The 278,212-nt window shown below is 40.7% G+C and overlaps 1 protein-coding gene and 1 long non-coding RNA gene across 8 annotated transcripts; both read left to right on the top strand.

Annotated features, from left to right (window-relative positions):
- The first annotated feature begins 62,807 nt into the window (after positions 1-62,807).
- On the top strand, positions 62,808-70,851 carry LOC307219651. The gene is made up of 3 exons (XR_013840481.1): positions 62,808-62,963; positions 63,230-63,368; positions 70,510-70,851. It is a non-coding gene; the product is annotated as an uncharacterized lncRNA (long non-coding RNA).
- A 33,613-nt stretch (positions 70,852-104,464) lies between these two features.
- On the top strand, positions 104,465-277,083 carry GNAL (G protein subunit alpha L). 7 transcript variants are annotated; one of them, XM_079982954.1, is made up of 14 exons: positions 104,465-104,569; positions 107,028-107,226; positions 130,178-130,226; positions 195,211-195,283; positions 196,103-196,157; positions 196,312-196,431; positions 242,650-242,747; positions 269,130-269,184; positions 270,320-270,393; positions 271,516-271,574; positions 271,813-271,933; positions 272,292-272,422; positions 274,903-274,970; positions 275,436-277,083. In XM_079982954.1, the coding sequence occupies exons 2-14, from the start codon at positions 107,146-107,148 to the stop codon at positions 275,580-275,582; spliced, it is 1,131 nt and encodes a 376-aa protein (XP_079839080.1). In that variant the 5' UTR covers positions 104,465-104,569; positions 107,028-107,145; the 3' UTR covers positions 275,583-277,083. The 7 variants fall into 7 exon arrangements, with proteins under 7 accessions (XP_079839080.1, XP_079839081.1, XP_079839083.1 ...); XM_079982955.1 differs by having other exon boundaries at positions 104,476-104,592; XM_079982957.1 differs by having other exon boundaries at positions 104,487-104,569; positions 107,118-107,226.
- Positions 277,084-278,212: the final 1,129 nt, after the last annotated feature.

Genomic DNA, 278,212 nt, shown 5'->3' with positions numbered 1-278,212 from the left:
GTGTGGTGTGCAACTTCACTAGAAAATAGTCACGACAAATTATGGGGCAAGAGATTCTTCAGTTCAGTCTGGAAGAATCCTCTTTTTAAAAACACAAAACAAATGAAATTACCCATGCTGAACGAGCACATGGCTAAATTTCTCATGAAGAACTATGGCCATTGTCAGAATGAAGATTTAGGATTTTGAATTTTAGTTTTAGTCCAACCTTTTCACCTTTTTGGGAGAAAGAGGTAGTATCACATTTCCACATTTTGGATTTCAAATTTCCTTTTTTTAAAAAATAATTTTTATTAACCAACCAATCAAATCAAATCAAATAACATCACATAAATTCTGAATTACAAAGCCGAATTTTAAATTTTTGTTGAGGGGACCCATATTTCAAGTTCCGAGGGGGGATTCCGATCATCTTCTTGCTGCTGCGTTAATATCCATAAATCTGTCCAAATAATATTCATAATTCTATCCAGTCTTATCTTGCTGTTTCCACATCTCATCTTGTTCGTATATATTTCTTCTTTCTTTTATGATCTCTTCTCATAATCTCCTTAAGCAGGTAAGCATCAATTATATTGGATTTCAAATTTCCACAGGAACCTTGGAAGGTCTTTGTGCCAGAAATGGTGATAAGTTGTCCCTTTCAGAAACAAGACTAAAATTTTGGCATAGAAATCAATTTATGTTTAAAAAGGCAATAAGCATGAATTATTGTCACTTTATCAGCATTTCATTGGTTGAATAGTACCCATGTAAATAATCATATTCTGAAACAGCAACAAAAATATGATATATCATTACTGCTGCAATATGTTTTAAGTGGGATTATTGGCATGGTGCTAGCTAATCACATGATACCATAGCTACAATGTGAAAAATAAAGTTGCTCCAAAATGTTTCTATTGCCATGAAAATCAAGCACAAATGGAGTTCATAAACCAAGCTATGATGAACAAAGGCAGAGTGCTTCTGTTGTGACTTTGAAGACTCTGAAGAGCCATATAAGGATTACCCTTTCATGTTAAAGGAGAAAAGAATATCATCAGAAGAGACACATATTCACATTTGTTGACAATGGCAGCCAAAAACAAAATGGGCATGCAGAACACATCCAAAAAAAGACCTAAAAGAACTGTAGCATAATGGATTACCACCCAAGTGACACACAACACTATACACAACCTTGTTTTTGCAAAATCATCATCATCATCATCATCAAGTAATTCTAGGCAACCAAAGAAGTTACAGATTTTTCTAGGAATCCAGCCCGAGATCTATGAAATCTGTTTTTTTTTTTTAAATAATGTTTATTACTTTTAAACACTCCAAAAAAAGAAAGAAAAAAGACAAACAAACAAACAATACAATACAATACAATACAATACAATACAATACAATACAATATAAAAACATTACACAACACTAACACCTTAAACTAAACAAAACAAAACAAAAACACTTTAACACACATCATACAATTTCAATGTCATATCTTTCATTTACTTGTTTCAACGACTTCCTCACACCTCCCTTTTTGTATTCCACTTCTGTTGATTGTTTCAGCAATTCCTTTCCATCTTCCTCTGTTTTCTATCCTATAATTATCTTAACATATTCTAACCTTATTTTTCCCTAATACTCTAATAATCTATTTATACTTAATTCCTTATAACATTTCTACTAAAGCCATATAACTTCATTCCAACATTTTTCTAACATTCATTAATTTTACAATATTTCTATAAATAATCTTTAAACTTTTTCCAGTCTTCTTCCACCGACTCTTCTCCCTGGTCTCGGATTCTGCCAGTCATTTCTGCCAATTTCATATAGTCCATCAACCTGGTGATCTTCTGTCCGATGCTCTTAACTCTTTTCCAAGTCCCTTCTGCAGATCTTCTTCGTATTTATACAAAAACTTTACTTTGTCTTCTACTGATCTTATTTTTATTTTCCTTCCTTTGAAGCTGAAGAGTAGACCTTGGGGAAACTCCCACCTGAAGATGATTTTATTCCTTCTCAGCAAGGCAGCCAAATCTCCGTAGTTAGACCTAAGATCCAAAAGGTATTTCGGGGCGTCTTTAAAAATTTCCACTCTTGGCTGTTGTACTTCTAGGTTCTTCTGGTAGTGCCAACAGTCTCTTATTCTGTTCTTTTCTTTTTTCCCTCCTCTTCCAAGTCTGAAGGCCCTCACAGTTTTAATCTCTTCTTGACCCAAGTCCAAGTCCCAAAAATCAGCAAATTCCTGTGTGAGGAAATCTATCATACTTTTCTTCTCCAATTCAGGTAGGGCTCTGATCCTCAAATTCATTTGTTTTTCTTTAAGCTCAATCATAGCAAGCGTCGACTTATGGTCATCCAGTTGCCTCTGTAAAGCTGGGACTCTCTCTCTCTCCAATTGTGTTACATTACGTTCAGCAGCAACGGCTTTCTCCCTAGCTTCCTCCGCAGTCTGCCATGTCAAAGTAGATTCCTGTATCAATTTCTGGATGGTTTCTGTATTGATATTCACCTTTTGTCCCAAATTTTTTATACTTTCTGTATTTAAATCGATTTTAGTAGTTGCAGCTTCCACTTTCGCATTTGTCACGTCTACTTTCTTGTTAAGCTGTTCCAGTGAATCATTTATCTTATTTAATGCAACCACTAAGGCCTCTTCTATCGACATTCCTCTTGATTTTGAATATGCTGGTACAAAAGCAGTAGTAGAAGAAGCAGGGGGGCCTGATGTTGAGGCTCTCCTAGATTGCTGCCAAGTCCTCCCAAACCTTAATGTTTTTTCAAGAATTGACTGGTCAGTTTTTTCCTTTCCATTAACCATAACACTTAACCGATTCAAGGTCAGTCCCAAAGTCTCACAGTTTTTTATCTTGCAGCTGGAAATTCCCCCAGCCTAGCTCTTGTAACAGTTTCAAAGGCTTCCTCTAGAGGGAAACAGTTTTCTATTTAAGTTAGTCAGTAATGTCCATATTGTCAGGAAAGCACTGTTTAATGTTTGGATAAGATACAAAGACCTATTGGAAAATAAAACCCCAAGGTGGTTGTCACCAATGGAAGCGAAAGCTTTTAAAAGACTCAATATGGAGTCCAAATGGCCAAAATATTGGGAAATTTTGGTGCAAGAAGGAGACAAATGGAAACTGCAGAGTTTTGAAAAATTAAAAGACAAAGTGCGAGACTGGCTTCATTATCATCAGATAATGGAGGCTTTTAAATTAGATAAGAAAATTGGTTTCCAGGTGGAAAAATCGAAATTAGAAACAGAATTGTTAGAACCTAAAACTAAGATTTTGTCAAAGATGTATAACTTGCTGCTGAAATGGAACACGCAGGATGAAACGGTGAAGTCTGCTATGATTAAGTGGGCACAGGATGTTGGACATAATATTATGTTTGCTGACTGGGAACAGTTATGGACCACCGGTTTGAAATTTACGGCATATAATGCCCTAAGAGAGAATATTATGAAAATGATGTATAGGTGGTACATGACCCCAGTCAAGCTTGCAAAAATCTATCATTTGCCCGATAATAAATGTTGGAAATGTAAAGAAACTGAAGGTACATTCTTTCACCTTTGGTGGATGTGCCCAAGGATTAAGGCTTTCTGGGAAATGATTTATAATGAAATGAAAAAGGTATTTAAATATACCTTCTTGAAGAAACCAGAGGCCTTTCTCCTGGGCATGGTTTGCCAATTGGTGTCAAAGAAGGACAGAACCTTTTTTATGTATGCAACAACAGCAGCAAGAATATTGATTGCAAAATATTGGAAGACACAAGATCTACCCACTCTGGAAGAATGGCAGATGAAGATGATTGACTATATGGGTTTGGCAGAAATGACCGGCAGAATCCGAGACCAGGGAAAAGAGTCGGCGGAAGAAGATTGGAAGAAATTCAAAGACTATTTGCAGAAATATTGTAAAATTAATGAATGCTAGATTGATGTTGGACAGAAATTAAGCGGTTACCAGCTGTAATGTAAAGGTTGAGTAATAAGTTAAAATAAGTTATAATAAGTTACAATAAGGATTTGCTGACTTAAGAATCTGAATTGGAATACAAAAGGGGGAGGTGAGAGGAGGTCTGGGAAATAGGCTAATGGAAATAAGTAATGAGAATTACATTTGTTTTTGTTTTGTTTTTTTTGTACTATTGTTATGTCTTGTGTATTTTTGTCTATTTTGTTTGTTTTTTGTATTAATTTGGAAAAATCTAATAATTTTTTTTTAAAAAAGTTAGTCAGTAATGTCCTTTTTTTAAACACAGCTCAAGCAACGAAGTTAGTTTCAATTTTCAATTACTTTTACTCCTTTTTAAAAGCAGACAGAGACAGTAGAAACAATGTATTTCTCTTATTAGCTAGCTGTCAACGAATAATCGCTGTCAGTGAACGTTCCAAAAAACGTGAGTCCTGCTAGCAGCCCGTTTCCAGGGTCTGAGCGGCGGTATTTTAACTCTCTTCGCTCTCTCCCGCAGGCTTATTCAGTTCACAACTCCCCCCCCCTCTTCTCCTGCCTCCAAGGGGGGGTTTAATATTCTTTACTGATGGAAATTTAGTCCTTTACAATAGGCTTTCCAAGACTTCAGCTTGCAGCCTCATTGCTTCAGTCTATTTACAAAAGGGGAAGGCGGACTTCCTGTATTGAACCTCCCCGTTACGATACCAAATTAAACGTTTAGAAATCCAATTTTCCCGCTTCAGCTCTACTCACGGGTAGTTACTTTAGAATCAAATTGTCCACAGGAAAAAGTCAGCGCTCTCCGGCAACAGCTATGCGGCTTTGCTCCGTGGAAGAAGCAGACGATTCGAAGCACCATGCCGCTCACCCCATGTCGCTCCGGACCCCCCAAAACCGGGTTTCCACGCGAGTAGGGGAGGCGCAAAAGGTGCCCGCCGAATCCCACGTTCACAGGCTTCTCCCGCCTGTGATTTTTTACGTGTCTCCGCCTTTGCCGTGGCAGCCAGACCCAGATTCCCACGGGGCAAATTCCTCCCGATCAGAGGAATTCCGCCATTACCGGAGGCGCCAATCTGGAAGTCCCGAGAGCTATGAAATCTGAAAGGAGTTGGTTGAATGATCCACTTTTTGTTTCTGCAGATGAGTCACAATGCTCATTCAAAACCACTGGGAAGAGTACCATTTCCCACAGACTACATTGTGGGAATTGTAAGAAGGAATAGGAGGTCATCATTTTGTATGCATGGTCAAAGCACATGCATTCCAGATCTATTCAGAATAATGATTGGTAGCATCACTGTATATGGTCATCCTCATGTTAAATGACTCTTGGAAGGAGATATAATTTTTAAAACAAAATGGACATTCTCTTCCTTCTCCTGCCTCCATCCCATGGCTCAGAGGAGTTTCATCTCAGCCAGTACCAAAGCTCTGATATGAGAAATGTCCCCAGCTGGGGGAAAGGAGGGGTGGTTTGGAGGAGTGAGTGACATATCTTTTGAATATAAAATTACGGAGCAGTTCAGAGTGCTACTCTCCAGATGCAGCTAAATACAATGGGAATTTGTAGTCCTCCAAATTTTACTGGACTACAACTTGCATCATCCCTGACCATTGGCCATCCTGCCAGGGGCTGATGGGAGTTGGAGTCCACCAACATCTAGGCTAAAACGATAGCATGCTTCTAACAGAGTTCAGCTTTCAGGCAAATCAATGAATGTAGACAAAAACACTAAAATATTTTTTTCTAAGTCACATAAGCAGCAAATGCAATATTTGCTGTCCAGTCATGTTCATTCCATAGTGAAAAAACTGAAAGACATTGTTTATGTGACTGGATTATTCCTTACACTTAAGAAACATGAGTAAGAATGGAACAATGTAGCCTTGACTCCAGTGCTCATTGTAAGCTAGAAAACATTTTTCTTCCATAAAAAATACAGAGAACAATTCTCTAGAGACCTACTGCCTCCTTTCTGCTTTCAGGTTTTTGGCATTTCTATTTTATGTCTCATTTACTCAGTCAAATTGCTTTTTGTTCACATTTTCTGCTGATGGCCAGCTTGGAACCAGAGTTTCCTTTGGTCTCCTGTAAGGAAACATGTTAGAATTCTGCATATATATCTAAGGGTGCATGGGAGACCAATCCCTTGGCAGAGAACCAGAAAAACCAATCCGGTTTGCTTTGTGTAGAATGGTATGCACTCCATGGCATGCATCATCTGGCAATTACAAGGCTGTTTCATCTGATGACAGCCGAAAGCATTGATAACAGCAAGCCAGGAATATTGTATTATCTGGTTAAATGTTGTGCCACCAGCAGTAGGTGCCCTTAACAATCTAATGGTATAGTCAGCATGGGCGAAAATAATCTTCTTTTTTAGATTCTTCCTAGTGCTAAAGATACCCTGCACCCACCACCCTGCAGTCCAACAAAAAATAAGGAAATAATTCTCTTCAGGCACATTCACACTTCCATGTGTCCCATGCTTAGAGTGCATGGGTCCAAGCATTTTTGGCTTTGTCCCACTGCTGTCCCCCATAAAACCCACTCTTTCAATTCCTAATGCAGCTTATCATCCATCTCAGCCCTGCCCCAGAAGCTGCAAACCTCTGTGGTCAGCAAACTCTGTCTTTATCCTCTCTCCCTCTTTTTCTGGGGGCAGCCTTCACAATTAAACTACTACTAAATTGCCATTTTGTTATTATTTCTTATGAAAACTATTTCGACAGACAGAGGCCAAGTGATAAGACTTGATAAGCACAAGCATATAAAAAGAGCCAACCTATACTATCAAAACAAGAATCAATGGAGAGAAGATTCTACTTGGAATATCACACAAAAACACATGCCAAAAAAAATCTGCACGTAGAAAGTCAACATGTCAAGAAGAAAGGCAAGCTAGAGTTTCATCCTAACATTTTTATTTTCAGGGACTGGGTGTTTGAACACCTGGGAGCATTCAGATCTGTGATTGCCCTAAAGGTGACTGATCTTTATAACTTGCAAAATGTTGCATAAGGGAGCACTGTATAAATACAAATGCTTCCAAATTAGTGCCATCATCTGGACGTATCCTTTTTTTGTTTTTAGTTAGGGTCTGTCTGAACACATACTTGACATGATCTACTGCAGACATCATATTTCACCAGTTAGTTTCTGAAACAAAGGGGTTAAATAAGAGGCTGACTATAATAGTTATTAAAGTTATGAGAAAAAGCACACACACAAAATTCTCATCTGACTCAGTTAATTAAACATTTTGTATATTGGGACCAACCACCCATGACATCAGAATACAAAAAACACAAAGGCTTACACAGAAAACGTCTTAGCTCTGTAGATTTGGAACAGCTTATATATTATTTGACTTCAGACTTGGCCTAGGATAAAAACACCAAAGGCACATTGTTCAAACTGGGAATTTGCTGGTGTTCAGAAACCAAGCATGCAAAATGATTAATAGTGATGACAACTTCTCACCAGAATATGAGTTCAGGTAGAAAAATGTGACAGTATTACAGAACTACTTTTAAGAAACACACACACGCAGCCTAACAGCAGACTTTAATATTTCCTCTGTCCTCTTTCAGAGACACTTTCTTTGTCCAGTCTGTGTTATCATTTTACATTCCTCCTTTGGGCATACTTTAGCAGAAGAGGAGGTCAATAAAAGGTTTTAATTACAGTACATAGCTTCATATTAATTTTTCTAAAATGACCACATAGTTCAAAAGGGGTGGAGGACTTCTGCTTCTAATTTTTACAGCTTGTATGCAAAGGTACTGATGACTAACACAGCCCTAGTAAAGCTAAGAAATCTATGCAAACACTGTACACTGCCTCCTTAACTTCATTTACTTTCTTTATTGAGAATAGATCATTAGTGTATTTACACTGATTTTTTTATACAATATTTATTTACTGACTTTTGGCAGGAATACTTTCATGCAGGTTCACAGATCCTCACTCTGCTGGCAGCGAACTTGAGTAGTTAAGTGCTGCTGATCCATTTGGAAGTGAGGAGTCCGCACCAAAAAACAAGGGAATGGTTTCTACATACTTGGGAACTCATTGAATATGTCGAAATATAAAGTATGTATGGGGAAACTTTGTCCCTCTGGATGTTTCTGAACAATTCCCGTCATCCCTGACCATTCGCCTTGCACGCTTGAGCTGGAGAGAGTTGGAGATCAGCAACATCTGGAGGGCCAAAGATTTCCTATCCATGGTACAAAGTGTGTAATTTAAAAGAAAATATGTGGGGGGGGGGTTAATGGCAAGAACTGCTTTACAAGAACCTGTGAATTTACAGAAGGTTGATGGCTGTTGAATGCACAGACTGGGGACACAGGGAGAGGAGGTTTCCTAAAGCAATGGTGTCATTATTCCTAACTTTGGTCATGATAGCTGGGGATTTATGGAAGCTGGAACCCAACAACATCTATAGGGACAGACTGTTAAATAAACAGTTGGGAGCAGTAGGAGACACAGAATATTCATGTGTCAGCCGAAAACAACTGCCCCGCTTCTGTCTCTGAAAAAAAGGGAAAACTGGAGGGCAGAAAAAGAGAGGGAAGTGACCTGTTCAAGTCCCTGGTGACTTAAAGTAAGAATCCAGGAGTGAGGATTAGGGATGGGCAGTGTGGTTGGAAGCTATTACCAATAAATGAATAGATTTTTTTTCATAAGCAAGTCCCAATGTATTCAAGAGAGTTTACAGCCCAGTGTGTTTCAGTTTACAATGTAGCACTGCAATCCTGGAAGTGTCTACTCCAAAGTAAGTCCCACTGAGTTCAGCAGAACTTACTCCCAGTTAAGGATGTGTAGGATTGCAGCTGCAGCCCACAAAACATATTTGGTTTTATGAATCAGAAAGAAACTCTGATGCAAACAAGACATTGGTTCTTTGACATATTACAACGCAAACATATTTTCATCATATGAAACCATAATAAAGTGAATTAAGTTCACATACATCAAATTCTGAGTGGAGACAGAAATGGCATTTCCTCCCCAAATTCAGCAAAGCTGAAGTACCTCCAATACATGTGGTACTTGTACAGCTATGGCTATTTTCAATTAATCACTCATGCCTCGAGGCACTCTAGATGTAGGGTATTAATTCAAATAAACAATGATAGAATAAGTCTCTGTGCTATAAATCTCTGTGCTACTAAATATCTGTACAAGGTATATAAATGTAATAGGTCCTACCTACAGAAGAGGAGTAGCTTTTCTCCTTTTATTATTATTCTGTGTGTGATTACATCTGGGCATTCATCTACAACCTCAGACCCAGAGACTGAATATAGCCTCCCAGACCTCTCTGTCAGGCTGTAAGAGTTCTCCCCAGGCCACACCATTCACTGGTCCTGCTTCATGCCCCCAAAGATTTTGCCTGGGTAGAACCCTACCCATCTGGCTGGGTTTCCCCAGCCACTCTGGACGGCTGGTATAGAAACCAGCCCATTGTAGCAAGGTGGATTTTAAATCTGTTGCTCCACCCACTTTTGCCTCTGGCCCTGCCCACCACTGACATGTGGGAATATAACCTTTGGGCTGAAAAGGGTTCCTCAACCCTGACCTACAGCATATCACACAATCACAATGATAACAACTTCCTGCTCTTTCCACACATACCCAGCACCCACAGCTTTCATCCTTGTGACTTTACCAGCACCTCTTGAATTGCAAACCTCACCATCTTATTTTCAAATGCTATACAAAAAGACTTGCATAGATTACATTGATTGGACCTTTTCCCACCAAAGGAAGTGAAAAATGACTTTTCAGATGGAGCTGTTAATGTGACTTTTATCCATAGTTGTGTGTCTTACTCATTCTGGATCTATCTGGCCCTAAAACTTATCAAGGATCTAATGTATTATGCATTGGGAAGCCATAAGCACATTACATGTGAGATGCAATTTGTATGATATGTAGCAGGCCAATGGACTATGGCAAACAGGGATGCTATATTTCTTTACTGTCACTCTGGTGCTTTTGCTTCTAGAATGCTATAAATGATGTGCCCTGCCCTGCCCACCCCCCAAACACCCTGTTTGAGAGCTTTCTGTTGGCTGCAGCTGCTGGCAGCTTCCACTTGTTATTTGGATGAGCATATTGGATTGGTTCTTGTCAGTGAGATCGCCTACCAATGGCAAAGTTTTTCCATCAATAGTGTAGCTCGTCTGACAGTAGAGGCCTGCAGAGGCCAGCAGGACTAGGCAGAGGGACACTCCAACACAGCAGTTCAGGGGTCTGCATATGTATTTGACCAGAATGAGACTACTGTAATGTATTTAACTAATCTGATAAGTTTTGTATCAACAGTGATAAAGGCATGAAAATAAACAGTGCTGGTGCTACAACTTCAGAATTCAATCTCAAGTCACAAATTAGGGGAAAGAGACCCAGGGAAGGTCCTGTGTCCTGCATGTAGTTTGCTATTTCTAATAAGTGAAGGAGCAAATGCTCATATATTGTGGTTACTTACAGGATGTCGCGAGGATAAGCTTCCTCCTCATTCCCACAGCTCTGATCCTCATGTCATCCTTGTCCTTGCAAAGCACAACAAAGAGGAGAAAAATATAATTAGTGCAGAGGCCCTGATCATGCTCCCGAGTCCAGTGCAAAGACCTTTTCTTCCCACATGAAATAAAAGCCAGCTGTTTTCATGGTAGAGAAGTAATCTTCTCACAGACTGCTGTGGCATGTACTCCACAAATCTGTATAGGAATGGAAGAGAATTGCAGAAGCAATCTACAGCAGGAAGCACATCTACAAGCTGCCCTAATAATATAGCTTTTATATGCTCCCATCATTCCAGTTATACAATGAAATAAATAGCATTCAAATCCATAGTCAAACAAGCGTTATTAAAAACTCTGTGGGAAAGAGGACAAAAAGCTAAAGGGAACTAATAGAAGAACAGCAAAGCACTTGAAAGAAAAAAGGGTATTCCAACCAAGGAGGGGGTAACATAGAGAGGAGTGGGGAGAAGGAGAGATATTTCCTTAGACAGTGAGTTTTTGCCATATTGAGGTTTTCAGTGTTAAGGAAAGGTGCTCTTGGCAGTAAATTTCCAGCTGAACCACTTTCCTGAGAAGCAAAGACATTGTTGCATATGATTTCCCACTAATCCCATAGTTCAATGTATGCATTGCCAACCTGGTTCCCTCCAAATGTTTTGGACAACAACTCCCACCAGCCCCCAAGCAGTTGTGCTGGCTATCAGTTGATGGGAGTTGTAGTCCAAAATAGCTGGAGGGCACTAGGTTGGCGAAATCTGGTCTGATTTGTTCCAGCGTCTGGGAGAATGTATAGATTCCTGAGGAAACTGGAGTTGTGATTCTGTTCCACAAACTTGTTAAACTGATCAGCATCAGTCACAGTTTCTATCTCAGTTATTACCATCTCAGAAAACCATCTGCCAGATGCCCCACATTTCCAGTTCCATTATTGAGTGACATCTGGAATCCATTTATGGGTTTTTGTTGTTGTTGTTGTTGTTGTTTTCATTTCTAGTTATCTTCACAGGGCATGAATGAAAAATGTCACTATAGGTTGAAAATAAGCCTTAAAAATACACGTGAAATACTGAAGAAATAAATGAGCTCAAAATGCTACCTGCCTGCTCAATTGAAAGCAATGTCTGTTTTGATTTGAACCAGAGTCCTGGTTTGTGAGATGAGGCCAGAGCCTGCCCAATACATTTTCAGGTTGAAGAGCAAATGGTGCCTCCCCAAAATCAATGTATTTAGTACCCAAGGCTGCCAAATTATATTGGTATCTAGGGCTAGAAAATGGCTAGAAAATGTTGCAGCAACTGGACATGGGGTAGGGGTTAATTTTGCTCATGGGGACAAATCATCTAAGCCAATAGGCACATGGTCAGCCAAACCAGTTGCTATGGCAACAGCCCAGTGTTGACTATATAAGTGATTAAGCCATGTCAGTCTGTCCTGGAGTTACTGAATCTGTCTGGAAGTGTCCAGGGTCTGTGAATCAGAGTCTGTGTTGCATCTTGAATTGCTGGAGCAACTGAGATACTTTGTACTTGTAAATATCTGTATCTACAAAGGCCAATATGTATGCATCTCCATCTGGAACTGTTTTACTGAAGCCTTTTCTTCTGCAACAGTTAACTATTTGGACCATAAGGTGCCTCTGCGTGGTGACTGGAACTGGGGGCAACTTTCACTGAATGGGTATCTCACCTCAGATTCCCAGCAGAAAACGTCCACAGCATTAAAACATTTTAAAATTAACAATTTGCTGCCCTTTAATAACCCAAAGCACATGTTTCAAAACCATGAAGGAGAAGCAGAATCCCAAATCAATTAACGGGCAGCCCAAATGGCCGCTGAAATGGTCAGATCTGCTCACCAAAAACAAATAGTGATGAGGCTGGATGGGCCTCTCATGTAAGAAATTTCACAGTTTAGATGCCATGACTGAAAAGCCTTTGTCAGGGTGTTCGGCTAGGACCTGAGAGACCTGTTTTCAAATTCCCACTCCGTGATAAAGTTCACCAGGTGACCATGGGTCAGTCTCTGTCTCTCAGGCTAACATACCTCACAGGGTTGATGCGAGAAAGAGGAGAGTCATGTCTGGCCCCTTGAGTTCCTTGAAAGAGAGGTGGGATATAAATGTAATTTTTAAAAGTGCTTATAAATGACCTTTTCCTCTCCCTTTAACAAACCCATCTTCAGTTCATTTTCTGATGGACCATGTTTAAGCACCTTTTTGTTTCTCTTTCCTTTTAAAAATACCTTTCAGATCTGAGGGCTGCTTCCCAAGAAATAGCATGCATAATATATTTAACACCCACGGACTTCAGTGTGAGTTTGTTTTTCAGATTCTTAGGAAATAAAGTAAATGAAGTAAATATTATTCTATCCAATATTGCATGAAATTACATAATCCTCAGAGCAAGAAGTGGTTCCCAGACTTATCTGAACTATAACACTGAAAAAGAAAAGCATGGATATTTCCCAAAATAAACTCTCTTACGTAGCTAGTTTGCTGTAACAGAACTTTGGCATTGTCTGCAATTGCATGTACTGAGCACCAATGCTGAACTAAAACATGAGCAGTGCACATTTAATCTGTGTTACTTGCTAAAAAATCAGGACATAGATGCTGTTACCATGTTACCAGCTTTGAATGAGTGCTGATGATAGTTCTCCACAAGACTTGTTTTCTACTCCAGCATTAATTAAGGGTCAAACTACACACAAAATGCATACATTCTGTGGTTGGAGCCCCACACATCTTTTTATACAACAACTAACAGACACAAGGTGTTAGTGGGATCAGAACACAGCATTAGGGAATGGGACACTATCTTCTTGCCCCCAGTGCTGTGACCTAGTACACACCCCAACACTAAGCTGCTATGAGTCATGAGGGAATTATTATGCCCTCTGAGAGGACATGCCAAGGGGATTGGCATACATCAGAACCCTTTTCCAGACATTAGGAACGGAGATCTGTTGTCATATTCCCACGCCTCCACTATCATGGTAGCAAACCTATGGTCCCGGGGAGGGTGTCTCAGAAGCTCTCAGATCAGGTATATCTGATCTCCCACTCCAGCACTGGAGGAGACGGATCCAATGATGGCTTCTCCTTTCTACCACTGTGGCAATGCCTGTGGTCCTGCTGACGTCGGAGCTCCAATATAAGGCCAAAAAGGAGGTCTGCCAGGGACCATTTGGGGGAATGCTGGGATTGGACTGGAAAAGATCCATAGTCTTCTCTGCTACCCCCCCCCCCCCCGCACCTCCATACACAAAAATACACACACATTTGGAAACTGGGAAGAACTGCCATAACTCTCAGGAGCTAACACACACACACACACACACACACACACACACATGTTAAAGGACAGTTGGGTGGCAGCAGTTAACTACTTGTGGTACCCCCCCCACACACACTTTAGGACCACAGCCTCAAGATTTCAGTATCCCCACCTCAGCTAACAGTAGGTTAGAAGGGACATGGACCAGTGTCACTATATAGGTGCAGAGCATTAGACCTTCTCTCCATAATGTACAGTTATATTTTTTTGTTCATATTAACCAGCCTTCATCGAAAAATTCTGGGACTGTGTACAAAAGTGTGAATAAAAACTAATTCATACACAACCCAGAAATACAATTTAAGCCCAAATATAAATGTAACAAAAGACAAAAAGACAAAAATTGATTAAACCGAAGCAACCAAAGAGCAAATTAGAACAAACAAAAGAAAAATCTATAGAGCTAAAATGACCCAATTATCCCTCTCTGCAGCCAGCTGTTTTTGGAATAGAAAGAAGTCTTTTCCATTATGGGAGAACTGCGTTGGGAGGGCAGGATTGCCAAAGATCAAGTGGAGGTGCATTTTGTCAGTGCAACTCAAGCTCACGTGACCGTCCTCCTCCAATGCTTCCATTCCATTGCACCACCCCTCTCCTCTGCCACTTGTCCCTATACCAGGCCTTTCTTGAAGATTCCTTGGATCCCAGGAGACACTTTCAGAGAAACTATAGTGAGGAATGGCAGGCCAAAATTCCCAATTGTGTGAGACTTTATGTTTGCATTACCTTGGGAAACAAGCCCATACATTTCATCCCAATTTCTAGCAGTTGAATGTGCATATTGCACATGATGTGCTACTGGGCAATTGGAGTATCCTAACTGTGGTATTTGATCTGTGATAGTTCTTTCATACGTATACAGCTCATGAGATGATGAACATGCATTTGTGAACAATTCCACAGACACTTGACTAACCAAAGACAAGCCTGTATGCTCAGTGCTCATGATGAGCTGCAATTTCAGATCTGGTTTTATGAATTGTCTTATGAAATATGAATATCGCATGGACAACCATATTTTAAGCTGGGACATTTCTGTCATGAAATAATTTAATTCTTGTATTTCTCTGGAATTATGCACATTTAATAAAATCATATTACATCCTTCAAACATTTCATTTTTTTAAATGTGTTTCTTGTGTGCTGCTGTTAAATATGACCCTTTTAAAATTTAAAATGTCATAAATACTTGGAGCTAGGTAAAAGCTGTGTTTCTCAGCAGCCAAACTGACTGGTTTGTAAAGCAATTACTGTTGTAATGCCATGTGCACATTAATTGCCTGGAATAAATCGTTGAACACTACTGTAGAAAACTTTTAGTTTATTATTATACACACAAAGCTGTTTTCTACTTTTAGCCACATCTTGGAGAGGCAACAAATTTACAGAATGCAGCCTACTAAAAACTGCTTTTAAGAGGAAGGGAAATGAAATTTATATTAGGAAGAGGAGGAGAAGAAATGAGTGGTGGCATTGTAATAAAAATTAAATGCAGTTCAATTTGCTTTTAATTTAGCAGATGCCTTAAGAATGCCATGCTCAAACTTAGGAAAAATAATAACTGGCATTTGTACAATACAGGAGTATACAAAACAAACTGTTCTCATACTCATTATGGTTTAGTAAGATATAAGTGCATACTGATGAGAAATATTCAAACACACATACACATACCAAACCAATGATTCCTCTTAGGTATGTTCAATTTGCATAAAATTAATATTTATAACTACACATATTTTATTTGCATGATTTTACAACTGCAGTTCTATACACACCTCAAATTAACTCCTATTGAACTCAGTGATGCTACTTCTGAATAGTGGTTACATACAAATGACGTTTTATCCTTGAATCAACGGAAACTGAGTACTTTTTCTAGAATGTAGTCCATACACAATCTAGATAAATTACATATTTTTTGACCCTGAAAAGCACTTCTTGAGAAACTGGTTTCATTCTGAAAATAAAAGCTAATTGCAGATTGATTCTGCATCACCTCACAGTGTATTCATTGAAAAACAGATTTAAGTGGTCACAGTAATGGGGGTTGTATCCACACCTGCCCAGTGACACTGTGGGTGGGTATATACCAGGCAGGTCCAAAGTCCGGCCCGGGGGCCATTTGCAGCCCCCGGGATAGTTTCAAATGGCCCCCCAGGCAATTTTGAAAAAGCAATCTCTTGTGGCCCCCAAGCGCCTGCCCACCAAAGCCATTTCCTTTTTGCAGGCTCGTCACAAGCTCTCCCCTCTGTGCAGGGTGTGTGGCTAGCCCCCATGCCATTAGGGAGTCCCTGGCTGCATCACTCCTTGGGTCAACCAATCTGGCCGGCCGGGGGGGGTGGTGGTGGCAGCTAAATAAATAAATAAATACTACACTACACGTTCGGTATATTGATGCTGCAGTGATGGCGGTGGCAGACGGGCGGCCGCCGCCTTGACCCAGTGCCGGGTTTATGTATAGGCTAAGTAGGGTGAAACTGAGGGCCTCTAAATCTAGGGGGCCTCGCCAGCCCGTCTGCTCCCCAGTGGGCAGTCTTCCCTCTCTCAAAATTGCAAACCCAAGACTTCATGTAAGGGCAGGGCAACTCGGGCCCAGCAACTATGAGACTCAGGGCTGGCCAGTGGGGCCCAATTTGAAGCACTGGGGTGCAACTTAAATTTTTCTTTTGTAGGGCCCCAGGTCACAGCCAAAGTCTGCAAAATCTTATAAATAAAATCCATCTAGATTGCCCTGGTGCGGGGGCCCCATTAGGAGTGGCACATGGGGCCCAATTTGGCCAAATTGCTCCAATTGCCTTAAGGTCAGCCCTGATGAGACTATGCAGGGGTTGGACTGACAAGCCCTGCACCTTCTGCACCTGCTGTCACTATTCAGAGTACAGACTCAAGGACTTGTTATAGAAATAAGGGGGGGGCACTTATTGGAAATCAGTTTTGTCATCTCCCCCCCCCCAAACCACAAGACAATGAGCCCAGCCACCTTTTATTCACAGTCACATAAGCACTATACTACAGCATGGCCATAAACCTGTACGTTCAACCGCTGAAATATACACCCAATATGTAGCAGTGGATATTTATGTTACTGCTTTATGAATGATCACTGTGTTTTATGAGTGGACTCTGTATTTTGTGAATTACCTAAGAGCCACCAATAGGGAGCTCTAGAATCTGACAGCTAACCAATTGGGTACTACCAAAGAGTGACCCCTATTGCTGAAAGCAGGTAACCAGCAGGGAATGCTTCAGCTCAGCCTTTGCACTGTTGACTGAACACCCCCTGCTGTGCAGATAATGGAGAGAGCTCGTAAATTGTATGCCTTCTGGCATCCTGGCCAACTCTATTACGCTGGTTTAAACCCTGGTGCACCAGAAGCCCAGAATAGCAGCAAATAAAATCCACTCATACGTCAGCGACTGATAAGACTTGTCAACCAGTTCTTCCAAAGTCTTCCTAAATTATAAAGCTCCAAAATACCGGCCAAAAGAGAGCAGGTCTGGGAAGAGCGAGGCATACAATGGGCACCACTTGTGGCCTGCCCAATTTGAATTGAAATGTTGACAAAGGGCATGAATAATTCCATATTGAGCAAAACTGCATTTTTGTACTACAAATTGGCTAATGGGTGTACAGCCTGCATTGTATGTGTCATCCTTTCACAATCTTTGATCCAGAAATAGCCCAACTTTTAATTCTGAAAGTCGTTTGTGATCTTTATCATGTTTGCCTTTTTATTGTATAAAAATAGAACAATCTGTGTCCACAGAGCTCATGGTAAAGAAGCACTTGAGATATATTACATAATAATCATTTTAAATCTGCAAGTTGCATGGAAGCAGCAAGTGCAGCAGTAATATCACAAATTTCTCTCAATGCGAGAACTAACACAGCATTTATAGTGGCATGTCCTGTGCTATCAAATTTGGTTCATACCTCACTTCAGTCAGAAGTAGATTTATGGGTGCAAAACTGGTTCAGTCACACTTTGTGTGGAGCCTCGGGGGCACTTCAGGAGTGTTGCAACTATGATGTAAAATGGAAGGCGAGAGGAGGGGGTGACAAATTTTGGCCTTGCACAGGGAGCTGCTGAAATTTGAGACTCCAAGGTCTGCCACTGCTTCAGTAGTCTCCACTGAGCCAATGGATCATCCCTGGTACTGGCCTGGTGACAAATCACACAGTCAGGACCATAATGCTCAAAGCCAGTTCCACAGCACTTGTGGGCTTAATATACAAACAGTTAATGCAGCATTTAGGAAGTGATGCATAGACAAAATCATTTGCAGAATTAGGAGCCAAGAGAAAACATTGCAAAGAACTCAGATAACATGGTGATGAATGCAGCACATGAAAGTAAATCAATAGATATACAGCAGTAGAAATAAGCCCATTACCTTCAATATAATGGTAACTACTGCAAAATGTTCAAAGCTGCAGTGCTAGTCGTTTTCAGATGGAGAGAAAGGACCCATCAGCAGGTTATGGAAACAGAGTGCATGTGTCAATAGGCTGCTCCTAAGACAGGGACACGGGTGGCGCTGTGGGTAAAACCTCAGTGCCTAGGACTTGCCGATCGTATGGTCGGCGGTTCAAATCCCCGCGGCGGGGTGAGCTCCCATCTTTCGGTCCCAGCTCCTGCCCACCTAGCAGTTCGAAAGCACCCTTAAGTGCAAGTAGATAAATAGGTACCGCTTTATAGCGGGAAGGTAAACAGCGTTTCTGTGTGCTGCGCTGGTGCTGGCTTGCCAGAGCAGCTTCTTCACGCTGGCCACGTGACCCGGAAGTGTCTCCGGACAGCGCTGGCCCCCGGCCTCTTAAGTGAGATGGGCGCACAACCCTAGAGTCGGACACGACTGGCCCGTACGGGCAGGGGTACCTTTACTAAGACACCATACCAGTTCTGTCAGGGACTTAGGGAGAAACTATACATCATCTATATTTTTATCTATACCTACCTATCTGTGTGATGTGTTTTGTGTGTGTGCGTGTGCATGTGCATGTGCGTGTGTGCATGCATGCATGTATGGATGTGTGAAATTGTATGTGGGACCAGAGCATTCAGGATACATGGAGGGTGGATTTAACCGTTTCCTGTCTCACTGCAGTCCTGAGAAACACTCCTCTTCTGACACTGGAGAGGAAGCACTCTCTCTCCCACATTGTTGCACCACAATGCACCTGCTGTTATGACTGAGTGTTTAGGAAACAGCTATGTTGGTTTTAATTCCAGAAACGGCCTCTCTCCTGCCCTGTACAAACATGTTTTTGAGGCACGCTAATGGTGAGTCGACATCTTCACTGCTTCCACTGATGGGGATCAAACCCCCATCTCCTGCTTCTCAACCCTATGCAGTAAGCCACTAGAGGTTGTTGCTATATGTGTGGCTGGCCCTGTTTCATGTTCTGTCCTCTCCTCTTGGCCATTCTGCAAAAGCGTTTTTCCCCTACCCAGGTGGATCTTGAACCCACTTTCCAGGAGGGTTGTGTGTGCTCTCTTCAGGCAACCCGTATGTGTACCATGCAGTGTGCCTTCTCCTTCCTCTCCTTTTTATGTTGCACTTCAAAAACAGTTGAGTTATGAAGGTATTTAGACCCCTGTTAGCAGGTATGGTTGGGGACTGCCAGTAGCAGGACCACTGCTAGCTGTGCCGCTGAGCCTGGTGGCCTGGGAAGTGTTATGGTACTGTCTTGCATATTGAATTTGGAGGCATGTCCCATCATTGTGAGTACACTGGATCCCTCAGGTTTCCAGCACATGCTCTAATTGGTGAGTGATGAAAGTGTTTCAAAGAACCAGGGCTGACTCCAGGTTTTTGAGGGCCCTTGGGTGAGACAGCCTCCACATACCCCCTCAGTTAAGTCTACCTCCTCACTACCTTTACCTTCTCCCACTGCCCCTCATTTCCCTCATCATTGCCAGCACTTGCTAGCTTGCCAGGCAGAGAACCAAGAAGGAAGTAGGCAGTGCAATCTACTGCTACTCCTTCTCACCACCACTATTGTTTGGGCTGACAACAAGCGGTAGCTGACCAAGGAGGTTGCACTGATAGAAAGAGGAGAAGCAGGTCACTCTTGGAAGTGAGACGTTATTGGGATGTAGTCTCTCAGCAAATACTCCACCAAGGTGACCCCACCAGAGATGCTGAGGTTATATCTGTGTAAAGGGCGCTTCCCAGCCAAGGAATGCACATGGCAGAAACTTGGGTATTTATTGTCAAAGATAACACTTACAGTTGCTTTTACAGCTCTAATTATCTCTGCACCCCAATCTAATGGCTAGGCAGCTATTCCCAGGTCTGTGATCTATGGAGCAGCTGCAGCAACAGGGGACCGCTCCCCCTCTACCAGCTTCTGTACCTTCCCCCAATGGACTGTGTGCACACAGTCAGAGACTGCATCTGCCTCAAACGTCCTCTGCTCCTCCCTTTTCAATTTCCACCCTGGTTCTGGGAGACAGTGGTGCAGGAAATGATAGGAAGCACATGGGCCTTCCCTTCCCTGACCTGCCTCTTCCTCTTCTTCTGACACATCCTGTGCTCCACCTGCCAGCTCTGAAGCTTCCCCTGCCTCTGATTATTGCCTCCTGGCTGGTACAGGTCTCCACAAACTACTGCCCCCCTCTCCCGAGTCAGACTCCAGTCCCCCTGCCCCGGCGCACACTTGTCAGTGCCTGCCTGTCCCTGACAGTCTGTTAGTTGGTTCAAATACCTACTCACCCCTGAGCTCACTGGGTGTTCTTGGGCCAGCCATTTACTCTCAGCCTAAAATACATCACAGGGTTTTTACAGGGATTAAATGAGAAGAATCGTGTACACCAGCTTGAGCTCCTTGGAGAAAAAGGTGGGAAATAAATGCAGTAAATAAATAATTTTTATGTATCAGTTTTCACGAGTTGGAATATATACTGTGCATTTTTGTATTTTGTTTTGTGCATTCCCCCTCCTCATAGCTGTCAAGTGTCCCTTATTTGAAGGGACAGTCCCTTATTCCAGCGCCATGTCCCACTGCTGTCCCTTATTGATTGATGTCCCTTAAATGTCCCTTAAATGATGTCCCTTAAATTTCAAAGGAAGCAGCTCCTCTCCCTCCCTCCCTGCCGGCCAGGGAGGAGGGAGGCTCCAACTGTGTTGCTTGGCTATGTTGCTCACCCAATAAGAAGTCTAAGAACGACTGGGGGGTGGAGCTTGCATGCCTTGTGTGTGGCTAGTTAATGCAAGCTGAGGGGTTTTTTGAATGCTGGACGCCATTTTGTTGCACGTGCTGCTGCAAACTTTGCAGTGCAAAGCCAGGCCGGGGAGCCATTTTAAGTTGAGGCTGCATAGGCCTTGTGGTGCATTTGATTCAGATTCTATTCAGTTGAACCTCTGGTTACAAAGTTGGTTGGACAGTGTTCTCGAAGCTACCAGCATGAGTTTGACCAGACTGCAGGAGGACAGGAAGACTGGAGTGCCTGGAACAGGTGAGGCTGCAGGTCCCTTATTTTGGCTGCTGGTCCCTTATTTTCAAGGCTGCTGGTCCCTTATTTTCAAATCTGTAAGTTGACAGCTATGCCCCTCCTAGACTGAGCATGGATACAGTGGCCGTTCCACCAGAACAGCAGCAGCATATCTCTGTACCCAACATAAAGGGAGTAAAGAATTGTTTTCCTGAAGTCTTATTAGAAAGCAAAAGATAATCACAAAGTGCAAACCCAGTTTTATGTTCATGTTGCAGTTGTAAAGGTCATTGTGATACACAGTATAGATTACAGTTCACAAAAAGCCAATACATAAAAATATATTGCTTTTGCTCAGTAAAAGAAGCTTGCCATTTAAAATCAAATAAAATGCTGGGACTCTGCAAACAAATGTTTTGAGAATGTATAACATCTTTATCTGAATAATGTTACAGTCTAATAGCTCTATTATCTAAGGAAGATTTTGTTTATCTGGTAGAAATTAAGTGAAAATAGAGATTTTCATCAGCCAGCATGTTTTGGGTTTACAGTAAGCACGTACAACATAACAATGCCACTGATGTAGTCATTAAAATGTTCAGAGTTCTTGGATGCCAAAGAAGAGCTCTTAATAAGCAGAATATGCAATATTGATACTGCTTTATGGATAATTTCAGTCTAGACATAGGAACTAGAAAGTGAAGGGGCATTACTAAAAGTGTTGCCTCTATGCAGAAAGCAGTAAGGCAGTGCAGAAACAAAAACAAGCAAAAAACAATTAGATGTTGTCATGTCCATTTTGCGATGAAGCAATGGACCTGTTCATTCTTTATCTGGCCTCTGAACCTGGAGGGTACACAGAATAATAGAATTATAGCCACTTAAAAAACAACAACTATCCACCATGGGTTTATCCAGTTACCTTCTCATGCTAGTCAAGTTGGTGGACATCGCCACATCTGATGTTTATGGGTAGTGAATTAGTGGTTCACAGTTGTGACCCTATGTCTGGTGAAACACATTCTGCCAATATAACAAGGTGAGAGAATAGGCTTTATGGCTTATAGTTGTAAAATAGCTCAACAGCTTGATTTACTGCTCAGTAAACTTTGCCACGCGGATGGTCTAGGACTTGCCGATCAAAAGGTTGATCAGAAGGTCAGCGGTTCGAATCCCCGCGACTGGGTGAGCTCCCGTTGCTTGGTCCCTTCTCCTGCCAACCTAGCACTTCAAAAGCATGTCAAAGTGCAAGTAGATAAATAGATACCGCTCTGGCAGGAAGGTAAACAGTGTTTCCGTGCACTGCTCTGGTTCACCAGAAGCAGCTTAGTCATGCTGGCCACATGACCCGGAAACTGTCTGTGGACGAACGCCAGCTCCCTTGGCCAGTAAAGCAAGATGAGCGCCGCAACCCAGAGTCGTCTGCAACTAGACTTAACGGTCGGGTTTCCTTTGCCTTTAAACTTGGCAGTGTAGGAGAGAATGGTCCAGGTTGAATCTGGGGTAGAATAGAATTTTTTAAATGGCTTATCTTGAATGAGTTAAGCCTTTTACAAGTGAGTTCAACATTTTGACGGCTTTTCCCCCTCCTTACAGTTTGTTGAGGTTGATGTTTCCAAGAAGATTTCTCTACTTGTAATGCATATTTTGGGAAATGGTTTGTCGTGAGAGGCAGGAGCAGCCTGCAGGGCAGCAGCATGAAGCCAACCTCTCAGCATCAGCATCGCTGCTGCTTACTTGGGCAAGGGAGGGTGACAGCTTGGTCTGGGTAGCACAGGTATATTCTGACAGAGCCAATCTGACACTCCCACTGGGGCACCGGCATCACCATGTCCTTGCTGCCAGCACTCTATCCCTCATCCTATCCCAGTAACCAGCTACCCAGTCCCTGGTGATAGGTCAAGGGGAATGTCTAGTAAATGAGTACTTGTAATAATGTGGGGGACGCAGGTGGCGCTGTGGGTTAAAGCCTCAGCGCCTAGGACTTGCCGATCGAAAGGTCGGCGGTTCGAATCCCTGCGGCGGGGTGCGCTCCCGCTGCTCGGTCCCAGCGCCTGCCAACCTAGCAGTTCGAAAGCACCTCCGGGTGCAAGTAGATAAATAGGGACCGCTTACCAGCGGGAAGGTAAACGACGTTTCCGTGTGCGGCTCTGGCTCGCCAGAGCAGCGATGTCACGCTGGCCACGTGACCCGGAAGTGTCTCCGGACAGCGCTGGCCCCTGGCCTCTTGAGTGAGATGGGCGCACAACCCCAGAGTCTGTCAAGACTGGCCCGTATGGGCAGGGGTACCTTTACCTTTACCTTTAATAATGTAGAATCGCTTACATAGAATCATAGAAGTTTAGAGTTGGAACAAAACCCAAGAGTGGTCTTCATGAAGTTTTATTCAAAACAGACCTACTGAAATTAATTTACATGACTAAGTTGGGCCACTATTTTAAATGGAACTACTCTAAGTAAAACTTAGTTGAATTCTCCGTGCATCTATGGTAGTAAACAGACCAATTTGGAACTTAAGTCTACCCTTCTCCCATTGACAGCTACCCAGCTCCAAGATACCGGTGACGCTTGAACTAACCACAGCACTGGATGCCATACCATATCCATATTGCCTGAATAACTCATCTCTTAAGGGCATGGCCCTTATTCCCAGCATTTTGGAGGTTGGGTGAAAACCATTAACACAATACATGAAGGAAGGAAGGAAGGAAGGAAGGAAGGAAGGAAGGAAGGTGTAACACATAATTTGGCCTTCAGTGGACATTAGATGGTGGGTTTTGCAAACCCAACTCTCTAGTCACTACACTACTCTGGCTCCAGTGAATGATGAATTGAGGAGCCAGCATCTTTCATAGTTCATGAATTTTATGTCTAGTGTAGTAACCAAGCTGAGTGTGTTGCTCTTGTGCCAACAGATGACAATCTGTCTTCTTTAGCCACGCTGACTTTTTGTGGGTTTATTCTCTCTTCATTAGACCAAACAACAGCATAAACTAAAATGGACCAAAACACTGACTGAAGCATAGATTTACATTGTTCATCTGAAACTAGGCTGTTCCCACACAGTTATTGTTAAGTGATGAAGTGGGTTGCAATGTTGAATATACTTACAAAGGAATAATGAAATGTGAAAGCTGTTCCTTTTTACCCTGGGAAATCATAAAAATTTAATGAGAAGGAACTGAATTCCTATATCTGTGCAAAATAAATCTAGTGTTGTTATAATAACAGTTGCCCATTGTGTGTTAAACAGTGCATGCCCTATATTCTTTATGCCGCACCACTTTTGATTCTGGTATCTGGCAATACCTATTATGTTTCACATAAGCTTATGATGTTCTGGGAAGCAGGCGGAAAGAGGGGGAAGTATATAGGCAATACAAGAGTCCTAAAACTTTAAAGGTACAGTCCTGCACAACTACCTAGACATGGGTATATCTATCTATTCTAACTTCTCTGTTTATCATTTTTCTTATATTAAAATCAGTTCACCACATTTACACAGCAGTTTGCATTTTTTTTTTAAATAGTCCTCACTAAAACTCACCATTATTTCCATGTGTTTCTCCTAATATATACATTTTGGAAGTATTTCTCCCTAATGTTGTTCCTGTTTCATGCTACTTTCACAAATATGTGATTTTTAAATGCACCATTTTTTTGTGTCACAAAATTCAGAGCACTGCAAATTTAAAAAAATAGCTGTGTTTCAGTTCACCTATTATTTCAGGAACTGCAAATTTGGTAGGAACATTCAATACAAACCAAGCCAGATTTCTCCCTCATCCATGTGTTTACCTGGGAGTAAGCCTCCCTGATCTCAGGGAGGCTTACTTCTATGCAGACATGCACAGGATTGTGTTATAAGAGTTTCCCCCCAGAATACACTGAACTGCCACAAAGCATGAATAGATGAGGCTGTAAGGTAACAGCTATGCTTTGCATGACAGCCCCCTGAGCAGCAGCTTAAGTGATTGACTCATATATTCCATGTTCCACACTGATCCATAAGCAGGGCCACCTTAAAAAAATGAGAGTTTTGCAACCTTATAAATTATGAAAATCCAACAAATTTGCATGGGGCTTTCTAGTTTGAATTATTAATTTCGCTCATGCTGGTCATGGGTAGCAGTAAAGAGCTATTTAGGGCAATGAAGTTATACTCATACTCACTAAGTGCTGGAAAGCCTACTAAGTGCTTTGTCATCCCCCAGCCTGCAGCCTCTTAGGTTTCACCAGGCAATAGCCACATTTACCAGGTATTGCTTATATGCTCCCAAATTTAACTTTTCATTTTTTGAGGTGCATTTTATTTTTTAAATGAGAGCAGAGATTCTTAAAAGTGTTCAGTCAGATGCCTCTGATTCTGGAGGCACAAAAAAGCCATCATGACAGGGAGATGTTGATAGTTTTTTCTCCCCACCAAAGTCCGATCACTTTCTAAAGCTGTCTAGTTTGGTGGCCACCACCACATCTATGCACTTATTCTTCTCTGTCCTGAATCTCCCAACATTCAGCTTCACTAGTACAGTGGGAGTGGGACAGAAGCTCTCTCTTTGCTCCACGTGCAATTATACTTCTCTAGGTGGCGCTGTGGGTTAAAACCTCAGCGCCTAGGGCTTGCCGATCGAAAGGTCGGCGGTTCGAATCCCTGCGGCAGGGTGCGCTCCCGCTGCTCGGTCCCAGCGCCTGCCAACCTAGCAGTTCGAAAGCACCTCCGGGTGCAAGTAGATAAATAGGGACCGCTTACCAGCGGGAAGGTAAACGGCGTTTCCGTGTGCGGCTCTGGCTCGCCAGAGCAGCGGTGTCACGCTGGCCACGTGACCCGGAAGTGTCTCCGGACAGCGCTGGCCCTGGCCTCTTAAGTGAGATGGGCGCACAACCCCAGAGTCTGTCAAGACTGGCCCGTACGGGCAGGGGTACCTTTACCTTTACCTTTATCATACTCCCCCTTACATCCCTTTCTTATAAACTAGAAAGCTCCAAACATTGTAATATTCCCTCTTAGGAAATGTTTCCTTTATTTTAGTTCCCTTTCTGCTCCTTTTCTAGTTCTACAAAATCCTTTTCAAAATACAGTGGTACCTCGGGTTACATACGCTTCAGGTTACATATGCTTCAGGTTACAGACTCCGCTAACCCAGAAATAGTACCTCGGGTTAAGAACTTTGCTTCAGGATGAGAACAGAAATCCTGCTCCGGCAGCGTGGCGGCAGCAGGAGACCCCATTAGCTAAAGTGGTGCTTCTGGTTAAGAACAGTTTCAGGTTAAGAACAGACCTCCGGAACGAATTAAGTACAGTGGTACCTCGGGTTAAGTACTTAATTTGTTCCAGAGGTCCGTTCTTAACCTGAAACTGTTCTTAACCTGAAGCACCACTTTAGCTAATGGTGCCTCCCACTGCTGCTGCACTGCCGTCGTGCGATTTCTGTTCTCATCCTGAAGCAAAGTTCTTAACCCGAGGTACTATTTCTGGGTTAGCGGAGTCTGTAACCTGAAGCGTATGTAACCTGAAGCGTATGTAACCCGAGGTACCACTGTACTTAACCTGAGGTACCACTGTATGGCAACCAGAACTGTCTAAAAAATTCCAGGTGTGGCCACACTGTTAAAAGGCATTATGATATTGGAAGTTTCTTTTTTTATCTCCCCCAAAAGTCTGTTGGACAACCTTGTAGATTTTGCTGCTCATGGGAACTGAAATCCCAACAAAGTCAGTCATTTTCACATAGATATTCACATTCACAAGCATACTTGTTTACACACACACACACACACACACACACACAGAACCAACACAATCATGTCCCCTCCTCCAGCCTGCAAACATCAGTTTGGCAGACTATAGATAATGTGATTTTACATGTGCAGAAAGATACTCAGGAATGACCCTCCCGGTTTGCCATCTTTCCCAATACAATTCAGCAGCAGAAGTGGTTTGGGCATCTGCAGGGGGGCTTCAATGGAAGGCTTCCAAGGGCCACATGCAGCTTGTAGCCATGCACTGCCCACTTTTATCATTGTGGATGCCTCAAAAGCATGCATTACAAAAAACACACATTTGGGGTTGAGAATATTCTCTTTCCCAAAAAAGGTTGCGAAGGTGAATTGATGTACATCAATTCATGCAAATGTTTCTTGAAACATCAATGTCATTTACACAATACCATCCCATGTGCCAATAAAAAGAAATAAAACACACATTTACCTGTTATTCGTTCAGAGGTCCCTGGCTCAGCCTAACCCGATCTACATCTTTAGAATAAACAAACAAACAGCCATGCAATGGATTGTAGAGATGTTGCCAATATCCTTGAACTACTTGATGTCTCCCTTTGAACAGAAGGATTCTGTTGTAAATATTTAGTGGGCAAGAACGGTCAAAAGTGTCATTATGTATTTTGTTGATATTGTTGCATTGTTAGGGCAAGCTTAATGCCAAGTTCCTTTGATTCAACTTCTGCTCGGTGCAGTAGAGTAATGCATTCAAGATGATTTGTTGATGTTGGGTTCTCGTTCTAATCTGTGGTTGAGTTTAGCATAAAGAAATGCAGGAGTACACCAGAGTCTAACTCTTTTTCGCAGACATAAGGAATCTGTGTACAGTGTGTAACCTTCCCTCTGATCAGTTAAGCCTGGACGCTTTGCTCCAGACTCTTTCATAACTAGACACCGTAATCTTTTGCCAAACCCTTTGATTCTGTGATGTGGTAAAATGTCCAAGAGGACACCGAAGCATATTACTTCTTGTTCTATTTCCAGTATTCTAATGCAGTAGTCTTCAGCCTTTTCAAATCTGGGAGCTGCCTTCACTCAAACAAACTTTAGGGGACCCACGTCTTAATTTTTCTACCATATACTTGTCTGCCAACAGGGCTGCTGTTGCATTGTGCTGCAACTCAAGTGAAGTCAAGAAATAAATGTAAACACTAATCACTTCTGCATCATGATCCTGATCAACATGTGACAAACAATGATCTATGCCCCAGAACAAACATGTTTCAGCCATAATGGTGTCTATAAATATATTAGCAATATTGAAATACCAATGACTCACTGCTAAGCCTTTCCCAGTTGCAAATGGCAATAAAATACTGGCTTGCCACACCTCGGCCTACACAGTGACTCAGCAGAAAGCAATTCCTGCACATGAGCCGCTTTGGGATCAGTTCCTACGCCAGCTGGCACCATATACAAAGGTGCCAGTATACAAAACCAAAACAATTTTTCAATCTCATTTCTAGGGCTTGCAGAATAACCTTCCTTTTGCTTATATGCTCTCTGGGTGGGTTTAGTTATAACTCAAATGAGCTCAAAGTCAAAATCAGAACCAACATTTCTTGCCTAGACTGTCCAGATCTCAATATAAAATATATATTCTCTGAATGACTTTTAGCTACTTTCCTTTTGAAATCAAGTTATGTTTTCAGTGAAAACACGTACATTTTTCATACACAGTTGAACTACCAGTATTTGTAGTTTTAACCAAGTGATTAGCAATAATCATGTATTTTGTTCTCAACTTCACTAGGTCTATTTTTATTTTTATTTCTATTTATTGTAATTAATTGTCTTTTTATACTAAAAGTGCAAAAATGGCTTACTACACCATAAAACAGCTAAAATCAGTTAAAAGCTGGAAAACAAGAAGAAATATCCCCCCCAAAATGCTTGTCCATTAATACTATCCAAAGTACAAATGTTACCCCACACCAGTAGAGGAGTACTACTACAATAGAGGATAGAATCCTACAAAGGTATGATCCAGGATTAAATGCTGAAAAACTGGCACCTAAAAGCTGATGGTGATGACAGGTGTGTTTTCCTGCAGAGAGAATTCCACCACTGGAAATGGCCATTCTCAGGTTGCCATCATCTATACCCTCCCTTGGAGAAGGCACATGGAGAAGGACTTCTGGTGATGACTGCAGGATCAGGGCAGGTTCAAGTGGGGAGAGGCAGACCCTGGGATATTGGGGTCCTGAGCTGCATAATTCATTGCTCAAAACCAGTCTTGCATCCTTCATTTGTGGTTATAATTTCACGCAGTGATACAATCTTCTTCCATAAATAACATATTACAGTAGTTACAAATCACAGACCAGGATAATTTGTCACAGTTTTAAATGGGCTGCTTGTCTCAGTTATGTTTTTAGTTTAGTCTAGAGAAGAAGTAATCTGGAACTTCTCTCCCTCTTTGTTTTTAACTATGCAATCAAACTATTGACATTTCAAGTATAGAGCACACATGGTTCATATTTATTAGTTTTGCATTAACAATAACTTGATTGTTTGGTGTGGCAGCACCTACACTTTGGAACTCCCTGCCTATTGACATCAAGCAGGCACCTTCACTGTACTCTTTTCGGTGCCTGCTAAAAACATTCCTGTTTTGTCAAGCCTACTCAGATGCTTAGAAAGGGAAGAAAATTTTAATCTGTTATAGTATTTAACTTTTGCAGGTTTAAAATCACAACTGTATCCTCCCCCCCCCCGATTTTACAGTTTTATCTTTTGTAAACTAGTTTGATTTTTTTTTACAATCAAGCTGTGTATAAATTTTATGGAAAAAATGAAATAAATAAGATTGGGATATCAGAAACTATAACTTTTATAATGTTCACGTTTTCTAAGGTATGTGGGTGTGATCAGAAACCTTTGTATTGTGTAGAGTGACTCTTTGGGCACTAATCTTTCTCTCATTAGACACTGCCCGGAGGTGCCTTTTACACAGCAATCAGATAACCAGGGGTCACATTGGAACATCTTCACTATTCCCTTACTACATATCTTTAAGATAAATATACCAGTTTCACTGTTCACAAGCATAAATGATATATTTTAACACAGATCAAGCAGACTGAGTCATGTGGAGGCCTAGTATAGAGCTTTTAAAGCACATAAGTCCTTGAAGAGTCAATATGAAGATTTATAGTCTAGGTGTCCACACTTTGCCTAATGGAACAGAAATCCTATAGGGCGCTATAAGCATATAATCTGTCTCCCACAATGAAAAACATAATATACATAAATGTGTGTGTTTGTAGATATCCCTGTGCACACATATATACAAAACAAACTTTGTAAAGTTTATATAGTACAAATTCTTCAAGTACACACAGTACACATTTCTTCACCCTTAATTAAATCCATATTGAGTACAACATTAATCATTAAAGCCACGTGTGTTTCACTGGTATTCCTATGCATTATTATACAGCAGATCAATAAGTAAATTTAGGCCTAAAGTTAAGAGTTCTTTCTTGTCTAATCAATGAATCTTGTAAAACAGGACTGATGTACAAACTTAGCTAGCATAATATGCTGTTTCTAAATTCTGAGCTGTTTCTGTTTAGATACTGTATGGTACAGGATGGCACTCCTGAAATTATGCACAACACACACAGGCACACGCTTCCTATTATGATCACTATTGAGGGTTCCCTTTCCCAAACTTATACATTCCTGATGGCATTAGGAAAAGGGGACGACAGAGGACAAGATGGTTGGACAGTGTTCTTGAAGCTACGAACATGAGTTTGACCAAACTGCAGGAGGCTGTGGAAGACAGGCGTGCCTGGCGTGCTCTGGTCCATGGGGTCACGAAGAGTCGGACACGACTAAATGACTAAACAACAACAATACATTCTTATTAATGGACGTGCAAATTGTTGCTATGGGTTTAGACTCAGAGCCAGTTAAAACCTAAATCCATATTTCTAGACTTTGGTAACTTCCAGACAATCTGTTTATTGAGCATCCATCCTGATTGGTTTTCACAACACTTGTGGGGCAGTTAGATGACTTCCACTGTTTATTGATTCTGACTTGTTTGTAGCAAGGTTGTAAGATATTGTGTCAAGCAACAATTATCCTACACTTTTCAGGGCATTTCCCCATCACTTTCCTTACTACAAAAAGTCTTATTTTTAAGGGGGGCATAGCCAGTTTGTTGTGCAAGAGTGCCAAATCCACGTTGACTGTGCAACCTGAATTTGCCATTGAATTCCACCCAGAAAATAGTCTTAGTCTGGAAGCAGCCCTAATCTAGGTTTAAACATTGGCAGAAAGCTGACCAATAAGCCTCCCCATCCCACTCTTTCATTCACACACACAGTGAGACTTAAAGCCTCTTGTATAAATTATTCACATTGCTCTTATTGCATGTGTTCCAGCTATTCAAAGGTTTAAAATAAACTGTGAAAATGTTTTATTAGAAACCACTTAGGAGCACTGTCTAAAGCAGCATTTAACATACAGACAAATGCCTAGACTTAAAAAAACCACATTCTGTGTTTTTCTTCTTATTCTTTAAACAAATAATCAACAAGATTATATGTAACATTGGAATCCTTAAATCTGAATTTGTGACGGTGGATAAAGGCTGTTTCGCATGGGCAAACTATTGGCAACTAGTTGGTTTGTTTTCCAGCCCGGATTATATCATGCATGTAGAAGACCACTGGCTCATCTGAATGATTAATCATGAACAGAAATCAGAGTTTGGCACTCCACACTCAAACGTCCTAAGTAAGTTTTGGATTTATGCTCTTAACAGTTCAGGCAGCCTATTCAGCTTGTGCTTAGTGCAATCCAACTTGCTAAGTCTGCTTTGTCTCTTCCGGAGAACTGAGCCATCCTCCTACACTTTCCATGGTGAATCTGCTACCTATTTTGCTCAGGGAGAGGCAGCATTGCCATAACCTTCCCTATTAATCTGTCTTGGGTTGTGCAATCTCAGAGCTTCCTCTGTGTCTGGCTATGATGTAGGGCTCAGCCCACACAAGACTGAAGTAATAATAATCTGCAGAGGCAGACAGAAGAAAAGGACATCAATGACGCAGTTCACCTAATACAGTCACAGAGATTTTGCCGTTCAAGATGGTCTTGGAGCCACCAGTTTATCCGGAACTTACCAAGGTTAGAAAATGGCAGACACTACTGTCAATTCCACCTGGTGATAATGCTGTGAAGAGCTGGCCACTGTATTTATTTGTGAAATTCATATCCAGTCCTTCATTGCCAAGAGATCCAAGAGTGGGTCATAACAATTTTAAAAAGCATACCATAAAATACAACATAAACACAGCAGCAGTGTTCCTGATTAAACTGGATGGCACTAAACAGCCTTGAACTTACTCCACCAGCTGTTCCAGAGTCTTTACTGACACTTCCAGGCATAACTCAAGGTTGCTGGTCTAGGCTTAGGTAAGTAATGTGTGTTTGGAGTTCTTGCATAATTGAGAGACCTTGCTTGTGTTTCATCATCGTCTACACCAGTCCAAACTTTTTTCAAAGAGGGCCAGATTTGATGCAAGGCCCAAATTTGATGCAGCCAGAGACTCCCTAATGGCGCGGGGGCTAACCACGCCCCCGCACAGAGGGGAGACAAGCCCACAAAAAGGAAATGGTTTTGGTGGGCAGGCGCTTGGGGGCTGCAAGAGATTGCTTTTTCAAAATTGCTGGGGGGGGGCATTGGAAACCAGCCCGGGGCCCGCAAGTGGCCCCCAGGTCGGACTTTGGACATGCCTGTGTTAGTTCAGAAGCACCTCACACAGATGAAATATCTGTGTGACCAATTGGTGCAGCAGGAGTTTGAGCTTCCAGAGTCTTTGTTTTGTTTTATGATAATCAACAGCATGGATGAATAATATGCAGTCGTGTGGTAGGGCAGGCTGCAGGCCGGACTTTGGACATGCCTGGTCTAGACTCTTGAATGCCTTGCTTCCCATTCCATATTCATATAGTCATAGTACATAGAACTGATATACTGGTGATTGTTTCACAGTTATAGAATTCCACCCTGTTAGGTGAAGCTTCAGCTGTTTCAGGTACTGTCAGATAAAACCCATTTGAGAAACAAAACCACTTGGAGAAGCCGCTCCACAAATGGAGGAAATATGATGCTGTGTTCTTTTAACTGCTATATAATTTCCCTGAATATTTTATTTTAGGTGCATTGGAATCATCCACTATATTGTCAACTAATTGTCTATCACATTTCTCTGCACTGCCTGGGTGGTCCTTCATTTTCTGTTTGCTAGAAACCCATAGAAGGCATGGAGGCAGGTGCAAATATGGACTGACCATATCTCACTATAAAGGATGGAATTGGACTGGGCAGTCTTCACACCATCTTGTGCCCTCCTAATGATTTGAATGACACCTCCCAACAGCTAGTTGGGACATAACCCAACTGTTCTGTTATCTCCTTGATCCAGCATACAGAATTTGCAAGCAATGCTAGCTCCAGCAATAACTTTCATACTTGTCCCATTCAGTAAGGTCTGAGAATGTGTACATTAAATTATGGGGTTTTTCAAAATTATAAATGCCAGCTTAAAAAATCCTCTCTTATATATTGAACCCTAAAGAAGGAACTTATTCCCTCTCCATGCCCTCCCCCCATATTATCTGAGATGCATTTACTGGTTCTGGAGAGCTGTGAGTCAAAGCCAAATGAAATACTACATGGCCGCCAACTAAAACGTTATGACAGCCAAGCATTTCAAACATATCCTGGCATTTTTAAAAACATTGACTTGCATTCAGCTGTGAGGAAGAAATTACATACATGTGAAAGGTTTGAACGTCTTCCTCACAATTTAGAAATGTGGGTTGTAGTCTTGTTTATAAGAGATGTGCACAGACAGCAGTTGGGGAACAGCTCCTCATGGGAGCCAAACGTAAGCCTCCGTTCCCCTTCTGTGTCACCGCAGCAGTAAGCAAACTGTTGCAATGACTGTGCACCATGGCTAGGCAATTTACATCAAGCAGAGACCTTTCTATTTCTAACATAGGACTGTTCCAACAGCTTGCTCCTGCCTAAGCCCCTAGTACGTAGGCTATGCTCACTGGAAGCACAAACTGAGCTGATTACAACAATCTTCATTGCTGCTCCTTGTTTTTAATAGTCAGAAACACTTTGTCCCGATGGCCAATTGCAAATAGACTGAACCAGGGCGACAGGTCATTGAAAGTGATCTGCAGTGGGGATTAAGTGCTCCTCCAGGATCTTTCACTCCCCCAGTATGGGTATTTTTTTATATATATATGAAAACAAGAATAGGTACGTCCTTTCACCATCATTGTTACACTCAGCACTAAAAAAAATCAAGCATTTTAAAAATCCCTGCTCTTCAGAGCCAGCTTTCATGTCATGGTCCAGACCTAAGGAAGAGTCCACAGGGCAGCAGAGCAAGGATGAGAGAACCTAGTGGGCAACTTGCTCCAGCAGCATCTGGGCCTAGAATGAAACTTTTATGCCTTGACACCCAGAACCCTTTCTTAGGCTCTTCAACTTCCTTCCGAAGTGAAATGCCCAAAGGGGCAGACTTTACATGTATTACTTTGCTTATTTCATAAATGTTGGAAACAAACCCAGTTGTATTTGGGAAGCCTCCTGCTCATTCCACTGTGTGGTCCCCTGGACTTCTGCCTGAAAGTCCTGCCCTAACTGTACCACTGAGCCATTGCTCTGTGCCCATGACTCCTGCATCCAAACAGAGCAATGTGGGAAGAAGCCACAGGGAAGGAAGGTGGCCAGACTGTGGTCAGGCTGTGACTGACCAGGCAACTTGTGTTCCAACTCAGTCTGCTTTCTAGTGCTGTTCAAGGCTCCCACTCTACCTTCTTCAAGGTCACCTCCCTTCTTTCTTATCTTTAAAATAGACTTGGACTGGACAGCCCTCCAAACAGAGAACATCTTTCAACAGAGGACTGCCCTCTGACAGCTCTCTGAGTTAGAGGACTGGCTCTTTAAAGTAGGACACAGGGCCACCTTTTTGACCAGTCCACTTCAAATGTTGGTCTAAGGCTCTAAGCATTCCTCTCTTCACCACAGTGGTACCCTGGGGTGGTGACCAATATGCTCTTGCTATGTTCTTCTATCTCTGCACTGCACCTGCCACAAAGCAGAGGCAGCCTTGCTTAGCATCCCACATTCCACCTGCCTAAAACAAAGCAATGTGAGCTCCACTGCAGATCTTCCAAAAACACATTCAAACCAGTTGACCACAAATTCTTGCTAAGATGTTAACCAGGAATTATTTCTTTCACTTGGCATTAAGATCAGTGCTTGCAATTATAAGCAAAGGTCAACCCAATGGCTTAGAATTACTGAAAGGAAGAATAAACAGGATACAACTCAAGCACTTTTAGTAATGCAAGCATTGATGGACTGTCATATTTTCTTTCTTTCCTTTTTTTTAAAACCTCATTCCTTTAACACAACCTTGCAGTGAGCCTTGGGAAAGAGGAAATCAATAGCTTGAAAAAATAATCATTTTTCCTGGCTGAAATCATGTTGTTGTTTATATACAACTATCAATACACATGGTACATATGCTATGTAAGTGTATTAATGTTTAGAATTCAAGCATTAAGGATACACCCTTTGCCTATCACATATATACACAGATTGTTTTAAGTGGTTTGGCTATGATGACCTATGAGATTTGGCCTTGTCTTGAAAACTCACAAGCACCCCATTCAGCTCCTCTATGAGGCACTTTCTTTTAAATCCGTTGATCCCAATGAAGCTAGTGGACTAAAGCCAAGTATTTGGGATTAACTAAGCTTTTTAGACCAGTCTGTTCATGTCTGAGTAGATGCATGAAAGTGGTCATGGTCTGAAGTCTTTGTCATCCAGTCATCCAAGTACATTTCTAAAAAACTCTGCTGCAGTGAACATCAAGATCTTACCAAATTTGCTTTAAGTACAGTGACACCAACCATAATGCCATGTACTGTTAGATACTTGTGCCATATGCTACCAAAGAATGTAGATTATGTTATCACTATTCACATATAAATAAGTTAAAACAATATGTTGAAAACTCATCATTTTAAAAAAGAGCTGGAGGTTGGAGTTATAGGAGGTTGGCAGTTTGGGCCACATGTAGCCAGGGTGCTTCATTACTGGCTATGGGAATAAGTACTATTTCCGATTTCAGAATGGAACAAAGAGACCTGAGGGGGTGGAGACAGGAATGTCCAAAGAGACAACTATATTTATTTGTTAAATTTGTATCCTATCATTCTACCAATGGCTCTCAAATGGTGCTCAGTGCTGCCTCCATGGTCAGAAGCAGCAATGCTTCTGAATACCAGTTGCTGGAAACCATGGAGGGAGGCACTCATGTGTTCAGGTTCTGCTTGTATGTTTCCCATCTTTCAGTCTTTTGGTCCCAGCTGGTCACTAAAAAAAAATATGTCACTAAGAAGTAACTCCAGAGTTTCATTTTGTGTCATGAGTCATGACTTTGGATTTTAAGCCTGCGGGCAGGGATAGTTTCATCACTGGCATTTGTAAACTGCTCTGCAAGCCTTGTTTTTTGTTTTTAGAAGAATAGGATGAGAGAAAGAGAGAGAGAGAGAGAGAGAGAGAGAGAGAGAGAGAGAGAGATTGAGAGAGAGAAATAATTCCTGCAGTTAAACCAGGTATTACCAATACAGTGGTACCTCAGTTTAAGAACAGTCCGGTTTAAGAACGGTTCAGTTTACAAACTCCACAAAATCGGAATTAGAGTCCTGGTTTGAGAACTTTACCTTGGTCTAAGAACGGAATCCGAATGGTAGAAGGGCACCGGTGGTGGGAGGCCTCATTAGGGAAAGCGTGCCTCAGTTTAAGAATGGTTTTGGTTTAAGAACAGACTTCCAGAAAGGATTAAGTTCGTAAACCAAGGTACCACTGTATTCTGCTTTCCTGGATTTCCAAATGGCTTCATAGGGATGGTACTAATACTGGGGTTAACTGAGAAGTGAGAGGTTACGACGGAGCGGGTGGCGATACAAAAGTGATAACATGGTTCCTCTTCACCTTAGTCTTCACAGAATTATGGGGTTGTATGGGTCTCCTGCACTCTCCCCGGGAGACACTCATCTGTATGTGTGGGGCTTTATGCATGTGCCTCCATCCTCCCATGCCCTCCAACTTTTATCCAATGAAAACAGGGATGTCCCATTCCATAATGATAATTTTACTATTTATACCCCACACATCTTACTGGGTTGCCCCAGCCACTCTGGACAGCTTCCAACATATATAAAAACATAGTAGCAGTAGTAGTAGTAATAAAATAATAATAAATTATTTGTATCCCACCCTCCCTGGCCAAAGCTGGGCTCAGAGCAGCTAACTACAGGTACAACATAAGAAAACATTAAACATTAAGAAAACTTCCCTATACAGGATTGCTTTCAGATGGCTTGGGATCAGGTAGCTCCATAGCCTCCAACATTTCTCCAATGAAAATGGGGACATCCTAAGGAAAAGTGGGACATTCCAGGATCTAATCAGAAACTGGGACGGCTTCTCTAAATTAGGGATGGCCCTGTAAAATAGAGACACTTGGAGGGTCTGTCCTCCTATTTCCCTCTTTCAACCAAACACCGGCTCATACACACGACAACATGAAAACCTTGGACTCTCCCCTTCTATGTATCATAGATCTAGCAGATCATTTTGAGGTTTCACTGAGAAACTATTGAAGTTGAACTGCTGATGTGCACAATTTATTATGCCTCTAATCCTTTTAGGAAAGAAATGGTAGCTGTGTTTGTGGTAAGATTGTGAATTATAAAGACTTCATTATATTTACAAAATATGCCACAGAACATTTCAATAAATGAAGTGTCATGAATAATTAAAATGGAGCTTCAGTTGTCAGTCTAACTCAACTAAGTGCCCTTTGGATTGTGTAAATGTTGTGTTTATTGCATTTCTCCATATTCTCAGCATATCAGTGGGTGCTTCCAGACTTGCTATGTGCTGGGGGTTTGTTTTTGGGGGGGCCAAGATTCGATAATATACTGGTAAATTCAGGTTGCACAATTAAAGCTGACTTAGAGCTCTTGCGCAACAAACCTACTTACCCAAAAGAGTGGGCTTTTTGCAATAAGGAAAGCACTGGGGAAACACAGTAGAAAGTGTGGGAAAAGATGTGCTTCGACACAATGTCATATAGCTTCCCTGCAAACAAATCAGGATGAATTATCATTAAGAAGCCAATGTTCTTGATTACACAGTCCTATTATACACACTCCCTTATCCATGTACCCTCTTTAGCCAATTTTAGTATCTTGATAAAAAGGTGGGCTACAATTGCTATTTAAGCAAACAAAGAGACCCATGTGTAAACTAGCTGAGCACATGCAGCACCTAGGTCAGGTGAAAAGCAAGAGGTACAACTGTCTGCATGGCTTTGCTTAATGCCTTCATGTGTAGACTGAACTGGAGGTAGCAGAATGAACCTCTGTAGGAAGCCTCAATGACTTCGGAAATCTCTCAGAGTTTTCCTTTCAGGAGTGACTAGAGGCACTTAAGAGAAATTTTGTGAGCTCTTGCAAGCACCCAGAGTTATATCACATACACTTTATGATCAATTATATCAAAGGCTATCAGAATGGCCTAAGAGCGTACAAGTGCTTTTATTGATCATCAACCGCTGCTGCAGGGGGTGAGTACCATTCCCAGTTCCTGATTTAAGTGTTTCTTGCAAAAATGCTTTACGCTGCTGGAATCCCAAAAGGTATGACTTGGATTATCCATAGTTTCCAGCCCAAATATTCCTCTACCAAAGCTTTCTACTTGTCCTCATTGCCCTGGTGATTTGCTACCAATCTTGCCTAGCCAGTTTTCAATCCCATTTTGTATAAATAAAATACCTTTCCATGTCACAAAACCCCACACATACACTAAGTAGAAGAATACAGTGGTACCTCAGGTTACATACGCTTCAGGTTACAGACTCCACTAACCCAGAAATAGTGCTTCAGGTTAAGAACTTTGCTTCAGGTTGAGAACAGAAATCGTGCTCTGGTGGCTCGTCAGCAGCAGCAGGAGGCCCCATTAGCTAAAGTGGTGCTTCAGGTTAAGAACAGTTTCAGGTTAAGAACGGACCTCTGGAATGAATTAAGTACTTAACCCGAGGTACCACTGTACATACAATTTATCTGATATATTTAGAAATATATAAAAAAAAATACGGAATGCAAAGATTGTCTTCTGAAACACACCAGTTCTTAACTTTTTTTAAGCACCATAAAAAAGCTCTCTATTATGGGGTTGGGGCTAGAGAGAGATGTCTCTGTCTGTACCCATATTTCCTGAACCTCTCATCTTTCTTTTACGTTAGAAGAGATTTATGTTCAAAAGCCTTTAGCTAACTGGAACCTGAATAACAGACAATCTCCATTATTACAGTAGCACTTCCTTTAGGCCAAAGCCAAAAATAGAAGGCTGATGAGTACCAAGTGAGGAATGCGCAACTCATCCTGGGTACATCAGTAATAAGAACACAACATTAAATAGTATTGTTTGGACATTCTCAGAATCCTCATTAATATTAATCCACTGAAAATGCATTGTGTACTCTCTCCTTGTTGCTCAGTTACACACTATCATCTGAAAACATGTGTCTGAAGCACAAGCTGCCAGTTAAGAGATAACTCGACTATCTTGTCATCTTTTGGCCTAGAAATAACTGGTGATGAGGACTGCCACTGCGCTACACTTAAGCTAAACTTCTTTCTTTGAAAATTGTTTGAAAGTGATTTGCTGCTAACAAAGTTGTAAGTTTTAATACCCCTTTGCTGGGGTTCTGTGTCTGACACTTGCACTGTCCTTAATAAAATTTTATGTAGTGCATCTCTTTCATTTGGTTGAAATAATAGAAGTCACATGGCTATGTTTAGGTGCCATAATATTCTCCCACAAATCCTGGGAATTTGATGGTGAGAACAACTTTTTGTTCAAGATTCTCAGAGCCCAGAAACACTCTGGGCTAGAATCCATGCCACTTGAACAGGTTTAAGACTAAAATACACATCTTCTACACAGTACAGTGGTATCTCGGGTTAAGTACTTAATTCGTTCCAGAGGTCCGTTCTTAACCTGAAACTGTTCTTAACCTGAAGCACCACTTTAGCTAATGGGGCCTCCTGCTGCTGCCGCACCGCCAGAGCACAATTTCTGTTCTCATCCTGAAGCAAAGTTCATAGCCCGAGGTACTATTTCTGGGTTAGCGGAGTCTGTAACCTGAAGCGTATGTAACCTGAAGCGTATGTAACCCGAGGTACCACTGTAGTATTTAAGAGGTCCTGCAATATTGAAGAAGCATCTTAAGAATGAAGACCATGACAACATCCTCCCACCTACCACCCACACGCTTGCTCCCTTGTTGTCACAAGGTGCAGACAGTTACCATATTACAGTACAAGAAACACCGAGTGTAGCAGCAGAACACAGACCTCAGAGGCTCAGAGCAGATCTTGTCATTCTACTGTTTTCAGTAGAATGTCTTAACAAAGTTTTCTAGTTAGTGATTTCAAACAGCACTAATCAAAAGGCATTCCTCTTTTGTCTGCACAGCTAGCATAGTGCTGCTGCTTAATACTAATGGTTTATTTTTAGTAGCCTGGGAAAACTGTTGTCTAATTTTGTTTGTAAAAGAGGGAAGTGAGCTCTAGTTTTATTACTCTGGCAATAAAGTAGAGTGAGTTATTACTCATCAAGAGTACAGCTTCTGGAAAGTATGGGCTGAAAAAGTATCAGCACCCGATCTATAAAGCTGAGACCCATCAGCTGAGAAATAATAATATCCTTTAAATCATGAATAAAGAATTATCTGGATGATCTTTCTGGCAAATTCATGATTCACACAAAAGTAACTGATCCCATGCCTGTTTACTTGAAAATAAACTCAACTGTATTTAATGGACTTGACTCACAGGTAAGTGTGCATAGGAGTTTTAATCTATAGACCTTTGTTCGAGTGTTATAAATTGGCCTGGTTCACACAGAAACCCTAAACCATGATTTGTTTAACCGAAAGTGGTTTGCTGAATATTGGTACCCAGTCCAGGAGACTAACCATGGTTTGTCTTCTGTTAAAATACCGCAATGTGAAGCCATGGTTTGTTCTTGCTGTGTGAACTATGGCTTTTTAAAACCATGGTTTGATGTTATATCCAAACTCAACAGTCTCTCTTAACTACTCCATTCTACCCCACATGCTCCCCAAACTACAGAGACATGAGGCAAGGAAAGCTGAAAAACAAACCTGGTTTTAAAGGGGAAAAGCCATGGTTTGTTGTACAAACCATGGTTTCTCATAAAGTGTGAATGCAGCTATTGTGTGATTATTAGAAGAAAATGCAATACTCTAGGATACAATGTATTTCCCTTCCTTTTTTATCATGTATTTGGTTGATAGGTAGTTCATATTAGGACAGGCCTTTTGCGTAGCCTAGACATGTTTCAGACTGCTCCCCTCCCAAACCTTCTTCTCCTTTTTTGTTTTTGGTGGCTCTCAGATGTTGTACTCCTACTCCCATCAACTCCAACATGCCTTGCCAGTGACATGAGAATGGTAGTCTATCAAAATCTAGAAGGCCCCAGGATCACAACACTTGTTCTAGGTAGACTAAAGACTAAAATGCATGCTTGGGGTGCATGGATGTTGCGCATTGAGCAGATTAACTGTGCTGCAGAAAGCATGCTGGGGAGACCACACGTTCAGGAAACAATGAAGAAACCCAAAAATATCTTTGGCTTGGCTTGGATTTAATTACAAAAACAAAAACTCCTCTTAGAAGTATGACCCATTCACCAGGGTACTGAGAGAGGTACACACTGCTCTTTATATAAGGTAAAGATAAAGGTACCCCTGCCCGTACGGGCCAGTCTTGACAGACTCTGGGGTTGTGCGCCCATCTCACTCAAGAGGCCGGGGGCCAGCGCTGTCCGGAGATACTATCCCCAATTGCTGACATAGCTTAATTAACACAACTTAACAGCACCAGCTATACTGCTTCACAGCTGTAAAACTAGGTCATGATATTTACTCTGGCCTTTAAAGAGATACACATCTTGTGAAACAATAATGAACCTTAATATTTAAATAAACCATTCAACAATTACCAGCATTTTTTTCCCCAGCCAGAACTCATTGAAGCTCAGTTCTGGCACCTCTCAGGTAGGCACCGCTGCCATTATAAGAGAACAAGGGAGGTGTTCATAGCGAGTTCTGGCACCTCTTTTCCTAGAAAAACAGCACTGCCCATTACTTTATCTTGCTCACTTTTTATTTACAAATACACAAAATGTTTTTAATATTGTTTTCTTATTTGTGTTATATTTTACATTTTATTTCTGTATATCATGTAAATGTAGAGCAGTTTATAAATTCTGGAACAAACAAACACATAAATAAACTATCAGGACCAGATCTTAAATGCCTTTTAAAGAAGATGCTTAGGCTGAATTAAAAAATCATGTTAGGCTCCTGGCAACAGATGACACAAGGAAATAAGAGGAGTGCCAGTCGGGATCAGAAAGCTGGTGGACATGCTTTGTCTGACTGCATAATTAAAACCTCTGTGGTGTAACGAAAAGATCTTGTAGTCATTGCTGAGAACCAAGGAGGTTAGAATGACATGCCAAGAAAGGTTATCCTCCATGAGAATATGAGTATCTTTACCCCTCATTGGCTTGTGTCCTGGGGGATAGCAGAAGAAGCATTTCTGTAATAATGAGATTGCACAAGCAAGATCCACCATGTGCTTTCAGAACAGACAGCCTGGATTAATTGACAAAATAGCAAACAGTCCTGTTAACAATTTATTCACATATTACCCTTTAAGGAGAAGGAAAAGAAGTTTGCTAAAACTCTTAGAACATGCAGTGCTTTCTATATCAAATGCACTATCTCTCAGTAAGGACACATAACCGCTTGTAAATAAAGTCAACAACCGGAAGAAATGTGTGAGACACAGGATCATGGGTGGCGGTGGAGAGAAAATGGAAATTGCTTCCCACATCCACAATAGGATAAAACACTGCCACAAGAAAGCAGGAAGCCGTGGGCTTCAGATGCATCTGATATGAGCGAACAGAACTGCAAGAAAAGGCATTCCCCTACCCCCAAAATAGAACTTTTTAATGGTTTGGTTTTGTTTTATGGAAAAGAGGGGTATAATGCAACAATGAGTAATGAGTTGTGCTAGAACTGGAGAGCAGAATGGAAGTACACTCTGGCCTCTGCCACTGGATCAAAGGGGCCACACCCCCTCCCTCCCAGGAAGGACATCATGGCAAGAAGAAGATCAGCCCAGTTCAGCCCATCATCCAGAGAAGGCGTTTGCTTTCCCCGCTCTCTACCAGAAATAACACTTCAGTCCAACTGCTAGTTGCCCTAGGACTGCAGATCTGAAGGGAAGCATGCTCTGGCCCCGTTCATCAGCCAGAGTGCTAAGGGGTGGTGGCTTATGTATGTATGCCTATGTGTGACTTGGGTTTGCTGAGTTTTTTGTTATATGTCCTGATTCCTATAAGCAACCTTGAGAATCATTTGACTGAAATTCTGAGTATGAACCTTTCAAACAAACAAACAAACAAACAAACAAATTCTTAACACGTTATCCCCATGCAAGATTAGATACTCATTATTTTCATTTCCATTCTCACTTTTGTAAGGAAATTATTGAGAAGCTTCACTTGCAGAAGCTGTAGAAAAACAAAGTAATGTTTGGGTACCCCCCAGTTTCCCTTCAGCATACTACACTATATGTTGGGACTGGATGGCATTTCTCCTTTGAAAGGCTTTTGGTGGAATAATATCAGCATCATGCCCATTGCTCCCATGTAGAAATTACTTTCCTGTGTTGGCATAAGTAGAAATAAAAACATAAACTATCCGCCTGTCTGTTTTTTTCTACCTGCAAGAAATGCTTATATGAAATGTAGGTTCAGTGCAGGCCAAATGAAGTTACGGAATCCTTTACTTTGATGTACTTTGAATCTGGTCCCTGGGGTGCTTTGAATACTAAATGCTTAAAAGATGTAAATTACTTATGTGATCAAAATCTTTCAGAGTGTTGTTTGTGTTGCCTGTTTCTATGAAGTTCGGATCATTTAAAGATTTTTGCTGTCTCTTTCAGGGCATGACTATAAATTCTGAAGGCGAAATATGGTATGCAGATGGAAAAACACTGGCGGTTGGGCAGTACTGCAAAGTATGCAAACATTAATAGCAAAGAAAAAAGAAAGAAACACCAATGAAAACCCAACAACTTGTCGCTGCTGGGAAAGATGGAGGGAATGAACTCTCCACCTTTGTGAGCAATTTGATGTCCCTGTGACAGATTTCATTACAAGACTGAGATTGTGGAGTCAATGACATACATCATAGTCTCTACACAAACCATAAATGAGATACGTTTGGAGGGGGGGGACTGTTTCCACACATGGATGACTCCACCACTGGATTGGAGCAATAATGCATTTTGACATAAAGCAGATATGAGAAATCCTTGACCCTCCAGATGTTGCTGAACTACAACTCCCATCAGGCCCAACAAGCATGGCCAATGGCCAGGGATTATGGAAATTGTAGTTTAGCAACATCTGGTGGGACAAAGTTTCCATACACATGATGATCTCAAGTATTTTTGTCTCTGTTTTAAGGTGCAAAACGCATAGAAACATAACAGTGCAATTCTACATGTCTACTCAGACATAAATTGAATGGGACCTACTCCCTGGAGACTTTGTATAAGATTGCAATCTAAGATAGGTGGAGGCCTAGAACTGCGTTTTTCTTCCCCTGAGCCATTTCCTAGGTTCCCTCCATCCCCTTGTTGACACATTGCATAGCTGTATTTTTTCTCCCTACAAACACCTGGGCCACATATTTTTAGTTATGTGGGTTTAAAGGAATCTTAAGAAGGAATGCACATGTTTTTATCTGGTAGAAGTATATATCAACCTTTTGTTGATATATATCAAAAAGTATATATCAACCTTTTCAAGTCTTGGTTTAAACAAATCCTCTCTGCTGCTTCTTCCAAAAGCAAGTACTCCCACTGATTTCAAACAGATGTTAGGCAGAATACTATGCTGAGAATGCACTGCTGAACCCTGGACCAAATGCTTTTCAAAATCTCTCCCAATGTTCCGGGGAATGTGAATGTCACTAACACTTTAACCAGCAGATAATGTAAATTTAACTTACATTCTGTAAAAAGAGAGTTGGGGCAAGAGATCAGAAAGCAATAAGGCATGTTAGGCCATGTGGCATTTACCTCTGCAAAGATGCTTACTTTTTGGGAGCAGATACGGATCAAATGTCTCCTTAGTTGATATAATAGATATAAGTGCCGTTATGAGCCAAGGCCACATGATTATGAACAGCCATCACTGCACCATTGATAAGTGTGTGGCTGTAGAATGAAGGGATGCTGGATACACAGTAAGTCTTTTCCCTGTGCCACCCACTTCCTCTGTGCTTTGCTTCTGCTGTTCCAGTGCCATATCTTTGCCAGTGCAATGGTGACACCAGCAGCAAATTCTGCCAGTGTTTCTGAGGTGTTCTGCCACTGTATTTGCCTTGGTGGCATATCTGACATTCTGCTAGTGTAGCAAGTAGGGATGGAGAGATACTCAGTTTGGTTTGGGTTTTAATGCAAGCCAAGCTGATTTACACCTTGTGAAGCAATAAGCAAACCAAAACTCAGCTACTCTTCACAACTTGCACATCTCCGAATTTTGTGATGCAGTACTCCCACAAAGAAATGTGTACGTTAGGGTAAAATGTGCATAAAAATGTGATTATTAGTGAAAATAACTTACGAAAATGCATTTTATTAGGGGGAAATGCCTATAAAAAGTGTGCATTAGGCACCATGGGATTTTAAAATCTGTCTGTTATTAGAAATGCACACTAAAATTCTGACAAATATTTGTGGGGACTTTTTTGGTAATTGTATAATGATGCAGAAATGCTGTGCACTGAACTTAAGATTGAAACAATGAGAAGTTGAAATTGATAGGCTCCTCCATAGTGGTTTCCACCACTTCTACAGCCTGTCAGCTGACATAAATGAAAGGCAGGCTTTCATCCTTATCCAGTTTTTTAAAAGCAGACAGGTAGTGAGCCTGCAAACAGACAGTATGCTTTCTCTGTTGCTACAGAACCAGATCCTCATCGACATAGGTTTTTGTTGTTGCTGCTCATGTATAAAATGGAAAATTTTAGGCAAGCAAAACAAGACTAACAAAACTAGTTACCTAACTAGAAAATTACCAGTGCAGCAAAGTAACATGCACATTCTTGAGAAAAGGACAGTGGAATCTACGTTTCACGAAACCGTAATGTTATATCTTATCAGAAATAGGAGGATGTGGGCTTTGGGGTTAATTAACATTGGCTATAATGTACATTTAAATGAATGTATAAATAGATTTAGCTATATACTGGTGTGTTTTTCAACATCATTAGGCTACAAAGGACCCTCTGTATGGTGATGAAAAAACTGGCAGAGGTTGGAGACAAGGGGCAATAAAAATTAAAAGCGTTGAGTCTCTGCTTTTTAAAAGATTTTACACACTTTATAAATAAAAGCTGAATAAAACCATCCAGGTTTTGCCACTTCAGATTCAACAGCCATTGAATCCCTTAAATTTCTGATGCTGAAAAGGAGAACATTCAGGCAATAATGACTTGATAAAATGACCCAGTTATAGGGAAGGTAGGTAAACAGCACACAGGGATGCAAAGGAAGGACTAAGCCAAGTTGTGTACATGCAGAGAAGGCAGTTGGTGGTTAAATGTATTTGCAAAAAAGTATTTCATTACAGTTATCATAAGGCTGAGGTTGCCTTCTGCCCAATGGAACATAGTGTACAAAGCTCATAAAAAATATGCTGTGTGTAAAATTGCTATCTCTTTGTTTTGATGGGGAGCACTTAGGAACCAATGATGCTTTAAGACTCATTAGTACTGAACCATTGGGTCACCAAGTAAGTTCCTTTGTCATTAGCTTAATACTGTCCCTCATTAAGCACCTACAATTGCCACTGTTATGTGTCCTACTGCGAAATAATTGATTTCAGCTCAAATCTTATTTTTTCCAAACAGATTAATTTGGGTGACTCTTGCATGCAATTAGTAATCCTTGCCAAGAGAGGACACCTCAGCACAGAACAGTAATATCTGAAATATATCAGGATGCAAGATTTAACTTGTATTAAATAAACTGAGATATAGTGAACACATGAAAATTATCTTTACTGCTGTTGATACCAAAAGTATACCTGCTACTCCACCAGGCAGACAGTCCTTAAAACAAAAGTCAAGGGTGGGAAAGCTTTGGCTGTCCATATGTTGTTGGGAGTCCAATTTCATCAATGCCAGCCAGCACAGCCATTGGTCAAAGATAAGTGGAGTTGTAATCTAGTTTAGATGTTCCCCATCCCTGATCGACCATTCAAGGAATTCCCTTTGTGTTTTATCGAAGTGAGAATTGAGTGGATGGCATGATGTTGTGGGTATATGGAGAGTGATTGTTGAGTGGTTTGGTATGTTGGAATTGTGTGTTTAGACTGGTTTTTTATAGTATAAAAGTGAATGTGAATGATTTTGGTGTTTATATTATGTGTTTCTTTTTGTAATATTAACCAGATTTTTATGATATTTCAATATGTTGCATTTTTCTGTTGTATCTTGGTGTGAATTGTACACATTTGCTTTTGTAGTTCCAAGTTGTTTTACTTATAGAAATTGTTTAAATATGTCCACTGTTAAACCACATTACCATAAAATGTGGGATAATGATGGCGATAAGTAGTATTGGTACTAGCAGTATTGCTTGATTTTGAATCTGGATCACTCTCAGAGAGAAGAGGACAAATTTCCCATTCAAGATCAAAGCCAGCCATATGCCGGTTTGTCCAGAATAATTTGGGGCTGATTGTAGAGGCTGGAATGGTTCTCCTCTGAAGATCCTGTTCCATGTTCACAGCTCTAAGAAGTGCATGCATTTGGGGGAGCAGGGAGAGAAATGGATGCTGCTCCTGATTTTGATTCATTGCCTTTGCTCAAGTGTTGGCAGAGAAAGAAAAAATAAATTGTACTGTAAAAATCTTCACAGCAACTTTATCAAAAAGACTGAAAAGAACATTATCAGCTCCTGAACTAAGAGAGAGATCCTTGGAGGAAGACGTGGAAGTGATTCTATTTGCCAACAACTCAATTTAAGTGCCACATGGGTAGTGGATAAATTCAGCAGTTGCTCTTTCAGAAATCAAAAAAATATCTGCAAAAGGGTGTGGGATGGTGGTCTTATTATGGTTTTAGGTAAAATAATTTTACATGTAACCATATTTGAATAACTTTTTCAATCTATCTTATGAGTGGCCACAAATGCAGAGTGTGTGTAATGCTAGTTATTATAATCCAAAACTGTGGACTGGGATGTGAGAAGATACAAGCATATAGTTTTTAGTAGACAGTCTGGTAAGGGACCTATTACCCACTTTTACAAAGGGAAAGAGATATATGAAGTATTGTTATGTGGCTACAACTTAATGGTATGGATGTTTCCAGAATTTAAACCTGAGTCTAATGGATATCTGGTCAGCTTAGAGGAAAGATTATGAACTGCAAATAATATAGAAAAATAAAAATACCACGAAGTCCAAAGAGAAGGTGTAATTGGCAGTTTAAGTTACCTAGAAGAACATTATATCATATTAGACAGAGGAAATAAAGCTGATTGTGTTTCTGCCTGGTTTCATGATTGCTTTATAATTCAATATGTGAACCACCAACAAAAATAAAAGCATTGTAGACTTTGTAATAGATGTTATGATGAGGTTGCAATCAGAGTGAGTGTATATATAACCAATTTAATCTGTTTAGGGAGATTATCATATCAAAGTATTTGAAGATAAAATTACAATTTATGTTTCCTTTTTTATTTAGAAACAGCTAAAAATTGTAGCATTCATATTAGAGAAGCTTCCAGGGAAACAGAAAGATAATTCTGTTGCTCTGAGACAAAGTTATACAATACCATTCAAACCTCCTTTGCCAATTCTGTGATGAATTTTGGGTTGACATAGAGCTTTTTCATGTCTTTTTTCTTCTTCAGTGAATCTACTTTTTTCCAGGATCTACTTTGGTGATTTGGTGTTGATTGCCAAAAGACAAGTTTGTGACTCCTTTTTAAAAAAATAATAATAGGAACAACAAAAATAATTTTAGGATGCTAAACAAAGAAAAGTTGGGGAGGAAACCAGTAGTGGATTTTTGACTGGAGCTTCATTTCGGCACTGAAAACAATTTACTGTGCTAAGCCTGTGCTCATAAGAACTTTGTTCTTTAATTTCAAAGGTGCAAGTCCAAGGTCACCTCCAAATGACCTATTTAATAAGCATTTATCCTGATTCATTTATAAAGAGATTAGATGAGATTGGATGTTTATTGAATATTCATCCTGATTTGTTTATGGAGAGATTAGGTGATATTGCATCAAGCAAATGTTATCCCACACTTTCCAGTCCACTTTTCTCTCATGCTTTTCTATTGCAAAAACTCCAGTCTTTTGGGGGAAGGAGGCTTGCTTCACAAGAGCTAGAAATCAACTTTAATTGTGCAGCCTGAATTTGCTGGTATGTGATTGAATCCCACCCAAAACCAGGAAGTGCTCCAATCTGATGTTACTTGGCTCAAGTTGGTGGAGCTTGAGGTTCTTCCTACCTCTAATCTAGCACATCTATTTGGAGTGCACAAGAAGCCCAATTCCTGTAGCATCTACTTCATGTGCTTGCCTGACATTTAGAATGGGTTATAGGAAAAGTTTGCATGCCAATTCTGGACATGACCAGCTCAAGACATTTTGCTATCTGAGACAAAAAGAAGATGGCACACGCATGTGTGTGTGTGTGCACCTTACGCTAGTATGTTAGAGGAAAGGTAGTAGCTGAGCCTTCTCTATATTTGGATGACATTCTTGTATGGGGGAGCAGTCAGATCAGGGTGCAATTGTTGAGTTTATTGAAATGGTTAAAGGTAAAGGTAAAGGACCCCTGACAGTTAAGTCCAGTAGCGAACAACTCTGGGGTTGCGGCGTTCATCTCGCTTTACTGGCCAAGGGAGCTGATGTTTGTCCGCAGACAGTTTTTCTGGGTCATGTGGCCAGCACGACTAAGCCACTTCTGGCGAAACCAGAGCAGTGCACAGAAACGCCGTTTACCTTCCCGCTGGAGCGGTACCTATTTATCTTCTTGCACTTTGACGTGCTTTTGAACTGCTAGGTTGGCAGGAGCTGAGACCAAGCGATGGGAGCTCACCCCGTTGCGGGGATTTGAACTGCCAACCTTCCGATTGGCAATCCCAAGGCTCAGTGGTTTACACCACAGCGCCAACCACGTCCTTATTGAAATGGTTACTATACCTTAATCCAGCCCGTCCCATTTTGAGAATTACAGTACTTCTACTGAGAGTCTTGAGGCATAATTTTGAATATTTCTCTCACCCATGGTCATATAATGATGCTCCATAGATGTAGAAACATGTAGCAAAACCACAACCCCATTATGTTAAGTGAAAGAAAATAATGGACACATTAGGGTTTGAATGCCTCATCCCAGAATGCTGAGAGACAATACACAGAGCTCAGTTCCGACATCAAGTAGTAGCTAGCAAGAAGGTAGAGACATAGTAAATCATATAGTCATATTTTGAAGAAAATAAATTACAGCAAAATAACTGTTGTCTTTATTTTTTTGTTTTTATTTGTACACCACCTATTATATAATATGTTACAAATTAAAATGATAAAACAATAAAAGAGTAAAATTACAAGAAAGGAAATAAAATGCAACTGATAGCCATAAAAGAAAATGCTTGAGGTATTTTATTTTTTTACAAGTACTGAAATGTCATCAGTGTTGGCACTTGCTGGAGCTCCTAGGAGATGTGATTCAATAGAAAGGGGGCCACCCACAGAGAAGGCCCTCTCCCTGGTTTCCACAAACAAATATTGCAGCACAACCAAGAGGGCCTCCACAACTCTGGCAGGGCAGCAGGGAGAAAGGCACTCCTGCAGGTATCCTGATACCAAGTTGTTTGGAGGAATTAATAGGTTAAAACCAACAACTTTAATTTGGCCTGGTAGCATACTGGCAGACAGTGCAGTTTCTTTAGAGAGGTGCAATGTGTGTCTGATGGGACACTCCACTAAATAATATCACTGTAGCATGCTGCACCAGCTGTAGCTTCCAGATCACCCTGCAGGGAAGCCTCACAGTAGTCCATTCTAGAAGTTACCAGTGTGTGGATCACATGGCCAGGCTTTTTCACTCCAGGTATGGGTACAAGTGGTGTGCAAGCCAAAGCTGGTAAAAGGTATTGGGACTTCCAGGAACAAAGACAAATCAAGGAGCACTCCCATACTGTGTGTCTGTTCCTCGGGACTGCAACACCATTCAGGACAGGCATGCAACTCAGCTCCCAGACTTTAGAAACACCTCTGTCTTGCCAGAATTCAATTTCAGTTGATTCGCCTTCATCCAGCCCGTTATTGCATCCAGACACTGGTTCATGGTCTATACAGGCTCATCTGATTCAGACATAACCAGGGAAAAGAGCTGGGCAACATCAGCATGTTGAGAATACAATGCTCCAAATCTCCTAAAGACTGTAACCCAATTACTTCATATTAATGTAAAATAGCACTGACACCCCATAATACAATGCAATTTTGTCATAGCAGGCCTCTGAGGGTTGTACAGTACCATGTGCTGAAATTATGTCAACAATTTCTGGGCTGCCCAAAAAACTCTGTTGGATGGCTACTTGTGAGGTCGAAAAGCTGCCTTCACCATCATGCACTAGGCATAATTGTGTGCTCTAGCATATGGTCACCTTCACAAGAAATCCTATGTCTGTTTCATTGCCTGCAGGTCAAGTGCAGCTTGATCTCTGCAGCATTGAAAGGGCACTCAGATATTATTGTATCAGTAGCCCATCACATCTCGCCGTACTACCAGAAAAAGTTGTGTAAGCCGATTCAAATATCAGAAATAAGTGGGATCGCTTTACACATAATTAAATAAATGTGTAGACGCGCACACAATTAATCAGTTCAAAAGGAAGCTGCAGGCATTTTTACACAAGGAGGAAATCAAATAATTTGTTGGCTAGCTAAAAATTTTCTGGTTAAGAAGAGGCAGTGCAAGTTAACTTGAATTTCTGTAAGTTAATAAGAATATACCTCAATGAATCATAGTCTGAGCCTCTTGTACGTTACTAATTTAATCATGAAAAGTCTGTTGAGATATTGAATTTGGGTTTTTTAGATTTAAAAAAGTCTTTCTCAACAGTTCATGCACAGATTATTTATTTATTTATTTATTTATGTTCCCAACATGTTTGTCAGTGTAAACTGCTACAATTTTAAGGAACGTTCTGTCATGAATCTTATGATATTTGGTGCTTTTCTTGGAACCACACAGCTGAAATTAGCTACCTAAGAACCCTAGTTGAAAATATTAATCTCCAGTTTGAGCCTCCAAGCATGACTCAATATGTCCATTGGACATTCCAGTCGTACAGAAGGCTATTGATGGCTATAAGCCACAAAGACTATAATCTACCACCAATCTTGGCTGCAGGACCAATGAATAATGACCAAAAGACTTCTGCCTGGAATGGGTTACCAAACTGGCCTAGCAGCCTGGTTAGTTGCAGTTGTGACAGAACTTGGGCCAGGACCCACTCTAGACTGAGAGGCCTCAATGCTATACAAGGATTTTTCAAGTGCAAATCAAGCTTCCACTTTTGTAGTCACACTGGCAAGAAAAAGTGACCAGCCTATTGCTGATTCATGAAGCTGAATATGAATGAAAATAAGACCATAGATAGCAATAAACTGGAATAGTTTGATATTTGTGTGGTAACCTATGGCTCTGCAGATGTTGTTGGTCTGCAGTTCCCATCAGCTCCAGCCAGCATGACCAATGGTGATGATGATGGGAGTTGTAGTCGAATAACATTCAAAGGGCCACAGGTTCTCTGTCACTGACCTGGAGTATTTTTGTTTTTGGGATTCTCCAGAAAGCACCTGTAGGATAGTTCATAGATCCTAAAAGCTAGCATTACTCCATTATATAGAGTAGAGGATTCACAATCTTAATAAAGAATCAATTCTTAGCTTTCAGCCATATCAATATGTTTATGTTGTCAAAAGGTATCTTTTCAAGGGGAAAGGATCAATAAACCATCCTTTTTCTTTAAAATGAGTTCAGATTTCTGCCAGTTCTAAGACTGTACATTTACAGGAAACCTATAGACTTGAATTCTAAAGTTTGGCTCAGCTGAATGAGTATCAGTAGCAACAGAATGTTCCTTCAAATTCTAGATTATTAGATCAGAATATATTTTCTTTTTAAAGGAGCAGGAGAATCTATGCTTGTCTATGAATAGACCACATCCACACCTTACATTTAAAGCACTGTATTTCCCCAAATAATCCTGTGAACTGTAGTTTTATTAAGGGTGCTGATAGTTATTAGGAGGTCCCTATTCCCTCTGCAGAGCTACAATTTCCAGAGTGCTTTCCTCCTCCCATGAAAGGAGGGAGGAGAACAATATTCAGAAGGAAAGGGAACATGTTGATAGGTCTGCATTCAGGTTCCTGGATCTAGATGTTAGTGGAGTAGCTTGAGAAGAACCACTGACAAGGCCAAACTAAAGCAGAGGCTAAATGAGACCATTGTCTCAGGTGGGGGTGGGAGAACAACAAATGGGCATCAACAGCCCCCCATTTGCTACCTGCTTAGCCAGCCACTTGATGAGGCAAGACTCTTTCTCAATTCCTCCACTTGCTCTGAAGGGCCAAGGACATCCTTCAGAGTGAGGTAAAGAAGAGAGTACCTGGGCCACCACGGCAGCTTGTCACAGCACCCTTTTTCACTGTGGGAGAGAAATTGCGAGCACTGCTGTTAATGTGCTAACTATGAAAAAAGTTTTTTTAAAGTAAGTGAGGGGGTGAAGGTTGAAGGGGAGACACTTCTGGCATCATGAAAAAAGAGGGTGGGCAGGCTGCAGCAGGGAGAGGAGAAGTGGCCCCACCTACCTCAGAGAGGTAGGACTGGATGTGCTAGGACTGGATCTTGTGCTAGGACTGGATTGTTGTTGTTGTTTAGTCGTTTAGTCGTGTCTGACTCTTCGTGACCCCATGGACCAGAGCACGTCAGGCACTTCTGTCTTCCACTGCCTCCGGCAGTTTGGTCAGACTCATGTTTGTAGCTTCGAGAACACTGTCCAACCATCTCTTTTTTTTAAAAAAAAAATGATATTTATTAAGATTTTCCATAAAATCTTTTTCCCAATAACATCTTTTCAGGACTTCCCCTCCCCTCCCCCTCCTGTATTCCAGTTCTTACAAATAAACAAAAAAGAATTTCAACAAGTTCTTATCCCAAATTTAAACTTATTATCATTGACTCAATTTTAAAAATATTTTCCCGTCCCCTAAAATCGACCTATTCCCTTCCGCGAATTCCCCCCTTTAATATGCAATACAGATTACAATAGAAGAAAAATAAAAATAATAATTTTACGCCCTTTGGATTCCAAATTTCCCTCCCCCCTTTCCCGGTTGCGTTCCCAATGTTCCTCAACGTCTGATATCTTCCTGGAGTTCCCACATCTCTCTAAACCATAGTCCTTTCCCAGTCATCTTTAGTTTCGAATGTCCAATCTTGGAAGGAGTCTGTCTCAGAAAAGGCCCATTTCTTCCATCCAGATTTTTATATCTAGGGATGAAAGCTCCAATTTTATTCCTTTAAACCTGTCAAATCTGGATGTCCCAAATGTTCCCACTTCCAACTTTGTCCAATTCTTATTATTTTTGTTGTTCTTGTTGATCTCGCTCCTCCTTTTTTTTTTTTTTTTTCCCCTGCTCTCCTGCACAAATGTTCCAATTCCAAAAGCTTCTAATTCCTCTGCAGAGGCTTGTTATTCAAGAACAAAACATTACGTCAAGTCCTTTTCATTCTTCAATAGATAAATCTATTGTCTCCTTTAGTGCGTAGACCTCTGTAGACAAAATAGTGTTCCATTTCTGCAGTTTCCCAGGAGATAGAAAGTTCTGGTCAAATTCCACGCCAACAATACTTGTAATGTCCCTCGGCTCCTCTAGGTGGGTTGCAATAACTAAATTCCCTTCCAGATCACGTCCACCAGTCAAAATAACTTATTATTCCTTGTTTGTAACAATTTGTATCCAATTTATAACAAATGTAACCGGCAAAGTCCTCGTAACAAAGATCTCTATTTTATTCTTCCGCTTTGACAGCTCTTTGACAGCTGTCAAAACCTCTATTTCTCTTCTCCCGGCGCTCTCACAAATCGCTCCCAGGGTTCCGGGGGGGGGGGTTGCTTTCACTGTCCAACCATCTCGTCCTCTGTCGTCCCCTTCTCCTTGTGCCCTCCATCTTTCCCAACATCAGGGTCTTTTCCAGGTAGTCTTCTCTTCTCATGAGGTGGCCAAAGTATTGGAGCCTTAGCTTCACGATCTGTCCTTCCAGTGAGCACTCAGGGCTAATTTCCTTAAGAATGGATGCGTTTGATCTTCTTGCAGTCCATGGGACTCTCAAGAGTCTCCTCCAGCACCATAATTCAAAAGCATCAATTCTTCGGCGATCAGCCTTCTTTATGGTCCAGCTCTCACTTCCATACATCACTACTGGGAAAACCATGGCTTTAACTATACGGACCTTTGTTGGCAAGGTGATGTCTCTGCTTTTTAAGATGCTGTCTAGGTTTGCCATCACCTTTCTCCCAAGGAGCAGGTGTCTTTTAATTTCGTGACTGCTGTCACCATCTGCAGTGATCATGGAGCCCAAGAAAGGACTGGATTAGAGAATTGGAAAAAGAAGTCACTCTTCCACATGACCATAGTATAACTAACTCGTTTTCTTCAAGAGAGGCAAACAACAGTTGAATATTCTTCATTTTTTATATCTACATGACCCAAGTGTTCAAACTACAATGCAATGAGATTGACAAGATGCCAATATGGATTCCTCTCCTACAGTTCTGGAATGCATCAAGAAACATTGCAGCACATAGTATGCTTAAACAAGGTTGAAATGTAATACAGATAGAAACCGCAAAGTCCACCCAGATCCAGTTCCCAGACTGTCACATCATCATGCGGAATTGTTGAATAATGTACACATATTTTAGGGCAATTTTTTTAGGGCATGTAATTCATAGAATCAGATATATGTATAAGGTCCATGGATATTATCTGAAAATCCCCTTCTACATTTTTCTCATATTTTTAATGGGGAAAACATACATATTTGGCTTGAAATTGTCATTAGCTTTTGGAGGCTATCTTTTGGTTCAAATAAATCTTGATGCCCAATGTATATGTAGAATTTTATTTGCCTCTGAAAACTGCATCAAAGATTCCATTAAAGGAGAGCAGTGGCCATTGTCCCCTTCCTTGAAAATCTAACATTATAAATCCCCTTATAATAAGTTTGACCATTGGTCCATATAACTTTGTTGTGTCTGCATGGGCAATATCTCTCCATAATTTCAGAGAAGGGTCTTTCTTGTCCAACCTAGAGAAGGCACTGAACCTTTCATAAGTCAGGAGCACCTATATTTTAAACCAAGTCTCTGGTTCCACACACTGTGTGAAAATTGCTCTAGTCTAGGCAATTAAAGAGCCTACAAACAAGGTATATATGCATGCTAAATAAACAAGTATCTTTGTGGGGAGAAAAAGTAGGGTGCATGTGTGAGCTCACCTGATAACCTTAGGCAAGGCACTATTTTTCAGTCTCAGCTGCCATATGCACCCCAATAATAATGTGGGGTTTATAATCCTTATTGGTCTTTTAGCATTCGTATAATGGGGGGTAAGATAAGCCAAGAGGACACGGGTGATGCTGTGGGTTAAACCACAGAGCCTAGGGCTTGCCGATCAGAAGGTTGGTGGTTCGAATCCCTGTGACGGGGTGAGTTCCTGTTGCTCAGTCCCTGCTCCTGCCTACCTAGCAGTTCGAAAGTACGTCAAAGTGCAAGTAGATAAATAGGTACCGCTCCGGCAGGAAGGTAAACGGCATTTCTGTGCACTACTCTGGTTCGCCAGAAGCGGCTTAGTCATGCTGCCCACATGACCCAGAAGCTGTACGCCGGCTCCCTCGGCCAATAAAGCGAGATGAGCGCCACAACCCCAGAGTTGGTCACGACTGGACCTAACAGTCAGGGGTCCCTTTACCTTTACCTTAAGATAAGCCAAACTGCTATTTGTTGAAACTGCAGAAGAGCTTTAGGATGCAATTCTATAATCAAGATTCTCCAGCTGAACAACTAAATGTTTGCAGCATAAACACTACTACACTGGACAAACATCTGATATGCAACCACCATGCCAGATACATCACCTGAACACCAGACATGCTGGTGGAACAAGCCAGGGGCAGAGCCATTCTACTGGCAAAGATTTGGCAGTTCCCGCCCCCCCACAAAGGCCTTACTTCCAGTATTGGACATGTCATTCTACAGCATAGCAGTGGTGTATCTCTGATCCCAGCATAACATGAGTATAGGTTTGCTCTGCTAGTGATATTTTGGTGTCATCTGATAGCCAACCATGTTGTCTGTTGTAATTATCTAATGTTGTGATCAGTTTGGAGGATGCTTTTATGAATGGATACAATGTATTGTATTTCTTTGCCATCTTGAACATTGCAGCTATCAACACTAGCATTGGAAATCCATAATTCCTGGTGACTTATCATTGAAGCAAAAGACATGGTGACCTCAGAACCATGTGGCTAGGAAATTGATTTCTTTAGCAGTAGGTATAGCATTTTACCTGGCAGTGTAATGCTAAAGAACGCTTGCATAATCCCTGAGAATGCATACACTCCAAGGATACATTTACAAAGGCTTTCACCTGATAGCCCCGTTGTTTACCACAGGCTAATTCTTCTGTTGACTTGGAATTACACAATCACATTATGGTACTTTCTGAATAAAATATTATGTACAAATTATGATGTTCACGTAGGCTTCCTCTTCAAACAAAGGGAATCATATTCATTCCTGTAATGAATCCACCAGAGATATATAGACAAGTAATAAATTATTAAGGGAATCTGAATCAGTGCATCAATTTCCACTTTTGATTTTGATGCTATGTTATGATGGCACTATTTGTTACAAGCAGAGAGGGGCTTTCTCTCTAGCCAGCCATGTCATTAGTTTTGTTTTCATTTAAACAATGGCCTTATTATTATTATTATTATTATTATTATTATTATTATTATTTCATACACTTTCTTCATTACCTCTAACTCCCTATTGCTTCTTCAAGGGATAATAATTTGAATAGGCCTGAAGTATTCAGCTGAAAGGTTTCTGTACGTACCATTGAAGGAGTATATTGACATTCGTACAAGTAACCCATATTCAAATATGTGTTCTGAATATGGACTATGCAAGTTTAATTCCAGCACTGGTGACATCTATGGGGGGCCATGGGGGCCAGCCCTCATATTTTCAAGGAGTCCGCCCCCCAAAAATTTTTTCCATGTGCTGGCATGTCCTCCACCAGGAATGCAGCGAAGGAAAGGAAGCTGGCGGTGAGGAGGTGGGGGCTGGCAGGCAGAGTCAGCCTGGCTGGGTTGGGGTGGCATGTTGGAGGCAACTCAGCATGCCTGAATTTCAGTGTTAGTATTCACAGACCAGAGGTACCACATTCCTCAGTCAGATGGCAGAACTGTACTGATCACCACATTTTTATAGGAAAAGTCCATAAAGGCACCAGCAATTCAGGTAAACAATAGATCCATATTCATTTGATTGTTTTCTGTCACAAGATTTGGAATATAAGGGCTGCATCTGAAGTATATGGTCACCGTGGGAGATTTAGCACAGCTGATGTGACCCTGACTGATGGTGCCATATCCTAGCCCTTAAAAATAAATCTCAAGAGCTTTCCATTTGCAGATTCATTATAGATTCTACAGAATCTATAGGTTCGCATGGACAGAATTGGATTTGGGTTTGTTGTTTTTTAAACTGAGAAATTATGTACAATGCAAATACAGAGGGCCTTCTCGGTAGTGGCTGTTTAGGGAAGCTTTTAATGTTTGATGTATTACAGTATTTTATTTTATTATTATTATTTTTTGGAAGCTGCCCAGAGTGGCTGGGGAAGCCCAGCCAGATGGGCGGGGTATAAATAATAAATTCTTCTTCTTATTATTATTACAAATGATCTTTCTGTGGGGTTAAGTGAGAATTAGCACTTGCGCTACCCAAATTTATGGAAGTGTTTAACAAAAAAGCAATATAATTCGTAACTTCAGGTGCATATTAGGAAGAAGGCAAGTATGTGAGCACCAGTGCTTTGAAAGCTATGCAAAGCCTGTCCTAATAAGCTGAGTCACCAAACAGATTCCTATAAACAACACCAGTCCATTGTGAAAATAATTACAGTTTTCCTTTACATTTTTGCCCTTCATTTTATACCTGTGAAATTTTTTTCTTGCCTTTGACCCATTTCACTAGAGTGGAGACTGAACCAGACTTACTGGGAGTGTTCCTAAGATTGATCCACTATTGTGCTTCTGAGACGGGTGGGATCAGCAGCAACATGTCAAAGCAAATCTTGCCTGATCTTTCTGTTTCATGTACTGCCTCTGCCGAGCTGCCTGCACAAACACCAGAGAAGCCAGACAGCACACCCCTGGGACACAGCTGTGGAATTTGTGGAATACATTTTATTCTTTTTTACCCAATTAAGCGAGAAATTAAGCAAATGTCTGGTGACATGTGTAGCTATATTTTATAAAATAAGACAGATCAGCAAAAAGAGCTCTTTGCTTTCTGTGCTTGTGAATTGTTTCATATTCCACTGGTAATTCACAGACTGCAAATATCTCAGTAGTCACCCTCACAGTCCGTATCTTAGCAATTTCCATTACAAGGATAGGGACTTTTCCTGGTTTCTCTTAATATATAAAAGATTCACATTTAAACAATTTAACAAGTGGCTTCAGCACTACTGATCAGTTGAGGGCAGGTTGATGCCTTATTTCACAGCCCCCAGTCTCATTTTAATGCTAAAAATTCCACATGTTCACTGTAACAGTGAGGGACAGGAGTGGCAGATGTCAGAAGTAATTATCTGGAAGCAATATTCATAAAAAAATGAAAGTCATGACCCCACTTTCTGGCTAAAACCTTTATACAGACAAAAATGCATTACCATAACTAAATTAATCAGTCTTGACTCATATGACATATACTAAAAAAATGTGCGGTATTCAAATCAGTGATATAACAGATTCAGAATTAGGGGAGCTCAGGTGCCAAAATATCTCAGTTTGGAAATTCTGCCTCTAATATGAGCCAAGCCGAAACAGCTTCTGAATTTTGAGTCCAGCTTGCATTACATTCACCACATACATTAACTATAAGAGAAAATTGCTTTCAATAATGCTCATTAGCCAAAATTGCATATAAATATATGCTTACTAGGAAAAAATCACACTAAAACGCTGGTGAATTTTTGAAAGGTTTTTTTTTGTTTTTTAAAAAGCAAATTGCTGCAAAATGTGGAGATCTGAATTTAAAACTGGAAAAATGAGAAATCGGGTCCTCCCTTAAAGAAGGCACGTATTGCGGTGAGACTTGGACAACCAACATTCTGTGTCTCCAAGAATGGTGGAGAAAAACTAATTAACTACGTGTTGAGCTTGGAGTTCTGTGGACTGTCTATCACTAGTGCTTATGTAAAAATTACTGTGATCCAGGCATGTCCAAACACTCTAAAGTCTCATTGATTATATGGGAATATTATAGGTACTTGATATAAAAAGTACTTAGAATCATAGAATCATAGAATCATAGAGTTGGAAGAGACCATAAGGGCCATCGAGTCCAACCCCCTGCCAAGCAGGAAACACCATCAGAGCACTCCTGACATATGGTTGTCAAGCCTCTGCTTAAAGACCTCCAAAGAAGGAGACTCCACCACACTCCTTGGCAGCAAATTCCACTGTCGAACAGCTCTTACTGTCAGGAAGTTCTTCCTAATGTTTAGGTGGAATCTTCTTTCTTGTGGCATCTTTTTATATATTTGAACATGGCTATCATATCACCCCTTAACCTCCTCTTCTCCAGGCTAAACATGCCCAGCTCCCTTAGCCGTTCCTCATAAAGCATCGTTTCCAGGCCTTTGACCATTTTGGTTGCCCTCCTCTGGACACGTTCCAGTTTGTCAGTGTCCTTCTTGAACTGTGGTGCCCAGAACTGGACACAGTACTCCAGGTGAGGTCTGACCAGAGCAGAATACAGTGGCACTATTACTTCCCTTGATCTAGATGCTATACACCTATTGATGCAGCCCAGAATTGCATTGGCTTTTTTAGCTGCCGAGTCACACTGTTGGCTCATGTCAAGTTTGTGGTCAACCAAGACTCCTAGATCCTTTTCACATGTACTGCTCTCAAGCCAGGTGTCACCCATCTTGTATTTGTGCCTCTCATTTTTTTTGCCAAAGTGCAATACTTTACATTTCTCCCTGTTAAAATTCATCTTGTTTGTTTTGGCCCAGTTCTCTAATCTGTCAAGGTTGTTTTGAAGTGTGATCCTGTCCTCTGGGGTGTTAGCCACTTACATTACTTACATTAAGTCACAAGAACTATAACGCGATCGGAGGTCATGGCCCCCATAAAGGGTACCCCATAGCAGAGACCTAAATACAAACACATGCCTAGCCTAGCCTAGCCTAGCCTAGGAAAAAATCCACATTAATTTACCTGGATCACAATATTTATGCGCAACTTGGAGCTGTGTAAAAAGGAGTACCATACACTCTGAAACAGCTCACTTATCCAAGAAGGCAAAAGTCCAAAGTGAAACATTATTACCTTCTACTTATCAAGCATCTTGCATATCAGAGGCTCCTAAAGGCCTTTACAAATTTATAATGTAGAGATTACCTCATTCACCAGGGGAAAGTGAGGTAAGTAAAGGGGGGAAAAACCATATACCCACAGAGGAGAAAAATGTGATGCTTGTGTATGCTCTAATGTTTCTGAGTTCTTGAGCTGCAGGCTGCTTAAAAATTTCAACTCACATTCTGCTCTTTCATTGACAAGTGTAGTGAGCTTTTCTGGTAAAAGGTAGTTCTGTCTTTAAAATCTTATCCAATTAAAAGAGAGGAAAATGTATGCTGAATAGCTCTGGTATACAGAAATCTTAAAGCAGTAGTCTTCCAGAAGGTCTGTACTGAATATTCCAAATCAGCTTCATTTGGTTTATGCCTAAGCATGCAGCTTTACAGATTGTGTCACCAAAAGTTCATTCCGAAGGGAGCTATGCGCAGAAGTAGGGTCAAATCCTGAGAACCTGTACTAGACACAAATAGATGCTATGCTTGTTTTGTACCCCTAGCTTTTGGGGATCAACACAACTAATTAACACTTTAATACTATAGATATGAAAAAACAACCCCTGCTGTAGGGACAGCAAAGCAGCCAGAAAAGAGATTATGTACAAAGGCCAGAGAAAGAGCTGTGAGTGCCATCCTTTGGACTCCTTGGAAAACTCACTAAACCAGATGTGCTGTAGCCTGGGATTGGTGTGTGTTGTATGGCTGATTTGAGTGCTGTGGGCAGCCCAAGGATGCCTGCCTCTCCATGAAAGCAAACCTAGAGTGAGAGACAAGGGTGATGTCAGCAGCTTCTAGAACTCCTCTTTGTTGTAAGATTCGGGGGGCGGGATCTGTGAGTTTGTTTGGGCAGTGGGTGAGAGGCAGTCAGTCCTGAGTGGGGAGGTGTGTCAGGAGGAGGAGGTAGTGATGTAAGTATATATTTATTAGTAATTTGTATTAAAGGCACCATTATGTATTTTAATAACGTGTGCTGTTGTTTTAGTTTCCTGAATGCTCAGTAATATTAAACTATGTTAGAGATTTGGGAAAGCTTTTCATAATAGGTTTTCTTAAGCTAGGGATCGGGAACTACAGCCCTCCAGATGCCATGGGCTCCCATCACCCCTGACCACTGGACATTCTAGCTAGGACTGATAGTATTTATTTACTGCATTTATATCCCACCTTTTCACAGCTGACCAAAGACCACCCAGTGAAGTTAATGGTCAAGTGGGGATTCAAACCCATGTCTCCCAGCTCATAGTCCAGGGCTCTAACGACTACACCACACTGGTTCTCCTAGTACAATGCACTGGTTCAGCAAATAACATTCAGTGAGTAAAATAGCTGAACATTTCCCCAGTTTAAGTGAAAAATTGACACCCCCTATAGTCCTTCTCTTTTATAAAAGTTAGTATTTCAACTCACTGCATTCTAATAGTTGGAAAAGAAAAAGTCATTCTCAACCTATTCCTAAAATTCAGATTTTTATATCCTATTTTACAAATAGGCAGGCCTACAATCCTGCCAACAAGCAAACGTCTTTGCCAGGATGTTACTAATGTAGTTGAGATAACAATCAGACCTTAGGTTTGTTTGACTTGTTTCTTGAGTACTTCAGATACATTGATTACAAAAGCAGCTAGCTGGGGTCAGCTTTTGGCTAAGGAAAATCAAGGTTGGCTGAGCCTGGTTAGTTATCCACACCACTTGACCTTCAAAGGGATAAACAAGCTTATTTGTAGGCACAGACAAGCAACATAAATGAAAAATAGGGGAAATGCCGTTTCATAAATGGCTGTTTTCCTAAAACAAAGAAAGCTTTTTGGGGGGAAGGAAGACTCACGTACATAGTTGTGTGCTATGTTCAGCATGAAAATTAATTTCTTTCCTGAGCATATAGGCATTTTGTTATGCACGTTTCAATACATAAGACTTGGGTTACAAATAAATCAGAACTACAAGACAGGAATCAAACAACATTGTACTATCTGGGATAGACACAGTTTCATATATTTAGGGTTGCAATCCATCTGTGCCTTTTGTTCCCATCTAAAATAGAGAAGTCTTAAGGTAGGTAATACTATGAAAGGCTGCAAATCTCATCTTACTTTTTCCAACAGAGGGCAAACTCATATTTCAAAAATTCAATCACTGCACAGTAGGAAACTATGAGGATACTTCTGAGGTGCCAATAAAATCCATGGGACAAATGAAATTAATTTTTTTGTGTCTGTGCAGTAGAAATACTTTTAAACACACACACACACATAAATTTCACAGTGCTACATTCGTAGTGCCCTGCTCGGCATAGTTCATAGCTTCTCTGAGTTCTTCAAGCCCCTTCGCCACGGCAAGGCAGTGATCCATGAAGGGGCAGTGATCCATGAAGGGGAGGATTGGAGAAGATCAGTCTACATCCCAATCCCAAAGAAGGGCAGTGCCAAAGAATGCTCCAACTATCGCACAATTGCACTAATTTCTCACGCTAGCAAGGTTATGCTTAAAATTCTACAAGGAAGGCTCAAGCAGTATGTGGACCGAGAACTCCCAGAAGTGCAAGCTGGATTTAGAAGAGGCAGAGGAACCAGAGACCAAATTGCAAACATGCGCTGGATTATGGAGAAAGCTAGAGAGTTCCAGAAAGACATTTACTTCTGCTTCATTGACTATGCAAAAGCCTTTGACTGTGTCGACCATGGCAAACTATGGCAAGTTCTTAAAGAAATGGGAGTGCCTGATCACCTCATCTGTCTCCTGAGAAATCTCTATGTGGGACAAGAAGCTACAGTTAGAACTGGATATGGAACAACTGACTGGTTCAAAATTGGGAAAGGAGTACGACAAGGCTGCATTTTGTCTCCCTGCTTATTTAACTTATATGCAGAATTCATCATGCGAAAGGCTGGGCTGGATGAATCCCTAGCCGGAATTAAGATTGCCGGAAGAAATATCAACAACCTCAGATATGCAGATGACACAACCTTGATGGCAGAAAGTGAGGAGGAATTAAAGAACCTTTTATTGAGGGTGAAAGAGGAGAGTGCAAAATATGGTCTGAAGCTCAACATCAAAAAAACGAAGATCATGGCTACTGGTCCCATCACCTCCTGGCAAATAGAAGGGGAAGAAATGGAGGCAGTGAGAGATTTTACTTTCTTGGGCTCCATGATCACTGCAGATGGTGACAGCAGCCACGAAATTAAAAGACGCCTGCTTCTTGGGAGAAGGGCAATGACAGGCCTAGACAGCATCTTGAGAAGTAGAGACATCACCTTGCCAACAAAGGTCCGTATAGTTAAAGCTATGGTTTTCCCAGTAGTGATGTATGGAAGTGAGAGCTGGACCATAAAGAAGGCTGATCGCCGAAGAATTGATGCTTTTGAATTATGGTGCTGGAGGAGACTCTTGAGAGTCCCATGGACTGCAAGAAGATCAAACCTCTCCATTCTGAAGGAAATCAGCCCTGAGTGCTCACTGGAAGGACAGATTGTGAAGCTGAGGCACCAGTACTTTGGCCACCTCATGAGAAGAGAAGACTCCCTGGAGAAGACCCTGATGTTGGGAAAGATGGAGGGCACAAGGAGAAGGGGGCGACAGAGGACGAGATGGTTGGATAGTGTTTTCGAGGTTACCAGCATGAGTCTGACCAAGCTGCGGGGGGCAGTGGAGGACAGGAGTGCCTGGCGTTCTCTGGTCCATGGGGTCACGAAGAGTCGGACACGACTAAACGACTAAACAACAACAACACATTCGTAGCAAAAAGGAATTCAAAAGACATCAAGAGAATCACAAGCCTCAGTAGATTTTAATATTAGCATCACTAGTGTCTGTCTTGCTAGAATGGAATTTTTTACAACAGATAGCTGAGGTGTGCACCCAGGGCAAATTCAGCTAAATAAGTTCATGTATTTCCCCCCCATATTCTATACATTCTGCTTTGGGATGGAGGGAGTGGAGAGGCTTACTAAAACTTCATAACAAAATCTGTTTGAGAATTTCACCTTTACACATTCACCCAATCATATAATGGGGATTCACAGGTAGAGGAGGAAGTGGGGCTGTACCTTCTATCAGTGTTCCTATCTTCAAACACAGAGCATCCCTAGCTTTAATGTCTACACACTGAGCATGGACATCTGCAAAGGGTGTCTACATTTGAGCAGCTGTTCATGCTCTGATGATCTTTCTTTAGGGGCAGGTCCAGAAGGTTCAGTCTGCTTATCGTACTTTTCTATTCGTGGATCACCTTCATATAACTAATGCATGAAAAATGCTAAGGGGATTTGCAAAATGGCTTCCCCAATTCACACAGTTCTGGGAAGACTTTAAAAATAAATAAAAATAAAGTGTTAGTCTTTATTTTTTCTTAAATGCATAACTGCCAAGCAGGGGAATAATCACAGTTGAAACAGTACTCTATCTGTATTAGAGGAGAAATAATGCTGAGCTTTAATATAGAAAAATGCACACGCCAATTGTCAGATATTAGTATTAGTATTGTTCTCTTAGTCTTCTAAGCACCAAATTAAATACTAAGCAGTGGCAGTGTCGATTGAACACTGGTTTAATGCACTAAGGGGAAGACATGTGGGATACTTAGGAAAACCATTTCCACTGATTTAGAGAAAAGCAGAAGGTAGCTCTGCCTTTAAAACCCTGTCAATTTAAAATGAAAAAACCCCTGCACTGAATAGCTCCTGTACACAGAAATCTTAATTGCTACACTGCCTAAAGTAAACATAACTAAATAGGCCTTCTGTTACACACTCTTCAACTAAGAAGTCTTTATATGCTATGGCAATTAAAATTCTTGTGGTCTGGGAACCTTGAATTCATACATCCAGCAGTCTTTCTAGCCTCCTTTTTCTAAGGTAGGTTTTTATTTTCTTTTGTCACTAACTAGCTAAGAGTTTCATTTTACCAGAACAAGCACTTCCACAAATGCTAAATACAAAACAGATGTTAACGTTTAAGTCTCTTGAGATGTTTAAGGCCAAGTAGCAATGTAGCTTCCAATCCATTCACTCCAATGTGAAGGTTCAAGGTACACAATGATTTTAAAACAGATTTATGAATAAATATTTTCAGCAGAGCATTTTATTATGGAAATGGGTATTTCAATATCCTTATTTTGCATTGTTCTATTCATATTAGGACTAAATACTCAAACCAGTAAATGTTTAGATTAGGCAATGTCATACCCTCCAATATTTCTCTGATGAAAATAGGGACGTCCCATTCCATAATGATAATTTTATTATTTATACCCCACACATCTTACTGGTTTGCCCCAGCCACTCTGGGAAGCTTCCAACATATATAAAAACATAATAAAACATTAAACATTTTAAAAAAACCTTCCCTATATAGGGTTGCATTCAGACAGCTCAGTGGTCGGATAACTCCATGCCATCCAACATTTCTCCAGTGAAAATAGGGATATCCTGAGGAAGCGTGCTGGCTTTTACCTTTAAGGTCATTCATGGCTTGGGACCAGGGTACTTGAAGGACCAGTCTATCTACTCGTGTTTTTTGAGCTCTTCCGTGAAGGCCCTTCTCCAAGTGTCATTCCCCTCAGAATGGTTATGGCTACTGAATGTTAAATTGCTTTAACAATAGCAGCTTTCCAATGGGCATTCTGGGAAAATAAATATGGTAGCCATGTGCCCAAAGGAAACCCATAGACTCCATTCTGCACTCACTTCCAGGCCCACAGCCACTATATTTATTTCCCCAGAATGCCTGGATGTAGTGCCATTCCCAGGGGCATTTAAGGGGAATTGTATCACTCAAGGCTTTCTGAGGAAATAAATAAAATGCTGTCCAAGAGGAACACAGACCAACTCTTGAGTTTTGACCTCTGCTCTAAAAATACATGGGTGGGGGCCTGGCACAGATGAAGAGGAAGCTGTACAAGCCTTGGCTGGCAACATGCCAGCTCCTGGCCCGGGCCAGCGGAACTTCCTGTGGGTACACTATGGAGAGCTGAAGTGGCTGGTGCAGGGTGAGTCATGGCACCAAGGAGTCTGTGTCCAGCACCTCCTGGGAGAGCCCGCATTTCAGAAGTTGCACTAAAAATGGGGAAGCGCGCCCAGAGCAATGTGTTAGCCCCCTTCCCCCTAGTGATGCCACTTCCCCCCTTTGCACCTTGCCCCAGGTGCTGGCAACCCATGCCACTGGTGGGAGTGCACAGGAACCAGAGTAAATGGTAATGTGTACCCAGCTGTTGGCTTATAACAATTATCCCTTTAGTATAGCTTCAAATTTCATTCACTTTAATTCCTCCAATAAAAATTATTCCCTATGTAACCAGACAAAAGAAGCCATATTTTGCTCTTAGTTATAATGGTAAATCCAGGGGTTTCAGGAATGAATAGATAAGGGCATTTATAAAAAAAAAAAAAACACAACAACAACCAGAGTTTAAACCAATGTGTAGAGTGCTCTTCCCAAAGCTTTTGGATTTGGCACAAAGGTTTTGGAATAAGCTTCTGCCAGTGCATGATTTAGCTGTCTCATATCAGTCCCTTTATTCATCTACACCTCCTCGGGGCTGGATTCAGTTTTTATCCAAAAAAGGGCAGTTGCTGATCCTTACTCAAAACATAGGCACAAGCAGGCCAAGCTTTCACTTAAGAAATCATTAAAGAAAATACACCTCCAAACATGTCTCATAATCAATTTGGAAATGTTACTTATTGGCTGAGAGTCTTTGCTTGGAAATATAAACACCAGAGACAATTAGTAACACATTCTCAACTTCCTTTAAAAAAGAAAAAAAAAGTTGAATCTTGCCTTTTTTTCTAAAAGCACAGCCAACTCTTCCTTCATCTATGGAGAACATAAAGATAACATACAAAAATATTACCTTAAGGTGATAGCTATTGTTAAGACATGCCTCTATGTGTCCTTGTCAAAATATTTGGCTATGGTTCTAAGACACAAAATAGTTTACAAAACATAATAAGTTGGCTATTTCAGAATCAGCTGGGGGCAAATGACCTACATGGCCACACAACACTGTGTATAATAAAATAAAATGTAAAATAAAATAAATAGGAGACAGAGAAAAGTTTGCATTCTACAGCAAACTAGAAAATATTGATCTGAAATTGAGATGGTAATTGTGATTTAATAGTATAATTTGTGTATTGTAAAATTTTATATTTAGAATCGTCAATATATGCTAGCAAGGTACATGTTTTATTTTCTAAAGTAGGACCATTAAAAAAAAAAATAACTGGAACAGGAAAATAAGGGAAATGTTTATTCTGAGTTCTCCAAAATACCTCGGTTTTCGAATGTAATCTGTTCCAGAAGACCTTTTGACTTCTGAACGTTCAAAAACTGAAGCATTTACTTCTGGAAGCATTTACTTCCGGGAAACTCAATACAGAAGCCGTGTGGCACGTTCGACTTCGAAAAAGTGTTCGAAAACCGAAGCAGTTACTTCTGGGTTTTTGGCATTCGAAAACCAAAACATTCAACTTCCAAGACGTTCGAAAACCAAGGTACCACTGTACTTATTTCAAAGTATTAAGGGAAGTACAGTAAATGGGTGTACATGTTTTCACAGAAAGTATACAGAAACATTGCCTAATGTTGGTCCTGTGGGATAACCAGCTTCATATAACCAATATGCTTAAGTCTAATTGATTATTTAAAACAATAAATAAGCTGTCCTGCCAGGCTTAGCTATGTCACTTCCCTTCACCTTGGGAGGAAATGGGCAATCAAGTGTTTCTGTTGGTCTACCTGTGGATTTGGTATGTGAGGAAGTCTGAGCTGGTTACTCCAGCTCAGCCACATGGCTTTAACCAGTCTCTTTTGTTTCAGACAAGACTGGAGTCTGAAACTAACATTTTCCTATGCTAATATTTCAGGAAATTTTACCATTTTGTAACCAAGCTATGTTTTATTGCCTGTGCAACTTTTCTGACCGCTGAATGGAAAAGCTCATGAATCTGACCTAAAGAGAGTTTGTAAGTAAACCATTTTATAACTTACTAAACGTGTGGTCTTTTTCTGTGCTAGGGAAAGTGAGGAACTCTGGAAGGAGCTTTTAAAGGTGACATTCTGGAGGGGCACATTTTAAAAGTTTTTACAGCCTATATTTCCACAATTTACTTCACTACTTGTTTTGCCATGTTAAATCTTTGCCAGGGTTCTTTCACCAAAGGGCACTTGCCCCAAACTATGATCTTTGCATCCAAGAATTACTACTTTTCATCAACATGTTCATTCAGATTTCTTCTCCCTGCCCCACCCCCACCAGCCCAGCCATCCTTCCATCGCATCCTGCTACATACAGCCATGGAAAGAGCTTGCTGGAGAAGCTAATGTATTAACATTGTGCAATGTATCATGCCAGCGGCTGTCAGAAAAAAAATTTGTATGTCCAAAATGCACAATGATTCTGTCAACTGTTATGGAATAGTGCTATAAGAATTCTGCTCTTTCCACCTTATCCAGTAATCTAGATGCATCTATTATCCAAGGGATGACCTCAAACTGCATTTTGAGACAACTAGCAATGACTCCAAAAAAAATACTCTGAAAGGATACTTTCCAACACTGTCTACAAACCCCAGGCACGTCCTCCAAGGACTATACTATGGAGATGAGATCACAACATACTGAAAAGGAAGATGCAAGCAGGCATAATGAAGATGATCTCTCTGAAATTCCATCTTGGATCCCTTAAGACGCAGATATAAGCTGAGGTCTGAGCTAAACTCAAAGAGCAAATAGTTCCTATTCAAAAAGATCGAAGGGTCAAAAGTATGCATTGCATTAAACTTATTTTTGAAGTTTGCTTAAGCTGACCTCTTCCTTTTGCTTTGAAAGAAAAACAGGTGTTCAGGACCCTGATGCAGATCATGGTCCCAGTTTGGATTGGGGGGCCTGTAGTGGTTTTCTGCCAAAAAATCCAGTCTGGGTTGTTATTTGCCATGAAAAACAGACACAAGGGCAACAAGGACTTGAGTTGATGGAAGATGAACTCTAGATGAACTGGAGTCAGAAAATCTTTCTGGGAATCTGATGTTATTCAGTTATATATATATTAGTTATTTATTTTTGTTCCACCTTTATCCCAAGTGTCTCAAGGAGGCATACACATGGTTCTCTCTTCCCCATAACCTGGAAGATAAGAAAGACAGTAACTGGCCACCCAGTGAACTTCATGTTGAACCTGGGTCTCTGCAATCCTACACTTAGATGTGATGCAGAGGTGTCTGTTTGCTTCCAATATTCTCTGCTTATATATTTGCAAATAAAGCAAATATTACATAGAGACTATACAACCCCAATGTGATCTTATCCTAAAGCATGAATTGGGAATGTTCTTCAGCTCAAGGGTCATATTCTTTTGTAGGCAACTAACTAGACATGACACACCAGTCGTGGGCATGGCCAGAGACAAATGCCTGACCCTTACTTTTGACCATATGTGATTCCTTTGACCAGTAGGCTACATTCCAGTCATGCAAAACTCTGGGGTTTACACACACACAGTTCAAGGGCACAGTGCAGTCAGGCAAAAGCACTCAAGGAGTGTGCAGAGGCATGTTGGTGAGGGGTGTGGTCTGGAAAGAAGAATGGCTTGGGAGAATTTCAACCAGCAGATAAAGAGGCCTGAGATTCCCTATTCCTGTGAGAAACCAGTACATGTAATAATTCTTTAATAAGTTCTTTAATTGATTTATGGTATCCGTAATGCTTTATAAAACACCACCCATCTAGATAGTATCTGTGACCTGCAAACCAGAGGAGCCAGAATATTTCCATTTATGCTCATGTGAACTCAGCTCAGTTCCAAACGCTCTGGCTAAAGTGTTTTGTGAACAGAGTCAGCCTGGAAGCCTTAGCATTTTTCTGTTTTTTTAAATAACAGATTTACAAATACTTTTAACCAATATTAACAAAGGCTCACTGTAGGGGAATACTACTCCAGTATTTATTTTAAGAATAGATCATTCAACCTGTTGCTCTCCTTTTCTTTTAAAAAAACTCCATATTTATTAGGATGCTTATATCTCTTAAAAGCTTTTTCTGAGAAAAAAGTATTCCTGTATTTAATAACAATGAACTTTATTGCCCTTTGACATATCTAGGACTTAATTGGGATCAATTTCAATTGCAGTTTCTCCAAATATTTATGTAATGTAGGGTCCATATCCTCCAGAGAGCTTATAAAAATATCTACATTTCTCCATCTTCTCTCTCTTCAAAATCCAAAAGGAAAAAGACTCATTCCACACTTACTAGCTAACTACAGTTGTCCATAACTAACAAGATAAGAGGCTTCATTAGATTAAATGGTGTTTTCTCTCTCTCCATTTTTCTTCAAGCTAGTACTACAAGGGAAAGTGTGGTTAAAAATGTAGCACATGCATAGTAGAGTGTATCTGAGTATTTAAAAGCCTCATACTGAACCAGTCATGTGAATGTGAAACACTGGAATGGCAAAAGCAAACAAGATGCCAAATAATACAGTCTCTTGTGTTTAGTATGCTAGTGTGCCTTATTCAGCCTCGCCTGATGGTCAGAACTCAGCATTATAATTGCATTTAACCACGTGATAAAATGTAATTAACCGTCTTACTTAAGCAATTTTACCATATCTGTTACTTACCCATGTACAGCCAACAATTTCCTTCTTTTCTATTAAAAATAGATGTTTTAAGGGAGAGAATAATAAAGTTCCATTTTTGTGTGAGATCACCCTCTCCTCCCCACCCCCCAACACAAGGTCTTTTACTGTACTGCAACAGATTAAATAATTTTTCACTTTCACAAGGAGTGTTATTTTTCTTCTGCATACACAAAAAGGCCCAAAGTATCTTCAAGAGTCAACATTTAATCTCCACAATGACATACTCCCATTTATTCTGCATCCATTGAGCTCCCACCACTAGTTTGAGAAGCAGTGTGCACACAATATTAGCCACATCAATATCTACCCTTCTTCTTCTTATGAAATACTATGTTTTGATGAGTTTCTTCCCAACCAGCTTTGATCCAAATTGAGAAAAAGAAAGGCATACCTGCATTTTAAGCCAGTAATGTGCAAGCAGCCTAAATTTTGCACACCTTAAACAAATATTCTCCTTCACAAATGTTGGGTTCTTGATGAAAGTAGGTTTTTAAAAAATTACGGTAATCTTTCACACAAAACAAAATAATTACATGTTTCTTTCCTACTTTGAAAGCCCTACAGTTAACCATCTTTTTTCCAAGTTTGGGTGTTAAATGTTCATGTAGCAAAACATTTCCTTTAAATTCAATTTGAATTCCGGGGGTAGCAAGCAATTACTCTTTTGAAGGAAGTGGAAGGAAAAAATATACAGAATCCAGTGGAGATCAGGAAGTGCTTCCAGAGGTATTTTAAACAACTTTATACACAGGAGAAGCAGAAAGAAATGGACATTGATCGATTTTTGAAAACAAATGGTCTACAGAAAATCTCTCAGGAAAATAAGTTAATGTTGAATTATAAAATAATGGATCAGGAAGTGGAAGGGGCCATACAGAATATGCAATTGGGTAAATCTCCAGGACCGGATGGTTTGACTTCAAGATATTATAGATCTTTGAAAGAATGGCTAATACAACCATTGAAGCAAGTCTGTAATGAAATATTGGAAGGGAAAAGGGCACCAGAGTCGTGGAAGGAAGCCTATATTACACTTATACCGAAAACAGAGACTGAAAAGACACAGCTTAAGAATTACCGCCCCATATCACTGCTTAACGTGGATTACAAAATTTTTGCAGATATTTTGGCTAAAAGATTAAAAAATGTGTTAGTAGAAGAAATTCATAAAGACCAAGCGGGCTTTCTCCCGGGCAGACATCTGTCTGACAATATGAGGAATATAATTAACATTTTAGAAAAACTACAAGTGAATATTAATACTAAGGCAGTTTTGATATTTGTGGACACGGAGAAAGCTTTCAATAATATTTCTTGGAGCTTTATGAAGAAGAATTTACAGGGGATGGGGGTAGGTCAAGGTTTTGAAAATGGTATAGGTGCAATTTATTCAGAACAAAAAGCAAAATTAATTGTGAACAATGTAGTTACAGAAGAGTTTAAGATTGAGAAAGGAACACAACAAGGTTGCCCAATCTCTCCACTGCTTTTTATATCGGTCCTGGAGGTTTTGCTAAATATGGTTAGAAAGGACCAATTGGTTAAAGGTACACAAGTGGGAGCTAAACAGTATAAATTGAGGGCATTTGCTGATGACCTAGTATTGACTTTACAGGAGCCAGAATCTAGTACTAAAGGGGTACTGGAACTGATTCAAGAATTTGGACAGGTAGCAGATTTTAAGTTAAACAAAATGAAAACTAAGGTTTTAGAGAAAAATTTAACTCTGAACGAGAGAGAGAAGTTCCAGGAAGAGACAGGATTAACACTGGTCAAGAAAGTAAAATATTTAGGGGTTAATATGACTGCCAAGAATGTGAATCTGTTTAAGGATAATTATGGAAAATGTTGGATTGAAGTGAAAAAGGACTTAGAAATATGGTCAAATTTGAAGCTATCATTGTTAGGCAGAATTGCTGTGATAAAAATGAATGTATTGCCAAGGATGTTGTTCTTGTTTCAAACATTGCAAATCATAGACAAGACAGATTGTTTCAAGAAGTGGCAGAGAGACATTTCCAGATTTGTCTGGCAGGGCAAGAAGCCTAGAATAAAATTTAAGATATTAACTGATGCTAAAGAAAGAGGTGGATTTGCCCTGCCAGACCTTAAACTTTACTATGAATCAGCTGCTTTTTGCTGGCTGAAAGAATGGCTGCTTCTTGAAAACCCTGATGTGCTGGATTTAGAAGGTTTTAACAATGTATTTGATTGGCATGCATATTTGTGGTATGATAAGGTAAAAGCACATAAAGCATTCAAAAACCATATTGTTAGGAAAGCATTGTTTAATGTTTGGATAAGATATAAGGACTTGTTAGAAAATAAAGCCCCAAGATGGTTGTCACCAATGGAAACAAAGGCACAGAAAAAACTCAATATGGAGGAAATGGCCGAAATATTGGGAAATTTTGGAACAAGATGGAGACAGGGTAAAATTGCAGAGTTTTGAAAAATTAAAAAACAAAGTGCGAGATTGGCTTCATTATTACCAAATAATGGAGGCATATAATTTGGATAAAAAAGTTGGCTTCCAGGTGGAAAAATCAAAATTGGAAACAGAATTGTTAGATCCCAAAATTAAGAATTTGTCAAGAATGTATAATTTGCTGTTGAAATGGAACACTCAGAATGAAACGGTGAAATCTGCTATGATTAAATGGGCACAAGATGTTGGACATAACATAATGATGGCTGACTGGGAACAGTTATGGACCACAGGTATGAAATTTATGGCATGTAATGCCCTAAGAGAGAATTTAATGAAAATGATTTACAGGTGGTACATGACACTAGTCAAGCTTGCAAAAATTTACCATCTGGCCGAAAATAAATGTTGGAAATGTAATGAGACTGAAGGTACATTCTTTCACCTTTGGTGGACATGCCCAAGGGTTAAGACATTCTAGGAGATGATTTACAATGAAATGAAAAAGGTATTTAAATATACCTTTCTGAAGAAACCAGAGGCCTTTCTCCTAGGCATGGTCGGCCAATTGGTGCCAAAGAAAGACAGAACTTTCTTTATGTATGCAACAACAGCAGCAAGATTACTCATCACGAAGTATTGGAAGACACAAGATTTACCCACCCGGGAAGAATGGCAGATGAAGTTGATGGACTATATGGAATTGGCGGAAATGACTGGCAGAATCCGAGACCAGGGAGAAGAGTCGGTGGAAGAAGATTGGAAAAAAATTAAAGATTATTTACAGAAATATTGTAAAATTAATGAGCTTTAGAAAAATGGTGGAATGAAGTTATATGGCTTTGGCAGAAATGTTATAAGGAACTAGGTACAGATAGACTGTTAATGTATTAAAGGGGAAAAACAAGGTCAGAATATGGTAAGATTAATTACAGGACAGAAAACAGAGGAAGATGGAAAGGAGTTGCTGAAACAGTTAATTGAAGTGGAATAGAAAAAAGGAGGCGTGAGGAAGTCAATGAAACAAGTGAATGAAAGATAAGCTTGAAAATATTGGAAGTGTTTTTAATTGTTCTTGTTTTGTTTTGTTAATTCAATGTTTTATGTAGTGTTTTTGTTTCTGTTTTTGTATTGTATTATATTGATTTGTTTAATTCTTTTTCTTTCTTTTTGTAATCTTTAAACTCTTAATAAATATTATTTTTTTAAAAAAACAATTACTCTTTTGAAAAGTAGGTCTTTCAATGAAAAGCTCTCAAGGAGCCACAAAGACCGCTGTACATCATATATAACCTGAGCTGTGTACTGTTTTGTGTAATATTGTACAAACAGATAAAATCCTCTTTGTTTAAGGCACTTTATATACCTTATGTTCCATGGCTTAAAATAAAATGCTGCTTCTTTTCTGATATCTTAATCTAACACAGTGTGTGAAAGACCATCTTCAGGCCTGTTGTATTGTTTGAACAGGCAAAAACCACCATTTCAGAAGAAACAGCAGTATAAATTTTAAACTGCTTTATCTCTTATCGTGAGCAATCCTAACTCTGTAACAGAGTATCCTGTAAGTACTGATAATAAGTAAAATAAATGTACAGCCAGCACATTTCAGCACTTGTAATTTGAGATGTGTGCATTAAACCAGAAAAACAGGAGATGAGTAAAGTCTCCACAAAATGGGGCGGGGGGATATTATCTCTGTAATTTGACATAGTAAACTTCATTCAGCTTGCTGGTACGGCTGCAATGTGGTTAGAAACAAAATGGAGGAACAGCTCACATGGAACCATTGGGGCATGTTTACAGAGAGGAGCTGCTAAGAAGTATATGTTGCTACAATAAAGAAATTTCTTAAGTCCAAAATGCATTGGACAACATAAAACATTTTGACACTCTGATTCCCTTGTTCTCTCTGAGTTTTTCCTACATATTTGTCCACACCTGAACAATTATAAAGATCCACCCCGACAAGAATTTTAGTACAGTTTTACAATCAGATGAGTATTTAATAATGGGTTAATAAAAACTAATAACCTTGAAAGAACACAAAACTTTTTTCTGGTACCCAAATAAGAAGACTATTTATTTAAAACAATTACCGTATTTTTCGCCCCATAGGATGCACCGGCCCATAGGACGCACCAAGTTTTTTGGGGGGGATATAAAGGAAAAAAAAAATAATTCCCCCCCAGGCACTTGTGGGGCCGGCAGCGGGCAGAAGCGCTCTTCTCCCCGCAGCCCGCCTGCAGACCAGGTCCGGGGACAGCGGGAGGACGCGCTGCGCCTCCCAACTGTCCCTGGAGCTTGCGGGGCAGGCAGCGGGGAGAAGCGCTCTTCTCCCCGCCGCCCACCAGCAGATCAGGTCCGGGGACAGAGGGAGGACGCACTGCGCCTCCCAGCTGTCCCCGGAGCTTGCGGGGCAGGCAGCGGGGAGAAGCGCTCTTCTCCCCGCCGCCCACCTGCAGATCAGGTCCGGGGACAGCTGGAGGATGTGCACCGACCCCTCTCGCTCTCCAGGCTTCAGCGAAAGCCTGCATTCGCCCCATAGGACGCACACGCATTTCCCCTTCATTTTTGGAGGGGGAAAAGTGCGTCCTATAGGGCGAAAAATACGGTACATCCCACTTTTACACCATTAAGGGTCCACAAGGCAGCTAAGAAAACTATAAAATGGTTTTGCGTGTTGAGGTCCCCAATCCACCCCCCCAAAATAACTCACAACGGACACGTAATTTTTGTTTAAGATTTTTGGCATGATTTTGGCCACAACTTTATTAAAATACAAACTGTGAGTGGTTGTTTAGGCATTGGTTAAGACTATCTGTCCCCCCGCCTGGGGACAGAACTGACTTCCGGGCACCACCGAAAGACAGTGCGGGGGAAAGCAAGTCGGGGAAGAATTGGAGCTGAGACACAGACCCTCAACTCTCACCCGCCTGCTCCCCGAAGGCTTGCCGGCCCTAGTCCCATTCCAGGGATTGGACGAAAAGATGGCAAGCCCCAGGATTCCTTTAACGGAATTCCCTTTCCGCAGCAACCATGGAGGGGCAGGCCCAGCCTATCCTGAACCCCTCCATGGAGGGGTAGGCCCAGCCTATCCTAACCCCTCCTCCACCAGATTTATAACCAATGCCTAACCACAACCTTACAAGTTGTGACGATTTGCTACGCAGTAGGCAAAAACCACCCAGCCAGCCAATTTGCCAGGTGGAAAAATTCCTACCAGGCCCCTGCTCAAAGGCAGACGACCCCATGACAGGCATAGCAAGGTCAACGCAACAAACCCCTTATTCTAGGGCGGGTGGGTGGGTGATCCGTTGCACGCAGCAAAAGAGAAAGTACAAGGCTGTGTGCAGAGTATTTAAACCTTTTACCCCTCCCACCAAAATTGCAACATAACTTTTGCCCCAGCAACTCGGCAATCCAATCAATGCCCCCCGGCCATCTTGGAGAACTTAACCAGCAACAAAGGGGTGGCTCAGTAGACCCCACCGCAACACGTGCTCTCCCTGAAGGAGAACACGCTTTGCGTGTTGAGGTCCCCAATCCACCCCCCCAAAATAACTCACAACGGACACGTAATTTTTGTTTAAGATTTTTTGGCATGATTTTGGCCACAACTTTATTAAAATACAAACTGTGAGTGGTTGTTTAGGCATTGGTTAAGACTATCTGTCCCCCCGCCTGGGGACAGAACTGACTTCCGGGCACCACCGAAAGACAGTGCGGGGGAAAGCAAGTCGGGGAAGAATTGGAGCTGAGACACAGACCCTCAACTCTCACCCGCCTGCTCCCCGAAGGCTTGCCGGCCCTAGTCCCATTCCAGGGATTGGACGAAAAGATGGCAAGCCCCAGGATTCCTTTAACGGAATTCCCTTTCCGCAGCAACCATGGAGGGGCAGGCCCAGCCTATCCTGAACCCCTCCATGGAGGGGTAGGCCCAGCCTATCCTAACCCCTCCTCCACCAGATTTATAACCAATGCCTAACCGCCAATCGAGCCCTTTACGCTCGCCGCCAACCACTCACAATCCCAACCCATTCTTCAACCCTTCAATTACCGCATCCAACCAGACATCATTCCCCAGCTCGGAAAGATGTACCCCATCATTGCGGTAAAGGGCCAGAGCCTTGAAGGTAATATCCTGGTGGTAAATCACCAAACCACCCAATTCCGTTACCCTCTTGCTCACTGCGGAATTAATGCGCTTCCTGGCCCTTTCAGCAGCCTTGGGTTGAGAAATGCCCTGCCAATTGCTCCTTTGCAGCAATTGTGACCAAAATATTTTAACGGTAGGTATTAAGGTCACCAACTCCCCCAAGTCTCTTTGAATCGTGGAGCGCAAAGTGGAGCAATCAACCTTTGCCATATCATTCTTCCCCAACTGCACTACAATCGCCAAAGGGGGACCATGTGAAAGCACCCTCCGCTTAATTAGTGGGATGAATTCACTCCACCGCATTCCCCGTCTGGATATCCACTACACCTGTACGTGCTGTGGGAAGCCAAGATCCGGTCCCCTTCCAGACTGCCTCGCTCTGATGCCAGCCCAGTAAACGATGCTGTGCCCCACAATCCAAATGCGGACTGGAGCTAGAAACATGGGCAGGAAGGCCAAGATGGCGCCCCCAGTCCAGACCCGTCAGGGTGCTTGCCAGCTCAGTGCATGATGCTGTGGCCGACAATCCAAATGCGCACAGCTGCTCCTATGAGGGGAAAAATAAAAGGAATAACAGACAGGCATCATTGGCGATGCTTCCTGAGATAACCTTTGTCAGCATCATACTTCCAATGACCCGTATTCACAATCCTGTCTACTAACAGGCCCCAGTGCGCAGCCTTTGCAGCAGCACCTATTTGGAAGGAATGAGGCGTGTTCAGCGGTAGGCAAGCCACAGGCTGCAATAACTGGCGCACGACGTGAGCAATTAGATGCCCGTCGAACTGGAACCCATTTCTGTGCACTAGGATCAAGCCAGCCCCCAGGGGAATGAAAAGCCAAATATTTCCGGTATCCAATAACAGGGCAAGGGCCCACCTCACCTGCGACTGGAAGCCTGATGGTGGCAACCCTGCTCACTAGGTCTGACTCAGAGCTCCAGACACTTATGACAAGCTCCAAAGCAGATAAGGAAAAGTCCTGAGGCAATAAGCCTCCAAACTTTCAGCCCCGTGCTGGCTCCAACACAATTTCCCCAACCCTCAGTACACCAAAATTACAATGGAATACTGAAATAAGTCTCGTCTTGATCTTGAACCAGCCGACAAGTCTTAACTTGTTGCGGATACTGCATAGGTCAAAGATTGACCGGCTTCCTGCCTGCTGTCCTGTGAAGGTTGGAGCTTATTCCAACCTTCCGAGACCCTGCGCACGACACACTTTTTGAAGGGTCTCTGAAAAATTAAAGCTTTACTCTAGCAGACATTGCAGCGGACTGAAGTCTGATAGTTTTAACACTGCATCCGATCTGCAGCAGGTGGGCGAATTACTGCAGGTCCTGCTCAGAGGATGGGGGCAGGTTCCTCTGAATGGCCGAGGACTGCCAGCTAAATTTTAAGAAATCAGTCCAGGCCTTCTCAGAAGACCTGAAAGCGAATGGGGAAACGTAAGCTACTACTCCTCATAATTATTAATTGTTGCCAAGTGCCACAGGAGCTCCAGAAAAATCCGGCTATAGCTGGGTGTCCAGAGCCCAGGATCTGAAGCTCTCCAACTGAAAAAACAGGATAGAGCAACCGCAAAAACATTAGATGATCCCGAAATAAAGCGAGCAGAAACACAATATTAAACCTTAAGCAGTGCGAAGACTCTGCCAGAGCATGAGGACTGTTTTGCCAGGACTCTCACACTGCCTGGTTATCAGACCAAGACAGACCCGACAGTCTCTAAACTCCTCAGTCCAGATGTGCGCTGACACTACAATGGGGAAAACTCGCGAAAAGTTAGGTTACATGTGATTGCCTTGCCCTGCCAGGCTCAAGGCCACTGTACATGATGATGAAGGAACCCCGGGCCATGAGACCACCTGGCCAAGCAGGAATGGAAGGGGCAGCCTGGAGCAACCACCCTGCATGCAAAATTTAACTGACCTAGGAATGATAGGATCTGACAAAGCAACACTTGCTTCAGAGGAAGCATTACAAGAATAACATCCTTCAAGGCAAACAGCTTTTCCACAGGCCAGAAGTTTGAGCAACGGTATCCAGCTAGCCCCCAAATACATTAAAAGGGGCAGTAGGACCCACTGTCCTCCATTGCCAACAGAACACCCAGCTCCTCAGGGAATAAAGGGGCATCTAGTAAGCTAAGCAGAGGCTGGTGTCACATGAACCAGCCAGTAAAACAATCCACATAACGATACCCCCAGTTAAACGAGTCTTGACTCGCAATGTACAATCCAGAAAGGCACTAAAGGACTCAAGTGCTGCACAGCCTATTGAGCAACCCACTGGCATCGCCTTATCAATATAAGGACCATCCAATTAAAGCCTAACTACTTAAAATCTTGAGGGTGAACCGGCAGTAGCCTAACAGCCGATTCAATATCGCATAATGCCAACAAGGCACCTCCTCCAATTTGTTGGTAAGCTCAACTGCCTGATCCAAAGATGCATATTTCACGGAACAATTCCGGAGACAGAGCATCATTCACTGAGGTGCCCTTGGGATGCGATAAATATGGATCAGATGGAATTATATGGGGCTTTCTTTGGGACGATCCCCAATGGGGATAAATGAAAATCGGGACTAGAAGGAGAATCAAGGGGATCCCACCATACGTCCCAATGCAAGCTGCTTCCTAACCTTCTTTCTGGCTACCACAGGTAGCTCTCTAACTGGCTTTTGAGTTGCTGTATTCTGAGCCACTGGCTGAAAAGCCAGAGGAATCCCAAACCTTGGGAAAACCCTTCCCACAAGCACAAAGCTACTGACCCATCTAGATAACCTTTTAGCCAGACTTTCAAGGGCGATATTTTTACGGAAATATGGGCAAGAAGTATTGAGTTATTGCTTGCCAGCCCCCGCTTGGGTAAGATGCCCTGCCTTGTGTTGCCACCATGATGTGTAAATTTACAGGGCCAACACTGGCCAGAAACCCTAAAGAAGTCCCAACAAAGCTGCCACCGGGCCAGCTTCCTGCATACCAGCTTCCGGTTCTATTGCTCAGGGAATTTCCATTTGCAATGTGGAGCTGCGCAAGTGGTCCACATGTCCCCGTCCCTGCGATCCTAGCGAGCTGAGGGGATGATGGCAGCCCTGCGTCTAACATTCCCATCATAGTGAATTACCACTTATAGAATAGTGGGGGTTGGAAGGGACTCCGAGGATCATCTAGTCCACTCTCCCACAATATAATAATAATAATAATAATAATAATAATAATAATAATAATAAAAAATCTATTTGTACCTCTGGGCAGCTTCCAACAAAATATTAAAATACAGTAATGTATCAAACAGTAAAAGCTTCCCTAAACAGGGCTGCCTAGATGTCTTCTAAAAGTCTGGTAGTAGACATCTGGTGGGAGGGTGTACCACAGGGCGGGTGCCACTTCCAAGAAGGCCCTCCGCCTGGTTCCCTGTAACTTGGCTTCTCACAGTGAGGGAACCACCAGAAAGGCCCTCGGCGCTGGACCTCAGTGTCCGGGTAGAGTGATGAGGGAGCCTGCAGCTGTCCCATACAGGGACCAATCCTGCAAGCTAGGCATTACCGGCACCATACGCTGACCAGCTGAGCTATCCAGGATGATCCCTAAAAACCTGGAACAGCCTCACCCTGACCCTTGGAGAGGTCCAAGGTGATGTCTGAATCATCATCAGAGCCCAGGGATGATTTACCTGCAAGGAGGTGTAAGCATCATCCCTGCTCCGCTTTTTCCTGCCTCTGAAGACGCTTCCTTCTGGAAGAAGGCATCTGAGGCATCAGCAAGTCATCCTCTGCAGGAGAGGCAAGCTCTGGAGGCATCTGCAAAGGCCCTGCCATAGTCTGCAAAAAGAAAAAACCTAAACAATGTGAGGAACAGGTGAAACCAATGCTTTGTGCACCACATGGGGATGCTATTCAGGCTAGAAATGCTGCCAGAGGCCATCAAATTCTAGGGCCAAGCAGGCCAAGCCCTAGGATCACCTGCTAGGCCAGACATAAATGTTTCCAATGAGATAACAAACTCGAGGCAGCCCACCACCTGTCCAGGTACCCCTGCTTGCCCTTTAGAGGGAAGCACCTCCTCAAGAAACCCAAAGTTCTTTTTGGGAGCAATATCACAAATGGGCCAAACTACCCAGCAACAAAATAGTCCAAAAGGAGCAGCTTGTTTTGCTTTGTTATAACAAGGGCTAAGTGGGGGATATGAACCCTGTCTCCCAGGTCCTAGTCCTGTACTCTAGCCACTAAGCCACAATGGCTCGTCTCTAAAATGGCAGTCACCACTATCAGGGAAAAACAAACTTGAAGAAAATAAACTTGTTCAGAAACAGCATAGTTAAAGAGCATACACAGAGTGCTCATTGGAGGCACAGAGAGCCTCTGGCTCCACTCTGTCTGCCTAAGATATACATTAGCAACAAGTGAGCCTGCAAACAAACAGATACATTCTTATAGAGAGAATGAGTCACATGTCACAGAAACTTAACAATTTACTGTACTGCTAACTGGAGCAGGCTTAGGCTTGAAAAATATGTGCAGGCCGAGCAGGCCGTGAAGGCCTCCATGCTTCTGCTCTCTGCCTTTTATAGTCTCATTTCAATATTAAAGGAACTCAATATAGTGCTCCCGCTCAAGGCTAGATTAAAATTCAGCCAACAGCACTGCACCCACCCAAAATAAAGCCAACCTATGGGGATACTATAAACGAAAGTGATCCCAGGTAAGCTGGGAATGTATTGTACTGCTAACTGTAGCAGGCTAGGCTTGGATGATATGTGCAGGCTGAGCAGGCCGTGAAAGCCTCCCTGCGTCTGCTCTCTGCCTCTTTTGTCTCATTGCAATATTAAATAAAGGAACTCAAAATAGTGCTCCAGCCAAAGGCTAGATTAAAATTTGGCCAACAGCACAGCAATCACCCAAAATAAAGCCAACCTATGGGGATACTATAAATGAAAGTGATTCCAGGTAAGCTGGGAACAGCCCTGACTAGCCCCACAGTTAAACAGGCAAAAATGGGGAAAGCCTTTTTGCAAAAGAAAGCCCCGAATGGGGGCTCTCTCCCTACTGGGAAAGGCAAGCCAAGGAGGATTATGCCCAGGCAGCGCTCACAGGTACAGGGAGAATCTTCCCACAGGGCAGGGTAAGGGGTGGGGTGAGAAATCAAACAGGGGAAAAAGGGGGAATTAAATTAATTAAGGGACTAGAGAAGATTAAAAAGAAGGGGAAAATAAAGAAATGTAACCAGACAATGAGAAGATCACTCCACTGTCCTCCAGACGGTCCAAGTGCTCCAGGTGATCCGTTGCACGCAGCAAAAGAGAAAGTACAAGGCTGTGTGCAGAGTATTTAAACCTTTTACCCCTCCCACCAAAATTGCAACATAACTTTTGCCCCAGCAACTCGGCAATCCAATCAATGCCCCCCGGCCATCTTGGAGAACTTAACCAGCAACAAAGGGGTGGCTCAGTAGACCCCACCGCAACACGTGCTCTCCCTGAAGGAGAACACGCTTTCTCCAACCTGATGCTTTATTTTGCATTATAACTCCCATCAACCCCAGCTAGCATTATCAATGGCCAGGAAGAAAACAATGGAACTTAATTCATGGTAGACATGTATAGTGTTGCACTGTGAATGAGTCAGAATTTAGCATTTGACCCCCATGTTTTTACTATTATCCTAAGTCTTTGCAGTTACTATGGATACTGTAAGAGAAAGAAACATCTTTAGGGAGACAAAGGTGAAGATGATATTTTTTTTAGGCAACATTTAAGAAATCCTCTGTTTTGCTAAGCTGATCCAGGAAACAAGAGAATGATTCATTTCTCTGGGTTATGTGTTATTTGGGAGATATTGTGACTGTCAGCAGTGAAGCTGAAGTTCTCTAGTATTCAGGAAATGACTGAAAATAATCTTAGATGGGAACTCTAGCTCCAGTAATGAACCTCTTTTGCAGGAAGAAATGGTTTTTGACTATTATTTAGCTCTGTGTGCATATAATGCAAAGCTAAACTATGCCTTAGCATGAACATAAAAGCATGCAGGCTTCCAGTTCGGTCCTCCTTCAGTCTTGCTGTGCTGCAATCAGCTAAGCCATGGTTTGGCTTAGCATGTTGTCCTAACTTGGGCTTGCAGTTTGCCTCATTCGAAACAAACCAAGGTGTAACCAAAATTTATTCTTGGGACATGAAGAACAACTCTATTTACTTGCTTCATCAAATCATTGTGATTGGAGTGACGGCAGAAAATAATTTACTGTGATTACAAGCAAGACCTGTCCATCAAAATGAAGGCTCCCTCCACTGTCCATCCCCTCCCCTCTCCAGCACTGAGCTCAGTCAGTTTGGTTTTATTTCTCAGAAAGGAAAGGGGAAGGGTTATTATGCATTTAACTTATTGGGGAAACTCAAGTTACAGAGTGACTCAGACACTTAGGGGGTCCCTGTTCTGCCTTTAGATGCCTTGGTAATGGCACCATCGGACTAGGGAATGTGAGATCATGGTTCGCCTTGTTATTCTGGGTACACACCAGTTGATGCACAATCCTAGGTGGAGGTGTGCATCGTAATGCTCCTACAAAGTTCACTGTTTCCACATCGGACCCCTAGAGGGCAAGCCTTAGATGCTTTAGCCTTCCAGAGCTCAGCAAAGGGAAATGTGATTAGTGCCAAAGATCTAAAATGTACTTAACATATAAATAAAAGGGCTGAAAAATAAATAAAGTATTCACTTGGTGCCAAAAATATTATAATATAGCTGCCAGGCTAGTCTCTCTGGTGAAGGTACTCTATAATGGAGGCCCCATCACCACCCAAAAGGCCTCTCCCTAATACCCTCACACTTCACCTCATTAGGTAGTGGACTCCACTGAAGATCTTAAGGACCACACAGCTATATATATTGCTTGGACACAGTTATCCTCTTTCAAAGATGGGGTGGGAGGAAGCCGTCACTTCTTAAGCAAGCCACTGTTCCCTGGACTGTTATTTCACATATAACATAAATATAGACTGCACTGCAAATAAGAGATAGAGGGCATGTGTGTAGCTATGATCACAGCTGGAATTTAGTTGGGAGGTTTTGCTACTGTAGCTTCCTCCTCCCCATTATTCCCACCACACACAAAAATCTGAGTAACAAAGTTTACTTAAATGTGTCTGTGTAGTTAAATACAGATCAAAATGATATAATTATAATACAATATTCATTTATACTCTTATAACAATCATTTTTTTCAGAATTTAATTAATATTATCAATGTTTTATAGATTTCCATAACATAGGATCATAGAATTGTAGAGCTGGAAGGGATCCCAAGAGTCATCTAGTCCAACCCCCTGCAATGCAGGAAGTTCAAGTACAACATCCATGGCAGATGGCCATCCAACCTCTGCTTAAAAACCTCCAAGGAAGGAGACTCCACCGCCTTCCAAGAGAGTTTGTTCCCCTATCAAACAGCTCTTTCTGTCAGAAAGTCCTTCCTGATGTTTAGTCAGAATCGCCTTGTAACTTGAAGCCATTGGTTCGGGTCCTACCCTCTGAAGCATGAGAAAACAAGCTTGCTCCAACCTCCATACGACAGCCCGTGAGATATTTGAACATGGTTATCATATCTTCTCTCAGTCTCCTCTGTCCCAGGCTAAGCATATGCAATTTCCTCAACCATTTCTCATAAGGCTTGGTTACCAGATCCTTCATCATTTTGGTCAACATTCCTCTGTGCATGTTCCAGCTTGTCAATATCTTTCTTAAACTCTGGTGCCCCAAACTGGATGTGGTGCAGTTTCATTTAATACTAAAACGCAAATAAGCGGAGGAAAAAACCTGCATATCCAGGTTGGGGAGCTCATTTCAACCTAAGGGCTGTATTCATACCTGGCCAACCAGCTGATGGCAAAATGGTGGGGGGCCAGAGGCAAAGAGGGCAGGGCTAAAGAGAAACATGCACAATAAATTTCTTAGCTTTGATACAAATCACTTCATGTAGCATCCAGCTCTCCTTATAGCCATCCTTATCCTTCAGACATAATCTCTTTCTTGTTTGATGATTCTTTTCCTTTGTGAGTCTTGCCAAGTCTGGTTGCACTGATGTTAATGCCACTCTCTCAGTTGTCATCTGACAATCTGGCACCAAGATGGTTCTTGGCCTGGACCAGCTTTGAAACAATGCTTTGCAGCAGTAGGTCACTCCAAACAGGGATGCTATTCTTAGTGCTTGTTTCCTGAGTGCAGAAAATTTCTCCTGAGATGTACAGTTTGTAGAATTCCAGTACATTTATGTTATATTTGACGTATAGTTCAGTGTTCTATTAGCTCAAGCAGAAAATTTTCATCTGCTTTAACAATGAATGGCCATCTGTCACGGATAATCTAGTTAAGATTCCTTAACTTAAGGGTGTTGGACTAGATGACCCTTAGGGAAGCTTCCAACTCTATGTCTTTTCAAAGAGGTTTCATAATATTCATTAAAACATTCACTAAGTTTCTCCAGCAAATTTGCACACCGAGTGTATAATGTGCTGTTGATTTTAGTTTTTGCTTAGCAAGAGTGAAGAAGTGTCTACACTCTGGATGGTATTCAACTAAGTTTTACTCAGAGTAGTCCCATTGAAGTTAATAAACATTACTTAGGCTACAGTCCAACCCCTAGATCTACCAGGATTAGCAAGTTAGAATGTGACTGATCTTTCCATATTTAGGATTTCTTCCTAATTTAGGTTCATTAATTTCAATGGGTCTTCTCTGCATAAGACAGTTGAATTCAACCCAGAGAAATAATACAATTTCTTGTTTTTCAGAATTCAGTTCTACATCTTTCTTGAACTTCAGCAATTTGCCACCTGAGATAAAAATTTAGAAAGAATACAATCTTACCAGATACTTTATTAGTAGTTTCCTGCTAAGCACTGCAAATAGCCTCTCAGAGTACTTGTTGATTCTGCTCTTGCTCCAAGCTGAGGTGCTTTGGTGCAGAACACATAAAGTGGAATTAAGCAGTTTTAAAACTCACAAGAGAGTCAGTTTCATATTTAATTTAAAATATGACTTTGCAGTACACTAAAGTCTATGTTAGAGGAAGCCTGCAAAGAGCTGCATAACAATAATTTTTTTGGCAAAATCAAGGTAGTACCAAAATACAATTCATCTAAAGTAAGGAAAAACAACACCAAAGGTACACATATCAGTACAAAAACAGATTTTCTGGATCCTAATTTGCTATGATCTCTTAGACCACACACAATATTAAATCTGGATTCCATTTGTTCAGCATTAATACAGAAAGCTCAGCCTTCTCCCCCACTGTGGTTCTTGCTTATCCAGCCAATATTCAGATGGCTTCTCCCTGAATAGCAGAAAATAGAATCAAACTTCACAACTTTTTCATGGTGTAAGGAAGATTTGATACCCCAACTTCTAGAGCACCCATACTAATTGTACTTTGGTGTTTTGCTTTATTTTTAAAATAAAACTTTTCAAATGGCACAGAAACATTTTCCCCCACAGATAACTTGATACTAAGTTATATGTTTTGGTTTGACTAATGGTAATATGTGTATATCATATTATGTATTATATTATCTGAACATATGGCTCTGGAAGCATTCCTGCCCTCCTTCCCAAACCCCTTAAGTGAGGTACGTTGTTTACCGGACTCTGGGAAGGATGTGCAGGGGCTCTGTGAGCTTCCCAGTGCCTCCCACACCTCCCCAGAGGCTAGGAAGCAAAGAAAGCTCACTAGGTGGGTGGGTGGAATAAGTAAATGAATGGAGAGAGGGGAAAGGAGAATTTCCCTTGCTCTCCATTTATTTATTTATTCCTCCCCCACCCATGTAAGGTTGTGATTGTGTATGCAAAGTGAGCGTAAGTTGCAGGCCCAGTGTACAATACAGTGGTACCTCGGGTTAGAAACACTTTGAGTTACAGACTCCACTAACCCAGAAGTAGTACCTCCGGTTAAGAACTTTGCCCCATGATGAGAACAGAAATCACACGGCGGTGGCGCGGCAGCAGTGGGAGGCCCCATTAGCTAAAGTGGTACCTTAGGTTAAGAACAGTTTCAGGTTAACAACGGACCTCCGGAACGAATTAAGTTCTTAACCAGAGGTACCACTGTAAATTGTTTGCCTGAGGCTGAGTGGAGGCTGCTACAACTGCAGCCTGATCAGACAAGACAAAAGTGAGACAGGTGGCAACAAATCTATCATTTAATGGCAAAAGTATTTCTGGGGAAACTGTAACACACAGTCTTGATAGATTAAAAGTGGGTGGGCAAAACAAAATCAACCCCTCACCCCCCAAAAGAAACCAAGCAGTAACCCAGCCCTATTTCCTGGATTCTTCTGATATCTTTGTTGGCTGAACAAAACTAAGTTGCTGAACCTCTCCCCCCATTTTCATACCCTACAACATTTATCCAATGAAAATAGGGACGTCCCATTCCATAATGATAATTTTACTATTTATACCCTACACATCTTACTGGGTTGCCCCAGCCGCTCTTGGCAGCTTCCAACATATATAAAACATAATAAAACATTAAACATTAAAACACTTCCCTATACAGTATTGCCTTCAGGCGGCTCAGGGTGCAGATAACTTCACACCCTCCAAGATTTCTTCAGTGAAAACAGGGACATCCTAAGGAAAAGTGGGACATTCCAGGATCAAATCAGAAGCTGGGATGGCTTCTTTAAGTCAGGGATGTCCCTGGAAAATAGGTGCACTTGGAGGGTCTGCAGTTGTATTTATGTCTTTGCATTCATTATTTGGAGAACCTGGGAGACAGATTGATTGGGAACTCTATAATGTTACACTATACCCCTTTTAGATTGTGATGACTCTTAACGCAGGTGAGTCAAAAGCCCTTTGTCACTTCTACATGTTTGATCAACTACATGTTTGATCAACTTGCCAAACCAGAGAAGGCGAAGGGAGATTCATGGTTGGATCTCCCAATATTTCTGAAAGACAGATAGTATGGAGGCAGAAAATTGGACCATGTCAACTACACTGGGGGGGGGGGTGTAATCATGCCATACAACTACCTGTGTGTTTTTACAGAACTTCTCACAAAAGGCTCCTGAGTATTTTGATCAGGCATGGAATAAGTGGGCAACATCTTACTGATTAATATATCATTAAACAGCAGGAAATAGTATCAAATCTGGGTGAGAAACCTATGGTGTGCAGGTGTTGATAGATTTTAATGCTATCTTCCATGGCCTCTGGCCATGGTGGCAGGAGCTGATAGGAATTTGGAGTCTGGTGAGCTACAGTTTTCGCTACCCTGGCTTAAACAAAAAGTTCTCACAGTAGTGGAGTGGTTTAGGAAGTGGGGCAAATCTCTCTTCAGATATTCTGACTCAGATCTGACACACAGTGGGTAACATCAGATTTTAACAGGACACAGCAGTGGAACAACAAAAGCAAAAGTGTGGATGGGCCCTGAAGGAAGTGGTGTACCCTGATAATCTAGTGCTATTTAACTTGGGACTGGTGTTACTGTACTTTTTAAAATTATTTTTACACATGCTATTGTTTTAACTGTTTGATATATGTTGTAACTTCTTTCTAGGCATCTTGAAGCTGTTATATCTTGCCATCCTCCCAAAAGCTAGACTGCTAATGAAAGTTATATTGACTTCTTATGGATTTATATTTTTAATCACTAGTGTGGGACACAGCAGTTCCAAAATTATCTTCTCTGTATTGTGATTCATTTGTTTTAAAAGGGGACAGCTCCAAAACTTCAGTTTCCGGGATCATTTTGATGAAATGGGATGCCTCTTGCCCAAACAAGTGGAAAGTGTTGTAGGCGTGGTTCTATAAGAAATTGGGTAGACAAACAGATCTTTCAAAAACCATCTAGGAAATTCTACTACTAATGGGACAAGGCAGCTCCAAACAATGTTAATGCATGCAGCCTGATCCTGATGACTGCTTTTCAAAACCTCAAGATAATAAAGTATATCCATGGCTAAGCTAAGGAGAGTGTCAGCTGAGTCAGCAAAAAATAATCCCACACACATCTCATCTACCTGCAGAGCTTATTGCAACTGCCTGAAATTCAGTCTCTATATTAATGTAAAAATAATGAAATTTGATTGACCTTATTCAAGGCAGTAATGCACTTCCTATTAGAGAACCACATCCTTTTGAGAATTTGTATTTCTACCACATAGGTCTTATGCTGCAAAGATAGTTTTTTATTATGCTTGTGTTAGCTACAAAGCCCCATGATACTGTATCAGAACAAATGCTATTGCTACTCAGAGAAGACCCATTGATGTTAATGTACAATACTAACTTAGGTTCTTTAATTTTAGTGGGTCTTCTCTGAGTAGGAGTAAGGAGTTGGATACAACCCAAAGTCAGATATCATCAAATATATTTTGCTCTTTAACAGTCACATAAATTAGATATTGTTAAATATTTTATAACCCATCCAAGCAATGGTTATCATGAGGTTATTTGTTCAATATTAAAAGTCCTAATGCAAAACTGAATGTATGAAGCTGATTTATATGGAGTTAGGATGGATACACCCATAGATTTAAAGCACACCCAAGTGCACATTTAAAACACAAAACTTTCCGCATCAGGAATCTTGGGAACTAAAGTTTGTTAAGGGTGCTCTGTGAGGAGGAAACTACAGTCCCCTGTATTCTTTGCAAAAAAAATCATATGCTTTAAATGTGTGTATTGGGTGTGATTTAAATCTCCAGCTAGCTCAGTAGTGTCTGTACTTGCTAGGCCCCAGTCTTCCAGTTTCAGACTGGGGTTTTCTCCAGCCCTTCCTGGATGTGCCAGAGAGTAATGATGCATTTGGCATCACATATAGCAGGGCCCTAAGTCACATTTAATGATTTTGTTCAGCTTATCCATCTGTCAATGAGAATTTGATGCACTGGGCCGGTAAAATCAGAAGTGACTAGATGTGCTTTGTCAAAAAGAGGAACTTCCAAGGGCACAGTAACCAGTCTGCATATATATTACGCTAATTGACTGAACACTCTAGAATCAGCTCCCTCATTATCATTCAGTGAAAATCAGGTAAAATACAGTTCCCCAATACTAACTGTCACCTCTTATGAAAATAATGTTAACATAATGAAAGTCCATAACTGTAAACTCTGTTCTTTGAGTACTAAAGAGTAGGGGCTCCAGACAGTCTGGATCTTCAGAAAGGCAATAACATCAAGCAAATCCATTTTTTCTCCCCTTCACACTTCTCTCTGACATAATTGCTGGTGCTCCAGAGAGATTGTTTACAAACTGATTCTCTCTACACTATAGTTCTCCTCAATGACTTTTAATAGTACATGGAGTGGGTGGGGTGGGGATAAAATATAGGCAAACAACTAAGAAAGTTGGGGACATTTGTAGTTCAAAAATGTGTGTAACAAGACATACTTCCCTTGTAGTCATTTGCTCAAGCAAATTCCCTAAGGAGCTTGTGAGGAACAGCACCTTTCCCTGGACTAAGAATTTGGGCAAGGCAACTCACCTTGGTCAAATGTGTGGGAATGCAAGACTGGATCATACAGCCAGAGCTGCTTTACCATATCTGGTAAGGAATAATGTGGTAATTCTTTCGGGGGCATTTTACCCATCACACTGGGCTTGCCACTAAGCAGCATACATCCCTTTTGGGCGCATTGCAGAAGATCTATACTTGCATTCTAAGGCTTCACATCATATTCCAAACATAGTACACAATCTGTGCACATTGGTAGTTCTGCACAATTGTCTTTCAATGAACTTGCCCACCATTACTGGTCTTTTGTGGCGGTACCCCTAATAAACTCTGAGAGAATTACGTTCCTGGGTTGTTAGAGATCAATATTTCAATCAGGTAGAGGTAGAAGGTAATTGATGGAGAGGGATGTCCTATCTAATAATAATGATGATGATGATGATGATGATGATGATGATGATGATATGCTACCCATTAAACATTAAATAACTTCCCTATACTGTATAGGGCTATCTTCAGATGTATTCTAAAGGTTGTATAGTTACTTATTTCCTTGGCTCAGGAGTTGCATAACTCCATACCCTCCAACATTTCTCTGATTAAAATAGGGACGTTCTAAGGAAAAGTGGGACATTCCGGGATCAAATCAGATACCGGGATGGCTTCTGTAAATCTGGAACTATCCCTGGAAAATAGGGACACTTGGTCTGTTAATCTCAGAAGAATTTGGTGACCTAAACAGGTTGAAGAAAGAATTGCATACACAAAGAATTAGCAATATACTAAGGACACATTATGAGACACAAATCCAGTTAATTATTCTTAATGGGGGACCAAAAAAGCCGACATAAAAAGCAATATTGCCATAGCAATTTCTAGGAGAGATACTGTTTTCTATCATCTAGGATGAGTGCCATGAACACAAATCAATACAAGAATAATGGCCATTTCCAACTGAGAGTTTTGATTGAACTTTTAATGCACAGCAACCTTTGTTAATGATACTAACATGATACGTTATATATATTTAAACTGATATTTATTTGAATTGCTGGTGCAAGGAGGTTTACTGATTTTGAGTACAGTTTTGGTGCAGGAGTTGAACCACAATAATTGCTATATAATCCAGTACTTCCTCCTCCTTCTAAATATGCTTTAGATAATTAGTTTGCTTCAGTTTTAATTATAGGAAAGTATTGCAAGACAAAGGGTTGCTCAGGATTACTAAATAAACACAGCCAAAGACAGAGCCAGAGCCCACGGCAGAACAGCAAATTGTGCCAACCCACAGCCAAGATCTGTAGTATGCAAGTTTTGACACTTCCAATAGTAAACATGTTAACAACAACAACAGCAGCAGCACCATTTGTTACTCTTTCATGATACCCAAAATCATCTGCATGAGGCAACTTCCTCCCTCTGGCTAATATTAGAACCAGCCTGTAACAGTCTTCTAATTCCAAGGCCTTCTGTCTACTCAGTTTGTCTTGTGGTAGCAGGGCCCTACTCTGACTGCCATGAAGCTGTCCACACAGCTAGATTTGGGTAGCAGACGTCTGACATTCTCTACTATTTTAACTACAAAGAAGGAAAAACAGAATCTTCTAAAATAACAGAAGCACTGTTAGTGAAGTATAGAAATAAATATTTTGGTTTACTTATGTCCATCTGGTTCTGTAACACACTTGCCACAACTCTGAGTTAACTTTTCTATGTTCTCTGATTCAGTGGTACCTCGGGTTACAGATGCTTCGGGTTACAGACTCCGCTAACCCAGAAATAGTGCTTCAGGTTAAGAATTTTGCTTCAGGATGAGAACAGAAATCATGCTCCAGCGGTGTGGTGGCAGCAGGAGGCCCCATTAGCTAAAGTGGTACTTCAGGTTAAGAACAGTTTCAGGTTAAGAACAGACCTCCAGAACAAATTAAGTTCTTAACCCGAGGTACCACTGTACTTCAGCAACCAAAGTGCATTGTGATAAACATCACACTTGCTTCCAACCACAGGGATCATCTAAGGCAAATTCCTCATTTAGGACAAGAGGTCATTTTGTTCCATGCTTTTCTTGGAAACATTAAATGCTTCTCTATATTATTTATTAAGGTGCAAGATATTTTAAGAATAGAAGGCTGCCGTACAGGTAAAGAAAGTCACTGCTCTCCGCCTATGGCAGAAATTCATAGTGATAATGCTGTGTGAGCAATTTGTGTTTCATGTTCTTGGCACCAAAACAATGGAACAAGACTGATAAGAGCTTTCTGGGGGGGAAATGATGCTGTATGACTTTACATTGGGACCCTCAGAAATAACAGACACCAAAGGCTGGATTGGTGCTTTAAAAAGCACAAAAGATGAGACATCATTCAAGCAATTAGAAATTCCATGAATGATTCTTTAAAAGTAAACTAAAAGTGCAGGGGCCCATTCTGGATTATTTGTCTAGTTTGGCCCAAACACTACAGATTGATTGATTGATTGATTGATTGATTGATTGATTGATTGATTATTATTATTATGGACAACCCCCTCAACCTCCTTCTCAGCCATAGATCTCAGGGCAGTTTACAACATAAAAATACAATATAAAAGCACAAAATGCATGATGAAAACAAGAACAAAACAAACGAACCAATAACTCCCCCAAGGGATTGAGCTTGGCAACTGTGGTGTACAAAGTATGTGTTCAAATGCTGAATTACAGCCCCTTCCTCTAATACTATTACATGGCACAAGGTAAAGCTTGACAAGGTCAGATTCAGCCTGTGAATTGGTTTGCCAACTATTGCCTTGGGTAGTTTTAGAGAGTCTGCCCTCTTCTTATTGCTGGGCAAGGAAGGAAAATAGTGTTTTCTGTTGGTTTATAATGTATTTATTTACTTACTTACTTAATTTACATTTACACGAGCATGCACTGGGGATACATGCTTAGGGAAGCAGGAGAGACCCAGAAAGCCTGTGACCCTACTATGTAATGCATTGAGTTCTCCACCACCAATAGGGATATAAGAAGGCAGAAATTTTCATTCCAACCTTTGTCACAGTCAGTGTTGTTTCTGTTCTGCTGCAGTTCTGCTTCCTCCAAATACAGTGGTACCTCGGGTTAAGTACTTAATTCGTTCCAGAGGTCCGTTCTTAACCTGAAACTGTTCTTAACCTGAAGCACCACTTTACCTAATGGGGCCTCCTGCTGCCGCTGCACCACCAGAGCATGATTTCTGTTCTCATCCTGAAGCAAAGTTCTTAACTTGAAGCACTATTTCTGGGTTAGCGGAGTCTGTAACCTGAAGTGTATGTAACCTGAAGCGTATGTAACCTGAGGTACCACTGTAATACATTATTCATCACACTGTCTGCTGTTTAACATCATTTATGTAATTATTTACATAACTTATGAATTTAATGTAATTAATTACATAATTATTGCATTTCAATGCAAAGGTGAGGTAATTTAAATTGAAGGGTGTCATCAATTGTGTATCATTTACGGACTGAAAACAACAGCAGCAAATGCCAATTGGCTAGACATCAGATGAATAGGCAAACATCAACAATGTCCACTTCCGACTTTGGGGTAAAATAGGAGTTTTTCTTCAAAGGATGTGTCCTTGATCCACGACAGTAAAAAAAAAAAAAGAATGCAATAAAAACACAAGAATTCTGCATATTAGCATTTTCTAATCTTTAAGCAATATTTAATCTTTTGCAAAGCCAATTTCAAAAACTTCAGACATGAATACAGTCACTTTTAACATGTCTTAATCGGGAACTTTCTTTGTTATTTATTATTTTTATTTTAAGCATTTTGGCACTACATTATGAGTCTACAAAGTGGCTTATTAAAAAAAACCCCACAATCATATGAAAATGTAAATTTTTAAGTCTAGAAGCAGGAACAGCATGAGATGGGAAATACACCATAATGATGTTAGTCCTGTTTTGTTAGCTCTTTCTACACTGGCCCTTTTCTCTAGTATTGCCACCCTTTATACATTCACTTTTTACTGAGCAGCCAGACAATGCCATTTTCATCCTGTAGTATTCTAGTATTTTTATTGTTACACTTGTGTGGTTTCTTGGAGAACTGACTGGCTAGAGAACTGAGGCTAGAGTTCTTGGAGAACTGACTGGCTAGAGAGAAGGAGATTGATAGAAATGTTTGCCCTGGCTCTCTAAATTCAAATGGGTCACGAGAGGATGTGTGGGGCATGAAATAGTGTGGCTTTGAAGTTTAAGGGGAAACCTGAACAAAAAGTAGCTTGACATTTCACTTGGAAGGGCTAAGCCCTGCTTTCCTAATGAGCCAGAATATACTGACTTTAATCAGGGAGCAGGAGCAATGAAGAGTGGAAACAATGCAACAAACTAAAATACTAGAAGTCAACAACGGCTATTCATTGTTTGCAGTCATGTTTCAAACATACCATCTCAGTCAACAATGTATACTAATGACTTGGGGGCTCAGGGAGCTCTAATTCTGTGCATACCACACATACCTATAAATCTGCCACTGCTAATGATAATGTCTTACTACAGCAGGATTTTTCTCCCTTTGCTTTTGCTGAAATTGTAATTTTATTAAGGCACACATGTATTTTATTTCTTCATACCAATTTTCTTAGCAATGTTAGTGTTTACTTAGTTATTTAACAACCTTTATATATTGCTTGATTATAGTAAAATCTCCAAGCAGTATACAAGAAATAGTAAAATTAATAATAAAAATAGTAAAAAAAAATACAATTAAGCACATTTTAAAATAATTAAAATTTCTTATGAACGTGGAATGAGTATTACGTGGAACCTGTAATAATGCCAGTTCTGCAGATCGAAGCAGTTGAGTGAGCACATGTGACGTTAGCGAATGACACACTTATGGAGGGTAATGCTGAAGCAGTGTCCTCCTTTTCATTGTCTACTTTTATTAGGGGCCTATTCTGAAGGCAAAATAGGAATTTTCAGGCACTTCCCAGATGTTAACTGGACTGTAACCTTCAACAAGTAGTACATCGCAGGTGCATCTGCTTCTAAACCAACATGTTTGGTTGGTTTGTATATTGCCTGTAATTCGAAGGAGATTTATGTTCAAATAGTTTCCATGAAGTATGCTTGGTATGGAATCAGACTTTACAAGCTGAATGAGAGTTATACCTGGTATATATACAGTGGAGCAATTTAATGTAAACACTGGAAAAGATTCAGTACTGTACCCCCTTCTCTTCTCACCTCATATTTTAAGTCCTCACATCATGATAGAAGTGAATTAGTTTCTCCGGTTCAATGTGGATTGTCTTAACTTCATGCCAATATTAAATTGAAGAAATATTGTCCAATACTTTTAGGAGAAGCAGAAACTCTGCAGGAAATACTGCCCTCCACCAGCATGAATTCAAATAAAGAAGGCCTTTAATATCTCCTGTTGCATCATTTTTGTGTTTTCTGAATAGGTCTCTGTGACACCAAAGTTTAAGGATTTGAAAATGTAATGGAAAATTGTAAAGTAATAAGGTGGAGTGCCCCATGTGCACATGTGACCACACGCACATCTGGAATCTTGCACACTGGAATAAACACAGCTGTGTTTATCTGAATGTGTAGGACAGGTATTTATGCGCATGTACAAGGGACTCTTGCATTGCACATTCATACACACCAATGCAAAAGCTTGTCTTTTGAACTCAATGTGATTGATTCGTTTTTATGATTTAAATTTTTGTGTGCAGTATAAGAAGATTAAAATGAACAATACCTCAACCAATTGTGATAGTCACATTTGTTTATATTTTATGCCCTAACAGATACATGATGTACTGTTGTGTTTCTGGGTGTCACCAGTCCCTAAGTTCCCCTGCAAAATACCCCCTTAAAAATGACTCCCTTGAGCCAAAGTGATTCATGTCTCCTTTGGTTTTACAAAATATGTTTGCAAATTGATATAAGATAATGCAAAGTTCTATATTAATAAAATAAAGCATCTATATACATTCAAAGGCCATACAGTATGCATGGCATGCACACAGCATCTATATTTGCATTAAATTATTTTGCTGTTGTTTTAATGATTATAGATTAGTAATTCTTTCTTGTGGTTGAAAAGTGTAAACTGTTTAATTATTATCTACTGATATTTTACTGTTTACTATTAGATTCTGATGGATTGTTGAATGTTGCTTTGTATGGTACAAGTTGCTTATTTTAAAGTTATTGTGACTTTTTATATTGGATCAGATTGTTACTATTATTGTTTGATGGTTTCTTGTTTTTTTAATATGTGTTGGAAGCCACCCAGAGTAGGTGGGGCAACCCAGCCAGATGGGCGGGATATAAATAATTAAAAAAATATTTTTTACTATTATTTTAAGTATAGTGGCAATGGTACAATTGTTTCCCACACATCTTTTGGGTGTTTTTTAAATGAATGTAGATGTTTAGCAAAAGTATCAACAGGCAGATGCAGAAATGCCTGGTGTTTCTACCTTTTTCATTTTCAGTATTCAAAGGGGATATTGCACAGGAAAAATGAGTAGGTTTCAACTATGCATATAAAAAAGTAAATTTGAGCCAAAGCTAGTCTGTGTTCTTAATAAGGAGTAATCCCAAGCATATGTAGAGTGACTTTCTCTCACTTCACAGTAGTCACACACATCTACTTCCTGGAAATTTCATATCTATGAAAAGTGGTTTTCAGGAAAGTTGAGCTCTGTTTCCCCCCTTTTAGTCATTTAAAGCTCTGCTTAATAGTTACAAATTCCAATACACAATAGCATCAGTAGCTTGGTTTGATGGCCTTGGTGAGCCACCATTGCTCTGAATTAGTACCCCCCACTGACCACTGGTTTTGACTACAGCAAGTAGATATCTTCTGCTCTAGTCCCTTTAGTAAAACAAGCCTACAACCCTGGAATTAGGTCTGGGCATTATTGGTGTGTACCGTATTCTTAATGATTTTCACACAGCACTCTTTATATGCAGAGTTCCTTACAGTCATGTCTATCTCCTATGATTCTTGCCGACAGGTTTCACTGAAACCTACTCATCCATTAGCTGCTGTAGTAAGGGAGAAAAGTGTAATAATCAACTCGATTTCAATTACTGTAGATGTTGACATGCATCGCTTGTCCATAGAATAAAATGCTTGACTTTAGTTGGATTATGGCTTGTATAGGTTCATGGAACATTTAGGGAATTAAGAATTTGGAGTTGCAAAATGTTAAAAGGCAACAGAATTGTATAAATCTAATGACTTATTCCTGTATCAAAAACATAGCTGAAGAATCTGAGAGTAATGTTGGACAAATTGTTGCAAAAGTTGCATATGCCCAAGAAAGCCAAGAATTAATATAGTACCACTGTATATAGTAACAAAGCAACATTATTAAAATGATCAATAAACAGGATACCAAGCATCAAATGTTAAGAAGAATTAAAATATAGTATTAAATTCTCAGTATCAATCCAGTTTTAATCAGTGTGGTTTTTTAAAAAAGAAAATGAAGGAAATGTAAATAGAGCAGTACTTTGTAACATGAGAAATATATGCAGTTTTGGCAGGACTTTCCCCACATTTAAATAAGTGAATACTAAAATGCCCCCTGTGACCAATGCTGGCTGTTTGCCCAGTTGTATATGTTCCCAATATGACCGCTTCCAAAACTCTGAAAATCCTGCAGCCACAAGTCAAGCATTTAATGTCACAGAAAAACTTCACTCCATAACTTTGGGGATAGTTAAGCAAATACCAGAGACTATGAGGCCTGCAGAGATCTAGAAGAGTATGGTCCAACTAAGCAAGCTGTGAACAAATGACTGATACAGCTTTATAAACAGTGTGGGAGAAAAACTGAAGCTGATCATGATCCTCAAAAAAGGGCAGGGGGAATAAAGGAAACATGAGGAGACAGGAGGGGCGAGTGTAAAGAGTTGTGCTGTTTGGACCATTAAAGAAGAGAATTGAGATAATGTCTGCAATACAAATTTGAGGTGCAATAATTATTTACCACAAACAAAGCCTCCTTATACATAGTGGGACTTACTTCTGAGTAAACACACATAGGATTCAGCTGTTAAACTAATTTAACATTCATGTAATTCCGTTACCCTTTGTCCCTAACAAGAGAGAGGGTGTGTTCCTCAGCACATAATGACTGAGAATTAAGTTCAACAAATGCATGCCAAATTCCCCATTCCATATTAAGGCTAATATAATATGCCGAATGACCTCTTACATCTTTCCCAACAGGCTTCCCTGCTTTCTGTCACCCACCTTTTTGTTTGTTTGATGATAGAACACCCAACATAATAAAGAATTTTGCTCACTTCTTTGAGACATTTTATTTGCTCATAATAAAGGTATTGTGCTTTTCTTTCTTTCTTTCTTTCTTTCTTTCTTTCTTTCTTTCATCCAAAGGTCCAGTTAAACTCAGGGAAGTATTTCGAATTTAAAAAATGCTTGGGATTGTGCTGTAGGAATTACTTTGACCTCAGCCATACCTCTCACCCTGAGTATCTATCTGTGTACGCGTGTCTGTTTGCAGGTCAAAAGAAATAACTGTTACAAGTCATAGAACTCGCCCCCTCCCCTGATTATTTTTTGTTGACATCCATGTTTCCAGGTGGGGGGTGGGGTGGGCACAACCATAAGGGATTTAATTTCAATCCTTTCTTCAGCAAGGCAGCATATCTTAAGTATTCCACTATATAGTAGAAAACATTAATAATGAGAGGATACTAGTTAACAGTTTTTAGAAGAACAGTACAGCTGTTATTAGGGACGTGGGTGGTGCTGTGGGTTAAACCACAGAGCCTAGGACTTGCCGATCAGAAGGTCGGAAGTTCGAATCCCCACGACGGGGTGAGCTTCCATTGCTTGGTCCCTGCTCCTGCCAACCTAGCAGTTCAAAAGCACGTCAAAGTGCAAGTTGATAAATAGGTACCACTTCAGTGGGAAGGTAAACGGTGTTTCTGTGTGCTGCTCTGGTTCACCAGAAGCGGCTTAGTCATTCTGGCCACATGACCCGGAAGCTGTACGCCGGCTCCCTCGGCCAGTAAAGCGAGATGAGCTCTACAACCCCAGAGTCGTCCACAACTGGACCTAATGGTAAGGGGTCCCTTTCCCTTTTTATAGCTGATGTTATTTCAGAGTCAAGTAGAAGCTGTTATTGCAAAGTGAAGTATTTATATGTTTTTGCATTTTATTTCTATTCTTCCAGGTCATTACAGCCCCAAGAAAATGTTTTGTCACATCGCCAGTCACAGCTGTTAAACTGATATTTTGAGGTTATTGATCTGGAGTTAGTACAGTCCATGTCATGTGGAATTCTACTTAAAGAGCAACTATCCATTGCCTTTAGACACAATACAATTCCTGGAATACACATTTACCTGCAGCCATATTTTTCTTTGCCAGGTGCTATCTAGTTTGGAAGAAAGCAATTAAGGCTGCAATTCTATACCCACTTACCTGGGAGGAAATGCCATTCAACTCAGTGGTCCTTGTTTCTGAGTAGACAGATGCATGATTGCATGAAAGTTTTATTTTTTTCCTAACAAAACCATGCCATGTTGAGTGATAATAACTGACTGTGCTTTCCTTGATGGGGGGGATAACTCATAATGGTGCAGCTGAATCACTACAATCGTCAATGTATTTACAAAATCCAGTCTAGTATCTTGAAGCTAAAATATTTTTATATTGTAGTTCCTTTAATTGTACACTGATTCTGACATTTTAAACTGCATTAAAGGGCATCATCTACAAATGTATCAAATCACTTCTAACAGACTTCGATTTGATAGTCCACTGAGAGAAAACTTGAGAGCATTCAATAGTGTCTCAAAATTTAAGTGGATAATGGACCTGTAGGAGAAGTTGATTTTTAGCATATCAATATGGTATCTAGCATGCCTCATTAATCAAGTAAATCAAATAATAAATTATAGGGAAGACTCTCAGCCTAATTCAATATGATGCAAGACTCTTTAATGACTTTGCTTTAAAGTTAGACCTGTTGAAAAAGCTCTGAAATGGGGAACTACTTGTTGAGATATATTATGGATTTCTAGATTAATGTATAAGTAAGAACAGGGTGGTATATTATTAGTAACTTACTGGATAATTTTCAGTGGATTTAAAAGTTTATGGAAAATGCTGACTCCAATATCCTGAAGCTGATGTGTTGCGCCATGCCCCCATGGCAGCCATTTTGTCATTGGGGCTCACAACACTCAAAATTTCACATGTCTACGGGTCCAAAAAGGTTAGAAACCCTTGCGCTATGCCATACATCTACTAAAGGGCACAAAAATCCTTCAGTAGGAGACTTTCTAGGAGCATTCCTGAGCCTCAAATATATACAAATGGCAAACCATTTGGCCTTAAACCCCTAGCCTAGTACAATCAGATAAGATGCAAGCAGAGGATTGGAAAACCATCATCAGCATTTATCATAATAAATTGGGGTTCACTCTACTTCCCCTGCCAGGTCACCAGCATTTATCATAATAGTGGAACCAGGGGAAACAGCTGTGTAGGAAGCCACTCCCCCCCCACCTGCACCCCACAAATGCATTTATTCTTTATTGACAACTAATTTCAGGTTCAAAAACTTTACTTCAAATTATCTCCATCTGTTTAAGGCAGTTACCATTTCCAACAAGGGCTTGATTCAGTCTACTACCTTTATTTATTTGAAAGACAATTTTCCCTGAAAAAGAACTCAACTCAAAGCACATCAAGAATACAGGGCACGATCTTTTACTGCTCAGCTGTTTTTGTTGCTGCTTGTGTATTTGTTTCAGCAGTTCTGATCTCTCTTGTTCTTAGATGCTTAGAAAGTTGAGGTAATTTGAATTTTTTGTATTTTAGCTTTTGTATGTTTTAAATTTTGGTTGTGGGTTTTTCTTGATTTTATAGTTTTATCTTTTTGTAAACCGCTTTGAGGGTGTGTGTTTTTTACAATAAATGAATAGCATTTCCAGTTTTGCAGTATCACTATATTCTTGCCAGTATCCTTTTCACTGTATAAGCAGCTCAGTAGTAATGTTGGACAAATAGAAAGTAGGTAGTTACCTAAGCCAATGACCTAGTGTTTGGTTTGTCATTTGAAGATGGCAACCCAAGTGAAGTAAACCTGGTAAAGTTGCTATGATTCCCCTTCTGCCTTATTCCCAATGTAGACCTCACTCACCAGCTTGTTCTTGAGGTAAATCTTCACTCGCCCCTTCTTCTCTGGCGGCAGGCACCATTTCATGCTTCGCTTCAAGCGCCAAAATGTCTTGGGCCAGGCCTGTACTATACATAAAAGTTATCCAGTCTCACCTAAGCTTTGTTGAATTTTTGTTCAGTTCCCAACTTTGTTGGATACCTCATGTTTGCATTACACCTTGCCATGTGATAGTGGCTATTCCCATTGCAGCTAGAGAACACTGTTTATGACGGTATGGTAACACGCTACCGTTTGTGTCCTCCATGATAAGCCCCTACCAGCACTTGCAAGTCTTGCGATGAATTTAAACATTCCCCTCACAGACCTTTTAATGTTTGTATGAACACACACACCTATACCCAAGTGGTGAAAGAGAAGGAAGCTGACAGACATCAGCAGCTGAATATTTCCGCAGTGTGCAATTTGTTATTCACCACAGGGCTGCCATTCCCTCCCTTTTGAAGGCTCCCTACTTTCCCCTAGCCAAGTTGCTAAGCAACAGCTTGAGTCAACAATTGCCAACTGGGCTAGTGAAATGAAAGATTGGGGGGAGAAAGGGGGAGAAAAAGGACTCTGAAGGAGAATGTTCCAACTTGTGAAGAGAATGATCCCAAAGCCTCAAGTAAAATACTTCAGAGAAAATGTGTGAGAGAATCTGGACTCCTGAGCCCGGACAGAGCTAGAGTAACATAAATTTAGGAGTATTTCACAGGCCCTCTCAGATGCCCAGAGAGGCCTGACCCATTTTCAGCTTTTGTGGCCCCTAGCCACCACAAAAAATTAAAATTATGACACTCAATAACAAAATAAGGCACACACAAAAAAGAGAGAGTGGTTTGTTTACATAATCAGTTGTTCTGAGGGGAATATTAATCACCATCTATTACTGGGCCCTGTGTATTAGTATTAGTATTTATGAATATAAAAACCTCATGTTTTTATACTGCAAACCACTCTGTGATTCTCAAATGAACGGCGGTATATAAATTCAATAAATAGGATGGTGATGATGATGATGATGGTGATGATTGGACCAAATTTACATAAATGGACAAAAAAATATGTCTTTTACCAAATTACACCTCTAATTTACTTCAATCTGCAGCTCTGTGCTTTAAGAGAGTGTCACATTTGGGCTCAATGCACAAGTTATGAAATTTATCAAATGCCAACAAATTAACAAGTGTCTAAATCTGAGGTTTCCTTTGAGCTTCAGGCCCAGAAAAAGGACTTCTAACTGATTAACTGATGGTATATTGAAATTCAAAAGTTAATGTTAAATATGTTATATCTAAACCATGCTTGGCTTCTTCTTTTTGCAAACTGTTATAAACCAAACTCATTTTTCTTTACACTGTTTTGTTCCCTATTTTGTGGTGAAGCTTGTTGCTAAGGCTCTTGCACATCCTGAACATGCTTCAGTAGTAGATTCCACCCAGGGAGAATCTGTTAAAATTATATTAACCAGAGGAGTAGAACAGAATTATAACCCCATTAAAAGTAACCCCAAAGCTGATTCTGGAATACACTGGGTGTTGGGATTCAGACCCATTGTAAGTGCTAAACCTGGAGTCTGAGAGATGTCAGGCAAATTTTTTGTCTCCTTGATTTTCAAGGATCAGATCTGATGCAGAAGATAGAAAACTACCATTTTACGCAAATGGCACATCTGTGTTACATTTTCTCCTGCTTGCATTTGGTGCTGATCTGCAGTCTTATACAGCTCTGACCTACAGACTTGGGAAAAGTTTACAAAAGACCAAAGGGGGATGCAGTTACTGCTGTCTTCGCTGTCCTTCCACAGTTCCCTACAGCTGCTACTGGGCTCTGGTTATGGGACAGATCTTTGTCTTGAGTTTGATGGTAAAAGTTCACTCCTAATTCAAAAAGCCTAATCACAGTAAGAGTGAGCCCTAGAGTTGCAGTTCAGGTCTAAGTCCTACACCTGCCACTAGCTAGCCTTCCTGCTGCTCCTGCAGTTCCTTTGAAACAAACAAAGCACCCACAGAATATATTTCCCTTCAAGAAGGGATGGTCTGAGAAAGCTACAGTCCCATATTCCCTAGCATGACAGCCAGAGAGCATGGGATTTGTAATTTCTGCTGTACTATTACCAGTTTTATTTGAGAGACCAAATGAGCTACAAATTTCATGTCTTGGTAGGAAATTACGCTCTCAGGATTACCATTTCCAGTTAACAAGAGACTCAGCAGTACCTTCACTAACCTTACCGCACCCTTATTGACACTGGATAATCCCTCTCCTTAAAGGAAATGGGTTTTCACTACAGGAGAGTAAAATAAAAAGGAAAGGGATACACTTGTTTTTTCAGCTCTTCTTTTGATCACTTAGACACAAGCGCTCAAACACTCGCAATGAAAGCTCACAAAAACTAAGCTGAAATTGGATCATGACAAGATAATTTATAGGGATCATTTGATGCTTTCAGTGAACCATGTCAGATTCTTGAAAAATGTATTGCCTGTGGTATTCTCAAGGAAGGTTGTGACTGGATCAGGAATGGATTTTACCTCTTTAAAGTTAAGTGCTCGATTTTCTAAATCCAAAACAGGGAAGTGTTATATAGCACTTTCAGTCATATAAACTTAATCCATGTCCCAAAGAGCCAAAAGTCTATGAAGATAAAACTAATGTGTGGGTGTGAGGAACAGCAGCATAACTTAATAGTTTATCCTCCAAGATAATGACTCTCATGCTTTTCTGTTTCCCTACACAGCACCTAGGCCAAATGGTCCATTACTGAAGTAGCAACCACAACAAACATAGACCTTCCATCTGTTACAGTACTTACATTTGAAAACTGAAATAACCGTAATGTAATTCAAAACAAAGTGTTCAGTTAATGTTTAAAAGTGCTTTGTGGGTGACAATTGTTTCCAAGAATGACACATCTACCCCATGCCAAACTTCCTTGCATTTTGATGCAACAACATTTATATTGGTGCTCTGTAAACAATAACAATAACAAATGGAAATTCTGCTGACCATTTAAAATGTTAACAGTCTACGCTACTGTATACATGATTCATGTTCTCCTATCATGTGTCCATTACTTGCAGGGAGCCAGAAGCAGTTCCAGATTTGGATTTTTAAAAAGAAAACAAAATCAGAAACAGGAAAGCTTATCCATCCAATTTTTCTACATGCAGATGCTCTTCTGAGCTCACCCCAAGCTGAATGGAAAGGAGCTGTGTAAACATTGTCTCATTGGATTACTGTACAACTTTACCACTTTGTAGTACACCAAACTTCCAACAAGTAAGTTGCATTTCATCTCTAAATGCTGGTGACATACAGGTTTTCAAAATGGCCCTGGTAGCTTCTGAAAGTCATGCCAAAACACTATTCAAAATCTGCAGCCTCCCTGTGTTTTGAGTATCCCTTAGGGAAAATTAAATTCACACAAGTGCATCTGCATGTTGGAATGTGGGTTAGGTGAATTTACACAGAATTGGGTTGTTTCCAGATTACCTGTTTATTTGTTGTTCCTCCTGATTTGTTTGCAGGGAAATTCAACGACATTGAAAATGCATTCTGATTTGTTTTCAGGGACGGTTTTACATGAAACTGTAATGGAAATGCAGAAGAACTTTGTATTGTGAGGAGTTTGTGGTATACAACAGTGGCTTATCACATGCCCTAGAAGACTTTAATTAGCCAGCTGCAATTGTTATCTTTTTAAGATACCAGCTGATAAGTGGCTAATTTCTTGCTTAGTCATTGGCAGCTCTTAGGAGGGTTTCATAGCACTGGTACCTAGTTTATGTTCATAAGATGTGAAAGGAGCTTGGAAATTCTACTCTGTAAACTTCAGCAAAAAGGTGCTATATTCTGGCCATTACAGGTGTCTGTCCATTGTTGCTTTTGAGAGAGATGTAAACTGTCTGTCTTTTGCTTTTAATTTGCTATTTGGTCCTTGTTTGTTTGTGGTTTTTCTCATCCTGCCCGTATATAAATCTGTCTATCAAGGATTAAAGTGTGCTCTTTGTCTTGTCCGAATTAAAAAAAAACACAAACCTCTTCTCTCGGCAGAACACAAGCAAATGTTATTCCACACTTTCCAATGCATTTTCTTATCACAAAAAGAGCAGAACTTTCATGTAAGAGCTCCCAATCAACTTCAATTGCAGAAACTTCATTTGCTGATATGTGATTGAATCCTACCTGCAAACAGTGGCAATTGGAAATGCTCTTGGTCACGTGGCAAAATGACAGTGAGCTGTATGCTTGCAGACTCATTCCCTCTTTTACCGCACCTTTGCCCTATAGCAATCTTGTTATATGAAATAGTCCTTGAACTTGCTTTTCCCCTAATTTTTGAGAGAGATGGATTGTTTCTGAGAAATTATACCTACAGTCAGTGCTTTTTTTCTTAGAAAAATAGGTGCTGGTACTGACTGTGATGTTGTTACATTAAGTACCACACTTTTTAACAACCAAAAAAGAGGCGCCGGTACTGCATACAGTGGAATTTCCAAAAGAGTGCTAAAGTGTACCTCCACCTCCTCTATTTCCCTGCCCTCTATTTTCCTGTTGTTGGGGAAAGGGGGTGGTTTCCAACTGAAACGGGAACATTCTGCATCTGCTATCAACCATAGACGTAATTGATTCAAAGTCAGACACTTCCCCATTCCTATCTCACTTCTTTTTCTGTATGCATACACACAGTTGTTACCAGCCTTCTGCAAGCACACAGGTCTTTGCCAAGCAATTTTCATGTGTATTTCAGTTTCTTTTTTATTTTAATTTATGAAGTTACATACCTATTATGCACTCAAGTCCCCTGAGTATGTAAACAAATAAAAATAAACCCTTGTGTAGTCCTATTTCATTTCATTGAACCCTTTTGTGTAATCCCATTTCATTGGCAGTACACTGATAATGTACTTGTGTGGTTGAATGCCTGTTAGAGAGAATATACATAATAGGGACTGTAAACCTACATAATTTTTTTGTGCTTGTTTGCTCCACAAACATCTTTCAGTAAGGCATGTGTTGTAGTTCCAACTTTATATTCTCAGAGCTGCTGTTCAACTCAAGAAACAACTTGTGTACAGATTGCAAGGTTCTTACACATGCTGAAGCTTTCCAGATGTGTACATTCCATTCTGTATCATATAAAAATGGTCTGTTTCATATTCAGGAAATTAGTTCTCAGTTAACAGATCACTAATGAATCCAATCTCCAGTTGTCATGTCTTCACACACAAGTGCAACTTTTAAAAAAGGATCAGAACTGGCCCGAATAATTATCCAGATTTGGGCTCCCTGAAAGGTTCCCATGCAGTCTTGGACTTCCATGGTGCTGCAGCTGAAGCAGAAGCAGTCAAGGATGAGAGGGGCTGCAGGGATGTGCTCCCCACTCTCAACAGCATTCCCAGCTGCTCTACCCTTGGATTGCTGATTTAGATGGCTGGAAGGAGTGTGAATTGGAGAGGGTGCCAAGGTCTAGACAAAATGACATTTGGCTCCCCACATCTACACTAAATAGTAGTGCCTATTGAACACACTGAGAACTGAGACATCCGAGTAAAGATGTAATGGATTGCACTGTAACACTGTTTGTTCAGAATTAATCCCCATTGAAATGTGGGGATTACCATCCATGAAGGTGGTTTAAATATTTACTTAAGTACACTTACTGTACTTCAAAGTGTGTCCATTTGAAATTAATGAGATTTCCTTGCCTTGCTTTTTATGGAAGCTAATGTCAGGTGCACTACCCACTAATGATATCCTTTGTATAAAGGGAGAAATGCAGCACAGATGTCTGGGGCTTGATCAATGTGGGAAGTTGAGTGAGAAATAGTAACGGGGTCTACTGAAATGGGTTTTCTGCCACTACCTTTCCTCAATTTGAGCCAAACAGGCATATTGTCTCACCCACCATTCCTGTTATCAGTTGTAGGTCCCCTGGACTCTTAGAAAGTCCAGGAAGGGATCTTTTCACGCTTTTACTGGTTGGCCATGGTGGGCAACTTTTGTACTTTCTTCAGGACACTGTTCTGGAGAGGGAGAAATTAATTTGCCTGATCTATGCTGTCACAACTATTGGTTCCAACTTCTGAGTTCAATGAATGTTGCCCACCAGTTCAGTGGGAGAAAGGAGCCCTACTTAAATGATAAGACAGCAAGAGATAGTGTGATTTCCTCAGGGATGGCCCATTGGGAAGCATCCAGTTTCTCCTTGTGGTGCAGGAAGGCTTGGCCAAATAGGAATGGCTAGAATTGAGCTGAAGACTCAGGCGTATTGTGGCAGGACAGTGAAGCCAACCTCACAGGAATTGTGAGTTGTCAAACAGCTCTTCTCATTACTAGGATAGTTGTTGTTATGGTTCAAGTTATTATTTTGTTTTATTTTATTTAAGGTTTTATTAATTGGGAAAAGAAGGGGATTCCAATATTTGAAGAATGGGCAGTTATAAACAAGGCAGGACATTAATAGCAGAATTAAAATATAACCATATATGTATATATATACACATACACATATACAATATATGCATATAAAATATCACATGCAGATCGTTACAATAAAAACATCACAGCACGGGTCCTTTCCTTAAATGTAAGTGGTCCCAACAGAGAATAAAGTTCCAAAGGGCTGATTGAGCAAACTGCTGATTCTGTAGGTTCACCCTATATGTATTTAAAAACAGTCATAAAAACAGGAAGAATAAAATTAAAAGATAATAAAATAAGAATCATCATAATAGAAATCTTAAAAAGAATGAATGGTGTAAAATATATTCCATAGGGCAATATAAGGGTCATATTTCTACTATTTATACCCAATATTCATAAATGTTGCCAAAAAAAAACCCCTCATATAAATCACAAATGGCTCCCAAGCAGAGGTAAAGTCAGACGAGCTGAAGATGTGCAGGCAGGCGCTGTGTAAGACCTTCCTGTGTAAATATTTGGTCACCATATTCGGAGCCAGGGAGGAAATTGCCTGCAGACAAAGTGGGCCGATCTGGAGGTTTTGCCTACCCCATAATAATAGTCACAACTTGTTGGCAGATAAGGCATTGGGTTGTATCCACAGTCTAGGCATGGGGGTGGTGGGAGTTGGGAACCTATTCCCACTCCCACTTCAGGGAGTCGGGGGTACCCCATTAAAGGAGTCCAGGGGGAGGTGGTGTCTGGATGCACAAAGGCTGATGGGCCATGAGCACACAAACACCACACCCTAGAATGGTCTCCTGGAGGGACTGCCCCTATTTGATGTATGTCATAGGGAGATCCTTAACTCAGGATCAACCCCGCAAAATAATCAAGCAGCAGTCCGATTGATTCAGGATACATGCCAAATGCTTTCACTAAAGCTTACTTACATCTGTAATCAGAGGTGCCAGCTTCTCCAAAGGATTGGGGAGTGGGGACGCAATGTTGCATGACATCCTCGAAACAGTGAGAGGGCCCAGCCCTCTCAAAAATATATATTTTTGATTTCGGCCCCTAGCGGTCGGCACCTGTCTCTGTAATAAATAAAGTTGTGGTCTATTCAAATCCAATATGTTTGTCTTGTAGGTTTGTTGTCCCTTCCCATGCTTAGGCCTCACCGGCCACAGGTTCCCTGCACAAAGATGTGGCGTATTTAATTCCAGTATGGGGTCCATTTCTTTCTTTAAAAGTATGTTCTCCTTCATGGAGAGCACGTGTTGTGGTGGGGTCTGACAGGCCACCCCTCTGTTGCTGGGCGGGATCGTATAGATGGCCATAGCAGTGATTGGGCTGTTTGAGTTACTGGGGAAATTTTGATGTTGCCAACCAAGGGTTTTATATACTGAGCACGCAGCACTGAGCGTTCTCTTTCGCTGCGTGCACCGGGTTCATTTCTTTCTTGCAATCAGCAATACTTCATTATTGCTATTGCATAATATGCATTGTTCTTGTCAGACAGTTGGAAAAACTGAACGGAATATGCAGGAAATGTAAAGGCCTAACATTACTACTGTTGGTTTCATGAATATATTCATTTATCCCTACTTTTGAGTGTCCTAGTGAGAAATGGCATTGTTGAATACAATGCAGTGATTAGTGTGAACACTAAACCTAGCTGTCTAATAAACTGAGTCTTAGTTATATAAATTGTGACATTTTAAAAGAAGAGATAACTTCAGTTTTCCCTTCGAAAGTAATGTAGAAACCTTAAATGGAGGGGTTTTCTTTAGTACTTGTTTCACAGGAGAAAGCTGCTGCTAATGCTATTACCAAGAGCAATAGTATCAAGACTTCACCTTCCATCAACACATTGCATAATTAACTTATGGAATTCATTGCCACAAAATGTGGCAAGCAGCACTAGCTTAAATGTCTTTATAAATAATCCATATAGGTGATTTATTATTTATAATATAATGGCTTTAAAAAAGGATAAGATAAATTCATGGAGGACAGACATATCAATGGCTGTTGGCCATGATGTAGCAGAATACTGAACAATTTGCCACTGGATTACCAGATGCTAGGATCAAGCAATATCTGATGGCTATTGCCATCATATCACACTTGTGGGCATCTGTCTGGTCTCTGTTTGAGACAAAATGGTAGCCTAGGTCTGATCAAGCAAAACAATTATTATTTTTATGGAGTATTATTTTCCATTTGTGATTAGTATCACCTCACTCAAAGTCACCAATGACCTTGGCTTATCTTCCATTTTGCTTTTATTGTTAATCAGTATTAGCTTGCCTACATCATGGAGTGTTTTCTTGAGGGAGGAAAAAAAACTCCTGTAAGATTGTGTCCGTCTGAACAGCTAAAAACTTTTCCATACCTCACTTGTGCAGTGTAACTTTCCCCCAGATTAGACTTTAATTAGATTTTGACCTGTTTTTAGGAGTTAATTTAATTATTGTTTGATTTTATACTAAAGTTATATATCTGATGTTAGCCGCCCTGAGCCTAGGGAGGGCGGGATATAAACAAAAGCTTATTATTATTATTAGTTGCTCACAGCACTTCCCTGGCTCATCCCTTTGACCTTGTCATTTACCTCTGATTTTCCACTTCCCTGGATTCTATAAAGCACAAATTACTTGGTTGTTGTTTTTTGTCTTTGAGTCATTCCAGGCTTCTCCAGTTTCATCACCTGCTTAGCAGCAGTGTTAGGTGCTTTGCTAGACTGTAGTATTTACTATAATGCCAACATGAGCGTAGCCAAGGGGGATGGGGGGCAGCTGCCCCCCCCAAATCAAGTAAATAAATAAAAATACTTAACTGAGGTTCTGCCCCACTCAACCTAAAGCCTGCCCCCCAAAAAAAACCCCAACTCCTGGCTACACCCATGAATGCCAACAGGGAAACTTCCACTCACCATGCCTTGCAGAGTAATCCCATGGTGCTGGTAGCACAGGTAGCTGCTAAGCCAGAGTTAATGCTGGTACAGAAATCACTAGCCTAAAGTTCAGCAATCTGTACATAAGGCTAGAGAGAGACTGACCAACCCTTTTACAGAATCTTCCAGCCCTTCCCAAGATCCCACTAGAACCCTGAGAGGAAGAAGCTCCATGAGGTGCCAGGAAGGGGAATTGCCTCCACTGGCCATGGTGGCATCTGTCCCATCCCTTAATCCAACTCCTGTTTCAAGGCTTCACTGGAATCCTGAGATAGGACACCTGTATGGGTTTTGAGAAAACAAGTGTTTACACTTTCCACTTCGTTGTGAACCTTGGCAGTTTGGAGACAGTGTCTTTTTTCATAATTACCCACTAATGTACTCTGGGTTCTATGAAAATGAGAGAAGAGTGGTGTTATCCTATTCCTTGATAGAAGATGCATCTGTCACTTGACTGAGTCTTGTTGTATACCATGATTGGCTATAGAGTTAGCAAGAATGTTGTTTTCTGTTTTGGCTATGAGGAGAGATGAAGGGGTGGGTGGCTGTCTGTGACTGCCTATGGTCTCCAGTGAGAGTGTTTATCCTTATGTCACCACTTTTGCAGGCATGATATTATGCCATTGCATGAGATGGGAGCAAGTGATGATAGGGTTCCAATAATTATTATTATTTTATTTATTGGATTTATATACCGCCCTATATCTGCAGGTCTCAGGATGGTTAGCTTTCATTCTTCCCTTGCCATATCACCATTCATATCACTTTTGGCCCTACTCCTAACAGGGAGTAAGCACAAGTGAATTCAGTAGGACTTAACTTCTTAGTAGATATGGTTAGGATTTAACTGTAAGGCTGCAATCTTATGCACACCTACTTGGGATGGAAGCAACTTCCATTGAAGTCAGTGAGGATTGCACTGGTCAACAACAAATTTGTTGTCTGCGTTTTTTCAGTTGATTTAGGACGAATCTGATGTGCTGAATCCAAAAATCACATTGGTTTTGCTCAATCAGGTCAAGTTTTCGAGCTATGGCCACATGTCGTTTTTTACATTTTTGTTCACATGTACACTTGTGTAGAGCATTTTAGAAGTTGGTGGGGGTAAAATGCCATGTCAAATAATTGTTTTGATTGGAAATGATTATTTTTAATGACAAGAAGTATTCAGGTCCTATAGTTCTGGGTGATTATGTCGAAAAGCGATCAATTTGAAGTCATAAAACCTCGAAATCTTCCATAAATTGGTGCACAAGTTTCATAAGGCGTGCTTACCATGCTTATTTTGGTATTAAACTTGGTGACCAGGATAAAGCTTGGGCGCCACACATGGTGTGCAAGGCATGCACTGAGACTCTACATGGATGGACCAATGGCAAGAGGAGTCTGAACTTTGGAATTCCCATGGTTTGGAGGGAGCCGACAAACCATGTCACTGTCTGCTACTTCTGCGCTGTTGATGTGACTGGGATCAACAGAAAGAACCAGAGCAGCCTCAAGTATCCTGATCTTCAATCAGCACGTCATCCTGTAGCTCATTGTGATGAAATTCCAGTGCCTATCTTCAGAGAACTTCCTGACATTAGTGACGAAGATGCCTCCAGTGTTGAAGGACACGAAGAAGAAGAAGTGGTTCTTGAAGATGATGCTCCACACCCATTTTCCCAAAAGGAGTTGAATGATCTAGTTCGCGACCTTAGCTTGTCAAAGGACTCTGCCGAACTGTTGGCATCCAGATTGAAGGAAAAAAACCTCCTCTCTGACAGTGCTCGCATCAGCTTCTTCCACAACAGTCATCAAGAGTACCTCCATTTTTTCTCGGAAGAGAAAGACTTGGTGTACTGTGCAGGTATTGCACAGCTTCTGCTCAAGCTTGGAGTGCCACAGTACGAACCCAAAGATTGGAGACTGTTCATTGACAGCAGCAAGCGATCACTGAAATGTGTTCTGCTACACAATGGCAACCAGTTTGCCTCTATACCCCTGGCTCACTCGAGTACACTGAAGGAGAACTATGAAGCGGTGAAGGATGTGCTGGAGAAAATTGGTTATGATCAGCATAAGTGGTTTATTTGTGTTGACCTGAAGATGGTGAACTTTTTGTTGGGACAACAGTCTGGCTTCACCAAGTACCTATGTTTTCTGTGCATGTGGGATAGTAGGGACCGTGCTCAGCATTACATGAAGAAGGACTGGCCTGTGCGGGAGGAATTGGTGCCTTGCAAAGAAAGGAACGTCATCAACGACCCTCTGGCAGACAGAGACAGAATACTCTTCCCACCGCTGCACATCAAGCTCGGCTTAATCAAGCAGTTCACCAAGGCTCTGGACAAGGATGGTGACTGCTTCACTTACTTGTGCCAGGCTTTTCCAGGATTGACCATGGAGAAGTTGAAAGCTGGCATCTTTGACGGTCCTCAGATCCATCAGCTCATCAGAGATCCAGAGTTCAGAAACTCAAAGAACGAAGTGGAATTGGAAGTGTGGAAGGCATTTGTTCTGGTAGTGAAGAACTTTATTGGCAACAATAAGGCCAGAAACTACGCAGAACTTGTCAACAACATGCTGATTGCTTTCAGAAACCTGGGCTGCAACATGAGCATGAAGATGCACTACCTATTTTCACATATGGACAGGTTTCCTGAGAACCTGGGTTCAATGAGTGATGAGCAGGGGGGGAGATTCCATCAGGACATGAAAGAGATGGAGACCAGGTATTAGGGTCGCTGGGACACAGTCATGATGGCTGACTACTGTTGGACTCTGAAGAGAGACCTCCCTGGCGCTGAGCATTCCAGGAGTTCCAAGAAACGGAAGTTCAAGCCCTGAAGTTTGAAAAATGGTGAAGCAACATGCAATTTACGTGTACTTACCTTTATCAATGCCCACCATTCAGTTTACAGTAATCCATGTTTCTATCAGGTAATCAATATATGTTATTGGAAAAACATTTTTTTCTCTTAAAAACATAGTTAGGATGATATGTGTTGACAAAAATCAGCTGATAATGCCACAAAAATGTAATCAATTTTGTCACAAGATCTGATTTTTTTCAAATCAACATAGCACAAAAACCTGACCTGATGGAGAGAAACAGGTGCCATTTCCTGATTCAGCAGTGCAAAAATACTCTAAATCATTTGTAGAAATCTAGACAACATTCAAAAAATAAAAAATTGTTGCCCAGTGTTATTTCTGAGTAGACATGTATAGGATGGAACTGGAGAGACTTATACACTGGGAGGGGCTGCTTGGTTATATTAGTATTATTTACTTATTCTGGCATTATTGCTTTGTCAGCATCTCTAGTCTATCCATTGTATCTTTTTGTTATGGGTTTTTAAGGGGTGTGGGTGTGGGTGTGTTATACTAAACTTTGTCTAATGAGGCAACCTATATCTTAGGCACTATTAATGGTAACAGTTTGTTTTAATAACAAGTGTTTAAAAAACCTTTATTTTATATGGTATCTGATGGATCGTGTAAATTGTAGCATGTTTTTATCGTTTTCTCTAGGGACTAGTTGTTAAATCTAAACAGTTTCCTCTGTGAACTAATTATCTGGTATAAGCAGCTGCCTTCAGTAATCTGGGGAAGTAGAAGCAGAGAGTGAGTTGTAGTAGTAATAGCAATGACAATAATATATAAGTAGCTAGATGTTCAGATGGCTATGTGCTTAACTAACCAACAGAAGGGCATAATTTTTAAAATAATTGATTAAAGATGCTGCCGCATTAACTGCTTAACACTTAACTGCACTCACATAATAGAGATGTAACTTTAAAAAATGCTCTGAGCATCTCTCCAAAGACAACTAATGTATGTTTTCAGCTCACTTGGGATGCCTTTTATGAGATATAAACAAATTGGCACCATAAGGAGCTGAGTTTTATTGCTATCTCTCTGCTAACAATATCTTATTCCTCAGGGTTTCCCATGCACCTTGAGACCAACATGAATTCAAATCCAATTAAGACAACTTTCAGTTTGCTAGTCTAAACAAATGAATGAAATCTCTCACTGTCCCCCAGTGGATGTAAGGCTCCCCTCCAGTCCACTATATAGGCTGTGCCTACTGGCCCACCCATGATTATATATTGTTTTATTTCTAGTAATATACCGGTAAGTAAAGCCCTGCACCACATGCTATGGAAGAAGTTACTGTTCCACACACAGCAGCACACTCATGGTAGAGAATTCTGATGCAGCATTAAATTTCAATAATCTCTCATCACTCTTTTTGTTTCCAGGTTTGGCCATGTGAAGCATCCAAGCAATTTTTTCAAACCTTCTTGAAAAAGAAAGGTATACATGGTTTATAGCTGGCCACTTTTTTCCATACTTCTTTGATATATAAGACTATACCAAATATCCTGGGTTTTCAAAATATTATGCTTCCAGACATGTATAGATTATGGAATTGGTGCTGCTCATGCAAATTTGTTGCTGTTCCCACATGACATCATCATCAACAGAATGCTAGCCTGTATTTCCCCCCATTTAATCCATATTTACCCTTCCTATGGAATATCTGATAAATTGGGTTTTAACTGTTTAACTGTTGCCAAAGACTTGCTTGCAATATCCGAAGTTGCTTGCAACATTGAGTCCATATCTGGAAGAACTCATTGTTTCTCAACAGTTAAATTGGTACGGCAATTAAAGAGGCTACTTAGGAAGTCTGTAGAATCTCTTCCTTTTGAAGAGTTGGAGCCGGGCTATACTTAAGCCTCTGTCTGGGATGTTAGGTAATGGGCATCATATTCAAGGGGAAGACACTGGATGCCTTCCAGTTCTCGTTTCTTCTGTATACTTCTGCGATTCTTCTCACAAAAAGAGTTAGGAAGTCATGAACTTTCCTTTGATCTTCACAGCATTCTGTCACATCGAAAGAAAGACCAGAAACTCAGTGATTTAGGTTGCAATCCAATGTACATTTGGATTGTAAACTCCATTGAACATAGCGGACTCACGTGTTAAGTCAGAAGCTATAATCTAGGTGTTGGATGATTGCAATCAATGCTGTTTCCATCCTGCTACACTTCAGCTTCTGTTAAAACCTATGTTATTTCACTATCTGCTAAGGCCAAGCTTGTGTACGGTAATTAATTTCAATGTATTTCAATGGAAGCAAAACAGCGAAGATAATGTAACTATTTACATAACATTTGTGGACTAAAAATGATTGTGAATATTGCCCCAGTTCTCTTACGTGTTTCCATTCCTGACCTGACCTCAGATAACCATGAAAATTGCAGGAATTTCCACTCCTGTTTCCATTTCTGATTAAATTTCTCAACATCCCTAGTTGTTGGTCTCTCCTGCATGCTTTCCTAGATTCAAATGGTACTGGATAATTGTGAAAGCTTATGATGGGAGAGGGCCAGACATATTGTTTCTATATCTTAAGAACTGGCTAGCAAATTTTTAGTAAAAAGGAAGACCCAACCGTCTTCAGCAGCCATCAAAGTTATTCAGTCTTACTCATTGAGAATTTTATGGGAAAAGAAAAGCAATGAAGGGTTTTAAATCAGGATTGCGTGCTCCAAAGCCAAAACATTTTAATGCCAACTATAGAATCATTTATTCCACTGTCCAATATCTCCTCAGCTAACGCCCAGCTTTATATAGAGACAAATGTTATCCAGGAAAAAAGGGAAGGCATTTTAACATGGGATTATTTTTCTCACTTGTGATGAGAATGTCAGAGATTCTGCAGTTGTTGAATTTAATAATAAATGTCACAAGTATTACTTGTTCATGCATTATATTTTATTGTATTGCTGATAGTGTCCAGAATGTTTGGATACTTAAAACCAAAAAGGTTAGATCTGAACAATTCTATTAAACAAAGTGTACCATATATACGGTAGATGATTATGAAGATGCCTAGTAAATGGTAAATGTACATTGTTCCAACTTATTTCAGTGGTGGAGTTTCTGTATGAAAAATAATCAAAAATATAAAATCACCATTGTCATCTTCTTTGTATGCCACCATTCCATGGTTAAAACCATGCTTAAGGTGACTTACAACATGAAAAGATTTGCATAATTACAAACATAACAAAAGTCGTCATAAACGGTAAATAAAACACATCAAAAAGAACACAACCAAATTGAACCATTTCCACATAAATCATAATAACATCTAAAGATAACATATTAATATTGGTGGCAGCAACAAAAATAATCCTAAACTGTACCCCAGCCCAAGGGTCTGTTAAGCAGGCTCAGCTTCTGTAGCTGGAGTCAGCCAGGGCCATGTCCTCCTAGGCCGGGTGGTAAAAGGCCAGCAAGGCAGGGAGCGGGTCTTCCAGGACTCATAGCCAAGATGGTCTCCAATGTAAAATTCAATGTTGGATCATGGATCTCTTAGCATTCTCACACAATTAGAGTTCCTATTTTAGGAGGATGTAGCAGCAAGAGTTAAGGCAGTCACTATTTCACAGCACAAACCTCTTCACAAGTATACACAAAAGTAAAAATAGGAGAGAAATTCAATTTACCTCATGCTTTCTGAAACCCAAACAGCCATTCTTTGAAATTCACAATTCTCCAAATTGTGTAATGCAGTTCCCTAGCCAAATCATATGTAGAAAATTCACAATCTGGGGTTAAAGTGTACATAAAAACACATACATTGGTGAAAATAACAAAAAATGCATCGTATTAGGGAAAATTGCTTGCAAAAATGTGTATATTAAGTAAAATTGCCTATAAATATGTGTATATTAGGAGATATTTGCACTAATATGCTGAAGAATTTTCATTAGGACGTTTTTTTAAAAAGCAAACTGATGTGGAAATGTGAAAAACTGAATTTAAGATTAGAAAAATGAGAAACAGAGAGAAACCAAAATGATCAGATTGATCCCTCATTACTCAGAATTACTCTAAGCCCCATAGAGTTTTGCAGGGACGCAGATGGCACTGTGGGTTAAAGCCTCAGCGCCTAGGACTTGCCGATCGAAAGGTCGGCGGTTCGAATCCCTGCGGCGGGGTGCGCTCCCGCTGCTCGGTCCCAGCGCCTGCCAACCTAGCAGTTCGAAAGCACCTCCGGGTGCAAGTAGATAAATAGGGACCGCTTACCAGCGGGAAGGTAAACGGCGTTTCCGTGTGCGGCTCTGGCTCGCCAGATGCAGCTTTGTCACGCTGGCCACGTGACCCGGAAGTGTCTCCGGACAGCGCTGGCCCCTGGCCTCTTAAGTGAGATGGGCGCACAACCCCAGAGTCTGTCAAGACTGGCCCGTACGGGCAGGGGTACCTTTACCTTTACCTTTACCATAGAGTTTTATGAGCCTTACTCTCAGGTAACTGTGTAGAGGACTGCAGCCCTAATGCCCCAGTGCAAAAGATTTGAAATATCAAGAATGCTTAAGTAGTAAGATTGCTAGATTCTATAAAGAAGAATGATTCTGTGTCCCACTATTTTTCAGAAGAAAATATATTGGTTGATGTTGCTCTTCCTTACATAGTGTCGCAGAGGTAAAGGAAGTTGTACCTGCTGAACACTTCTCAACTCAGTTTATAATGCCTACCCTTTATTCTATTAGGATGATCTAATGCTGTCCCTACATAACAAGTGCACAAACTTTAATGCTGCTGGACTTATGGGTTTTAAACTAATATTGCATGCAGATACTTGGACATAATTATATTCAGCGTTGGCAAGAATGGGAAGATAGCACTATGAACAAATTTTGTAACGTAATAGAAAAGGGTAAATAAGAAGAAAATACTTCAGCTACTAAATCCCAACTCTTGATGAAGCATTTATAAATACTGGAGAAAGAGTACATACCTGTGTCTAACCCTACACATTAGAGGATATGGGTTTCCTTATGGAAACCCTACTCAAGTATTCAGTACCAGTGAGCGCGAAACACATTCCCCCAGAATGCAGATAAATTGAAAGGTGAGATTGAATGGGATCATGTCTGGATAACTATTCTGCTGTCCCACATTTATTTATTTAAAATATTTATGCCCCGCTTTATAGCCTGAAGAGGCTCTCAAAGTGGTTTAGAAAAGATTTGCACAACACAGTTGCATTTAAGCATAGCAGTAGGGGGGGAAATGACATTGTGTCATATGGTGTCAGGATAATTCAGGCAGAATTTCCTGTCCTCCTCTGTCTCCCTTTGGCCACAGCCAGCTAAGCAACAGCTGTTCTGAAGCAAAGGATTGGAGCTGAGCAGCTAAACACCCTCAGCCCATAATGGAAGCAAATCTTTTTCTGGTAGTTCACCACCCATACTTGCCACACTGATTGTACTCCCCTGAGTTGGCACCTGTGAGGACACTGCCTACCCCCATACCCAAAATGCCATTGCATACACACACACACAACCCTGGCTGTGTCGGCATCAGCTAGAAGGGGACCTATATATGTACGATTGTATGTGCTCCATTCATGATTTCTGTCGCCGTAGAGGGTTACCAATGCACAGGATCCATATATGTAAATGCCCCTTTCAGACTGACACCAATCATGCATCAGCTGCAGCAGGGACTTGGCCAGTGTACACACTGGAGCCTATGGGACACAGCTAGCCTGTACATTTTAGATAGGGTAGCTCTATATTTTAGTGACAAGCCTATGATTATACCCATGGATTAAGCATGAGATCACTTGTTTTCCTGCTGTTTGGCAAATGTGATTTTGAACTAACTTTCAGATCGCCATAGGCTTCATATCTTTTAAGAAGCCATATCCTTTTTATAGTGTGAAACCCATGTAGAGTAGCAAGCCATCTGCATGCTGACTGAACCTGAAAGAAACCCATTTTGCAGATGTGCCATTTGAATGTCTTACTGGCATTGTAACTTTTTTTTAACTTCTGGTAATTGCTTTAGAAGAACAAAGCTCTTTGTTTAAGGGGAGCTCAGGGAGATCATAATTGCCATAAGGTACAAGACTGTTTCCAAGTATTTCTGAATTGCTTTTCTTTCTACATTAAATATTTAACGTCTAATCTTTGGCCAAACTGTAGAAACCCACTAAGGTCCATGGGTGATGACATCAGGAAGAGAATGGAGACCTGCCAGTTAAATGCTCTGTGTAATTTTCACTATATAACCACCACTTGAAAAGTATCTGGCTGAATTTGAAATAATATGCAAGAATACAGAAGCATGTAGTCACTAAAAGTGGCCCATAAGCAATTGGTTTCACACATTTGTGAAAAATTGAAGATTCACAAATTGTTTTTTTTAAAAATACGAACAGCTTTTTCACTTCCCAAACATTGTGAAACAAATGTTTATCTTCCTCTTCCTCTGTAAAATCTTTTTTTTTTTAAGGATTGAAACAATAATCTTTATTTACAGCAACGTGCAATGTGACTTGGAACTTAAAATTATTATTATTTAATATTGGTTTTTTGCACAAATTTTCCAACATAACAACTTCATAATATCATAATATCATCTTTGGCTATCACAGCCTAAGACTTCCCTCAACCCCTTCTAATGGTTTTCTAAATTCTTCTCTATTTTTGCATTTTATTCTTCCTCTGTAAAATCTTGACCCCTTATGGGTTTTTAATTGAAAGACTTATCATTCTTAGCACTTTTTGTCAGGACTGATGCCAGTACTGACTTTATCTGTGGGTATCCAGCAGTGAGATGGTAACCCAGTACTCCAAGAGGGAATTGTTTTAATGCAAGCACTGACTGAATTATTTGCTAGATCAGCTAAAGGGCACCTGTTTCTCAGTCATGTGCTCTGATACTCTTTTGCCTTTGCTAAGAGAGCAGTTTCATACCAGGCAGAGTGGACTATTTATTTTTTGTTGAAGGATAAGAGAGTGTGAATATAAACACACATAGGGTACAATTCATCCAAAACTAAACTTCCAAAACCCATTGATAGAACAGTGGACGTCCTTACCTTTTGCACTGAAAATAGTATGACAACAGTGCATAATTATGACTAGATCATTCCATTCTACCCAGTGCTACTTTTCTAGAAAAAGAGGTGCTGGAACTCACCATGAACACCTTCCTCGTTCCTTTAGCATGGCAATGGCACCCATCTGACAGGTGCCAGCACTGAGTTCACATGTGGGATGGCAACTGACAGCTTGCAGGCCAGATCCAACCTGAACAACATATGAAGATATTGAGAAGTCCTGCTATAGATCAAGCCATATCTGCTAAGAATTTTCATATTATATTTTAAAATAAAAAATATTAGCACAAAATTCTGACCAATGCATTGTACCTTATAGTACTACCTTTTGTGACAGACGATCCACAAATCAAGCACTGGTGACCATGCGTTCCAGTAATTATTTGAAATGCCAAATTTATTTGCAAATGGGATTATCTTTTCAATAGTTTGAAACTCTGCTTTCTCAGTCAATTCTCCTCCTTAGCACTCATCCAAATTTGACTCTAATGCTCTTCATGAGATAGGACAGAGTTTGCAAGGCTATATATGTAATATGACACCTTCCGCTATATCAGAGTTTGAATTTTGATTAGAAAATTCTGTGATTAGTTTCTCAGTACAAGAAAGTTGCTTAAAAATAAAAAATAAAAAAATTGATAGTTGTGTGGAGGGGTTCTTGCAACCCAATAATTGCAAAACATTATTTATCCAATTTATGGTGGAATAGTTTGGAATACTGTATATATTAAGTAGCAGTAAGCAGACCATGTGCCTATTGATCTTTGAAGTAATGGAAGGGGAATGTCAGGAATGACTATCAGTGATAGATGAAAGCTAGGAGAGAATAAGGCAAGCCAGGCTGATGGACAGGAAGCCAACATCTGCTAAAAGGCATAATGGCACCCGATTTCACTTTCAACTTGACTTCCATGGCAGCTCTGGCTCCTGCTTATTTCAGAAATAAAATTAAAGGTATTTCAGTCACTGTACCCATTAAATTTCAATAGATGGTCTTAGTTCAGCCTTAGAAAGTTGCAGTGAGCACATGCAGAGAGAGTCTTGTCTAAACTATTGTTAATAATATTTTTTAACAAAATAAATATAAAAATTTGATCCATTTTATAATGCTCCTTTTATTTAGTGCTGGCAGTTATTTGCAGATAAGAAACTGAAAAGGCACTCCTTTGCTCTAAGAGAGACATGGGGAACCTCTCGCCTGCCAGACATTGTTGGACTATAACTACCATCATCCCTGACTCCATGCCATGCTCGCTGGGGCTGATGGGAGTTGAAGTCCAGCAACATCTGGAGGGCCACAGGTTGCCAACCTTACAGGAAGCTGGCATGGGCTGGCATCCCCCAAAATCTATTAATTCTGCTAATAAACAAAAAAATGACATTAATACTTGCCAAGGCAAAACAGTAAGGCAGTTTGTAGTAACACTGGTATTTAGGGTGTGTGTGGTGGTTTGTTTGTTTTTTAAGATGCTAGTGTCAGTCTCAGTATAGTGCCTGCCACTATACCATCCCTAATGGCTGGGAGCAAGAACGTGTGTTGTGATTTTAGCCAGTTTTTATATGATATATTTTTAAGTTGGCATTTTGTTCTGCTGGTGATGCTGATTATGGTGATGATTTACTTCTTTTCTATGGCTTGTCCTAAGTCGCAGGGACTGTTTGGTATCGAAATGGAAATAAATAAAAGATGAAGTATTCCATACAGGACTAGTCAAGCACTACAGTGCTTCATGTGATTTTGTTACGATTAACTAAGTGCACTGATGTTCATGAAATGCAGTGGCGTCGCTACGGGGGACGGGGGGAGGTGCGCCCTGGGTTCCATGTCTGTGGGAGTGACAAGAAGTCACCCTGCGGGGGCTCGCAGCAGCACGAGCAGCCATCGCGCCACCGCAGCCACATGTGGAGGATCCTCGGTTCGCGGCTGCAGCCACGAGCAGAAGATCCCAGCGCTGGTGGCAAACCGTTAAGCACAGCGCATGTGCAGCATCGCATGCATGGGCTGTACGTAGCGACGCCGCACATACGCTGTATAGCGGTTTTCCGCTGGCGCCGCTCCAAAGGCATACGGATGGTGCCGGGATCCTCTGCTCACGGCTGTAGCGGCGATGGAGGGATCCCGGCACCCTCCATACGGCTCTGGAGCGGTGCCGGCGGAAAACCGCTATACAGCTCATGTGTGGCATCGCTACGTACAGCGCATGTGTCCTACATAGTGACGCCGCACATGCGTCCTACGTAACGACGCCTACCCAGGGTGTCACGACGCCTTCCTTCACCCCTGATGAAATGTTCACCATGGTGACGATTGGATTACTGACTTTACAAACATTGTTTGGTGAAAAGTTCTTTTAAAAATTTTACACATTTGCTTTTTTATCTAGTCATCTTACATTTCCCTATAAAATACTCATTTTAAGGCTGCAGTCCTAATATACACTTATTTTCCTATAAAATATTCAGTTTAAGGCTGCAATCCTATATACACTTACCTGGAATAAGTCTCAATGAACTTCATGGGTTTACCTCTGAGCAGATGCATAAAAGGCTGCACTGTTAGTGTAGAATTATAGAAAACCTTTTATTCAGTTTGCTATTGCTAGCTGTACCTAAAGCTATTTTAATTTTTAGAAGAACCTTAGAGTGAAGAGTTAAGAAAACTAAAGAAATACATTTGGCACTGTCAAAAATCCCTGAATTGTCCCTCTTATATCCCTGTGCTCTGCCAAACATTTAATCAAGTTTAATCAAAACTCACTGGTCTAATACAAAAACTTAATATTAGGTATGTCACCTGAGCTATGATCTACACAGGCTCAGGATTAAGAGAAATTGACGCTCCATGCAAAACGACAAGGCAAATGCAGTTCTGTGTGGGCAAAAAGTTTGTGTTAAATCCCAGGGTGAATATATGTGGCAGAGAGAGGAGGTATTGGATTATTGCTGGAATAGTTTTAGGTTTTAGTGAAATAAAATGAGACCCAGCGGCTGCCAGCAACAGTAACCAGGAATCTACAGTATGCTCTGTGGGTTCTTGCTTAGGCCTTGATTTTCATCCAGAACTATAGCATTTGCTGCTTCTGCCAGATGTTCGGGCTTGGGCCAACAATCCCATATAGGCTCACAGGAAAAACAAACCTTTATCCCTATGCATAACTATGAGACTCTGGCACAGTGCTCTATAGAGCTGTAAGTTATCCCATGGCTGCTGAAGGGTACTACAATTTTTTTTTTTTAAAAAAAAACTATTTTCCTAAGCTTTTAAACCTGTATTCTTACCCAGTAAACAAAGGAGGAAATTTTGTTTCTTAAAATGTGGTTTTAAATGGGACTGTTAAACTACAGGAAAGCCAGGACTCTGGGTCAGCAGCCTGAAACGCAGTGGATATGCATTCAATACATAACCATGGGTGTAGCCAGGATTCTTGTTGGGGGGGGCAGAACTGACATGATTGGTCAGTTAGTTAAGTATTTCTATTGTTTTACTTGACGGGGAGGGGGGCAGCTGCCCCTCCCTGCCCTCCCTGGCTGTGCCCATGTACATAACCTCTGCAGGCCAAACAACTGTCCCTTGCCTCTTCACAAACAATCGGGGGGAACTGCAGGACCTGTGTTGGCTTTGAAGTCTGAAGTTCCTTTCCAATTTTCCAGTTCAGTCCCTTGGTGCTAAACAGCTGGCTTCCCCATGTTCTTATGAGTGCAGGGGAATACTGGGGAAAGATGGTGTAAATATTATTTTATTATGTTTGTTTAAAAGGGTAGCAGGGTGGGAAGCTGCCCTTCAGTATCAGGGCAGCATAGAGCAAAAATATCAGCATCAAAATAAAATCACAGTTAAAATGAAACACAAAGGAAAGCAGCAGCTCATAATTCTGCAGGAAAATGTCAGCAGAATAGATTAAGCAATTATATACCAGCTCACGTTAGCTGCTGGAATGCCTGGGCAAATAATCATGTCTTTGCCTGGCACCAGAATGACATCACACTTGGCATCAGGCAAGCCTTCTTGGGCCCAGCATTCCACAAATAAAGAGCTATGTCTGAGAAGCCCCTTTCTCTGGCTGTCATCCCCACTTCAACTATATGGGGCATCCAGAGGAAAGCTTTAAATGACAGACACAGGATGCTTTCAGGCCACTGCTGTTTTCCGATGGGAATCAATCATATTCAAGAGAATTTAGGTTGATTTGGAGCTCTTGTGCAACAAATCCACTCCACACCCATATCCCCAAATCAGACTTTTTGCAATAAGGAAAGTGACAGAGAAATGCACTGGAAAGTGTGGGATAACAATTGCTTGATGTGGTGTTGTATAGCCTCCCTGCAAACAAATCAGAATGAATGCTCAATAAACAGCTGCTGTCATCTAACATCCCCACAAACTTTGTACAAACAAATCAGGATGAGCATTCAATTCAGGTTGTCTGGAAGTGATCACAGTGTTTGGGCAAGTTTAGGTGATAGAAGTCAGTCCTTTAAGTATTCAGGTGCTAAGTCATTTAGGAATATATGGGTAAGCATCAGCACTTTGAAGTGTGCCTGGAAATTGGCAGTAGCCATTTAAGGACTGGTAAGCAATGGTACAAGGGATGCGGGTGACGCTGTGGGTTAAACCACAGAGCCTAGGACTTGCCGATCAGAAGGTCGGCGGTTCGAATCCCCGTGACGGGGTGAGCTCCCGTTGCTCGGTCCCTGCTCCTGCCAACCCAGCAGTTCAAAAGCATGTCAAAGTGAAAGTAGATAAATAGGTACCGCTCCGGGAGGAAGGTAAACAGCGTTTCCGTGCGCTGCTCTGGTTCACCAGAAGCGGCTTAGTCATGCTGGCCACATGACCCGGAAGCTGTACACTGGCTCCCTCGGCCAATAAAGCGAGATGAGCACCGCAACCCCAGAGTCGACCACGACTGGACCTAATGGTCAGGGGTCCCTTTACCTTTACCTTTAAGCAATGGTACATTAGTCCCCTTAGGGCTTTTAAAATCAGACATTGCCTATGCTCACTCATACCTATCCTTGCAACATTAAGGACCAGAAATTTGCCTTTAGAAAATAAGAAAACATATACAGTGGTGCCCCGCAAGACGAATGCCTCGCAAGACAGAAAACCCGCTAGACGAAAGGGTTTTCCGTTTTGGAGGTGCTTCGCAAAACGAATTTCCTATGGGCTTGCTTCGCAAGACGAAAATGTCTTGCGAGTTCCTGCGGGGTTTTTTTCCTTTTCCCCCCTTTTCTAAGCCGCTTATCTGCTTATCCGCTAAGCCGCTGAAAGCCGCTAAAAGCCGCTAATAGCGCTAATAGCGCTAATCCGCTAAGCCGTCAATGGGCTTGCTTCGCAAGACGAAAAAACCGCTAGACGAAGAGACTCGCGGAACGGATTAATTTCGTCTTGCGAGGCACCACTGTAAAAAGGTAAAGGTAAAGGGACCCCTGACAATCAAGTCCAGTTGCGAATGACTCTGGGGTTGCGGCGCTCATCTCACTTTAAAGGCCGAGGGAGCTGGCATTTGTCCACTTCCGCAGACAGTTTTTCCGGGTCATGTGGCCAGCATGACTAAGCCACTTCTGGCAAAACCAGAGCAGCGCATGGAAATGCCGTTTACCTTCCCACTGGACCAGTACCTATTTATCTACTTGCACTGTGTGCTTTCAAACTGCTAGGTTAGCAGGAGCTGGGACCGAACAATGGAAGCTCACCCCGTCACGGGGATTCAAACCGCCGACCTTTCGATCGGCAAGCCCAAGCGGCACAGTGGTTTAACCCACAGCACCACCTGCATCCATATATATGCACTTTAAATGGAATACCTGCAACCCTTATTGGCTTGAAGACAAAGAAGGAATAACATAAAGAAAAGCATGGGTTTTAATGTTCAACATCTGGAAGTGTGTGAGCCCCGCACCCCCTTGAGTGTTTACAGAGTGATGATGAACAAATTTACATCTACCGGAATCAAGGGATATTGCAGCAGGATATCACGACTAGAGGAAATTTGCACTCCAACTGATCTCTAGGGCATTCTTTAAAAATATTTCACTTCTAACAAGTATCACTAGAAAACAGTCGTCACTCCCATTCCCTTGCGTTGAACATGCTTGTTACACTTTTCTTCTCCGCCTATACAAAGACCACAAAAGAAAGCAGTTGGCTACGTGAAGCTTGACAGAGCACCACAAGGAGAGCATATAAATCTTCTTATGTTGGCTGTGTGCCCTTGGAATTAAAGGGAAATTGTGTTTTGAATGTTTTTTCTCCCAAACACACTAGATTAACAAAGTATATTGTGCCTTCACAGCTTAATATATGCTGGAAAGTTTGGCAGTTATTGGCATCTGAGGCAAGGCCTTGTGTTCCTAATCCTTCCTTCTTCTTAAAGTATAAACCAGACATTATAAGGGCTTGTGCAAAAGTCTTGGAGAACTTTGTGAACACCTCTCAGGTGGCACCTCTCAGGTAGGCACCATTGCCATTATAAGAGAACAGTGGAGGCCTTCGTGGTGAGTTCTGGCACCTCTTTTTCTAGAAAAATAGCACTGCGCAGCAGGGATGCCAACTTGAAAAAAATAGGGGGGTAAGCCCCACCCATATAATGACATGATGCAGGAATACCATTTGAATGGCAATGCCCATCAACTTTGGGAGGGCAAGGTCCCCTCAAATATTTCATGGGAGGGCAAAGCCCCCTTGGCCCCTAGGAGTTTGCTCCTATGACCCACAGAAAAAGATCCCTGTCTCGGGTAAGCTATTGCGCAGGGCAGGCAAAACAACATGACCGCATTTATTTTTAAAACTTATCAGCTCAGTTTTAAAAAATTATATTTAATTGCATTGCAGAGGTTGTTTATATGAAAACAACAATAGCAACAAAGAAACAAACTAAAATAAAACCAGAATGGTGGTGGGAAGAAAAGCAGGAGAGCATTCATAGGTTTTGCTTATTTTCCATTTACAGGGGTATCATAAATTACCTTTACATTCAACTGAGGGAAAAGTTCAGCTTGGTAAGTGCAGTATCTAATTTATGTAACTTTTCAGCTCACATTTAAAAAGTTTAACAATGAGTTTTACCCATCGTGTTTTTCACTAGAGAACTATCAGGTCAAAATGGATTCTCCCTTCACCAAGCATTGTTTTATCCTCCTTCAAAGATGGCATACTTACTGGGGTTTTTGGTTGCAGTATTAACCATGCTATTTGCTATAGTCCCCACGTATCATGTGTAGGTTACTCTCCATTTACTGCTAGTATGGTCTTGTATACTAGAGATAGGCTACTCTCCACTTACTGCTGGTATTGTAGCCATTGCTACAGTAAGTTTGTAGATCCTCCCTGTCAAAAAAAATTGTAGCTACATCACCACATCATGGTACAACAAAAAATGTCTATGATATAACATAATCTCATGTAGCATTTTTAATTTGTATTGGCTTTCGGTTTTGTCTACAAGGCATAGTTTTTAAATATATTGCATATACAGTGGTACCTTGGTTTTTGAACTTAATCCGTTCCGAAAGTCCGTTCTTAAACCAATGCGTTCTTAAACCAAGGTGCGCTTTCCCATAGAAAGTAATGCAAAATGGATTAATCCATTCCAGACTTTTAAAAACAACCCCTAAATCAGCAATTTTACATGAATTTTACTATCTAACAAGACCATAAAATGAAAGCAATAATCAATGTACTGTACTATAAAATAAATAAAACAGTATTGTAGATGAGTAAAATAATAATAATAATAATAATAATAATAATAATAATAAATCTTACCTGTACTGATGATAGTCACTGTTTGGATAGGGGGCTTTTATCCATTTCCGCAGTCACACAATCAATCAGTAGCTGAACTGGGATCCGCACAGATCCCCCCCCCCCCCGCCCGCTGTGGGAAATGCTTACTAGAGCGTGCGCCTCCCGCAGTGGCATGGTGGGGGGTTGTACACCCACCAACCAGATGGCTGGCGGGCGTGCAGCTTCCCTCCCAAGCCTCTGCGGGGATTGCTCTCCTCCCTCAGCTGCATGGAGGAGAGTTGTGAGCCCACCTACCATATGGCTGGTGGGTGCACAGCTTTCCTTCCTCGCGGCTACAGGAAACGCCTTGGTGACCCCCTTCTCTGCTGCCAGACAACGGAAGTGTGGCACTCAAAACAGAAGTGCACCCCCAAATGGAGTATGTTCATATACCAAAAACAATACCCAACCCAGAACACTCATTTCCGGGTTTGAAGTGTTCCTAATCCAAAAAGTTCATTAACTAGGCTGTTCATAACCCAAGGTACCACTGTATATACCCTTTTAAGAAAAGGGTAGGAAAATCAACAATGACATAATCTTGCCTATTACTGTGATATTTTGTAGAAAATATTTGTGTATGCATGTCATATTCAGTAGATAAAATCACTTCTCTTGCAAAATGCAATGTTCCTCATATTTCGGGAAACCAGTTTTTTTATAGGATTGCTCTACACATTAAAAAAATCAATCTTGGATGCACCGTTTTGAAAACATAGAATCAGCATTTTACAGTAAACTCAGTCCTCATCGTGCTTGTAAGCTGCAGAATGTGTGCAGCCCCTTAGGTTTCTTTTACATTGCTTTCCCTTCTCAAAATTATTCTGACACTGAATCTGTTTTATAGTTTACTGAATGCTTATCATGTCATTTCAGAAAGGTTCCAAATACAACCCCCATTGCTCATCTCTTCATGCTCAGTACTGTACATGTACAAGATTTTACATTGCCAATATTTCCTGGTCTCATCTTTTTCCCAAGTTAGGTTGTGGTACTATTGTCAGTCTTCCCTGTCCCGACAAATGTATGCTGATGCCATGAAACCAATAATGTGTATAAAACTGAATTTGATTATTTTTGGTTAAAAAATTGTTCTTAACACCATTATTCAAGACCAACTCAATATAACGTTTACACATCTGTTCATTTTTCATTAAACAGAATAGTAATGCCTAAATTTAAATTTGAATAGGTAGTGCTTGTATTAAATTCCATGCCACACATTCATCTTGAAACAATAGATAATACAGAATACAGTAGCATTGCAATGTTGATTCAGAGAAATTAATTAAAAAAGTAAGCACTGCAATATGCAGACCATCATTTTTCAAACTGAGCAGTGTTTTATGTCTCATTATCAATCGCGGAAGACAGATATTTCATTTAAATCAATTATAACTGCCTCAAAACTGTATTGTGGATTAGATTTGCAAAGAGAAACAATAAAATTGTGCACTGAAAATTGTTCACAGAGAAAATGCTCATAATCAATACAATTGCTGCAGCGTTTTACAAGTTCAGACACTGCCCTAGCCATCTTACCTTATCTATAGCATCACACTCATGCTTTGGCATAGGTAAGCACTCTTATACCAGCAATAATATAGTCTGATGTAGTACAATACTGTTGTGTATGCATGTATGGCTAAGAAGAGAGGCAGAAGCAGGTCTGATCATTGAGGATCACTTATTTAACTACTAAAGAGCCAGCTGGGTCAAAACAAGCATTATGGATCTGAGATAAGATGATAATGAATATCAGTGGTTGCGGAACTGAAGCGTATCCTTGTAAGATGAGCCACCCTAGATCCTTCATACACGACACCAGTTTAACTGCCCATTCACAGTCCCTGTCCATGTTTATACTGTAGTCAGCTGTGTCCACTGACTATAGACTCAGTTTGCTCTAGTCTCATAGACATTTTATGGGTTATACTAGCCACCATAGTCAAACATACAGACATATTATCTACAAAATACACTGTTCAATAGCTACTCATGTAGGCTTATGTTAGTATAAGCATGTCTGCAACTTGAAAAGGCAATGTCTCTCTTTGGGATGCAGAACCTCTTCCCTTGGGATGATGGAACACCAGGAGAGGGAGCTGCAACAATTTGATGTGTCATATACTGATAACAGACCAATAAACAATCATGGCTCAAGGCTTCCCATAACAGGAGGTGGAACAAGGGAAGGATAGATCTCTGTCTAAAGCAACACAGCTGGATAAGAGCTGAGGCAGTACAATATGTTTAGGATCAAGCTGGAATATCCAGTGAGATATGATTTAGAGCATGTAACTGTAATCTTAGAAAAGGAGAGGGATGTCATAAATGTATGAGAAACGCCATGCTAAAACTCAAATCCAGCAATGAAATCAATTTCAACATACCATAGCACCTCCTTGGAGCAAGTTAAGTAGGAAACCATGCGTGCAAACATAAAGGATTCATCATATGGATCTCATTGCAAGATCTGTATAACCAGACATTTCCATTACATGTGTTTGTTAATTTTATCCATACTAATTTCTTTCATATACATAGATGCCTGTGCCTTTACAAATCCCAACTAGTTCCTTTTATCATTATACATATATGTTAACTTAAGCTTAAGCAGCATTGTTAGTGTCAAGTCACTCCATTATGAATCCATTACTTTTGTGCTACACCCAAAGAAGTGTTTAAATCTTAGAAGAATCCCTGAAATATAGTCTCTTTGACTGTGCTTTGGCAGGGACCTGGGAACACACCCCATTGAACTCAGTGGGACTTACCTTTGAACAGATATGTATAGGATCACACTGCAACCTATAGTTTTATATCTACTTACCTAGGAGCAGATCCCATTGAACCTAACAGGACCTAGAATCATTGTAAAGTTGGAAGGGACCATGAGGGTCATCTAGTTCAACCCCCTTCAATGCAAGAATCTTTTGCCCAACGTGGGGCTTGAACCCACAACCCTGAAATTAAGAGTCTCATGTTCTACCAACTGAGATTTGCTTCTGAGTAGACATATATAGTGCTGTCCTGTAAGGCTCTAATATTAAACACACTTTCCTGCAAATGGGTTTCATTGAATTCAGTGGGACTGTTTATTTTATTTTTATGCTGCCTTCAGGGAAGTAACTGTGATTAAGTCTGTGTATTGCGTAAAACTCAATCTTTTTGCATGAAGTTCCTCTCTTCAGAAAGCATGGGAAAATGCAAATCTTTTAATGGAATAAGGATACAGAATTAAACAAAGTAAAGACCCAGAGTTAATTTTAAAATATATTTATTTATCAAACCATTTATCAAATGGGCCTTCTCATTCAGAAGACCTATGGCCTGATCAGGGAAGTCTGAGAACTAGACATCTCCTGCTCTTCCCCTTGCCTTTTCCATGCACAGTCTTGACAATTTTGCATGCATTACAAAATGTGTGTCACTGCACATGGAAAACTGAGGCAAAGAGGAAATGACTGGCCATACACGAGAAGGAATTCATGCATATGACTCATTGGACCATGTTGCCATATGACAAGCAGATGTCCTGACATCACCCTCAGTCTATATCACAACCTTGGTTTTCCCTATCTCTCACACACCCCTCTCCTGCAGTTTTTCTGGTTCCACTACAAATGGGTGGAAATTGCTGGGAAATGGATTTTGGCTAAACATGAAGAGGAACTTCAAGCAGTTTGACTGTGGAACTAACTGCTTCAGGAAGTAGCGGCATTTAAGTAGAGGTTTGTCAGGGCTGCTGCAGTTGCATCTCACATTGCAAATCCTGCACTGTGCTGATGGTTGGCTAGATTACCTGAAAAGAACTGTCCATTTCTTTGATTTTATCTCCTTTGTGCTAAACTCAGGCTTATAGCAAGCCAATAAAAATCTCTTTAAATGTGGATAAGTAGCAGCATGCCAAAAGTTGAATGCCATATGTGGTAGCATATTAGGACAAGCCAAAGAGAGCTTGCACAAGTCTATTTCTATTTCTACGCAGATATGATAATGAGGAATTGCACCCTGACGTTTTGATCCTGTTCCTGCTGAAACTTCCATCTATAAGAAGTTGACTTTTTAGCTGCATATTGCTTGTAAATGCCCCCTCCCAAAAAAATATTTTTAAATTAGAAATTTAATTAATGCAGCAGACTAAGATTATCTACTAATATATGTTCATGCTGAATTGGTTCCATTCCCACCTTTTTATGGTTGATTAATTCCTAATGGCTGTACTAACCCTATTTAAATGTACAGAACTTGTTTCTGACTAAACATAAACAGAGTGTTGCTATGAAGCTACATGCATCCACTCAAATTTCTTCTTCTATAAAACTATTAAATGTACAAGTACCCTTGTCTTCCTATGCCTCTCAACACCATGGAAATGTGCTAGCCATATCTGGCTATGCTGCTCACATGTAAAGGCTGCACTCGACCTAAGAAAGCTGGAACTAAGTTCTGCTCTTGCATCCCTATGCCTGTCACTGTCCATGATTTGGTGGGCATCTGGAGTCTCCTATACCTGCTTTATTTAGAACCTTGCAAAACTGGGGTTCTAGATAACACAGGAAGCCCTCAGGAATAGAGGAGACTCCTCGGTTCAAACTTTACCGTACAACTAGTAAACAGCAACTGGCATAGTTATTGTTTGTATAATACACATTAAGCATCATTTTTTCTCTTGGGTGTGTTCCAGTACTTGAGTCCAATTTCTCATTCAGCATTTAGCATAGTATGTCAGCACCCTCTAGTGATGCTTTGGAACAGTACCTGTTGATGTATAGAAGTAATCATTTCAGGAATGACAAAGAGAAAGGTATGCATACCATGCTACAACTAAAATAGCTTTGAGGAATCAGCCATAAAAAGGTGGGAATGGAACCAATTCAGCATGAACATATCTTAGTCTGCTGCATTTTTTTTTTTAAAAAAAAACTAATATGCATTAGGTAAAGGTAAAGGGACCCCTGATCATTAGGTCCAGTTGTGACCGACTCGGGGGGTGCGGCGCTCATCTCGCTTTATTGGCCAAGGGAGCCGGCGTACAGCTTCCAGGTCATGTGGCCAGCATGACTAAGCCGCTTCTGGCGAACCAGAGCAGCGCACGGAAACGCCGTTTACCTTCCCACTGGAGCGGTACCTATTTATCTACTTGCACTTTGACGTGCTTTTGAACTGCTAGGTTGGCAGGAGCAGGGACCGAGCAATGGGAGCTCACCCCGTCGCGGGGATTTGAACCACCGACTTTCTGATCGGCAAGTCCTAGGCTCTGTGGTTTAACCCACAGCACCACCCATGTCCCACCCATGCATTACCCATGTTCAGTTTTTAAGACCACTAGCTGTGTCATTATTACTCATTTGTTTTATGCAGTTCAAACTTTAAACTGTTCAGTCCGATTCAATCCCTGGCATCTCCAGGTTCTAGGATCTCTTACAATAGGACTGGGAAAGAACCCGGGACCCTAAATCATAGAACTCTAGAGTTCGAAGGGACTCAAAGCACCTTCAAGACCCAACTGCTGCACTGCAGAAACCACAAGTGCTCACTGATATCCAGAATAGACCATAGTATGCTCAGGTGTCTTCTCTTGAAGCTGTGCTTCTATTGAAAAGGCATTACATGTTCCCAGCACTTGATGTGCTGTATTTTATATAGCATCTTGACTGCTATTTCAATGCTACTAGGATTTCTATGTGGAATGCAATAGCCTAATGGGTATATGCCTGTAATATGAATGGTGCCAAATGATATAAACTGCCTTCTCCCAAACGCCAGCTATAAAGGAGCACTCATATAGCCTTTACAAGCCGCCATTCTCCTGCCCTGACAATGTTGCTGCACCATTGCAATTATCTCTTATGAACCGTTTTCTGAAGCTTCAATTCCCCACCCCCTTAAAGGTTATGGGTCCCGCTCATATGAAACACGCATTTATGTTGTGTTCAGTATTCTGGGATCCAACAAGATGAAATTGGGTCTAGTCTATAATGGTAAATAATAAGTAAATATTGACTCTTTGTTTAAAAAGAGGACAGTGGGTATGGTTACCCTCTCATCTGCTATCCACTGTCTGGGGTGTTGGAGACCATTGCATAAGGTTAAAATTTAACTGAGAGTATGCTTTCCCTGACTGGCTAAATAAGCCCTTGGTGTTTAGATAAAACATTTTAAATCATATGTTCATATACCTGGGATACATGCTGTTTGCTTCAGGTGATCTTCATTTCAAACGACCTGCCTCTTTGCTAATTCTTAAGTTGTTTTTGTTCCACAATGGCAGAATGCACCAGCAAAATATCTATGTTCAGCACAAGTGCTGTTGCTTATGGAACTAAATAGAATTGCTCTGACCTTGAGCTTTGTGATTACTAACAACATTCAAAATCAATAGGAGAGTGGGTAGCCGGATATTATAGCTTAGAGGAGCCAATCAATAAATCTTAAGTGAAGTCTTCATTTATCTGCTCTAAGAAACATGTTTTTGTCTAATACCAAAGTGATAAGAATACAAACATATAATGACTCCTTAGTTAAAAAATATACAGATGCATTACGCTAAAAAAAACCACCAAGATAATATTTGTAAGAGTCCCAAGCAGAACTTGGCTTCCAAATAATACAACAAAATATTACATCAATAGAATAATCTTATCCTTGGTGGACACTTTGGAGTATGGTAGAATAGCTCCTATATCCCCTTGTGCTTATAGCCACAGGGTTACCCCAGCAAAAAAATATACAAGGTTAGATGTCATTGCCCTGACAGGACTCCAGGCGTACCAGCAGGGGAACAGGACAGTGCTGGATGCATTGGAGAGAAATGGACTTTAAATTGAGACTAGACACCAGTCCTGATGGTGTAGTGTTTTGTAATGTTAGTAAGCTCTAACATTTCCAAATAACTTCCCCTATGGTGTCCGTTCCCTCAACACAACCACAGTGGAGAGAAGGATTCTTGTTAATTCTGTCAATTGTGGCACAACATCTGGGCTACATGAGGGTCAGGCTTAGTGGCAGATGGAACTGTTAGGCCATAAGACAAAGAGACCAACACTAGGTGGAGCCACAGCCAATGACAGGCAGAGCCTACTAAGCTACCTCATTCTTTTCCTCAATTCAGATTGAAGCGGCTTGAGGGAAATGCATAAAAACGCAGTATGAAACAAGATGATAGGTTCATGATAGATATGGATTGTGGCTAATAGCGTAGGTAAACCACATCCCAAACCTGCTTAGTTCTGCAAAGGCCAAACAGTGACTAAGTAGGAGGAAGCTGACAGAGAGTGCCACTACCCGCTAGACCAAGAAAGGCATGCCAGATGCGCGTGTATGGGAAGAGGTTGTTCAGCCAACAGATGGGTCAGTAGACTCCTCACCTTCCTCCACACCTCTGTTCCCTAGAGCCAGGAGGCACTTGAAGCAAGAAGAATAGCAATGTGAAGGCGAAGTCTCAGGTTAGGGGCACACAACACATATGGGGAGGGTATATAAACCAGCTGGAGGTCGGGGTCTCCCTGTTGCAACTGCTCTATAGTCATACCTCGGGTTAAATATGCTTCAGGTTGAGCATTTTCAGGTTACGCTCCACAGCGACCCGGAAATAATGGAACACATTACTTCCGGGATTCACCGCTTGCGCATGCGGAGACGCTCAAAATGATGTCACGTGCATGCGCAGAAGTGGCGAAACGCAACACGCGCAGACGCATTTTATGCTCTACTCAGGATGCAAACGGGGCTCCCGAATGGATCCCGTTCGCATCCAGAGGTACCACTGTACAGGGCCTAGACGTGTTGACAACTACCTAGAGGCTAGAAGCATGGATGTTTGTATATGGAACACTGTGGAAGCTGCTGTAAGTGGGTTTTTTTGTTGATAAAGAGTTAACTATCAAAAATGTGTCTTCCTTGGATTGGGAGGGCCAGGACAATAAAGCCAGTAACTGTAAGTGATTCTTCCAATCTAATTCACCCAAGCTGCAAGGTCTGCAAATACTAATGACATAAAACATATCTTCTTGTAACAATCCTCAGAACATTAGCAGAGGAGGAAGAAACTGGGATCTTTGCAATAGGAAAAAGGCAGTGTGTTCTCCCGTCTTGTTCCTATATTGAACTAAGAGCCTTGCATTATGTTCAAAGGATGGGTAAAATCTATAACACGTGGGTCCTGAAGCAAAATTTTGCAGTGTGGAGTGTTTTCTGTTGAGGATTCTAGCCACTATACCCCATTCCTCCATTTAGGGGTTCTTTTCCCTCTTAGGGGTTTTTCCTCCTAAATATCTTTTTACTTCTGCAAACCTCAGGATTCCCCCCAAGCCTGCTGATACCTTGATCTTGCACATGAGTTGTGCTTTTTTGGCAACATAAACAATGACACCTCCCCATGAAGACTGGAACTAGAGCAAATAACCATTTCATACCTTGGGGCTCTTGCCTAGTCCTCAGCAAGTAAGATGTAAGGATGGGTGCAAAAGGCACTAGCCAACTGGGCATCGGTTAATCAATATATTGTGTCTTTTAAAAGATTGTACAGTGGTACCTCAGGTTATATACTTAATTCGTTCCGGAGGTCCATACTTAACCTGAAACTGTTCTTAACCTGAAGCACCACTTTAGCTAATGGGGCCTCCCGCTGCTGCCGCGCCGACAGAGCACGATTTCTGTTCTCATCCTGAAGCAAAGTTCTTAACCTGAAGCACTATTTCTGGGTTAGCGGAGTCTGTAACCTGAAGCGTATGTAACCTGAAGCGTATGTAACCTGAGGTACCACTGTACGGCCTTCAGAATGCCAGTGCCATTATATGAATTTTACTCAGACTCCTCCGTTCAGCAAGGGAGATGTGTGTGCAGAAGAAATCTTCTACATGCAGATTCCCCTTTCTCGAGGGGAGCGTTTGCAATGAAGTGCTGTGCACAAAAGCTCTCTTACCTGGATACCCACATTGAATAACTGAGGACTGCCTCCTTCAAAATTAGTTTGGGGTACTGTTAGATACAGTTATGACCCTGGGCCCAGGTGCCTCCTGCGGTGTGAGGCACCTTGTGTCTGCTGGTAAACCAACTGCAACTGCTCCTGGGCAGACGTAGCCTAGCCATAGTGACCATTTCATTGTAATCTTCAGATTAGGCTATTGTAATATGTTGCACATAGGGCTGCTGTTTTGTTTTGTTTCGTTTTTTAAAAAACCTGATACTAAAATGTCTCTCTCTTTACAAGTGCATTTGACCTTAATAGAGCTTCTTAAAATATGGAACCTGAGATCAGTGCTCTGGCACCAGGGGCATAGAGAAGGCGGAGGCGGGGCTAGCATGCGTCCCGGGGGCGTGGTGCGCTGCCCACAGGGGCGTGATGTGCATCCTGGGGGCGTGGTGCGCCCCCTGTGGGGGGTGTGGCGCCCAGCACGGGCAGGGGGGCAGCCGCGATGGCACCCTACCAGGATCGCACTGCCGGAGGCGGTGCGCTCCCCCCGCACTCCTCTCTCTCTGCCAGTGCCTGAGATTTGACTCTGTGTGTTAAAATAAATATAAATAAATATAAATATAAATACATTGTTCACCACTCAGGTGCAATGACCATGTATTCTATATACAAATTCCAAAAGTCATTTGCAACACAAATTACAGGAACCTTGATCAGCACAATCTGCACTCAGGTCCCACATGTGGGCATCTGTTGACCCACTGTTACGACAAGATGCTGGACTGTCCTTTTTTAATTCCTTCTATTTCATTGGGACTCAGATGTGCCTAACTTGTTGTATTTTATGTTAGGATATTTCCGTTCCACCTTAAAAGGGAGCAGGCTTTGTGAGTCACAGAGTCTGCGTACTTCCGGCACACAGGAAGTTTCTCTTTTGTACATAGCTTTCGTTCTCTCTGTGTGTCTGGACATCAAAGCAGGAAGTCATGTTTTTTCTTTGTTCTGACCAACGCTGAATAAAGTTGCAAATAATGCTCTCCTGAGTGCATCTTTCGTTGTATGAACTCTGCTGAAACAGCGTGCACCAGTCCCTGGAATGTGGCAAGCTATTTCTGAGGCTTGTGTCGCTAATTGACTGATACTGCATTTCTACGGGAGGTTGATGGATCATCTGGAGACGGCGTGGGGGAATGATGGCCTTTGTCTCCCTGGCAGTATCCCAACAACAGGTTATGGGCCCAGATTCACGGCACTTACAGGAGAGTAAAGACTGCGAAGGACTGTGAGGTATGTGGGGAAAAGCGAAAGTAAGGCTTTTCTGTTGCCGCGGCAGAGACTTTGATGTCCAGCTGGCTAATTAGCCTGGGAGCCGCGCCAGAGGCTTCGTGATTTATGAGCTGCCGAGATAAGGAGTTTTTGAAGGCATAAAGACTCATGGCTCAAGTAAAAGCCTGGAATGGAGTTTTTCCAAGCCTCTGAAGGCACTCAGTGCCCAAAGTTAAATCGGCACAATTATGAGACTTGGGCAAGTTGCTGTGAGAGCTTGCTGCAACAGTTTGGAGTGTGGCATACTGTGTGTGAAGCCCCACCAGTTCCTCTGACAGATAGATGGAAGGCCCAAGATTCAAGGGCCATAGACGTAATAGTCTTATCCGTCTCTCTGGAGGAAATATCAACACTGGCTGGCAACACCATAGCAAGTCAGATGTGGAATGCTTTGAAAGTAGCCCATCTGCCAGTCATCCCAGCCCAGAGTTTGACTGCATCGGAGGTCCTGGCTGTTTCCCAGAATGAGAGTGATTGCAGGGATGCCCAGGGCACCGGTTGCAAGCTGCAGGGGGAGCTGACTGTGATGTCATCCCAGGCAACATTCCAGCCTCCAGGGGGAGCCAAGGAGTCGGCAGCTGAGAGCTCTGATTCCCATGAGAGCCAAGGTCATCTTTGCAGAGGCCGGAAGGCCAGAAGTAAACAGCGACAGAAGCCAGCAGATGGCCAGAAGCAGAGGGGGGGAGGAAAGCCCAAGCCAGGGAAAAACAAGGCTTTGTTTGCTGGCACTGCTTCTCCAAAAGCCAAAGGCAAGTTTGATGGCCAGGAGCAGGGGGGCAAGCAGCAGCCCAAGCCGGTGGAAGACAAGGTTTTGCTTGCTGGAAAAGCTGCTCCAAAGGCCAAAGCCAGATTGGTTGTGGATTCTGGTGCATCAAGGCACATTGCCAACAACAAGCATCTGTTTATCTCCTTCACGCCTCAAGATGGAGAGATCCACCAGGCTGATGGAAAGACGTTGCGAATTGCAGGAGTCGGGAATGTGAGACTGGCAAGTCTGCACACTACCATCAGAGATGTACTTTATGTTCCAGATTCTGCAGACAATTTGCTCAGTGTCCCACAGCTGACTGGGCGTGGCTTTGAGATTTCCTTCAAGAAGAGCGTCTGTGTCATCAGGAAAGGCAAAGAGGACATTTGGCATGCAAAGTTTATGGATGGTTTATTCTGTATAACTTATGATGACAATGGTGTTGCTGTGTCTAATGAGACTGGTTGGCAGCAAATGGGTCTTCAAGGCCAAGACAGACCAGAATGGCAAGGTAGTCAGACACAAAGCCAGATTGGTTGCCAGAGGTTTTTCACAGGTACCAGGACAGGATTACCACGAGACCTACTCACCCACTGTCAAGTATGATAGCATCCGGCTAATGCTCAAGATTGCTGCAGAGGAGAAGCTGAGGTTCACCAGTCAGAAGACTGGAGGTCTTGAAATCTTTGCAGATGCTAGTCTTGGAAGTGACACCACGGATGGTATAAGCACTTCTGGAGTATGCTACATGTACAACCACTGTCTGTTTGACTGGCTGTGTAGGAAGCAGACGACAGTAAGCCTAAGTTCCTGTGAAGCAGAACTCAATGCTCTGTCATTTTCACTCATGGATTGTGAATGGTTGATGCAACTGTTTAAGGACATCAGAGTTTCTGTGAAATGTCCTATACAAGTGTATCAAGACAATAGATCCTGTTTGGCTTTGCTGAACTCAGAGAGTTGCAAGCAAAGAACCAAGTACTTGCAGATTAAGCTACATCGTGCAAGGGAGTGTATTCAGAAAGGACTCATTCAGGTATGCTACATGCCAGGAAATGAAATTCCTACGGATCTGTTGTCTAAGGTTGTTAACAGAGAACAACTTAAGGTTTATGTACAGAGGTTGCAGTTGGGTTGAACCACAGGTACTACAGGTTACACGGAAAGGGGGAGGATGTTAGGATATTTCCGTTCCACCTTAAAAGGGAGCAGGCTTTGTGAGTCACAGAGTCTGCGTACTTCCGGCACACAGGAAGTTTCTCTTTTGTACATAGCTTTCGTTCTCTCTCTGTGTCTGGACATTGAAGCAGGAAGTCATGTTTTTTCTTTGTTCTGACCAACGCTGAATAAAGTTGTAAATAATGCTCTCCTGAGTGCATCTTTCGTTGTACGAACTCTGCTGAAACAGTGTGCACCAATCCCTGGAATGTGGCAAGCTATTTCTGAGGCTTGTGTCACTAATTGACTGATACTGCGTTTCTACGGAAGGTTGATGGATCGTCCGGAGACGACGTGGGGGCATGATGGCCTTTGTCTCCCTGGCAGTATCCCAACATTATATTCAGAGTGGGAGTATATACAGTTCAATTTCTGTTCTTTAAAATACTAAAAAAAAACCTTTAAAAATTGCTACACAAATCTGCAGTTCCTGGAGTCTCCTTTTTCTTTTCTAAATTATTTGGCAGAAGTGCAAGACTTTTGGATTATGAAGAGAAAAAAATGTTAACTTGATTCCTCACAGTCTGCTGTTATTGCAGCTATTACTGATAGTCAACTGAAAACCATTAGAACTTCCCCCCTGTTCAAATTTCTGCTCAAAGCTTCGACATATAAGAGTTGGTCATATCCGACACTGAATGGTGCTACTCTATTTTCCAGACAGTTGTAGTCTGGTATACTTTGTAAAAATGGATGTGTTCTGTTTCTAACTTGGCCTGAGGTCACTGTTGTGGACTTTTCTTTACAGCCTAATGAAAGTTATTTCACTTTAGGTTCATCTCTGTGCTACCTATGAATACAATGAATTTATCATAAAAGTCTCCAAAGCAGCCTTCATAGCATGCTATGTGGATAATGTGTTATTTACATTTTTCACCAAGGGAATATTTTGCTTATCATCCCTTTCTCAGTGATATGATAGCTGGAGATATTCATATTTTAAGGCCACATATGTTAGGGGTTAACAGAAGTTAGTTGCTTGAAACTATGAATGACTACAGTTTATAGTCAACAGAGTATATAAAAGCTGGGGGAGAAGCAACTGCGGTTGGCAAACTGGCCCAGGACACAGTTCTGGTCCCATGTGCCTTCCATTGCCCCCTGAAACTGGCAACTTCCTAAGGCTGCATTTCAATTTAAAATAAGTCATGGAAATCAAGTCTCATGTGACTGTAGTCTGGTGTTTGGCTTCAATGACAAAAGCAGTGAGATACTCACCATCCTTTGGAGCACTGAGCACAAACTACTTATGTCTCACCATTTGTAAATGTTTTTTAAAACCCCTTGATTTTACTTAGAAAATGCCATTTTTAATTATTTTAAATTACAGTAACAAGCATTAGAATTTTCTCTGCTAATTATGATATCTTAAAGTTTTAGAACTGCAATCCAGAATGCAATATTCTAATTTGCATTCTGTAACATAATATTGAACATACTGAAGAGGACGAATATACATAACATTAGAGAAAGCGGAATACAAGGTCAGGGATTTGAGATCTGTGCCTTCTGTGAGAGTTGATAACTTCTATAGAGAAGGGAGTGGGGCTTGGTTACTGGGTGAATGACACAATACCAAATCCTTTGAACTATATTTGTTCCTTCTTGTTTACTATTGTGTTCCTGGGAGATAAATTTGAAGTGAAGAAGATATGACCTTATTTTTCAGAAGACCATGTCTTTAACTTTACAGCTTCTGAATGATAAATTTACCTTAAAAGATATATTCATTGTCTGTGTCTGGCTCCTGCTTACACGGAATTGATAAATAAATATTTCTGGTAAATACAAGGATTAGTGCTCTGATCTTTCCTGCAACTATTAAGATCAAGATGTTAGCTGTTCTTCCAGGTCACATATGAGACAGGAACTCTACCAGAGTCATAGTTCATGATGCCTTTTATACCAAACATTTGCCAGCTGCACCAATACCATGATCCATAAACATAAAACCACATAAAAGGTCCAGACTAGCACCCCAAATAAGGGCTAGTAAATTACTATCATCAGTGTAGGATGATGCAATCAGGCCTGGTTTCACTTCTCATCTTGGTTGCTGATGAAATTCCAGTCCTCCCCTGGTCATGTCAAAACTTGAAATGGATATTAAGTATCTTTGTTTGGAAAAGTATCTTTGTAGCCAAACTCCTTCAGAACCGATCATGCACACTGTGCAAATGGGAGACTTTAATGTATGACAAATTACTGCTTGATCAGGTCTTTTTCAAAGAGTCAAATTCCAAAGTATAGTGTTACAGCAGACCTTGCAAGAGTCAATATGCTAGAATAATTAAACTAGCCCCTTAGTTCATGAAAAATATTCTAGTAGGTTTGTCAGCAACCTATGCATAGGCAGTTTTCTTTAAAGCTTTATCATATTGATCTGGAATATACTTTGCAAAGGTCTAATATGTGTCTTGCTTCCTGAAGCACAGGAGAATGTAAAACAAAATGGGTTTAGCACTTAATGACATATAACAGTTCATATAAATAATGTATATACATGGCCATTCTCCAATACCCAGGAGACTGTCAGTCTAACTTTAATGTTGGAGATAACTATCTATATGTGTTCTTAGATTTATCGCTTGAATCCTAATGCATTTGCCAAAGGCATTAATATTTAAGAAGCTGAAAAATATTACATTGAGAGAAAATGAGAAAGGTTTACAGTTCTTCACATAGACACAGTCGCACACACAAAGCATCATAGCATGCTAAAGAATTCAGGAAATCATTTTCTGTCAGCAAAAGTCAGAATGGGCTTTCTTTGTTAAGGCAGCAATATCAAACTTCCCAGTACATAATGGTTTGAGAAGTTACCGATATCTAGAAAATCATCTGCTTCTGATAAGTTTTTAGAGCATATTTTTAGGACCGGTCTAATATTTGAAAATTCATGCTGACATTCTCTTATCTCCTGCAGCACACAAATAACAGACCCAGTTTCTGATACTGGAAATGTTTATATCCTTAAGGAATGCTTAGGCAGCTACATTTAAAGCACAAAGAACTTATTCTTAAAACCACCTGCTTATGAGGAGCTATGCTGTGCAGTGTAACACAAGATGCATTCATAACATACTGTATTTCCTATGGGAACTATAAACAACAATTACAGGATAAACTTCACATTGCCTCATGTTGAGAAGTGTTAATCTAAAAGCTGAGACACAAGAAGGCTTGTGTGTGAGTAACACTTGCAAGCATTTGAGAAAGATAACACCTTGCCTATTCTATATCTTTGTGTTGAATTGAATTAAGGCACCTTTCAAGATTGAGATAATAATAATAATAATAATAATAATAATAATTATTCAACATTCAGAAAACCTCGGTGTTGTATACTTTTTGTAATAAAGCAAACTAAATGGCACATATATTTTCTTACTTATTTCACAGTTTCTTCTGATACTGCTAACTGTGGCAAGAGCCCATGCAGGGCACTTACGTTGTGCTCTTGGGTCAGTGGATATCCAGCTCAGGCATTGACCACAGACTTTCAAATTGATTTTCAGTTTTAGGCACTAGGAAGCTGCTCTTTTAAGAAGGAATACTGAGATTCACAGGATGCTGAATCCTTCACCCAGTGTCAGATTCTGTCCTTATGCAGTTCAGTCACAAAGGACACCTACAGCCTTCACTACTTTTCAGAAAGTAGTTACCTTGTAGTAACATGAGACTAGCTTAATATCCCCAAATTGACTTCCTTCATTATCCATTTATTATTGCTAGTCAGCTGATCGGGCAACCTTTTAATCTTTTGGTTTTAATCATGGAGGGTGGGCACCTCTGTCTCTACCCTTATCCACTAGCAGTGGACATAGCTAACATGAGTGACTTAGGCTTCCACCCTGTACCTACTCAGTAAGCCCCATTGAACCTTACTGAATAGACATGCATAGAATCGAACTGTAAGGAGCCTGCAAAGCCAGACTAAAAAAAGTTCCTATCAATGACAACCTATTTATACACTTACAGATTTAACTTGGGCACATCTTAGGACTGCTGAAGCCACCTCTACTCAGCCAGTACCAAACTTCCAACACACTCAGTGATCACATCTGATTTATTTTCTAGTCTAATTAATTTAAACCTGGGGTCCTGAGCATAGCACCCATCAAAGCCACAACCCCTCCCAATTTTCATATATTTTTTTTAAATGGGGGGGGGTTGTTTAGTTTGGTAGGAGGATTGCCTTGGGGGAGAGTTCCTGTCTTTTCTTGTTTGTGTTTGTTTGGGGTGCATGTAGGTATATGTTTGCCTGTTTTGGAGGAGGAATATCACCAGTTTTTCTTCTGTAGAAATGGGTATTTTTGTGATACCTACTATAGTTTCTTAGATTTCCAAATACATCCCAAAAGGTTGGGGGCCGCTGATTTAAGCAGACAAGTCTATATTAGCAATTCTCTCATATTCATGCTGGAACTATCTGCCTCCATAAATTAAATAATTATGGGTACAGCTAATGGACTTTCAGACAATTTATTGGCTTAAAAAGTTTGAATCTACAGTTCTCCTAAAACACGTAAAAATTCTGAAACCACTAAACTGATAGTCTGGTTAATTATTCAAACAGCAATCTAATTCTAGTTATAAATTAATGATAGCCCAACTGCCCTGCACTGACTAGATTCAGTGCCTCAACAAAACGGCATGTGTAATACAGTCCTATACAACAGATCTACTTATAAGTAAGCACCTTTAAGTTTAGTAGGGCATACCCGGGAGCAAGTGTATAGAATTGAAGCCTTAAGGCTCAAGTGTTAACTGTAATTTGTTTTAAACTGTTTTTTTTAAAATGAATTTTATATTGTTGCAATCAGTCCTGAGAATTTATGGTGAGGGGCATGTCAGAAATCAAATCAATCATAATCACAGCCCTGTGAGGTAGACTAGGCTTTGTTAATATACATACATAGGCAGCAGTTCTTGCCAATAGATTGTGCAGGGCAGAGGGTACCAATTCACATACGGTGTACTGGGTTCAGGAAATCTGCAAATTTAACAAAGAAAATAAAATTAAAAAATAAAGACAGTGAAGTGAAATAAAGAAAAATAGTACATAAATAATACCAACAACAAAACAATCATCTGTACTCAATCTGAATGCAATAACCATCAGTGCATAGATAGATAGCTAGCTAGATAGATAGATAGATAGATGATAGTTAGATAATAGATAGATAGCTAGATAGATAGATAGAGGCCTGCAGTGCACTGTACAGAATCCTAGGCCTTCTTAATGCATTTGTATGGCTTTTTTGTGTGGCTTTATTATTATGCCTGCAGAGCATTGTGAAAAATCACAGCCCATACCAAGGCAAGTCTATGTCATTCAGAAGAACATTTTTTTCTATCTAGGGTAGGAATGGGGCAGAAATTTGATTCAGCTCACATTTAAAAGCGAACCTACCTAATTCACACTTTACAAAACAACACAAGAACTGAAACACAGCCATCCTTCAAAATTCATGTTTTTCCCGATTTTGGAATGCAATTCTCCAGTCACATAATGTGTACCAAAAAATCATATATTTGGGTGAAGTATGCATACCAATGTATACATTAGGAAAAATAGCATACAAAAATGCACTCCACAAACTAGTTAGGTGATGATTTAAGCTGTGTTGTTTCCAATTTGTACACTAGTCTGATACATTGAAAACTGTGGGTTTAGATCACTGGTATGAAATTCTTCTCATAAACTGTAAATCCCATTCATTGGAGGTTACCTGGAGTGGAATTGTATGGTTAACAATTCAACTCAGTAGAAAAGGGCTTTAGGAAAAAATAGCTCCAATTCTCAGAAACTCGAAATCATAATTAGTTTTTATTAGCTCTTGAAAGGGAATTATTTAGTTCTAAAAGTTCAGGTTCAAATGATGAAGGAAGTGGTCTAGTAATATTTTTAGTGAAGGGCAAGTATTACATAAACAAATGAGACTAATTCCCAGAAATTGTAAGACGCAGAGACAGAACAAATAGACAATTCACTGTGAGTTATAGACACTGTTTATTTGAAAGCGGAACCTCCGTTGCATCAGCAAGCAAACACAGCCTATTTTAATGGTTCAGTTTTAATGGAAGTGAGAGTAACACAGCTCGTTCAAGCAGTGATCTATGAAGTCATGTGAATTCAAGGACCTTATTTACTTTAAACTATGATGGGAACCATAGAAATGGTATACATCTGAACCCAAAGGCCTATTGTCTTGACTGTTAGCAAGAGCCTGTAAAAGTGTATGAGGTGTTGTAGGTGTGATTCCTTTTGTTCACAGGGCTTGCTACAGGATTAGCAGGGACCTTCAGAAGGTGATAGCATGCATGAGCTTCTTGGCCTTCCCTCAAGCACCAAGGTCTTCAAGCAGCCCCAGGGAAGACATGGAAGGCCTATTTTTACATTTTCCACAAAGGCTGGCCCTGCCAGGCAGCAGCATGAAGTGATGTGCTTTTGGTGGCATTAAATGAAGAATAGGTGAATAGTACAGTTATATTAGCTAGGGACCTGGGATAAGAGAGATTTGGGCTCTGCTGCAGACAGCAAAATATATTGGACCAATATTACCTGCCTCAGGCCAGGCCACTGATGTTCCTCAGAAACCAATGGTGTGAGCTCCCTGGCCTGGACTTCTTTTCTTACATCCTCCTCCTGCAGGCACACCGGTTTCCAAATAGCCCTGAGAGGTGGGAGACGGGCAGCCCCTAAAGTCACCTTAGTCCTCAGGGTCCTTAACAGCTTGGACACATGGTTACTCTTAAGATTATTTCACATTAATACAACAAAAACTAAGTTGCAATCTAAAATGCCTTGCTTAAGAGTTAAATGTTGGAAAACAGATACTCTTACAGTCCTAAACTGCTTTACTGAGAAATAATCGTTTCAAACACGAGACTTACATTTTGGTAAACGTGTGCTGATAATCTTACTGCTATAGCATACATTTTTAGATAGCTATTTTAAAACAGATGTTTACTTTACAGTAGAATGTAAATAACTGAAAGACATACATTTTGCACCAGCTAAAGCATTTGTTCTGTGCAGTAAGAATTTATTCTTTCCCATTTGAAAGCCAACAGTGCCACCTTTTGTTACTAAAGGCCTAGCACAACTACAATTCACCTTGAAAAATCAGGCTTGACATTCATTTACTAATGTGTGATTTCCTTTGTGTCAGGAAATTTCCAGATGCTTTATTTTTCTATTTTTTAGGGGTTTTCTATTCTTTGTTGTTTGCAAGTGTCTTCTAGAAACTGGGAAATGCCATTTTAAAAATCAACAATAGAAATGTTATTGAAATATTTCTATTTCATATACAACAATACCTTAATGTTAGGTACCACTGTGGTGGTCAGATAAAATTTCTGAATAGAAAGCAATAAAGTAAAGAGAGGATGGCATGAAAAGTTCACAGTTAGCTTGAGATGCATCAACTTTAATACGACCTCAATTAGTATAATACAGAATTACCTCAATGAGACTTGAAAGATGACTGAAATACAGATGGAGAAAATCTCATGTGAATCCAGACTTACTTGAAATAACTTGACGACTTTTTCTATGGCAGTGATACTGATAAGGCACCATTGTATGAGCTATCATCCAGCTGAGCTACTCCAGGTGGCTTATGGGCTATAAAACGAAGGTCAGAGTTGCTTGAAGAAGGAATTAGCTGCAGCTTCTGTGGCATGTTTGTTAAACATTGCACACATAAAATCACTTGCATTCATCTTGATTTGGACATGACACACTAAGTGCAGATTATGAGCTGGGCGTGTCTTCAGACCAATGCTGTATTTTTACTGTAAGGCACAGTTGCTCACTTTATAGCCCCAGAACAAGAGTAACTACACGGGAAAGTGAAAGTAACCTTGACAACAAACAAAGAGTAGAAACTTAGCTCCAACCCATACAGGGAGACAGTATTTTAACTCTATAATTTCCAATTACGTACCACAAATTCATTCCTCAGAACAATGCATTCTGGGCAATGCAGTCTAGGAGAGTGCCTGCAAGGCAGATGCTTTGCCATTACAGCTAGCCAATCTTTAAACAAATTACAGTAGTTAAAAGTTTAAAATGGGTGCTTAGGAGAACCCTGCAGTGATCTGAACAAGTAGGAAGTGTGTGTGATTTGACCTGGGCCATCCATCTCTTTGGGGACCTTCCTGGTGGTAGTTCAGCAGGGGTGCAAAAATCCTGTTTTATTTTACTAGGACTCTCAACAGCTCTTGACGTAACTGACTGCCTTACATTAACAACAACAACAGTTTTCATTATTGAATTTATATCCTTTCCTTCCTCCCAAAGCAGCCCAGGATTGCAAACACATCCAGAACTTAAAAAAACAATGTAAAACAGTTAAATCATTCTGAAAACAGTTACAGTAAAAAATAAATAAATCTAAAAACAGTGGAACCTCTACTTACAACCATAATCCATTCGGGAGGTCCGGTCATAACTAGAAACGTACATAAGTAGAGGTGACCTTTTTCATAGACGATGAAAAACACCCCCTAAAGCAGCAATTTAAGAAGAAGAAGAAGAAGAAGAAGAAGAAGAAGAAGAAGAAGAAGAAGAAGAGAAGAAGAGTTTGGATTTGATATCCTGCTTTATCACTACCCTAAGGAGTCTCAAAGCGGCTAACAATCTCCTTTCCCTTCCTCCCCCACAACAAACACTCTGTGAGGTGAGTAAGGCTGACAGACTTCAGAGAAGTGTGACTAGCCCAAGGTCACCCAGCAGCTGCATGTGGAGGAGCAGGGAATCGAACCTGGTTCACCAGATTACGAGTCCACTGCTCTAACCACTACACCACACTGGCTCAAATATTACTGTTTAACGAGACAATAGATTTTACTGTTTAACAAGACCATAAAAACACAGATTTTACTGTTTAACGAGACCATAGATCCATAAATTGAAGGCAATAATCAATGTACTGTACTATAAAATAAATAAGACAGTATGGTAGATTTTAAAAAAAATATTTTTTCTTACGTGAACTGTGGGTGGGTGGCCTTACCTGGCTACAAGCTGGGGGTGGGGCATGGGTCAGTAAAGAGCTGATTCACTTCAGCCAGGGTCACTTTTTTTCCCCTTGCCTGGCCAGGTTCTTCTCTGGATTTCCTCAGGTTAGTTCCTTGGCAGGCTTTGGTGCGCCCTGCTGTGCCTCTTGCAGGTGGCACCTCTTCCACAGCTTTGGGGGTGGGATGGGGGCCCTCTCCCTGGCAGCAGAGACCTCAGCGCTGCTCCGCAGCTGGCAGGGTGAGCTCCTGCAAACCGGAGGCCTCTCCCCGGCGGCGGAGGCCCCAGTGCTGCTCCACAGCCGGCCAGGCGAGCTCCAGGCTGCTGGCAAGGCCTCTATTCGTATCTAGAGGAAAGTTCATAAGTCGAAGCACCTACTGAAGGTCGTAACTGGAATCATACATAAGTAGAGCCGTACGTAAGTCGGGGTTCCACGGTGCACTTTCATGCAGTGATTCACGGGTTGCACGGAATAGTATTCTTCAACCACCAAAGGCCTAGATAAACAATAATTTTTTTCAAATTCCTCCTAAAAGTTAATAATGGGTACTAGTGGACCTTAGTTGGGAGGACATCCCACAACTGGGGAACAACCACTGAAAAGGTCCTGTCACAGGTCAGCGCCAATCAGGCTTCCCCCAGTGGCAGCACAACCAACAAGGTCTTACCTGCTGAACACAGGGTTTCATATGGTTGTTATTGGGCTTTGTTGGGTGCCTGAGTCCCAAGCCATTTAGATAACTATATGCTAGTACTTCCTGCCAACCTAGTACTTCCTAGTACTTCCTGCCAACCTAGTACTTCCTGCTAACCTATATGCTAGTACTTCCTGCCAACCTAGCAGTTCGAAAGCACCTCAAAGTGCAAGTAGATAAATAGGTACTGCTCCGGTGGGAAGGTAAACGGCGTTTCCGTGCGCTGCTCTGGTTCGCCAGAAGCAGCTTAGTCATGCTGGCCACATGACCCAGAAGCTGTACGCCGGCTCCCTTGGCCAATAAAGCGAGATGAGCCCCGCAACCCCAGAGTCGGCCACGACTGGACCTAATGGTCAGGGGTCCCTTTACCTTTACCTTTTATGCTAGTACTAGCACCTTGAGCATTCTGCACTAGTAGCAGCCTCAAGACCATCTTCAATGGCAGTCCTACCTAGAGGACCTTTATAGTAGTCCAGTTGGGAGGTCACTGGAGCATCGACAACTGGTGCCAGGATATCCTGGCTCAGGAACAGCTATGTTGTCTGACTATGGTGTGGAGTGCCATTTAAAACTGGTGCCATGAAGAGAGCAGTTTATGAAAAATTCCCTCATATTCTTGGAGTCTATGCACTTAAGAGATTAGACATGAGAGCAGTTTAAACAAAGGATTTAGGCAAGAATGCATTGCTTCAGGACAAGTTTCCTCTAAAATGCTTTTATGACTAATCTTCAAATTATTATTGGAGAGTTTAAAGAGCAGTTAGGGTATTCTGGGATCAGCTTCTGAAAATGATACTCTGGGGAAAATTGTGTGTGTGTTTATTCTCCTGAATCCCAGCCTAAGATACTATTCATACAAATTGCTGTGGCATGGATGGGTACCCATGCTACAGCAATAAAAAATTGTAACTGGTAATCACATAGATTGAGTGGATTATATGGTGACTTCTCATGCCATTTACCCCCAGGAAGCTACAACATTTCATACTAATTAACTTTTAAAATCTATTTTTTTTTCCAATTCCAGCCTCAGAATACAATTCAGCATGGAATAAACATGTATTTCTTCTGCTATAGTCTTATTCAGAAGCTATTGCTCACACTGAGACCAATGGATAAATGGAGCATAGGGCTACATGAACTAGCCATGCCCCTGACTAGGTCCACCCCCTGTGTTGAGGGACATGTCTTTTCTTTTCTATCGATGTATTGATGGGTTACTTCCGGGTTTTGGCGCTCATGCATGCGCAGAAGCGCTACTGTGGGTTGCGAACGTGCCTCCCGCACGGATCACGTTCACAACCCGAGCGTCCACTGTACTCTGAAGTAATCATTACATGCCCAGATGTCTGGGGGCAGAGCTTATTTAGTGAAGCCCTAATCACATGCTGATAAGTAGGGCTTATAGGTCTTCAGAAAAGTGCATCCACAATCTGACTGTGCTATCTTATTTGCCATAAAGGTGCTGGATTGTAGTCCTCCCCACTTCACTAATTACATCATTAGACAGATCACTAAGACTGCCTGCTTTTACTTGATGCTGGGTAAAGAGACAGACCAGGGCTTCTAGTAGTATACAGACACCATTCTGACCCAGATGGTTGCCGCCATCATTCCCAAGTGCCCTCTCCTACATGGCAGAACCCATGCAGATGCCTGATGTTCCAAGGTGGCAATACAACAGCCTTCTCAATCTGGCCCACAGACGGTCCAGGAATCAGCTTGTTTTTACATGAGTGGAATGTGTATTTTTATTTAAAATGCATCTCTAGGTTATTTGTGGAGCATAGGAATTTGTTCATTCCCTCCCCACCCAAAAAAAAATACAGTCCGGTCTCCCACATGGTCTGAGGGACTGTGAACCGGCCCACAGCTGGAAAAGGTTGCTGACCCCTGCTATAGAGCAAGACTATTGCTCTAGCTACAGAACTAGAGCAATAGTCTTGTCTTTCTTTACAGTGGTACCTCAGGTTACATACGCTTTAGGATACAGACGCTTCAGGTTACAGACTCCACTAACCCAGAAATAATACCTCAGGTTAAGAACTTTGCTTCAGGATGAGAACAGAAATCATGCTCCGGTGGCGCGGTGGCAGCAGGAGGCCCCATTAGCTAAAGTGGTGCTTCAGGTTAAGAACAGTTTCAGGTTAAGAACAGACCTCCAGAATGAATTAAGTACTTAACTCGGGGTACCACTGTACTGTATTACTATTACCAACATCGATTTGCCAACTTAGATTTGGTTAAATGTTACATACGTATTTTGGAAAGGGTAAAATATTACCGTACTTATGCCCTTCATTATTTGTGTTGCAGTATTTTGTCAGTTATCTCTTTCTCTTACATTTAGACCGATTATCATTAATTTCCTGTGCTTTCCCTCATTTTTCTGCCATTAACTGTTCCTTAATTTGAAGTGCAGTTTTGAACTGTTGACCTTCATATGATTTAATTTGATTTCCACAATTGCATCCTGGAGAAAACTTAGCTGTGCCAATCTTCAGCAAATGATCGATTTGTGTAGAGTAAACATTCATTAATGCTTTATTATTTAGAATGTTCAAATGCATATTAGTATATTTTCTCTCTTACCTTGACAAAATGAAGTAGGATTTTTATTTTTAGCTCGTGTATTTAGATTACTAAGAACTAGCTTTGTGGACTAGAGTCCACTTCATTAGATGCATTTAGTGCTATTCTGAGTTGCATCTTTGTGTGACACTCTCTCTCTCTCTCTCTCTCCCTCTCTCTCTTTTAGAGGGAGGCAGATGTAAACACTGAGGTCAGAAGAAAATGAGATGCAGAAATGTACAGAGCCAGTGTGGTGTAGTGGTTAGGAGTGGTAGACTCGTAATCTGGTGAACCGGGTTCACTTCCCTGCTCCTCCACATGCAGCTGCTGGGTGACCTTGGGCTAGTCACACTTCCTTGAAGTCTCCCAGCCCCACTCACCTCACAGAGTGTTTGTTGTGGGGGAGGAAGGGAAAGGAGAATGTTAGCCGCTTTGAGACTCCTTCAGGTAGTGATAAAGCGGGATATCAAATCCAAACTCCTCCTCTTCTTCTTCTTCTTCTTCTTCTTCTTCTTCTACAGACAGTGATAATTCCATGAAAGGTAGCCATTCTCCAAAAAGGCTTATGTTTGTAACACAGAGATCCTGGCATTTTTAAGTCAATTAACACATATACTGTACTGTTATGAAAATTAATTGCTTCAGTTCAGTCCACAAGTAATAGCATTACTTGCGATTCTTGGTAATTTAGCAGTTTCATGTTTTCTCTTTGTTCCAGCTTGGTCACCTTAAGGTCAGTAATAGAGTGTCCTGGGAGGATGAAATGTCCCCCCACTGGCTTTTTGGTGCTGCCATTTTTTAAATGTCAGATTTGTGTCCATTATTTCATGTAGAGACTGTCATATTTGTCCTTTGCAGAATGCAGAAGGGTGTTGCTGGCAGGTGATGGCACACAACACATTGGAAGATGAGAAAATAAATGAACCCCTGATGTTGTGGATGACATTATTAGGTCCTGTAATTGTGTTGCCAGAGCAGATATGGGACAGAACTGGCACCTGAACCTGCCATGCGGTCTGGTCCAAGTTATGTGGCCTGTTGTTGCTGATGAATGTGTTTTAATTTGAGGGACTGTATGTTACTAAATACAGGAATGTCACCCAAGGCCTGTAAGAGAGAAGTGTTATGGTTTTAATTAGGAGCTGTCAGTGACGTGTTGTAGTCTCTCATGTCTTCTAGGTTTGTCATGTAGAACTGCACAAGTGCCTCCTATCTGTGAGTCCAGGTGATGATGTTTCTCAGATAGAGGAATTTTGGGAGGAGGATCTGGGAAAGTGTCAGCCATGAAGATGTTGGCATCCTTTAGAACCAATGGCATGCCATTGATCTGTCCTACCCAGAAAGAAAACCTGGTGTCAGCAAGTGATCTCTCCAAATAAATAAAGATAAGAAGTGACCTAGTGGGGGGGGATGTTTCTGTAATGGTAGAACTGCATATTCTACCATTCTTTATTAGCAAATTGCATAGAAGATCCCAAGTGCTGCAAAACCTGCCTTCATGTCTGGCCATCCCAACATTATAACAAAGAGCATAATGAGCGGGTTTCATGGCATGCACTGAGAAATGTAGTGTCAGAAAAGTAGCTTTTACCATCTACTCTCATGTCTTTAGTTGGCACAGAGGCTGCTGGGTCTGTTGACCTCAGGTAATAAGAGCCACTTACTGAAGCCATTTAAATCTCAGATTCTTCCACACAATCAGAAGAGTGTGGTTTCAAAAAGGCCAGACCTCTCCGTATGTGCACTCAACCACATCAGTATATTTGCATTGCAATTGAGAGTGAGAATGTGCAGTAACTACTACCATACCAGAGATGGCCAACAAAACAAAAAGATAGGCAACACAGTGGGTGGAGGCTGATCACTTTCAGGGCGGTTATATGCTGTGGCAATAAACATCCAAGTGCTTTAATAGCTGGGGAGGGCCATTCAGCCTGTAAAAAGGGTTTGTAGTAAATGGCTGTATTTGCGAAGGAGGAGGGACCGCCTGAGGAAAGGCAGGGTTGTCCCTGCCGCTGTCTCAAGGAGAGAGGGGGTTGCTTAGAGGAAACGAGGATCCTGCGCGTGTGTGTGTCCACACCACATACACACACGTGTGTGCGTGCGTGCGTGCGCGCCTTGGCCCCCTTCCAGACCTTCGGTAACCTCGAGCTGCGTGGTGGTGGGCTTGCGCTGGGGTATTTACGGTAAGGTAGCCACGGCGGCGGAGGTCCGTGTCAGGTGATCTGAGGCGAGTTGCCGCTGGCGCTGCCGCCCAAACGAAGCCGCTTGCCCGGAGGAGGAGGGCAGAGAGGCGAAGAAAATGCAACATGGCCCAGCAGCTGCAGCAGCAGCAGCAGCGGCGGGGCTGTGAGGAGGGGCTGCCTGGCGCGCCCTCCGCGGCCCTGACGCGCGGGGACCGCGGCAAGCGCTGAGAGCCGCTGCCTGCCGGACGCCTTCTTGCGCTCAGCTGGTGGGTTCCGCGAGACATGGGGCTGTGCTACAGCCTGCGCCCGAGGCTCTTCGGCGACTCCGGAGGCGGCTCCATCTCCAGCGCCGCCGCCACCACCTCAGAGACCGAGCAACAGCCGCCGCCGCCGCCGCCGCCCACGGCGGAGCCCCTGGCCCGGCCGCAGCCGCCCCTGCCCGGAGCCCCGGCCGCGGGAGGAGAACGAGGAAGGAGCGCGGGGAAAAGCGGCGGCAGCGGCAGCATCTGCAGCGGCGGGGAGGCGGAAGGCGGCAAGGCGCGCGCGGTGGAGCTGGACGGGCCGCTGCTGCTCCTGCAGAACGGAGCGGGCAACGGGGCGGCTCCCGCGGAGAAGCACAAGGGGCGGCAGCGGCAACGGGGGCCGTCGCCACCCCTCGCAGCTGCCACGGCGGTGGCGGCGCCCCAGGCCAAGCCCGAGTCGGGCTCGGCGGCGAAGCAGCAGCCGCTGGCGCTGCAGAGACCTTGGGAGAAGCTGCGCCTGGAGGAGCGGGAGGCGGAGAAGGAGGCGAGGCGCGTGAGCAAGAGCATCGACCGGGCGCTCAAGGAGCAGAAAAGGGAATACAAGCAGACGCACCGCCTGCTGCTGCTGGGTACGTAGCGCCCCCGCCCTGCCTCGCCTCGGCGCGCAGGTTGGGCTTCGGCGGCCCCCAGGGGTGGCCCCGTGGCAGTAGCGGAGGGGGGTAGCCCCGGGGCAGAGGGCGCTCTTCAGAAACCGAGGGGTGCCTGCCAAACCTCGAGCCTTCCTTCTCTTAGCAACTCTTTTCCTACCTCTTTATAAAAACATCTTTTCTCGGGTTTTGTACATCCCTCCTGTACTGATTTCTTGCATTTGTCCAATCCCTTTTACGTGTTTCTGTCTTCCCTCTGAATTCCCGGCTCTCTCCTCCCTCTGCATCCCAGTTCTCCGGCTCTCCTCTCCTCCAAATGACCTAGCTTCGTCTCTTCTCTTCAGTTACGAAAGTGGTACTATAATGTGGAACAGGAGGTGTTGCTTCTGAGCAGGAGTGTAGAAATCATAACGTTTCTCTGCTTCTCCTTGTGCCTGTGCCTGCTGTATTGCTATAATAAAAAATAAAAGCACATTTGTGTTGGTGTTTCAAGACTGCGAACATGTTTCGCTGCTAATAAATAAAAAATGTTGCAGCTAGAATCTATTAATGAGGATGTTTCCTTTTTGCTACTGGACACAAGTGCTTCGGCCCTTTGGAGATGAGGTGGTATGATTTTATGACTCAGAGTGAGCCAATGGAAATGCAAGACAATAATGGACTAGGTAATTATGGAAAGATGAGGAATTTATGAACACTACATAGAAGGATTAAAGCTACAATTTATAGCCTCTATTTATAGCCCTAAAACGCTGAAGAAGATTGGAAGAGAGTTTTGAGAATACATAGTGTTGGATTCTTTTACATCTTGTTCTTCAGATTTGCCTGTAGAATAAAAAGTATGTGTTAGAAACAGAGAGCAATACTCCAGCAGAGTTTAATAGAGGTACCTCTGGATAAGCATCAAGTTGTTGTGAAACTAACTCTGGTATCTCTAGCAAAAAGCTCACTGTTCTATGCTGTGTATGTAAAGTGAAAGGTTTTTTTTCAGAACTGCAAAGAAACCTGACCTAAAGTTTAGCAGTAGACAAGACCTATATTTTGCAGAGAATTTATCCGATGGCATCAGAGTAGGCCTTGGCAGAAGGGGGTGTGGGTGGGAAAGACCCCATGTGAAGTGTCTGAATAATCAAATATTCTCGAATTGTAAAAGGTAAGTTCTTTTTCTGAATAATATCAAGCACTTGTTGCTGATTTCTAAATTAATAATTATTAGTTCTCTAGAGCCTCATTATAACTGCTGCGTTTACAGTGTTAATACTCTAGGGATAGTTAAGTGAAACATCTGATTTCCTTGAAGAAATAAATTATCTGGTTTATTCTTTTGAGTAGCAAATGGGTATTTGCATTCCTGAGGAATCCCAAAGTAAGATTAGAACTCCTTAATTTCTGTTACATATAGAATGGTATGTCTTACCATTGAACAGTAGCTAGATTGTACATTACTTTCTTCTATTTATCCAGAATTGCATATAACCAGCAGATTTCCCCATAAACGTTAAGAAGGAAATAGATATGTTAAAAATACTTCAACTTGCAAATGTGCCAGAGGTGACTGCCAAAACAGGATCTGTTCTAAAAATAAAGCATAGGCTCTGTTATTGTCTGGAAGTTTGTAGTACACACAGTAGTACTCATTAGCTGGTAACCAGAAAAATCCTGACAGTCGGTCTCTGACTAGTAATAGTTTCAAAGTGTGATTCTTTAAGCACTTAACTTACACTGTGAAAGCCAAGCAAATTAAAAATTGAGATGGCTGCTCCACTGCTGCTTTGGAGAGTTGTGAAAGGGTATGTGATGCAGCCAATTATGTGGATGATGGATAAGTCAATAGAGCAGGTTTAGAATTAGCCACACAGCTGATTGATGGAAAGTAAGACTTTCTCCAAGGTTAGCAGCTAACTCCATAATATGGTCTATGCCCCAGTAGTAGTGTGTGTGGTGAAGTACAGCAGCCTTCCTGACACCAGCTTCAATTACATGGTTGGGATGTGGCAGTGGCAATATTGGGGCTGTGCGGTTGCACAGGTGGGACCACTGGATTGGCCCTGCCCCATATAAACAACAGTGACACCTATGTCAGGAGGGCAGCTCCACCCCACCACATGCACTACCACCACCATATCCAGTATGTGTCTTTAAATGTATGTTTCACTCCAAGGAGGAAGAGAGAGCATATTGGACTGTCCTAATTAATTCTGGGATAATAATAAATAATAATAATAATAATAATAATAATAATAATAATAATTTTTATTTATACCCCGCCCTCCCCAGCCAAGGCCAGGCTCAGAGCGGCTTACAAGCAATAATAAAAACAAGTTGAATGAATACAACTTAAAAACAAAATTAAAATACAACATTGAAATATTGAAATATTAATATGTAGCCTCATCGCAGGAGGAGAAGGAAAAGAGAAAAGAAAGAGAGGGAGGGAATCAAATTGGCTCCACGCCAAAGGCCAGACGGAACAACTCTGTTGGGATGGTGTTGGAAGGCTGCATTAAAGGATGGTAAGAACAGTGGCCTACCTGTCCATCCACACTGAATCCTTGTTTCACATGGAGACTGCCATGGCAGCTGCATAAAAGCAAGAATAGTTGCCATTAGTGCAGTACTACTGATAGCTGCTTCTGCTGCCCCTGCCTGTCTTCTGGAAATGATGTTGCTATGGAGCAGCCACTTAGTGGGAGATAAGGGTGTAGATGGAAAAGGAATTGAATGTACCATTGGAATGTGGTGGAGAGGACTGCTTCTTCCCTGGTGGCAGAGGTGGGGGGGGCAGCAGAGGTGGGTGCTACCACTTGAGTTTCTGCTGTTCAAGACCAGTCCTTCACCCTGCTTCAGCAGTGGGTTGGGCCTGAGTCCTCTGGTAATCTTACTTGCTTTAGAGTCAGATTCTGCATGTTGACCAAGTATTATAATGATACATATATGCAGTATATGTGATATTGTTTAGTGTTAATATTCTCCAAAATTCACCTTTGTTTTTCTTTTATGTGTGAGACACATTTTCTTTTACCAACCTTGTTAGAGTAACTGCTTTTGCTCCCTGAGGAATTACAATGGAATGGAATGTTGTGGCTAATCCGTTTCTGATGTGGAAAATGTTTTTTGATAAGATAATGAGTTTGAACCAGTCTCTTAGTTGAACTAGTTACCATGTTATGCTTGGAAAATAATTTCCCTGTTATCTGATTGAATGGTGCTTTCTTCTCATTTGACAATGTGTGGCAGGGTATAAATATCTTTGCTGCAGGCAGCTTAATTGGGATGCACCTACTCTTTGTGGTGCATAATTACTGAGCATGTGTGGAAATGTCTTTGAGAGACAGATGTGTGGCCCTATTCAAGTGGCAGGAGATGTGAACAAGATGACTTTCTGGTCATAATAATAATAAATATCTTGGTGTATATATATTATGGAATATCTGAAATCTGGTGCATGTTGGTATTCACATAATAATAATTTAATTATTTATACCCCGTCCATCTGACTGGGTTTCCCCACATGTGAATGTTGGCTTTCATGTATACTTTTGTGAATGTTGGCAGACACTATGCCCCTAAAGTGAGGAAATACACATCTATTTTCAGACATGCACAAAATTAAGCTGAAATGATCAGTAATCATTAGGTACTGCACATTCACTAACACATGTTTAGTTCAGTTGCATTTTTCCAAGTGAAGATTTTATTGGCTGCATTTCCCACCTAGGAATAAGGGACCTGCTTTTGCATTGAGATGAATGGGATTGTGCTGCAGGTCATTCACTCTGAGCTAAAATTTTCATATCTGTATTGATTTCTATAGGCAGCTCTCCTATCTGTCCCTGTGAGTCATTCAAAAGTAGCTTCTCAGTATAGAGTAGGAAATGGCCTATGCCTCCCCCATTTCAGGGCTCCCTTCTTCCCAGTCAGTTATCATTCTGTGGCCACTAAGCATGCTCAATCCTTGTTGGGTTGTTTGGGGCTGGCTTCTGTTTCTCAGGGGTTTTTCTAAATAATTTTTGTACTTCTGCAAACCTTGGGGTTATCCTAACTTTGCTAATACCTCCTTCATAATATTATACTGTTGCGGTTACATAAGTTATAACACCCCAATAATTTAATTGGAAGCAGGCATCAGTTATGTTGAACAGTCATGCAGTGTAAATAATATTCTACATTTTAGAAAGTAAAAGAAAACTAGATTGCTGAACTGAGTTCCAGAGTATGAACTATCAAACAGCAGATTAGGTAGGAAAACAACTTACCGGTACATGTTTACTGTTATTTACACATGTAAAGTAATGGCAGTTTTCATTGCTCTTTGGTCATGTATATAGCTGGCAAGTATCATTACTGTTTGAATGATACTACCTCCCTTTATTGGATGCATTTGTAAACATTTCTGCCAGAGCTGGATCTTGTAAAATTTTAATTAACCTTTTCCACGCAGGGAGCCACTTTCTAAAGCTACCCTACAGTTGCCTTACAGAGATGTGTTACAGTATAGTTCATGGATGATTTCATCTCCTGAAATAGATACATTTAAATTGTTAGACAAAATATAGCATGAAATATATTTTATCTGTTTACTTGTTGCATATAATACATTACTATTTAAACAAATCATGTATAGATTTAAAATCTTTAAAAATAAAAATGAAAAAGGAATGTTTTAAGGCAGCAATTATACATATACTTTCTTGGGAGTAAGTCCCATTTAGTGGGACTTGTTTTGGGGTAGATATATTTAGGATTCCATGGCTGGGTAATTTTACACAGTATTGCTACAGTAAAAGTAACATTGTTTCTGACAAATGTGGAGATAGTAAAATGATTGTGTTAAGCACTCTCTTTTCCAGCTAAAAGCCATTTTGCATTTTCTAATTACTGGTAACTTCCCATTCTACAAAGACATTTGAAAAACTGTTCATGGTAACTAAAATCTTCAATTTGGAAAGCCCTAGAATGTATTTATTTTGTGTGTTAAAATTGGCTTGTTGAGGAAAAAGCCTTTTAACAAACGGCTAAGCAAATGTAAAAATTGTGTGTGTGTGTGTTTACATTAATTACAGCTTAGAGATATGCAAAAGCCCTGAAAGGTAGTTTCAGTTGAAGAAGGGCAATGACCAGAATGAATAAGTTTTTTAATGTATCGAAGACGGGAACCATTCGCATTTGACTATGCCACCTTCTTATCATCTTGCATTTGTCCATGACTGGAATGCCATTGAGCTTGCAACCAGCCTACATTCACATGAAGGTGTCAAAGTTTTTGCATAGGCTACTGACATTTCTGCATTTACAACATCATTTTTTGGATTTTATAAATTCCCTTGAAGTTAATTCTCCTAATTCCTCTCCCCTTTCTGTTGACATTATCAAGAATATGTCCTATCCTTTGCAGTCTTTATATTTTTACCTGTATTCATTTGTGTGTCTTTTGGCATTTCTACATAGATGTCTTCAACCTTAGGTTCCACCCTCGCTGTTCCATTTACATCTCCCTGGCCTGCTTGTCTCTAGTAATTTTGCATTGAATGTGCTTTCATTTTCTACAGCACAGCTGGGAAAGCTCAGGCCCTGGAAGCTGAATGTGGCATTCCAGACCATTTTCCTGGTCCTCAAGTCTCTTTCGAATCTAGGCTGAACCTGCTCCCAAACCATCCGTCTCTCACTGACCCAGCTTTGAACCCTCCATGAATGTGTCTTCCTGTCTGGAACTTTTATTTGAACTCTGATGATGCCTTTTGCTTGCCTGAATGGATGATGGAGAGGGGTGTGTGAGTTTGTGCAGAAAGTAGCCTTCTGTGCAAAAGTACAGTTTTACATTCATAGCTTTAGTCTCTGGCCCCACTACCTCTGAAATGTGGTCCCTGGAAGCAGTGGCGTAGCGTGGGGGGTGCAGGGGGGCCGGCTGCACCGGGCGCAACATTTGGGGGGGCGTGCTTGCACTCGCAGCTCTCTGCCCCTACCTGGCTCACTCACTCTCTCTCACTGCTGTGTGAATCCGATCTGAGCCGCCGGGTCGCCGCCCACTGTGGAGGGGGGGGTGCCAGGCTTGCGGGTTAGGGGGCGCAAATTACTTGCCTTGCCCCGGGTGCTGACAACCCACGCTACGCCACTGCCTGGAAGGTTGATGTGAAGGAAATGTGCCCTACCCTTACTCTAAAGCTTAATCATGAAGGGAAAAGAGAGGTTCTATAGAACCGGGAGAGAATGAAAACCTGGTAAGGATAGTGGAAAGGAGCTGAAAGAGGATCCAGAAACAAAGACAATGGAAGAAACAAAGAAAAAATTCCTTCCAAGATGGTGTTTTTCTTTTGTGACTCTTCCTGTCTGACATTCCTTTTGGGGATTGTGCATGCATGACCTGGTATTTTTATTGTGACTTTAGTCTGATGGATTATAGGTTATTCGATTTTATTTTATTGATTTATAACTAGTTTGAGGGACAGAGTAAAAATATAAACAATTTCTGGTACTTATCTTGCCATGAACACAACATCACTGAAAATTTCCTTCTCTTCCCGATTTTCTTATCCAAATTTAATATGTTGGCTAATTGCTGCTTGTCCCTCAGTAGTGTCTCTGCTTTTCATATCTTTCATTTGATACAATTAGGAGTCTAACCCACTTTGTGTTTTCCCTTCTAATGAAAAGTAAATGTTCTCTTCACTGCCTCGCCTGTATCATATATATTTCCTTGGTCAGTTATAAATTGTACCCATCTTTCTGACATTCGGTTCTTCCACACTGGCCTATTTCTCTGGAATTGCCTTTCTGTGGCACTCACTTTTGCCAGAATGTCTGGATGATGCCATCATTATCCTACTGCTTTTGAGTGTGTTTTGTTCTGTATTTTTCATACCAGATTTGTGAAAATCTTTTTGTAATAAAAATGTGATTGCATGAGTCTGTCTAATATACCGTAGACAGGCAAACCATTATTGAAACTTTAAGGGCTCCTAGCTGGTTCAGCCCATTTTATTGCTTCCTGGTGATGAGTGGATAGGAAATTAATGATGAATACCCTATTTTTGCATTATTATTATTAAAATGATAGAAAATCCATTATTAAGGCCTTCTCTTACAGGAACTGATCTTGGGTTAATTAAGAGATGCTATTTATTAGTAATCCTTTTTGCGTTCTGTTGTGTCATCCCATCCTACACTCATCATCAGGGACATGGGTGGTGCTGTAGTCTAAACCACTGATAGTCTTGGGCTTGCTGATTGGACGGTTGGCAGTTTGAATCCATGTGATGGGGTGAGCTCCCATTGCTCTACCCGAGCTCCTACCAACCTAGCAGTTCAAAAGCACACCAGTGCAAGTAGATAAGTAGGTATCACTGCGGTGGGAAGGTAAACAGCATTTCTGTGTGATTTGGCTTCCGTCACAGTGTTCCATTGCGCCAGAAGCGGGTTAGTAATGCTGGCCGCATGACGCAGAAAGCTGCCAGCTCCCTTGGCTTGAATGCGAGATGAGCTCCACACTCCATAGTTGCTTTTGACTGGACTTAACCGTCCAGGGGTCCTTTTACTTTTACCTTACGTTTATCATGAACTGATAAAAAGGGAAGAACCTGTAAGGAAGAAACTTGAACTTTGCTGGCAACATTTGGGCCAATTTTGTAGGCGGTTCTTGGCTATATAGGAGGTTATTGGCTATATATAGGAAGGATATTGCTGGGCAATGTGGTGTTGAAGCTCCATCTTAATTTAACTTGCAATTAATTGTGGAAAACCAGTGTTTCAGCTTGACTAAAGGGCTCAAGCTGAAGCCATCCTTGTCTCTTTTCTGTTTCATTCTTTATTATAGCTTTTTATTGTATTCACTCTAAGCTTTCCTTTTTAGAAGGAATGATTTTGCTCCTTCATATCATTCCTGCTTTGATCTCATTCTCTCAAATGCAGTTGTATTAATGGCCTTACAAAATCTTGTAGCTCTACTTGATTCCTCATCTCTGCTCCTGTTCTGTCGCTGTCCCTTAATACAGGTTTGTTTGTGTGTGTTCCCATACTTTTCCTTGTTAGTTCTTTAAATTGTAATTGTTGTCAGCACCACACCTTTCTTTAGTGATATAGTCTATACACTTTCCACAAAGTGCTTTAATAAATTTGCCTGTTTTAAAACCTTTCTTGGTCATGAAATTACCAAGTGTTTTTGTTTTGTTAATGTAGTTTGTATTATTAGTTAGATCCTGATGGTGGCAGCAAATATTAAGAGAGGCAAAAGTAACTTTCTCTAGATCATAACTAGACTCTAGATCATAACTAGAAAATGTTTAATGCATTTAATTTTATTTTCTCCCCTGTAACAGAGCCAATGTGGAGATTGTCTGTCTTTTGAGGCTCCAGGATAGTAGCTGATATTTGTAATAAAGCTAGGTTATTGACGTTTAGTGCTCTCTTGGAATTTGAGCCAGTTAAACCATATTGATTGTTGGAGTGGCTTCATGTGAATTTTGGATGCCAGATTAAGTAACCATACTTTTAAAATAAAGAATGTTTGATGTACTGAATAAACACAGTTCTCTGAACATAAGTATTTTCCACATAAGAGTAACAATGAACAAACATGATCAAAGGCCAATTTTACCTTATTCCAAACTTTAGTCATCAGAAATCACCAATCACATCAATATTTGCTATATTGACTCAAATGTTAAGATTCCCTTGCCAATATCCGGTGACAACTAAGTACCCTTCAAAATTCACCAAGTGACTCCTGGAATGTATCTGAATGGAATTCACATTGTTTTGACAAGAAATTCCATGGGTTCATTATGGAATGTTGTACAGTGTGTTCTCCACTGCAAATTAATGTGCTTAAATTGATGATGGGCATTGGTTTTGTGCCCACCTTCCTGAAGTATAGCTGTGATGGGTCATCCTGCAGAAGAGCTTACTATTCTAGTTAAATCTAGTAAGACAGTTGGCTCATGGTTAATTAATTTTGGCAACTGCCACTTCATGTTAGTAGGAATAGGACCTGAACATCCTGCCCCACCAATTACTGTAAACTCCTATGTTCTGTCTACCTGAGCTCTAGGAGGCTCTCATGAGATCTCATGGGAATCTCCTAGAGCCTGCGTGAGACCTTTCCCCAGCCTGGTGAGCAAGGTGGACAGCTTAACAGCTGGGAAAACCTGGCACAGAAAGAGTTTTTAAGCTCTTCACCTTGCATGCATTTGATTCATGCAATTTTAGCTGGCCAGCCGCCAAGCATATAAAACTGTGCTTGTGCATGTTGCGAGTCAACTGTTGTCAGAAAAGGGATGCGTTACTACACAAAGAATTGATTGCTAAGAGGAGAAGGTTTAAATAGCACTCAAACTGTAGCACATATATAGCACATATGTAGCACACCTATATGTATCTGCACACATACCCCTCAGCTAGTGTTAGTTATGTCAGAGGGATGAGGCCAAGCAGTTTAAAGGAAAAGGCAGATGAACTGCCATGATAGGAGGTTTCTTCAGGTTGACCAGGAGGGACAAATTTTGTGTAAAGCTGCAGGTATGGCCACGTTGGCAACCGTATATCTGTCAAAAGAAGAGATGAGGCACATTTCTGCTTTTGTGCACTCAACAGTATTACTTTATAATCTCACATGAAGATATCTGCTAATCAAACTGGCTTCATAGCTAAGGGATTCATTTCTTTTACAAAAAACAGAACTGATGCCAAAACAAAAAAAATTCCTTCCAGTAGCACCTTAAAGACCAACTAAGTTAGTTCTTGGTATGAGCTTTCGTGTGCATGCACACTTCTTCAGCACACGAAAGCTCATACCAAGAACTAACTTAGTTGGTCTTTAAGGTGCTACTGGAAGGAATTTTTTTTGTTTTGACTATGGCAGACCAACACGGCTACCTATCTGTAACTAGAACTGATGCCCTTAGGCAAAGCTTTATTCTTTGTTTTTAAGATATTTAGGATTGTTGGCTTGACTTAAAATAAATTCATCTTTGATTTCTGGTGCCACACTACTTAATGTTCATGCTGATGTATCTGCCTGATTTTATTCGAATTTCCTTACAACTCCATCATAGCATTAGACTTTGTGGTTTGCCAGAATAATCCTCATACATGTGCATTCCTATGCAACATGCTTTGGAATGCATCTCAGAATGGATACAAATTGATCAATTTTTTTTTAAAAAAAATAATCAATTATACTTAGTATTTCTATTTACAAAACCATTCTGGTTTAAAATAAGAACTGATTTAATATAGAAAAATGTGTAAAAGCCTAGTTAACATGCACACTTGTTCAGGAAATATGTTTCAAGAGAGATGATGATTTGAATCTACCCTGTTATGTATGCATTCTCTGCTGTGGCAGGAAGTGAGAGGAAGACTTATAAATTACTGTCTGTTGCTGTTACCAGAAATTGTTTGATACATGACAGCTCAGCACTAACTGTTGCTGATCCCAAACACAGGGATCATATTGGTGACTGTGCTGTGCAGAGTGTAGTGCATACCCTGTGTCTCAGTTGCATGTTGATGCACAGCCAATGTACAACTTGTTATGGCTCTGGGGAAGACTCCCCCTCTTCAGGGGAAAAGGCTGGGGATTCAGAGTGGGAATTGCCTTCAGGGCAACCCCCAGATTTGCATAGCTAAACAGAAGTGTTTGTGCAAGAGAAGCCTGTTGTGGAAGTACCTCTCTGACCGAAGGGTGCCACCTTAGTCTCTTCTGACTCTGAGGACACCTGTTCAGAAGCTGTAGTGCCACGGTCCTTGGGGGACACATTTCAAACTTTGAAAAAGTGCTGTGGGCACCAGTCACAAAATGGTGCTGTGTGTTTGTGGGGTGTGGGTATAACATAGAATTAGAGTGCAGTTGACATGCTGTGAGAAGTCAGCTATGTCTTGCTGGTCCTGATTGTGGAGATCACACAATATTGATTCCCCACCTCCAATAACAGGGAGCATTCCCCAGTATCAGGAAACACACACATATGATTAAGTTCACCTGATATTTTCCCACATGAAGATCATCTCAGGATTTGTGGGCAGGGGGGGCTGAATGTTTTTATTTTGATAAAAATAAATTTGTTGGGGAACCAGTGCAGCCCTTATTTCAGTGTTTATTGTGTTGTATATAAATGTGAATGTTTTTCTAACTATACAGTTTTCTTGACTTTATAGGTATAGGTAGTAGCTTGATGCTAGAATTATTCAATTTAATCAAATCAATATACTTCAGTCCATAAATCCCAATTTATCAGTATTTGGCAAAGTGATCTGTAAGAATACTGAATAATCTGTTAAAACATGTTGCTACGTTTAACTCCAGCACTGAAGTAGCCAAGGTAGCAAGGATATGTGTTTCAACTTTTGACATTAATGTTAATTGTTTTGAACAGGAAGGAACAGGACAGTCCAGCACTTTTTCTGCAACCGGTATGGAATTATTTCTCTCTCAGGATTTATAATTAGTCATAGCAAAACTGATCATGGACCAATTAGTTGACACTGAGTTCCTCCTCTGTGTTAATGATTTATTCTCCTGTTTCTTACTACTAAGCTCCTATGAAACTAGGAAGACCTTTGGTGGTGGAATGGCAATAAAGTATTCTTAGGAGCAAAGCCATTTCAAGAGCAAACCTCAAAATCAGTTGGTCTCTCCCAGAAAATTCTGGAGGAAGCCTCATGGATGCCTCTTCTGAAGGGGCATCGCTAGCCAGGCTAGGGACAAGATAAATGCAGTAGCTTGAAAATAATCATAGTATGTAGAATAAACAATGGTGCAACTTTTTTAGCCTATATTGTGACTGTGGCCATGTGGTGAAGTCTTTCTGAACAGGTGAAAGTAGCCTTAGATGTTTGTATGGCAATTTTTAAAAATCTCAGAACCATGTGCATTCAACTGTTAGCTACTCACTAAAACAGTAGAGGGCATTCTTCATCTTTTGTAACTCTTACTGTCTTGCATCATATCAAAAATTGCTGAATGCATTTTCCTGGCTAGATCTATATGTTGCTTTATTGCGTAACACTCTTGGTGCTATACATACAGCATCAGCTGGGAATACAGGAGATCCCCTCCTCAACCATGCACTAGGAAAAACAATTTTAAACTAAAATCACAGGTGCTGATGACTTGCATCGTGGATGTGGTCCTACCAGGCACACTTGAGTAGCTTGTATCTATCTATTCTTCTCTTCCATTTTATTGGCTTTGTACATGACCACCACCCATTCCCTATTGCCAACACATGTTCACCACCTTTAAGTCCTTGCAGGAAAGGTGGGGTATAAGTGTAATAATGAATTAATAAATAATGTAGAACAACCCCTGCTGGATCAGAGCAAATATTTGTCTTGTGCAGCATGCTGTTTCTCAGCAACCAGCCAAATAGAGGCTTCTCCAGTTCCACAAGAAGGGCCATTCTCTTGCTTCCCAACAACTGTTGTTCAGAAGGGTACTGCCTCTGAGTCTGAAGGTTCCAATAAGTAAAAATAAAAAACAGAAAAGAGTATCCTATGGTCAAAAGTGGTCTGTTGGAGCCTCTACAGATCTCTACAGATGAAAGCAAAGGCCCATGACAGATAAACAAAGGCCAGGTCAATGTGTTGTTGAACTGAGTCTTTATACATCCGATCTATTAGCACATAAACATATATGGTTGCTTTGGAAGCTTTCCTTCACTGCAGTTGTTTAATTTCTTTTGGAATAATGAGTAGTTTAAAAGCAGCAATGGGATGACTTGGTAAAGAGCTATTGCAAAAATTGCAAACCAAAAACCTTCAATAGCCACACACATCTGTATAGATTTTGTGACTGCCACTGTTAAGAAGCAAGGTAAATGCACAAAGATGTGTGCAAGCGCAGCTTTGTTTACTGTGAGCACCACAACATTTTCCATGCTCTGTTTGGGTTAAATACATGGTTTATTTTGCAGCTGTATTATTGCTGCAAGGCCCCCACCAAAAATTTGTTGTGTGTGTGTGTGTAATTATTCCTTCTGAGATACTGCATGATAATAGTGTTGTATATCGTATTTTATAGTTTAAACAGATGAGATGTCGTGTATTTTAATTAGAAATAGTTGCTTACTAGCCAAACATATTACAGAGTGCAATTGTAGCAGGAACTACAGTGAATAAAGAGACCACCTGGGCTTTTCCAGTGTCTGTCAAGCCTATGCAAACAAATTTACCTCAGCTGGTCCTTGAACTAGCCTTTTTGATGTGGCATCTCATAGCAATACTATCTTCTGTTATTTTAAGTTACCCATCCACATGCGAAATTTTAGGATTCAGTCCAAGGCCTACGTTCAAACCTTCCTCCCGTTATAAAAATCACTGCTTAACATTTGCTATCAGCGCAGCTATCCTCTTATCCAGATCTCTGCTGCTGAAGAGAGTTAAGATAAGGTAGAGATGGCTCTCTGCTGGTGGGGTGTGTGGGTGTGTGCGCGCGCCTCCGCTTCACCTGCCAAAAGTGCAAGCAGTTGAGAAGCTGCTTGTGCTGAGTTCTTCCAGATGGTAGCAAAGATAGGTCCCTGAAATGAGGTCGGCTAGAGTGAACCCATGGATCTGCTGGATGGGAAGCTGTTCCAGCTTCCTGAGAAGGGCCAAATCCAGACCCCTGGGCTGTACCACCCTGGAGCTTCACAACAACAACAAAAACCCAATAAGCCATCTCCCTTGGTGGGACAAGGATCATAGTTTGGAATGCAGTGGTCAATCTGCCATCCCACTGCTCCCCAAGCTGGGTTAAAATCACTCTGCCCCTCTTCATCTAGCGTTAACAATGTTAGTATAAGGCTAAATTATAAAAGAATTTTAAAGCGGTGACATTTTGTATGCATTATTATTAAGTGTTTATAGCTCACTCTTCGTTCAGTGTTTCAATCCCAGAATGGGGCACAGTGAAATGAAATACAGTAAAGAAAGTATGAAAATTACAGAATCCATAAAACAAATCCAATAAATAACAAATAATTATTACTCCATCACAAAACTAAGTAGCAATGGGCACAACAATTAGAATTGCAAATTAAACAAATACCTTGGAAAAGAAAGCAACTAAAATAACCAACTGACACAGAAAACTATATGGGCAAAAAACACTGGGCTAGATGCAGCCTTTCATCTATAAATTGTTGGAATTTCTCTTAATGTATTTGATCAGACAGAATGTACTGATGTCTTATTTAAAATTCATGTACATGCATGGACACACAATTCTGCAGTGTATTAACCTTGCATCCCCCCCCCCCACCATGGTAATCATGTACAGTGGTGTTCCAGGTTGTTAAAATAAATGAGTAAGATATTGTTAATTTTTGCTGGTGTGTATTCCTTTTTGCCAAGCATTTGTTTCTGGATTTTGTTTCCTGACTGCTAGATCTAGAATATTGTAGCCAAAGCAGTGGATATAAAATGTCCTTTCTTCTCCTTCAGAATAATTTTGGTTTCAGCCTATGCGATTTTTCCATTGAAAGGGTTCTTGGGCTTCTATCTCCAATACCTCAAAGGAGAGGAGAGCATGATTGTGTGAGGCAGATGCCACACTGCTGTTCTGTTGCCTGGAAACAGGTGCTTGGTTACATGGTTAGTGATTGTCATGCATTTTTCTCTTCTACATTTAAAGCATTTCACTTCTGGAATGTAAGATTCACGAACATAGTTAACATTATCCAAGAGCTGATTGCTGACCTGCAATTGTTTTAATACATAGGCTTTGGTCTCTGGCTGTTCAGTATAGGTGTAAATGATAATGTTGTGGGAGCTAGGTTCTGTACGTTAGTTGGATGTGGACTTCATCTATACATTGATGAGAGACTACCGCAGTCTTATTTAAGCCACATTCATTTGTCTACAAAAAAGAGGAACAAGCATACTTAATTTAAAAAATTGTACAGTAAATTAATTTTTCCCTATCATTTTTTCAAATTACAGGAAACTTATGCATGAGATTGCTCAAAATATATTTTGATTGAACATAGAAAGTTGCCTTATTTGTGTCATATTGTTGGTCCATCCTGGTCAGTAAAAAAAGAAAGAAAGATAAATGATTCCTGAACGGTTAAGTCCAGTCAAAGGCAACTATGGGATGCGATGCTCATCTTGCTTCAGGCCAAGGGAGCCGGCGTTTGTCCACAGACAGCTTTCTGGGTCATGTGGCCAGCATGACTAAACTGCTTCTGGCACAACGGGACACCGTGGTGAGTGCCAGAGTGCACAGAAACACCGTTTACCTTCCCACTGCAATGGTACCTATTTATCTACTTACACTGGTATGCTTTTGAACTGCTAGATTGGCAGGAACTGGGACAAAGTAACAGGAGCTCACTCCATAGCGCAGATTCGAACCGCCAACCTTCTGATCGGCAAGCCCAAGAGTCTCAGTCGTTTAGATCACAGTGTCACCTGCTCCCATCTTGGTCAGTATACACTGACAGGCAGTGGCCCTCCAGCGTTTCATGGGACACTTGCAGCCCTACCTGGTCACTGGAGGTTCAGGTGGCCTCAGTGGTTAGAAGTACCTTTCTTCAGCTCTGGCTGGTTTGCCAGTTGTGACCTCTTTTGGACTGAGATGACTTGAACACTGTACTCCATCCTGTGATAACTTCTGGATTGGATTATTGCCATGTTCTGTATGTACAGCTGCCCTTGAAGATGACCCGGAAACTTCAGTTGGTCCAAAATGCAGTAACCAGATTACTGGCTGTGGTTCCATTTAGATCTCATACAACAACTGTTTTAGAACAGCTGCACGGTTTGCCATTTCGTTTACGGTTCTAATTCAAGCTACTCACATAAGTGTTTTAAGCCCTAAACCACTCAGGCCCCAAATATCAGAAAGAGCACCTCCTTCACAACATACACTCTTGGGTGGAGAAATGAGCAGAGGGGGCACTCATGGTAGTTTCCCAACCCTCAGAGGCTTAGGGGGTGGCAGCCCAGGAGAGGGCATTCTCTGTGGTGGCCCCTAAAGTGTGTAACTTCCTCCCCACAGAGGTGTGTCTGACACCTTCATTATACAGCTTGTGGAGAATGATTCAGACATACTCTTTACCCTGGCCTTTGACACTTCAGGACACTCCTTATTTTTGTGGTTGTAGGTTGTTTTAAACTGTTTTAAGTGTTGTGCTTTAATGTTGTAATCCACCCTGGGACTCTAGGGTGAAGGGTAGGTGGGAATAATAATAATAATAATAATAATAATAATAATAATAATAATAATACTTGGATATGCTGGGGATGAAACTTGGGACCTTTTGCATGTAAAGCAGATGCTCTACTACTGAGTTATGGGCCTTCCCCAAAGCAGTGCTATTTATTGATACCAGGGAAAGGTAATATTCTTTCAAGTAAATTTGTATTAATTTATTTACCTTTTTTTACACTTTATATGTTTGCATGCTACCCCCACTTGTATTTGGTTAGTTTTTCAGTGCTTTTTTCTGGGGGTACTCAAGGTTATGAAGTACCAGCACCTTTTTTCCCAATCTTAAAAGAGTAGCACTTACAGTGGTGCCTCGCAAGACGAAAAGAATCCGTTTCGTGAGGCTCTTCGTCTAGCGGTTTTTTCGTCTTGCGAAGCAAGCCCATTGACAGCTTAGCGGATTAGCTCTATTAGCGGTTTAGCGGCTTTTAGCGATCAGCTGTTAAGCGGCTTATCAGCGGAACAGCTGATAAGCGGCTTAGCAGCTTAGGAAAAGGGCGAAAAAACGAAAAAAACCCGCTGGAACTCGCAAGACATTTTCGTCTTGTGAAGCAACTCCATAGGGAAATTTGTTTTGCGAAGCGCCTCCAAAACGGAAAACCCTTTCGTCTAGCGGGTTTTCCGTCTTGTGAGGCGTTCGTCTTGCGGGGCACCACTGTACTGTAACAACTTCATGGTGAGTTGACCGGCACTGGTCTTTAGTGCAACTCCTTCAGTCATATCTTTTACAAGCCTTATCTGAAGATGCATGCAAAGTTTCACAGTGAAGATTCATATTCTTGATAAGGTTCCAGAAATACATGCACATTCGTTAAATATGCACACACACCTTAAAATGAATGTATAAAAATAGTAGTATTAGAACAGTGTGACCATTGTGTCCACACTGATCAGCTGGATGGAATGGGGATCTGAAAGCCAAGAACATGGGGAAAGCTTTGAAATCAGAGTAAATGTGTGTTGATTTTCAATTTCTAAGGTTCAGATTTTCTCCTCAGTAGTGGATGTTTCATTATATACAGATACAGTGTCAGTGTGTCATATTACTATTTGTATATTGTTGAAAGGGTGTATCTGCATCTTTAATTTAATGATTATTCCTTCCTTATTGCTGTTGATTCTGGTGCCAGTTTTATGGATTCATTTGCATCACCTGGGTACAAAATGTCTTTTTATTTCCTTCAGTTCCATGTTCATCTGTTAGAGATTCAGTATAGAGGCTCAGAGAAGACCAAAATATTGCCCTCCTATTAATACGCATAAGTTAGACCACAGTGTACTGCAAACTGAGTAGGAGTAAGGTAAAGGTAAAGGTACCCCTGCCCGTACGGGCCAGTCTTGACAGACTCTGGGGTTGTGCGCCCATCTCACTCAAGAGGCCGGGGGCCAGCGCTGTCCGGAGACACTTCCGGGTCACGTGGCCAGCGTGACATCGCTGCTCTGGCGAGCCAGAGCCGCACACGGAAACGCCGTTTACCTTCCCGCCGGTAAGCGGTCCCTATTTATCTACTTGCACCCGGAGGTGCTTTCGAACTGCTAGGTTGGCAGGCGCTGGGACCGAGCAGCGGGAGCACACCCCGCCGCAGGGATTCGAACCACCGACCTTTCGATCGGCAAGTCCTAGGCGCTGAGGCTTTTACCCACAGCGAAACATGTAATTATTATGTGTGAGGGGGGGGTGCCTTCCTATGTGTTTTGTACATGAATAAGCATAACTGATTCTATCACTTTAAAAAGTGATAGATAAAATTATATCTGATGATTTTAAAAACTTTTTTTGTCCCCAAGCTTTCCCTAAATAAGGCCATGTAATGATTCTTCTGCATAAATGATTGTTTTGGAATACACAAGGGAAGGGAAACAGGTGGAATACCAAACGTAGGTTGTAAGTCTTGCACTGTTGTTCACTGATCTCACTTGCTGTGTTACAATTAGATATTAAAAAGTGATCCGGTATGTACCTTCACATGGAGTCATGTGAGGATTAGTAATCTCTTTAATTTTTTTTCTGTGAACAGGGTTAGTAGTCATACACCTATGAACAGATTCAGGTAGGTCTGACACAGTCGAAATAAATAAAAAATTGTCCAGTAGCACCTTAAAAAAGGTAAAAGGTAAAGGACCCCTGACAGTTAAGTCCAGTCGCAGACGACTCTGGGGTGTGGCACTCATCTCGCTTTACAGGCCGAGGGAGCCGACGTTTGTCCGCAGACAGTTTTTCCAGGTCATGTGGCCAGCATGACTAAGCCGCTTCTGGCGCAATGGAACACCGAAACCAGAGCAGCGCACGGAAACGCTGTTTACCTTCCCACCAGAGTAGTACATATTTATCTACTTGCACTTTGATGTGCTTTTGAACTGCCAGGTTGGCAGGAGCTGGGACTGAGCAACGGTAGCTCAACCTGTCACAAGGATTTGAACCGCCGACCTTCTGATCAGCAAGCCCAAGAGGCTCAGTGGTTTAAACACAGCACCACCCGTGTCCTTAGAGACCAACGAAGTTTGTTCTGGGTATAAGCTTTTGTGTGCATGCACACTTCTTCAGATACACTGAAACAGAAGTCACCAGACCCTTATATATAGTGGGAGGTTGGGGTAGGGTTTTTCCTCAGAAAAAAACATCTCCTACTACCCTCCTGAGAAAAACCCCACCCCACCCTCCCACTATATATAAGGGTCTGGTGACTTCTGTTTCAGTGTATCTGAAAAAGTGTGCATGCACACAAAAGCTTATACGTACCCAGAACAAACTTAGTTGGTCTCTAAGGTGCTACTGGACAATGTTTTATTTATTTCACCTATGAACAGAGTTAACCTCAGCCAGTAGTCCTGTTCACCAATGAATCCAGGAAGTGCCAATGTCCCAATACACCATTTTCATATGCAGGCACGATTTTTTTTAAATGTTCCATTCTGCTACCTATGAGCATATAATGTTATATGGCCATAGAACGTTATGTGATAACTGGGTCTTTGTTTTTATAGGTTACTTCTTCTCTGCCCCTTACTGCTCTTAATCATATCTTTCTGAAATCTTTACCTAAAACTTTTGTTGCTATCACTTTCAGTTTAATACATGAGAAATGCTGTAATGAGTCTTGTACCAAATCGTTTGTGTACTACCAAACCCGGCAATGTAGCTTACTTGGAAGGTTGCTAAACATCACAAACAGATGCTTATACATCAGTTTTCTTAATCTATTTCAAGAATCTTTGCATGAGTTACAGAAAACCAAGTACAGTATCTTAATAAAAATAGCAGTGGAGGCTGGAAGGAATTGTGTGTGCAGTACTTGCAAAAGAGCTTACTATAAGGAAAGTAAAGTCCTGGTACTAATAGCAAAAAAAAAAATCATGTTTTTGCTATTTATTTTTTGCCGTTTGGCATGTTGACTCAGAGAGAAAGTCCTCAGACAATTTGTTTGTTGTGCTTGGATCATCACGGGGTCTATTAGATCATCTAATTGAAAAGAAACTACTTTGTTATGCTGGCACCTCTCCAGTAATTGTTTGTGCCAGAGCCAAAAAAACTGCCTGTAACAAAAGTCTACTGCATAGCTTTTAATTGTGATCCTGGGTTCTGATGTTAAAGCAGTTCAGATGGAACACCAAACCATGGTTTAGGTATTACATGTCCTAGCCTTAGGTTTGCATATTTCTGGGGTTTTGGTCTTGCTTTCCAGTTCTAGTTTGCAAGTCAACTCCAAACCAATGTTTGAGTGATATCGTGAACTGTGGTTTGCCTCTAACAAGGAAAGATGAGAGAGGAGCAAAGTACAGCAGCCGATGTATCTGGCCTGGTTGATCTTGTTGGCTTATCAGCGAGTCATAAAATAGGTTTTATGAAATGTTTTAAAAATATTTATAAGCCACCAAACATCATATTCAAAACAAAACAGATAAAACCTTTATTTAAATAACCATTAGATAGTACCCATCCTTCTGAGAAATTAAAAAGCTTTTAGCATATAAAAATGCAAAATAATAATAATAATGATGATGATGATGATGTTCTACAGGACCTAGTCCAAATCACCATAGAATCATACTCCAATGTATGTGGCATCATGGAGCCCCCAGTAGATGGTTGCAGTGAACAGGCCGTGAATAAGGTAGCCTTCTTGTATATCGCTTCACTGTTTGTGGGGGGACATTTGTTTTGCAATAGGAAAAAATGCACAGCCTGATTCCAGTAGACAGTTCTAACCCTGGGAATTTTGTTCTTATGTGCCTTTGGAATACCTCCTAGAATACACCTTAGCTTTCATCAGTCCTTTGTCTGAGTGTTTCACCTTGTTTTCATTGTTGATCCTCTTTACTCCTGTTACAGTTTAGTTTTAATAATGTTGATTTAAAAATAAAAATAAAAATTGTGTTTTCCCATTTTAGCCATTGATTGGCTTTTCAAATACACTCTTGTCCTGGTGTCCCTAAGAAGATAAGCTTAGATCAGCTAAGTAGGATTATCCTGCGGATAAGCCCTTGCAGGACCTCAGGCAGGGTGGTAGCAGGATCTAACCCTGCAATTGAGCTGGTATTTAAGCAAGGTTCAGGCAAGAGAAAGCATTTTAAAAAAAATCATGTGCTTCCAGTCATGTATGGATGTGTAAATACCAAGATAGTACAAGACAGGAGGACACTGCATCCATGCAGCCTGGGTGGTTCCAGGCAGAATCTGACCATGCAGAATGCTGGTTTATGGTTTCATTGGGAAACCGAAAAAGAATGTAATGGCACCTTAAAAAACAGATCATTTGGTTTGTAAGATTTTGTGAAACGGATTCCAGTTTAAAGTATACGTAATGTGTACATTGGGGATGCGGGTGGCACTGTGGGTTAAACCACAGAGCCTAGGACTTGCCGATCAGAAGGTTGGCGGTTCGAATCCCTGCTCCTGTTGCTCGGTCCCTGCTCCTGCCAACCTAGCAGTTTGAAAGTACGTCAAAGTGCAAGTAGATAAATAGGTACGGCTCCGGCAGGAAGGTAAACAGCGTTTCCGTGCGCTGCTCTGGTTTGCCAGAAGTGGCTTAGTCATGCTGACCACATGACCCGGAAGCTGTACGCCAGCTCCCTCAGGCAATAAAGCGAGATGAGCGCCGCAACCCTGGAGTCGGCCACGACTGGATCTAATGGTCAGGGGTCCCTTTACCTTTAATGTGTACATTGTGGGACAAATATGTATGATCTCCGCAAAAGAAAAATAAATTTGTATTCCTGAGCTTTTGTCATCCAAAAATAAATCTGATTGAAGAGGATCCTATCACTTTTGTTATGAAGCACATTGAGAATAATACAGTTGACAAAAGTTAATAGCTTGTAAAAAAAGCATAGGCTTCAGATAGCTGGCATCACTCCTATGATGGCCCAGTAGAGGAAAGGTTTTCCTTGCTCTGGCACTTTGCTTAGGTTCTATGCTGGGCACAGAGGTGGGACGAAACACCTCATCTCTCCTCTGCCTATTTGGTCAGTCACCTGCATGCAATTCTAGGTTGCCTATGGCTACCAGGCTAGTACTTAAGTACAAGGCTGGTAGAATCATAGAATTGTAGAGTTGGAAGGCACTACGAGGGTCCTCTAGTCCAATCCCCTGCAATGTAGGAATCTTGGGACTTGAGTCCACGACCTTGATATTAAGAGTCTTATGCTCTACCGACTGAGCTATCCCTCATTTCATCTGAACCAGGAGATGCTGTGGTCTTGAACTGGTGCCTGGAAGTATTGATATATTTGATGGGGAAAGGACGAACAGGTATTGAATGAGTGTGACTTTATCTTTGAGTGAATATACTAGGTTTATCAGTGGTAAACAAATTATTTCTTGTTTTTAAGCCCTGCCTGAAGACAAAATTGCCACTCCCATCCCCTTCTGCTGGTAAAGACCTAGTCTGATAGTTGTCTATTCAGTCTCTCCTTTCAAGTCACCTTTCATGACAACCAGATTCTGATTTGGACTTAAATTACTCTCTTTCTTCACCAAATCAGAAACCTAGCATTGCACACATTAAGATCTAGTCAAACATTCCTGTAAATATATGTCAGAACATAGATGGCTAACTTCAAATAACATTATATTTTTATCATGTTGCAAATAATTTAAAACAGATCCCAGACTGAGGCTATAAAAATTCTTCTGTTTCAGTGGAATTGGGCTGATAGGGCACAGGTGAAGTGGCTCTCTGTTTTTACATGAATAGTGTATTTATATAGAAAATTGCTCGTGCTTCACATCCCTCACTGATCACCTGATTAATGAACACTTGTCTTTGTGAAGCATGTCTGTACTAAGGAAACCCACTGCAAATTGGGGCTTCTCACTGTATGCGCACAGGTCGTAATTGACATGTGTTAATAATAAGTAACCATAGAATTCTAGACTTGGAAGGGACTCCAAGGATCATATACGAGGAACATGATATTTCATACCCAGAATTTTCCATGTTGGAAATTTTGCCGTTTGTAAACATCTCTTTGTCACTGAAACAAGCACACCACAAAATTCTATTATCTAAAATAAAATGCTTATTAGTAGAGCTAGAAATTAAATTCGGATGGTCAATTCCGAATGAGGTCACACCCACACCCCATTTAAAAGCACATTTTATAGCACTTTAAAAAACGTGCCTTCCCCCAAAGAATCTTGGGAACTGTAGTATATCCCTCACAAAGCTACAATTCCCAGCTCCAAGTAATTGAGGCACAACTTTGAATGGATCATGCATTTAACTCGGATCATGTATTCAATTTGTGTTGTTAGGCTTTAGTACATCGAAGGTGTGTCACACTCTCATAGGCTCATGTATTATATTTCTGACTCGGTGTAAAACCACTTCATCTCTACTGTAGTAGATAGTGACATACCAAGTTTCCAGGCCACTACACGCATCTTGTAAGGTAGGCTTAGGCTGACATTTCAAGCTTAATAAATGTCTTAGTCTTTTAAAAGTGCTTCAGAACTCTTTAATCTACTGCAGCAAAAATTTTCTCTTAGTACCACCTAGTGTTTTGTCAATCCAAAGCTGTAGCAAGTGTACCAGTGTAACATTTTGTCTCACTACTCTGTTTTTCAGTGAAAGAGAAAAAACCCCCGCACATGTTCATATTGTGAAACTATAAATAACTTAAAAAAAATAATTTACAGGTTCCTGTTACATTGCATGTTTTTGCAATACTGATCAGTTCTCATTCCTTTCACAAGCAAAACATATTAACAACTCCATGAATGCTTAAGAAAACTAAAAAGAGAGTTCTAACTGTGCTATTAGCATTTGAAAACAATATAGAATAATAAAGGATGAGCAGTAGGACAAGCACTAAGAGATTAAGAAAAGAGAAAAGGCCCAATATAACTTAAATATAGACAAGCAGGAGATAGGAGTAAACAAGAGGCCTGGTGGAAATTGAGAAGGGGAGAGGATTGCAGGGAAAGTATAACTTTATTCTCTGTTAACCTCTAATAAAATTGTGAAGAGTAGAGACAACACAATTTCTCAAAGGTTGGAGAACAAGAAGTGAAATTATTAGACTCGCCAACTCAATTCATTGTAAACTTCCTCCTGCTGTGCAGATACCCCACCACCATCATTTTTCCTGTGTTCAAACAAGGAAGTATCCTTTTCTTATCTTGCAGGGGCCATCCAGTCTCGGAAGAGATTTTTTAAAGTTGTAGAAGCTGGAAGACATATTCATATTCTGAACAACATCCGTGGTGTATCTGAATCCAACATGCACACATTTCTGAAATTCCATATTTAAAACTATACATGTGTTTTCTTTTGCTGTCAGTATTAATCAAAGGCTACAATCCCATGTACTTTACATGCATTAAGTCAGTTAAGACTTAAACATCTGTAGGATTGCAGCACTACCATAACATATGTGCCATTTATTTCAGTGGCACTTGCAAGGGATATATTGAAAAAGTGAGGGATATGGACTTGGACTTCCAAGTAACTTGCTGGTGCTAACTCAGACTAAGCAAGGGTGAAGTTGCCTTATTTTATTCTCTTTTTCTATGCAATAAAATGTGCAGCTCATAAAACAAAAATAAATCGGTACTGATAATTGAAAATTTTATAGTCCCATCTTGTTGAATCTATTTACTTTTTTTAACATAATTTTTAAAATCTAGATTTCCAAGATAGCCTACAAAATAGAACCATAAAACAAATATAAATTATTAAAATTTGACCCCTCCTTGGTAGGGCATCGAAAGATGCTTCTGTGGCTTCCTCTTCCTCAACACCGTGATTGTATCCATCAATGGAATTTGGATCAACTTGGGAGTCTATAACCAGCAGACCCATCTGAATTTCACTTAGTTTGTCTATAATTATATATGTTTTAGTGGAAGATAGACTTTCCCACGATGTGCCAGAAGCTACTTCTTTGAGGCTGCTAATTATTCCGTGCATCAATTCTGTGGCAGGGATGGGCCCATCAGCCAGGAACCTTGATGCCACATCTACTTCCTTGGAGGGCCTCCTAGATAATTTGGTTGTCCTAAACTCCATGGACAATGCAAGAAGACTGGTGGTGTCTGGTGTTCTGTCAGCCAGTAGGTGAGCCATACTGTTTCCGGCTAGACCTTGCTGGCTTAGGTTCTCCACATCGCTATCAAGGTCAATCAGCTGCCCTGCCGGCACTCTTCATCCTGTTAGGACGAATAATGAGGGGATGGGTTTGTTTGAAATATCGCGTTGCCTACATTCTGATTTTATTAAGGGAGGGTCTGGCCCTCAAAATAATATCTGCCACCTGCTGGTTACTACGTATTACAATTGCTCTGGCATTTTTGTAATCATAAAAATGAAAGTCTACACTCTCAATGTTTTCTGCAGTAATGGCTTGCGCATTTGCCTGTTTCAGGGTCTGTAGAAGATGAGTTCTTCGCTCAATCTGTGGCATTAGTCCCTTGGGTTTGGGTAGTTACACAATGCTACCTGGAGGAGGGTTGTTCCTTAGCCAGTGTTTCCTCCTTTATCTGACATGGAAGGTGACCTTTGGCTGTAGGGAGCCGGGGCAATGATAAGAGATCTTGAATGGCTTCCTGTTCATTGGTGTCTACTCATAGGGGGGACAGACTAGGAAATTCAGATGTTTTCTTTACTGGAGCCTCATCATTTGCCCATTCATCCTTGTGTTTTGGACTATTTTTAACAGTCATTTTTTCCTTTCTTTTGTTTGGTTGCTTTTGGTTTGAGGGACTTCTCTTCTTTCTCCAATAATGCAAAAAGTCTATTGAAGTTAACTCTATTACTGAATCTATTTACAAAGTCCTTTAATACAGCTACCATGGCAATCCTTTCTCCTCTTTCTGGCACTCCAGCTACCATGACGATAATTTCTCCCTTCCCCCAGAGATCAACCCAAAGATGATTTCCTCAAAGATCACAAGGAAGCCTGATCTTCCACATGCTGCGCTTTTGCAGAAATAGCAAAAAGCTACACAGCTAATAATGTCAAGGTTGCCAGGAATAGTTTATTTCAGCTATTGAATATCTAGGAAAACAGAAATATTCTTAAATTGCTCCTGAATATTAACAAGGAGACAAGTAACCACAGCAGGAAAGGCATTCCACAAATAGGGAACTGCTGCTGAGAAGGCCCTGTCCCAAATCAAAACCAACTAGGTAACCAATAGTAAGGGGACCTGGTGATGATGTAGTTGGTCAAGGGAGCCATGGACTCAAAAAGTTTGAAAATCACTGCCTTACATCATCACCAGCTCCCCTTACTGTTGGCTGGTTGCACACATGGAGCAGAGAAATTCTCTTGTAAAATTTTGGCTGATTTTTGCATGCTCTGAGTCAAAGCAGCATCTTGTCTTTCCTCCAATGTCTTGACTTACACCCAACATTGTTTAGACTTGAGAAAAACTTAACCCTTTCCTACCTCCCTGGTGGAATAAAATGTTTTTCTGTATATAACTCCTGCCTGCATCCTCATTAGATTTTTAAGAAGTTAAAAAAGTTATTTGTTACATTGACCATTCCTTCTTCCTTGTTCTTTACAGTAAGTGTGGTATTTCTCTGTATAGTGACATTAATCACAACTGGTTTCTTCTAAAATGAAATAGTTTAGTTATTTATTTATTTTTAGGTTTCAAGCTGATTTATAGAAACTTTAATTACAGAGAAGTTGTAAGGAAATGCTGCAGTTTAATATAACATATAAACAGTATGCTGTTTACTTAAGTATAGATCATTTGCATCTTAAAACATTTTGCAGTTATGGTGTTTTGGTGTTCTGGTCCTTTGTGTAACTGAATTATTTGATACTCAGCTAGAAAAGCAAACATGTATCTGAGATGTGTGTTAGTTTATTTTTTCAGCTGCACAATTCTTGGGGCCCAGGATGCAAAATAACTCATAAAATGATAGCTTAATCAGGCAAAAACATCATGGTATGTGTGGATGTGACTGTCCGCCTTGGTGATGCTTTGTTGATTTTTATGATTGCGATTAGTATATATATACATTTGTAGTTTGCTTCCTCACCCCTGCTTTTCAGACAAGTACTATCTCCCAAAGCTGCTTGCATCAATCAGAAATGAAACACAAGCTTTTCCTTCAGACTTACCAACTAAAAACGTAACACACACAATGAGTTGAGCATCACATACCAAGTTTACTTGTTTATTTATTTTTAATTACCCCGCTTTTCACTAACTGGGTCCCAAAGCAGATTACACACACACACACACATACACACACACACAGAGAGAGAGAGAGAGAGAGAGAGAGAGAGAAATGAGAATTTTAATGCTTAAGGTAAGGATGATTTGACTTGAAAAAGTGTTAGATTAGGCCTACAATGGAGACTGTTCCACTGGGTTTACAACAGACTCTCTTTTGGTGAGTCAGGTGCACTCAGTGCATGTTCATTCTGCTGTTTTTCTGAGGCTCATAATTCTTAAACGTGAATTGCCCTGCTCAAGTGAACCCCCTTAGACTGCATCCTACTTGATTGGGTAAACTATTACTTGTACATTCTATTTCTCCAAAAGCCAGTAGGGAAGAACCTTCTTTTTTAAAAGAAGAAGCCCACCAGATCCAGAGATCTAATTTAAAATTCTTTATCTGCCACAGACTGATTGTATTGTTTTGGGTACATTACTGTATTACAGTATACTTTCAGTCAAAGATATGGTCAACTAGCCATGGCTTACCACAGAAACAAAACCGTAGTGTAGGGGCACTTTAAAAGCTAGCAAATGCATTATTGCATAGGTTTTCAAGGTTTACCAGTAATGTTACCTCTGATGTAACAAACTGTATACCAAGACAACTTAGGCCATAATGTGTTAGTCTTTAAGATGCCAGTACTTTTATTTTAAGGGACGCGGGTGGCGCTGTGGGTTAAACCACAGAGCCTAGGACTTGCTGATCAGAAGGTCAGCAGTTCGAATCCCCCCAACGGAGTGAGCTCTCGTTGCTCGGTCCCTGCTCCTGCCAACCTAGCAGTTCAAAAGCACGTCAAAGTACAAGTAGATAAATAGGTACCGCTCTGGTGGGAAGGTAAACGGCATTTCCGTGCGCTGCTCTGGTTCGCCAGAAGCGGCTTAGTCATGTTGGCCTCATGACCCGGAAGCTGTACACTGGCTCCCTCAGCCAATGTAGTGAGATGAGCGCCGCAACCCCAGAGTCGGTCACGACTGGACCTAATGGTCAGGGGTACCTTCACCTTTACTTTACTTTACTTTTCTTTTTTTCTTTTGCAAAAATTGCACTATGATGTACAAATGCTTATCTGGAGCAATACAGTGACAAAGAAACAAGAGAACAACCCTCACCCACAATTCTCACTTAGGGCCTTTAAAATGGTTCAGTCTCTCACATAGAGTGATATTAAGTAGCTTTACAACACTCTAGACTCTCATTCTGCACAGCAAAACAAACGGAACAAACACAGTGCCAGTTGCCACTCAATAATACATCACTAACTTTATCCTAGCGGATAATAAATTCAGTAATACAAATTTAAGGGGGTGCACCCTTGCTCTTGTGGCAATTCAGAAGGGGCAACTCAGTATGTACAGGATATGTATAGATTATGAATGACTTGAAGATTATTATCAAACTGACAATAACATGTCAAAGAATATGGTAGTAGTAGATTAGTGCGAAATTGATGATGCTTTGAAATGAACTGTAAGGGAGCCACTTTTTATGCATTCTAATAAAGATAACAAAGTACAAAATATTGCGGCTAAGTATGAAAAACGCATGTCTACATTTATCAGTGTATCTTCTTTGAGAATACATATTATTGTGTAGTAAATACCCTTATTAGATTCCATCAATACGAAGTTTGGTTACGAAGCATTGCATCACCACAATTAGCTTATAATAAGGGCAGTTTGCTTCTGGGCACTTAATGTGAGAGGGGGAGAATGAGAGAGGGAGAGTGAAAATGGCAGAAGAGAATGGGATGGGACCACGGAAATAGCAACAGTGGTAATTGCTAATGGTAAGTAGAAGTATTGATGTAAGAGAAACTGAGGAGTGGTTGTTGCAGACAGAAATAGCAGCATACGTTGTATATAATGATTTTGGTAACACAGCACTTAGGACTGGAAGTTATTAACACATGTGACTGATACTGGAAACATGTTTGATGAATTTGTTGATAAGAACTGGGCCTAAGAAGTGGACCCTACACAAAGTTCAGTGTAATAAAAATTAAAAGAAAAAATTACGTTGACTTTCTCTAATATTATTCTAGATCCTTTTCTATAGAGGTTTTTCTCTGTACAGTACTGCCACTGGTCTGTCTGAACCCCTGAAGGGGAGGTAACAAAGGTGGAGTTACAGACAGACCTCTGGCTGGAGATACAGAAAAAGAGGGAGGAAATTGGGGATTGGAGTGCTGGCAGGGAGAGAACATTGTGTACACTAGAGTAAAGTGAGAAACTGGCTAGCTAAAATGAGTCTTGCAGTGCAAACCAATGCATATTTACTTAGGAGGCAGTTCCACTGTATCAGTGGATTTATTGTTAGGAAAGTGTGCATAGGATTAAAACCTTAAGGTGTTTTTCAACAGGAAGAAGTAAGAATCAATTAATTGAATATCAACTAGTGAAAAGGTCCATAAATAAAGAACAATCTAAAGAACAAGTGTGCAAGAGAGGAAGACATAACCAGCAAAAAGAGCCAGAGGAATCTAAGTGCAGATATGAAGACTGAGATCATAGAGATGGAAAGGAGCTAGAGATTGATGGGAAACAAATGGCTCTCCAGATATTTTAATTATTAGGAAATGTATATCACACCTCTCCTCAGAAAGGTTCCTAAGGTGGCAAACAGCAACAATAAAACAATACATCAAAATGTCTAAAAACAATCTTTTAGAAGTCTTAAGAAACAGTCCAAAAGTCTTAAAAATTACATATTTTTACAGGTAATTTCAGGGTTGCCAGGATCAATATCCTTCAGCAATCAAATGATTGTGTTAACAGGAATTTTTAAAATACCTCCTAGATGTTTGAGTCGGGACAAGAGGAAATCAAGTCAGGATGAGAGGAAATCAAGGGGATGGGGCACATGGAAGTGTTAGATGGGGTGATGAAATGGGGAACAGACTAAGGGTTGAGAGAGATATTGAAGAAGAGAGAGCAGGAAATGGGGGAAGGGAGAAGATAAAGAGATACTGAAGAAGTACTGAAGAAGGAGGCAAAGTCTTTAGCAGAGGGAAAAGGAGGTTAAAACATTGGAACAGGCCTAAGGAAGACATCAAAGATAAAGAAGAGTGATAAGGATTACTAGAGTTTCAGCACATTCTAGAGCTGCAGTATTGGAACTGTCTTATTTGTTATTATCTCTGTTGATCTTACTAAGCTTTTCTGGGATTATTTTCCGCTAAAAAAAGAGTAAAATCCTTTAAGTAGAAGTAGAATTGTAAGTGTTGGAAGGGACTCCAAAGGTCATCTAGCCCAACCCCTACAATGAAGGTATCACAACTTAAGAATCCCTGACAGGTGGCCATCCAACCTCTGCATAAGAACCTCCAATAAAGGAGAGTCCACTACTCTTCTCAATAGTCCATTCCACTGCCAAACAGCTCCTACTGTCAGGAAGTTCTTCCTAATGTTTAGTCAGACGACTAAATGAATACTGTTTTTGATCAGGATAAAATAATTTATAGAGGATGAATTACGTCAGTTCATTTGTCTTTTCCAGAGGCGTTTGCAAATTTGAAAAAGGTATACAGTGGAACCTCTGGTTGCAAGCAGGATCTGTTCCAGAGGCCCGCTTGCAACATGAATAGAACACAACCCGCAGCGGCGTGTCTGCGGACGCGTGGGTTGTGATTCGCTGCTTCTGCACATGCACGTAATGTCATTTTGTGCATCTTCGCATGTGCGAGTGGAGAAACCTGAAAGTAACCTTTTTTGGTACTTCTGGGTTGCCGCAGGACGCAACCTGAAAAAATGTATCATGAAGGAAACGTAACATGAGGTATGACTGTAGATTGTTTAGGAAGAACAACAATAAAGGGCATTGAACATGAATTTATAGTGAAATAAACAAAATATGACCAGGACCTGTAGCTTCCAGAGAATGCCATATTTGTTCATTGCCCCAGAACAACAAAGAGTCTTTGTGGCACCTTGAAAACTAACAGATTTATTATGACATAAGCATTCAGCCGCTCAAGTAGAAAGGTAGCACAGTGAAGACGTAAACAAGGAAAGAGAAAGAATAGGACAACAGAAGTGAGGGAATCAATTGAAACAGCAGTGTTAAATAGTGAAACTGTCTCACTGAGGGAAGATGAAAAGAGAACAGGAGAAAATAGAAGGTACGGTAATTAAAGAGAAAAAGAATCTGGATAAAGAGCATGACTATTTTAGTAAGAGGGTCAGACAATGTAGAATCCCAGAGAAGCATAAAGAAAGGACGTGTTTCGGACAGTGGAAAAGGAGAACAACACTGAAAAAAGAAAAAGTTATCAAATCCATTACATGCTGAGTAAGTACAAGTAGTATTAAAGAAGCCAAACACATCAACAAGGCTGAAAAAAGATTGGGCCTCCAAGTTGGCAAATTGATCAATATGGAAATGAAATCATCCAGAATAAGAACAGGAGGAGGATAACTCAGTGAGAAGGAAAACTGAAGTTCAAAGTCAGATAAGAAGTTAGCCAAGGGACTATGAAGACAATAAATCACAGTAAGAAGAATAGTAGCAGAATGAAACAGAAACATAATGCTCAAAATAAAAAGGAAGAATACATAAGAAATTAAGATGCAAAAACAGAAAAGGCACAATAGGAGCAATTTCCATATCTCCATCTGGACCCATCATGTGAAGTGAAAAGTGTGTGATCGCCAAGAGATGCAGGAGTAACAGAATTAGTTGAGAACCAAGTCTCTGTTGGAAGAAAACAGGAAAAACAGCATGAAATAAGGCATGAAGAATAATCACCTAATTGACAGTCAAACAACAGTTCAGTAGAGTGCCAGAAAAGAAAACAGATGAATGGAATAGAAATAAAATTAGGCAGACACTAGGGTCTAGATTCAAAGAAGCACCATGGGATGGTATCAACAGATGAGACTGATTAATAGCATAGGAAAATAGGACCAGCCAGCCAATAAGTAAGAGCGTGGCTGAATGAGGATAACATACACCTAAGAGTTATTGAAGAACTTAAGTGTGAAATGGTTGATATTCACTAAAATCAGTTTATTTGAGAATTGGAAGGTAGTGCAACACAGTTGTTGTTTTTAAAAAAAGGGTGCATGGATTTTATGGAAAATATAGGCATGTTTCCTAATGCCTGTCTGCATAAATTAGTGGAAAGCATTAATATGCTTAAATTTTTAATCATATTGAACAATAAGATTTTCAAATGAAGGAATGACATTGCTTCTAAAAAGTAAAGTTCTGCCTCAGTGTTTGGAACTGATGGGTGTATAAACAAGCATGCAGATAGGAGTCATCCAATATGAGGACTTCCCAAAAGCATCTGAGTAAATGAAGTTGTCATGGGATAAAACAATGTCTTTTAATAGATCAGTAGCTGAATGAGGAAGTATTGAAGAATGGGGAACTATTAGAAAGAAAACAGGAATTATGAGCAGACAACGTAAGTTAACAGTGAAGTGTGGGGTTATAGCAAATATTTGTCACAAGGGTGCTTAACTGTGCTTCCCTGTGCATATTAAAACAAGTGGAATATATTTCATTTTTAAAACCCTCTTTCATCCCATAGAATTGAGGCAGGCAAACGCACCACGAGTAGACTGTTCCTTCCTTGGTTTTGTTACCCTGCCTCCCTCTTCCAAGAATCACATCGCTCAAAGCAAATGGAAGCTAGATGAGGTCCGCTGGGCCTCTTTTCCTTCTCCCAGCTGTTTGCAACATGAAGATTTGGTACCATGGTAATGTTGGCAGTATTTTTTTTTTCTGCTGGAATTGTTGGGAATGTAGTTTCCCTAGTCCATGACCAGGTCAAGGGAAGTAATAGTACCACACTATTCTGCCTTGGTCAGACCACACCTGAAATACTGTGTCCAGTTCTGGGTGCCACAATTTAAGAAGAATATTGACAAGCTGGAAAGTGTACTGAGGAGGGCAACAAAGATGATGAAGGGCTCTGGAAAGAAAGCCTTATGAGGAGCGGTTAAGGGAGTTGGGTATGTTTAGCCTGGGAAAGAGGAGACTGAGAGGAAGTATGATAGCCATTTTCAAATATCTAAAGGGCTGTCACATGGAGGATGAAGCAAGCTTGTTTTCTCCTGCTCTGGAGAGTAGGACCCAAACCGATGGATTCACATTCCAAGAAAGGAGATTCCAACTAAACATCCTTCTCATAGTAAGAGCTGTTAAACAGTGGAACAAACTCCCTCGGGAGGTGGGGGTCTCCTTCCTTGGAGTTTTTTAAACAGAGGTTGGATGGCCATCTGTCATGGACGCTTTAGCTGTGATTCCTGCATTGCAGGGGTGGTGGTCTAGATTACCCTCGGGGTTCCTTCCAACTTTACAATTTTATGATTCTATGCATTTACCTCTCCCACCGTCTTGAGGATGAGAACAATGTAGGAGACAGCAGAGGGGATTGGACTCACTGGTCCATTGGATCATGATATTTCCTTTTTGGCCCAATTCCTTTTTGTGGTTAGTACAAAGCTTTTTTGCATTTTTGTTGAAAATGCTTTTAAATAAATGAGTGAGGCAGATTGTAGAGTGCATTAGTTTTGTTGTCTGTAGACTATGAATGAGCTATCTTATTCATGAAACATTGGTTATTGAAATCACCGTCAGCTACAGTGAGGGGAAAAAGTATTTGATCCCCTGCTAAATTTGCCCGTTTGCCCTCTGACGAAGAAATGACCAGTCCATAATTTTAATAGTCAGTTTATTGTTGCTGTGAGAGACAGAATAACAACAGGAAAAACCCCCAGAAACCAAGAAGACATAAGTCAGAGATTGATGTGCATTATAATGAGTGAAATAAGTATTTGATCCCCTATCAGCCAGCCAGATGTCAGGCTACCTGGTATCTTCACTGTATGTAACGAGCTGAGATTAGAGGCACCTGCTGTAATCCCAGCTCGTTACAGTACCTGTACAAAAGACACCTGTCGATAGAAGCAATCAATCCAGCAGATTCCAAAGTAGCCACCATGACCAAGACCAAAGAGCTGTCCAAGGACGTCAGGGACAAGATTGGAGACTTGCACAAGGCTGGACTGGGCTACAAGACTATTGCCAAGCAGCTTGGTAAGAAGGTGATAACAGCTGGGGCAATAATTTGCAAATGGAAGAAACACAAAATAACTGTCAACCTCCCTTGGTCTGGGGCTCCATGCAAGATTTCATCTCATGGAGTTGCAATCATCATGAGAATGGTGATGAAGCAGCCCAGAACTATATGGAGGGAATTTGTCAATGATCTCAGGGTAGCTGGGACCATAGTCACCATGAAAACAGTTGGTAACACACTACGCTGTGAAGGACTGAGGTTTTGCAGAGCCTGCAAGGTCCCCTTGCTCAAGACAGCACATGTACAGGCCCATCTGCAGTTTGCCAATGCACATCTGAATGACTCAGAGGAGAACTGGGTGAAAGTGTTGTGGTCATGTGAAACCAAAATCAAGCTCTTTGGCATCAACTCAACTCACCATGTTTGGAGGAGGAGGAATGCTGCCTATGACCCAAAGAACACCATCCCCACCGTCAAACATGGGCAGGGACATATGCTTTGGGGGTGTTTTTCTGCTAAGGGGACAGGACACCTTCACCGCATTGAAGGGACGATGGACGGGACCATGAATTGTCAAATCTTGGGTGAGCACCTCCTTCCCTCAGCCAGGGCACTGAAAATAGGTCGAGGGTGGGTATTCCAGCATGACAATAACCCAAAACACATGGCCAAGGCAACAAAGGAGTGGCTCAAGAAGAAGCACATGAAGGTCCTGGAGTGGCCTAGCCAGTCTCCCAGACTTTAATCCCATTGAAAATCTGTGGAGGGAGCTGAAGGTTCGAGTAGCTACACATCAGCCTCGAAATCTTACTGACTTGGAGAGGATCTGCAAAGAGGAGTGGGACAAAATACCTCCTGAGATGTGTGCAAACCTGGTGGCCACCTACAAGAAACGTCTGACCTCTGTAATTGCCAACAAGGGTTTTGCAACCAATTACTAAGTCATGTTTTGCAAAGGGATCAAATACTTATTTTACTCATAATAACGCACATCAACCTCTGACTTTTGTCTTCTGGGTTTCTGGGGGTTTTCCTGTTGTTATTCTGTCTCTCACAACTACAATAAACTGATCATTAAAATTATGGGCTGGTCATTTCTTTGTCAGAGGGCAAACGGGCAAATTTAGCAGAGGATCAAACACTTTCCTCCCTCACTGTATCCCTATGTTCTGCCTTGCAACTTTCACACTAACTCATTCCCTGGTCAGGTCTGAAAAGTAACTCCTTCCATTAATGTGCTTTTTATTGACTGTATGCAAATCTGCTGTACTACACTTATATTTAGCACTTAGCCATTTGTTTAACTCCAACATTTCTGAAATCTGATAGAATCCCATCCTCCTGAATATGCCAGTTTCCAGCACCCTTTATCTATAGGAATGGGGGTGGTGGAGACTGAAAGCATACAGCAATCTTGTATATAAGAATTCATGTTTCTACAAGGACCACCTAGAGACATTAGGGAGGGAAAATGGGTGGTGAATTTAGCCTAGGCTCAACTTGTTCTGTGCTATATGCATTAACACATGGGGACAATGGATCAAAATGGAATTCACATGTCAGATTTTTTGAAGTGGCGATTTTGTGATGTAGAGCAGATTTTTAAAATGAGTAGCTCCGCTGGACTCTGTCACTCACACACACACACCCACACACACCCACACACACCCACACCACTTCCCTCATACCCCGTTTAAGGATTCGGATTTTTTAAAAAAACCCCAGAGTTAGCACGCTCCATAGACTCCAGCTCTCACTTCTCCCCCTCCCCCCTCCACTCCTGCAGCGTTTGTACTTTGACTACTTCCTGGTCTCACAGAAAGGGGCAGTGCTGAGTTACAAGGACAAAAATAGACCTTTACAGAGAAATATAGGGATTGTAAGTGTGTGTGTGCGCGAGGGCGCCTCTCTCTCTCTCTCTCTCTCTCTGTGTGTGTGTGTGTGTGCGCGCGCGCGCGCGCGTGCGTGTGGCGCTGAGAGAAAGCCAGCATTAGGTTTCCAGGAGGAGCCCTTTTCTTTTTCACTGTGTGTTAGGGGTTTTTTTTTTTTGTACAGATTTTTGTTCTGTTTTAAAAAACACTTACCTCTCCCGGAAGCTTCTCTGCATCCCTTTGGGGGAGGAAAAAGAAACCAACTGTGATCAGAAACGACCAGAAACCATTTTATTTGAACAACTGGTGGGGAAGAAAAGAGGAGAGATAACACCACAGGGATATAAATATCATCCGTTAAAATTTATTTCTTTGCACTATTTATTTATAATCCTGTTCAGTCTGACATCCACCCTAAGCGATAGCAATGGGGTGTTTGGGCAACAGCAAAACGGAGGATCAGCGTATTGATGAGAAAGCACAGCGAGAAGCCAACAAAAAAATAGAGAAGCAGTTGCAGAAAGAGCGACTGGCTTATAAAGCCACACACCGTTTGCTTCTGCTGGGTAAGGAAGAACGGCTTTTTGGTGGGGGAGGGTGATGAGGGTGCAGTGGTGCAGTTCAGTTTCCCATGGCCGGCAAGCAAACTATACTATTTATGTGCACGAGAAAATGGGATGGAAAGAATGCAGACCTGCTTTATAAATTATGTGTGCGTGAAATGCACAAATTGCCCTAGGTATGTATAGAGAAGAGTTGAATGTTTTAGGAAAACAGAGATGCTTCCATTCTGTTCTTTCCCCATTTTCCCCTCCCCTAAATGTATACATCACACATTTTTCTTCTTTTTCAGGGGCTGGTGAGTCAGGAAAAAGCACTATTGTCAAGCAGATGAGGATCTTGCATGTAAATGGATTTAATTCAGAGTAAGAATTCTTCTTATTTGGAGGGGGGTGGAGAGAAACCCCCCCCCCCACAAACCCCAACAAGATGCATTAGAAACACATTAAGCCAAACTGGTTAACAGATCTTTCTTATCCTTTGTATGTAGCTTGTTGGTAATTTACCTCCATCAACTTACCCTATTAGCATGGATATTACTGCTCATATATATTGTGAGGCATGAATTCCTTATTTTTCCTCTTCTGGTCCTTCTGCTGTATTTTACACTGTTGCTACTGCAGTGTTTAATAGGCCCTTGTGTAGCAACAACATGGCGACTACTTCTTACAACAGCAAATAACTAAATATTGCCTGAGTATTAACAATATATTAGGTCGTGTGTGTGTAGATGTAGATATAGATATAGATGTGTGTGTGTGTGTGTCAAGTACATATTTGAACTATCCCCATTTTTAAAGTTAATAAAAAAGAAATCAGTTTAACATGATGGTGTTTTGTTATAAAGTGTCTGTAGACTGTATTATTTATGTCAGATTTTTCTGAGAATGCCATATTTTGTGATTAGACATTTTCAGAAATGTAGAATTTGAGTCAGTTCATGGTAAAAGTAAGCAGTTTTTAAAAATAATCCCTCCACCCCTTTTAAAAAAATGCTTATACATTGTTATTTGTCATGTGGCAGAAATATAAATAATTTATTTTGATTAAAATTGTACACTACGTTTTCCACTATGAAATATTAGGGATAAAATCAGCTATTAAAATTTGAACTTCAGCATCTCAGTAGCAGGTGAACACTCACAACAACTTGGCTAAATTGATTTGTGTTTGACTTCATACAGAGAAAAGAAACAGAAAATTCTGGATATTCGGAAAAATGTAAAAGATGCAATTGTGGTAAGAAAACATTTTTATTCCTTAAATGTATATACTTAGTGATTAGGATTGTGATTGCAGAGGAGACCCTGTTGTTCAGATAAGTCTAAATCACCTAGTAATTCTGTGTGTGATTTATCTCTGTTAATATGTCCTGTTCCTTTGCTTATTCTAGACCATAGTTTCAGCAATGAGCACTTTAATACCTCCAGTTCCACTGGCCAACCAAGAAAACCAATTTCGAGCAGACTACATCAAGAGTATAGCTCCCCTTTCTGACTTTGACTACACACAGGTAAGATTTAAAAGTACTCTGCCCTCTTCCTCCCCCTTGCAATGTTTAAAAAGCATGGAATGACTTGTTTACCATTTGGAAGGCTTACACTTTGGGATAAATTTATTAATATTGACTTTATCATTGGATAATTTTGTATGGCACAGTATAAAATGTATAGAAAAAAATACTACCCATAGTTCTGCATTTTCTGTTCGTGAGGAAGCGTTATATAATGAAAAGCAGTCAAGGACTATGTGGATTTCAGATTCCTGGATTAACAAATTTTGCAGCACCTTTGTGGTATTATTTATTGCAGGAGACCAGATAAAACCAAGATGAATAAATAGTGTAATGTTTGCAGATTTGAATCTGTTTATTATTTTGCTGGTGGTTGTATTTTCCTGGTGGCATGTTTGAGTAATGTTCAGTTAAGGCATATTTGGATAATCATTCTTTTATAGTTAAATTGCTTAGGCTTACATCCTACATCTTCTATCCCTCTCACCATTGCAGCCACCTATGTCTCCTGAAAGCTACTAGTAATTCAGGGGCCCCTACTGAGCACTGTCAGCTTTCCTTCTGTGAACATGCTTAAGCTAGCCTACTTTAGCAGCCAGGCCTGATTTGGGGTGAGTTCTTCCTCCCCCAGTGGCTCTCTGCACATATTATTCAGGAGATCCTTCTGACTGTCCAGAGAGGCTTTTATTGGGGGAACAGTTAGCTGCAGGAGGAAAGAGAGGCTGAGAAACTTTCCTATATGAACTTTTCTTAAGCGAACTTATCTTAAGATTCAAACATTTGTTCTTCATGGCTTGTGAATACTGACAGTATCTAGCATTTCTTTTTTTATATGTAAGTAGCTGTATTGCTTGGGGAAAAAATGTTTCATTTTGCTTCTAGTATGAAGTTGTCTTCCTGTCGTTCATTGTATCTACTTACAATGGAGCATCTTCTGATTATTCTAAGGATAGAGGTTTTGGACAGGCAGCTGCTGCCTCGTTGCTTGTTTCTAACACTGTGATCCTGTGCATGCCTTCTCAGAAGTAACTCTGAGTTCAGTGGGACTTACCCACTGGTAGGGGTTTATAGGATGGGAGCCTGATACTCTGGACTGGTTCATTTTCCATTTTGAACACTTGGGATTTTTATTTTTAGAAGAATGGCTTTGTTGTAGTTATAAATTTGTCTCAAATGCAGTTATCTAGAAAACTACCTGCATACAGTTTGTTTGTTTGTTTGTTTGTTTGTTTGTTTGTTTATTGGCTCTCATTTGACAGAAATTATAAAAAAATGATGAGCTTCAAATGTTTAACCAAATTAAATGATGTTGAATTTTCTTTCAAAGATGTAAATGTGAAGCTACTGCTTCCTTAACTTTTGCATCCCTTTGTAATGCGTTATAATTACCGGTAATCTAGAGAGATTTTACATGACTCTTGTACAGTGAGGTATTTGTATGTGGTTTCCTTGTAAAGAAAATTACCACATCAGAAGATGACAAGCTTGATCTAGGTCTAAAAGACAGGATGTTGTACAAGTAAAGAATGCAGCTCTCTTCTGCATTCATGAAACATAAAGGTCATCCTTTCTCCAGTATAAAAATATTTTCAATGATCTGTTTTTAAATCAAGTTGGGCGCTGGATCCTTTCTGGAAGCATGCCAAGCTTGGAAATCAGGGTTGATCTTAGAGTTTTGTTTTTGGTGCTTTTGGCTTCCTTTGAAAAAAAGCAAAGGCACAAGATGTATCAAATACCTGGAAATGAAATTATTTATGATATGTTTACTTGGGTGTATTCACATGAAATAAATTTGTAAAGGATACAGATTATAGACAAAATCATGCTTAGGGGAAAAACAAGTCAGTGTTTTAGCTGCTGTTCTGAGATATTATGCATATTTGGGTATCATTAAGGCCATCTTCTCTTCGTTGCACCTCTGCACATTTTTACAGAAGCAAAGTGGTTTACCTCTATAGAACTAGTGATTTTTTTAAAGTTACATGGTTTTAAAAATGCTTGAATTTCTTGTCTGTCTTGAGCACTGTGTGAGATGTTCAGTATTCAGGATCTAAGAGCACAGGGTTGCAGTGGCAGAACTATTCTAATAGTGTGATGTTGAATTCCACTCATAGAGTAGTATTCAACTAAATTTTACTCTGAGGAGACATACTGAAATTAATGGGCCTAACTTAGTCACATTTAATGGGTCTGCTCTGAGTAAAACTTAGTCAAATACCACCTACACTCTTGTAAGTAGTTCCAAAACGGCACCAAAATGGCTTGAATTTTCTCAAACAAGAGTTCCCTCATGCTACATGGCAAAGAATTTCTGAAAATTATAGATGTGTCAAAAGCAATGTGAAACCAATGGCAAGACTGCTTTTCAAAGGGGGGGGGGGGGAGAATCCCAGCGTGCACTTGCAAGCAACGTGGATCCCCTAAAGTAGGTTCTTGGCTTCCAAACAACAAATGGCACTTGATTTCTATGGAGGAACTCCAAAGTTGGATAAAAATTGTGGTTTTTTGTGACACCAAATTGCTTTGTTTTAAAAATAAAATTAAAAAGACATAAAGTGAATTGTCAGGCATCTATTGTTTATTAAGTTCCTATAATTTGTATTTAGTAATAATTGGTAAATGGGATATGGCTGTCCAAAATGAGGAAATGCCTCAGCAAATAATTGCATTTGTTTCCCAAAATTTCTTTCAACTGAAAATAACTCTTGTGTGTTCTTGACTTGAAGTGTACTCTGCAGTGATTTAAACTTGATAAAGTATTTTTTTCCTCTTTCTGAAGAAGAAAAATCATATTTAAGATTCTAGCTAGCCTACATTGTAACAGGCGGCGAAGCTTTACTCTGCTTTGATGCATATATTAGGCAGTATCCTCTCACACTGCAACAGATACGTGGTTTCTCCCCTCCTCCCATATGTATGAAGCAATTCTCAGTGCAGTTTACAAAACAGAAACATGAAACAGCAGAATGCTTATAACTGAAACAGCGGTAAATAATCCATATCAAAATAAAAATACAATTAACAGTGAAAACTATAACCATAAAATAGAAACTATAGAAAATAGTTAAAAGCAGACTGAAATGTCCAGGTCTTTTAAGACCTTTTAAAAAAAATAGTCAGGGAGGGAGCAAAGCAGAGCTTTTTTGAATGGGCATTCAATGAGGAATTATTGTGCTGCCTGCCTGCCTGCCTGCATACACATACTTGGGATGGGGCGGGGGGAGGATCAAATCTGGGCACTTGAGTCCCATCAGTAACCTCCATACCCATACTAAGGAATGATTAGTTCTCATTGAGTTTAGTGTGGCTTACTCTCTGGTAAGCATGCAGCACTGAAATGAGTGAGATTTAATTATAAGTAAATATGCTACGGATTCAGTTACATATAGGCATCATAATTTAAAGCAGACATCCCGCTAAACTATGTCCAACGTTTATTGTTGTTATGAAAACAATTATATTACAATATAATTGTTTTCATAACAATTACATTTCTGTTTGAAGCTAAACAAATTCTATTATATTAGTTCTGGCTCTATAACAGAGTTATAATTTTTGTTGCTGGTGTTTGTGAACTTTTCTTAATGTATAGCTAATGATTTATCTGATGTTTTTAGTTCTTTAAGATGTACTTAGTTTGAGGTATGCATTTTCTAGGAGAGTGTTTCCTATTCTAGAGTTTCTTCTATTATTTTTTATAAAGATGTATGATGATATTAAAAGAAATAACAGGTTTGTCAACCACATTTGAAAAACTGCAGTTGTAGCATTTTATGTCATTGCTTGGGGATAGATTTTGCATAGATTTTGTAGTGTATTATGGACAAGTAAAGAAATAAATGTTAATTAGATTAGTGCATTTAGGTACAGCAGGAAAGTTTAGAGTGGAAGAAGAAGCTCTACTGTTTATCTGGACCTTTGGGATAGAGTGGTGATTGACATTTTTTTAGGCTAACAGAAATTGACCTGTGCCATTTTTAATTCTGTATTGATGGTTGTTTTGCCCTTTGTGTGGCAGAGTGAATATATTAAGGGCATATTATGCTACTAGCTGTGAACTAGTATTATGTCTGTTATGTAAGTTTCAACTTGTTAAAGACTTTAAATATTTTGACACTGTTTGCAAACATAGTTGGTACATAATTATCTTTAGATATTGAGGGTATATGTCTAGAAGAAGAAAAACTATTTGTTTGCACATGCATAAAATAATTATTTTCAATCTGTAGGGATGTGTACAGCAAGTGCTTGGAAAGTTGAACCACATTTAAGAGGTGTTCTTGGTAACATGCATTACAGTACTGTGCATGTTTACTCAAGTAGGTTCCACTGTGTTCAATGAGGTATACTCCCAGGTAACTGCATATACAACTGTGGCCTGAATTCCTAATCTGCATATAAAATATAAATGTTAATAGGTAAATTTTAGAACCAGTTAAGCATTCTTAAAGTTCTGTTCAGAAATAAATAGTCTCAAGGGGGTGCAACTATTCCTATGATTGGTTTGTTAACATCTTTTAACTTTCTTTGGAACATACAGAGTGATTTACTGCTTTTGTGAGTAGTACCCTTCCTGTGATTTTTCAGAAAAGTTTAAAATTATGCCTCCATTTTGTCCCTTTTAATGTTAATGAGTAAACATAACATTCATTGTAAATATTACTTTACTTTTTTCACTTTTTGTTTTTATAAAACAGGCCCAGCACCAACAGCCAGCCATTGCCCTTCATGCCAGGAGTATCATTTATTTACATACATATTACATAATGCCTGAGTTTACAAAACTCATATTTATCAAAAATATCAGCAGCAATTTTATCCCCTGTGCTTTTTAACATCCACATGAAACTGCTGACCAGGGTCATCTGTAGTTTATCTGTTAGCAATATGCTGACATTATGCTGATGACACACAGCTCCTTTACATCTGCAGGTGTGCAGTGGATGTGCTGGACCCTTGTCTTGCCTTAGTAATAGAGCAACAAACTGAAGCACAATCCAGATGAGTTTGAGGCACTGCTAGTGGGCGGTTCCCTAGACCAGATGGATGGGAGGTTGCCTGCTCTTGATTGGGTTATACTCCCTCTGAAGGTGTGGATATGTAGCTTGGGGGTACTTCAGCATCCATTGTTATTGCTTGAGGCTCAAGTGGCGACTGTGTCATGGTGTGCCTTCCACCAGCTCTGACTGGACAGAGATAGCCTAACTAATTCAGTCTATGCTCTGGTAATCTCTAGGTTAGATTACTGCACCACATTGTACGTAGGGCTGCCTCTGAAGATAGTTTGGAAATTTCAGCTGGTGCAGAATTCAGCATCCAGGTTGCTCACTGGGGCAAGACAGTTTGAGCATATTACACCAATCCTTGCCCAGTTGCCAATTAGTTTCCGGGACTAATTTAAAGCACTGATTTTTACCTATAAAGCCTTAAATGGCCCAGGACCTCAATACCTCAAAAACCACATCTCCATATGAACCGACCCAGACCTTTCAATCACCATCTGAGCCCTTCATTGTGTTCTTCCTCCGTGAGAGGTTTGGGGGCTGGCAACACGAAAATGGGCCTTTTATGCCATGGCTCCCCGCTTGTGGAATGCTCTCTCTTGCGAGACTCGCCTGTCGCCTTCATTACATATCTTTAGGTGCCAGGCAAAAACATTTCTTTTTAACCAGTCCTTTGGCTGATTAACATTCCATGAACTTTGGAATGTGTTTGTGGGAGGATGGGATTATTGGTTTGTTCTTGTTCTTGTTTTTATTAGGTATCTTGTGTTCTCATTTGTATTTTGATGTTGTGAACTGCCCTGTGATCTTCAGATGAAGGGGTTTTTACAAATTTAATTAATAATAATAATAATAATATACAGTAGTAAAACCCAGACCCAGTTCAAGGCATCAGGAAGATACTTAAATAAACAGGTTCATCATCAAGAGCCATCCAAATGCCAATAAGTTGAGGCCTCTTGAATTTCAACAGTGAGGGCATTCCATAGACTTCATACAATCAATGAAATAGCATGTTGTATGCGATACTAACTGTATACCATATAGACAGATATTCAATACATAGTTAGTGAGTAATTGCTGCTCCCAGTGCAGGGTTTGAAACTAGCAGGGCACCAGGCGTATTTCATGCCTAGAGATTCTCCATTTGTGAGCACCTCAAAAGGTCTGGGTGCCGGGACTTCCGGGTTAGCGCGATCCGAGTAATGGCGGATTCCCTCCGAGCTCCGGAGGGAATCGGCTCCATTGCAGACGGGTCTTACCGCGACGGCGACGCGGGGACCCCTAGAAACCGCAGGCGCGGAAGCCTGCGGACCTGGTGACTCGGCGGGCACCTAAAGCGCCCCCCCGACCCACGAAGAGCCTTTTTAAAGGCTGCGGAGAGGGTACGGGGAGTGGCGTGGTGCTGTGAGTAGACCGCTACTGCAGTGGAGCGAAGCCGCGAGCCATGGCCGGAGACTGCTGACTTTCTTCCCTGAAATTCGGACTTTAATTAATCCGTGAGTAGATTGGAATTTGGACTCTAAAAAGTTTATCCTTGAATTCGGCACGATCGGGGGATGTGCTAAAGGGAAGTCCGCACCCCCCTACCTACAGAAAATTTAAAGCAAAGATCGGAGAACTAAGGTGGAGAGTTCCTTCCTTGGTGTTCTGTAAAAGATAATATTTGCATGAATTTGACAGAAGAAGATGTGTGCTGGAGAGTAAGAGTGGTTTTTTAGAAGTTTTTGTTTGAACCTCCCCAGACCCGGGGGTGTCCTTTATGTGAGCTGGAGAATAAGGAACGAGGAGTTTGACAGCTGTCAAAGGAGCTGTCAAACGGGCAGCGAAAGTTAAAAACTCTATTATTTAACACTTTTTGGACTTAATTTGTTACATTTGAACTAAAGTGGTTGGAAATAAAGTAGGGAAATAACAAAGTAAAGGACTATTGGAAAAGACTATTAAGTAACTAGAATCCCCCTAGGGGAAACATTGAAACATTGCAATGGCTGCAGATGGAAAACTACAGGCAGAGCTAGAAAGAATGTTTTTTCTTGTGGGAAAACTGGAGGAGCAGACTACGGTCATGAGTAAACAACTCACAATCTTGAACTCTAAAATAAATGACTCTGCTGAAGGTATAATGGATTTGACTGGGGAAAAATCTGCAGCTGAATCAGAAGAGACAGCTTTGGAACAGGGGGAGAGTGAGCAAGGGCTAGTACAGATGGAGACTACCAACCACAAGCCTACATTGTTAGAATACAAAGAAGAAGACCCTTGGATTACAAATCTGCGAAAGATGCAAAAGAGGAGGGAGGAAGCCCCTGGAACATTTGGAATACCTGATTTTAAAAGAAATAAGAAATATGACTGGGGCTTCCTATTTGAGTATGGACTGGTTGATCTTCTGCAGCAGCTGGTGTCAAGTACTTTGGATGGAAGAAATTCTGATGAGACTGAGCTGAAATTTCCCCGAAACCTGAGGACCAATGAGGAGGGTTACCAACAAGATCGGCAAAGAGAGACTGACAAGGACTTAAAGGCCTCAGATGTGAGGAACCCAGGCTAAAAACTGTTGTTATGGATGTGGGGACATTTGGAAGGGACAGAAACCGGGGCTGGGGGGGGGGGAGGAGAACTTGTTTTTAAATCTTTATGACTTTTGTGTTTGATTATTATGACCTATTTTTAAGATTAAAGGGAAATTCGTGGAAGGAACTCGAGTCGACCTTAGAAAAGGCTTTAATGTTTTATAAGAAAATTGGATAAGTAAAATCTGGCCAAGTAAATGGTTTTTTTTTTAAAAAACAAACAAACATATATATATATATATATAATAATAACATGCAAAGGATGAGAGATTTGAATTTGCTGAGTTAATGTAATTGAACTAGGATGTATGGAGGGGGGGGTGGGGGAGGTCAAGAACTGGGGTTAGGAAAGTAAGGTTATGAAATTTTATACGTGTTGTCTTTGTCTTTGTGTGTGTATGTTTGTCTTTATAAAATGTGAAAATTTAAAAAAAATATTTAAAAAAAAAAAAAAGGTCTGGGTGCCATTTTTTTGCGCCTGGCTGACACTCAAGGATTATTGAAATGTATGTACCTTGAAGCCTCAAAGTTTATGTTAAGGAAAGGCAGTATGTTAAGGAATTTAACAATAAAGAGTAGGGTGTTTTGAAAACTGAAATATAGTACTAATTACCAATATTTTTATTGCAAACACCAAATTATTAACAATTTCTTAACAATTAACAAATGTATTAACAATTTCTGTTTAAAATGTGATATTACCAATGTGTCACTTATGTGAAATGCGTATTAGTTCATGCTTATCAAAATAATAAATAAAAAGTGTTGCTGACCACCCCCCCTCCACATGGCAACTAGCCATTCTGTTTTGGTGCCCACAACCCAGGTTCCAGGAGCCAGTTGGCTCCTAGCTTTTCTATTCTAGTTTCTAACACTGCCCCAGTGTAGGTGAAAATCTTGACTTCAGTGGCCCACACAGTGTGCTGCTAGCCACTCAACAACTTTGTCCATATGTGTTGCTGAGATAGCAACCTGCATGCCTTTCACACTGTCTCTCAGTGGCAGGAACAGGTAAAGAGAGATGCAAGTGTTACACTGCCTAGGGATTGGAGCCATAAAATGGTTCACATTTTTAAGATAATGTTCTATTTAGTACCATTTGTTTTTTGATATCCTAGGACAGCTTTTAGATGGTATCATTTGTGTGTCACATACTTCAAGCTATGCAAATATCAATTATAAACTAATATTAATCTTTATTGTGTAAAAGAGGTTCAATCTTAGAGCCTTCTCCCAAAATGGATCAAGCAGAGGCTTCCAACAAACATGACCTCCCTACCGACAGAGCACTTCTTCAGGGGCAAATAGGAGCTTCCACCCAATCCTAACCTCCTCCAGTCAGTGAATTCAGGGGACAGGATTACTGTGTTAGATGAGATTTCAAAATCAACAACAAATTTATCACATTATTCAATATTTCTATGCAGTCGTACCTTGGAAGTCGAATGGAATCTGTTCCGGAAGTCCGTTCGATTTCCAAAACGTTCAAAAACCAAATTGTGGCGGACGTTCGGGTTCCAAAAGCACGTTCACAAACCGGAACAATCACTTCCAGGTTTGCAGCGTTCGGAAGCCAAAACGTCCGAGTTCCAGGGCGTTCAGTATCCAAGGTATGACTGTAATTAAGGCCATTTATATGCTTTTTGTTCATATGATTTATGTATTTGGGGAGGCAAAAAGTTGTGAAATTTTAAATTAAAATCTCAAAGAATGTTTGAAGAAAAACAATGAAGGTTGTACAAAGATAATTTTGGATTAATTTGATCTGGCATATTCTTAAACCATTATCCTTAACTGAGGATTCAAACTTAGTGAATAAACTCTTTGCTTGAAAACATTACAAATGTTGCTGCAATAACAGATCTGACTCATAAAAATAGCTTTAAAGACTGCTTTTTTAAAAAAGATAATAAAGCAAATTTGGTTTTCCTCCTTGGTCTTAAATGGACCATTAAGGATTGTTTTCCATGTTTTCTTTTCCTTATACGATTTCTTAACAGGGATAGAAGACATAGAACCATAGAATTGCAGAGTTGGAAGGGACCATAAGTGTCATCTAGTCCAACCCCCTTTTGAACCCAAAACTATTAGATTAAGAGTCTCGTGCTCTACTGACTGAGCTATCTTTCAGCATATAATATTTGTTTTGTGATATGTGCCAGATCCAAAACATACATGTGAATGGTGGTGGTGTTGAATTTGTGGAAATGTGCCAATTAATTAATATCTGATCAAGTGACAGATGTGCAGAACTGCATTGATTTTTCCGTGCTATCCTACACATTTTCATAAGACTACTTAGAAAAATAACCTTAATTTCAGTCCTGTTCATACATGCCTGAGCCCACTATGTTTTGTGAGATTGCCACTCTACATGCCTACTCAGATGTAAGTCTCAGTGGAGCTGTCTCCTAGTTAACTGTGTATAGAATTTCAGCCTGTACAGAATGACTGTAAAAATATATAGCTTTCCCCCTTAATGGTTATGTTTTTAAAGGAAAAATCATCTCAGTATGAAATGTCAAAAGGTGTAATTGAAGCAGATTATCAAAAAGAGCAGCAATATGCAGAGAGCAGCATGTAGATTCAGATGTTGGCCAAATTTTGCCCAAAGATGAACCTTAGGAAAGCAAAGGTAGAAACTAGACGAGTGAATATTTGAGAAAGTGCAACTTACGTTACAACAATAATTTATTAACAAGTTGAGTTCACCTAAATACTTCCACTGGTTGAATTCTATAACTTTACTGGGTGCATTTTAATGGAACAGCATAAAAGATCAAAGCCTGAGACTTAAGTTAGATTTCTGGGTGTCCTTTCCTGTTCTTTGTTCTTCAGAATAGTTGTATCTGCTGGCAAGTTATATTTGTTTGCTAAATCTAGGATCACTGGCAGAGGAAGAGGAGTGCGGGGGGAGCGCACGGCCCCCGGCTGTGCGATCCTGGTAGGGTGCCATCGTGACTGTTCCCCCCCCCACCTGCGCTGGGCACCATGCCCCTGCGGGCGGCGTGCCACACCCCTGGGACATGTGCCAGCCCCGCCCCCGCCTGTTCTCCGCCCCCCGGTGCCAGAGCATGAAGCTCTGCCATATTTGCTCCAGAAGGAGAAACCCAACAGAGTACTTTGTATGATTGTGGCTTAATAAACCACACTTACCGCCCCTTTGCTCCACCCTTCATAATAGCTAACCAGGAAGAATTCCATTAACTGTAGTTTTCTGTTTTGAAAGTCAGGGTATTAAGCCATGCTCAAACTATATCCTGGCTTGTTCCAAAGCTATCGGCCATAGTTTTCCGTTTTGGACAAAACACGAAACCGTAGTTTGGTGGAAGACTTCCTGGTTTGTTTGCCAGCTCTCATGAAGCAAGAAGCAAAGGTGCTATGTACACTCCACAAATACTAGTTCTTATATTGGCTTATTAAGCTAAGATATGATCATCCAATCACAGTCAATATATATCAGCCAAATGAATCTAAGGTTTATTTTCTTTATTTTTAAAATTAATGTTAATAATTCTTTTATTTGAGGGTGAATCCAAATATATTCTATTTTCTTTAATATAAAACCATTATATTTTATGTATTTGCACAAAAAGTCCATAAAAGAACTTTGTAAAAAAGAAACATACAGTCATACCTCATGTTATGTCCGCTTCGTGTTACGTTCTTTCAGGTTACATCCCGTGGTGACCTGGAAGTACCGGAAAGGGTTACTTCCGGGTTTTGCTGCTCACGCATGCACAGAAGCGCAAAATGATGTCACACGCATGCGCAGAAGCGGCGAATCGCAACCCGTGTGTGCGCAGATGCACCGCTGCGGGTTGTGCTCTTTTCATGTTGCGAACAGGCCTCTGGAACGGATTCCATTCGCAACCAGAGGTACCAGTGTATTAGTAGTAGTTCACATCACTAGGAGAGACAGCATTAAAAAAAAAAAAATACCCCCCCCCCCCCCGTATTATAAACGTAAGTGTGAAGTTTCTCAGACAATTGGTTGTCTTGGTAAAATGTTAAAATGCTTGGATCTCTGAGGTACAAACCTGGCAGCCACATTTCATTCAACCTGCTAGATCCTGTGGTCTATCAAGCTCTGATGTGGTTTCTCTTTCATGTAACCCTGGAGAAGGCCCACGGAAATAAAGTGGCAGAGGGAAGTATGAGAGCACCCAAGAGAGAACTAGGCAGTCCTACAGTGCAGTAAACCTGACCCACTTTTGGCTGAACCCCACCTACCATTGGCTATTACTCCAGACGGACGGACAGACAGACAGACAGACAGACAGACAGACAGACAGATGATAGATGGATAGATATCTGTGTATTTTCAATTCAATTGTTTCAATTTTTTGCTCACTTTTACCCAGTTTTTTGTAGCTGTAGCTGTACTGTTATACATATAAAGTTACATATTTTGGACTTTGACTTCTAAGCAACTTTTTCCATGGGTGAGTGACGCTTTGTAGGGGAAATGTTCCCCACTGCTCAACAGTTGCAAGGCATCTTGTCAAGCAAGAAGATGGCTAAAATCCTTTCCATCTGTAGTCCCCTGGTTCACAGTTAGGGTGTTCATAGTCCACCACACAGATTAATAATCTCATTCCATTGCATCTCTTTCCACTGAAATTATTTTGTTTAGGACCAGGTTTTTTATTCTATATCACTGAGCAGGTGAAGCACTCATATGAAAACACTACATGTGAAAGGAAAGGCCTTTCTGTCTGGTGTTAAAGCAAAGATACTGTCTGCAGTTGCTGTCTAAGATGTGACCTAGCTGGCTTAGCTTCAAACACTAAAATCACATCATAATTACTTTTTAGTGTACAGAGTGCTTCATTGCCATTAATTCATTAATCTTTCCGACAAACCCAGAGAGGTTAGTGATATTTTCCCCAAACCTGTGGGGAAGGAGTCTGAGCATAACTTGACTCAAGTTAGGAGAGGCATAGGCAAACTCGGCCTTCCAGATGTTTTGGGACTACAACTCCCATCATCCCTAGGGATGATGGAAATTGTTGTCTCAAAACATCTGGAGAGCCAAGTTCGCCTATGCCTGAGTTAGGATTACCTGCTGATATAAATTCCCACTTCTTGCTCTAAGCCTGTGCATTACACCATTTCTCAATATTATGTCCTTCACGGGAATTTATATAAACTAGCAAGTTTATTATGTAAACTAGCAAGTTGGCACAAAATATCACTTTGCTGTTTTGTTTTGTTTTTATTTAAATAGCATCCAGATTATCAGAGAAAAATAAATATGCAGCTTGACTTTTGGCATTGTACTAACCTCTAGATACTACAGTAGATCCTGTGCCTCAAGTACAGGCTTAATTAAGGTTCCACAGAGCCATAGTAGTAGCTGGACAGAAATGATTTATCAGTGCTGTTGACTCAAGAGGACAAGGTACTTTGCTAATACAAAACGGACTGCATGCAGACTGTAACTCAAAACTTGCACTTTGCCCTTCCTTCTCCTCCATGAAGAAGAGATTGAAAGTGTTCACTTCTATTTTCAGTTAACCATAGTTATTTATTATATCTTAACTGAAAATTGTTTTTAGTGTTAACTGTGGTTTTTGTTGGGGGGGCAGGAGAAGCTAGGACAATTACCCATGTTTTAAAGTTGGTTTGTGTCACTAAACCATGACTGACAAAGCTCCAGTGTCAGTCCGGGTTCTGGCATATGAGTAACTGTGTTTAGTTGAAAAGAGAAGCAGAAGTTTGCAATCTCCTCCTCACTGCCATGCACCACTCTTGATATCCTCTTGAGCAAATCCTATCTAGGTAAGGTTGTAAAACAGTAAGTTGCAGCACAGCTTCAGGAACGCCTTGACAATATTGAATTCCTGTGCCCACGGTTTTGCAGATATGATTGGCAATTAGATTCAGCAACAAACAATTTTGTCAAGGCAACTGGGAAGACAGGTGATTCCCCGCACTCTTTCACATCCTCTCCTCTCCTCTCCTTTTTCCTGCTTTCTAAAACCTCAACTTCCGGCAAGAGGTGTAGAACCGAAATGTGTGGAGGTTCTGCATATCCATAGCCTTTTGCTTCTGGATAGCCTGGAAGCCGTAAGAGTACATTGGTTGGTTGCCTAGCAGCAGCTATACACAGGTGTTTCAGGGAGTGGGAAGAGGATGAGAGAGGCAAGATTAGAAGGATCTTTATGTGTCTTCTATTACAGCTGTCACTTGTCACTCACCCTTTCTCCCAGGCCTACTGCCTAAACTGTTTGCTTATGAAAATGAGCAAAAAGTACAGACCTGTGACTGTTACAAGCAGCAGCCTGGCATGTTTTCTTAGTTGTGTTTGCAGCCCAGCTTGCTCTCAAAAGAGGTCTTGTGGCTGTGCCTGCTCTGGGTCAAGTAAATATGAGAGCCACAAAATTTGATTTCTTGGTACTGTAGCTGCTCCCTGTCTGTGGGACTCCATTCTTCCAGGAGTGCCCTAGCAACTATCTGTAGAAGGTGCCTGGGAATATGGTTGTTTGTTTGCTTGTTTTTAGATGAAAAAATTATAATCAGATGATAATATCCAGTTTGTTAAAACTTCAGGGTCCCTTCCAACTACAATTCAATTATTCTATGATTCTATTATTCCCCCTCTCCTGCTTTCTAAATGAAATCTGAGTTCACTAGTAATCTAAGATGACAAAAGATGCTTACATGTATTCAGAATCACAACAGATTCTTTAATCATGTTATGAGTATGTAATAGAAAAACTTAAAAATCTGAGAAAATACATTTTAGGTTTAAGCTTATATAGCTGGAGTAAGGGCTGGTTATCTTTCAAGAGGTGTTAATAAAAGTATACACCTGATTTCTTGTACTAAGTGCTTTGTGTACTGACCTGGTTCAATCATCACATACTGTGGTCTGTGTAAATGAGCAGCATACTAGTGCTGCTTAGGGCAAAAGAGTTTTTGGAAAGGCAATTTGGAGCAGAGAAGCACTTGAGAGGGACAGTGAGTTCTTAGCTCTGCCCCTGTCTTGTTAATTTTGCACTGTATCTCTTCTTCTCAGTTGCATTCTCTGGTTCCAGGTGCTTGTTTGTGAAATAAAGACCCATTTGAAACCATGATGTGGTGGAGGAGCACCAAGGAATGTTTTTTTACAGCTTCTGCTGATCTTCTTCTTCTTCTTCTTCTTCATCTTCATCTTCGGCAAACACTTGTAGCCGAGTAAGATTGTCTTCCATGAACATGGTCTTAACAGTGCGTCCATAAGTGACTGTAGAGGCCAATTCTGGATCCATGTGTCCTTCCACAGTGGAGACATAGGTTTCCGAGTGGGAGTTGATCACAGTGAGGGTTTGCCTTCCTCTTAGCATGTTTTTCCTTTTTGCCCTAAGTTCGAGCCAGTGCCACAAGACTCTATGTATATCTGTAGATTTGGCAAACAGAGCAGTCTGTTTGTAGCTGCTCTGCATCATTCCAGTTTGACTCATTATTCAGGACCCAGTTACATCTGCTAAAAATGAAGGCTGTATAACTTTTATGTTTTAAGCAACTACAATACTGTAAAACAGTCATGTAGACTGTTGGGTTCCTCTGGGGCTGCTCTGTGCATTTTCTTTTTCACAGGATATTAGAATTAGTGCCATTTTCTGCACTGTTAGCTGTAAATACTGTAAGGGTATTTAATATTTTGCTTGAGGACCATGTATGTGTTTTGAAGAATTGCCAGGAAGGAAGTGAGGAGAATTTGGATCATGCTATCTTTCATTTGGTTGGCAGAGGCAGGTATGGCAGTGGAAGTAGGATAGGCAAGCATAGCAAAAGGAAAATTAGACATGTTCCCCTTCCAGTTCTTCCAGCCAATATTTTTTCTTACTGTCTTGGCAGTAGCCCTCCAGATCATAAAATTATGCTGCTAAACAACAGGCAGGGACATTGTAAGATATCCAGGATTTATTTTGACCAGCATACTGACTTAGTTTATGTAGGAGAGACCTATGTGGATGAAGAGGGTGATATTAATCTGCCCCATCTCTGTCTACTATGTACAGCATCTGGTAACTTCTGGCAGGTAGAGAGCAGAGTTGCAATGATCTGTTGTGATTCTGTTTCTCTGACAGTCTCCAAATTTTGTGTGAGCTCTCATGGTAGATGATTAAGGCAGGATTTGGATTCTTTTGAAAAACCATCTATCCCAGTGGCCAACAAGCTCTCTACCCTGACCAACAAAGGTGATCTTTAGGGGTAGTGTTGGACTTCCTTTGATAATTGTTCATCTACAGCAGCTGAGGATGACTTCTGCCACTGGCCTGCAGTGCCTGTGGGCCTGTGTCAAATAATTTCTAGTTCTATCCATTCTACAGAGCAGACTCTTGATTTGAGGTTGGCTGAGCAGAGTGCTGGTGATATATGGGCGGGAGAGTTTGAGATAACTTCCTAACAGGGTTGGAAAGCTGTTGTCTTTGTAGAACTCAACAGAGAGAAAGATGGTGCCAAAATTAGAATTAGTTGGCTTTGCCTGTCTTTGGCTCTGGCTCCACCTCCTGTCGGCTCCACCTACCTACCCCAACTTCCTTTCTAGCGTTCTCAGCATCAATCACCACTGAGCAGCACCTCTTTGCTCAACAGAAAGTTCACACCCATGAGCCGGAAACATAAGTGAATTTCTTGTAATGAGGGAAAGAGGAATGCTGTAGCTTTGATATAAAGAAATGTTTTCCTAACAACTTCATTCATATAAATTGTTGTAATACCACCTAATTCACAGCTTGGGTCAGAAAGGTGTAACAAAGTTGGATTATTTAAAGTTGTCTTTTAAAACTATCAGTCTGTAAAAGTCATGCAACTTTTATTGGATCATGATTCAGAAAAGTGCAACTATAATTATCTTTCTCTTTTCAACTTTTATCTTTCTTTTTAAAAATAGTTATTATGTGTTACTAGATGGGTACAATTAAAACTACATTTTGTCACATAATTAGCTACTATGTTAGACATGTACAGCGTGCCAAAATTCTCTTTGTCTAGAAAGTGTATTGGTGTTTAGTTTCAGTAACTTTAAGACACTTCTCAATCCAAGAAAACAAATTAAACCTGTACATCACTGATACTACATTGATTGAGACATGAGTCTGGCTCAAGCAATGTACGTGCAAGTTTTGGTCTAGAAGGAGACAGAGTTATTTGGAGAATTGTTTGCCTGTTTTATATGGGATTATGCAACATGGTTGTCCAGCGACTCTTGAGTGCACCCCAGCTAAGGAGGTGAACTGGAGTAGTTTTTCACATTACCCATGATTCATAAACTATATATATCAAGATAGATTAGGGAATACTAAGCCTTTCAAAAAGCTCTGGTTGCTTAGTTTCCCCCCATAAAGTTAAATGCATGGCCATCCACCCACCTCTCCACCCCACCCCCGGGAAACAAAACCAAGCTGGCTGGGGAGGGGTGAGAGAAAATTGACACTTTCAATTTTTATAGCAAAGGTAAAATTACCTACCGTGGGATGCAGGTGGCGCTGTGGGTTAAAGCCTCAGCGCCTAGGGCTTGCCAATCGAAAGGTCGGCGGTTCGAATCCCTGCGGCGGGGTGCGCTCCCGCTGCTCGGTCCCAGCGCCTGCCAACCTAGCAGTTCGAAAGCACCTCCGGGTGCAAGTAGATAAATAGGGACCGCTTACCAGCGGGAAGGTAAACGGCGTTTCCGTGTGCGGCTCTGGCTTGCCAGAGCGGCGATGTCACGCTGGCCACGTGACCCAGAAGTGTCTCCGGACAGCGCTGGCCCCTGGCCTCTTAAGTGAGATGGGCGCACAACCCCAGAGTCTGTCAAGACTGGCCCGTACGGGCAGGGGTACCTTTACCTTTACCTTTTAAAATTACCTACCAGGATAGTCCCAGAAACTATTTGGTAGAGGGTTTTTTTTTACTAGGAGCACTTCCCCAATGTATCCAATTTTCATGTTCCCCCTCCAAAAAAAAGAATAAAAAGGATAGGGAATATGACTTCAATTTTCTTACACCAAAGCAGAGCTGCTTCTGAACGTATATTTCTGAAATTTGACAGTCTTCATTCCTTGGGAATGGGTGTCCATGCCTGCATTTTTCATCCAGGTTTTGAAGGATATAGCAAATTAATAGTTCCTCCCCTCTCCCCATTTTAAACTTCTCTGTACTAAAACCTCTTTATGTATCTACCAGAAATTTGGCAGGCATATTTCACTCTGGAGATGCAACTTTATCTGAAAATAAAAATTGAAACAATATTTTGATTCCCATTATAGTCAATGAGGGCAAAGCAGAGCTTCAGATTTAACAGATCTGTTTTGGAGCAAAATAGCAAATTGAACAGGCATTAAACAGGTTGGGCTACTTCCAGAAGCTGTAGACATCTTGTGTTCAATGCACACCCCCTACTATATACAATGAACTTTAGCTTCTTTTACAGAAATGGCTATTGCTCAGTGGCAGTTCTCACATAATACACAGTTCTAGAATGAAATTTAGAAGTATTATCAGAGCATAATTTGCTGATAGAAGCAACCCCATGGACTGGTCACTTCTTCCTCTTTCTTATAGTTTGCATGATTCAGATGTAACGGTAAACTATGGTATGATCAAACAAGGAAGTGAGAGACAAAATTGGAATATGTGAGAGGAGGAAGAGAGAAAACAGGGGCATGAACAATCAGAGTAATGTTTTGCTGTTGTGTGTGAACCAAGCCACTGTGTTCTGTCTGGAACTTACATGTTAGTTAGATCCCTCACTGTTGATCAGCCGTTAAAATTATAGACAAATGAATAATCCAGAATGATACATGATACTGGCACATTCTTAGCATGGAACAGTGAATTCTTTTGTTTACAGCAACAACAACAATGATATTTATAAACAGTCACTTGTAGTGTTTGCAACCCAAATATAGCAGCATTGTGCTGATTCAGTACCTAACTATAAATAAATAAACTGTATTTTTTTTGTAAACAGCAAATATATAAAAGTATCAGTAATTGCATACATTGCTTTAGATACATTTTTCTTAAGATTGCAGGGCCATCTCTTTAAAGTAACTCGATATCAAAATGTTAGTTTTTGTTTGTTCTAACAGTGGCACAGTGGGGGTGGGGAATAACACTAATCATTACGCTAAGACCCTCTTAAAATGGCTCTGAAATAGTTTATAAAAGCCCCGTGTGATGTGAAATGTACAATTGGTTCTGCTTTTTGTTAACATTCTGTAGGCTGTGATGTGAAATTGCCTGCTTCATTGGTAGCGTGCAAAGTAGCTGCTTTTATGTGAATGTACAGTTGTGTTGCTGTGTAGAGCTGTTGCTGTTTATGCTCGTAGCTTTATAGCTAGTTGTTGCAAAGCAACTATTCATATCAGCAGCTTGTTCTGGGGATAACCAACCCACGAGGATTGTGCTTGTCTTTCTTCCTTGTATGCCCTTGGCACTCTTTCATGGTAACATTACTAGGACTCTTCCACCTTAATCCTAGCATAACAGCTGGGGAGTATCACTGCCTGACAAATGGTGTTTGCTGGGGGGGAATAGCACTAGCTGCTAGTTCAGTTGACCAGAGTTCTTTGAATACATGAAACTCTTACATTGTTAAAGGCTAAGCAGGTCTCAGTGTGGCTGGTTCCTGGATAGGAAACTGCCAGGGAATGTCACACACATTGGTCTGAGTTTCCCAGAGGAAACATGGGATAGAAGTGGAATATATTACATAATAAATGTCTAGCTGAGTGAGTGAGATAGGTATGGGAGCGGCAAGTATTTGCTCAGATACCAATTCCCACTTCCGTCTGCTTTCCCAAAAATGTTGTCCTTACTGTCCTTTGGGGATCATGGTGTGAGTAGAAATGTTGAATTGAAGGAGTTAGTGCCTAACGTGTTTAATGTGTGTTGCACTCCTTCTTAGAGCAAAGTGCTATGGGAGGGTGGTTCTAAAATGTAATGTAATCCATTCCTATAAACACAGTTTCGGTTTGTTTTGTCATCAGCATGCAACCTGTTTATCCCAAATTTAGGGCTCCCATCACACTGAACAGACTTGTTGTTATCTGTGTATTGAGTAAGGATGAGATGTTGATACTGTCAACAGCCTGAAAGATATAAGCCATGGTTCTTTCCTAAAAATCAGCTGTTATAAATAGAAGCATGCTCTCTTACAGAAGCAAGTTGTCAGCTTGACAATGTGCCTACATCAAAGTCCAAAATTCAGCTGCAAAGTTAGGGCATGGTATTAACTGTATGGATCACTTAGTATAAATATTACAAGAATTCCATTGGTTACTATATTCTTCCTGGACTAAAATCAAGCTGCTAGTTTTGACCTTTAGAGCTGCATATGGCCTCGCTCCAGGAAACCTGAGGGAGCACCTATGGCTATAGTTTTTCATACATTCAGGTCTATCAATTAAAGCTTGTGATGTGTTCCATGTACATCAGACTAAAATTTATAACCAGTAGAGTCTTATTCATCAGATCTGAATGTCTGGGGCATTCATGTGATAAGTGAAGACCTTTTTAAGCAGGCAGTTAACTAGTGTACAGTGGTATCTCAGGTTACATACGCTTCAGGTTACAGACTCCGCTAACCCAGAAATAGTACCTCAGGTTAAGAACTTTGCTTCAGTATGAGAACAGAAATCACGCCGCCGCGGCAGCAGTAGGAGGCCCCATTAGCTAAAGTGGTGTTTCAGGTTAAGAACAGTTTCAGGTTAAGAACGGACCTCCGGAACGAATTAAGTACATAACCAGAGGTACCACTGTACTAGAGATTTTACCTGCCTTGTATTAGTTTAATTCCCCTGTGTTTTGCTAATTTTAACAGTTGTCTTACTGCTGCTTTATAAATGGTCAGCTTGCTGTTCTCCACTTTGGAGAGTTGTAAAATTGTTGAAGCAAGTATCCAGTATATAAGCTTAACAAAATAAGAAATCAATGGACCATAACAGTAGATATGGTAGCTTCTCATTATTCTTGATGCCATTGTTTAAAAAAAAAATCCACTTTTACTTTTTAATGGTTTATGGCAGGGTGGGGAATTTGTGGCTCTCCAGATATTGCTGGGCTGCAACTTGCACCATCCCTGACCATGGACTGTGCTCACTGGGGCTGATGGGAGTTGGATTCCCACAGGGAGGGTCACAAGTTTCCCATCTCTGGCTTATGGGACATGGAATTTTAGAAGACATTTCCTCCTATTAGAAGCAGCTTGGCAGTGCTGAGAAAAATGTGAAACTCAGTTGTCTTTCCTTTCCTTTGTGTTTTTGTTCCATGGCAATAGCTCTGAAATCCTTGGTTTGTAGGCCTGAAGAAAAGACCTGTTTTTAGCTTTGTACAGCATCTAGTGATTTTGGGACCTTCCTAACTTAAAAAGATAATGCAGGGCAGTTACACAAATGCATTCATCTTCTAAGGACAGGGAGCAGAATTGACTTGAGACAGCCATATGCATGTGTGTCAAGGAACAATAGTGTACTTTTCAGGGGAGCAGGTGGCACTGTGGCCTAAACCACTGAGCCTCTTGGGCTTGCTGATCGGAAGGTTGGTGGTTTGAATCCGTGCAATGGGGTGAACTCCTGTTGTTCTGTCCCAGCTCCAGCCAACCTAGCAGTTTGAAAGCATGCCAGTGCAAGTAGATAAATAGGTAACGCTGCAGCAGGAAGGTAAACTGTGTTTCAATGCACTCTGGAACTTGTTACGGTGTCCCGTTGCACAAGAAGTGGATTAGTCATGCTGGCCACATGACCCAGAAAGCTGTCTGTGGACAACGCCGGTTCCCTCAACCTGAAAAGCGAAATGAGCACCACAACCCCATAATCGCCTTTGACTGGACATAACCGTCCAGGGGTCCTTTACCTTTACCTTAGTGTACTTTGGTTTTACCAGCTCCTTGCAGAGTATTGGTGAGGTGCTAAGAAGCCGCACTTGGGCTCCATCCAAGTGATTACTGCATGCAATCTTTACTGGGGCAATGATGAAAAAGGGCATGTGAAAGAGGCTCCTACTCCACTCTCAGTAACATATGAATGGACCCTAGACAATTCATTCTTTTTCAGTATTCAGTTTCATAGTATTTTTACCTACTACCTAGCATCTAAGCACAATAACTTACAATCCAACAGATGTCCTCAGTCAGTAGAGGAAGTGAAGCAACCCCCCCCCCGCAACCCCCCCCCCCAAATCTGTTCTGGAGGGTCCACCAAGCCTCCATAATAGATTTTCTGGGAGCTGCAGAAAGGATGGGCATTTGGCAGAAATAAACTCTTCTCCTGCTCCATTAGTGAACATGTACCCTGGAACAGCAGTGCTAGAAGAACCAGTTAAATTCCATCTATTGCATTATATAGAATCATATAGAATTGTAGAGTTGGAAGGGACCCCAAAGGTCATCTAGTCCAACCCCTCGCAATGCAGGAATGCTGTCCACAGCCATCGCTGAGTGGGCTCAGACCCTCAACTTTCTGGTTAACAGCCACGTACTGACCCGCTGCACCACAGAGACAGTGTGGTGTGAGCACTAAACCTTATAAACATGCACAAAATAAGGACAAACACATGTCAACCTTATGCAAGTTACATTGACTTTAAAGGCTGGTGACACCTGCATTTCTGTATTGTGTTGCAAGATCCTGGAAAGTAATAAGCCTTATTTTAACATTTCATTAGACTAAGTTTTCCCCATAGACTAACTTGTTATTCAAAACAAGCTCTTAAGGGAAGGAAGTTCACTTCAGTTGGTAACAGTTCCTGTGGATACCAAAGAACTTTATACAATACACAGTACTGCATCATGCAACATCTTGTTTAGAAACTTCAGCTTTAACCTGGATCAGTGTCAGGTGACATGTTGATCTTCAAAAGCTGGAGTGTTTGCAAAAGGAAATTGAATTTGATGGCATACAGGCTGGTAGAAGTGCTTTGAGGCCCAAGTTGTTAGTGTACGTTTTGGGGGAAAGGACACGTGTATTCAGTATAACGTTTGGTTTTGACTTTAGCTCTGAGGCGTTTTTATGACAAATGTATTATATAACCCTAGATGTGACTGGATCCTAGAATCACGTAGCTGGGTCTGGATTCTGTACTAGTCTCTGATCCATGGATTGTTGCCTAGAGTTCAGTTCTCTAAACCATTTTTTGTTTGTTTGTTTTTACCAAGCACTCAGCACTGTTCAGTGGTGTTCCTCTTGATGGTTTGGTGCAAAATTTAATCTACCCACACTGCTCCGCCAGTCCTTCACTACTGTGTTCAAGTAGAGATCAGCACAATATATGTAACTAGAAACATATTCAGGGCTTGCTTGAATTTTTTTTTTATTTAGAAGAGGAAGAGTCTCTAGCTTGTGTGCACTCTCCCCAACCTGCTCTTCTCCTGAATAAAATGTAGTCTGTGGATTTGTCAGTAATGATGCTTCCATAATAAACTCACTAGCAGTTACAGTGTGTTTTCCTAAAAATTAAATATTTCTCTCATCATATCGTGGAGCTTTTAACTGATAAGTTGAAGAAATCTTTGGAATGTGAATATTTTTGAAAATGGTTTTAGTAAAAGAGGTTGGATGCTTATCACACATTTTTAAAAGTCTGTTTTAGAATTAAAAGTGTACAGTATGCTGCATTCAAATAAACTGTTCAAGAAAAGCTGAGTTGACTGTTCTTTAATAACTTTTGAATTGGAATTGTTCACTTGATTTTCTTTTAGGAAAATAAATAGGATTAGTAATGCCATAATAAGAATCAAGAGAAGTTATGTACTGAAATTATATTAGGCTTCATTTAAAAAAATATAAATATTATTAATTAATTGATAGGCTGTAATCCTATATGTTCTTACCTGGGAGTCAGCTCCATTGAACTCTGTGGGGCAGACATATATAGGATTGCACTATACATTTTATAATGTGCACAGTCTAACCAAGTTGAGCACTGTTTAATTTCATTGGTTTGAAAGGAAGATATCTAAACCAATAATTAACTTTATCACTGATATAAAGGAAACTTGTATTTAACATTATAATATTCATCATATTATTTTTAATGTATCTGAATTATATTTAATCATAAATATTCCACAACATTAAAATCTCTATTAAATAATGCTTAGCTCAGTCATTGTGGAGTAAATGTGTTGAATTTACAGAGGGACTCTGCAAGAGAGATACAGTACTTTTTTGGTGCAACTGGAAATGTTCTTATTTAGCAATTAAGTACCAATTTATGGTTTGTGGTTTATGTGTTATAATGTTGTGAATACTGTTCCCTCTCCCCCTACAAAGATAACGAGTTACATCTACATAAAATTAGACAGCCTGAGGATTAAGAATGGCCACACTTAAGCTACATAATTAATTGGAAGAGAATAAATTATATTCAAATGTAATCTGAATTCCTGTACTATGTCTTGGTGGCGGTAAAGATGAAGAACATGTTATAAATATTTTAATTAATAAATATCCTTTAACTAAAGCTTTATCAAACATTATACAGTGGTACTTTGGGTTACATACGCCTCAGGTTACAGACACTTCAGGTTACAGAGTCTGCTAACCCAGAAATATTACCTCAGGTTAAGAACTTTGCTTCAGGATGAGAACAGAAATCGTGCTCTGGCGGCAGCAGGAGGCCCCATTAGCTAAAGTGGTGCTTCAGGTTAAGAACAGTTTCAGGTTAAGTACCGACCTCCGGAACGAATTAAGTATTTAACCCAATGTACAACTGTACTCTGAAATAATTCTACTAGTTTGAGTTAAATTACTCTAGATTATGTAGTTTGAAGACTTTTCTTATTTTGAGAATCCAGGAAACAAAATGTTTTGTGCATTGCCACTTTAAAGCAAGACAGCAGACCCAATTAATGCAAAAATGAAGTTCTTTCTCCTGCTGTAAGTCTTCTGGTTTCTCAGTGCTGCTCCTTTGTTGGAGAATGGGGGTCTCATTTCTCTTGCCCTCCCCCACTTGTTTAAACTTGTTTCCTAGACTTGTCATTGTTTTCCCTGAGGAAGCCTAGCTCTGTCTAACCTTCACCCTCATAGACTACATTTCGCAATCTTAGGAATATTGGAAGTTGCTTTCTACCAAGTCATTGGTCCATCTAATCTAGTCCTGTTGATACTGACTGACAGTGACACTCCAGTTTTTCAAAAAGGAATCTTTTCCATCCATACCTTGGAGGTGCTTCAAATTGAACCTGGAACCTTATGCATGCAAAACATGTGTGTTTACAGATCTTCCCCAGGGTGGGAAAGAGAGCTGGAGGTGTGTATCATGTTTATCCTCTTTTAGGGGTAGGGGGTGGAGAATGCACTAAAGTTTCATCCAGTGTTTGGATATTATACAGTCGTACCTTGGTTTTCGAACAGCATAGTTCTCAAACGTTTTGACTCCCAATCGCCACAAACCTGGAAGTGACTGTTCCGGTTTGTGAACTATTTTTGGAAGCTGAACGTCCCACAGGGCTTCCGTGCTTCCGATTGGCTACAGGAGCTTCCAGCAGCCAGTCAGAAGCTGCGCTTTGGTTTCTGAACATTTTGGAAGTCAAACAGACTTCCAGAACGGATTCCCTTCGACTTCCAAGGTATAACTGCAATGTGAATGTTCACTCATAAATGTTGTGTTGTGGTATTATCAGAATGCAATTTCTAATGATGGCAAATATACTCTTACACCAATAGAAATCCAAATAAATAAATTTGCCATAAATACAGCAAGACCTACGGTGATTGATGGCAAGAGGACTAGTGCTGTATATCAAGATTTTAATCAGTCTTCTAAAAGGGTGATGTTCCCAATAAAATTTTAGTAGCTTTTAACTCTTGTCTTCACTCATTTAAGTCATTTGACACTCTTCTTATTTTCTATTCTCTTAAGATGCCATCAGAAATGGTTGCCTAGGAGATATTGTTCTTTCTAAGAATAGGTCACACTAAATGGTACCAAAAACCCTGAAATACTAAAAGAATCCTTTTAAAATATGACTTGCTGCCATTACTGCAAGTTATGTTCTACAGAATATATACCAAAATCTGTACTGTTGTTATTTGCATTTGTACCGTCTTACCCTCTCCCCTCCTCCTCCTTGTCTACTGTAGAAATAATTTTGAATAAAAACCGATAATAGCCAGATTGCACAATATATTTTTAAATATCTGAATTTATTGGTTGGAGATTGACCAAGATAATTGAACTTAGTTCATAAACTTTTAAGACCTGCCTTCCAGTTTGCATGATGAAGGATAATTAAGCAGGGCAGAAGCATGCATGATGACCTAATTAGCAGAATCTAATTGGGCCATTGCATATATTAAGTCTCTGTGTGGTGCACCAGTCCATCATGGGATGGTGGAGGGCACACTGCTATTTTACCATACAAACTGACCTAACAAATGTGTGAAGTGGACCTTCATTCTTCCAGCAAATTGAATTCAAATAGTGAATGGAAAGTGTTTGGGAGGTGTATGGGATAGTACCCAGGATTTCTGAGTTCAGAATGATTCTTATTTTCAGCTGCTATTCTACTTCAAAATCAGAGGCTTCCTCCTCCCTGGTAGATAACTTGCAATCTGAAGTAAATCATCAAGGATTTATGACTCCCAGTTGTTTAGCAATGGCAACAACACAATGAGCTCTTCCTATTATACTGATGAAATGAAAAAGGTGTGTTGGGGGAGGGGGGAGAGTGTTAAGCAGGAATTGATTTTTTATGCAGGACTGTGTGACCTCAGTTAAGGTCCAGTACTCCAAAAAGATTCCTAGGCTCAGAATAATGTGAAGGATATGGGTTGTATCCAGCTAAATTTTAATTAGGACAGACCCATTGAACTTAATGGATCTACGTTAGTCGTGTTCATTCATTTCAATAGCTTTACTCTGAGTAGGACTAGCATTGGCAACAGTATTCTCTCATCTGGCTCTGTAAAGGATAGGGTAGTAGACCTTGTAAGCCTGAAGTCTGCTCATCTCTGCCCTATATGCCACTGGAATTGGGGAGGGTGGATATTGCTGTCACTGGCCTACACATGCATGAAAATAGTACACAGTCGCGGGGCAGGGGGTTCTTCTGCATCCAACTTCATCACTGTAGTCCTGGTAGCCTCAGTGGCTAGAAGGGCCTTTTACCAGCTGTGACAGGTGAAACAGCTAAGGCTGCTCCTGGACTGGGAACGGAGTCAAGTACTGGTGACTTCAGGGTTTTGAGTACTACAATGTATTCTATGTGGGACTTCCCTTGTGCTTTATCCAGAAGCTGCAGTTGGTGCAGAATGCTGCAGCACAGTCACAGACAGGAACGAGAACCTCTCAGCGTATGACAACTCTGCTTAGCCATCTGCACTGTTTGCCAATTTGCTACAGGGCCAAGTTCATGGTGATAAAGCCTGTAACATCTTGGGACCAATTTCCTTGCAGGATTACCTTACCACATATATGCATGTATACTTGTTCAGGTCGGAGTGAAACAATATAAACTTAAAGCTTTTGCAGATGACCTAGTTTTGACCTTGCAGGAGCCAGAATCTAGTACGAAAAGAGTATTACATTTGATTCAAGACTTTGGTCGGGTGGCAGGATTTAAATTAAACAAACAGAAAACCAAGGTATTGGGGAAAAATTTGACAGATACAGAGTCAGAACGGTTTCAGAGAGAGAGAGAATTAAATGTGGTTAAAAAAGTAAAGTACCTAGGGGTAAACATAACAGCAAAAAATCTGAATTTATTTAAGGACAATTATGAAAAATGTTGGTCAGAAATTAAGAGAGATTTAGACAGTTGGACAAAATTGAAACTTTCTTTGTTAGGCCGAATTGCTGCTATCAAGATGAATGTATTGCCAAAAATGCTGTTTTTGTTCCAAACACTACAGATTGTGGACAAGACGGAGTGCTTCTGGAAGTGGCAGAGAGACATCTCTAAGTTTGTCTGGCAGGGCAAAAAGCCCAGAATTAAGTTTAAGATATTAACTGATGCGAAAGAAAGAGGGGGCTTTGCCCTGCCAGACCTAAAGTTGTACTATGAGGCCGCAGCTTTCTGCTGGCTAAAAGACTGGCTACTTCTCGAGGACACTGACGTTCTGGATCTGGAAGGTTTTAACAATGCTTTTGGTTGGCATGCATACTTATGGTATGACAAGGTTAAGATCAATAAGGCCTTTAAGAATCATATTGTCAGAAAAGCAGTGTTTAATGTCTGGACAAAATATAAAGACTTATTGGAAAATAAAACTCCAAGGTGGCTTTCACCGCTGGAAGCTAAGGCCCGAAAAAGACCCAATATGGAGGCCAAATGGCCAAAATATTGGGAAATACTAGAAAAAGACGGTGACAATTGGAAATTGCAGAGTTTGGAGAAAATGAAGGATAAAGTGCGAGACTGGTTACACTACGCTCAGATTAAAGAAGTATTTAAAAATGACAAAAAGTTAGGGTTCCAGGTGGAGAAATCGAAGTTGGAAACAGAACTGTTAGAGCCTAAGACTAAGGTACTTTCAAGAATGTATAACTTGCTGTTAAAATGGAATACACAAGATGAAATGGTTGAATCGGCTATGATAAAGTGGGCACAAGACATTGGGCACAATATTATGTTTGAGGACTGGGAAAGGTTGTGGACCATTGGGTTGAGCTTCACTGCATGTAATGCTTTGAAGGAAAATGTAATGAAAATGATATATAGATGGTACATGACCCCAGTTAAACTTGCCAAAATATACCATTTGTCTGATAATAAATGTTGGAAATGTAAAGAAAATGAAGGAACATTCTTTCACCTCTGGTGGACTTGCCCTAGAGTGAATATAATGAGCTGAAAAAGGTATTTAAGTATACCTTCCCTAAGAAACCAGAGGCCTTCCTCCTGGGTATTGTCGGCCAGAAGGTGTTAAGGAAGGACCGAACATTTTTTATGTATGCAACAACAGCAGCAAGGATACTCATCGCTAAGCATTGGAAAACCCAAGATCTACCCACACTGGAAGAATGGCAGATGCAACTGATAGACTATATGGAATTGGCAGAGATGACCGGCAGAATCCGAGACCTGGGAGAGGAGAAAGTTGAAGAAGACTGGAAGAAATTTAGGATTTATTTACAAAAACACTGTAATTTGGTTGAATGTTAAGAAGGATGCCAGATCATAAACAATTGAGCACCACTAAATTAGATGTAATCTGGATGATAAATGAGATCGAGGAAAATATAAATTTCTTGGAGAATTATCAGACTAAATTAAATGAATAAGACTTAAGAATGTAAATAAGTTGATAAATTGCTGGAAAAAGTTTTGCAATGATGCAAGTGGGAGCGGGAGACGTGAGGGAGTCCAAAGAAGCTTTGATAATATGTTATGATTTATGTTATATTGTTTATTACTTTTGCTTTTTTGTATTTAAAAAATCTTAATAAATTTTTTTTAAAAAAAATATGCATGTATACTTGTTCCACACACATATAAAAAAATCGACCTTTTAATGTGGCAGCACCTACACTTTGAAACTCCCTGCTTGGCAGGCAACTTCACTGTTACACTTTCTGGCACCTGCCTAAAACATTTTTGTTTAGGCAGGCCTATGCAGATATGTAGATGTTGCATGTGTTTTAATCTGTTTTTAGTATATTATTGATTTTGAATGTTTTTAAATACCTGTTTTTACTGTTTTACTGAAATAATTTTAATGGGGGGGTGTAAACAGCTTTGAAGTTTTACTACAATTATATACATTTTGTTAAGTAAAATTAATAAACTAACCCAATAACACGCAAATGTGAAAATGATAGTAAAACCGAGTGGCATACAGGGTCTCATTTTTTGTTTTTGTACCTATTGTCAAGAGAAAAAGAAAATAAACTATAAACGTTTCTAACATACTATTGCAATAACAAGGAAATGCTGCTTGAACCCAACAATAATTCTTGAATGGTATACTTTTAATAACACATATTCCTCATTTTGTCTGGTACATATTGTTTCAATCTGTTTTTCCATTTTTTGTTATGCCAAATACAGTGGTACCTCAGGTTACATACGCTTCAGGTTACAGTTGCCGCTAACCCAGAAATAGTACCTCGGGTTAAGAACTTTGCTTCAGGATGAGAACAGAAATCGTGCTTCAGCAGCGCAGCAGCAGTAGGAGGCCCCATTAGCTAAAGTGGTGCTTCAGGTTAAGAACAGTTTCAGGTTAAGTATGGACCTCTGTAACAAATTAAGTACTTAACCCGAGGTACCACTGTATTTTTCCAAACCCTTCAGAAGCAGATGATACTGGTTCAGTTGAAGCAATCCTCCAAATCGTTTGGAGGAATAGCTGTGACCCATGGGCAGCTCCTTCTTGCTGCCCTGTTATTTATACATTGCTTCACTTTCAGTTCTAAGTTTTACTTCAACCATGATTTGGCATGTTTTTCAAACCGCTGTATGAGAATGGGGCAAAGAGAAGGAGGAAGATGCCTGCAATTCATTTCAGTGGTTGGAGTTACCTAAACTGGGGCTTTATCTAACATTGAGCTCAGATGACTTTAGCTGCCAGTAACACATTTCGAAATAGCAACCTTTCTATTAACTTAAAAGAACAGTTCATTACATGTTTGTTTGTTTTCTTTTTAATTTACAAACTCATGTTTTCAGCATGCCCTAGGGATTTCCTGATGTGTGCAGAAACCACTACCTTGTCTATGGGTGGCCATATTTCAGCGTCAAGTTCGGTATTAAAAGGAATGATAGTTTGCACAGTCAACCAAGTTAAACACATTTAAGTGCCATTTATTTTAATAGGAAAGGTAAACATACCCTTTAGTCTATTCCACTGAAAATAGTGAATAATAAAAGGTCCTTAACTTTGGCTGGATTGTTCACAGTGTTTGTTTAGATAGCGGTAACTAGGACTGTTTTAAAAGGCTTGTTATATCGATCAACTTGCAACCACTTTACTTGAGCAAATATATGTGTTTTTATTAATATTTATTAACAATTTGCCTCGCCTTATCTTGAGGGCTCAGGATGAGTCGAATGAAAATAGGTAGAAAGTATTTTTAAAGGTTCTGTTAAGTAACTGTGCTGGCATCTCCCTCAGCCAATTATTGTATGTGACTGGGTAGCGGATACAAATGATGTGTGTAAATTTAAGAAAGCTAATTGCTTACATAGATTTAAATTTTATTCAGCAGCATGGTGGACTGGCTTGACCTGCACTGAATAAAAGGCATTTGTTATTAAGCCTTGGAATTTTGAAATGTACTTTCAGATCAACTCCCTGTTCTGTTAATACTATATATAACTGGTGGAAATAGTTGAAATGTGTAGGAGAAATACAGTGTAGTAATAATTGAATCAATGCACTATTTCAGTCAGTCAGTCATTCCAGTTCTGCATTGCATTGGTATCTCGTGACAGATGCTACTGCATACCCAAGTTTGAATGTTGGGTGTTAGTTTTGTATTATCTTTGAAAGGTTTAGGCCTTCTTTCTCTTTTAAATATTTTGTCAGTATGTTTGTTTTCAAACAAATCACTACCTTACATATCTTAGAAATTTGAGTTCTTAGGATATTATGCTAATTATCAGATTTTTCCAACCAGTGCAAAATTTCCCATATCTGGATCACACAATACCCTAATTAAGAGCCAGTGTTACTCAAAAAACACTGTCTCTATTTTTTAAGGGTAGTTATGTTCCATTAACAATTGTTTTATTATTGTTTGGTGTGAGGAACCTTTTGCTAAGGCAAATATGTGGCAGTATATGCATGTTTTAATTTAAAAAGTAGTAATAAACCACATTTGGTGTCTGAATTTGGAGTTAGAGTGACCAGGATATCCTTTATTTGAAACTTTTTTCCTAGCTATTTGAAATCTTCAGGTTGTTGTTTTTAAAAATCACCATGATAAAACAGAATGCCAATGTGAGGAATATTGAAAATAAATAGTTGGGAGTTTTCCAGCATGACTACCCAGCCTGCAAACTGGCAAGTTCAAATAGCAAACGTTTTGCTTCCCTTGAAAAATATGGCACAGACTTTGGAGTCAGACTAGAAATGTAAATGGGAAAAATGGATGCTATCCTCTTGTAAATGCATCCTGAGGGGGGGGAAAACAAACATTATGGCGTCAAAAGTGGTTTGAATTCATAGATTATGTGCTTTGTTGCAGGAATGCCAGCTTGCTTTGCAACATAATTCCCTTCACACTCTTTTTACTGATTTAAGTGATCTTCACATGGTTACAAGGGAGCGGAACTGCGCTGCTGGCCCCTTCCCTGATCTCCACACAGTAGATGTGGGTATTTGGAAGGGGAAAGGCTTTTCAAATCGACCTATGTGTGTATGGGTTTTCATCCAACAGACATCCACTCCAGGCATGCGGATATTGGAGGGGGGAGGGGTTCCGGAAATCAAATTATGTCAGGTGCAGCGTTAGAAACTAATCACCAAATGGCACCTTAAACATAGGTTATGGTCACCACAACGGAATGTCCAGGTGCCGTTTTTCACCAGTGGGACTTATTGTTATTGTTCATTTCGTTTCTATCCCACTTTATATTTAAAAAAAATAATCAAAAAGTTGTTTACATTAAAACAGGAGCAGGCAAACTAAGACCCATGGGCCACAAGCGGCCCACGGGGATTGTTTAACCGGCCCACAAGCTGCCCCCAAACCGAGCCGCCCGCTCGGGGAGTCCCCGCCCGCTGTGCTAAACTGGTGGGGTATGGGGACTCACTTTCGCAGTGCTAAAAATAGTGTCTTCAATGCTCAGACGCCGAAAACCGTGTCTGCGCAGACACAGATGCCGGAAATTGTGTCTGCGCAGATGCTGGAAATCGCGGCCGCACGCACGCGATCTGGCCCATGGAGGGATCTCTGCTAGAGGGAACCGTCCCAGGCGAGGTAAATCTTGCCGACCCCTGCATTAAAACATCAAATAAAACACCATAATGACACTTTCTGAGTACCAGAGGAGCTTTGGGATTGGCCTCGAAGGCTTTAGTCACGAAAGAAAATAGATAAAATAACTTTGTCTAAGTATAGCCTAATGACTCTAAATGTTGATGATAAAAAAATGCTTTCTGAATTGTCTCAGCAGCAGAAGTTACTTTTTAATTGTTCTGTGTTTACATATCACTTTGGTTGGGAGAACCACCTTTTATTATTCTGCATTATTGTTTGCCAATACAAGTATCCATTAAAAAGCCTCAATGTGCTAAAAGAATTGTTGATGCTTTCCTGAGTTAAAAATGAATTATAAACAAAAATCGTAAATCAGCTATGAGCAAATTAAGAGTCTTGGTTTGGGATACTGTATTAATTTTACATTTGGTTTGAATGCATGGAAAAAACCTATCATTAGCTGATTTATGCATGCCTGCAAGATCCTGGTTGCCACTTAAAATCGCTTCTGTGTATTTGAGTCTCTACACTGCTGCAGAAACATTTTGAATCAGCTTCCCATTTAGTTTGGTCAAATTGATGGGAAGTATGCATGCCATTGTTGTGTTTCTGACTCTGAGGGCCTTATGTTGCAAATCCTTGTGAATAAGCAGATTGAATTGTACACATTCCACGAGTCCTAACTCCATGGAAGTTGTTTTTCGCAGCAATCATACCACCACTGGGCATCTTTGAATCAGTTCCGTGTTTTGGTTGCTGTTTCAGTAGTACGTTTAGTTTAAAATCAGATGGGAGCTTTGATGTTTCAAAAAGTACAGTGTGAGAACAAATCACAAAGGCTTAAAAACATGGTGATTTATTAAACAGAGCTATAAAATGCATACCGATACAACACCTTGTTGTGCTCTTTGCCTGAAACTACACTGCATACTTAGACATCTATAATCTAAATAGAGCATTAGATCAAGGATCAGTGAACAATCAGTTAATACCAAAATCATTGTATGTTTCTCTTGTCCCAGCATGCCTTCTGTTGTTGTATTATATTGCATTTACTACCTAAGAGAGAAATATTGATTCAGTGAGTTGAATTAGCACCTCTCAGCCTACTGGGGCATACAGGGTGAGGAGTTGGAGGGGCATCAGAACTCAAAGATGTTCCTGGTTGCTACTTTAGAAGTCATGTTGGCAGTGCTGTTCATCTGAAAATCAAGTCAGTGATATCATTGAACTTCAAGATTATACATAGGCTTAGTCACACCTCCTTAGATAAAAATCCTTTCAGGCCAACCCTTTTTGGCATTAGAGTGGGGGACTTATGGGAGCAGCCAGTAAAAAAAAGTTTCAGAAATTATTATTATTATTATTATTATTATTATTAAAAAATTAAATGGAAATAAATGATTGGGGGAACCCTTCAGCATCACAGCAGGTGACTTTCTTAAATCAAGTTCTGGGAGGCAGATGCAGGCCACAGGTTGTCCACCCACTGATATAAGGAGTATGTAATTAAATATGTATAATCTGATTAATGATGTCCAGAATTAATTTTTAATAATGATAAGTGATATTTGTTTCAAAGCCATCCAGGTTTGGGTGGATGCATAGCTGACAACCTTCCCTTTTTTTGTGGAAAATTCCCTTATTCCAGCGCTGTTTCCCGCTGCTTCCCACTGCTATCCCGGATTGTTAGATATCCCGTTGACTGTCCCCGGGACAAGTGAGGCTGCTGATCCCTTATTTTCGAGGCTGCTGATCCCTTATTTTCAAATCTGAAAGTTGACAGCTATGGGTGGATGAGTAAGGTTTCATTTTGCCCAGGAATATCATGGTAGCATTAAGGTGCTTTTAAAAATAAATGGATTTTGTTTATATGAAGAAATATATGACAGAGATCTCCCATGTTATTTGGAAACTTATTGATGGATTGATTAATTGAGCAGCAGTCCTATGCTTGCTTATTTTTGAGTAAATTGTATGTATCCAGTGAAATTTACTGCAGAATAAGCAAGCATAAGATTGCCGCTCAAGAATGGCAGAATTGAGCTGTTTGTAACTAATTAGCAGTTAACGTAAGAATATGAGAGTACCACTTCCAAAATTAGAAGAAAGGGCAAAAATTTTAAATGTTAATTTGGTGACTCACATATGTTTATATATGGAAAAATATTCTAAATTGAGTCTTCCAACTCATTTTGAATATTCACATTTTTAAGAAATGCCATTTTCTGCTTTTGTGTATAACTGAGTTTTCATCCAGCATGATGACAAATCAGATTGCTTTTCCTAGAACACATAAGAAACTAAGAGCCTGATAGATATTTAAAAGGTGTGCTCACTGCATTTTGATAATATTCCCTCCAAAGTAAAATACAGAGAAAACCTAGAGTACTATAGTACCATTTAGTTTTCGGGTTCAATTCAAAATGCTGGTGTTTACCTATTAAGTCCTGAACAGCCGAGGCTCTGTATTATCTTAGGGAGTTCCTCAGAACCCTTGAGACACAGACTCCCACCCCATTATGATCTACCGGAGAAGCCTTTCATTAGGAATTGTGTAGCTGCAGGTCAGAAAAAGTCATTTATGGTCCCAAAGGAATTATTGTCTTTACCAGTTATTAGAAATCACTGTAAAGGCTTTTCATTTAGGCAGGCTTTTGAAGACTGCTTTTGTAATATATTAAAACTTTTGTTGTTGTTGTTAAATTGCTTGAGCTATAATGTTTTTCATCTAGGACTGCAGCGTTTGGTTATGTAATGGCATAGATTGATTAAAAAAAAACCTTTTGATTGTTGGTCGGTAAATTTTATATATTATTTTTAATATAGGTATCTAGGTTTGAGGAGGGGTATGTTATTTGACCACTCAGTCTGTGTTCTCTCCCTCCACTCTCTTTAATAAAAAGAAGGCACAACAGTTATCAATAACAGGTAGCAGCTCCAGAAATGTAACACTGCCCACTTGGCTTCTCAGAAGAAAACACTTTGATTCCTCCTTATGGTTCACTTTCAAGCCAAACACTTTTGAGCACAATTCTCAACTTTGACACTGTAGAAATGATCCTGAAAGTATAGGTACTTGCAAAAACTTTAGGGATTCTCCTCTCTTGCACAGCGTATGCATGCTTCACAATCATATCAGTTGATTAAAACTTAATTAATTAATTAATTAATTAATATTTCATTGAGTACAGGGGTACCTCCGGTTGCGCACAGGATCTGTTCTGGAGCTCCGGTCGAATCCCAAGCTGTGCATATCCGGAGGGGCCGCTTCTGCGCATGCATGCGGCACATAGAGTGCCTCTGCGCATGCACGCACAGCGAAACCCGGAAAAATACTTCCATGTATACCACGTTCGCATCCTGAGGTGTGTGTGTTCAGAGGTACCACTGTATAATTTCCAGATTTTATTTTTTTGTTGAGTATGAGTTCTAATTTCATCCCTGATTTGTACTGGGTATTTCTGATACACTGTTTGGTTGGTTTTTATCTTGGTAAAACACCTTTTTCTCCATTATGAAAATTGTCAGTCTTAAACACACTTACTAAGGACTAAGCCTCATTGGGCATAGCAGGACTTACTCCAAAATATGCATATATAGGATTACACTGTCTAGTAAATTATAGATGTGAAAAAGAACAAGTATAGGAACTTGGGAAGCTGCCTTATACCATGTCAATCTTTGCTCGATCTAGTGCAGCATAACCAGTGTTCACTGTCAGTTCACTCTTTCTCTGGCAGAGGTTATTTGACCTAACCTGCTATATGATCCTTTAAATAAAAAAAACAGTTGCCAGGGATGTACCTTCTGCTCTCAAACCATTGAGCTATGGTGCCTCTAGACTGTGTACAGTGGTTCCTGGACGGCTTAGTTGTCAAACAAATTGGCTCCCGAACACCGCAAACCCGAAAGTACCGTATTTTTCCGCATACAGGGTGACCCCTATTTTGAGGGACTCCAAATTGAGGAAATGGGGAGAGATTGCCCAGAGTTGTTAAGCTTGGGGGGGGGGGGATTGCCAACAATCGCTCACATGCCTGACCACCACTGCCAATCACGTGCATCAATAAAGCCACCAATCATCTGTCCGCTCACTACCAGCAGCCATTGATCTCCTGCCCAATTGCCACAGCAGCCAATCACCAGCAAACCTTGCAGCAGCCACCAATCACACGCCCAAACATCGCTGACAATCTCCTGCTCATGGCAGCCACCAACTGCCCATCCTACTGCTGCACTATCTGTGTATAAGACGACCCCCAATTTTTAGCATTTTTTAATAATAAAAAACCTCTTCTTATACACAGGAAAATACGGGAAATGTTCCGGTTTGCGAACGTTTTCCAGAAGCTGAACGTACGACACAGCTTCCGATTGAGTGCAGAAAGCCTCCTGCAGCCAATCGGAAGCCGTACCTTGGTTTTCGAACGGTTTTGGGAATTGAACGGACTCCCGGAACAGATTAAGTTCAAGAACCAGGGTACTACTGTGTCTATGTTTGGTGATAAAGGGGGGGGGGGGAGCGTCTATGTCAGTTTCCCAGGCTTCTATTTTCAAGCTCACATTAATTTTGTCCCTTTCTAATAGGCTGGGTGTATTTGATTTCTTTTCTTTTCTTTTTTAAAAAGTCCAAAAACTGCATGCAGTTGAGTGTCCAGTGTAGATGGATTCTAAGCTGAAACATTTCCTGTTCCTAACATTTATCATATCTATTCTCGTTCTTTGTTACTGAAGAAATGTTTTGCATGAAATATTAATCTAGTATATAAGAATAAAGTATTAAATGATGGCTAGTAATATTATCAAATTAACTTACTGGCTTCTGAAGAGCTATCTTCCTTAACAGTAATTAAGCAGTTACTGAAATCAAAAAGGTTTCAAATATAACTGAATTTCTGAATTGTTAATTTCTGCAGTGTTGTAACACTAAGCATCAGTGATACTTTATGTGCTTCAGGCTGCAAACCTATCCATACTTTCCTGGGGAATAAGTCCCGTTGACCTCAGTGAGACTTACTTGAGAGTAATATATAGGATTGTAATGTAAAAGAAGCTGAAAATGCTGTTCTTTCTTTGACTTGTAATAAAGATTATATGGGATTTTAATTAAATGAATGGAATTAATAAACTTTGTAAGAATTTTTGTTCTGACTGCCTAACTTTACTAACATTATTTGTGCACACAAACCTATTTACAAGACAGTAAGTTTTGGAGCTGGGCACTGATTAAAGCTTTGAGCTTATTAATTATGCTTAAATATTTAATTAATTTAAACTCCCATTTTCGGTATGTCTCCTGGCTTGAACCCCAAGAACCACAATCAGTTTTCTTCCAGGATCTCCTACCACTCTTCCACTGCCATCCCTTCATCTCTCTCTCCTCTGCCCTCCAAGCAAGTCCAGAAGGTTGGGCATTCCTCCAGAACAGCATTTGGTGCAGCATGGGGAATAGATTGACTAGATTGGTTTGTCTGGTGGATATGAACCTTGCTTACAGAGCAGGAAGTAGGATGTGCTTGCCCTTTTCTATGCCTTGTCAAGGGAGAATGTAAAATTCACCATTGCAAACTTCATAAAATAATGTCGCAGACTGAAATGTGTAACAAACCCCCCCAATAACTTTACTTACCATTCTCCAAATTTTACTGTAGCTAAACTCAGAATAAGCACAGCTTTGGACTTCAATCCGTTGACATTCCCTTGAATTCATGGACCTTCCCTCCATTCATCAAATTGGCTTCTACTGTTAGATAAATCTGCATATGCTCCTTTAGGGGAAGGGCAAAGCTCAGTAGTGTATCATGTGCAGGGCGGGCCTAGGTGTGGCCCTTGGGGTCTTTTTGGCAGCCCTCGGCAACTTTTGATGCCTCTCCCCCCCCCCCAAGCCCTCACACTGCTTTCCCAAAGCTGGATAAGGAGGTGCTGGACTTTGGGAAGGAGCTGTGGGGGTTCTGACAGGGTCCTAGAGTCCTCCTTTCTCCTTACCAAAGCCTTGTTAGCACTTTCCTAGCTTTGAGAAGGAGGTGGGAGAGCTAGGACCATGCCAGAGCCTTGAGCCTCCTTTCCAAAGCCTAGCATGCATCGCTTAGCTGGCTTTCAAAAGGCAGCCCCAAGGCCTGAAGGGGAGGATCAAATTTTGGCCTCACTTCCCTGCCCTACATGACAAGGCAGTGTTCAGCCCATGGTTTCTGTGTCAAAGTACTCTGTGGCCCACTTGGTATGAAAAGTTGGGCCACCCTGCTCAATCGAAATGATCTCAAATGGAAGGAAATTAGAATGACCTCTTCCTTAGGTATTGGGCTAGTTGAACAATTGGTCTGAATGTACAATTCCATATCTCTTACTTATGTATCACATTTCTAGGCTGTACTTCCTTTCAAGTTGCATACATTGGGTTGGCCTACTTTTCCTCACAACAGTCCTTTTGATGTCAATTATGGAGATGGGATTCCAGTATACACTTCCACTGCAGCACACTATAGCTTTTATTTGTTGCAATAGACTGTGATGGCCAGAAACCAGCTTGGCAAAAATTAAAACAAATTAATGGAGAATAGGTTTGTCTTTGAGCTATTGGACAGATAGATAAATGTACAGAGGCTGAACGCCTCCAGTTACTACATGCTGGGGATAAACAAGGGATTACCATTAACATCATACCCTGCTTGTGAGCTACAGGCATTTATTTTATTGACTACAGATGGAATAGTAGATTAGGGAGACCTTTGGGCTGATCCAATGAAGCTGTTCTTAAGTACCTATTAGAAATAAACACAAATGGTTTACTTGAGTGCCATTACCAATGTGTATGATTTCACACAGTGTATCTATGTTTAAATTCTGTATCTATAATTATATACTTTGATAAATCCATCCACATGCTTAAAAAATAGGATGAATTTGCAAATAAATCTACTTGCCGAAAGAGGAATGTAAAAGGACATGAAAATGAGCCTCTGTTCACAGGCTTATGGAGTAACAAAGGACAGTTGTGTGTTTTGTTTATGAAGGTGTATTACGTACAGAAATAATTTGTTTCATCAGACACTTGCAGTGGCATGGCATGGCAGTATTCTGCTAGGATTTGATTACGTCATACCAGTCTCTTGGACCTACACAAATACATCCTGAGGAGGAAAGCGAGAACACTGTTTACTGACTCTCCAGGCTAAATCACTTTTCAAATCACTTTTCTTAAAAGCTCATAGTACAATTCATCAAGTTGTTGATGTGATGAGATGTAATGGAAACAAAATGACCTTGCGAAGAATATGTAGAATATTTAGAAAATTAGGGAAAGGGCTACTTCTGTCAGTAGTGATAGGTTTCACTAATTAGCAAGGGTAATTGCATGATTATTGCACACCTAGAAATTATTCTAGAAAAAAGGCCTGCTGGGGGTAGAGATAATCTTCTCCCAAGGGTTGCCCTCTTAATTAAGTGTACACTAAAGCAGGTGTACACAGAGACTTTGAACATCGTGTTAAGCAGGTCCCTTGGCTTCCAACTTGGCTATTCCTAAATGAGTTTTAATGAGTGTTATGTCTCAGGTTGTGTGCTAATGAAGCTTTTGTTGTAAGTTGTGCTGAAAAATTAAGGGGGAGAGATTTATTTGCATATTACAACCCTCTTTGTTTCTTGCTAGCTCAGTAGATGGGACAGTAAGCTGCTGTGTCTCCATAGCAAAATACTGTAAACTCCTTTGAACAAACCTGTACATGCAGCATTGAAAGGTGGCTGTGTTGAAGCCATAGGGGACATTTCCTGTCTTCTAAACAAAAGCATGATTATCATGGGAATCTGCTTGTTTGTTTGAAATATGAGTGTGTGGATATTTATTTTAGATTGTGTTTAATGCTGTGAAATATTTTAAAAGAGCAAAACATCCCAATCAAATATGACAAGGGATGCAGCAAATAGACTCTGAACTACGCATTTAGCATTGACATTTGATTATATTAAGCGTTCTTCTTAGGAGAATGGCTATGGAGAAATTATGCCCTGTTCATCCATGGTCTGTTTGTTACTTTAATTTGGAGGAAGAACATGTAAGACCTATTTTCAGGTGCCTGTTTTCTGTGATGTAGGTTCCAGCAACCTGCCATAATGTATTTACCATGTCACTCAACTCAGTTGATGTTGTTGTCACATTTAGGGGGCAATCCAATGGCAAGATGAACCAGGTTGAACATCTTAGGATGCAGCAGATCTCTAGCTCAGTCAGCTGATTCCTGGCTCCCCAACCCTGGCACAGCCAATGATACACCAATGTAACTTGCTAATCACAGATCAGTTGGCTGAGAAGAGTCCCCCAAAAGGGCATGGTGGGGGCAGGACCAGAGAGGGGAGACTTGGGCTGCATATGAAGCCTGTTCAGCTCAGTCACATGACCTAGCAACCTAGCATATTTTATAGGCTTGTTTTCCCTCTGCCAAGCTTAGGCAGAGCAGCAGTAGCAGTCCTACTGCTGAACAGGGTTTTGATCTAGTGTAACTTTATGCCAACTTAATTTGCATTGTATTGCTTTACACGAGCTTCTTGTGTATAGGATTGCTCCTTAACCTCTCTTAGGCTAAATCATGTCTATGTTAAAAATGTCAAATGTTTGAGACAAATTATCACAGATTTTGAACTTTTTACCGTTCAGAAAAATAGCTATATTTTACCTCTAGGTGAGCAAACAATTTTAACACAAGAACTTCCTAAACAAAAGTCCTTGTGCCAAGAATTATTCAAGACAGAGAGCATTCCTGTATGATCTCTCTTCTTTTTATTATAATCAGCAGGACCGTCTTAAGCATATGCAGTGCCATGGTGCAAAGCTCCCTCTGGCGGTGCCCCCCCCCCTTTCCCAGAGTTGTCGACCTTTTTTAGGGAGGACGGCGCTGCTGGAGGAGGCGGGCAGTGGCTGGAGGGCAGGAGGCTGGACGCGCCACCTCCTGGCTCAACTTGCTGCTTTGTGCTACGGTGGCCATGGCAGATGGAGGCTCCGGGTGCGGCGCTGCTTTGGTGCGGCATGGTGGAGGTGGGCGAGGGTGGCGAGCTGAAACCGTGTCCAGCCTCTCCCTCTTCCCTGGCGCCCTCCAGAACTCTTCCCTGGCGCCAGCCTCTATGGGTAAGACGCCCCTGATAATCAGTCATGGCTGCCCACCAGATTTCATCACAATCTTTAAAGATACACTCACTTTTAAAGTAGATGCATTGGTTAATGGACAAGTTTTCCTCCTTCAAAAAATAGGTTCTTGTAGGAATAGTGACTGTCTGAGCATTTACAGGTGTTTTCCAACTTCAATGCCACCAGCCCAGCCAGCCTGGTCAGTGATCAGGAATGGCATTTAGAAATGGTGATGATGATGATGATGATGATGATGATGATGTGCAATTATTTGAATGTTGAATAAGTTTGTTCTAATTATAAGAAGGGAAAGACAGTTTACTGTAAAATAATAAACAGTGCAGTGCCTTAATAAATCTCTGGGAAGAACTATACAGTACTCAGGACATAATTATTGCATACTCTTGTTGTACGCCGAGGATGTTTATGAGCAATACTAAAGCATCTGCTCTGAGCTGCAAAAAGTCTAAATTAGGAAATGTGAGAGTTTACCAAGTCCAGCATTTTTCAGAGTTATGACTAACATAGTAGGAGAGAGAAGACACAGTCCACATAGTTTGAGGCAGATTGCTGCTTAAAGTTAAAATCAGTTCGCACACTTCTAAGAGGATGTCCTGTTGAACTGAGTGAAATGAGACTTCTGAGTAAAGTGACTGTACTTTCTTTTTTTAAAAAAAAAATATTTTATTAAATTTTCATACAAGATCCCTTCACCAAAAAATAGTACACAAAAAAGCCGAAACAAATACACCAAAAAACCATATAGAAAAAAAGAAATAAAAAAGAAAAAAACCAACCATTCAATACAATTTTTTATATATATAACTAACGACTTCCTCACATCTCCTTTACCCTGCATTATTTATATTAAAAATATCAGCAAATTATTACCTTATTTCATACCTTATTTTGTACTTTCCAAATATTATACTTCTAAATTTAAGATAATTTTTATCATTTACTCATACCTTAAATTTAAACATATTATTGCCTTAAATTTCGACCTTTTCTCATAACTTAATTTTCTATTTTACAAAATCTATTTGCTGGAACTGAGATTTTCTAAATCGTGCAGATACTTAACATTCATACAACTTATATTGTTTTTGTAAATAGTCCTTAAACTTCTTCCAGTCCTCTTCCGTTGTTTCTTCTCCCAAGTCTCGGATTCTGCCAGTCATTTCAGCCAATTCCATATAATCCATCAATTGCGTCTGCCACTCTTCCAGTGTGGGCAAGTCTTGTGTCTTCCAATACTTTGCAATAAGTATTCTTGCTGCTGTTGTCGCATACATAAAGAAATTTCTGTCCTTCTTTGACACTTTCTGGCCGACAATGCCCAAGAGGAAGGCCTCCGGTTTCTTAACAAAGGTATATTTAAATACCTTTTTTAGTTCATTATAGATCATTTCCCAGAAGACCCTAACTTTTGGGCATGTCCACCAGAGGTGAAAGAATGTCCCCTCAGCCTCTCTACATTTCCAACATTTATTATCAGACAGGTGATATATTTTTGCAAGCTTGACTGGGGTCATGTACCACCTATATATCATTTTCATAATATTCTCCTTCAAGGCATTACATGCCGTGAATTTTATTCCGGTGGTCCATAACCTTTCCCAGTCCTCAAACATAATGTTATACCCAATATCCTGAGCCCATTTTATCATGGCTGATTTAACAGTCTCATCCTGTGTGTTCCATTTAAGCAGCAAGTTATACATTCTCGAAAGTACCTTAGTCTTTGGTTCCAACAGTTCTGTCTCTAATTTCGACTTCTCCACCTGGAATCCTATCTTTTTATCCAATATAAAAACCTCTTGAATTTGAGCGTAATGTAACCAATCTTGCACCTTATTCTTTAATTTCTCCATGCTCTGCAACCTCCATTTGTCTCCAATTTTTTCTATTATTTCCCAATATTTCAACCTTGTTGAAACCTTGCAGCCACGTGAATCCTTTAACAAGTAGTTCTTCTATCCTAATGTCTGAGGTTTACCTATTGTCAAAAATAACACTGTTGAATGGGCATGTTTCCTGAACTATCATTCTTCGTTCCAAGGGCAGGCTCCTTTTCATACTGAGCTGGAAAAAAGTGTGGCTTTTACTATCTTGTGGGCCAGTTGGATCAGCCCTACCCATTTCTTTTCTGTTCCGACATTGTTCTTTTGTGATGGCCTTTGGCTAAACAAACTGATTAATTATACAGTGGTAACTTTTCTGTGCTTAAAGCTCACAAATCAAGCCCAACCTTTTATTTACCTCAGCTCTTCCTAGGTGTTTAACCTATGTTCCCCATCCAGCATGGTCCTTCTAAAAAACAAAAACAATTATTTTTCCTTCTGAAACACTTGCCTACTCAACACTTCTCGACCTCCTGGTTCCCGCCCAGGACTCTACCCTTCCACCTTGTCTCTCACCCAGGGCGCAAACTAACAAATCACCTCCTCAAATCTCACAACAAAGAGAGTTCATGGAACCTGCTGACCATAGTCTCTCTAGGCTTGCTTTTATGGGCTTTTTGTAGTTGAAGAAAACATTAGCTATCTTATGTTCACCTGAGGAAAATCCGCTTTTTAGAAGTACTTTCATCAATTTAAATTTCACCTGTGGTGTGAAAGGGCAGTCATAGTTAAAAAAAGAAAAAGCAGCCACAGCAGTGTTTTTTAAAGGATTTTCCAAAGTGGTTTAGATTTCAGTCTGCTGCCTGATCATATACCAAGGCATTACTGATCAAACATGTTTTATTATGTTCAACACAGAATAAATCAAAGCAACAAAGCATTGTTAAAAGGGATGTGATTTTAAAATAGTACAGAGTTAGAGAATTTGCCTCCAGTCAGACACAAACGAACACCTAAGTCAGAATTTTAATAGTTTGAAATGTCTTTTGCTAACATAGGTATGCAAGCATTTGAACCTTTCCAAGTGATGGTCTCCTCTTCTGAGTGGAATATTTTATTCTGTTTTTAAAATCAATAAATGTTTACCTTCTAGTGAATTGATTAATTTTCCATAGAATTCTGACACTTGGATAAACTAATATGAGCACATCCTTTCAAACCATTTTAATTTTTTTTAAAAATCTACCAACCTCTATGTGCACTGCATTTTTCCCCTTTTGTTTGAAGCAGGAAGTCATTTTGGAGCTGAAGGTAATGAAATTCTTGAGACCTGATCTAATGAGTAATATGTAAAAAGAATTTTTCCTTACTAAAAACCTCACTAGTTGTCTCTCCCCCCCCCCCACCTTCTTTTTCAAGAACCTGTTAACTTTAAAGTAACATCCCACCTTCTGCTAGGACCTATGTATGACTCAGGGTGAAGTTACATTTTAAATGGAAATTGTGATAGACAGCACCTATAATTACAGCAATTTTTTATCTGGCTGTTTGAACTGTCAAGCTAGTCATTGAGTGCATAAAGTACTAGAAATGGTACAGGAGGTTTATACATACATTAAATTAATCTTTCAGAGCAACTTGACTATTTAAAGCTGAAATATAGAATTCATAAACATTTCCAAGATATTTCTAAAAAGAGAAGGCATAGAAGCAAATTTGTTCTTTCATATTTTATTTGTGTTGATTCACATGACCAACTTTATTTTATAATTGCATATGTTTGAAGTTATTAACAGTATCACGTATTAGCTGTCATAAATAGTAATGTGAATGCAGTATTCATCAAGAACCATTCTTTTTATCATCACCTGATTGTGTGAATTAGCTCTTCGGAATGATGCATGTCATAATTTGCATATACAGAAAATATCCATGTTAGTCTCAGAGTAGACCCATTACAAGCGTTCTTCTGAATAAAAGCTAGTTGAATGCAACCAACAGTATTACATATGCTGATGATTCCGTTTTTTGGAAACCCAGGGGGAATTTTTTTTTGAAGGTGCATTTACATAATAAAGAATCCAAAGTAAAAACTTAACAGGAGAGGAGGCTAGCTTCAGATCTTACCTAAGGTCTTAAGTGGTATGCTTTGTCTGTGAAGTACAGGCAACCCCTGATTTGCTCAGGGGTTGCATTCTGGGTCATTGCGTGCCTGCATGAAATCACATGCAATTGAAACACCTCCATTCTGCCCTTTTAGTGACTTTTTAATGACGTTTCTGGGTCACTTGCAGGTTCAGCGCTGTGCACGTGTGCACACATATCAGTCTCACCTAAGACGGGGGGGGGGGTCCCTGTATTTGATGCCTCCCTCCAACCCATTTAAGTTTGAAAGCCCGTCCAAAATGAGCAAGTGAAATGATGTATGTATCTTTTTCAAATCATAACATAAACAAGTCAAATAAATTAAAACAGTATACAATTTTTTAAAACCACAAAGAGGTGTCACGTTAAAGATTTGATTTTGCTGCAAAAATATGCATGGCTACGCTCCAAAGGTTGTTGTTCTTGACAATAAAATTTAAATTCCGAAGTTGAGATATGGCTCAGTTCTTTTAGGCAGAGAGCATAGTAACCTGCTTGCGGTTTACCAGTATTGTAACTTCTTCCATTTTTGAAAGGGTGCAACAACAAAATATTTGGGGGGGAAACAGTATGTTGGGGAGCTTCCTGGACCCCTTAAGAAGAGTTTAGTTGATTATATCTCTTTCTATATAAATATGAGTCAGAATTCAAATATTTCATCAAAATTAATATGTTATCACATTTCCAATTTTCAGGAATTCTTTGAACACGCAAAAAAGCTCTGGGACGACGAAGGAGTAAAGGCATGCTTCGAGAGATCAAATGAATACCAGTTGATTGATTGTGCACAATAGTAAGTGCTTCTTACAGAACAATGTACTTGTGTAAGCATGAAAACCAGCATTCTAAATTAATGATTGGAGGCCAGTGGAAACTTACAGAAAGCATTTTTGTTTTGCTTTGTGTTTGAAGGAGGTGTTTTTTTCACAGGAAATGGAATGTTCCTCATACACTACACCTGATTTATTATGGCCATTTCTCCCCTCTCAAACCTCACTTACAGTGACTGCTCCTCTCACTCAGTCCACCAACTATAGATAGGTAGCCGTGTTGGTCTGCCATAGTCAAAACAAAACAAAACAAATTCCTTCCAGTAGCACCTTAAAGACCAACTAAGTTAGTTCTTGGTATGAGCTTTCGTGTGCATGCACACTTCTTCAGATACATCTGAAGAAGTGTGCATGCACACGAAAGCTCATACCAAGAACTAACTTAGTTGGTCTTTAAGGTGCTACTGGAAGGAATTTGTTTTGTTTTGTTTCCACCAACTATGTAATTACTCCATGTTTTAGTTATACAGTATCCCCATTCCAAAGTAAATATCAACTTATCATAATACATAACATCTGGTGGGGTGCAAGTTGTTACAAAACTTAGCATTCTTTTAAAATCAGTATTATAATGAAATACACACACACTTTAAAGACTTAGAGCCTGATCCTGCCAAAGTTGACTACTTTTCAGTCCTACTTATTTCAATAGCTGAGAGTGATGCACATACTTGGAACTCCCCAACTGTAAACTGTGGAACTTAAATGTGCTTAATTTGGACTGGAACATAACTATGCATACGGAACCAAGTTGATATGTTTCTCCCTCTGCTTATCAATACTAATTTATTATATTGGTTCTATGGGGCATTTTGGTGCTTGTTTTCATTTATGTGATATGTATCCACTTTTTTGGGGGGGAACGTGGGTGGCGCTGTGGTCTAAACCACAAAGCCTAGGGCTTGCCGATCAGAAGGTCGGTGGTTCGAATCCCCGTGATGGGGTGAGCTCTCATTGCTTGGTCCCTGCTCCCGCCAACCTAGCAGTTCGAAAGCACGTCAAAGTGCAAGTAGATAAATAGGTACCGCTCCGGCGGGAAGGTAAACGGTGTTTCCGTGCGCTGCTCTGGTTCGCCAGAATTGGCTTTGTCATGCTGGCCACATGACCCAGAAGCTGTACGCAGGCTCCCTCGGCCAATAAAGCGAGATGAGCGCTGTAACCCCAGAGTCGGCCACGACTGGACCTATCAGTCAGGGGTCCCTTTACCTTTATCCATTTTTTAAATAATATTCTATTTTTAAGAGCTTGAATAAGAATAAAACTTGAGGATCAGCTTTTTCCTTTCAGCTCATCTGAATTTTGTTTAAGTAAGAGTCAGGTTAGTATATAATAGAGGATTTATGATAAATGGAAAAAACTTGGAACTAGGCAAGATATTTCACTTGGTTATGTGTGCTTTTAGGTATATCTTTGACAAAAACTTGACACATTTTTCCCTCTAACTAAAACAGTTATTCCATTCGCTTATACTGAACACTGGAAAATTAATATCATGCCAGAAAGACAGTATTTTGAAATATATATACTGTAATAAGACATGGTCCACAAAAAACCAGCATATATTTACCATCTATAATTTTGGGGGAAGTGTTGGGTTTTATTTGGGGATGGAGTTAAAGTGGTAAATTTTGATCTGTTTTGGAAGATAGGTGAGGTACTCTATAAACACATAAATAATTCTCTTTGAGAAAATGATTATACATTTAAAGAAGGGGTACAAAAAAAGTAGTTTGGGATCTACTTGCAGATCTCTTGGTGATTTGTAATAGATTTAGAAGATCAAGATTTTTGATTCCCGGTTATTTAACAAAAGCAACATATGAAAAAGGCTCCTCCACTCCAAATTAGGCCAGTGAAATCACCAAAGCTTGGATGGAAGCCACAAGAGGATTTCTGGGTGGCAAGAAACATGAACTTTGTTCTGGTATTATAAACAAATTCCTGGACTGAGCACGTGCTCAAAGATACTACATTATTTAATTCTAAGGGTATGTCTGGCTCCTATTCCTTAAAAAAAAAAAAAAATGAAGGAAGACGTTACTTTCTCCCTCTTGAAAAACTCCCAAACCATAAAGGATTCCTCCTTGGTAAGAACGGTTAAATAAGTGACCAGTTCAGTCCTTCTTCCCCTCAGAAAAGAATAAATCAGTAGAATGCATTGTACAGAGCAATATAGCTTGACGCAAATAAAAAATACAGCATCAACACAATTCTAGAAACCTCATGGGAAAAGGAGGCTTTTCCAGTTTCACAGCAATTCCACCCAACATACATCTTTGTCAGCTCTAGTCCTTGTCCCAAAGCCTGAGAAATGCCCAGTCATTCCTGCTGTGGCTCTGTGCTCTCTAATATAAATCACAAACGTGTTATAATAGTCCAGTGTTGATTATTATTCTTTCTGCAGCCTCAGTTTGAAAGACAGTTTCTCACCCATTGCAGTATTCCATTATTTTTCACTTCAGCATGGTTGGTGAAGCTTCCAATTTTAGCATAAAGCAAAGAGGATCCTGAAAGTCTGAAGAAAGCATGTCCCTGATTTAAAGCTACTTTCTTCCAGGTCAAATAATCATTAACTTTTTTCAAAAATAATAATATAAGGTACCCCCTTTTGGAGGGAGAAAGGCAGGGTTTCCACCTCTAAATAATTAAATGGGTGGCAAGTTATCATACTTGTGTTATAGTTTGTTGTCATGAGATTTACCTCAATGGCATAGTGCATATTTCTGTCTTACTGCAGACGAAACACAACTTTAGGTATCGGGGTGGTTTTAGCCATGGTTTATATCTGGGACCCCCAAAGTGGCACTCATGAAATGCCTGTAAAGCCTCCCTATTCTCCTGGCCCCACCCACTTTACAGGAGATACCTTTTCCTCCTTCTTTGGAAGTAGGAAGGAGGGGGCAGCTTCAGTTCTGAAAACAAGTTGAGATGCGGAAGGAATGTTGGTCCTACTCCTTTCAGCTTTCCAAACCGAGATCCACACCTCAGCAGAACACAGAGCTTATAGGGAGCAAAGCCTTGTGAAAGAAAAAAAGAAAAAGGTAACGGGTGAATAGAGAAGAGCTAGTGGCTGGAAGAGGGCTGGTGGGCAGCATAAGGAGGAAGAGATAGCAAAGAATATTGTATATTTGCTTTCTCCCTGCTCTCCAGGATCTAGTGGGTCTGTGTTTGTATGTTTTTCCTCCTTTCTAAGATCTGGAGCTCTGTGCTTGGTTTTCTTCCCCATCTCTGTCCAAGGGTGGGGGAATCATCTTTGTTTTACATTCCCTCCTTTCAAGGTTTGGATTTGTCTGTATTGGTGGGAGTTTGGTCCCCCCCCCCCCACTTCTCTAGAGTCTGTGTTTCCTTTTTTCCTTTCTTACCTGCTTGCCTTCTAATGCAGTGAGAGTGAGAGGGACACCGTGGCCCCCACAGCAGCCATTTTGTAACTGGGCAAGCCCCTTGTTGCAGTAGTTTCGAAATGATACCTGTAACATTTTGAAAATTCCAAATGTGCCCATAAACCCAGATAGACTGGTTTCCCCCCAAAAAAAAACAAAAACAAAAAACAACAACAAGAGACCCAGTTATACTTTTGATAACTTTGAATATTTTGATAGGATCTGACAGCAGTCTTTCAATTTGGTAAAATGGCAGAGGCATCATAAAAGGGCAAAAAGTTTGCATCAAGCTCAAAAAGCCACAGGAATCACGCAAAAACTGTGTGACTATGTAGATGATACAGTAGGTCAGTGTAAGCAGGAATTTATATAAGAGATAATTCTCTTCATTTGCATGGCAGCCTGCTGTCTATATTAGCTACCTTTCCATTAATGAACTGCCTGCTTAAATGCTAGTTTGTAGTAATTGGGCATAATTGACAAGATGTTTATTGTCATTGTGTTCCTGTCATCATTTTTGTTCTTAAAAGACCCAGTTCAGAAAAGAACGGAGATTCTTTGGTCATCTTAAAGACAAACAGTTGAATTGTAGCCTAAGCTTTAGTTTTCATATCTTAAGAAAAGTTATATTTGCTGTCCTCATCAGCAAGGAGTAGAGTATTCTTCCCACTGTTCCTGCTGGTGCTCTGCCTGCAGCTTATTGAGCTGTGGTGTTGTTCCATGGCACTCTGTTTCAAGACAGAGAGCAGTTCTCAGAACTGGCTGAGATAATTGGAAAGAATATGTTGTTGGCCCTTCTGGGAATTACGGAAGAGTCCATACAGCACATACGATACTTGTTTGTTGCTAGGTTAGAGATCGTGCACTGTTGGAACATATTTGAAGGACTCTCGATTGATGCATGGTATAACTAAAGTGTGGATGAATATGCTGGCTTGCCACAGCGGAGAAACTGACTTGTCAAATTAGAGCAGCCAAGGAGACAGTAAACATCAATTTCTTTTAAGCAGATTGTTCATATTACATGTCAGATGGGAGAGTCAAGTGAGATTATTGCTATTAGCATGGCACCAGTTCCTCTTACAATTTAGGTACAGTGGTACCTCGGGTTACAAACGCTTCGGGCTACAAACTCTGCTAACCCGGAAGTAGTACCTCAGGTTGAGAACTTTGCCCCGGGATGAGAATGGAAATTGCGCGCCATTGGTGCAGCAGCAGCAGCAGGCCCCATTAGCGAAAGCACACCTCAGGTTAAGAACAGTTTTGGGTTAAGAACAGACCTCTGGAACGAATTAAGTTCGTAATCTGAGGTACCACTGTATCTCCAAACCCGCCCCCACCCCCCGAGAGCTCTGGCCAAGCTCTTAGCCTGCTGATCTTCTCAGACATAGTTTTCCTGACTTGGTAAACCATGGTTTTAGCAAGCTCAGAATGACCATTGGACCTTCACACCTCATTCTCCCCAGTCACCTTTCCTCCCACTGTATGCATGCTTTAGAACTGTGGTTGTGGTTTGGTGCTGCTGTGAGCTTTGTTGTATTGATTTTGTTTTCTGTTGCTGGTTTTCTGTTATATTGGATTTTGTGCTATATTGCTTTTTATCAATTTATTATCTTGTTTTATGTTGATCTGTGTTTATAACTGTTAGATGCTCTCCAGGGAACTTACCTTATTGGGTAGCATACAAATATTGTAAATAAGTAATTCTTTAAATCAGATTCTGGCTTCATGTTGGCTTACTAACTAAAACAAGAAGCTGTAGCTAAGGCTGTTTTGTACTGAGCACTTCCTGTGGCATAGACACACTTTGGTTGCATTCATACAACAGTTTATTTCAATTCTTCAATGTTTCCCTAACTGTTAATTTCATTATTATATTTGAGCTTCCATGTGACATAAAAGCCACATCTGGAAAACTAAAAATCCATTTACAGCCCCCTTAACCCAAAAAATTGCAGTAGTAACGTGATGAAATTTGGGGTAATATACCAGTATACAGTTCTTTTCCTGCTGTTTTTTTGTGGTGAAACAGGAGCATATATGTGCTGAAATGGTGGGGGAGTAACCATAATGTCCAGTGATGTTCATTTTTGTGTCATAGCACGCCCACTGATGTGAATGAAATTTAGCGTCATATGCAGGGATTCTGTAGCAGTAAAAGGTAAAGGTAAAGGTACCCCAAAACTGAATTTTATTTTAAATGGCTGTTAGAATTTGAATCCATTTAAAGGTGTTTGTTACCTTAAAGGTAAAGGTAAAGGTACCCCTGCCCGTACGGGCCAGTCTTGACAGACTCTGGGGTTGTGCGCCCATCTCACTTAAGAGGCCAGGGGCCAGCGCTGTCCGGAGACACTTCCGGGTCACGTGGCCAGCGTGACATCGCTGCTCTGGCGAGCCAGAGCCGCACACGGAAACGCCGTTTACCTTCCCGCTGGTAAGCGGTCCCTATTTATCTACTTGCACCCGGAGGTGCTTTCGAACTGCTAGGTTGGCAGGCGCTGGGACCGAGCAGCGGGAGCGCACCCCGCCGCGGGGATTCGAACCGCCAACCTTTCGATCGGCAAGCCCTAGGCGATCTGTAGCAGTAGATTTCCTTTATTGGCATAAGTTTGTGTGGATGACCTTTGAGGTCCATTCTGTCTCTACAATGGGTGGTATATGAAAGGAGGAGGAGGAGGAAGAGGAAGAAGAAGAAGAAGCTTCTGCCTGCTATTTGACAGTAGACTGTCAGTAAGCAAAGCAGTAAATGTCAAAGAGCAATACTGAGATTGGGATAAGCCACTGGGTGCGCTTCAAAACGCACAGGTGAAAAAAGGCATTAGGTAGAAAAAGCTTCATCCTGCACTTTAAAGGATGGCAGACTGGGGCTTATTTCTGATCTTAGCACTGTAGGAGCACAGCACTAAGCTCAGGAATAAGCTTCTGTCTACTGCCTTTTAAATAAGCATGACCTTGGCTTGAACTTTGAATTTCCTAATGACAGCACTGCCCACTTGCCAAAATGGCCTCTGGCTAATGGGCCAGTTTTAGTTCCAGCCATCAGGCCTGATTCGATTTTCCAATGCTCAGATAGAACAAAAAAGTTACTTTTTTTAAAGGTTGGTGCATTTTAAGAATAAAGCAAATTGCTTGGAATGCCTGGACTTTGTTAGGTAACTACCTGCCCAGGTTAAATATCATGTCATTTTAAACAATATTTCTATTATTTTTATAATATTTTTTAAAACTTGTAGATGATTCCAGTTCTTAACAAATTGACTCCAATTCTGCTCCTGTTTAAATTTCTAGACTCAGTTCATATCAATGGCTCACTGGCATGAATTCAAAACCATTTTTGTAGGGCGATTCATTGTTTTTCATTTCCTGTAAAATTAGATGAGTGGCCAAGGCAAGGTTTAGCTATTTTTAGGTTCAGCAGTAATTGTAGTAGAGAAAACTGGCCAATTATCACATGACTGACAGTATCACAGGGAACATCCCAGCACTGTGTTGTAAACAAAGACTACCAGTATCAAAGACAAGCTTATGGTATAGAGAACAAGGCTACCAGACAGTTATGGAAGGGAGGATGGGTACTATCGCATACTATTATAACGATAAATAAAATTTCAGTCAGTTGTATTCATCTGAGTGAGGCCACAGCTGCTCCATACATTTAAAGCAATACAGTGGTACCTTGGTTCTCAAAATTAATCCGTTCCAGAAGTCCGTTCCAAAACCAAAGTGTTCCAAAACCAAGCCACGCTTTCCCATAGAAAGTAATGTAAAATGGATTGATCCATTCAAGACCCCTGAAACAGCAATTTAACATGAATTTTACTATCTAATGAGACCATTGATCCATAAAATGAAAGCAATAATCAAGGTAAAGGTAAAGGGACCCCTGACCATTAGGTCCAGTCGTGGCCAACTCTGGGGTTGCGGTGCTCATCTCGCTTTATTGGCCGAGGGAGCCAGCGTACAGCTTCTGGGTCATGTGGCCAGCATGACTAAGCCACTTCTGGCGAACCAGAGCAGCGCACAGAAACGCCATTTACCTTCCCGCCGGAGCGGTACCTATTTATCTACTTGCACTTTGACGTGCTTTTGAACTGCTAGGTTAGCAGGAGCAGGGGCTGAGCAATGGGAGCTCACCCCGTTGTGAGGATTCAAACCGCTGACCTTTTGATCGGCAAGTCCTAGGCTCTGTGGTTTAACCCATAGTGCCACCCGCATCCCGAATAATCAATGTACTGTACTATAAAATAAATAAGACAGAATTGTAGATGATAAATAAAATTATTCTTATTTTCTTATCTGCAGTGATGATAGTCATAGTTTGGATGGGGGGCTTATCCATTTCCGCAGTCACTCAATCAATCAGTAGCTGAACTGGGTTCCACACGGTCATAAAAACAAATGAACCGAAAAAGCCTCAAAAACAAAAACGCAAAATAAATAGCAAAAAATAAACTTAATCCATTCCGGAAGTCCGTTTGACTTCCGAAATGTTCGAAAACCAAGGCACAGCTTCTGATTGGTTCAGGTTCCCCAGAAACAATAGCCGACAGCCGCATCAGACGTTCGGCTTCTGAAAAACGTTCGAAAACCGGAACACTTACTTCCAGGTTTTGGCATTTGAGTACCAAGGCAATTGAAGACCAAGGTACCACCGTATTATACCACCTTAACAGACACGGCTTCCCCCCAAGTATTCTGGGAATTGTAGTTTGTTACGGGTGCTGAGAGTTATTGGAATACCCCTTCTTTCCCTCACAGAGATACAGTTCCTATTCTTCCCTGGGAGGAGGCATTAATTGATAAACCAGTGGGAATTATTTTAAACTACAGTTGGATTTGAGTGTGTATACGTGTGTGTGTGTGTGTGTGTGTGTGTGTGTAATTGTCAGCCACCACAAATCTAAATAGCCCTTTATATTTACATTGACCACCTCATTTCCAGTGTGCAATCTTTGGAGTATGCAGCAACCCTTGCAACATTTTTCTTTGTAATCTCTAAAGAAAAAATGCTGCTTTGACATACTCTCTGATTTAAAGTTAAAGCTCTCCTTGCCATTTCTCTCTCTTTAGTCTTTGTTATGGAAGTTGATTGTTAATCCCACTTCACTTCCACTTGTCCTGTCACTGTCACCTGGGAAAACACATTGTTTCCTGCTGAATCGAAACAGACGTCAATAGGATTTTCTGTGGATTGGCATTGGATTTGATTCAGCGATAATCAGTGGGTTTTCCCAGGAAAAGCTGTGTGACAAATGAAAAACCATTCAGACCCATGCCTAGAGAGCACGGGACAAGCAGAAAACATATCGGACCTGTACTTTCTAGGCATAGGTCAAGTGGAAATGTAGATAAGCCTTAAATATCTATAAACTTTTTGCAAATGAACTTTCAGGATTTCATCTACCCCATTATAGCTACCTCCTAGGAACCCTTAGGAAAATATTCGATATCTCTGTTTAAATAAAGCTACTCTCCAGATGTATAGAAATTTTTCATATATATTCTGCTTGGTTACTCCTGTTCTGCGAAAAGAGAGCTAATTCAACACCAGACGAACATTAGATAAGAATAATCACTTCACCTTTTCCTCTGTGAACACAACACCTTGTAAAAAAATGTGAGTTAAAAATTAATGTTAAAGGAGAATGAATAGCTAATGCTAACATGTTGGAGGGATGGTGGGTGGCTTTGATCATTCACAGGCAGAACAGGGGGACAGATTCTACACAAGAATGTAAGCTTCTAAACCCTAGCATTTGCCCCCCCTTGGCTTCAGTACACAAAGAAATCAAACGTAATTAAATTTCTTTAAATTCAGTAACTAGTCCTTATTTTTATGACACTATCAATTCAAAGAAAAAAACAGAATTTCACGATTGGCTTTTTAAAAAGAAGAAAACAATGCATGTAGATTTTAATAGTTCAATTATATAGATATTACAGAAGAGTAGGCCAGAGGAGGGGGTTAAATCCCTGGAGGGGAAGGTTGCTGTGGAAACAGAAGCACTGTCAGTCATGGGTTTACTGAGAAGGGCTTAGGTGAAAAAGTAGTTTAAAATTGGATAACTTGGTATGTAAAATCCACTGTTAAATAACTAAAATGGATATCCTTTCTGTGTTGTGATATGAGCATAAGGAAAGCCATATTTGATCTATCTAGTTCAGCATCCTTATTCCCACAAACTTATTCCCAATTATCTGTCCATTTTCTCACATGCACACTCCCCATTCATCCATCATCCATTTATTCTTCCTTACACACATACCACTCACCCATGTTCACATACAATGTGGATCACCACATTTTGTTAGCAATTCTTGTTAACTAAGCATCTAACCAGCCGTCCTTACCGCCTTAATCAGTGGCTCGCTTTACTAGAAGTGAGCTGTTTGTGCGTTAATGGTTTGATGTATTGCTTTGTAAGGATCACTCCTAATCTCCCGGTCAAAATGTTCTAAGAAAAAATAGTTCAACAGCCTTCAGAAGAAGATGCTCAGGAGAAGAGTGGAGAAGGAAGCTTGTGTGGTTGGACTGGGATCATTAAGCATCATAACATGTAGTTTACCCTTGAGTGAAGCTTTTTCTTTTATCAATTGCAGTTCCCCAACCCCTTATGAGGATGCTCAAGGCACTCTGGGAGGGAAAGGGAGGAAGGGGCAGTCTTGCTGTGTGAGCAAAAGTTAACACGCACAGTGTTTGATATAACACATATTCTGTGTTTGTTTGTTTGATATATCTATAACCCACCATTTAGGACAACTCACTGTAAGGTAGTTTAACAAATTAAAAATGCTAAACTATTATATAATCAATTAAAACCATAAACTATTCTGAAATATTTAATCATGATTTCAACAACATAGAAAAGCAAGTAAAAAGTAAGACTGGAATAACAGGGATAAGAATAGAAATCTGGAAATCTTAATGTAAGGAAAGTAAATAAGGATCTGGAGAGAAATCTGTGATGGCTTCATGTTCGGAAAATGTCATGGTTAAGTTAGGTCATGTTGACACTACTTACTCCTTTTGTTGCATTCTCTCTTCTAGTGATCATTTTAGTGAAATAATCAACATTATGTTTTTAGCACGAAAGAATTTATCTCTTATTAACAAAGTATAAAAATTGTCTTACTACTAGAACAGTCTTGCAGTTCTCATATGCTAGTGGCTTGTGCTCTCAGAAAGAGAATAATAAACAGAAGCACAGATAAGCCAGTTGGAAACTTCCCCTTTCCTGGCCCCATCTCACTTAGTTTTTACGTTCATTGTGCTTTATTAATGATTCTACCAAGAAGAGACAGATGAAATTTGAACCAAGGGTAGAGCAAACTGAGATCCACACATGTAAACACAGCATTGTTTGTTTCAAAATGTTATTCAGTATTTATTTGATTGTGACATTTTTTTTATTTGAATAAAAAAACTTAAATGTTGTCAAATATATACAGTAAATAGCAACACCCTCATTTTAGCCCTTTCCTGTACCACACCAGTAATTATCTACTGGTCATCAGCTTGTAACTAGACACCACAAGTGAGCCCTGCAACAAAATGTTGTGCTGTGCCCTTGGTGTGTGTCCCGCCATAGTGTATATATATGGGGCATTTATTCATTCATTCATTCATTCATTCATTCATTCATTCATTCATTCACTTTCACTCTGCTATTCTTCTTTCTGCTGTGCTGTTCACTAGCACATGCACTCACTCTCTCTCTCTCTCTCTCTCTCTCTCTCTCTCTCACACACACACACACACAGAGAGAGACACACATAGTCTCTCTCAAATTTTGTGTCCTATGTTGCATCCCTTGAAGAAGCATTTCTTCTTTGGCTGGTGAGCTGCTCTGTGCTTCTCTGAATTTGGGAGTGTGTGCTCTATAATCCTTCTTTTTTTGAAAGAGCTCTCCAATCTGGCTCTTTGAGGGTTGAACCCAGCCCCTTAAACTTCCTCTCCCATGGGAGATCCTAGAGCAGCGGTGGGGAACTGGAACCTGTGGCCTTATAGATGATTTTGCACTGCAGCTCCCATCATCCATTGGCCTAGGGCTGATGTGAGTTGGAGTCCAACAACCTCTGGGGGCCACAGGTTTCCCACATCGTCCTGGAGCAAAGGGAATGGAAACCATCAAGGGAGAGCATGGTGCTGGCACCCACATACACATTCTTCTTCTAGCCATTTTAGTGGGGTTGGACCCCTTTCAGGGGGTCACAATTTGAAATATTTTATACTTCTGAATACCTTGTTGTTGCCCCCAACATGCAAACACTTCTCTCTTGTTTGTGGGTGGCATTATGATAATTTATACTCAAATTATACAAAACAACACAAGGTTTACAAAAGAGATTTTCACACAGTGGTTTTGTATTTTATATTATTTTAATCATTTTTATTTGATTTTACAAATATAAATTTAAAACAAAACCAAATACATACCCATATAAAGATATTAACCTGAATCTTGAGACTTCCCCCATCTCCTCCATGGGTCCTATTCACAGAGTGATTTTGTAGTTACACTTGATTATTTTTTCTTTAAGCAAAGTATGATTTTGGCAGTTCATTTTGAGTAGCATTGTTAAGATGAATAAATTCTCTGAGATAGTATTAGAGATGGATCATCTGCCGTCCAATTAAGGTCATTGCTAGCAATCCACTGGATTATCAGATTAAGCACTTACTGATATTCTCAAATGCAGCTAATTATTTAGAAAAATAAATACTAATATAGATGAATTACAGCAAAGTCTCAAGATATAACAAAACATTAACCCTTTTCAAAATTTGAATGTATAGGGATTGTTTCCTCTTGAATGGGCAACATCCTCTTTCTAGCTGTTTTCTCATTCCTTAGTTCATAAACTGCCTCCCAAAAATTAAAAGCCTAATGCAGTGGTCCAAAAAGGACCTGGTTCATGCCTGATAATGCTATCAGAAGGTTAGAGTACCTGTCTCAGAGGCATTCCAAATGCCTCACTGTCAGTCAGCGGTTTGGATGCATTTTCCTTCAAAAAGAGGAATGTGATGAAGAAACACCTTATTATTTGTGTTATCTATTGAAACCTTAGCTGAAGCAATGAGAGTTAATAAAGAAATAGGGGTAAAGGTGGTGCAGGAAGAGTTTAAAATTAACCTGTACGCTTTTCTCAGAGACTTGAAATTAATTTTTTTTAGCAAAATGTTCATTTATAAAAAATCAGGTTTATAAAATTGGGATGGATGGGATTCAATATGAATAAGACTTTAAAGAATAAGTTAAGTAAAAAATGTTTAACCCCTTAGTTTAAATACTTGGGGATTCGAGTGACACACACTCTCGAGCCTTTAATCAGTCAATTATATTTTAAAAAGTAAGGAGTTAAAGGCAAATATTATGTGTTGGAGGAGACTAAAAATGTATAGAATGTGAAACACACTGTTTTTGAAAGCATAGTATTGCAAAAACTATTGTTTTAATTTTTGAATATACAATTCTATGTTCCAAATATGGGCGTGCCATTGATTTGTATAATGGCATTATGATACCGGCAGTTTCACTTTTTGTTCCTTTTCTAATACAGTGGTATCTCGGGTTACATACACTTCAGGTTACAGACTCCACTAACCCAGAAATAGTGCTTCAGGTTAAGAACTTTGCTTCAGGATGAGAACAGAAATTGTGCTCCGGTGGCGCGGCAGCAGCAGGAGGCCCCATTAGCTAAAGTGGTGCTTCAGGTTAAGAACAGTTTCAGGTTAAGAACAGACCTCCGGAACGAATTAAGTACTTAACCCAAGGTACCACTGTAATGCCTAGCATGGAGCTTGCCTTTTTCATGGCTACTGCACATTGAGTCGACATCTTCATCACCCTATCTACTATGACCCCAAGGTCTCATTCCTAGTCATTCACCTTTAGTTGAGACCCTATGAGCATATATGTGAAATTAATATTTTTCACCCCAACATGCCTCACTTTACACTTATCTACATTGAATTGCATTTGCCATTTTACCACCCATTCACTCAGTTTAGAGAGGTCCTTTTAGAAATTCTTGTAATCTCTTTTTGTTTTAATGTCCCTGAACAATTTAGTATCAAGTGTTTGGATAATATATTTGCTTATGCCTAGCTATGAACACTAGAACTTTGCTTATGAACAGTTGAAACATATATCCTGTATTTAGAGCTCATGCTGTACCCATACTAATTGTATCAATAAATGTTTTGGGATTTCATGAGGGAAGATTCTGAGTCTTTTGGCCAAAGGTGGGAGCCAGGACAAATGTAGTTTTGCCCTAAAATAAAGCTCATTTGAATGAAGATTATAAATGAAATTAAAGTTTTAATACTCAATAAGGTACCAGCAAACCCATTTGTAATTTTGTTTAGCTGTATAAAAGACTGGTTTCTGCCAGAAGATAAGGAAATGACAGCCCATCTGTTAACAGCTGCACATATAGGAATTGGTAAATACAGTGGTGCCTCGCAAGACGAACGCCTCGCAAAACAAAAAACTCGCAAGACGAAAGAGTTTTCCGATTTTGAGTCGTTCCGCAAGACGAATTTCCCTATGGACTTGCTTCGCAAGAAGAAAGCCCATAGGGAAATCTCCGGGGACCTCTTTTAAATGCTGGCCGTCGGGAGCAAAGACTTTCGCCCACCGCCGGCCTTCAGAAGAGGTCCTGGACCTCTTCTGAAGGCCGGCAGGGGGCAAAAGTCTTTGCTCCCCCCCACCTGCCTTCCCGGGATAGCGGAGAAGCGCAGCGCGTTTCTCCGCTATCCCGGACGGCTTTTGAAGGCAGGTGGGAGGGAGCAAAGACTTTTGCCCACCGCCTGCCTTCAGAAGACCTCCGCTGTCCCGGGGGCTTTTAAAATGCTGGCGGTCGGCAGCAAAGCCCTCCTGTCCCCGGAGCTTGCGGGGCGGGAGGTGGGGAAAAGGGCTTTTCTTCCCACCGCCAGCCTTCAGAACAGCCTTCTGAAGGCTGGCGGTGGGAAGAAAAGCCCTTGTCCCCGCCCCCGCCAGCCTTCAGAAGAGGTCGGGGGACAGACTGTCCCCGGACCTGGTCTGAAGGTGGTTTCCATAGGAACGCATTGATTGATTTTCAATGCATTCCTATGGGAAACCGTGCTTCGCAAGATGAAAAACTCGCAAGAAGAAAAAACTTGCGGAATGAATTAATTTCGTCTTGCGAGGCACCACTGTATAGTTAATTAATATAGTTAATAGGATGGGGGGTAGACAAACAATTAAAATTAAAATTAAAAATGGGAGCATGTTTGTAATGTGTACAGTATAAGAAGACACAGGAAAATTTAGGACCATTTTGTTTGGTTTTGCTATATTGTTTTTTTTTTGGGGGGGAGAGTGCAATAAAATATATTTCAAAAGAGAGTAGGAATGTAGTGAGCCAAGGCCTGTTTGGGGCAAAAGCCTGTCTTGCTCTTTTGTAATAATGTAGGGCACAGGAATGGCTTATGAAAGCCAGAAAGTAGAATTGGAAAGCTGAGCTTGGACAAACAAGACCTGCAGAAGCTTTTGCTGTTATTATATAACTGAAAACAGTTTGCCAGGAGGGATACCTAATATTTCCTTAAAGACAAAAAGTTGCTCACCTGTACAGTAACCCTGTAAAAGAAAATTACCAAGAAGCGTTACCTCACTATTTCACAACATTAAAATTTGAAAAGATTTCATGATGGAAAAAAGCAGGAATGCCTGTGTACTTTCCTTAGCCAATATTAGGGTTGTATATGTTAGGGAGGTATGAAAGCACGGTAACTGGCCAAGCAAGAGACAATATATCATTGTGTAAGACTTAAGTGACAGTTTAGTTGTTTATGTAATAAAAGAGCTGTTGAGGATCCATGTGTTTTATTTCCTGAGCTACACCAGTTTTGCCGGTGAAAAAATATTTTTAAACTCTTTAAGATAATTCTCAAGATTTAAGTACTGTATTACAGTAGCGAATCCACTCTTTATTAGCATTTAGTGGAGTTGATTTACTTGACGGACAGGTCACCTCACATGCAGCAACCCCAGTCTTTCTTTTGCTTGCTTGCTTGAAGTGGGAGTGGGTTGGAAGAGAATTACTGAAATGCATATAGTTCACCCATTTCCCCATAATGGTTGATGTGCTTAGGTCTCATATTATATGCAGTGAGGATCATTTTGTGTGCAGGTGCTGTTCCCACAATGGACTGGCACCAGGCCCTTTATATGATTTCTGTGATAATTTACCTGTTAGACTGAGAAACGTCAGTATTATTAAAAAGTAGTATTCAGCAACTCCTGATATCCAGACCTTTCACGTTAAACATTTCCCCAATTGTTTTGTATTTCACAGACCCCTCCCCTAGTTAGGCTCTTTCTGTCAAAGTGGTTTGTTAGTCTGTGCTAAAAGGAAATCTGACCTATACAATATAACATTAATTTTTTAAAAAAACCATGCTATATATTTTACGGGTCACTCACAACCTGTGTGAGGATTACATTCCAGGGATGACGCATATATGCAAAAATGTGTATGGTGAGACAAGACCCTTCAAACTGACCCTACACAGCCATCCTTATCTTCTGGGGCTGGCATTCATAATGGGTCACATACAAACACACACCAAGCCTTGCTTACTGGGCTCTAGGATGCTCCCATGAGATATTGCAAAGCCTCCCTAGAGCTGAGTAAGCAAATCTGAGTTTCCCAGCTCAAAAAGAACTCTCCACCTTCCATGATTTTTGTGCTATTTCAACTGGCCAATCGCCAAGCATGTAAAGTTGAAATTATTATTATTTATTGAATTTATATACCTGGAGGTTTCAGGGCAGAATAAAATAAAAATATAAAACCACAAAATACATAATGAGAATAAGAACAACCACCCAATAACTCCCCCACCCCCGAAAAAAAATATTTTAAAAGGGCATAGAATGTCAATCAAATCAACCAAATGCCTAGTTAAAAAGCAACATTTTTGCCTGGCGCCTGAAGGTATATAATGAAGGTGCCAGGCAGACTTCCCTGGGGAGAGCAGTCCACAGATGGGGAGCCGGCCCGTTCTCATGTTTCCACCCTCCGTTCTCGAGTTAAGTGTGTGTACGTAGTGTAAGTAGTGTGCTGCCTCTATAATAAATATATAAAATGTTTAACATAGTATGATTTTGAAGTTTTTCATATTCACAATTAGGGTTGCCATATTTCAAACAGTGAAAATCCAGACAGAAAAGTTGTTGAATTTTGGGGGGCAAAATCGGGGTGTGTGTGCCATTTTTGAGCTATTTTTATGGAAAATTGGCAGAAATGTCATTGCTGACATGGGCTGCCATACTTCCAGATTTTCCCAGGCATTTTACTGATTTCTGCCAGGACACTGTAGAGTAAGCAGTATTCCAGATATGTCCGAAAATCTGGACGTGTGGCAGCCAATTAAATGAGTTTTGTGTATGTACTATATACAATAAGAATGAAAAGGAAGGAAGATGAAATTGCAAGACCTTTAAGGCTCTGCAATTTCATCAATATGTATGTTAAATATTTTGGTGGAAGTTAATGGGCAAACTTGCATCACAGACCACATTTGTTCAGTGGTGGTGTATTTGCACTTCTGACAAATTAAACAGTTGTCACATCACTTCCCCATAGTGGAGCAATGCTCTCCAGACTATTCTAGCAGATAAATTATGCTATTTTGTGATACTGCAATGCTATTATTTTTCTTATGTGAAGTCTTAAAGAATAGAATTATTTAATATAACGGGCTCTTTAGAAGATCTCTAAATAGACTTGGAAGACTATTAAAAAGCAGCAGCACAATTTCATATAAATTCCTGTAGCAGCTTTAGATTTGAAAATGGCCTATTTCACACTTCTTAAATTATATTTGTGTGTTTCTAGCCTGTTTCCCACTGTTCAACTCTACCTCCAATGCTGAAAACCAGTTTGGAGAAATAGTACTTGCTGATTGGAGTGGTGCAGTTTGATATAAATAACAAATAATTCATTATATAGTTTTAAGTATACTAGATTTTAATATAAAACATAATTGTTTTGGACTTTTAAAATCCTAAACCAGGAAAATCAACTGCAGATATTCAATCTGAATTTAGGACTAATTGAATTCTCTCTCAACACTTCTAACATAGGGTTACCAGACGTCCCCAGTTCCCGGAGACAGTCCCTGAATTTGCACATCTGTCCCCGGACAAATTCCGTCCCCGGAATGTCCCCAGATTTGCAAATCTGTTGCCGGGAAACATGGCAGCAGCAGCCTCAGCAGCCCGGAGCGAGCCTGTTAGCGCAGTTGGCTCTGGCTGGCTTCAGGAGCTGCCCGCTGCCGTTGCACCCGCCATTTTTCCTGCGCCACGGCAGTGAGCAGCAAGCAGCTCCTGAAGCCAGCCAGAGCCACCTGCACTACCAGGCTGGCCCCTCCTGGGCAACAGACGCCTGCCTGTGACTCCTGAGCCTCCCCTGATCTGTCAAAACAAAGGGGAAAGGCTCAGGAGTCACGGGCGGGTGGTGTGCCATTGCCCAGTTTTTTATGTTTCACGGGGTGCGAAAGAAGGGCTTTGCACTTTTATACAATATGCATGTGTGCTTGGGCCCAGGGTCTTTTGCCTCACCATCCCCACTACTGACTCCCTGTTGCTACTCAGCTTCGGGGGGGGGGGGGAGTGTCCCCGGATTCATTGAAAAAAAATCTGGTAACCATATTCTAACACGCTAGCTCAGAAGTAAGACTCATATATGGAAAGAGTATGATGCTGAAAATTAATTCATTAAACAGCAGAACATTATCAGCAGCAGTAAATGTTAAAATCCCTAAAATCAATGCTAGTGGTAACATAAACTCACATATCAACATATAAAATGCCTGGGCAAAGTGAATACCTCACTTCTGCATTTGTAACCCTAATGTCTTACGCACTATGGCAACTCTGTTGACATATAATAATATGAATTTCCTGTATTTATAACTTATAAAATGACACACACAGAGATTTATTTAAATCGCTTGAGAAGAAAGATGTTCCAGATGATTTAAGAATTTCAATTCAAGGTTGTTGTTGTTTTGTGAGTTGCAGGCTTATCTTTTGAGGAATGTGTTCTATAACATGCAGATTCAGTCTCGGTTTCACCCTCAATAAGTTCAATTTATATCTCTAATCAAGGTCTTAAAACTTGATGCTGCAAATGTAACTGACATGGCCTTCTCTCCATTGCACCTTAAGACTATCAGTTGCATCTGGCCTGCCAGTGTCTGTTGTACAGACTGAGCAGGAGTCACGTGTAGCATGGTGCAAGGGAGAATTGTGCTACTAGTCATCTATCAGTGCTTCTGTATGGTCAATATTATACAGGACACATCCAAGACACCCACACAGCCAAATTCCATACATTACATTAGACCCTGAAATAATTGCATTTCCCCAGCAATGAATCCTGTCCTGTAACGCAAAGCAGTCCTTCATTACAGCACGATGAGGGACTTGAAGAGGATGTTTACTGTCCCCAACACGTTACACAGTTTGCACTGCCTAGAATTTATTGAGGAAGTGTGAAATAGGATGCTAGAGTATGTGTGAGCGGAACTTGAACTGCAGCTTCGGTTTCACTGAGAGTATGATTCCATTGTGTTGCAATTTAGAACAAGTTGCTAAAAAGCTTGAGAATACAAATGACTTACACAGAAGTTATCTATGTGAACTTATACTGTTCAGCATTCATACCAAGACTCCCCCCCCCCCCAAGTTAACAGAGCCCTGTTTCCCCACCCCAGAGGCACAGCAGGTGGCATGAAGAGGGCATTGCTGGAAATGAGAGGTCCAGGCATAGCTCCCATGTCCCCCAACTAGTCCTCCCTCTGTTTGCTACACAGGTTCCTCATAATCTGAAGCATGAGTAACATGAATGGCATGTACATGGAAGGCTGGGCAAAAATATGTGAGACGCATGGATTTCCCACTCCATAATGATGCCCCCTCAGACTACTTGCTCGTGTAACTGGGGGCAAGTGGGAAAGCTTTGAGATCTACTGCTGTGCACAGCCGTTACACCTGAACTCAGTTGGATGGAGCCCCAAGTGATTTCATTTTGCAGAAGCCTGTATAACCTTTAAATTACAGAAATAATAAGAATAGTATTAGTTCTATTTTTGGGTACACTCTGAATAATTTACAGCAGATATGAATCAAGCGATTTCAGAGGAGAGAAAATTTGGCTTAAATGTACATTGGCAATAGCTTTAAACAGTTCCTGCACCAATTAGCAAGAAATGTTCATCACCACCTGATATTACAAAATGATGTTTCCCTCCCTGCCTGTTTTGTGTGCGTGTGTGTTGTTTTTTGTGGGTTTTGGGCCTGGAAATTGTGTGGTAACAGCAGTAGGAATCCTGAGTGTTCCATGTGAATAGTTTTGCTGTAGATATACATTTTAACCTTGAAACCGTGGGAGTCTTCTAAACTCTCTGTGTAAAAGACAGTTTTCCAGATATAAATCTTAATATTGTTTATATAAGGACAGGGGTTAATGATTTGGCTCAGAAGCCAAAAATATCAGTTGAGCTAAAATATGGTTTATACACTAAATTTAGCTGTAGAATGAACTCTCCCCAAATCCACACCCCTATTGATGACTGCTTCTGTATTTAAATGCCAACTTAAGTCAAATATGACAAATAGTTTTGAACATTATTACGTTAAAAGAGAATGTTTCCAGAACCTCCCTGGAGGCTAGTAGACATGGTCTTTTTGCCAGTCAGTGAGTTCATTGCTAAATAGAAAACAGAATTTGGAATAATGACTGCTGGTGTCACCAAGGGCACTGATGTTTGAGGTTCCCGAAAATGGGGAAGCATTGCTATTTCCAATTGCAGTTCATAAAAAGGATGATGTGTTTGAGGGGCTTTTTCCCCCAGATGCAAGGTTGTGGGTTCCCAAGGCAGGCTGATAGCTTCCACCCCTTTCCAGCTTTCTGACAATAATGTTACAGATCTGGGGTAACAGAATTTGGGGGTGCAAGGGCACCTATAACTGCTAGAATTAGTGAATGTTAGAAATTAATAAAAGGGTGGAATTTAGCTGATTTTTTGAGTACTGAAGGGAAGATGCCAGGCCAGTGGAAAAATACAGACTAAGCTCACTTTCCAGGGCCAGGGCCTCACCTGGGATAAAAGTCATTAAGCATGGCAAAAGGTGTTGATAGCCCATCACAGGGAAATCCTTGGGCCTGTGCCAACGGAGGTGGCTAGGGTTATGCTGAGCAATGACGTAATTACAGGGAAATAGTCATCTTTTAAAACTGGGCTTGGAATAGCGGGAAGAATGGGTGAGCAGACAGGGGTTGCTTGGCAAGGGGTTTTCTGGAAAGGAGAAGCAGGAAGTCGAGAGAACTTTATACTTGGGGCTGAAGGGCAGATGCCATGAGGGCTGGCTGAAGACAAGCTGGACAAGAGGCACAGAGATGGCACTTAGAAAGCCTATGAATGCAGCGCTGAGCTGCGGTGAAGGACGGGCCTTCTTGAAATGAGAATGCTGTCAACTCCACACACTCTCCATCGGTGCACAGGTTGTAAAAATATGTTAATAAAGCCCATTTTAAAAGACAGGACAGCCTCCACTGCGTCTTGATTCCCAATGGAAACATGACCCTGAGTGAGCACCTGGAACCTGCCGGAATTTTGCTCTCTCATTGAAAGAGGAATCACTTTGTCTGATCTTTAGATCGCGATCTCTGAAGAGCCTTCAGAGGAAGTTTATCTCCTGAGGTGTACAGGGGTAAAGCACCCTAAACTGCTCTTTAATCTCCAATCCTAAATACAAATAATTTGGTACATGTTAGTGAAGCATTTAATTATGTGTTTGTCACAAATTAATACCTACTAATAGAAACCTAGCTTGACTATATTAGAATCATAGTTTGCCTCTCTCTTTATGTTACTGAAATATTGTTTAATGAATACATTTGTAATTTCTTTCAGTGAAGACATTCTACAGTGTTGCTGCAGCAAGTCTCTAGAATTGCTGGAGAATATGTTTTTTGTTGTAGACTCAAAGTAAAATATTTTTGTTTAAATCTCATGCTCCCATATCTCACTAAATCTAGTCAGCTGATACAAACTGGCAACCATTTTATAATCAAGGCCGTCTGGCTTGAGGATTTATTTTATGTGTGACAATGCAAATAAATACTAAGTGAATATTTCAGTATTTGAAACTTTCATAGTAAAACAAAAAAATACTTTCCGGACAAATTCCTAAAACTCGTAATTTCACATCTGAGATACGGAAACTTGTCCCCCTTATATGTAACATGAGTTACCCATTTTAACAGTTACATAAATAGGTTACAACAAATAAACTGAATTTTATTTTAAATGGCTGTTAGAATTTGAATCCATTTAAAGGTGTTTGTTACCTTACTAGACTGAAAACCAGAGGTGTAAACTATTTAGAATGCAGTTTTGTTGTTTGCCCAAATGTAATGTGAGCTGGCACATTTTGTTTTGTTATTGCTGCCCTCTGCAGGTTGCTTAAAGTATAATGAAAAGGGAGTTGGGTGCTTGGAAAAGCAGTTTTCTAGTGACCAAATGTTTTGTCCATGTGACCAAATTATTTGTTATAATCCATAATCAAAGGGAGAGGGATTGGGCGGTGGGGGAGAAAGGAAGGAAGGAAAATCCAACCTCAGCCACATCTTATTAGCTACAAAGTTCTTATAAGAACCAGTTGGAATTGAAACAGTTCAAAGAAAGGAGGAGCCAAAAGTTGCTGATTTTTCAGCAGAGCATACAGTAGAGACCCGGCAGTCCCAACTCTGCTGCAGCCTGATAGAAAGGCTATATAATATGGCGTCTCTGTAGAGTTCAGATAGGGATTGGTCATATTTTCAGTGGTAGAGTTACTTTAGACTCTGAATTTAATGGTTTTGTAGGAGGGGCCTTCATTAGATGGTAACGTGTATTACAGTACTTACTTCAAAATATGGTAAGCCACCCCTAATGCTCATTTTGCTGAGTGGAGCACTGGACATCTGTTCCAAACATGGCACGTTTCAAAAGGCTGCCTGAAACAGTCCTATACACTAGGCAAATTAGGCCCAGCAGGCTAAAGATTCCCCAAGGCTGGTGTCTAAGATTCTTGTCTTGGTAGCATTTTGAAAGGTACCATGTTTCTAACAACCAATCATTCACAAGGAACCTGTTTCTACTGGGATTGTATTAAGATTTCTTTGAATAGTAAAGATGATGTTGAGATTAGGATTAGGATTTTTTAATTATTATTTGTACCCTGCCCATCTGACTGGGTTGCCCCAGCCACTCTGGGCAGCTTCCCACATATATAAAAACCTTGTAAAACATTAAACCTTAAAAGCTTCCCCATACAGGGCTGCCTTCAGATGTTTCCTAAATGTTATATAATTAGTCATTTCCTTAACATCTGATGGGAGGGCAGTCCACAGGGTGGGTGCTACTACCGAGAAGGCCTGGTGCCCTGGAACTTTGCTTCTCACAGTGAGGGAACTGCCAGAAGGCCCTCAGCGCTGGACCTCAGTGTCCAGGCTGAGAGATGGGGGTGGAGACACTCCTTCAGGTATACAGGGCCAAGGTTGTTTAGGGCTTTCAAATAAAAAATCCTTTTTATGCATGTCTTTTTTTTAAAAAGCATGCCTTACTTTTCTCTATAAAATTCTCTCTCTCTCTCTCTCTCTCTCTCTCTCTCTCTCTCTATATATACATATCAACCACACACCAAACAGTTACAACTGTTCACATTACATTGATTTCTGTGGTAGTATTAAGCACATGCTCCAGGCTTTTCAATTTCAGCAGTTTAGAAGGGGTTCCTCACAAGTAAATATCCATTTTCTTTTGATGTGTGAAACCTTAGCTCCAAACCTTTTCGAACCGGGGGGGGGGGGTGCAGGTTGAAATCTGCACTTTTGTGTTTTCTGCCTACATAAGATAAATTTTAAGATTGCTTGTCAAAGAAAGTGTCAGATGTGTTTCCAAGGCAACTTACTAAAGATACTTAGAAATCTAAAGATAGATATAATAATGTCAGTAGCTAAATAATATTGTTCATCTTGGCCTTTTTCTCTTTAACAAATGTGAAATATTTAAGATAGATTCAGAAGCCTTCTAACTATTGCTGTTTTGGGCAGTTTATTGCAGCGTTAGTTCATGTTAGAGCAAAGTGATAAAGGAAAACACAGTGAGATGCACAGGGAAAGGAAGTTCCCTGTTGGCAGGCAGGATCAACTTGTTTGTCTTTCCCATTTTCTCAGCCATATAACTTGATTCAAAATTCTCTCCCAGGTTTTATGTTCTGGACAAACAGCTCACTTTGCTGCAAGGAATGTTTGCGGCCAAGGGTTAAGATGGATTACTTTTTTAATTAGCAAACCTGTTTAAGGCATGATCCTATGCACATTTAAAGGTAAAGGTACCCTTGACCGTTAGGTCCAGTCGCGGGCGACTCTGGGATTGTGGCACTCATCTCACTCTATAGACTGAGGAGCCAGCGTTTGTCCGCGGACAGCTTCTGGGTCATGTGGCCAGCATGACTAAGCCGCTTCTGGCGAACCAGAGCAGCGCACGGAAACGCCGTTTACCTTCCCGCTGGAGTGGTACCTATTTATCTACTTGCACTTTGATGTGCTTTCAAACTGCTAGGTTGGCAGGAGCAGGGACTGAGCAACGGGAGCTCACCCCGTCACGGGGATTTGAACCGCCGACCTTCTCATCGGCAAGCCCTAGGCTCTGTGATTTAGACCACAGCGCAACTGAACCCTGTGCAACTGATTTATAAGAAAATGTGCTACTTCATTGAACTGTAGGATTCTCACAAAAGCTGTATGAAGTCAGTTAAACCTTTTTATGTGGCAGCCAAAGGCAGCACTGTTTACTGCGGTTTCATGCCTAGACAAATAAATGTTTGAGTGTAAAGTGTTGTTCAGATTTCACGAAAAAGCACAAGCAATATTTTTTTTTACATATGCCAACATAGATATCCTGTATATATTAAAGAGGAAAGTTGCATATGGTTGGTGAGTTATCATTAGAGGTTTATCAGACATCTGATGCAACGAGAACTTTTGAGCAGCATATAAAGGTAGTGTGTGTTTAAAAACAAGTGCCTTAGAACAACCAGTCATGCACAGGGTTTAAATACTTATGTGTGAGAAGAAAGGTTGTCAGGGTCCCATTGAGGCTGCTATTGCCTTTCTACCAAAAAGCTCATCCCTCTGCACTGTTACTATGCATGGGGGGACGGTGTCATTCATCTTGCAGAGGAGGGATTGGCATGGAAGTAAACTGCAAAGTACCTTGCCATTTCCAACCTTAAACAAATCTTCACTTTGCCTTGTAACTTTCACTAGATTTTGTCAAAATAGATATGCTGTGGAGGATCTGTGATCAGATCTCCAAATGTTGTGTATTTTCACTTAGAGCTGCTGCTATTATCCCTGCCAATTTGGATCCTGGCCATTGTTCTGAGGGAGGAGTTAACTCTTTTCTCTCAGTACAATGTGAGAACCTCTTCTGTTGCCACTCTAGCAGCAGTTTTGAAAGGTGATTGGAGTCAGGGAAACATCTGTGCTTAAAGCAGTGTCACAGCCCAAATAAAAATCTTAAAGTGCTTGTAGTTGCATATGAGCAAAAGGAAAATGTGTTGGAAGCTCCAATCACAGAGTAGTGTGATCCTTCCACAACTGTATCCTACAATATGGCATCAGGAAAGGGGGCTATATGTCTGTTTTAGTGGCATCATAAGCCTTAGAAAATCAGTCATATCCAGCCAGCACCCCAAATTACAATAGCTCTACTATTATGGGAAAGAGAGAGGTTTTAGGTTTATCCTCTAAACCAGGAGGGTGGGTGGGTGTCTAATCTGTTGCCCTCCTGATCTTGTTGAGACTCCACATTCATCATTCCTGATGCTTCACCACGCTAGCTGGGGCTGTTGGTACCTAGAGGCCACAGTTCAGCCTCTGCTGTTGCAAAACTAAAGCGGTTTATTGAGGAGAGACGTATAAGCCTGCAAATGAACAACAGCTTCTCATTTCCTGTAAACTGGAAATAACCTAGCACTTCTCTCTGCTTGATGTCTGCTCTTCTTTAAAACTTTAACACCACACTTTTATTTCCTGGTAGTCAGCCAGTTGCCATAGCAACAGGTGTTGGAAATTCAGGTAATATGAGTCAGGGCTAATCCTGCTAATCTGTACATCTTTCCTAGGAGCCTTGTCTTGGTTCATCCCTGTCTTATGCTTGTAGCTGTGCCCTGTATCCCTTGTGAAAATAAACCTTTTGGTGGATTCATAGGGTTCCTAAATCTAAAAGTAATGCAGGGCACGTTATCTTGTTGATTGTTTACGGGGGGAAATGTTTTAAAACTCAAGTAAAAACATTAACAAAATACCAGAATTGAGCAAAATAATGCAAGCAATGGTCCACATACAACAAATATAAATAATAGGTGAGCTCTTTCATTAATCAAAGTAGCCCCATTGAAATCAGTAGACTTGTCTTTCCATTTTAACGGGGTCTACTCAATTTCTTAGTTGGCCAATAAGATGGGTAATCTAACAATAAATATGCATGATGATTTCTTAAAAAGATTGTATTTTAGAAAGTGAAGGTGCTGCACTGTTTCTGCAGAGATACACTAAACAATGCACATCCACAGGGTTGTTATAGTGGTTGCCTAAACTTCTTTGTTTGTTGCATTAGCTTTTTAAAGTTCTGAATATCACCTTTTACATCTTTCTTGATAGGTAATTAATCCAACATTTGGATTGTATAGGCTTCTATTGGGGGCCCTTGTACTGTAAAAAGTATTGGATAAATGGTGTTTTGGTTGCAACGTTAACCATGTTTCTTAGATTACCCACCATATGTATCATAATAATAGTGGGGATGAGGCAGCTGTTATTGGGTGTTTTAGATATATTAGATTTTCCATGGTTAACAGCTGTGTTTTCTTTCAGCTTTCTAGAAAGAATAGACAGTGTCAGTCTGATTGATTACACACCCACAGATCAGGTGAGTAAAGTGGGAAACAACTGGCTGTGAACTGTAAGCCATCTTCATATTTTTTTTAGCATGTCCAGTGGTGTCCATCTGCTGAGAGAATAAAACTGTCCGTGGAACAGGAATGCAGTGTCTGGTATTTCCCTTGCATGCTCTATGCCACTGAAACCTGCTCTGGGTTCCTGAGGGACCCTCCAGAACAGGCTTCAAAAAATTGCCTCTGTCCCTGTTCTACTGGTAGATTTGTTTCATGAGTGCACAGACACCACTGGATGCTACCCATAGCATTTAATTTTAAATATACTAATTTTAAACCGTTCGGTGGGGGGAATGTCTCAAATGAAGGATGAGTTAATTCTGTCATGTTTGCTTCCTTAAAATTCAGAGATCACAATTCACAGAAAGAACGCAGATCATTTGTTGAAGTGTTCTAGTCCTTCATCCATGACTGGTGAATTTAGTTTTTGTGAACAACAGAGGCTTTAACCTTTTCCCTTCCATGCCACGTGGCAGACTGCTTTTGAAACTGGGGCGGGGGGGGGGAGATTAAAAACAATTTATTGTATTGCGGGGTGGAGGCAGCCATTCAAAGAACAAAAGTAAAATAGTTCCACCTTGCTTGATTCTAAGCAGGTCTTCAGATCCTGGCCAGTATCAAAAAGTAAATATCACCCAACTCCTTGTTTGCATTTCCTGATGCCCAAGAAGCAAAACACATCAGCCCTTTTCACTGCTGATTGTGAGGCACGTGCCATCATGGTGTCTGGCATAGACACAAAGGCATACCTTTTCAGAGGGAATTTAGCCAGATATGGGAAGAACTGTGCAGTTTGAGAAGTTACCAAGAAGAGAGAGCCAGCTGACGAAACAGTTGTGTCAATTCACATTGTGCATCAGTTGCACTGAAATGTTGATATATATCAGTTAAAATTGTATAGTCCAGGGTAGACAATGTGATGCCTCCCAGATATTGTGGGCAACAACTCCCACCAGCCCCAGCAGAGTGGCCAAGAGTCAGGGGGTGATGAGGGTTGTCATTCAAAACATCTGGAAGAACCACGTTGGCTACTCCTGTACTCCTAGTATAAAAAAGTGCTTTTTTTAAACCAAAAAACTACATACTTCTGATTCTGTTTTTCCTTTCCAGGATCTCTTGAGGTGCAGGGTTTTGACATCGGGGATTTTTGAGACAAGATTCCAAGTAGATAAAGTAAACTTTCAGTGAGTACACTAGTACTGTAGTAATCTGTATTTTTTGTCATTATGGTAAAGTAGAGGCGACCAAATTAACTTAAAAAAAATTATAGAACCATTTTTTTCAAATAACCTCGTGGGCTGCAACAGGATTGCACAAGAGAAGAGCAAAGCTTGAAACGTATACAAAAGCTCCATTTGTTGCACAAGCCATTGCTGGTTATTTACTTCTTTTGGTAAATTATGGTCCTTGAACTTTCAAATTTCAGATGAGGTCTTTCCAAGGCTTTATATAATGATAATGAAAGAGCAGAAGTGTTATTTCACGAGCCCTAATTCAAATAGCACATTAAAATCCCTGGGTTTTGAATTTTTATATTTGATACCTACGAAAGCAATGATAGCTACTACAAAGAGAAGTTTAATTAACATTTAGTCTATGTTTGCTGTTAATACTTTTTTCTAGTCTGACTGCAGCAATGAAGCATTCCCAATGAACCATTTTAATACTTTTACCCATTTGAATTTTTTGGTATATTCTGGAATGTTCTTAGGCCTCAAAGATATGCTGCATCTCAAAATGATTACATTCTAAACAGTGCTTCTAAAACTCTAGTAAAGCTGAATAACTTTCTCAGCCTTGTAAAAGTATTGTAGGAATGTCAAGTTAATTCCTTCTGTCCTCTGAATCACTATAGCAGGCACAGGCAAACTCGGCCCTCCAGATGCTTTGGGACTACAATTCCCATCATCCCTGACCACTGGTCCTGTTAGCTAGGGATCATGGGAGTTGTAGTCCCAAAACATCTGGAGGGCCAAGTTTGCCTATGCCTGAGATAGAGGATCCTTGCCCTTTTTCTCAGTAGACTTGTTTGGCCCACTTTCTTGTTGCATTTTGGGTCTTGCCTTTGCGACATGTTTGGAAATTTGCACTCTCAGCCAGACCCCCCCCCCTTTTCACAACTGATCTGTGTTTCCTCAACTATCTGTTAGTATATAAATAAAACATTATTTTCGGGAAGCTGAGGGAATGTCCCTTTTTTCATGCAATAAATACTGCCATTTCATTTGGAAGTTTAACAACATAGCATGCAAAGTGTAACTTTCCTTGTGCATGCCAAAACGTAACAACCTCTGGCTTTTCAACAGCATGTTTGATGTAGGTGGTCAGAGAGATGAAAGAAGAAAATGGATCCAGTGTTTTAACGGTAAGCAATATATTCACATTATGTGTTCTAAGAATGTTTCCAGCTCCCTTATTTTATGTTGTAAGTGTACATAATTTAGATTGATCTGAGTTTCTAAACCTTCAGAAATCTTTACCATTTTGTCTGTATATCCTAGATTGCATTTATATAAATACCATCATAAAACATGTTTATTTACTGTGGCAATGAACGCAACACAGTAAAAATCTTATTCTCTGGGTGTTCTGTTCTCCTCTAGATGTCACAGCTATTATCTTTGTCGTGGCCTGTAGCAGCTACAACATGGTCATAAGGGAAGACAACAACACAAACAGATTACGGGAGTCCCTGGACCTCTTCAAAAGTATCTGGAACAACAGGTAAAATTCCCATACAACAGAGCAACTATATTGGGAAGGGGGAATAGTATGTAGCATTTCTAGCCCTCCATCCTCTGCTGCCACCAGGTAAGCACTGGCACACTGGCCTGGGATGGGATACGCAGAGAGTGAAGATCACTTTCTGTGCTCCCCATCCCCCACCACCACTGGGTGTAGCAGGCGGGGGCAGGACACATCATGTGATGCCAGGCCCCTTCAGTGGGGGGCAAGTCGCCCCCCCTGCTTCCAAGCTTCCTTGCCTTGCTTCTGCGTTGCCAGAAGCAACTGGCTGGCTGCTGCTGGAAATTAGGACACTGAATGATGTTTGTATGAGATTCTAACATGTGGGTCTTTGCAGGTGGTTACGGACAATTTCTATCATTTTGTTTTTGAATAAACAAGATATGCTGGCTGAAAAAGTCTTGGCAGGGAAGTCTAAAATTGAAGATTATTTTCCTGAATTCACACGTTACACTGTACCTGAAGATGGTGAGTTTCTTATCTGCATTGTGATTAAGTAGCTAGGGTAATCTTTGGTTTCCTTTAATGTCATGCATAAATTCCTTAAATAACATATATATCAAAGTAAATATATCAATGCAGAAGTTAAGATATATTTTGTTCCAAGTAACACTAATAAACCTTTAGACAACCAATAGGCTGGTTAGTTGAGATGGAAGTGTGGCCTTGCTTGACAGTCACCTAAGAGAGGAAAACCAGCAGGGAAGGAGGAAAGAGTGGTGAAAACATCCAGCAATTGGGCTGAGCTGCAAACCATCCTTAGGATTGGTGGGATCTCAGTAGCACCCACTACTTCTGCCGCAGCAGGTCTGAGCAGAAGATCTGACAAGATACGCCAGTCCCCTCTGCAGCTCTGACATGGTCATGACAGAAGCAATTAACAGCTGCTGCCTCAGACAACCTTTTTGGCAAACCTCTTCCTCTTCTCAAACTTGGAGAGCTCAGAAAGGTAGTTCTTTCCTGACTTCCCATGCAGTTTCAGAGGGCCATAGTTCTGTAGTGCAAAAGGTTCCACATTCAATCACTAATATCTCAAGGTAGGACTAGAAAAACTCCCCTGTCTGAAGCTTTGGATAACTGCTGCCTGTCAACGAAGACAATACTGACAGGGACAAATAGTAGCTTCCCATGTCCCCACATTTCAGAATGCCTCTGCAGGTCAGTACGAGATCAGAAACAAGGCCCAGCACCTTCCTCAGAGGTGGGGTGGGGCCACTGGCAGGCACAAATTTTGGCTGACTATCAAGGTCAGATTTCTAGATCCCTGCCCTTGTGGTGCCTTGCTAACAATCCTCTACTCTCCCACATTATCTTAATCACTGTTCCTTCAGAGCCTTTCTATAGTCTCCCTTTGCCTCAGTAAGTTTTTTATCTCATTTTCTACCTACCGTATTTTTCGCCCTATAGGACGCACTTTTTCCCCTCCAAAAATGAAGGGGAAATGTGTGTGCGTCCTATGGGGCGAATGCAGACTTTCGCTGAAGCCTGGAGAGCGAGAGGGGTCGGTGTGCACCAACCCCTCTCACTCTCCAGGCTTCAGGAAGCTATCCGCAAGCCTTGGGAGCTCCGCCTGAGTTCCCGTCGGGCTCCCAAGGCTTGCGGATAGCAGCCTGCATTCCAAAGCCTGGGGCGCACTGCACAGCGTGCCCCAGGCTTCGTGCAGATATCGGGCAGCCCCACAAGCTCGGGGGACAGCGGGGAGGCGCAGTGCCGCCATCCCGCTGTTCCCCGACCTGGTTTGGAGGCTGCCAGCCCCACAAGCTCAGGGGACAGATATCTGCAAGCCTAGGGAGACCGGCGCGACTTCCCGCCGGGCTCCCTAGGCTTGCGGATAGCAACCTGTTCTGGGGGCTGGGGTCGGGGGAAGCTCGGGCATCCCCCGCCCCAGCCCTGCGCCTGGGGGAAAAATAATTTCCCCCCCTTTATTTCCCCCCCCCAAAAAAATTAGGTGTGTCCTATGGGCCGGTGCGCCCTATGGGACGAAAAATACAGTAATTTTTGTTCATATTTATCTTTCTCAGTCCCTTGCCCGCTTTTCACTCTTTCATTGGCCTTCTTCTTGCTTCTGGACTTCCTGCCCTTTGGGTTTCTTAATTTCCAGATTCTTTTCCCAAACTCCACCAGACAAAGTAACAAATACTCAAGAGCAGTTAGACTGAAAACTGCTTAGCTCCTTGAACTACTGAGCATTCCATGTGACTACACCAGATGAGAATCATGTATGAAGGTTTCATTGCCATAACCAAAATGTAGATAGCCTGGGAGCAAATCCTCTTATCTTGTTTAAATGTTAATGTGTTCTGTGTATTATTCTTCCTATCTCAGACAACTGTTGCTTTGTTGAGCAATTCCTTTCTTCCAACGCCTCTCCATATTGCGTCGTGTTAGGGCACTTCCCCACCAAACCTACCTTGATGCCTAGCCCTCCTACCCTGTTCACAACTACCCTAAAGGCTGCCTGCTTCCTCCTCCTCCTCCTCCAGACTCAGTTTTGCCCTTATAGAACTCAAACCAATACAAAGGTCTCTACCTGCCCTTGGCTCTGGTTCCACCTACTGTTGGCCTCCCTGCATTATGCCCTATTGGCCCAATGAGCACCAGTCACCACTGGTTAGACAGTAATCAAGAGAGCATTTGCCCACATGGGAATATTTTAGCTGATGTATATTACAATGATGAAAGTATAAGTTGTAGATAATGATGTACCTAAATGTTACTATTGCAAGGAATGTCGCTTGTTCAGGGAGTTCTGGGGATTAAGTGTGTGAAATGAGGTTAGTTTTATTTAAGTTAATAAATGTTCTTACATTTGACAGTATTAGCCATAAAATTGTACTGATACATAAAAGGCAGTAAATTGCCCATGCTTATCTAATCTGCCTTAACCATGCTTTCCTTTTTTTATATCTACATGTCATTACTACTTACTTATTTAATGTTCCTAACAGCAACGCCAGATGCAGGAGAAGACCCCAAAGTTACAAGAGCAAAGTTTTTTATCCGGGATGAATTTTTAGTAAGTGACACTTTAAAAAACATTGACTGGCTGTGTTAATTTACTATCGATAAACTCATTTGACCAGAAAGGAGTTTTAGTATAATCTTTGAACGTTATAGAAAATGTGTAACATCTTGAAATCCAGCTGTTATTTAAATATTAATCAACAATGTCCCCGTTTTATAAATCAGGAAAAAATGCCTGGTCACTTGTCTAGCTACGTAGAATTATTTTGTCTTCTATCTGGTATTCCTTTTAGAATGGCTTGCCTTTCACCTCCAGCCCATTTGTGTGAACCAGATAACTAAGATTAATGCATATAACCCTCTGGTTTTAGATTGGACACGCACACACACTTTGCCATTTCCAGGTCTGCCTTTCACTTCTCAAAGCAGCACTTTGTTGTGTTGATAGCTGTCCAATGGCAGGTACAGTTTGTGCCTTTCAAGTCTTGACTCTGTATTGGTTTTCTTCCCCCTGCAGAGAATAAGCACGGCGACTGGAGATGGAAAGCATTACTGCTACCCCCACTTTACATGTGCAGTTGACACAGAAAACATCCGCAGAGTGTTCAACGACTGTAGAGACATCATTCAGAGAATGCACCTTCGGCAGTATGAACTATTGTAATTGAGAACACCATGGAGCCTGTGGTTTTAAACATAATCTTTTTTTCCGACTTCTTCATGTGAAGTAAGAGGGAGATGCTATATAGATACACGTCTGCCTCCTCAGTTTGTTTACTTTGATTAGCCTTTCAACCCAGTTCATGCTTTATGGGACGATGTGTGTGCTTTATTTTTATATGCCACTTCTGTGTCATTCCACTAAGGCCTTTGGCTACCTCTGTTTCCTTAGGTTTGGTTGCATTTTTGTTTTGTTTTTAATTGGACATAGCCTGCTAGTTGTTTTTTCCCCCCAGCAGGTTTGTTCAAGCTGGTATCTGCTAGTTGGGCGACACCATGTCATACTTGCGGTGTGCATGGGTTTCCTTTCTACCGTGACGCTGAAGAGTACTTGATAGATTGGGTGGGGGAGAATAATGCACTTTGTTTTAGGGTTGTGAAATACTGTTGAGGATATATACACGCGTGATGTAGCAGCACCACAATATTAGTCACAGTTTTTAACATAACTGAGTTGCAGGTCAGCTGACAAAGGTGACCTCCTCTTCTAAGCCATTATTGGCACAGGAAATAGACTAGATAGTGAGGCACAGGGAAGATGAGCAATTTTTCTGGAGGTTTGGAGCCAAGAGTCTCTACACACCTCAGGCATTTGAATTCAGAGCTACTTTTTCAGACTACTTGCATCTAGGCAGAAAATTCACCCTCACTTTTGTTTCTTCTGTCCACAAATGATCCAACTACTTTAGATCATTTTTGGACAACAGTCTTCTCCCTATATATATAATATATATAATATATATATATTATTTTTGTTTTACTGCTGGTTTATTATTATATTGTACAGACTGTAAAGTGTAATATTATTTTGTACAATTTTATTGAAGATAAATACTTGTAGAAGATCTTTGTGCCTTGATTATGGCTGTACCTGTAAAACGAGCTAAGATGTAAGTATGTTTTTGATTGCGCTGTACAGCTTGATGTCAACTTTACCTGCAGCAGTGACTGAAGGTAAAAAACTTCTCTGTAGAGTTTAGGGTTTTTCTGGTTTATATAAAAAGAAATGCTCTTTAGTATAAAAAAAAATATAAATTATGCAAATTTTAGTCATATACCTTTGAAAGTAAGTTATTACTGCCACCAGATGTTGCAGCAAATATGCCTTTCTCAGTCTTAGCTTTAAAACACTGAAATTGATTCAAGTGTCCAAATTGCAACCTGGTGTTTTCATGGAAACCAAGGATTTTGTTTTACCTTTAAAAAAAAACCTATGTTCAGTAATTCTTTGGTCATTCATAGCCAATTTCACAATTGCAGATTGTGAATGTGTAGAAGCACCATTAGATAAAGGCTCTTCAATCTCTGTTGCAACAGCCGCTTTCATTGTGCAAATTGGAAGAAAGAAGAAAAGGTTTAACCCTTGTGTCTGGCCTAAGAGAATTACAAGATGACAATTTTATTTCTCTTAATAAAGAGACCTTAGAAAATGGTTTTATTTTAAATATTGTAGAATCACAATGTGTGGATATTTCTCAAACTTGAATAATTTATGCAAATGACATTCACAAAATAAGTTGTGGTACAGTATAATATAAAAGCAAGAATTGCAGTAGCAATAAGGCATGTCCTTCTCAGTACTATAACACTGCTTTTATATTTTATACATAGGTGTTATGTCAGAGTACATAGTTTCCTGTGTCCAAGGTAACCTGTACAAACGTTTAAAATTTGTAATTGCAATAACAAAATTTAGAAGTGTTAGCCTACATACCTTCATAGATTATGTATCTCTTGGATTATCTTCACCCTTTGCTTTAAATTTAAAGGCAAATTACTCTTTGAAATATTTTCAACCACCCAATGTGAATCAATTCTTAAAGGAGGATAGCATGTTTGTTGTTTATGTAAGCCCAGCCGTTTTCCCCTGACAAATGGGCAGACATGTTGTGGTTGTAACTCTGCAGAGGGGTCACATTAGTAATCTTTCTAGGTACTGTATTTTCTAAGACCCTTTTCAACACTTTAGTTCCACTCTGAAACTGCTAGTTGGATATATTTTAATGATTTTTCAATAATGCTAACCATGCATGTTTCCAAAACGTTAGAAAGACACAAGTGTTTAGGATCAAAATGCAAGATTCTGACAACACCATTTCCCATAAAGTGCATCACTAATACCAAGCATCAGGCGTTTCACTCTTACTGCATTTGCCCATCATGGTAAACCATAGTTAATAGCTTACCTGTAACATAAAGATGGCTCCTGCCACAAAGTGAGCAGGAGAAACAAATCACAGTCCTGGCTTAGTGTAACATGTGGACTTGAGGATTGTGGTTTGTTTCACTATGAACAGACCACAGTTGGTAAGCCAAGAAATAAACCTTGACTTCCCTCTGTGGTTTGGGAGTAAAATAAACAACAATCCTCAAATTTACACAGGGGATTGTGGTTTGTTGCTCCCATTCATGCTAGAGGAGAAATTTCTGCATTTACTGTAAATCATTTGCTATGGTTTATTGCAATGACGCACTAGGCCTATATATAAAAATATGGGGGTGGGAAGAGAACGGAGCTGCTTGCCTTCTATTCCAGAGATTAATTTCAGCCAGACATCATAGCACGTGCCAGTG

This window comes from Podarcis cretensis (assembly GCF_951804945.1).
Source record: "Podarcis cretensis genome assembly, chromosome: 7".
NCBI classification, from domain to species: Eukaryota; Metazoa; Chordata; class Lepidosauria; order Squamata; family Lacertidae; genus Podarcis; species Podarcis cretensis.
Note: the sequence above shows the minus strand (reverse complement) of the source record. Positions and strands in the feature narration are given on the sequence as shown.

Excerpts from the sequence above, each read along its gene's own strand:
- GNAL (XM_079982952.1), top strand. The coding sequence starts at position 157,988 with ATGGGGCTGTGCTACAGCCTGCGCCCGAGGCTCTTCGGCGACTCCGGA. Across the intron at positions 242,748-269,129 it reads TTGATTGATTGTGCACAATA|CTTTCTAGAAAGAATAGACA; the intron begins GTAAGTGCTTCT and ends GTTTTCTTTCAG. Across the intron at positions 271,934-272,291 it reads AAAAGTATCTGGAACAACAG|GTGGTTACGGACAATTTCTA; the intron begins GTAAAATTCCCA and ends GGGTCTTTGCAG.